We start from the raw sequence: 247380 nt of genomic DNA, 5'->3' as shown, positions 1-247380 counted from the left end.
CCTGGTGACTCAAGAGGCTGAGGCAGGAGGATTGTGAGTTCAAAGCTAGCCTCAGCAACTTAGCAAGGCCCTAAGTAATTTAAGGAGACCTGTCTCAAATAAAATAAAATAAAAGGCTGGGGATGTGGCTCAATTAAAATACAAATATATCCCTTGGTTCCAATGCCTAGTACCAAAATGTAACAAGAATAGAGACTTGGGGCTGGAGTTGTGCCTCAGTGGTAGATCACTTGCACTGAGTTTGATCCTCAGCACCACATAAAAACAAATAAATAAACAAATATATTGTGTCTATCTACAACTAAAATTTTATTTAAAAGAAAAAAAGAGTAGAGACTTTGGCGACAGCTATTTTGTGCAGATGTAGGTAAGAATCCAAAATGATGGAACCAGTTATGACATTTAGTGGGAGTGTAAATTGGGGTAATCACTTTGGATAGATAGCACCACTGAATAAATTCAAGCAAACACATATTTACTGACTCAGGAATGTCACTTATATACCTAGGAGAAGATTTTCTATAAATACTCCAAAAAACACATACAAAAATGTTTACAATAGCAATATTCACAATGGCAAAAAACTAAAAGCAACCCAAATCAATGGAGAATGAAGAGATAAACAACGGTATAGTCACATGAAGGGATATTACTCATCAACATGAATGAATCACCATAGTGACACTTAATAGTGATGAATTCTATCAATAAAATAAATTTTAAATTTTTCAGAAAATTATACTTGCCATGATAACCTTTTTTTAAAATTTTGATTGTAGATGGAAACAATACCTTTAATTAATTTATTTATTTTTATGTGGTGCTGGAGATCAAACTCAGTGCCTTACACTGCTAGCCAAGTGCTCAACCACTGAGCTATAATCCCAACTGCATGATAACCTTTTATTTTGGGGTTAAAAACAACTAAAATACAAATATGTTCCTCAGGATACGGATGAGATAAAACTATACAAAAGTGATATAAGTATGAGAACCGGATTCAGGATGATGCTTACCTTGGTTTAGAGGAAAGATATGGGAACCCAGGGGCGCTTAATCATTGAGCCACATTGCCAGCCCTTTTAAAAAAGATTTTATTTAGAGGCAAGGTGTTGCTTGAGTTGCTGACCTTGAACTTATGATCCTCCTGCTTCAGCCTCCTGAGCCGCTGTGATTATAGGCATGCACTACTATGTCTGACCTAAACATTATTAAAAATAAATAAGGCTGCCAGGCACGTTAGCACACACACCTGTAATCCCAGCAATTTGGGTGGCTGAAACAGGAAGATCACAAGTTTCAGGTCCACCTCAGCAACTTCATGAGGCCTGCCTCAAAATAAAAAGGGATAGGGATGTAGCTCAGGGGTAAAGTACTGCTGAGTTCAATTCCCAGTATCACAAAAACAAAACAAAACCAAAAAAAAAATGGGGCTAAGGTAGCTCAGTGGTAGTGCGCCTGGCTGGCATGCACAAGGTTCAATCCTAAGTACTGCAAAAATAACTAACTATTGCCCTAAAAAAAAAAAAAAATATATATATATATATATATATATATATATATATATATATATATGTAAGTAGGGCCACATATGTGCTAATGAGGAGGGACATCAAAAACAAAGAAATATTCTGTTTACCCAAAATTTATAAAGAAGAGTAGTGCTAACAACAATCCTTGCTTTATCACTTTCTAGTTAGGCAAGTTATCCCAACTAGATATAAGCTTCAGGACAGCAGAGACCATACCGGATCTCTTCACCACTGCAAACCTGGTGCTTGACATACTAGAAAGCAGAAAATAAAAATTTGTTGAATCAAGCTGGAGGACTCAGCACCTGGGGAGGCTGAGGCAGGAGGATCACAAGTTCAAGACCAGCCTCAGCAATTTAGTGAGACCCTGTCTCAAAATACAAAAATTAAAAGGACTAGGAATATAGTTCAGTAGTAAAGTTTTCCTGGGTTCAATCCCAGAACAAGAAAAAAAAAATGTTGAATCAATTTAATGTAAACTCTCAGTCTCAGTTTCCTCTGGATCAAATAAGATAAAGTAGGTAAAGAGTCTAGTATTGTCCCTGGCTAAAGTACTTAGGGAATCATTTAACAAGGGTTTAATTAACAGGAAGGGGTGATCTCACCAACCTTGTAGTCTCTTTTTTTTTCACCCTTGATACTGGGGATTGAACTTGGGGGGGTGCTTTATCACTGAGCCATATCCCTAATCCTTTTTATTTTGAGACAGGGTCTCTCTAAGTTGCCAAGGCTAGTCTCCAACTTGGGATCCTAATGCCTCAGCCTGTCAATTCCCAGCTTCCACAGGTTCTCATGAAAAGGAACAGGCTAAAAAAGAAAAAAAAAAGAAAAAAAAAAGAACAGGTTGGGTACAGTGGGTACACACCTGTAATCCCAGTGACTGAGGAGGCTGAGGCAGAAGAATTGCAAATTCAAGGCCAACCTCAACAATTTAGTGAAACCCTGACTCAAAATAAAAAATAAAAATAAAAAGGGTGGGAAGGGTTGGGGATGTAACTCAGTGGTAAAGCATCCCTAGGTATGATCCCCAGTACTACCAAATAAAAAAAAGGACAAAGGGCAGCTAGTTCCTCACCTTGTAGACACCAACTTAAATGACTAGATTTCTTTATTTGGAGCTATGAAACTTTCTACTTTATCCTTATTAAATGCTGATAAGAAGCCCGTGGATAACTAAGCCTCAGCCACTTCCTTTCACATTCATCACCCCATTTAGCTGAATACAAGTCTCTTTCAAACCTAACTGAAGATGAAAATCAAAAGCTTACTCGGGACTGGGTCTGTAGCTCAGTGGCAGAGCACTTGCCTAGCATGTGTGAGGCACTGGGATTGATCCTCAGCACCACATTTTTAAAAATAAATAAATAAAGGCGTGCTGTCCGTCTACAACTATATATAAAAAAATAAATAAGTAAAAATAAAGCTTACTTGAGTTTTGCATAGATTTACATATAATTACTGTGATTTTCTATTAACATAACCTTTCTAAAAACAGCAAAACAAAACAAACAAACAAAATAGGTTGTATATCTTTTGAGAAGTAGAATCCAGCTTTGCCCAAGCCTCTGCTTGATATGGTTGGGGTTTTTTACCAATGCCATTGCTCCTCCAGTCACAGAGAAACCCACCATCATGCTGCCTGGCCCATCTGTTTCCCATCACTGCTGGAAGCCACAGTAAACATGATGAGTACCAGCTGGAAAGTGGAGAAAAACTCAATGCTGGAGTCTGGTCTGAATGACTCTTTCTGCTCACTTGTGAGACCAGAGATGCTAGGACTAGGGGTAAGAGGACACATAACCCTTTTACTGCCCATCGGGCCCCGCAGTTCCAGGGTGTTGCTATTGGGAGTACTTGGAGTAGTGGTGAGGCCTTGTGAGAGATCTTTATTTAGGTAATTGGGGGGTGTCCTCAGAGGGGATTATGTGGCCCAGTCTCTTCCACTTATTTTGCTCTACTTTCTCTTCTTGGTTTGTGAAGTGAGCAATTTTCTCTACCACATGTTTCTGTTATGATGTGCTGCCCTCTCCAGAGTCTCAAAGCAATGGGGTCGTTTGATCTTGAACTAGAACCTTTATAACCATAAGCCAAAATACATTTCTCTTTATAAGTGAATTTCCTCAGGCATTTTGTTATAGTGATGGCTAGCTAATACAACCTACCTAGGAAGCTTTGAGCAAAGGATCTGCAGTAAATTATCCAAATTCCTGAGTTGCTGAGTCTAATACATTAGCTTATTTTCTTCATAATAAATGTATCTTGGGAAGAGGATTCATAGAACACAGATACTCCCTGTTTTGTTCATTCCTTAAAGTCCTATTAGTTGACTACCCTTATTACCTGCCCAAAGTTGCCCTACTCACCTAGTTGTTCACCTGGGTGTCTAGCTGGGCAGCAGCCACCTAGAGTAGTATCAGGTAGAAGATGACCAAGGCCAGGATGGCTCCTGTGCTCCAGGTCAGGACAGAAGTCAGCTTGATGGAGAGAGTCAAGCCAGTGGACACAGAGCAGTGCTAAAGTCAGAATGGATTTGTCTGTTCCCCACTGGATTCACTTAACACCTGTGCCAGGTTCACACCACCAAACTTTCAACCAGGGTAGGTGGCATGAAGGGACTATGCCTGGCATAGGGTTCCCACTGGGGTATGAGGTCCCAAAGACCACCCTCCCTACAAGTTCAGAATGAGAATGGCCAGGTCTTTAGCCAGCACCTCTCTTCTAGTTTGCTGGCTAAGCTCTACAGGAAGGGGGAGAAAGAGAGGAGTGAAGGCAAAATCAGGCGATCTGTGCAGGCAGGCAGCATCTGCTGCACTCTTCTTCCCACTGGTCTCCTGCTGCTTTCCTCCTTTTCCTGTCTCACTCCCTGTCCCATTTAAAAAGCCCAACCAGGACAGTGCAATGGTGGTGGTGCACACCTGTAATTCCAGTGACTAGGTAGGAGGATTGTAAGTTTTAGACCAAACTCAGAACTTAGTAAGACTCTCAGCAATGTAGCAAGATCCTGTCTCAAAATTAAAAAAAAAAAAAAAAAAAAAAAGGCTGAGGGGTTGGAGATGTGGCACAGAGATAGAGTAGCATACTTGTTTAACATGCAGGAGGCCCTGGGTTCAATCTCCAGAACCGAAAGAAAAACAAACAGCATCAACAACAAGAAACAAATAACAAAAAACAAACACAACCAGGACTCAACCTTTTGATTTTTTTCCCCCAGAGTATTAATTCTGCCATCTATTTGACCCTCAAGTATCTGATCTGGGAGGAAGGTAGACCTGGAGGAGAAAATAAAGCGGGGGGGGGGGGTCAGAGAGCAAGCCCTGGGAATTAGCAGTGGAGAAGGGGACACATCTTGGTTTTCAATATGAGAAGGATGAAGTCAGCTGAGAGACTTGGTAATTTTTCCTCTCTTCAGGAATCTTACTTCCCAGGTAATCATGTTTTTCCAGCTGATCCAGAGACTCTGGTGGATATCCTATTCCAGTCTGGAAACTGCTTTTCTAGGTCTTAGGTGAGTGAAATTGGGAGGTGTGGGACAAATATTTCAGGTGCTTCCCTGCAAAAAGAGGTAGCAGAGAGAAAAGAGCTGTAGTCTTGTAATCAGGGAATACCTATTGTCTCCTTTCTGCAGCCTCTTCCACTACCTCCACTCCAGCCCAAATTAGGCCCTTCCAGGGAGCCTTAAACACTTGTACTTGCTTATCCTTATACCCAGGCATTCACTCTCTCCAGCCTTGGCACTTCTCTCTCCTATCAAGCTTTCTTCCTCTTGAGACCTTTGACTGCAGACTCAATGAGCAAAGGGCATGCTCTGATGATGATTGCTTCTGTCAAACAGAGGCACCCGGGGTCAAGGCAGAGGCCATATCTACTTAACTGATCTTGCAGGGTTGTATGAGGATTAAATGAGATATGCCCAAGCAATCCATACATTGATAGCAGCCTTAAATAAAGTATAGAGGAATCGATTTGTGAATTAATCACATACAAACATAATTTCTCATTATCATGTACTGAACATCCTCTCTAGTGATTTCATATTTGTGAATAATGATATGGTCCTCAGGAACCAGGTGACCACTCATCTCTGCTTCCACCATGTAGAATCTCTATCCCAGCCCCATATTCAGAATGCCAGGTCAGCATGTAACCCAGCTCCATTGTGTGGACATTTTCAGTAGGACAAAGGCCCCAACATAGCACAAGCCAGCCCAGCAGCCCCTTTGGCTAGCTCCTGAGGCCCCCCCCTTCTCTCTCTTTCTCTGGTTATGCTTTGCTGACTGCTGACTCCTGGCAAAGTCCAGAACAATCACCAAGCTCTGAGTGCATCATCCCTCTCCCATTTAGTTAAGAGCTCTAATTAGCTCTTGAATCAGGTCAGGGTCCCCACATGTTGGAAATGGGGCAGTATGGGAAGTAGAGTAATCAAGGGGTTGTCCATTCTATTCTTCCCTCCTCCTTCCTTTCCTTTCTAGAGAGTTGGATACAGCCTCAAGCCAGGCACATCAATGCTCAGTACGGGTCAGGTCTTGCTCTAAGTACTTTATATGTGCTGTGTCATGTATTGGTATTCCTAGGGTTGCACCTTCAGTTTGTCTCCTGCTTGTTGTACTCTGTAACCTTCCCTTGGATGACCTCATCTACATCTGCCTCTCTCTTGAAATTTATATCCATATAACTACAGAACATTTTCACTTGGTTGCCCCAAAACACCTCAAATTCAGCCTATCCAAAGCTTAACTAATTATTTTTTTTCCATTTCAACATGGTTCTCCTTCTGTATTCCTCATTATGTCAGAAACCTATGAATTAACTTTGACCCATTCCTCAACCTCTCACTCTCATCCAATCAGTCACTAAAACTCTACTAATTCTTCCTTTTAGATAACTGGGCCATAGCATATCTCATCTGAAAACTCTAGTAGCCTCATACTGTTTGTCTGTTTCTACTCTTACCTACATCAATTCATTCTTCATGTTGCTGCCAGCATTTCCTTTTTATAAGGAGCTGGCATTTGTCATTTCCTTGTGTTCCCTTCACCAGCTCTTGAATGTCTGAAAGTTTAAATTCCTCATCATATCATACATAGACCTTTATAATCCAGCCTTTTCCAACTGCCTTCTCGTCCCCCGACTGTGGAGACTCTGGTAATATTATGCTTCTTGTGGTTCCTCAAACACTATTCTATTCCATAACCTAGTACTATAACCTAAACTGTTCCTTCTACCTCCAGTGTTCTTCCCCTTTTGTCTGTAGTTCTATAACTTTCTAATTGGGATGGATGGAAATATTAAGAATTAATTATTTGTTAACAAGGCAGGCAAATTATCTGAATGATGAGACTAAGTTTATTGGATAAATGGTCAGTAAAAATGAAATAATGACAGGTAAAGCAATTTCCTGAATAGGGAATAAAGTGGGCTGGGGATGTGGCTCAAGCTTTATAGCGTGCTTGCCTGGCATGCATGTGGCCCGGGTTCAATCCTCAGCACCACATACAAACAAAGATGTTGTGTCTGCCAAAAAATAAAAAATAAATATTAAAATTCTCAAAAAAAGAGAGAATAAAGTAATATGTCATTTTTTTTCTTTTTTTGAGGTAGGAGTACTGAGTGCTTTATCCCTAAGCTGCATCCCAGTCCTTTAAAAAAATTTTTTTATACGTTTATGGATCTTTATTTTATTCATTTATTTATATGTGGTCCTGAGAATTGAATCCAGTGCCTCACACATACTAGGCAAGCACTCTACCATGGAACCACAACTCCAGCCCTCGCATTCCTTTTTATTTTTTATTTTGAGACAGTGTCTTGCTAAATTGCTCAGAACTTGCATCCTCCTGCCTCAGCCTCTGCTGAATTGCTGGGATTACAGGCACGAGCCACCTGGAGCTGAGTCTCAAGTGATGATGTGAGGGATGTATAGCTATTGCTTCTGCAATAGCTCCAGGATGGTACAGAAAGAAAAAATAAAAACTACAGAAAGAATACTGTAACCTCTCTCTTGTTAGTACCCAAATGCAAAAAAAGAGAGAGAGAGAGAAAGCAGGACTTTTCTGAAGGAAATTTCTTTTCCCATCGTTTTTTCTCCTAGGCTTAAAAGACAACAAATGGAACTGGGCGTGGTGGCCTATGCCTGTAATCCCAGCGGCTCAGAAGGCTGAGACAGGAGGATCCCGATTCAAAGCAAGCGGCAGAGGGCGCTATACAACTGAGACACTGTCTTTAAATAAAATACAAAATAGGGCTGGGGGTGTGATTCAGTGATGGAGTGCCCCTGAGTTCAATCCGTGGTACCTAAATAAATAAATAAATAAGACAACAAATTGGGGGTGAGGGGTGGAGGGTGGTTGGGGGTGATGGATGTGGGGGTCGGGGTGGAGGGAGGGATGAAGGGGAAGGGCAACAAATGAACCTCTTCTCTCATTGAAGTGGTTGAAAAGGCTGGGCCAGCCTGTCCCCTAGTGGAGATAATGTGTCACTACACTCCTCAGATACTGACAAAACTCTCTCCCTTTATGCTTAGTAGTCATTTATTCATCCTTAAACAATGAGCATATATTCTGTGCCAAGGGGAATGCTGAAGCCCTGAGGCTCTGAGAACAAAAGATTTAATTTCCATTCTTAAAAATCCACAGCCTAAAAGGTATGGTCACACACACACACCTGTAATCCCAGCTACTTGGGAGGTGCAAGTAGGATGATTCCAAGTTCTAGGCCAGTCTGGGCAATTTAGCAAGACTCTGCTTAAAATTTTCTAAAAAATTCAAAGGAATGGGGATGTAGAGTGGTGGTAGAATGCCCCTGGGATCAATTCTCAGTACTGGGGGAGTGAGGGTGAGGGAAGGCAACAGAAGAATTCATAGCCTAATGGTTGAGATAGTAGCTGCCTGTTTCTATGTTCCCTTGCAAACTGATGCAGTAGTCCAGGAAAAAATAATGTGATAGAAACTCAATGACAGTATGAAATGAGAGTCACAAAGTCAAGGTCTCCCAGGTTTCCAGGCAACTGGTAATTCAGAGTCATGGCATGGAGGAGGTTGAGGTGACTGGATATCGGGTATACATGTCCAATAGGCTACTGAATGTGCAGATCTGAAACTCAGAAAATAAATATGAGGTAGATGTTTTGAGAATCTATCTCCAATAAGTGACAAAAGGCTACATCGGCCATTCTTAACAGTATGTTTCTTGGAAAGAATATGTTAGCTGAGATTTTGAACAGGTGGAGCTTTCATTCCTTATTTCTGCCTTTCAAGCCATAGCTATGATTTTGGGAAACTCTCCCGAACAATCCCCCATATACTCATTCAGAGGTTTCTCTTTTGTTTCCTGAGCATCTTGTCATCATGTAATTATGGCACTTTCTGCATCAAATTGCAACAATCAACATTCTAATCCATCCCCAGTTAGACTGTAGGCCTTTGAAAGAAGGAACTGTGTTTTATGAAACAGAACAAACACAAAGTGGTAGAGTGCTGCCTAACATGTGCAAGACCTGGGGTTCCACCTCCAGAACTGGGACAAAAATAAATAAATAAATAAAAAGTAAACAAATACACAAAGAAGGTAGGACAAAGCAGTTATATCATGTAAAGTCTTATGATCATGAAAGGGAATTTGTTGCAGGCACATCAAAGTATTTAAATAGGGGAATTGCAGGATGGGATTTGGGATTTAGAAATAGCACTCTGAATGTAGTGTGGATTTTGAATACCAGACAGAGAGAAGCTAGTACATTAGAAGGTACATAACTACATTATGATGAGAAAACTCTAGGCCGGGCAGAGTGCCACATGTCTATTAATCCCAGTAGCTGGGGAGGCTGAGACAGGGGATTACAAATTCCAGGCCCACCTCAGCAATTTACCAAGACCCTACCTCCAAATAAAAAATAGATCAATGGAGCAGAGCTCCTTGGCGCAGGCCTGAAATACCAGCAGCTAGGGAGGCTGAGGCGGGAGGATTTGAGTTCAAGGCCAGTCTCAGCAATTCAGCAAGGCCCTACACAACTTAGTGAGACTCTGTCTTTAAATAAAATATGAAAAATAGGTTGGGGATGTGGCTCAGTGGTTAAGCCCCCCTGGGTTCAATCCCCAGTACAAAAAAAAGGGGGTGGGGTGGGGAGAGAGAACTCTAATTGAGATTAAGGATACAAGTGACCTGAACTAGGATACACGTGACCTGAACTAGGACTGTGTCCACTAGAATGGTGGTTAAAACTGGGGAAGGGGAATAGTTTGGTTAGTTTTTTAGTCTTTCAAAGATCTAAAGTTATTTTTTTGAGGGGTGGGAAGAGGGAGGTGGGATGTTCATATCAGATTGACCAACAGAACCTTGAGAAGTAGAGGGATTGAAACACTTTAGAAAGCAGCAACACAGAACCTCAAGCAGATCAAAATGTTAAATGTAGACTGTTCATAATCACCTACCTAATACCTACTCCACCCTGAACCAATATACTTTTGGTCATGCTGGGAAAACTGATTAGTTTAAAATCTTCTCAACCTTGAAAATACAAACCCACCGTTCAGTATTATGTATTTAACATTTATTTGTCAAGCTGTATTCTAAATTGTTTATTTTTCCGGTGCTGGGGATGGTGATACTTAAGGTTTATGGGTTGCATTATTTCAGCTTTGCTAAGGTTCTGGGAAGCTAAGAAATTAAGAGATGGGCCCAAAGTGAAGCTGGGGGTCGAATAAAATTAGTTTAATTCTAAAATACATGCTTCTAAACATCTGGCTACACCTTCTCTCCAAAGGTTTTAGTCAGTTCAAACGAGCGCCGTTTTTCTCCACGAAAAAACGGATCAACTGCACCAGAACTGGAGAGAAGTCACCGAAATGGTGGTTCCGCGCAGGGCGTCGGTTCCTTTACGTCATCACGCTGCGCGGCCGCCTCGCGCATCACGTGCTCTGGGAACTGGTCGGCAGATGGCGGGGTATGTAGGGTAGCAGGGATACGTGCCCTGCGTTTCTGTGGCGTAAGATGGCGCTGCACTTTGCACGTTCTTGGCGCTTGTACAGCTGGGGAGCCAAACGATGTGGGGCTGCCGCAGGGGAAGCCCGAAGAGGTAGGATTATTACTTTTTACTCACGTTTGCCTCCCAAAGTTTCTGGCTGTTATTCCCGGAAGCTGCTCAGACAACTTCAACCCTCTCTAGCCATCTCCCCTCCCCCTCTGCATTGGTTTTTCAATTCTAACCCTCAGACCCCATCTACTGACCCAGTCCGAGTTTTTCGACTGTCTATACTAAAATGATGACCCCCAGTCTTACCAGCTTGTTTTTCTTTTTTTCTTGGGGCTGGAGATTAAACTCACCGGCGTCTACTGTTGGGCTATATCCCCACAACTCCTTTTATTTTATGAGACAGAGTTTCACTAAGTTGCCCAGGCTGGCTCAGAACTTGCAGGCTTCCTGTCTCAGCCTTCTGATTAACTGGTATTACAGGCGTGCTTAACTTCTCCTGGCTTCCAGCTTGCCTTTCAACTCTTCCTTGCTTCCTTGTGATCTCCTGAGTTGCCTGCTTCAGATCAGAATATAGCACCAGCCCTAAGGTTTTAACCACTGTCATCATCCAGTCTTTTTGCTCCGCCCGCAGGCATCAGTTTCAAACTGGAAGAAAAAACTGCCCACAGCAGTCTGGCACTCTTCAGAGGTGACACAGGTGTCAAATATGGCTTGGTAGGATTGGAACCCACCAAGGTGGCCCTGAATGTGGAGCGCTTCCGGGAGTGGGCAGTGGTGCTGGCAGACACAGCGGTCACCAGTGGCAGACATTACTGGGAGGTGACAGTGAAGCGCTCCCAGCAATTCCGGATAGGAGTGGCAGACATGGACATGTCCCGGGATAGCTGCATCGGTATTGATGATCGTTCCTGGGTGTTCTCCTATGCTCAGCGCAAGTGGCACACCATGTTGGCCAACGAGAAAGCCCCAATTGAGGGTATTGGGCAACCTGAGAAAGTGGGGCTGTTGTTGGACTATGAGGCCAAGAAGCTGAGCCTGGTGGATGTGAACAAGGTCTCTGTGGTCCACACGCTACAGACAGATTTCCGGGGTCCGGTGGTGCCTGCTTTTGCTCTTTGGGATGGAGAGCTGCTGACCCACTCTGGGCTTGAGGTGCCAGAGGGTCTCTAGTATGTCCGTTATTAGAGTCCCTAATCATACTCTTGGCCAGTTTCCAACTGAAAGTATATGAAGACCTCTATCTCCCACAATTCATTGTTGGGTCCTCTGTGCAATATCTTAGTCATTTTCTGTTTCCTACCCCCATGAAAGCTAGGCATACGGTCAAGGTTTCCTTCAAACTATCGTGGGTTTCCTGGGCACCACAGGTATAGTTTCCCATACTTTGTTCCTTTAGTCGCTGTGCCTCCCATCCCTCAAAACTATTCAGTCTTAGGGTCTTGTCTTTTAGCTTGGTTGAATTTATTCACTATGCTACCTCTCTCTCCCTTTATCTGTATGCTACTTGTTTGTTTTGGGGTTTCTATCAAATCTCTCCAGAGTAAATCCTTTCTACCTCTGGCTGGAGGAGTGGTGCAGTCAGTGACTTGGTCCTTCCTCTGCAGCACCTACAGAGTCTGGTCTCTGGTCCTCAGTCTTTATTGACTCAGTGGGTCAGAGTGAAAACAGAACCCCCAAGTACCTCAGCGCCAAAGACCCGCAGCTCCACACAGATGGCAGCTATCCTTAACCTGAGTCCATTTAACTTCATTTGTACACCTCCTGTACCCAGCCAATCCATCATAATCATTGTGCCAGTTATAACTGTGACAAAGGGAAAAGAACTAGGGAGAAATCTAGGGGATTAGTGTCAGAAATATTATTCTTAAGAAGTTCCATCTTCATTTCTGACACAGTTAAAACTCCAGAGGAAGGAAGGCGGCCTAAGGTTTTGCATAGTCCATTTTGGGGTCTATTGAGACTCAAACACTCATTCCTCTTAGCAACATAATACACTGATCCTAAAACCATACTTGGGGTTGAGGGTGAAGTAAGTGACTATGTACATGAAATGTGTGTTGTTTGGGCTCTGTCTGACCCTGTGTTCTATTTTATTCTACCTTCTATGATGGTGATAAAGCTGGAATACCTGAGGAAAAAAGAGAATGACTGAGTTTAACAAAAGTAATTTGTGTAATTAAAGTTTATTTGAGCATAAAATACTTTCTCTGTCTATAAAATTGCTATTAGCAGTAGCAGCAGCAGGTTCTGGCCAAGGGGGACTGATCTCTCCAGACTACTAAAGCTGGGTACATAGGCTCCCTCTTTCTCTCACTGTGATTTATACATGTGCATGGTAGCTAGAGTCCTTCCGTCGAAGTGTGGTTTCTTCAAGAGAGGACTTGGCTGAAGACCTGTGATGGTTTTGAGTGGACCAAGCCATTAGACCATAATGCAGACTGTCCATGGATAGCTCTACAAGTGGTATCCCTTGAGGAAAGGGGTATTTTAACTCTCATAGAAAGCACTGGCCTATGTCACAATGGCTTTCTTGGTCCCCACTGAAGAAACTCTCCTTAATACTTTTTTGGTAGTTATGGATTAAGTGTGTGGCCAGCACATGCTTTTTTCTTAAGCAGGGACTGTCCATGATCTGTTATTCTCAAACCATGCTCTCTAAGTTCTCTTTGGACAGGGCCTCAGCTGCTGCCTCAGCCTGAGTCTCAGAGAGTGTGTAGGAGTCCTGGTAATCTTGAAGCAGTTTGACCACCTCCAGGTGGTTGAATTGCACAGCATCATCCAGGGGAATGTTGCCCCACCTGAGGAACAATGAGCAAGATCAGGCAAAGGAGACATTAAGAGTGATGTAGTTGTATATCTGTGCATGGTGGGTAGTGGGCAGTGTTGGAGAAGCTGTGCCACCCTCCCTTCCATGTCCCCGGCACACTTTTTTTTTTTTTTTAAATATATATTTAGTTGGTGATGGACCTTTATTCATTTATTTATATGTGGTACTGAGAATCAAACCCAATGCCTCACACATGCTAGGCAAGTGCTCTATCACAGAGCCCCAACCCAGCCCCAACCCTCCCCCTTTTTAGCCTAATTTTTCTTACCTATCCTTAACAAAAGGGTTCACTTTGCAAGCCTCGATCAGAAATTTAACAACTTCTGTGTGTCCTAGGAATAGGGGCAGAAGGAAAATGATAGGATACAGATCTTAAACCCTTTTGTACAGACCCTTGACAGCCAGAGACTGTTTTGAGAGGAGAAAAGGCCTCTTTCCATTTTGCTCCCTGTAAACACTCAATAACAGTTTGGCTGCCAGCTGAATTGTCAGAACTAGTTGTTGGCCCTGGAACCTTGAAGACACATAAAACAGGGTATCTTAGTAGAAAAGAAAGGGGCTTATGCTCTGCCACCCACTTAAATCCTTCAGATACCTTCAGCTGCAGCAACATGTAGAGCTGTGCGGGAGTCATAGTCTTTCTGTTCCATATCCATGGCTGACAAGGCAAACCTGAGGTAGTAGAAAGTGGCTAGGATTACCCAGATCAGTCTGTAATCACTAATGTCCTTTCTAATGTGGAGTCAGACTGGATGGACTCCAGAAAAAGTGAAACGGTTAATGCTACAATCTGAAGGCTATATAATTTGTTCTAGATGAGACTGTAATTCCCACTTCAGAGAAATGAGATTGTGATGCTTCCAAAAGCATTATTGCTTACATGGTTGTTGATGTTGGTAATCCACTGAGGCAAGTTAACTATGCCCTTAACACTCAAGTTAATAACACTGTCATTTATTAAGTTCTTATGTGGTAGATACTTTGTTTAAAAAAAAAACAACAAAACACTTAAATCTACATCCATTTGGTCTAGGCCTCAAGCTGAAGCACTTAACTGTTTTGCTATGTGGCCCCTAATAAGATCTCTGAACAGCAGTATTTTTACTGTGAATATCTGGTTATGGTAAAATTACCTTCGAAGAGCTGAGACATCTCCACTATAGGCAGCAAACAACAGGTTTACCACAGTCTTGTTCTGGAAGGCAAATCATAGCCATCTGAGATTAATTGTGGCTTTGACTCTGCCCTTGCCTAGTTCTGCCTTGTGATGACCTCCATGGATGCTTAGGCAATGAAGCATTACATCATATTCTGTTTAGAAATAATCTTATAAGGAACCTGGGGTTTTCCTTACCCGAACTTCTCCCCCTTCACGTCGTGGGTCTAATTTCCGAGCACAGTGCCTCAGGTTGTCATAGTTGTGGAAGTTAAAGAGAGACACCAACTTCTAGAATTGCAAGCCAAAGATATTGTTTACTTATTCCTTGCACTTGGTAGGAGCTCAAAATTGCTTTATTTACTTAAAGTAGCTACCACTAAATAAACTTATTGCTTAATTCAAAAATATTAAGTGGGCTGAGGATGTGGCTTAAGCAGTAGCGCGCTCGCCTGGCATGCGTGCAGCCCGGGTTCGATCCTCAGCACCACATACAAAGATATTGTGTCCGCCAAAAACTAAAAAAAAAAAAAAAATGTTAAAAAATTCTCTCTTGTCTCTCTCTCTCCCTCTCTATTAAAAAAAAAACTTATATTTATATATATATATATATATATATATATATATATGTACTATGTGCAGAATAACTCACCTGGCAAAAGTTGATGCCTCTATGACTGTTCCCCAGCTTGTCCAGTGGAGGTGACAGACACATCATTCCCATGACATTGGGAACCACCAGGAGGATGGCTCCTGACACAGCTGATTTGGCTGGCAGGCCCACCTGGGGAACAAATTTGAAGCTGAGGATGAGCTTGGGGTCCCCCAAATCTAGGAAAACAAACAAGGTAGGCTATTCTAAGTGACTGCATGGGCAAAGCCACAACCACCTCAACCTTTCAGACTTTTCTTACTTATTCCTTGCGCTTGGTAGGAGCTCAAAATTGCTTTATTTACTTAAAGTGGCTACCATTAAATAAACATTGTTTAATTCAAAAATATTAATTACTATGTACTTAATATTTATTTAATTAATTCATTGATAAAGTTAGGAAATGTTAATTGAAATATTAGCACTCTGCTAGCTAGAACTAGGGTAAAGTCACATTCTGGTGGTAGAAGGTAAGCAATAAACAGGCAACAATAAATAATTACTACAAACTGAGAAGAAAAGGAAGGTGCTGTGACCAGCGTTGTAGGTGGACCCATCTGAGATAGGGAAGTTAGAAAAGCCTCCTGGCTGGGAATGTAGTTCACTGGTAGAGCTTGCTTGCATGGGGGAGGTCTTGGGTTCAGTCTCTAGCACTGAAGGAAAAAAAAAAAAAAGGCCTCTCCTGAGAAGTGACACAGAAGCTGAGACCCAGAAGACAGCCACAGGAAGGGTTGCACAAGAGTGATTCAGAAGGTGCACCTTCATGTGTTTGTATTTGAGGAACTGTGTCTGACAACCTCCTGTGAGGATTCTCAGCCTAACAGCCTAGCTGGAGATTTGTGAATAAGAAGCAGGAACAAACTTCCATCTCTCTATTTTCAGAGACCAGTGTCCTGTTTTGGCACAGGGCTCACCACTGATAGATGGCAGGGCCCAAAACACTCACATGGAAGGCAAACTGGCCCGAGAAGTCATACATGCCACAGGAATGCATGAGGCTGAGGGTGTTGCGCACTGCTTCAGCACTCAGAACGCTCTCGCCTGTGATGGGACAGATTCCACCATTGGCAAGGGTGGCTGCCATGACACTGCCTGATTCACAGGTGACCTCCACAGAGCACAGCTGTGGAGACAAGGGAGAAGTGAAGATGTAATGTGGATGTGAACATGGTGCTTTTGGGAATAGAACAGTGTTCTTAGCATCCAGATCTTTAACAAATTGCTTAATATTCCTGACAGAACCATGTGAGTAAGAGAAGGAAGGCAGTCTGTCCTGTTTCCTTGGCCCTCAGGGTTTGCTTACCTGAAAGTAGAGATCAAGGGCAGCCATCATGTCCACCCCCTTAGGAAAGCACTGCAAGGAAGAAGAGGGAAAACATTCTCTTCAGGCCATTGACAGCCCCTTTCTCACTCCAGGGTCTCAGCCAAATTTCCCAACCCCTACTATCCTTCCACCAGCAGCAGAATTCCCAGAAACTCTACTGGCCTTCCCAGTTACCTTCTTTTCCTTGAGATAATAGCCGATGGCATAATTCCGATCCCCTGTTTCCTTCTCTGACTGGAATCTGAAGCAAACACCCAATTTAGTGCTTAATATTTGAGAGGTAGGTATGGGGAGAAGGGGAAAAATTGCCTTCCCTGAGAGACACAGAACTACATCAGTGCCTTTATAACTTTTCACAGTAATATTAGAGGACATTTCTGAACCTAAGCAAATACTCAGCATAGCTTTGTTGTAAAAAACAAAAAACAACCCCTAAAGTTGTCTATTCATCTAGTCTTAAGAACACTGGTGAGACTCTGGCTTTGAGGTCTTGGCAAGGCCTTAGACACAAACCATCATGCTACCTCTCCTTACATATTAACTAGAAATTGAACAAATTATTTCACAAAGTAAACAAATGTCAATGAAGGGGCTCAGAGGAAGCTAGGAGGCCAAAGTTCCTATGGAATTCCTTCCTAAGATCCTCTCATCCCTCCCCCAATCCCATGTGTACACACACCACCCAATGTGTTCAGATAGTTTTGAACAAGGCCTTACGTGGCATTGCTGAAACCCATGAATTCATTTCCAGCCATTTTGTTCAGATATTGCAACACCTAGAAGAGAAGAGGGGCAAGAGAGGCTCACCTGACCGAGAACTCCTACTAAACACATCCCAGGCTGAACAGTCCTTCTGAACCACTCAGCCCTTATCCCAGCTTTGCCTGAGAGGACAGGGACTTCAAGAGGATTTCCTCCCTGAAGCAGCAGATGCCCACTTCTCTGGAAATAAGCCTTCTAGTATGGGTGCACCTGATACTGGGTCTACAGCCAAGTACTTGGGGCAGCTGGAGGGGTCAGCATGACATGGTGAAAGGCAGCTAGGAGCTGAGTAGCAAGGGAACTTACAAAATCAAACTTCTCTGCTTTGTTACAGTCCATCTACAGAGAAAGAAAGAGATGTCAGTGTCTCAAGCCAAGGACAATGACAAAGGAAAAGGTCAAGCACTTAGTAGAGTTAAAAAATGTTAGACTAGTCTTGCTACACCTTTTTCTTTGTGTCTCAAAGACAGGATTTCATTGTGTTACCCATGCTGGTCTCAAACTTATAGGATCAAATGATCCTCCTACCTTAGCTTCCTGAATAACTGAGTCTGTGGGCACATGCCGCCATGCCCTGGCAAACTTCTTTCCTTTTTAAACAACTGAGACCTTTTTTGGGGTGTGTGTACTGATTTTTTTTGTGTGTGTATGTGTGTGTGTGGTGCTGGGGATTGAACCCAGGGCCTTGTGCATGCAAGGCACTCTATCAGCTGAGCTATATCCCCAACCCCTATATATTGATCTTAAAAAACAAACAATTTAGATTTTTATTAAGGCACAAAGGTACAGATAACTTCACATGCTCAGTAAGCCTGAGTCCTCCCACTTTCATTGTCTCTCTGAGCCCTTATCTCTGACTCCCACTTTTATTTTCTTACCTCCAGTCCTGTCTCCAAGTTCTACTCCTCTCATTCTCATCTTTTTTTTTTTTTTAATACCAGGGATTGAACCCAGGGGGCACTTAGCTACTGAGCCATATCCCCATCCCTTTTTGTATTTTATTTAGAGACAGGGTCTCACTAACTTGCTTAGGGCCTTGTTGAATTGCTGAGGCTAGCTTTGAACTTGTAATTCTTCTGCCTCAGCTCCTGAGCTGCTGGGGTTTCAGGAGTGTGCCACTGCACCCAGCCCTGATTCCCATCCCTTAATATACCATGCTAGAATCTTAATTTAGCTCATTCTGACTCCCATGCCAATCCCAAGACTGAACGGAGTGACAGAAATCGGATGAGTGTATCTGTTGCATATATTATATCCAACCATATTGACAGCTGACAACAAAGCTAAAGATTTTTTTTTCCCCTTTTGGTGGTGCTAGGATCAAACTCAGGGTCTTTGCAAGTGCTGTGCCATGGAGCTACATCCCTAACCCTGAAGCTAAAGATTTTAGTTGAGTCAGGATCAATATGGCCAACTTAGATGGGAATGGGATGAAGCAGGTCCCAGAGACAGGGCTGTAGATAGAACCATCACAGAATAGGGATAGAGACTTGGCCTGATTTCCTACCCTCAGACTCACTGCTTCATGCACACGTCAGCTAGAGTCAACACCACAGGGACTCTGACACCTGAATTGCTGGGGGAAGGGTTATTAACACCACCTTCCCCAGGAAGGACTGTGATTGGCTTCAGAATGTTTCTGCCCACGCTGCTCCCAAGTTCTTGCTTAAGCGCTGGGAGACCTACAGCTGATGGGCTTGCCTGACACCCTTGCTCAAGGCCAACTCACAGTTCTAGGTGACGTGAATAACTGCCCTGGCCTGGCCATTCACCCTTCTTTGCATGTTTCCCTCACCCAGAAGTGGCCAATCGGTGCCTAATAATGCTGTCCTCCCCCTGTCTCTGGCATTTGGCCCTTGATCCTAGGCAGGGGTCAGGATCTGCTCACTCCTCCAAGGGCCTGGAAGCTCTAGATTCTACTCATAGGTGGGGGGAGGGAATGATATAGGGTGAAGGTGGAGGAGGTGATGCAGCCTCTCTTACTGGCATCCTCAGCATAACACACGGATCCCTGTTACGCTCATACAAAGCCTCCTGGGAACCCTCAAAGGAATCAGTATCCCACTGGCCTCCCTGGAGAGCTTAACAGATAGGAGGGATATAGGAATAAGGGGGCTTAGAGAAGAGTACCTTTCAGAAAGTTAGTGTGTCACTGACCTTGATCAGGGAGCTGACAACAATGGCACCAGCATTGACCATGGGATTATGAGGAATTCCTGGGGAAATACAAATTGTGCAGGGTCTTATCAGTCACTGAACAAAGACTCCTTTACAGCCTGCCCTCTCTGTAGGTTAAATAAGAAAGATTTCTTTGCTGGGGTAAAAGGAATATCAGGGCTAATCAGGAAAAGCAGTGTTTACAGCCGTACCACTCTGATCACGCTTGATCGTCTCTGATCTCACAAGCTAAGCAGGGTTAGGCCTGGTTAGTAGTTGGATGGGAGGAAAGGCAAAGAAACAAATGAAAAAGGCTTGGGGGAAGGAGCAAGAGTTTGGTCTGAGCTCTGGGGGTGCTCACCTTCCTCATTGAGGGAGAGTTTGTTGTAGCGCAGGCCGCTGGGCTCCTTGCCCACAAACTTATGCACGTAGTCAGTGCCTAGGGTGCTTATGGAGATGGCATAGGTGAGGGGCTTCACGCAAGACTGCAGGCAGAAGGGGATCTTTGTGTGGCCCACAGAGTGCCTGGAGGCAGACAGGTACAATGAAAGGGGTTGGCCTTTGTTCTGTACCTGTGCCCTTCCTCCCCTTCCTCTCACCCAGCATCTCACCGTTGTCCATCCACAGTACATAGGGAGACACCCCACAGGTCTGGGTTTGACTTGGCCAGGTGAGGGATGTAGGCCGCCACCTGGGCAGGAGTGGGTAGAGAAAAGGGAGAAAGATGGATGTGGAGAAGAGTATGGAGTTCAGGATTAGGAGAGTTTTTTTGATAAAAAGCTAAATTCTGACTCCAGCATGGCAAATGAATTCCCTTCTATTTGTTGTTCCCAGAAACTCCAAGCCTTAAGTCCTAGGGGATCTTATCTATCTGTAGCCTCTGTCCTGTAGTGATGGCAATAAAGTTCATGGAAGGTTAAAAAGGAGAATTCTGGGGTCAGCTTCCTGTTTTGATTTTTAGATTCAATTACTATAAGTCTCTGACAATTCACTATGCCACAATCTCCTAAGAAAACTAGGATTCCCTCGCTTGCTCTAGGAACCTGTTTAGAAACACATGGAGCTATTTCCACATTTTTAGAGGTTCTGCTTCTCATTTCGCATCCATTGGATTCCCAGCCCCAGGAAGTCTCTAAGAATTAAGATATATCTGGCCCAGAGCCCTTGCCCCTCCCTTATCCCCCCCCCCAGCCCTCACTTTGCCTCCTGTGAGCTCTTTGGCATCCTCAAAGATGCGATCCACATGGCCCGTGAACTCCTCAAAATCGGGAATGACAAACTTCTTTCGGAATGCCTGGGTCAGGAGCACAATGTTGCTGCTCACACACCTGGATCCCAGACACGATTGCATTAGGGGGCTGCAGACATACAGCAGGGACTCACTCTGGAGCCATGGAGGTTGGGAATAAAGAAGGTTGTGAGTGGTCATGTGGTTTTAGACCAACAGCTTTGGCAAGTCACTTTATCATTTTGGTTTTGAGTTTCTTCACCCCTAAAATGAACAATAGTAATAACATGGAAAGATACCTCAAGACATAATGTCTTGAGATATAAGAAAAAAATAATTACTAGAATAAGTATAGTATGTCATTTTTATATTTTAGAAATCCTAAGTCTTATATTTATGTATATTCATATATATGTGTGACTACATAGGATATTATCTAAAAGATATCCACTAATCTGTTAACAATGTTTACTTCCAGGAAAAGGGGCTAGGACTGGGAGAAAAGGGAACTGAGAACAAATATTTCTATATTGTTCAGAATTCATAATGAGTATTCATATATTACTTGTGTGATGAATAATAAAACAAAATGAAGTGTTGAATTATATAATCCCCAAGATTTCTATATGCTCTGATATCTGTGTCCACAGAACAGTTTTGAAAATAATGCCCTCATTTCTGGGGCCCTCACTTTTGGAAGAGATTTCGGTCCAAGAGGCCACCACTGCTAGACTCTTGGACCATGTGGTGCATCTGACTCATGCAGTCCCGGAGCCGGGGATCTGATGTCTGCAGTCCAGTGGCCTTCAGTGCCTTTAGGGAAAGAAGAGGCCTGGTAAATTTAGCTCAAAGAATAGTATTTTAATCCTAATAGTCTTTCCCAATAGATACTCAGTTACCTCAATCCCAATTACAACAAAAGGTAGGACAAGTGGATTTGGAAATTAAAAGGGAATGAAGCAGCTTTGAAGGTTAACAAGGGATTCCTGCCCCTTTTCAGCTAGTTGTGTTTAATCTGGCCCTGGGGCAGAGATGGGATTGTCTCCTTAGCTTAGGCATCTGTTATTACCCACCTGCATTCTCTAACCTCATGCAGTAACCATTAGGTGTCCTGTATCTGTCCTACCCTCCTTTTCCCACTTTCCATAGATCTAAGGATTAGGGTTCAGAACAGGTAGCGGGCAACTTACACTAGTGAACTTGTGGATGGGGATTCGTTCCTGTCCCTCAGCAATAGTGTAGAAGAGCAGATCACCCAGGCGGGACAGCATGCCACACTCTGATGCATCACTGTTTGGGGGCAGAGACAGGGGAGGAGGGCAGGAGCCTGAGAATCACTCCTTGCTCCTCCTCCTTGAACATGGGCTGATCATTAGGTGAGTGTCCTCATTCTGTGTCTCTTCCCTAAACCATCTGATCTGTCCTGAGAAGTGTACCTCTCACTTTCTAGCTTTTACTCATAACTAAGATCTTTATTTCTACTCGCCTACTTGACACTTCTAGACCATAGGCACTGAAAACTCAGCATGTCCAAACCTAAGTCATCTTACCTTCCCGCCTCTTCTCGTGTTTCCCATCTGGGTCACATAAAATTACTACCACCTGGGTGCTAGGCTGGAAATGCAGAACAATTTTGGTAGTTCCCATACCTTAAGTCCATGTTTGGTTGGCCACTAAAACTGGATGAATCTACCTCTGTAATACCTCTCAAATCTGTCCTCTTCTTTCCCCCCAAGCAATATGGTATAGTAGAAAGGATCGAAGGTTGCTCCTTAATAGCTGTGTGATGTTGGGCAGATCACATAATATTGTTGAACCTGCTTCCTAGTCTATAAAATAAGAGTGGTAATGTCTACTTCACATGGGTAATATGAGCCTAAATTAAGATCATATTCCATGAAAAACTGTCTTAACACAAAGTAGATGCTCAGTAAATCAGAACTCAATAGCTCCTTGTTGTCTGTTACCTAATTGCCACTATACACTCTTGACTCCCCAACTATCTTCTGCAATGTGCTACCTATTTTCTTAAACTCAGAATAACTCAAAAACTTTGTGATGGCTCCCTAGTGCTTACAGAAGAAGTTATTTCTTGGTTTGGCATTCAAGGCTCCTTAGAACCTGCTAACTTGCTGGGTGCAGGTAGTGTATGCCTGTAATCCCAGCCACTCAGGAGGCTGAGGCAGAAGGGCTGCAAGTTGGAAGTCAGCCTAAGCAAATTAGTGAGACATGGGGTTGGGGAGGTGGCTCAGGAGGTAGCACACTCGCCTGGCATGCGCAGGGCGCTGGGTTCGATCCTCAGCACCACATAAAAATAAAAATAAAGATGATGTGTCCACCAAAAACTAAAAAATAAATATTAAAAAAATTTTCTCTCACTCTCTCTTTAAAAAACAAAATTAGTGAGACACTGGGGATGTAGCTCAGTGGTAAAGTACCCCTAGGTTCAATCCCCAGCACCAAAAAACCTGCCACCTTTCTTTTGCTATTCCCCACCATTCTCCCACATTCATTATGAGAAGTTAATAGATGGTTCCCCAAATGGGCCAGGGACTGTGAGGTTTCCTGGACTTTATGTATGCTGTGATTTCTGCATGGAATGACCTTCTTCTCCTTTAATTAGCATAGTCCTGTCCATCCTTCAAGGTCCAGTTCAAATGCCACCAACTCTGTAATATCTCCCCAACCCTCCAGATTTTACTTATGTTGTTGCTGGGGTGGCACATAAACCATTTTACTGTCGGAGGATTCTTCCCTTGTTCAACTAGGTTTTTGTCTTCGTATCTTTGAGCAAAGTGGGTCTTTGATAAGAATTACCATGTTACATAATTAGGAAGGTCCCTGTACCTCCCAAATCTCTCTCTCAATGGTTATGGCACCAAAAATTCTTTTTTTTTTTTTAAAGAGAGAGTGAGAGAGGAGAGAGAGAGAGAATTTTTAATATTTATTTTTCAGTTCTCGGCGGACACAACATCTTTGTTGGTATGTGGTGCTGAGGATCGAACCCGGGCCGCACGCATGCCAGGCGAGCGCGCTACCGCTTGAGCCACATCCCCAGCCCCCCAAAAATTCTTTAGACACCAAAGACTTCTTGATCTTCAAGAGTTCCTCTATTAACAGATTTAGAGGAATGATATCAAATCAAATACGACAGTTGAGATTTAGACCCTTCAAAGCCCTTTGACCCAATAACTTGGTTTCCAGGAATACATTCACTTATCTATAAAGTTACATATTCATTGCATAATTAAAAAGATTTAAAACAACTGTACATTAGTAGGGAAATAGGTAAATTATGAGTTTATTCATATAATGAGATGTTATGCCCTGTAAATAAAATGAAATTAGGGACTGCTTTGAGTACTGATCTCTAAGATGTAATATTAACTAAAGAAGCTTGTTTCAGAACAGAGTATGCAGAATGAAACTATTGATGTTTAAAAATATGTGTTTCCTTATTCCAGTACAACATATTTCTGGCAGGACATATAAGAAACAGGTAAAACTCATCTCTAGGAGAAGCAGTTGGGGCTACGAAAACAGGGTGGGAGGGATGCTTTTCACTATAGTATCGTCTATACTTTTGAATTTTGAACCATATAACTATATTGTCCATGAAATAAGACACTAAAAAACTAAAGATTCTCAAGAAGCTTGGCATAGAGTAGGCATGTGTGCGTTTCGGACCAGGAGGAACACCAGAAGGGGAAGGGATCCAATTTTGGAGGAAACCGTCACAATGCTAGTATCTGTAGGAAAGGGGTGGGGAAGCCATATGAGGGATAACTAAAAGAGGAAAGTTTGTAGGGATGTTTGGTTATTTTGTTTTATGTTTTGCAGTACGGGAGATTGATCCCAAGGCCTCAGGCATGCTAGAAAAGTGCTCTACCACTGAGCTACATTCCCAGCCTTTGTAGGAACACCTTGAAAGCAGGTCTCTGTGCCTGAAAGCTGATAGATAGGAAATAATGCCACATCATTTCTGAATGTCTCAAAATTCTTTAAAAAATTGCATATTTTTTGGGGGGGCGGTACTGGGGATTGAATTCGGGAGCAATCAGCCACTAAGCCACATCCTCAGGCCTGTTTTGATTTATTTAGAGACAGGGTCTCACTGAGTTGCTTAGTGCCTCACTTTTGCTGAGGGTGGCTTTGAACTCGAGATCCTCCTGTCTCAGCCTCCTGAGCCACTGGGATTACAGGCGTGTATCACCATATGACGCTAAAAAATTGCATGCCTTTTGATTTAGATATAGACTGATCACCAATATAATGTTGAAGGGAAAAAAGGTATAGAATAATGTGTACAGTATAATATCATTTATTAAAAAGATAATATTAACATGTATTATATGCATTAAAATATCTCCAAAAGACTATAGAAGATATTAGTGTCATCAGATGTTTCGGGAACAAAATTTCCTAGGAATTTACTCTTAAGAAATAATTGTGGGCTGGGATTGTGGCTCAGCGGTAGAGCGCTTGCCTAGCATGGGGGGGACCCGGGTTCGATTCTCAGCACCACATAAAAATAAAGGCATTGTGTTGTGTCCATCTACACCTAAAAAATAAATATTAAAAAAAATAAATAATTGTGAGGGGCTTGGGTTGTGGCTCAGTGGTAGAGTGCTTGCCTCTCATGTGTGAGGCACTGGGTTCAATTCTCAGCACCGTATATAAATAAATGAATAAAATAAAGGTCCATCAACACTAAAAAATATTTTTAGAAAAAGAAATAATTGTGAGGTGCTGGGGTTGTGGCTCAGTGGTAAAGCTCTTGCCTCACATGTGTGAGGCCCTGGGTTTGATTCTCAGCATCGCATATAAATAAGTAAAATAAAGGTCCATCAACAATTAATAAAATATTTAACAAAGAAATAATTGTGAACCAGGCATGGTGCACACACCTTTAATCCCAGTGACTTAGGAGGCTGAGGCATGAGGATCATGAGTTCAAAGTAAACCTCAGCAACCTAGCAAGACTCTGTCTCAAAATATCTTAAAAAAAGGGCTAGGGGGCTGGGGATGTGGCTCAAGCGGTGGCGCGCTCGCCTGGCATGCATGCGGCCCCGGGTTCGATCCTCAGCACCACATACCAACAAAGATGTTGTGTCTGCCGAGAACTAAAAATAAATAAATAAATATTAAAAAAAAAAAAAAGGGCTGGGGATGTGGCTCAGAGGTAGAATGCCCCTGGGTTCAACCCCTGTATCAGAAGAAGAAAAGAAAAATATAGTGAAATTATTGTTGAAAGTACACAAAAGAGTCTATAGTAACCAAACTGAAGATTGATTAAGTAAGTTATGGTAATGGTGCTGGGAATGTGGTTCAGTGATACAGTGCATGCCTAGAATGTTTAAGGCCTTGGATTTGATTCCTAGCAATACAAAAAAAAAAAAAAAGTTGTGGCAACTCATATCATGGAATCTTTTAAAATGGTAAAATGGCAGCTATTAAAATTGATGTCATATACACATATTGAAAGCTGTTCAAAAATAGAAAAGTAGGTTACCAAAGGATATGAATATGATCTAATTTTTGTTATATATTAGATATATATGGAAATATCACAATATTTTTTTGGTGGTGCTGGGGATTGAACCCAGGGCCTAGTCAGGCTACCAACTGAGCTATATCCCCAGCCATCCCTTTCTTTCTTTCTTTTTTTTAATATTTATTTTTTGTTGTGGTTGGACACAATATCTTTATTTTATTTATTTTTATGTGGTGCTGAGGATTGAACCTAGGGCCTCGCATGTGCTAGGCGAGCACTCCACTACTGAGCCACAATCCCAGCCCAAATCTACTTCTCAGCTTGCTTTTCTTTCCTTTTTGGTGGTGATGGGGATTGAACTTAGGGCCTTGTGCATGTGAGCCTTTTTTTCTTGATACTCTTTTTATCTTTCTTTTCTTTTTGAGATGGGGTCTTACTATGTTGCCCAGGCTAGCCTTGCATTTTCATTCTTTCTACCTCAGCCTACTAAGTAAGTAGCTGGGATTACAGAAGCACATCACACACTTGGCTTCTTGTTTTTCTTTTAAAAATCAGAAATACAATAAAGCTACATGGTTCTAAAAATAAACAATAACCCGAATAACAAGACTTCTTTTCACCCCCAAGTCAAAATCCTACCCTTCATGGTGTCACACTCTCAGCGGCCATCACCCTCCAGCGCTGCCAACCCTTCTGCCCAGGGAGCAGCAGTCCAAGGCCATTACCAAGAGGTTTCCTGGAGATGGAGCAGCCACAGGCAGGAGAAACTAGTCCCCTAAAAACACTCTATTACCCTACTCACTAGATGCTGGTGTGTGTGTAGGGGAACCAGGGATGCTTCTAGCTCCCACTCTAAAGGGGAAGCATAATAGGCTTTGCTCTATCATACCACTCTTCTCCTATAGTTATTTGGGAGGAGGGGAGGGTGGAGATTGAACAGGAAGGAGTGGTCTTATCCTTTAAATGTTCCATGTCTCTTTGCGAAAAGTAGTTCATAATAATGATTATTAATAGTAAACAATTGCCAGGCTTGGTGACACACGTCTATAATCCCAGCGGCTGGGGAGACTGACACGGGAGAATTGCAAGTTTGAAGCCAGCCTCAGCAATGGTGAGACACTAAGCAACTCAGTGAGACCAGTCTCTAAATAAAATGAATAATAGGGTTGGGGATGTGGCTCAGTGGTCCAGTGCCTCGGAGTTCAATCCCCAGTACCCTTCCCCCCCCAAAAAAAAATTTAAAAAATAGTAAACAATAGTTATTGGTCTCCCAGTACCCTTCAAATACTTATTGATTTATTACCTCTCAGGACTGGAACTTCAGTGGTGGTGAGGTAGTGCTGTTTTTATGGCTATTTTAACTACGGTATACATATGTTTCTGAGTATCATCAGTTAGATGTCAATGATAAAACAGAGAGCCCATTTCCTGTTACAGCTATAATAGGGTAGGGGTTACTTGGACTGGGTCTAGCTCACCCTCTGAAGTGGGCAAAAATTTCTTTTTTTGCAAAAATTTCTTATTCAGCATTATTTGTGTCTCAGAGAGAGGAAAAAAAGGAAAAGGTTCAGCAACCAAGTATTTCTGGGTGACCAGGAAGAGAAGTCCCACCTGGGAGTGGGAAGCAGAAGTACCCAAAGGAGAAGAATCCTTCAAATTAGGGAGCCTGAGCAGCATAAATAACAGCTCTGACTAGCTCTGATTTCTGCATCTCATGATTCCCCCCACCATTATAAATATTCTCCTCATTCAATAGTTTGGAAAGATATCCTTATTCTACAGATAGGGGACCCTGCTATGCACACACCCAATACATACGCATGTATTTGCGCACCAATAATAAGCGCCCATCACATTTTGCCTGCGAGTACGCGCAGAAATAAGACACTCCACGTAGACCCAAGTACACTTGGACCTAAAACAGGAGGCTGTTTATACCCACACATTCCCTAAAATACCTAGGAGAACCCGAGAGAAAAAGAAGGGGAGGATGGGCGGGCCTGCACACGGCCCCACACTGTGACACGTGCACCAAGCAACACTCTGCGCCCATTCTGCATTCCCATTTAAGTACGCACCTTGGACAGGCACCATCTCGAAGACCGACCTGCCCAAACGCCCTCCCGGGCGGACGGCACGTTACCGCCCGAGCTCGGCGGACCCAAATCCCCAAATCTAAAGGAAAAGGCATCGCAGGCTAGTGAGCGAGAAGAGGGGAGATGTGATGCGCTCCCTGGGGACCGGGATTCGGGCGCTAGCGAGAACGACAGTGGGAGTGGGAGCAAGCCTGTCCCCTGCCCCTGTCCCGCGAGCCTTACTGATCCTGGTGCTGTGGCTGGTGGCTGTGCGGCGTCTCCCTGCCCTGTGCCGCTGCCTCACTGAGGTGGTGTCGGACGCCCCAGCCAAGGAAGGGGCTCCGGCTCAGGTGACCCCAGCCTCCCCGCTGGCAGCGACTGCCAGCTCGGCTCAGTGCATTCTGCAGAGCTCTCATGGAGCGCATGCCCCCGGCGCGCTGCCGGCTCTGCCCGAGAGCCCAGGAGGTCTGAGCGTTGGCTGGTAGGGAGGGGGTGGAGACGTTGCGAGCTAGACAAGGTGTGGGGGGAGCTGAGTGAGGGAGTGCTGCGCCTGGGAGGTGAAGAGGGGCCGGGTGGGTGGGGCTGGAGCTGGAGGAGGGGCCAGTCCCTTCTAGGCTCCGGTCGGCGCCAGATTCACTCATTCTTCCTAGACAGGGGATGGATGGGCTAGGAATGCCAGTGACTGGGAAGAAGTGGGGCCTGGGGTCTAGGGGGTGGCGAAGAGAGGGTGGTGCCCGGGAGTCGAGATAGACAGTCCTCAAGTCCAATAATTGAGGGAGAAGAAGAAGAAAGAAAGAAAGAAAAAAGATGGTGGGGCTGGTGGGCGGGGAGAGGATGAGGTTACCCAATGAAAGCAAGGCGGTGGGCTGTCCGCGAGAGCCTGCTGATTCTTCTGCTCACTGGCTACTGCAGCGAGCATTGAGGGCAGGTGTTGTGGGTGGGAAAGCTAGGCAGAACGTCTGCAAAACCCTGGGACGCCACCTGATCGCGGCGGGGTTAGGAACTATGGAATTCTCTGGTAGAGACGAGAGCGGTGCCTCGAGAGAGAAGGATGAGAGTGAGCCCTATTTAGGAATGACTTAATGACCTTCGACGTTCAGAGGTCAGAACCGACCCACAGTAATGCGCTTCACAGTGCGGCCTGCTGGCCAAAAGAGTCGTAGTCACTGTCGCGCGGTGGTGGTGAGTGGAGTCGGTGGCCACAAAATATCTCATCTGGAAACAGCCGCTGGGCCGGGGGTGTAGCTCAGAGCGTTTGCCTAGCATGTGTGAGGTCCTGAGTTCAGTTCCCAGCAAAACACACAGGCGCGCCCCCAACACTAACAAGGGAGAGAGTGGGGCCGAGAAAAAGCCTCCTTGGTGGTTGTTAGGATGCTTGGGTTATAGTTTTACCTCTCATTTATTTTAGCTTCTCATTTATTTTATTTTGTTTTCTTATCTGTAAAGTTCAGACATTGAAATAAGGAAACGCACATGAAAATGTTTTATAAACTCTTATGTGCATCTAGAATTTTGGCTGTTTTAATCGCTTGTCCTTGTTTTCCTCATTGAGAAGAGGTGAGGAACAAAAAACGCTCAGGAATTTTGTCATCTGCCACTTTCATCTTGTATCTCAGCAGCGCCTAAAAACATCTATATTTTGTAGGATTTCGGTAAAGAGCTATTATGGAGTGCCAACCACTTAATTTATCTCTCCTTAACAGAGACCTGCTAAGCAGTTTTTAGTCTGATTTTGAAGATGAGGAAACTAAGATTTAGAAATTATGACTTCTTGCATAAGGTAACCCAGGGCATGAGAACCACAGAGCCAGAAATTAGAACAAAGCCTCTGACTACAAGACTCTCCTTCATGCAGCCCTTCCCCCAAATTAACAATTTGAATTGAATTACCCTAGCAGAAATAACCCTGTCCTTAAAACAGGAATTTTCTGTATGATATAGTACTGAAGGCCATTTCTTGAGGTACCTCTGTCTATACCATAAAATACTATTTTTTTTTTCATTTTTGTATTGAAATGACCACCAAGACGCAACCATGGAGCCAAGTGCGGTGGTACATGCCTAATACCAGGGGCTGCGAAAGCTGAGGCAGAGGATTGAGAGTTCAAAGCCAGCCTCCTCAGCATGGTGAGGCGCTAAGACCCTGTCTCTAAATAGGTCTGGGGATGTAGCTCAGTGGTCCAGTGCCCCTGAATTCAATCTCTAGTTCCAAAAAAAAAAAAAAAAAAAAAAAAAGATGTAACCGTGGGAAACTAAATATCAAAACCATGCTCTTTTGTGGAGCATGTTGTGTGGAAAGGCAGTTCTCCTTTTCCTTGGATAGGGTTGGAGGGGGTTTATTTGGTTTGAAACCAGATGGAGCTGTTTATTTTTCCCTTTTGTAACCATTCCCTATATGCCCTCTCTGTTCTCCTATCAGTAGAACTCCCTCTAATTTAGCACTCCAGCTTGCTGCCTTATGCTTGGCTTTGCGTGAGAGGCAAACTTCTGTGTCTTAATTTTAAATGTAGATTCAATTTAGCATTAGTTTTTCCATATATATATATATATATATATGGCCAATCTTATCTTTGTTTCATAGGAATATTATTTCTCTGAAGGTTTTTGATCTGTTCCAGAGAAAAATAGCATACCTTAGGGAATTACTAAATATTACCAGAAGTTATTTGCTTCCTTTTTTCCTATCACTGCTTCTTTAAATTAACTTTAATTATAATTAGTAATGAGTTTCTCCTTCTCTACACTTATATTAATAGAAACTGGGCAGTGAAAAAATATCTGGTGGTAGATTGGTGGTTCTTTGCATAGAGAACTAGCCCCTGCTTACTTTAACCTTTGAACTGATTTTGCCTCCACTACAAAATGGCTGCCTAGGCATGAAGATGGAGCATGAACTGGTGAGTTGGAAGGCCCCATAGCTTTGAGTCAAGTATAAGATACTCAAGAACAAATTTGTGCCAGGTGTGGTGGCCCATGCCTGTAATCCCAATGATTTGGGAGTTTGAGGGCGGAGGATCACAAGTTCAAGGACAGCCTGGGTAGCTGAGCAAGACTCTCAAAATAAAAAGTAAAAAGGGCTGGGTGGTAGAGCACCCCTGAGTTCAATCATTAGTACCATAAATAAATAAATATTTTTTAAGATGAGTCATCTCAAGTGGTTAAAACTTGGTGGCATCATGTTCTTTTTTTGTTTCTAATTTGAAAAAGACACATCTAGTTTCTATATTAGAGAATTATCCAACTCTGACCTGGGCAACTACACATGAGGGTTTTCATAGGTAAAATAAAACTTTCCTGTGTATCTCCTTTAATAGTGGATTATTTTTTTAAGATTTTTAAAAAGATGGACCCAATATCTTTATTTAATTTGTTTATTTATTTTTTAAGGGGTGCTGAGGATCGAACCCAGTATCTCGTAAGTGGGAGGCAAACACTCTACTGCTGAGCTATAACCCCAGCCCCTGGATTCTTTTATTTATTTATTTATTTAATTTATTTTATTTTTTAGTTGTAGTTGGATACAATACCTTTATTTTATTTATTTATCTTTATGTGGTGCTGAGGATCGAACCCAGAGCCTCGCACCTGATAGGCGAGTGCTCTACTGCTGAGCCACAATCCCAGCCCAATAGTGGATTCTTTAAGTCAGTTTTTGGCTTTGCCAGAATTTCATGGTATATGAAGCCTCCTTAATGGTTTTGAATCCTTAAATTAAAAAAAGCTAAATTATCTGAGGTACAAAATAGGAAACTTGATGTTTGTGTTTGAAGACTTTATTTTTTATGATTTAGATGCTCTCATTTGTTCTACTCTATAGAATATAGCTTGGAAGTCAGTCCAATTGAAGGATTTCACATTTTTTTCACTGTTAGTCTTTGTTAATGGTGCTATTGGGCAAACTCCTTACTGCCTTAGTTTCTCTATTTGTAAAAGATAAAACTTGAATTTTACTGGGTGATTGTACATTCTGAAATAATCGGCTTCCATTAACTCAACGAGTATCTTTTTGTTGGACTATAGTGTGCTAGACTATGTGCTGGAAAATCCAAAAATTTAAAAATTAGGGCTGAGGCTGTGGCTCAGCAGTAGCGCATTTGCCTCGCATATATAAAATGAAGGTCTTAAAAAAAAATGAAGGTCTATCAACAACTAAAAAATATTAAAAATTAATTAAAAACCATTTTAATGAACATAATTTCATTTCTGGTTTTGGGAGAAATGAGAAATGAGAAAGCTAATTTGTAAAATTTCTAATGAAAGATTCTGTGGTGCAGATATTCAGAAGGAAGTATAAAGAAGAAACACCTAACTGGGCTAGGATGAAGGGCCATTGAGTTAAAAGGGGAGAGAACCAATTCTTGGGTATTCTAGACCGAGAGCTGTGCAAGAACAACCAGTGTGAAAGTTACATTTGAGAGACTCTTAATTTCTTTGGAGTAATAAGTGGGTATAAGAAAGTGTGAACTACCAAAGCTGAGTTGTAGGTGGGAGTTACATGTTTTAACATAATGTTAGACTCTCATGGAGAAAATGAAATTTCATATGAGTTCAAATGTATTTGTGAATTATTCCACTGTGCTTTCTTAGTTCCTCTTTAGTTTAACAATTGCAAAACCAAATTTTATAGGACTGAAAGAATATCATAAACACCTTTAAAAAGAAACTATCACATTGGTCCACTTACAATGACTATTCATGCTGTCTTTCTTTTGCCAAATAATGCCATTTTTCTTTTTCTTTTTTTTTTTTTTTGGTACCTAGGATTGAACTCAGGGGTACTCAACCACTAAGCCACATCCCAGCCCTATTTTGTATTTTATTTAGAGACACTGAGTTGCTTAGTGCCTCACAGTTGCTGAGGCTGGCTTTGAACTTGTGATTCTCCTGTCTCAGCCTCCCAAGCCTCTGGGATTACAGGTGTGTGCCACTCTGCTCGGCCAAATAATGCCTCTTGTAATCTAGTTTTTCTGATGGCCATTAAAACCAATTATAGCAAGTCTGAATCATTAAAATATACCAAGAAAATGTGGATTTCTATAAGTATTCCTAAAATATATATTTTTTAGTAGTAGATGGACACAACACATTTATTTTGTTTATTTTTAGGTGGAGCTAAGGATTAAACCCAGTGCCCCGCACGTGCTGGGCAAATGATCCACCATAAGCTACAACCCCAGCCCCTAAAAAATATTTTAAAAAACTCTTTGTAGGCTAAATCTAATTTGAAAGCCTTTGTTGAGATTACTTTTTTTTTTTTTTTGCTGGGAATTGAACCTAGGGCCTTGTGCATGTGAGGCAAGCACTCCACCAACTAAGCTATATACCCAGCCCAAAAAAGCCTTTGTTGAAAAGGCAAAAAGAAAACACATTCAAGGATTGATTGATAATATTTTAATACTTATTTCTTTACCAACTTCTCTGGAGTCTGTAGCAGGAGCATCTTAAGTCCAAGGCCAACCTGGACTATTTAGTGAGCATGTGCCTCAAAATAAAAAATAAAAAGACTAGAGGTATAGCTTAGTGGTAGAACACCCCTGGATTTAAAGCCCTGTACCATATACTCAAATAAAAATCTTGTTTTTTTAACCTAAAGAATATAGATGGGGCTGGGGTAGCTCAGTGGTAGAGCACTTGCTTAGTATGTGTGAGGCACTGGGTTTGATTTGTGAAGCACTGCATATAAATAAATGAATAAAATAAAGGTCCATCAACATCTAAAAAAATTTAGGAAGAAAAAAGAATATAAATGATGTTAAAATTCTACATTATAATATGGTGAATAAATAAAATTATTATTTAAGAGACTAGGTAGAATTTTTTTTTTTTTTTTTAGTAGTGACCACCCTTTCTTCAGGCATTCTTCTCTTTTTTTTTTTTTTAAGAGAGAGAGAGAATTTTTTTTTTTAATATTTATTTTTTAGTTTTCGGCGGACACAACATCTTTGTTTATATGTGGTGCTGAGGATCCAATCTGGGCCGCACGCATGCCAGGCGAGCTTGTTACCACTTGAGCCACATCCCCAGCCCCTAGGTAGAATTTTTAACCATGGTTATCTAATTGAAATAATCCCTAGGCCATAAGTTTTAATGTTCTAATCAATAATCTAATTTGAAATATTTTATCTGGGCAAAGTTGTAATGTGGCCTGTAATCCCAGCGGTTTGGGAGGCTGAGACAGGAGGATAGTGAATTCAAAGTCAGCCTCAGTAAAAGTGAGGCACTAGCAATGCAGTGAGACCCTGTCTCTAAATAAAATACAAAAATAGGCCTGGGGATGTAGCTCAGTGGTTGAGTGCCCCTGAGTTCAATCCTGATAGCAAAAAAAAAAAAAAAAAAAGGGGGGGGTTATTGATTGCTGGGAATTGGACCCAGGTCCTTAGGAATGCTGAGTTCTACCTCTGAAGTACACCCTTAGCCCTTACGTCATCTGTTTTGACCTATCATTTTGCAAAAGTGTGGTGTTTATAGCTCTCTGAACTTCGAGGAAGTTTTCCATAAAACAGTTCTAGATCCTTAGGTAATTTTTGTAGTAACTACTACTCAGAAAAGTGATTTTTCAAGACTAAGGATATTTGCTCAGTTGTGTGCATTTCTTACTCCAATCTATTTAATCTGTTTAAATTAGTTAATTTAAACAGATTAAAAAATACAGTAAAACTGGGCATGGTGGGGCACACCTGTAATCCCAGTAGCTCTGGAGGCTGAGGCAGGAGGATCTTGAATTCAAAAGCCAGCAATTTACTGAGGCCCTAAGCAACTCAGTGAGACCTTGTCTCTAAATAAAATATTTAAAAAGGGTTGGGGATGTGGCTTGGTGGTTAAGCGCCACTGGGTTCAATCCCTGGTACCAAAAAAAAAAAAAAAAAGTACAGAAGGTGATAAATGAAAAAAATTTATATTAAGTATTCATTTTTTTATGGCTATTAGCAATACTGGTGGATTTTAAGTGTCTCTGAATTATCTCAGTTTTGTTTTGGGCAATTCTCATTACTATTTATAACAGAATTAAAGGATTCAAAAATTGTTTAAAGGGGCTGGGGTTGTAGCTCAGTGGTATAGCACTTGCCTAGCCTGTGTGAGGGTTTGGTTTTCAGCACCACATAATAAATAAATAAATGAAGTAAAAAAAATAAATAAATCAGATAACCTTTAAAAATTGTTTAAGGCATTCTGTAGGATCACAATCTCCAATAAAATAATTATTCAGCATAGACACATAAGCAGGGGAAAAATATAGTCATAAAACTTATCAATTAGCCAAAACATTACTAAGAGCTGCTTTTTTTTTTTTCTTTTTGGTACCAGGGATTGAACTTGGGGGCATGTAACCACTGAACTACATCCCTAGCCCTATTTTGTATTTTATTTAGAGATAGGATCTCACTGAGTTCTTAGCAGCTTGCCATTGCTGAGTCTGGCTTTGAACTCATGATCCTCCTGTCTCAGCCCCCTGTGCTGCTAGGATTATGACCACCACGCCTGGTTTAGGGCTGTTTTCTTTTATGATTTTATTTATTCAATTCAAAACTGGAAAGTTTTGAAAGGGCATATAGTGGAGTTGCTCCTGCTTCTCATTTATCCAGTTTCCTTCCCCAGAGGCAAACAATGTTCTTGGAGATATATATATATATATATATATATATATATATATGTATATATATATAGCATATTATATATATTATGCATATTTTATATTAAATATAATATTTAATATTCAATTAGATAACCATGATATATATAACTGTATATATATATAACCATTTTATATATATTATATATACTTAAGTTATGTATAATATATAAGTATATATACATTTAAACTATATTTTATATATTATATATAAATATAAACATATAAAATATAAATAAAACAGATCACTGAACTATGTCCCCAGCCCTTTTATAAAATTTTATCTTCAAGATAGAGTCTTGCTAAATTGCCCGTGCTGGTCTCAAAATTGAGATGCTCTTACCTCAGCCTCCTGAGTACTGGGATTACAAGCATAACTCACCACACCTGACCTGGCTATTTGATAATGACTTGTAAGAACTTTTTGTATATTTTAGAAATTGGCTCTTTGTGATAGAGTTGAATATATTCCCTTTCTTCCTTCTGGTTTATCATTTGACTTTTGGTTTTCCTTTTGTGTTTTTTGCTACATAGAAATTTTTTTATCTTTATAAGATCAGATTTCTTAATTTGTGTTTCCTTTTTCAATGAATAACATTAAAATCTGGCATTCAGTGGAACCACCATTTGACCCAACTATTCCTCTTCTCAGACTATACCCAAAAGACCTAAAAAGAGCATACTACAGGGACACAGCCACATCAATGTTTATAGCAGCACAATTCACAATAGCTAGAATTGGGAACCAACCTAGATGCCCTTCAATAGATGAAAGGATTAAAAAATGTGGCATTTATACACAATGGAATATTACTCAGCACTAAAAAAATAACAAGATCATGGCATTTGCAGGCAAATGGATGGCATTAGAGCAGATTATGCTAAGTGAAGTTAGCTAATCCCTAAAAAACAAATGCCGAATGTCTTCTCTGATATAAGGGGGGTAACTTAAAATGAGATAGGGAGGAAGAGCATGAGAAGAAGACTACCACTAAATAGGAAAGAGAGGTGGGAGGGAAAAAGAGGGAGAAGGGGAGTTGCACAGAAGATGGAAGGAGAACCTCATTGTTATACAGAACACATATATGATGTTGTGATGAGAAAAAGAAAAAAAAAGTGTGTCACATTAGATTGGATAGAGAGAAAGGATGGAAGAGGAGCGGAGGAGTAGGGAGGATAGGAAGGACAGCAGAATAGAATAGACAATATGATTGATGTATGTATATTCCATGTATGTTTTATATGTCAAAATACATTCTGCTGTCATGTATGACTAAAAAATAAAAATAAATCGTATGGTTAAAAAAAAAAGAAAAAAAATATTTATTCACAAAAAAATTTTTTAAAAATCTGACATTCAGCTAAAAGCTTACATATAATCTCATGTATCTTCTGCTTCCTCATCGTTTTACATCCTTGTAATAGGTCTCAAATCCATCTACTTTTCCCATTTTCATTGCTACTGTCCTAATTAAGCTTCTTCTCCCATCTCCATTTTTTGAGACAGGGTTTTTCCTGGGCTGCCATCAAATTCCTGAACTCAAGTTATCCTCCTGCCTCAACCTCCTCAGCAGCTGGGGCTACAGGCATGCATCCTTGTTTAAGGATTTATTTTTTGATGCTGTTATTAATAGAATTAATAGAATTTTTTATAATTTCATATTTTAAAAAATTTTTTTAGTTGTAGATGGACACAATACCTTTATTTTATTTTTTATTTTTATGTGATGCAGGGGATCCAACCTATGCCTCACACATGCTAGGCAAGTGCTCTACCACTGAGCTACAACCTCAGCCCCTCACATTGTTTATTGATCATTTTAGCAATGCAATAGATTTCTATGTATGGATTTTTGTATTCTGTGACTTCATTGAATATATTAATTCTAGTAGTGTTTTTTTTTTTTTTTCCTTTCATTGCTGAGGATTGAACCGGGGGCACTTTATCACTGAGCTTCATCCCTGTCCTTTTTTTAAAAAATTATTTAAAAAAAATTTTATTTGGGGCTGGGGAGGTGGCTCAAGCGGTAGCGCGCTCGCCTGGCATGCGTGCGGCCCGGGTTCAATCCTCAGCACCACATACAAACAAAGATGTTGTGTCCGCCGATAACTAAAAAATAAATATTAAAAAATTATTTACTTCAAAATCATTTTTAATTTTTTATTGAGACAGAATCTTGCTAACTAGCTGAGAGTGTCCTTGAATGTGAAATTCTCCTTCGTTGGCCTCCGAAGTCACTGGGATTACAGGTGTGTGCCACCACACCTGGCTGTACCCAGGCTCTTGTGACCACTGAAGTATACCCCAGCCTGCTACTGGGTCTTTATCTAGATTTATAGCAAGGAATAAAATGGATATGTCATACTCAAACATATCATGTTTAGGTGAAAAAATACATCAAAATTTATAAAATGTTTTATAATCTACAAAATAATTTTATAGTCGTTGTCTGATTTGAATGTTCTGATAATCACTGATAAATAAGCAGAACCAATACTACATGGATTTTGTAGAAAGAAAACTGATTGCGATTTTCTAGTTTAGCACAGCAAATAGTAAAGCTGGTTGTAAATTCCAAACTTTTGATCTGGCTGCTACAAATCCTATACTTGGTTTTTCCATATTTACCAAATATAACCTATTTTACCCAGAAGGTGGCAGTGTTCCTACCTAACCCCAGAACTGGGGATTGAATTGAGGGCCTCATGCATGCCAGGCAAGTCCCCTGCTACAAGTGTTTCTCTTTTTTTTTTTTTTTTTTTTTTTTTAAGAGGAGAGTTAGAGAGGAGAGAGAGAGAATTTTTTTTTTTAATATTTATTTTTTAGTTCTCGGCAGACACAACATCTTTGTTGGTATGTGGTGCTGAGGATCGAACCCGGGCCGCACGCATGCCAGGCGAGCGCGCTACCGCTTGAGCCACATCCCCAGCCCAAGTGTTTCTCTTAATATTCATTGAAGGTTCATTTTCCTATTTGAGGTACTTAAAAAGAGGTGGAAATTACATTATTTTGTCAGAACTTTTTTTTTTCTAACACGGTACTGGGATTGAACCTAGGGCTCTTGCACATGCTAGGCAATCACTTTACCACTGAGCTACACCCCAGCCCTTTTCATTTTATTTTGAGATAGGGTCTTGAAAAGTTGTCCAGGCTGTCCTTGAACTTGAGAACCTCCCGCTTCAGCCTTCCCAGTAGCTGGGATTGCAGGTGTGCAACACCACACCACAGCAAAACAGTTTGCCTCAGAGAACATTACTTCATCACATGTTTTGATGTTAAAGATATTAATAAAATTGGTGCCTATATTATAGGAGTTCACAATTTGGGAGAAAGATTTGGAGGTGGGCGCTGGAGATTTAGCTCAGTGGTACACCACTTGCCTAGCATGGAAGATGCCTTGGTACAATAAAATGAAGAGCTGGTGCAGTGAAGAGGCTGAGGCAGAGATCATAAGTTTATGGCCAATCTGAGCAATGTAGGGAGATCCTGTCTCAAAATAAAAAGGGCTCCGGGTATAGGTCAATAGTAGAACATCTTTGGGTTCAATCCCAGTACTGCCAAAAAAACCAAAACCAAAAACAACAACAACAACAAAAAAGATAGATGAACTATTAAGCAAAGTTAAAATACTTCAAAAATTTCAAATAAAATTTTTTTTTTTCTTGTGGTACTAGAGATTAAACTGGGGTTGCTCTACCACTAAGCTACACCTCATCCCTTTTTATTTTGAGACAGGTTCTTGCTAAATTGCCCCAGGCTGGCCTCAAACTTGTGATCCTCCTGCTGCATCCTTTTGAATATCAGGGATTGTATATGTTACAGGAATACAAATTTATAATGAACCTCTTGAGATGGTGCCTTTTTTTTTCTTTTCTTTTTCTTTTTCTTATGCTGGAATATCAGGCCTAAGGCTTAGTGCAAGCTAGGCAAGCACTCTGCCACTTAGCTACACCTCTAGACCCTTGAAGTAGTGTCTTGTGCACGTGCATGTGTGTGTACAATGTGTGTGTATGTGTGTGAGTATATGTATGTGTGTCTCCCCATAGATTGAACCCAGGAGTACTCTACCACTGAACCACATCCCCAGCTCAGAAACTACTTCTTATATTGAAAATATTTTTCTTTTTTCTTTTTGGTATCAGGGATTGAATTCAGGAGCACTCAAGCACTGAACCATATCCCCAGCCCTATTTTGTATTTTATTTAGAGACAGGTCTTGCTATTGCTGAAGCTGGCTTTGAACTCTTGATCCTCTTGTCTCAGCCTTCCGAGATGCTAGAATTATAAGTGTGTGTCACCACACCCGGCTCTTATGTTCAAATTTTACATTTAGTTTAAGATTTCAGGATAACAGTAGGAAAACAAAATTCAAGAATATTATCTCCTAAATTTACAGTGAATCAAAACTCAGATAAAATCTTGAATACCTGGTTAGTAGCACCTTCTAGCAACCGTGGTTTTCTACAAACTCTTTTGCTGTTTATGCTAGTTTATCCCAATGTACAAATTAAGAATAGGTGGCTCAAGTGTGAAGGAAGCAGGTATCTACTGAATAAAAAGAATATTGCCATATGATTGATCAGTGTAGACCATTTTAAAGAATGCACAGAATCTAGTTTCTACATTAGGCTAATTTTCTGTCCCAATGATTCTACATAATTTGATTTCTGTATTCATTCCTTAAGTGTTTAGAAAAGAAAAAGTTCATTTGAAAAAGTTGTTGAGGTATTCTCTGTAGTAATTTTTGGCCAGAAATATTTGTTGCTATAGGAGATGAGAGCATTCTATTGGCACTGATATACAGGGTTGTGAGATAAATTATTCTTTGGAGTTGTCTTGCCTGTTTTCCAGTGAAATAAATTGAGGAGAATTGAGGCCAGGCTTTCCCAATTTCTAGTTTCAGACTGATTTTGTCATTCCATCCTACATCAGAAGGGGTCAGAGCTCGGTTTTGCTTTGTTGTTTGATACAGCTCCGTAAGTTTCCTGCCTAAGGAAGCAAAGGTGTTAAATACCCCTCCACCGCCACTTTTCCTAAGGCTTAACTTCATCCCTTTAACAGGAAATAAATTCAACTTTTTGGATTATTTTCATTACATAACATTTAAGGAGCACTTCTCCACTTGGGACAGGCAGCACTTTTGCACTTGAGGCAGGAAGTTAATCAGTGGAAGGAAAGATAATGAATAAGGAGTATTTATACTGGGGTGGGATACGAGGGTGTGTGTGTGTGGGGAGATATCCATGGCTGTATTATGCCTTGTTCAGATCTCTGAGCTACATTCCGAGCTTTACTAGCAAAACAGCCTGTCTTAACCTCATTTAGCCACATGTGCCACATCAGCTTGGCTCTCGTGGAATGGCTGGCTGGAGTCCAGCACATCTGCAGGTGATGCATTCTTCTGAGTTTTCCACCCTGATGTGGAGGGGCCTTTAGTGACAAACAAACATTTTTTAACATACAGATCAAGGATGATCCAGCCCCAGTTCCTTTACTTGGAATACAAGTTTAAAAAGGTTGCTTTTATGAAGAAATCACAAATCAGTCTATACTGAAAAGAGACATTAAAGAGAAGCTAAAGAATAACTTTTTTTAAAATTTATTTAGTGGTGCTTTACCACTGAATTATATTCCCAGACCTCCATTTTTTTTTTTTTTAAATTGAAACAGAGTTTTGCAAAGTTGCTGAGACTAGTCTTGAATTTGTGATCTTCCTGCTCACCCTCCAGAGTTGAGTTGTGGGATTATAGGTGTGTACCACCAAGCCCAGAAAACAACTCTTACTTTACTTTTTCTTCCCCTCTCAAAATACTTCTAGTGCTGGGACCACGAAAACTAAAAATTAAAGAGACATTGACCAAATCTAGAAAAAGGTGGGCAATATAATGGGCAAAACAGAAGGGAGTCAGAGTAAACACTGGAGGAAATAGGATTCTTCCTCCTTCCATACACTTCCTGAATCTAACCGTAGAACACTGTGCCTTCCTCATCTCTTCCACACACAACACCATATCCATTTACTGGCTGGATGTGGTGTAGTATGCTTGTAATCCCCACTACTCAGGAGGCTGAGGCAGAAGGATCACAAATTCAAGGCCACCAGGGGGCAAAACCTCATCTCAAAAAATGAAAATGGCTTGAGATATAGCTCAGTAATAGAGCCTCTCTGAGTCTCAATAACGCTAGGAACTGTGTTGCTTGCCTGTAATCCCAGCAATTTAGGAACCCGAGGCAGGAGGATTGCAAGGTCTTCAAGGCAGTCAAGATGACATAGTGAGACCTTGTCTCAAAATAAAAAATCAAAAGGGCCAGAGATATAGCTCAGTGATAAAGCACATGGCTTGAGGCCTTGGGTTCAATCTTCAGCACTACACATTTACCCCACCCCAAATTTGTTTTTGTTTTTTTTTTTTTTTAGAAAAACATGAGCTTTATTTTTTAACAAACCAGTTTTGTTAATTTTTAAGTTTGTATAATTTTATATATCGCAACAATTATCCTTTTGAATTATCTTTTCCATTCATTTGAAAACAAGAGGTACCTTAACTCAAGGATGGTATGAGAACAAGTGACAGGCCAGATGGCCCACAGGCTGCACCCTGCTGACCTGAGCCCCGAAGTTTTAACACAGAATGAAGAAAATAAACAATTTTCTGTTTCTTTTTGTTTTTATACTTTTAATTTTTAAGTTATGCATAATATTAGGATTCATTTTGACACATGCATAAAAGGATAAAATATAATTGGCTCTAATTCGGCCCTCAGTACTCCTCCCTTCCCTTTCTACTCCCTCCTCCTAGAGAAATACAATCTTGAACTTTGTTTTACTTTCTATTTAGTTTGGGGTTTTTTTTGTCTGTATTTATTTATTTATTTTAAATATTTGTTTTAGTTATACCTGGGCACAATATCTTTATTTTGTTTATTTATTTTTATATGGTGCTGAGAATCTAACCCAGGGTCTCACACGTGTGAGGCGAGCACTCTACCGCTGAGCCACAACCCCAGCCTCTGTCTATATTTATTTAACATATTCCAACAGTATTCATGAACTGTGTCAAGTAAAAATTAAATGATGCCTGCTTTAATAAAAGAAAAAAAACACAAGAATCATGGCAAAATGTGTGAGATATGATATTGAATGAAAAGCATGTTAATGAACCAATTCTTATGAATCCTGGAAGGCAAGATTAAACCCTGAATAAATAATCTAAAAATCTTTTAGGTTCCACCCCAAATTTGAAAAAACTAAACATACCAGAATAAAGGATGCTGTTCCCACTTAGTTTTGTTAGTGCTCTTTGACATAATTTACCTTTCATATCAGTTTGTGTATATGGGTAATTTTACTTCTGTGGCTTCTATGTGAACTTATTTAAAAAACTATAAAGATGTAGATTTTTATATTAGTTCATCTAAATAGTTTATTTAGTTGGATCCTTCTTTGTCTCCTTTCTATCTGGTACACCACTCTAGGGGAAAATGGAGTTAAGTGTTGGTTTTTTTTTTTTTAATATTTTTTATAGTTTTTTAAATAGTTTCAAACCCAGTCTCTGAAGTATGGCCACGCAAGCGCTCAACCACTGAGTTACATCCCCAGCCCCTGGGGTTAAGTTTTCTTTTTTTTTTTTTTTACTTGTAGGTGGACACAATACCTTTATTTATTTTTATGTGGTGCTGAGGATTGAACTCAGTGCCTCACACATGCTAGGCAGGCACTCTACCTCTGAGCTATAGCACAGCCCTTGGGGTTCAGTTTTAAGATGCATAAAATCCATATCTCTACCCCCAGAGATCTGCTTCAATTTCTTCGTTTAGTAGGACTCAAAGGAAAATGAGAGCTGGGGTATCTTGTACCTAGTGCTCTTTGATTCTGTGGTATGTGTTTGTTTGTTTCTAAGAGCTTAAAGATGTTATGCCAATTTACAGGAGATAGGGAGTTTCGAAAATAATTCTTTTTTAATATTTTTTTTAGTTATAGTTGGCCACAATACCTTTATTTTATTTATTTATTTTTATGTGAGGATAGTACCCAGAGCCTCACACATGCCAGACGACTGCACTACCACTGAGCCACAACCCAGACTCACGAAAAGAATTTTTGAATAATCAGTTCATTTGCTAATGGGGGGAGAGAGAAAGGAAAAATTGGATTGGGTGGTCCCTGTGGAACTTCTGATCTAGTATTTTCCAGGTATGTAGTTTAACCTGCTTTGTCCTAATATAATCTTTCTTCCCCCCAGTGCTGGAGTTGAACCCAGGGCTTTGTATATGCTAGGCAAGTACTCTGTCTCTGAGCTACATCTACATCCTCCCCTTTAAAAAAAAAAAAAAAAAAATCTTACTTTGAGATGGAATCTTGCTGAGTTACTCGGGTTGGCCTCAAATTTTATTTTATTTATTTATTTTTGGTACTGGGGGTTGAACCCAGAGGTGCTTAACCACTGGGCCATATCCCCAGCCCTTTTTCATATTTTACATTATTTTTTATTTTGGGGGGGAGGGTGCTGGGGATTAGAACTCAGGGCCTTGTGCATGCAAGACAAGCACTCTATTAACTGAACTATGTCCCAGCCCTGTGGCCTAAATTTTCAAACCACCTGCCTCAAATCTCCTGTAGCTAAGATTATAGGTGTGTACCATTGCACCTGGCTCAGACTCCATCTCTTTAAAAAAAAGGTTAAAAGTAATGACTTTTAATGTTTTCATCATAAACAAATGAAAATGTTTGAGGGATTAGGTATGTTTGACTTGATTTAAATATTGCACAATATGTGCATATATCAAAACATTGCCTGCTACACGTTAATAGATATAATTTTATGTATCAGTTAAAAACAAACTTAATTTATAAGATTTGAAGTGTTTGTCAAAGAGATGTTGTCATTTTCATATTCATAGCAACACTATTCATAATAGCCAAGTTGTAGAATCAACCTAAATGTCTCTCAACAGATGAAGAGATAAAGAAAATATGGCATATTTTCACAATGGAAGACTATTCAGCCTTTAAAAAGAAGGAAATTCTGTCATTTTGTAATTGCAGGATGGAACTGGAGAACATTATGCTAAGTAAAAGAATCCAGACACACAAAAACAAATACTACATGTTCTCATCACATGTGGAATCTAAAATAATCAAACTCACAGAAGCAGTGGGTAGAATGGCTGTTAGAAAGGCTGAGAGGTGGGGGGAGTATAAAAGGGTACAAAATCTCAGGAGAAATGAGATTCTTTTTTTTTAAAGATCTAATTGCACACCTTGGTGAATTTTATTAATAGTGTATTACGGAAGCTGGGGTTGTGGCTCAGTGGTAGAGCGCTGGCTTAGCATGTGTGAGGTACTGGGTTTGATTTTCAGCACCACATATAAATAAATAATAAAGTTCCATCAACAACTAAAAAATATTTTAAGGAAAAAAAATAGTGTATTGTACATTTCAAAATTACTAAGTAATTTCAAATGTCCTCACCACAAAGAAATGATGGGTTATCTGAGGTGATGGATATATTAGCTTGATTCAGTTATCCCATATTATACTCATAAGTCATATCTCTTTGTACTCCATATAAGAGCTATAAATTGTTAATTTACAATTAAAAAAAAAACACCATGAATAGCCAACTACAGTGAGACACAACAGTAGGATGACAACTACAAAAGAGAAACACAGGGGAGCTGGGGTTGTGGTTCAATGGCAGAGAGCTTGCCTAGCATGTGTGAGGCACTGGGTTCGATTCTCAGCACCACATACAAATAAATGAACAAAATAAAGGTCCATCAACATCTAAATAAATAAATAAAAGAAACACATAGCTCACTGGTAGAGTGCTTGCCTTTACTGCAGCCTGCAGGAACCCTGGGTTCAATCCCCAGCACACACACAAACAAAACAAAAAACTCAGCCTTCAAAAAGTGAATATTAGAATTTTAAAAAATTAAATTGATTGCCTTTATGGATTTGGTCCTCAAGAGTAAGTTTTCTGAACCACATTAAGCCAAAGGAGAAGGTATCTACCAAGGACTTCAATAGCAAGGATAAATTGGTATATAATTAATGAGTATCTGAGGGCAGGGAAGGTGCTTTTTTGAAAAATATGTCATTACTGAGAGATGCTGTTATTTATTTATTTGCTGTAATTGGCTCCTGTTTCCAATCTCAGTTGCAATTCCCACATTGAGGCTGTTCCCACCCTTCCTGTGTCCCTTGAGCTGAGCAGGCACTTCCTGTCCTATTGGAAATGAAAGTTACAGACTGGGGGTGGATGTGTATGTGTGTATTTACTCTGCAGAATGCTAGTACTGTCTGTTCCATTATCATAGCAAAAAAAGTGACAGGAAAATCAGGCTGGAGACCAGAACTTCATTTTAGGAGCTTTATGTTTGTTGTGACAAAACAGACTGGATCAATTGATGTTTGGAGGGTACTTGTGATGTAGCAGGGTGGCCTTAAGAAGGGATTTGAACACTTTCATTCTAAGTCCTGTTCCACTTAGATGGGGAGGGTTCCTGGGTATCAATGTTAAGTTTTTGGCTTACTAGAATTTTCTTGTTAAGGCTTCTTCTACAAGGGATTTATTTGAAACTATTAAATTTAAATCTTGTTACAACTGTGTTAGGTTCATACTCTTAAGTTATGTTTTTCTCCCTAGGAAATTTTCTATTTTTCTTCTTTAAAACATATGTTCTTTAAATAGTTATGTATATATTTATTTTTACAGCTCCAAGAGGACTTAAGCAGCCCTCCCAACTCTACAAACTTCAGCGTGGACATAAATTCCAGTTTTGGTGAGTTGCTGTACTTATTTCAGCTTCATGGATCTTAAAAGACTTGGAAATAGTGGGATAAAGAGTCAAATAAGATATATTTCAGTCTGATAATGGCTTTTTTGGTGGGGAGGGTGCCAGGGATACTTAACTACTGAGCCACATCCCCAGACCTTCTTATTTTTTTATTTTGAAACAGGGCCTCACTAAGTTCCTTAGGGTCTTGCTTACTTGCTGAGGCTGACTTTGAACTTGTGATCTATCCTCTTGCTTCATCCTCCCAAGCTGCTCGGATTACAGGCATGCACCACCTGGCCTGATAATGCCTTCTTAAATATGAACTCCTTCCTGAGAGAATCTGAAATAGGAGTCCCAGGGTATCAGCATAATCTGGGAGAAACAGAACTATCTAAGGATCTAAAATTCATTTTTCCCCATTTTTAATTTTCTCTGCTTTTTGGTGTGTTCCTCTGTTCTTTATTAGAGCATTAAGATCACTCTAAATATACTTTTCTCAGTGTATTTTCTTTTTTTTGTTGGTAGGGGACTGAACCCAGGGGTACTTAATCACTGAACCACATCCCCAGCCCTTTTTATATTTCATTTCTTTGCTAAGCTGCGTAGGGACTTGCTAAATTACTAAGGCTGGCTCTGAACTATCCTCCTGCCTCAGCCTCTTGAGTTGCTGGGAATTTGTTTTCTTTATGTATTCACCAAGTCAATATCTCAGTGGTCCCTTTGGCATCAAGCTTAAAATCTTCTTATAGCTGAGATCTGAGGAAAGGGAAATTTTTGTTGTCTTTTCATAAGAATCAGAATTTGTTCACAGAGTAAAGGGGATGAATTTGAAAAGGGTTAGACCTACAAATTCTTCTTTCTAGCTTTAACTACTGAGCTTATGGAAAACAAAAAACTAATATCTTGGGCATTAGGACCCAGTGGAAGTGGCTCGTTCAGACTCTGGACCAACTTCTCTCAGTGACGTAGAAGCAGCCCTAACTCATTCTTACCCGCAGCCCCCCCATCTCTCTCTCCTGCTCCCTTTCTCCCCTTTCTCCTCCCCCTCCCTTCTCTCTCTCCCTCCCCCTTTTTTTCTCCCTCTCTCTCTCTTTCGCCCTCTTTACCCCCTCCCTTTCCTTCTCACTCTTCTCTTTCTCAGTTCTCTTACATTAAAGAGAAAATGCTGCTATCAGTGACTTCCAGGCCTGGGATTTCAACTTTTGGCTATAACAAGAACAACAAAAAGGTAGGGAAAAGAGCTTTTTTGGAATTCAGCTACTTCCTTTTCTGGGGATCCGGGAGTGCCCTTGGCTTTAGCATTCTCCTTTAAGAGGGGAATGAGTTCCTCCCTCGGCTAAGTGCTCTCTTTTCCACTACTACTTTTGGTGCCATTTCTCACCTGGTTCTGGTGTTAAAAGAGTTTACAGTCCCCGTTTATGAGGCCTGAGAAGGCATGGAAATTAAAAACAAATCAAGCTTGCAAGTTTGTATCCTTGAGAAATGAAGTTAGACTCCCAGATGATACATACCTATCTCCATGGGGGATAATATGTCATCTCAGACCACGTCCCCTAGCCCACTTCCAACAAACTCATTTTGACTTTTGGTCAACAATGTCTATTCTCCTCCACTCTGCCTTTCTTTCTTTTATTTATTTTATGTATGTATTTATATTGTGCTAGGGATCAAACCCAGAGTTTCCTGCATGCCAGACAAGCACTCTACCACTAAGCTACATCCCAAGCCCCCTACCTTCCTTACTATCACCAGATTGCTGAAATCACAGGTAGTGCAGTTTTACAGCTCATCAAGAACTTGGTATGTTCTCCTAGACCCTGAGACCCTATCCCACTCATTTTATAAAGAAGGAATCTTGAGAGATGACATTCCTTGGGATTAAGGCATAAAGGTCTGTGATTCTTTGGATCTTGCTTATTATGATCTGATACTTGGAGCTCTGCAGATAACCAGGCTTAGCAGGGATCCTTAGAGTCTTTATGATTAACCATGGCTTCCAGAGATATGTACTGTGGTTGGGCACATGGGCAGTCTGGAAAGACATGGACAATCTTGCCCATATTTGCCAGGGAATATCTTTGGGAGTTTCTTGGCATTTCAGGGCACAGTATTGATTAAGAGAAATTTTATGGGGCTGGGAATTTAGCTCAGTGGTAGAGTGCTTGTATAGCTTGCATTTGTTGAATATGCATATCCTGATAACCTCCTATTAAATGTTATACAGTTTTATGTATTATACATATATATTTGAGAGGGAAATATTTCATCTATCTTTATTCTCTTCAAATTGGTATAGTACTGTATTAAAGCTTCTTTCCTCGGGATGGGGATGTGGCTCAAGCGGTAGCGCGCTTGCCTGGCATGCGTGCGGCCCAGGTTCGATCCTCAGCACCACATACAAACAAAGATGTTGTGTCCGCCGATAACTAAAAAATAAATATTAAAAAAAATAAAATAAAGCTTCTTTCCAGATATTTTTTCTCTCCACATTTGTGGTTACTCAGAACCCACTAAAATAAAGTAAAATGAATCTCCAAAATTGACTGTTTTCCTATATCAGGGTTTTATGAATTTGAAGATATCTAAAACCTCTCTCATCATCAGCTCTCCACTCCCTTTACCCCCTGGGAGAATAAGAAGTGTTTAACTAGCTTCTAAATCTAGTGCAGTATAGGGAACAAAAAGTAAGGTTGTAAATTTGAGTTCGAATTTCATATCTCTTCCTGATAACCTGTAAGATATAGGAAGAAATTCAGGAAACATTGGGACGGGTGGGCAGGATAGGAATAACATTGTATAACATTAGTAACATTGTTACTAATATGTTTGTCAATCTTTGGGTTCTATGGGTCACTGTTATGTATGAGACATCTAAGGATGCTGTATATTTACATCCTTTTGTGTCTGTATATAAGACTCTTGTGTGTTCTTGTTAGATTGTGAATGTTGAGTGTATTTAAACTAATGCTTTACCATGTTTCTAGTCTGCTATTGACATATAGGCTTAATATGTTTGTTTCTGTTTTGGGACAAGTGTTATGGATACATTTTCATTTATTCATGTAATTTGTGCTTTTTAAAAATAATCTAACATTAATTTTTTAAAAAATAACAGCTTTTTAGTGGTAAATGTAAGGTATACCCTTTATTAAATTAAACATAAAGGGATTTATAAAATAGTCCTCTCTTTGTGTCCTATAGTTCTTTACTCATCCAATTCCTCAAGGAAAGTAACTGGTAATAGTTTGGTGTATGTGTCATTTGAGACTTTTTTTTTTTGTACCAGGGATTGAACCCTGAGGCTCATTGCCACAGGCCTACATCCCCAGCCCTTTTTTATTTTGAGACAGTGTCTCACTAAGTTGCTGAGGTGGCCTTGAACTTGCAATCCTCCTGACTCAGCCTCATGAGCCACCGGGATTACAGGAATGTGTCACTGTACTCGCATCCAGACTTTTTTAAAATGCTAAAACAGAGTTTTAATCTTGACAGTAGCTAATTTGCTGTTTCTATTAAGATAACCTGTAAGATATAGGAAGATATCAGGTGGACCCAATCTATGTAATAAAGTTGTAATAAAGTTGTTGGACCTGCTCCAAATGTTTAAAAAATGGAAATAGGGGTATATAGCTCAGTGGTAGAGCATGTGCTTGGCATACTCAGGAAGCTCTGAGTTTAGTTCCCGGCATCCATCCCTTAATAAAAAAGCAATCAAATTATACATATCTGCTACTTTTTTTTTTAAAGACCAGAATTTTTACACCATAATTTGCTGTTGTCTATAGTCATCACCTGTGGTTTTTAGAATAAGAGATTACCAGAGATATTACCATTTTGATTTTTTAATTTTTTAAGAGAGAGAGAGAGAGGGAGAGAAAGAGAGAATTTTTTTTTAATATTTTTATAGTTTTCAGTGGACACAACATACAACATCTTTGTATGTGGTGCTGAGGATTGAACCTGGGCCGCACGCATGCCAGGCGAGCGCGCGCACTACCGCTTGAGCCACATCCCCAGCCAGTTATTACTATTTTGAAAAGTTGCTTTTTGTGTACCACTTGTGACTTGCTTATATTAAAGTGTATTATTTACTAGATTTTAAAAAGTAGGATTACTTAATTTTTTCCCCTTCTTTTCTGGGTATTGAATCCCAGGTGCTTTACATCCCCATTATCCCCACCCCATTTTTTTTTTTTTTTTTTTTTGTGGTGCTGGGGATTGAACCCAGGGCCTTGTACAAGCCTTGTATAATTTTCTCTTCCCCAGTCCTCCCCAGCCCTTTTTATTTTCACTTTTTTATTTGGGGATAGGGTCCTGCCTAGGCTGGTCTTAAACTTATGATTCTTCTGCCTCGGCCTCATGAGTTGTTGGGATTACAGGTGTGTGCCACCACACCCAGCAGGATTATTTTATTTTGAAATATATACTTACTGGAGAAGTTTCTAAGAAGCTCATGACAATCATACTTTTCTTACGTTTTGGCTAGTGTTAAATATAAGAATGCAGTCAACAAAAGCATAATGCCTAATAAAGGCAATCTTTATTGGGATATAGTGTTAAATTCCCATTTATTTCTTTGGAATAAAAATAGTTACAGAAAGGGGAAATGTGGACTTCAAAAAGGGATTCTGGAAGATAATTTAATGTACTTTTTAAAAACATCAGCTTTAATGGCCTTCAATTAGTCTTTTTTATAGGGCTGAAGCAAAAAAAAAGTTATTTCTAGGGTCTTGCCACTGTGTCTTCAGTGTTTGAGTGAGTTGTCTCAGTAGGGAGACTGGAGTATAGGTGAGGTTGAAGGAGGAAATATTTGGGACTAAAGGAATTTCATACTTGTACAGGGCCTAACCACACCTTCCCTGACATCATCTTCCTGGCATGTGTTATTATAATTTAACTCCTCATAGCATCAATAACCATTTCCTTTGGAAAAAAAGAAAAGGGAGTGCATTTAATGTGGGATAATTAGCTTTCCCCATGTATTTTACACAGTTTCAATTTCTTCTTGATGTTAACACATTGAAGACCAATGTGGGGCTGGAGGCTATGATGAAAATAGGACTGACTAGTGGATGTTGCCAGATCTTTAATCTTTGATAAGCTTCAGTTAACTGAAATGGTCAAGGTGTTTACTCAGAAGAGAGTGAGAAACACTGCTGGAATCATTTGTACTTATAAAGGGAGAGAGAATTTTCTGCATTTATATTTACTACATTTTTGTCTAATCAATTTGAAGAGAACTGAGAACTAAGAACTTGTAGGTCTAACATCTCTTGACTAGGACAGCTTTTTTTGTGTGTGTGTGTGTGTGTGACAAGGTCTTACTATGTTGCCTAGGCTGGCCTCAAACTTCTGGGCTCAAGTAGTCCTCTTGCCTGAGCCTCCTGAGTAGCTGAGACTACAGGTACATGCTGCCATGCTTGGCTTAGGACAGCTATGAATTATGTTATTAGTATTAAGTTAACTCAGTTGGTTGAAGCTTAATGGTGATATCTTAACATCAATCCCTCCATTCCACTTTTACATACCACTCTAATTTGTACTCAATTTTGACTATTTTTACTACTATAGTAAGCATTCCACATGATGTCCTTGTCTACTGTTTTCCTACCTTTTATGCTTTGCCCCCAAATAAAAAGAAATTTATATTTTTGGTTGTCCTGGAGATTGAATCTACCACAGAGCCACATCCCTGGTTCTTTTTATTTTGAGATAGGGTCTGGCTAAATTCCTGGATTTATAGACACGTTTCACTCTGCCCAGCTGCCTCCAAGTAATTTTATACCTGCTTCCAGAACAATCTTCCAACAACCCAGCATTCTAGCACAGATTATTTCTTGTATAAAACATTTTTATAGTTATATATTACCTGCTGGAAAAAGCCTAAATCCCTAGCCTAATATCCACCTATCTTGCCTTTCCTTATTTTCTCCACCTTACTGGATCCCCCCACCCCCCCACCCCACTGATTTCATTACATTCACTCTGCTTACCAGTTGTGTTAACTGCAGTTCTCTGGTTGTGTCCTTTGATTGCTGGTTTGCATTTCTGAATCCATAGGAAAATGTTCAATAAAACAGAAAAGAATATGACTAACAGGACAAGGTAAAAATATAGATTAGAATAAGAGATTAATTGGAATTAAAAGTTGAACAGGCAGTCCATAAAATTATATAATGGAAAATAAGGACTGAAAAATAGCCATTGATTTTGTTAGTATTAAAGTAATTGATGATTTTGACAAGCAATTTCAGAGTAATAGGGAGCAAAAGTGAGACTGGAGTAGGTTGATGAGTGAAAGAAGGTAAGGAAATATGGATGGTTTGTATAGACTAATCTTTATATTTTAGTTGTAGGCGGACACAGTATCTTTATTTTATTTATTTTATGTGGTGCAGATGATCTAACCCAGTGCATCACATATGAGAGGCATGCACTCCACCACTGAGCCACAACCCCAGTCTCATGTATAGATTAATCTTTTATGAACTTCAATTAAGATGGAAAACAGAGCTGGGTGACTCAGTACATTCCTGCAATCCCATTGACATGGGAGGTTGAGGCAGGAGGATTGTGAGTTCAAAGCCAGCTTCAGCAACTTAGTGAGGTACTAAGCAACTCAGTGAGATCCTGTCTCTAAATAAAATATAAAATAGGGCTGGGGATGTGGAGCAGTGGTTGAATATCCTAGAATTCAATTTCCAGTATCCCCCCACACACCAAAAAAAAAAAAAAAAAAAAAGGACTGGGAATGTGAGTGGGCAAGTGCCCCTAGGTTTAATTCCCAGTACCAACAAAACAAAAATTATGCTACTGAAAAATGATGGTGATTCTTTTTAAACTATTTCTGTCCAGAATAGACAGAAATCCATATAGACAGAAGTAGATTAGTGATTGCCCAGGGCTTGGGGGGACAAGGGGTAGGAGAAATAGGAAATAAGTGTAATAAGTATTGGATTTCTTTTTGGGGTAATAAAAATCTTCTAAAATTAATTGTGGTTATGGTTGCATGACTCTTTGATTTACGCTTTACTGAATTTATGCTTTAAATGAATGAATTACATTGTATGACTTATGTCTCAATAAAGTATAATTTCTTTCTTTTTTTTTTTTTTTGGTACTGGGTATTGAACCCAGGGTCACTAAACCACTTAGCCACATCCCTAGCCCTTATTTATATTTTAGTTAAAGACAGGGTCTCACTGAGTTGCTTAGAGTCTCCCTAAGTTGCTGAGGCTGGCTTTGAACTCGCGATTCTCCTGCCTCGGCCTCTGGAGTTGCTGGAGTTTCAGGTGTGTGCCACTGTGCCTGGCCTAGTAAAGTTGTAATTTAAAAAAAGTAAGGGAAGGGGCTGGGGTTATGGCTCAGCGGTAGAGCACTTGCCTCACACGTTTGAGACCCTGGATTTGATCCTCAGCACCATATACAAAAAATAAACAAGTGAAATAAAGGTGTTGTGTCCAACTACAACTAAAAAAATTAATATTAAAAAAAGTAAGGGAAGAGAAAATGATATAAAACCTGAAAGAGGATGGAGGTAGTATTCTGAGATTTTTTTTTTTTTTTTTTTTTTTGGTTACTGGGGATGAAATCCAGGGCCTCCCAGATGCTGGGTAAGTACTTGGCCTATGAACAATACCTCTAGCCTACACCCCTCCTTTTTTTCGGGGGCGGATACTGGGGATTGGACTCAGGGGCACTGAACCACATCCCCAGACCTATTTTGTATTTTATTTAGAGACAAGGTCTCTTTGAGTTGCTTAACACCTCACTTTTGCTGAGGCTGGCTTTGAACTCACGATCCTCCTTATTTAAAAAATAAGCCAGGTGCAGTGGTGCAAGCCTGTAATCCCAGGATTACAAGTTCAAAGCCAGTCTCAGCAATTCAGTGAGACCTTATCTCAAAATTTTAAAAAATGAAAATGGCTGGGAATGTGGCTCAATGGTTAAGTATCCCTGGGTTCAATCCCTGCCACAAAAATAAAGTTAAAAAAATAAAAAAGTCCAAAAAATAAAAAAGGACTGGGGATTAAGCTCAAATGCAAAGCATTCATTTAACCCTCAGTATGACCAAAAGATTTAAAAATTCAGCCAGGGGCTGGGGATGTGGCTCAAGCGGTAGCGCGCTCGCCTGGCATGCGTGCGGCCCGGGTTCGATCCTCAGCACCACATACCAACAAAGATGTTGTGTCCGCCGAGAACTAAAAAATAAATATTAAAAATTCTCTCTCTCTCTCTCTCTCTCTCTCTCTCTCTCTCTCTCTCTCTCTCTCTGTCTCTCTCTCTCTCCCTCCTCTCTCACTCTCTCTTTAAAAAAAAAAAAAAAAAAAATAAAAAAAAATAAAAATTCAGCCAAACTATCTTTTAAGACCTTATTCATCCCTTCAACTTCAGCTGAAATGTTCTAATCCCTCTACTTCCCAGTCCAAAGAGGACTTGCTTTCTCAACCCTAATATTTTGTACTTCTTTGTGGTATTTTGTAATTTTGTGTCATGTTGGAATCATTTAGGTATCTTTATTACTGAAATGTAATTCTATAAAGGTAAAGATAGTGTTACTCAATTTATTACCCTCCAAAATACCTAAAATATTTTATATCTTAAGTCTGTCTAGTAGAGACTAAAAACAATACATCCTAATAGATGTGATTAAGTTCACATAAGACAATAAGCAAAGGAAGTTAGCATTGTCTTCTATACAAATCCTAAAATAGGAGTTAGATAGATCTCAATTTAAATGTGGCTTTGCACTTTATTAGCTGGGTGATCTAGTGCCAAGTTTCTTAGGCTCTCTGACCTTGAATTTTTCATCTTAAAGTATTGACATACTTTTTTGGATTCTATTAACAATTGATAGTATTTATTTGATTATTCATTTTATGTAGTGCTAGGGATCTAATCCAGGGTCTCATGCATGACTGGCAATCACTGTACCACTGAGCAAAATCCCAGTCCTAATATTGTTTATAATCACATATCTGCATGTAAATTGACTGTTATATCTCCAAACAAACAAAATAAAAATTTTGGGGGGAGATGGGGGTGCTGAGATTCAAATCCAGGGCTAGGCAAGAACTTTATCAAAACTTTTCTTTCTTTTTCTCTTTGGTACCTGGGATTTAACCCAGGGGTGCTTTACCACTAAGTCACATCCCCAATTTTTTTATTTTTTATTTTGAGACAGGGTCTCACTAAATTGCTTAGGGCCTTGCTGAATTTCTGAAGCTGGTTTTGAACTTGTGATCCTCCTGCTTTAGCCTCCTGAGTTGCTGGGATTACAGATGTGCACCATCATGCCTGGCTCAAAACTTTCTTAATGTCACTTCTTCCAGCTGCTGTCCCATTTGTGTTCTTCCCTTTATAGTAAAATATCTTGAAATAGTTCTTTATTAAAAAGTTATACATAATAAGTATATTTGCTGTCTCCAATTTATTTCATTCTATTCTTTTATTATCCTTAATATGTTACTTAGCAGTAAAAAAGAGTTTATACTTATAAAGCATGAGAGAAATACCTGTGAACTCACATTCCAACTGAAGTACTGGAATCGTTCCCTATAAACTGTACAAACTTAGGAGTTTCTCATCCTCCCATCCCATCTCCCCCAAGCAGTAACCCCCATCCTAAATTTTGTATTTATCATATCATGTGTGGGTACTAGACACTGAACCCAGTGCTTAGCCCTTGAGCTACATCCTCATTCTTTTTTTTTTCTTTAATTTTATTTTGAGACAAAATATTGCTAAAATTTTCCAAGTTGGTCTTAAAATTCTCTTTTCCTCTTTTTTTTTTTTTTTGTGTGTGTGTCTGTGTTGGGGGGTACTGGGCATTGAACCCAGGGGCCTTCGTCCACTGAGCCACATCTTCAGCCCTTTTTATTTTATTTTGAGACAAGGTCTTACTAAGTTGCTGAGGTTGGCTCCAACTTGCGATTCTCCTGCTTCAGCCTCCCAGGCCCACACTTAGAATAACTAACCCACTTCCTTAATAGTGACATTAATGTATTAGTAAGAGCCTAGCCCTCTTTGACCTGAGCACCTCTGGTTAGACCCCTACCTCCCAATACTGTTACACCAGAGATCAAAATGTCCTAATGGGTGTGAGGTGCTATCACATTGTAATTTTGTTTTGTGTTTTGCTAATGATTAGTGATGTTGAACATCATTGCATGTGCTCATTGTCTATTTATTCAAATATTTTGTCTTTTTTTTTTTTGTACCAGGGATTGATCTCAGGGGTTCTCGATCACTGAGCCACTCCCCAGCCCTATTTTGTATTTTTTTTTAGACAGGTCTTGCTGAGTTGCTTAGGGCCTCCCTAAGCTGCTGAGGCTAGCTTTGAACTTGTGATCCTCCTGCTTCACCCTCATGAGCCGCTGGTATTATAGGTGTGAGCCACCATGCCCAGCTTATTTTGTCCAGTTTTGAATTGTGTTATTTTGTTGAGTTCTAGGAGTTTTCTATATATTCTGGATACCAACCCCTTTTTCAGATACATGATTTGCCAATATTATCTCCTGTAGGTGGTCTTTTCACTCTGTTGATTGTGTCTTTCAATGCACATTTTTAAATTTTATGCAGTCCAATTTTTCTTATTTTTTCTTCCCTATGCTTTTGGTGTTATATTCAAGAAATTATTGCCACATCCAGTGTCATGAAGCTTTTTTCCCTATGTTTTCTTCTAAGAGTATTATAATTTTGATTCCTACTTTTATGTCTTTGATCCATTTTGAGTTAATTTTTATAATCATGTGGTAAGGGTGCAACTACATTCCTTTGCACATGGGTATCCAGTTCTCCGAATATCACACGTTGAAAGGATTATCTTTTCCTCATTCAGTGGTTTTAGCACCCTTATCAAAAATCATTTAAGATGGGCATATGGCTCATGCCTGTAATCCCAGCAGCTCGGAAGGCTAAGGCAGGAGGATTGCAAGTTCAAAACCAGCCTCAGCAATTTATCAAGGCCCTGAGCAACTTAGCTAGACCCTGTCTCAAAAAATAAAAAAGGGCTGGTGATGTGGCTTAGTGGTAAAACACCCCAGGGTTTAATCCCCAGCCCCCCACCAAAAAAATCAAGTCATTTGACCAATACTTCTAGTCTCTGTGCTCTATTCCATTGATCTCTTAAAACATTTTCTGTTGTAATAATAAAATACCTGAATCTGGGTAATTTGTAAAGAGTAGAAGTAAGTTGGCTCATAATTTTGGAGGCTGGGAACTCCAAGAGCCTGGTGCCGCCATCTGCTTAGCTTCTTCTTGGGGCTTGTAGCTGCACTATATCACAGTGGAAGACATTGCATGATAAGAGAGAGCAAGCTTGTTAGCTTGGATCTCCCTTCGTCTTTGCCTAAAGTTATTAATGCTATCATAGAGACTTTACTCTTCAAGACCTCATCTAATCTTCTTTATCTCCTGAAGGTCCACCTTCCAAATATCATTAAGATATGATGAGGATTAAGATCCCAATTCTTGGAACTTTGGGGGACACATTCAAATCATAACAGTTGATCTGTGTGTCTGCTTTATGCCGGTACCACACTGTTGATTACTGTAGCTTTGAAATAAGTTTTGAAATCAGGAAGTGTGAGACTTCTGACTTTGTTCTTCCTTTTCAAGATTATTTTGGCTATTTGGAGTCCCTTGAGATTCCAAATGAATTTAAATTTCTTTTTTTTTTTAATGTAGATGAACACAATACCTTTATTTATTTATTTTTATGTGGTACTAAGGATCAAACCCAGTGCCTCACAAGTGCCAGGCAAGCTTGTTAGCTTGGATCTCTCTTCCTCTTTGCCTAAAGTTATTAATGCTATCATAGAGACTTTACTCTCAAGACCTCATCTACCTACTCTACCACTGAGCCACAACTACAGCCCCCAAATGGATTTTAAGATAGATTTTTCTTCTATAAAAAAGTCATCGGATTTTGAAAGGGATTGCATTGAATGTGTAGATCATTTTGGATAGTATCAATATCTAACATTAATTTGCCTGATTCAAGAGCATGAAATACACTCCCTTATATTTACATCTTACATTGTCTTTAATTTCTTTTAGCACTGTTTTTCAGTTCTCAGAATACAAGTCTTTCACCTTCTTGGTTAACATCATCATTATTATTATTGTTGTTGTTGTTGTGGATGGACATAATACCTTTATTTTATTTATTTATTTTAATGTGATACTGAGGATTGAACCCAGTGCCTTAAATGCACCAGGTGAGCACTCTACCACTGAGCCATAACTGCAGCCCCAGCCTTATTCTTTAATTAATTTTGATCCTAAAACAGAGTCTTGGCTTTATTTTATTTAATAAGCAAGTAGCATTTTTACATGCCAGTTAATGTTGTAAGCCCTTTACAAAATTTAACTCATTAAAGTATCCTAAAGATTATATGTGATAAGTATGATTTATCTCCATTTTGCACATGGGGATATTAAGGCCCAGGCAGGTAAGTGACTTTCTGAAGGTCATGAAGCTAGTAAGTCGAGCAGCTAGTTTGTAAACAATGCTAGAGCTTGACTCCAGAATTGCGCTCACCACACTAGGCTGCCTTTCTGTGTAGTTTCCACTCTACTCAAAATTTCTGACAAGTGTAAATTTCTCAGGGCATCTAAACACATTAGGAAATCTGTGCTTTAATTTTTTTATAAATTGGAGAAGTTTGTCCTGGAGTTTCCTGGTCATGTGCTCCAATTTGGACTGGTTGCTCTTCTGCATAGTTGTCATTGAGGATCTCCTTCACTCATCCTGAAATTTTGCTATTTCTCTAGGTTGGATCTTGTTAGTCAAACCATACTCTTTTTTACTTGACTCTCTTATTATTGTGGAGCATCGCAAAATGCAAGATAAATATTTTTTTCTGATAACTGGAAAGTCTGAAAATCTTCATTCTACCCAACACTTAATTGAGAGTTGACTGGATATTTAATTATTGGTTGGAAATAATTTTTTCACAGAATTTTGAAAACATTGTTCCAGTGTCCTCTAGTATTGCTGTTAAGCTGACTAATGCTATTTTGATTCCTGATCCTTTGTTAGAAACTTGCTCTTCCCTCTCTGTCTCGTAATGTTAGAAAGTTTTTGTTGTTGTTTGTTTTTCTTGTACTGGGGATTGAACTTGGGGGTACTTTACCACTGAGCTCTACCCTAAGTCCTTTTTATTGTTATTATTTTGAGATGGGTCTCACTAAATTGCTGATGGACTCCCTAAGTTGCTGGGGCTGGCCTAAAACCTGTGATCCTCCTGCTTCAGCCTCTTGAGTTGCTGGGATTATGGGCATGCACCACTGTGCTCAGCTATTGATTTCTTTTTTGGGGGGTGGCGGGTACTGGGGATTGAACTCAGGGGCATTTGACCATTAAACCAAATTTCTAGCCCCATTTTATATTTTATTTAGAGATAGGATCTCACCGAATTGCTTAGCACCTCACTTTTGCTGAAGCTGGCTTTGAACTTGCAATTCTCCTGCCTCAGTGTTCCAGGCTGCTGGGGTTACAGGTGTGCGTCACTGCATCTGGCAGCTGTTGATATTTAAAAAAAATTTTTTTTTAGTTGTAGACGGACACAATACCTTGATTTTATTAATTTACTTTTATGTGGTACTGAGGATTGAACCCAGTCCCTCACAGGTGCTAGGCAAGTGCTCTACCACTGAGCCACAACCCCAGCCCACTTGTTGATATTTTTGATATCTGTTATTATAGTTTTCTTTTTCTCCAAGAGTCCTCTTTTTTTCCCCTCTGTACTTTCATTTCTCATTGGATTTTGTTTTTGCTTCACAGATGAAATTATTTTTGTTTAGATTTCCTGAGACTATTTATTATTGTTGTTATTATGATGTTTCTTTCCCTGTGTTATTTCTTTTTCTTTTGCATACCTTTTTTGGTTTTCTGTTTGTTTTGGTCTCTGACTTCAGAGGTTTTCTTGTTATGTTTCATGATTTGGGGCTGCTTGTTTAAGTAGAAAGCGTTCAAAGACCAGAGGGAAGCCCCTGTGGGCAATATGAAGATCTTACCAAGAGTGGTCTTGTAGAGGAATCAAGCTTATGTGCACATGGGGAACCCTGAATATGGTCATTTATAGGGCATTTCTGTTGGGTTGGTTAGTTTCCCAGAGAGAAATACTGCAGTCTTGCCAAGAATGATGACCTGCACCTATAATGTCAGCAACTCTGGAAACTGAGGCTGGAGAATTATAAGTTTGAGGCCAGCCTTAGCTGTTTAGCAAGGCCCTAAGCAATTTAGTGAGAACCTGTCTCAAAATAAAAAACTAAAAGGACTGTTGCTCAGTGGTTAAGCTCCCCTGGGTGCAATCCCAGTACACCCCACCCCACTCTACAGTCTCCTAGGAGGGATTGACCTAGAGAAATGTCTGGGAATGTTACTTAATCCCTAAGTCACCAGCTGTGCTTGGTAACTATAAATCCAGAGCCACTCTGGTGCAGCTTCCTGGAAAAATAAACTAGTTTCTTCTGGAGAGGATATAGAAAGGGGTAGTGGTAGCCTGACTGTATAGATAGTACCTCTGACTTTAAGCTTAATGTATGTGGTGCCTTCAATTTCTGAGCTTTTTTATTATTTTGGAAAAAGCTCACCTTCTCTTTGTTTTGTATTAGCTTTTAGGTTTCTTTGCTCTTCTAAATCATATGTCATTTATTCATCTGATGTCTAGCTTTGAAAATGTTGGCATATGTTATCTGTGCTCCCTGTTTTTGAAGGTTTATGTATTTTAAAAAACTTTATAATAATTTCGGGCTGGGGATGTGGCTCAAGCGGTAGCGCGCTCGCCTGGCATGTGTGCAGCCCGGTTCGATCCTCAGCACCACATACAAACAAAGATGTTGTGCCCGCCGAGAACTAAAAAATAAATATTAAAAAATTCTCATTCTCTCTCTCTCTCTCTCTCTCTCTCTCTCTCTCTCTCTCTCTCTCTCTCTCGCTCTCTCTCCCACTCTCTTTAAAAAAAAAAAAACTTTATAATAATTTGAATAGGATCTGGGAAGCTTTAAAGATTCCAAATTTCCTACATTCTTTTTTTTTTTTTTAAATATTTATTTTTTAGTTCTCGGTGGACACAACATCTTTGTTGGTATGTGGTGCTGAGGCTCGAACCCAGGCTGCACGCATGCCAGGCGAGCGCACTACCGCTTGAGCCACATCCCCAGCCCCTACACATTCTTTTTAAAACAAAAATTTTATTTTTTAGTTGTAGTTGGACACAATAGCTTTATTTATGTATTTTTATGTGGTGCTGAGGATTGAACCCAGGGCCTCACATGTGCTAGGTGAGTGTTCTACCTCTGAACTACAATCCCAGCCCCTCCTACACATTCTTTATCCCCCTCCAATCTGGTATTTGTCCCCACTATTCCACTAAAATAGGTACATCTAAGTTGTTCAATTCATTTTTCAGTTTTCATCTTATAAAACCTCTTACTGACATTGGCTAGAGTTGCCTGTGGCCTGTTTTTGAAATAGCCCCTTTTCGTGGGCCTGGTAACACTACTCCCTTAGATATTGCCCTTTGGCCCTTCTCTTCTGGTTTCCTTATCAGGTACTCTGCTTAAGCTCTGAGTATTTAGAGTTTTTTTTTTTTTTTTTTTTAATGTGTATTTTTAGCTGTAGGTAGACACAACATCTTTCTTTTATTTTTATGTGGTGCTGAGGATCGAACCCCGTACCTCATGCATGCTAGGCAAGCACTCTACCACTGAGCCACAACCCAGCCTGTATTTAAAGTTCTTTAGGCCACAGCCGCCGCCCGCTGCCTCATCCTTCTCCTCCTCCTCCTCCTCCTCCTTTTTTTTTTTTTTTTGTACAGGGAATTGAACCCAGAGGTGCTTTACCACTGAGCTACATCCTCAGCTCTTTGTGTTTTTTATTTTGAGACAGGGTCTTCCTAAATTGCTGAGGCAGGTTTTGCAGGCCTTGAATTTGTGATCCTCCTACCTCCACCTTCTGAGTCGCTGGGATTACTTTGTTTATATAATTGACTTGGTATTCAGGTCTCACTTTGGCAACCAGTCTTAACCTCTAACCTCTGCCTCATTCTTAAACTTAGTTAAATTAATGAGTTTTGCTGGGTGTGGGGGTGCCTGCCTTTAATCCCAGCAGTTTAGGACCATGAAGCAGGAGGATTGCAAGTTCAACACCAATGTCAGCAATTTAGTGAGGCCCTAAACAACTTAGTGAGACCCTGTCTCAAAAAAAAAAAAAAAAAAGGACTGGGGATGTAGCTCAGTGGTAAAGTGCCCCTACATTCATTTCCCGGAACTAAAAAATAAGTTTTGATAGAAATGCTTCCGGAAGATACATCTGGAAGGATACTCAAGGAAAATCTCAAGTTCATTTCAAATTTGTATTGGTTTGTGATGATGGTACTGAGAAAACTACATACTACTTCATGGAATATCATTTGACTAGTGAATTTGAGAAGTATGGAGCCACCTTGGGTGTTAGGTCCATCCCATGCATTCCACACCAGGAGAGGAACTGTTTAGTTCAATGTATGGGATACATCTGTCCAGAAGAAATTGGTGGACTGAGAGATGGCTATTATATTGAAGCCCAATGTGCCATTTAAAAAATATATATATAAATATAAAAATTAAAAATATATATATATATATATATAAACACAATACCTTTATTTTATTTTTATGTGGTGCTGAGGATCGAACCCAGTGCCTCACATGTGAGAAGCAAGTGCTCTACTACTGAACCACAGCCTTCATCCCCATTATAATGTTTGATGTGGGCTGGGTTTGTGGCTCAGTGGTAGAGTGCTCGCCTGGCATGCGTGAGGCACTGGGTTCGATCCTCAGCACCACATAAATGGACAATAGAGATACTGTGTCCACCTAAAACTAAAAAATAAATATTTTAAAAAAATGTTTGATGTAATGTGATAGAGTTGCTCACAAGAATGTACTGGTCTTACATAGAAACTGAGTACATGAAAACTTCCCCATTATGTTGTGTGGCAACAAAGTAGACATAAGGACAGGAAAGTAAAGGCAAAATCTATTGTCTTCCACACAAAGAATCTTCAGTACTTTCTGCCAAAAGTTACTAGTGCTTTGAAAATACCTCCCTCTGACTCCCTAGAAAGCTCACTGGAGAATCTGATTTGGAGTTTGTATCCTGCTTGCTTTTGTGTCACCAGGCCAGAGATTGTCAGGCTTCCAGCTTTAGCAGTAAAATATGAGCATAATTTAGAGGTTGCTCAGAAAACTGCTCTCCCAGATGCAGATGATGATTTGTGGGAAGATGAAGCTGGAGCCTGGTGTCGGAAGTCTAATTTTATAGGCAACTGTGCTGTGATGTCAGTGGAGCCGTGTGTATGCCACTTCATTATGTAACTGAACCCAACATGTGCTTCCTCTTTGGAATGCTGAAGGAGATGAATGGGCTTTGGAGTGAGTATGCCAATTCAAAAATTAATTACCTGCATTTTTTAGACTTGCATGTTAGCTGTTTAGCAGCACAATTATTTCCTTCTTGAGTTTCAAATGTAAGACTGCTACATAAGGCAGGTGAATTGATGTGTGCCTTTAGTGCCAGTTACATGGGAAGCTGAGGCAGGAAGATCACTTGAGCCCAAGAGTTTGAGGCCAGCCTGGGAAACAAGAGAACCTAAAAAAAAAAAAAAAAAAAAAAAAAGCTGTATATTCAATTGGGAAATCTTGTTTTCTACTGTCATTTGCATTCCTTTTTGTTTAGAATCAGAACACAGTTTTAAAATATTTTAAAAAGAAAAGAAAAAGTAATGAGTTTGATAAACTAGGTTATTATTCTCCCAAGGACTAATTCTGTTCATTTTGCTATCTTTTTTTGTTTGTTTTTTGGTACTGGGTATTGAACCCGGGAGTGCTTTACCACTGAATACACTCCTAGTTCCCCCTACTTTTTTTTTTTAAGTTGTATATGGACACAATATCTTTATTTGTTCATTTATTTTTATGTGGTGCTGAGGATCAAACCCAGTGCCTCACACATGCGAGGCAAGTGCTCTACCACTGAGCTATAGCCCCAGCCCTCCTCGTCCTTTTTAATTTTTTATTTTGAGACAGGGTCTTACTAAATTGCTGAGGCTGGCTTCAAACTTACAATCTTTTGACCTCAGCCTCCTGAGTCACTGTAATTACAGGAGTGTGCCATCATGCTTGGCTTCAGATTGCTATTTTTTTTTTTTTTTTTGAGATTTAAGATATATATGTTAGTGGGGGCCAGGGTTCTGGCTCAGTGGTACAGTGCTCGCCTAGCACATGTGAGGCACTGGGTTTGATCCTTAGCACCACATAAAAATAAGTAAATAAAATAAAAATATTGTGTTCATCTACAATTTAAAAAAATATTTTAAAAAGATATGTTAGGGGCTGGGGATGTGGCTCAAGTGGTAGTGTGCTTGCCTGGCATGCGTGCGGCCCGGGTTCGATCCTCAGCACCACATACCAACAAAGATGTTGTGTCTGCCGAGAACTAAAAAATAAATATTAAAAATTCTCTCTCTATCTCCTCTCTCACTCTCTCTTAAAAAAAAAAAAAGATATGTTAGGAGGCTGGAGTTGTAGCTCAGTGCTAGTGTGCTTGCCTAGCACATATGAGGCCCTGGGTTTGATCCTCCACCACATTAAAATAAATAAATAAAATATTGTATTGTGTCCATCTTTAACTAAAAAAGTATTTTTAAAAAAGGTATGTTAAGAATTATTAGAAGAATATAGGTCTAAGAGTTAGGCTGTCTAGACTCAAGTGTCTTACTATTCTATCCTAGTTTAAAGAAATGTTTTATCAGACTTAGAAAATAATTTGTGTGTGGGGTAATGGTGGTTCTGGGTATTGAAAACCAGATGTACTTTACCACCAAGCTACACCCCTAACACTTTTTATTTTTTATTTTCAGACAGTGTCTTGCTAAGTTTCTTAGGCCTCACTAAGATGCTGAGGCTGGCCTCGAATTTGTAATCCTCATGCCTCAGCCTCCTGTATCAATGGACTAACAGGCATGTGCCACCACCCCAGTCCTGTTTAATTTTTTTAAGACAGGCTTTCATCAAGTTGCTGAGGCTGGTCTTGAACTTGTATTCCTTTTGCCTCAGCGTCCCTGGTAGCAGGGACTAACAGTCCTGTGCCACCATGCCTTTGACTTTTCTTCCCAGATCATATGTCCTCCTGAATATGTGGTCCACCAGCCAGGCTGAACAATGGAGGGTTAGGTAATATATTATAATACTCAGTGGGAAGTGTCCCAGCCATATTCTCCCAAAGCTACTGGCTGTTGTGTTCATATTTCATCTATTTAATCTTTTTGGTGAGTGTATACATTTCCTAATATGTATGAGGTATTGCTATACTGACATATACCCATAAACTTGTTTGCACTGTTCATTATTTCTGGGGCGTGGTTGCAAGCATGGGATTATACTGTCTAAAAACATGGTTCCTGTAAAGGCTATGCCCATGACACAGTTGCCTTAATATGTTATTTGGGGACTACTACTCTAGGGTCTATGTAAACATTAGTTTGTTTGTTTGTTTTGTGGTACTAGGGATCAAACCCAGGTCTTGTGCATACCAAACCCACATTCTTACCATTGACCTTTACCCTCAGCCCACCATCATTTTACGTAAAAGATTTTTCCTCTAATTTCCCATCTGATTCATAGTTCAGATGCCTTTGTTCTAAATGTTCTACTCTAAGCAGACATTACCTACAGGAACTTACAACTGTTCTCTTTCCAGAAAGGAGAGAAACAAAGGATGTAGGGTCATTTAAAGGGCTGCTGTATGTGTTTACTTAGCTGTTTGCCCTGATTTTGGTATTGCCAGTGTTTAGAATTTCTTTTTTTAAAAAAAGATTTTTTTTTTAAAGAGAGAGAGAGAGAGAGAGAATTTTTTTAATATTTATTTTTCAGTTCACAGTGGACACAACATCTTTGTATGTGGTGCTGAGGATCGAACCCAGGCCGCTCGCATGCCAGGCGAGGGAGCTACCACTTGAGCCACACCCCCAGCCCCAAGAATTTCTATCACTTAGTTCTGCTTAACAAAAAGCAGAGTTATACAATGGCAGGAGCATTGAACCTCACTTTCCAAATTTTAAAAGAGAAATAGCACATCTCCCATTCCATCTCATGGAATTGTTGGAAAGATAAATGAAATCACGTTTGTGATAGGGCTTAAGGCCCTATTAAAGTGTTAGAGAGAAAGATCTGGAACAGAATTCTGCATTAAGATGTGCTTTGAGGAGGTTCTTTATACAGGCTTGAAGAAAGCAGAATTTCATTGAGAGGTTCTGGCACAAATTCTCTTCCATCCAAATCTGTAGGGTAGAATGGTTGTTTCATTATTCAGGGTCTGGAAAGGAAACAGCATAGCTCTCAATCCTTTCCCTCAGTCCTAAATAATCTCTAGTTAGGGAATTACTAATCTACTCTTTGTCTCTATAGATCTGCCTGTTCTGGACATTTTGTATAAATAGAATCTTACAATTTTTTTTTGTTATTGGTTTCTTCCTCTTATATGATTTTTTTTAAGAGAGAGAGAGAGAGAGAGAGAGAGAGAGAGAGATAATTTTTTAATATTTATTTTTTAGTTTTTCGGCGGACACAACATCTTTGTTTGTATGTGGTGCTGAGGATCGAACCTGGGCCGCACGCATGCCAGGCGAGCGTGCTACCGCTTGAGCCACATCCCCAGCCCTATATATGATGTTTTTAAGCTTCATCCCTGTAGTAGCATGTATCAGTACTCTCTTCATTTTTATGGTTGAGTATTATTTCATTGTATAGATTTGCCACATTTAATTTATCCATTTATCAGTTGATGGATATTTCTAGTACCACTTTGGCTACCATGAATAATGCTGCTTTGAAATTTATGTACAGGATCAATAAGAGGCATATGTTTTCAATTATCCAAGATTATATACCTAGGAGTGGAATTCCTATGTTCTATGGTAACTCTGTGTTTAACTTTTTTTTGGTACTGGGGATTGAATTCAAGGGCCCTCTACCATTGAGCTATATCCCCAGCCCATTTTATCTTATTTTATTTTTTGAGTCAGGGTCTTGCTAAATTGCCAAGGCTGACCTTGAATTTGTGATCCTTTTGGCTTAGCCTCCTGAATCACTAGGATTGAAGATATGCACCACTGTGCCCAGCCCTCTCTGTTTAACTTCTTGAGGAACTCCTAAACTGCTTTCAAAAGTGGCTGCAGCATTATTTTATAATCCCACAGCAGTTTATGAGTACTTCAATTTCTTCAGATTCTCACCAACACTTGTTATTATTTGTCTTTTTTATTATAACCATCCTAGGAATATGAAGTGATAATCTCTTTGGAATTTTGCTTTGCATTCCCCTGATGGCTCTCTATTAAAAGTTTACTGTGTGGACTGGGGTTGTGGCTCAGTGGTAGAGCACTTGCCTAGCATGTGTGAGACACTGGGTTTGATTCTCAGAACTGCATATAAATAAATGAATAAAATAAAGGTCCATCAACATCTAAAAAATTTAAAAAAAAAATTATTGTGTTATTGGAAAGGGTGGCACAGGCCTGTAATTCCTGTGTCTTGGAAGTCTGAAGCAAGAGGATTACAAATTTAAGAGCAGCCTGTGCAATTTAGCAAAATTTAGTGAGAGCCCATCTCAAAATAATAATAATAATAGGCTGGGAATGTAGCTCAGTGGTGGATCAGCCCTGAGTTCAATTCATAGTATTAAATTTGTAATCCTCTTGCCTCAGACTTCTAAAACACAGGGATTAGAGGCCTGTGCCACCCTTTCCAATATCACAGTAAACTTTTAATAGAGAGCCATCAGGGAAATGCAAAGCAAAATTCCAAAGAGATTATCACTTCAGATTCCGAGGATGGCTATAAAAAAAAAAGACAGAAAATAACAAGTATTGGTGAGGATCTGAAGAAACTGAAGTACTCATAAACTGCTGGTGGGATTGTAAAATAATGCAGTCACTTTTGAAAGCAGTTTAGGAGTTCCTCAAGAAGTTAAACAGAGAGGGTTGGGCACAGTGGTGCATGCTTATAATTCCTTTCAAGGTACAACCCAAACATTGTCTTTGAGAAACTTTTCTGTCAGAAATTAGTTGTTTCTTCTTCCATGCTCTTTTTAAAATATTGATTGATTGATGTGGTACTAGGGCTTGAACCCAGAACTGCTCTACCACTGGGCTACATCTCCAGCCCTTTTTAAATTTTTTAATTTGAGATAGGATCTTGCTAAATTGCTCAAGCTAGCCTCAAACTTGAGATCCTCCTGCTTTAGCCTCCCAAGTTGCTGGGTTTACAGGTGTGTGCCACCCACACCTGGCCTCTCTTTCATGCTCTCCATTTTGCTTGGGTCCCATTAACACATACATTTCATTCTATTAGTTTCTTTCTTTCTTCCTTGCCTTTCCTCTCTTCCCCGTCTTCCCTCCCTCCCTCCCTCCAGCCTGCCTGGCTGCCCCCCTCCCCCACTCTTGTTTGGTACTGAGGATTTAACCCAGTGTTGCTTTACCAGTGAGATACATTCCTGGCCTTTTTATTTTTAATTTTGAGATAGCATCTCATTAAGTTGCTTAGGGCCTTGCTAAATTGCTGAGGCTTGTCTCAAACTTGCAATTCTCCTTTCTTAACTTCCAGAGCTGCTGGGATTACAGGTGTGTACCACCATACCTGGCTGATTCTACTTATTTTCTATATTGTAAACCCTCCTTAATGATTTGTTGGAGTGCTTTAAATTTATTATGAAATATTTCACCCATATTCTTATTCATCTGTGAGTCCTCACAACAGTCCTTACATGTCATTGCAATTCAAATATTTATGGAATGACTAAAATAATGCAAAGGGTCTCATGATCAATTAATTATTAGGGGGGTCTGTAACTTCTGAGAAAGTGAACCTTCTCATATTAGGAGATATTATAACTTGGAACCCAAGCAAAGAGATTCATGTTATATGCCCTAGAGGCCACTGCTTCAGAAAAATATCTGTGGCTCACCCATATCCAGGTTGCAGCAGGAATCCTGATATCAAGTCACTGGATTGTGTATCTGTGAGACATTTTTAGGGACTTATTAATACACAATTAGCGAATTTTCTCTAAGTTTATTTCACTCATTTTAACAAACACCTATGCCTACTATATGCTAGGCATTTACAGAAGCTAACTACCATATGTGGGATGGGTTTTCTCCTGCTCTGGTGGTTAATAGTAAAGTTAAAGGCCCAGGGTGGGGATGATTTTGATGACAAATACATGGATACAGGGTTTATGAATGTTAATCCAACATAGGTCATGAAGAGATGATAATTGATCCATATTTTCCCCTCCTTCAGTAAGAATACCTCACTACCCTGGATGGTCACACATACTACCTCTTTCTCTTTTACATGTGTAGGTAAACATAATTGGTTTACATGGTCTTTATCTTCAAATATTTTCTTTTGGGAAGTCAGACAAGTTTTACTTAGGAACTTTCTTGACCTTTCCCCACCCCCATTTAGATTCTCTTAATCATTCCTTCAAAGTGAATTTTTTCCTACCATATTTCTTTGATGTCAAACCTATGCAAGCAATTCTGGAAGGTGCTTGGGAATAGTAAGAGATAATTTTTTCCCCTTCTGAACTATATCCTAATTGCTATGAATTTTTATTGCCTTGTAACAAGTTTATTATTGACAAAGTCATATTTTAGATTGTAGTTAATACCATCATATTAAAACAGAGTATAACCATGGTAGCAAACCAATAGCAATCAATCTTGTTTTTCTTTTTTCCTTCTTTTGGTATTGGGGACTTAATACAGTGGCACTTTACCACTGAGCTACATTCCTAGCCTTTTAAAAATTTTTATTATTGGAGCTAGGGATGTGGCTCAAGCAGTAGAGCGCTCGCCTCAGCACCACATAAAAAATAAAGTAAATAAAGATGCTGTGTCCACCGAAAACTAAAAAATAAATATTTAAAAAATTCTCTCTCTCTCCAAAAAAAAAAATTATTATGAAACAGGGTGTCACTAAATTGCTGAGGCTGACCTTGAGTTTATGATCCTCCTGCCTCAGCCTCCTGAATCACTGGAATTACAGGCATGTATAACCTGGCATCACCCTTATATTCTTGTTTGAACAGTCCTGACATCATTGACACTTTCTTTTAGAAATATTCTGTCACTTCTATCACTGGACATAGCTCAGAAGTAGAGTGTTTGCTAACATGGGCAAGGCCCTGGGTAAGATCACCAACAACACCACAAAAAAAAGGGGGGGGGAATATTCTATCACAGTGGGAAAAGGGGATAGATAGACCTCGAATTGGGTGGGCTTCACATCTGCTCAGCTTGGTACACAGTATGATGCTTCTAGAGTTGTTGTTTTAAATATTTTTTTAGTTGTTGATGAACCTTTATTTTATTAATTTATATAAATGCAGTGCTGAGAATCGAACCCAGTGCCTCATATATGCTAGGCAAGTGCTCTGCCACTGAGCCACTATTTGTTATCATTACTGTTGTTAACATCTTTGTAGTCATGATCACCTTCAGGTCTAGAGTCCTTATTCAGAAGAAATAGCTTGGTTTTCTCAGTTAAGGATTAATAACAGCAACTCCTAAAAGATGAGGAAGAATATATCTGATTGAATGGTCTCCAGCTGTGATTTCCTTATTCTGAACTCAGGAACCATGATTAAAATTTAGGTCATAGGGCTGGGATTGTGGCTCAGCAGTAGAGCACTTGCCTAGCATGTGTGAGGCCCTGGGTTCGATCCTCAGCACCATGTAAAAATAAATAAAATAAAAATATTGGGTCCTACTACAACTAAAAAATAAATATTTAAAAGAAAAATTTAGGTCACAGTCTTTTTGATTGTATTTTAAATGTGAGACACAGTCTTACGATAGTAGTGAGTAGAAGGGGTACAGACCCACTAGATGTTGATTATTATTGCAAATCTAATAATTTAGTGGAAAATTCAAAGTGATTTTTTTTAATTGGGAGTTGAACCCAGAGGTACTTTACTACTCAGCCATATCCCCAGCCCTTTTTATTTTGAGACAGGATCTCACTAAGTTGCTTGGGACTTGCTAAATTGCTGAGGCTAGCCTTGAACTTGGGATCCTCCTGCCTCAGGCTGCAGAGTGTCTGGGATTACAGGTGTGTGCCACTGGGTCCATTTTAAAGTGATTTTTTTTTGGGGGGGGTATCAGGGATTGCCTGTCACTTAACCACTGAGCCACATCCGCAGCCCTTTTTATGTTTTATTTTGAGACAGGGTCTTACTAAGTTGCTTAGGGCCTTGCTAAATTGCTGAGATTGGCTTTGAATGCAATCCTCCTGCCTCAGCTTCCAGAGTCCCTATGATTACAGGCATGCGCCACTAGCCTAGTAAAAGTGATTCCTAAAGTACTGCTATTTTTAGTACTGGGAGTATGATGTTCAGACTTATTTGCTTTGTTTTGTCCTGTTATATTAAAGTTACTTAGGATTGAGGGTATAGTGCAGTGGTAGAGCACTTGCCTAATATGAATGAGACCTGAGGTTTGGTCATCAGCATCTCAATAAATAAATAAAGTTACTTAAAACATGCATGTGTTTACACACTGCTCTGTCCTTATTGACGACATTATGTGCCTATCATCATCATTACAGAAGAATAATACATACTCCTGGCATAGAGTGTAAACTGTTTAAATAGATGCACATTTGTGATTATGCATAGTGGTAAAGATTGGAACTACCTGTTTCTATACATTTTAGCCTGAGCAAAGATTTTTTTTTTTTTTTAAAGGATATATTTTTTTAATTTTTTAATATTTATTTTTTAGTTCTCGGCGGACACAACATCTTTGTTTGTATGTGGTGCTGAGGATCGAACCTGGGCCGCACGCATGCCAGGCGAGCGCGCTACCGCTTGAGCCACATCCCCAGCCCCCTGAGCAAAGATTTTTACTTTGAAGGTTTTTAAGGATCAGAGGTATGAAATATAAGAGGCACACTTCACAGTAATTAAGATTCTATTTCGGGCTGGGGATGTGGCTCAAGCGGTAGCGTGCTCGGCTGGCATGCGTGCGGCCCAGGTTCAATCCTCAGCACCACATATAAACAAAGATGTTGTGTCCGCCAAAAACTAAAAAATAAATATTAAAATTAAAAAAAAAATAAAAGATTCTATTGCAGGAAGATTCTCAAACACAAATTTGATATTTGTGTTTCTCTTTTTATTTTTCCTTTACTACCCCAATTCTTACCACTACCACCAGAAAAGGGAGGGAATCTGGAGATAAAATTACTATTCATCTCCAGGTTGCTAATTACTCTAAGGAAGTAATACCAGATAGGTTTGTGCTATAAAGTGCTTTAAACCAAGGGAGAACTAGAGCATGAATGTAATGTAGTAAAATGCACTATGTTATATATAATTATACAAATTTAGGCAGAGTATTAGCAACCAAAAATGTGAATGCTAAAAGTCTTATTAGAGCATAAGGATATAAAATGTGCCATGACAGAAGGGACCCATGTTTCAGCTAGTATGGCATTTTGACTCCAACAAAAGTGCTTAGAGAATGAGCAGGTTCTGGTTGCCTGTCCTGATATCACTTGTGAAAAATTAGAGATGTTTCATATCAAATCCCAAATTTCCTTGAACATAATATAATTGTCATTCATCTAAACTTTTTAAAAATTATAACTTTTGATTAAATCCCTATTAGTGTTACAAGTTTTATTTTACTGCCTTATATGATAATTAATTTCCTCTTACTGTCCAAGTTTAAAATAATTTTCAAGTTCCTGAGAGTATTTTGCAGTTCTCGTTTTTTATTCTGTGAATAATATATGTTTACTTATACCCTTTGTGATTCAATAGATGTGTATTTCTTCATCTTTATTTGGGAGCGGGTACCAGGGATTGAATCTAGGGGTGCTTAACCAGTTTTTTATTTTTATTTTATTTTATTTTATGTTTTTGAGACAAGTTCTTGCTAATTTACCTAGGATCTCACTTCTTCATCTTTTTTTTTTTAATGAAACGTAGACTTTATTAGTCTTGTCTCATTGAACAGTGTACCTAAGGTGTCAACATTAATCATGTTCTGCAACGTCTGTATAATAAAAACATTCCACTATAACATAAACCTTTAACAGGTTTCTTTTAGCCCATTGTTATTCCTGGAAGATAGGTAGAACAAGTATATAGTTTCTTATTTTATGGCAAAGGAATTTCTTTAATTTTTTTAATTTTTAATTTTTAGTTGTAGTTGGACACAATACCTTTATTTTATTTATTTTTACATGGTGCTGAGGATTGAACTCAGGGCTTTTCACCTGCTAGGTGAGCACTCCATTGCTGAGCCACAATCCCAGCCCATCCGGTAGTTTTTAATTCTTTAATTCTCCTGTTAAGTTCATTGCAATTAATGTTTAGAATCATTTTCCCCCCCACGGAGCCAAGGTCTTACTCGATCTCCAACATCTCAATGTACTATCTTTCTGACCTTCTATTCTTCATACCTCCCTGCAGCCCTATGTGTCACTGGCTCATCAGATGGCACCACCTAGTCCAAGCAACAGCACCCCTAACAGCAGCAATGGGAGCAATGGGAATGACCAGCTGAGCAAAACCAACTTGTACATCCGAGGATTGCAGCCAGGCACTACTGACCAGGACCTTGTCAAGCTGTGTCAACCGTAAGTTGTGGTATAAGTGGGTAGGCTCCAAGGGACAGTACAGATTTGGTGATACTGGCTTTTTGCCAGATTTTCTTATCCTAAAATACAGTATTGTGTTTCTACCCAATAGTCCCACGGTGTCTCAGCATCTCCTATTTTTTAAATTTTGAGACAGAATCTCACTAAGTTGTTGAGGCTGGCCTCAAAATTGCAAACTTTACCTTAGCCTCCGAAGTCTCTGGGAGTACAAGCTGCACCACAGTGCTTGGCTCAGCATCCCCTCTTAAAAAAGTTCTCTCTGTTGGGCTGGGGTTGTGGCTCAGTGGTAGAGCACTTGCCTAGCATATGAGGCACTGGGTTCGATTCTCAGCACCACAAATAAATAAAATAAAAGTACATTGATAACTAAAAAAAATATTTTAATAAAAGTTCTCCCTGTTGCTGGTTTATAAAACATTTATGTATTTCTCTAAGGGAAGCCAGGATGGGGCTAGCCTTTGAACCAACTTTGTTTCTGGTATCTACTCTGAACCAATAGGCTTAATGAAAATATTGCTGTCCTTACACCTTGGCCATAGAAATGCTCAACCTCTCTATAGATACTGATTAACAGGTGACAAGAGCTGGCAGCAAGGATAGAAGAAAGTGAGACTAGCTAATTTCATATACACGTTGGAGAGTTTCAGCTTTTGGGATGTTCCTAGTGAATCAGAGCCACTTTCATATTAATGAATAAAGAAGAAGGTGGAGAAAGAGGCTGTCACTCTCATCTAACCTATGAAGAACTTTCGAATCATAGGTCAACTACCTTGGAATTGCCCAATAAGGAATGCTGAAAAAAACAGAAGAGTGCGGAGATACCCAGCTCCGTTTCATTTGTCAGGAAAGCATGCATTTCAGACACTATGTCTGAAGGAGTGATTAGAGGAAGAAGTCTGGGAATGGGATGGGGAGAGTAAAAGAAAGGAATTTGGGTCAATGAATGTTGGGAAGAGGTAGAAATATGAACTATGTACATTTACTATCTTTTATAACTCCTTATTGCAATACAATAAGCATAAAGAAAAGAAAAGTAAACAAATCAAACGTATAGGTAGTGAGGTGACTTTTCGCAAAGGGAACATAAACTTGGTGCAGTCTAGAAACAGATCAAGAAACAGAACCATACCAGCTCTTCAGAACTTCACCTTCTGTGATATCCCTGCAAAGTGTCACTGTTGGCTTCTGCTTTGCTGGTTTGTTTGTTGTTGTTGTTGTTGTTGCTGCTTGTTTGGTTTTGGTGCTGGGAATTAAACCCAGGACCTTTCACATGCTGGGCAAGCTCTCTACCATCAGTTACACCCCCAGCCATTTTTTTTTTTCCTTAAATTTTGAAAAAGGTCCTTGCTTAACTGCTTGGGCTAGTCCTCAAACCTGTGATCCTCTTGCCTCAGCCTCCCAAGTAGCTGGGATTATAGTCATGCAACACTATGCAAGGCCAAAACTTAATTTTTATTGCTTATATATTTCCATCATAGGACTATAACAGTTAGTTACTTATTCTGGACATTTGAGTTGTTTCCAGTTTGTAACTATTGTCAATATAGTATGCTATGAATTTATACACATCTTTTGGTGCATGTGAATAATGCATTCATGCTGGGTGTATACACTAGGAGTAAAATTGCTGGATTGCTGGGTGCAGTGGTGCACACCTATAATCCCAGTGGCTCAGGAGGCTGAGGCAGGAGGATCACGGTGTTCACAAAGCCAGCAACAAGACTGTCTCAAAATACAAAATAGGGGTGGGGATGTGGCTCAGTGGTTAAGTGCCCTTGAGTTCAATCAACCCCTGGTACCCACCCCCCAAAAAAATTGCTGGGTTACAGGACATGCATCTATGCAGATTTTATAGGTAACTATTAAATAATTTTCTGAAGTAATTTAACTAATTCTTGCAGTGTGTGTAAATTCCATCTGCTCCAAATCCTGGAGAGGAGAGGTAGAATATCTTGCTGTCCAAGATGTAGCAGTTTGAGGCATTCGAGATGCTTTATAAATCCCTTTTTCTCCTGAGGTTGTGAGTTGGTCCAGGCAGATCATGTGGATTTTTACTAGCACCAGGCCACACAAATTCTATCTCTAAAGGCTAGGGATGTGTATGTGTGTGTGTATTCCTTCCCTTATATTAGTTTACCTTGCTAGAAAAGTATGTAAGTGGGATGTAGAGAACGTAGTCTAGGATTAGTACATTCTGTGGGGAGGTGGGAATGGGCAGAACTGTTGGTTATGAGTATTATATCAATCTAGGTCCTTGATTTCTCCATTCTTTATTTCTTGTACTAAATATAATGCTAACAAAAATCCTATCACAGTAAAAGACAGAGAAGAAACTCAATTTGATTTCTTTATACTTTTAGAATTTGATCTGAACAAAGTCTGAAGGGATAAAAAGTCAGGGTCAGGGCTGGGGATGTGGCTCAAGCGGTAGCGTGCTCGCCTGGCATGCGTGCGGCCCGGGTTCCATCCTCAGTACCACATACCAACAAAGATGTTGTGTCCGCCGAGAACTAAAAAATAAATATTAAAAAAATTCTCTCTCTCTCCCCCCCCCACTCTCTGTCTCTTAAAAAAAAAAAAAAAAAAAAAAAGTCAGGGTCAGCATGTAGGATAGAAGGAAGGAGCCCAGAAGAAGGAGAAGGCTGAGAAGGGCAGGTGGTGGTATTCTAGTGGGTGGGTGAGCTAAAAAGTCCAACCTTTTTAGGAAGGGTGTTTCTCATGCACAGAAGGACTTCCTGCCTTTGTCCTAGTGGTCTCTTCCTGGGTTGTCGAGGAAGTAAATGTTGCTGGATCCTAAACTCTGGTGGGCCGGAAGGAGAGGCGTGGTCTAGGACTGGAGCTTCTGGTTCTCTTGGAGGGGCTCCTTCTGAGGAGGAAGCAGCAGTGACCCAGCTGTTGCCAGCTGCAGTGGAAATTCTGAGCTCAGAGTCTCAGGCTGTTAGACCGCAGCAAACTCCACCCTGGGGCCTTGATAGGGATAGCAGCGTGTGTGTCCTCTGGCCTGCAGTCAGACTTCTCATGGGTCTTTCCTCTTGCTTGAATTTGGGAAAGAATCCAAGAATGTAGCCCTGAAGGGCTAGGATGGCCACATCCATCCCCACCCCTTGTTTTATGTGCTCTTTTCCCAGTCTCCAGGGCCCTGCTTGGCTTATTCTGTCTGATACTTTGGGTCACAGAAACTCCACTAAAAAAGTCAATGAAAGGTCTCCAAGGAGTGAAAACAAATGGATCAACCAGATATGTTCTTTAGGGATAAGAGGAGAGATGAACAATAATGGTTGTTTGGGTATTGGTCTCAAATTTAATCGCTGCCAACTCTTGTATTTCTAACTTTGTTAGTGGCTTTTATTCTGAATCTTTAATATTTTCACCTTCTTTTTTTTAAAATATTTTTTTAGTTGTAGATGGACTCACAATATCTTTGTTTATATTTTTATATGGTGCTGAGGCTTGAACCCAGTGCCTCACACCTGTAAGGCAAGCGCTCTACCACGGAGGCACATCCCCAGCCCCTAATATTTTCACCTTCTTGGAGTACAGTGTGGAGGCTGTGGAACACCTCTTGTACAATTTCTGATCTGTGTTCCTCTTACTACTTTTTTTTTTTTTTCTAAAACTTCATGTGACTCTGCTGCAAAGGAAGAATTTTCAAAAAGTTGAAAAACATGACTCTTATTACACATATAGAATGAAGATATGTCAAAGATTTATTTAACCCATTAGTGAGGAAGCCAGCAAGATGGAAAAATGGGTTCAAAGAACATTTGAGCCAGGTACAGTGGTGCCTGCCTGTAATATCAACTATTCAGGAGGCCAAGACAGGGGGATACCAAGTTTGAAGCTAGCCTTGGGCAACTTAGTGAGACCCTTTGTCAAAATAAAAATTAAAATAGGTTGGGGATACAGCTCACTGGTAGAGCACCCCTTTGTTCAATCCCCAGTATGGCAAAGCATATAATCAAGAAAGAAAAAGAGCATTTGAAGAACTATTTATTAAAGAAAGAATGGGGGTTGGGATTGTGGCTCAGCGGTAGAGCGCTTGCCTAGCATGTGCGAGGCCCTGGGTCCCATCCTCAGCACCACATAAATAAATAAAATAAAAGTATTGTGTACAACTTAAAGAAATAAATATTTTTTTAAAAAGAAAGAATGTTGGAATAAAATTGGTAGGTTAGATTTAAAAATGTTGGGGCCAGGATTGTGGCTCAGCAGTAGAGTGCTCACCTAGCATGTGGGAGGCCCTGGGTTCGATCCTCAGCACCACATAAGAATAAATAAATAAAGATATTGTTTTTTAAAAAAAAATGTTTCCTGTCTTGCCAGATGGTAAAACCAGGAACCTTTGGAATTATCTTTTCTCTCTCTCTTTCTGTCTTTTCATGCTGGGGAATTGAATCTGAGGCCTTGCACATGCTAGACAAATACTTTACCACCAAGCTACACCTCCTGCCCAAATTATCTTTTCTACTGAAGATAAATAATTTGCATTTGTAGTAGACAAAAATCTACAAGTGAATGTGTGAGTGAATGTGTGTCTTTACTAGGTCTGGGCCTGATCAGAGTAAATATTAATTTAAACAAAGAAATATTCCCCTAGATAATGAATATTCTTTGAATGGACCATTTGGACAATGTTCTCAAATGACATTAAAAGAATATGCAGTGGTGGCGAATGCCTGTAATCTCAGTGACTCCGGAGGCTGAGGCAGGAGGATCACAAGTTCAGAGCCAACCCTCAGCAACTCAACTCAGTAAGACCCTGTCTCTCCATAAAATATAAAATAAGGCTGGGGATGTGGTTCAGTGAGTGAGTGCCCCTGAGTTCAATCCCTAGTAACCTCCCCCAAAGGATATGCAGTCCTCCTTTTGCCTTATCTCCAAGTTTTAGATAACTTTTTAAAAAATATGTATTTTTTAGTTATAGGTGGACATAATATCTTTATCATTTTTTTTTAATGTGGTGCTGAGGAATGAACCCAGTGCCTCACATATGCTAGGCAAGTGCTCTATCTCTGAGCCACAACCCCAACTCCCAGATGACTTTTTTTGTATGTGTATGTTTGTGGTTGTGATACTGGGGATTGAACCCAGGGACTCTTTACCATGAACTGCATTCTCAGCCCTTCTTATTTTAATTTTGAATAAGGTCTTGTGAAGGTACTCAGGCTAGCCTCAAACCTGTGATCCTCCTGCCTCAGCCTCCCAAGTCACTGAGATTACAGCCATTTCCCATTATGGCCATCTTCACACGACTTTCTTTAATATTTATTTTTTTAGTTTTAGGTGGACACAGTATCTTTATTTTACATTTATGAGGTACTGAGAATCGAACCCAGAGCCTCACTCATGTAGACGAGTGCACTACCATTTCAACCACATCCCCAGCCCACACGACTCTTTTTTTTAGAGAGAGAGAGAGAGAATTTTAATATTTATTTATTTATTTTAGTTTTCAGCAGACACAATGTCTTTTGTTTTTGTATGTGGTTCTGAGGATTGAACCTGGAGGGGGAGTGTGCTACTGCTTGAGCCACATCCCCATCCCCCACACAGGAATTTCTTAATACTGCTGTTACACTGGTCTTATTCCTATTCCCTTCACTAGTATGCATAATTTTTTTCTCTCTCCATGTTTTTTATTGGTGCATCATAATTTTACATATTGATGGGTACACTCAAATCTTGACAATGAAAAGAGAAAGTCAGAATGTGGTAAAGCAGGGGAGAGAGAGAGCCATTTGTTATAGGTTAAACTTGATGTCTCTTGAATATTACAACAATAATAATAGCACTTAAGATTTTTCAAGTGCTTTCCATATGGTAAACATTAGTGCTTTATATTCATTAATTCATTTTATATTCCCAACAATCCTATTTCCCTTTATAGATGATGAAGCCGAGCCATTTCAGAAAAGTTTAATGACTTGTCCAAGACCAAACCTAGCTAGAAAGTGGCAGAACCAGGATTTGAACCAAAGCAGTTTGGCTCAGGTTGTCCTTCATTAGGGGTCAGTAAAGGGATGGGAATGGATGTCAGAGAAAAGAAATGTCTATAGTTTGTTCAAAAGGAGACAAATAATGTGAAGGATTATTTTTAGTACTCAAGGAATAACAGCCAGAGCTCTGCACTTACTCTGCCTTGTGGGTATTGCCAAGCATCTTTCCCAAAAGACAGTCATCTCTATTCAACCAGTGTTTGAGTTTTAGTTGAGGAAAAAGAGAGAAATGTATTGGTATTATAAGGACTATAGTCAGTTCATTTCTTTGTAGGCTTCTTTGAAGTGATAGGTTTCTATTAATGGTGACATTTCTGGTTTTTTTTTTTTTTTTTTTTTTGGTACCGGGGATTGGTCAGGGGCTTTTGACCACTGAGCCACATTCCCAGCCCTATTTTGTATTTTATTTAGAGACAGGGTCTCACTGAGTTGCTAATTGCCTCGCTTTTTGCTGAGGTTGGCTGTGGACTTGTAATCCTCCTGCCTCAGCCTCCCTGAGTTGCTGGGATTACAGGTGTGCATCACCACAGGGCTGGCTCTTTATCATTTTTATTAAGATAAATAGGAAAAGTAGTCCTACTGGGAGCACAGGAAGGGCATGGATTAATCCAGTTGTCTTAATTTCTGTCCTATTGTTAGTCCCTCTCCCCAGATTATCACTTTTCTTTTTATTTTTTTTAGGGGGGACTAGGAATTGAACCCAGAGGTGCTTAGCAATTGGGCCACATCCCCAGCCCTTTTTTATTTTTTATTTTGAGACAGGGTCTCAGTAAGTTGCTCAGGGCCTCACTAAATTGCTGAGGCTTTGAACTTGTTATCCTCCTGCCTCTCTAGTTGGTAGGATTACTGGATATGCCACTGTGCCCAGCTGTCACTTTGCATTTTTCTTTCCCTTAGATACGGCAAGATTGTCTCCACAAAGGCCATACTGGACAAGACCACAAACAAATGCAAAGGTAAGAGAATACTTGTCCTTGGGGATGGAGAGTAGCAGTGAGTGAGGCCATCTTTGTCTTTGAGAGAGAGAGAGGCAAGGGATGGTCTTTGTTGCTGAGAGAGCCTGAGTACCCAGTGCCCAGGAAAAGTCTGAGGTTTTCAGGCTCAAAAGACAAGTAGATATTTAGATTAATTGGTGCCAGATGACTAGAGTTGTTTGAGAAGCCAAGGTCAGAATGCTGCACAGAGTTTCTTGAGTCCCTTGGGTCCACTTTGACCTCATGTTTTCCTAGATGAGGTGATGAAGGTTGGCAGGAAAGATTTTTTTTTTTTTTTACTTTGTAAAGCAATGTATATGCCTTTTGATTGTGGTGGAAGGATGACTCAGTAGATGTTATTTTCCAAGAATGAGTAGTTTTATTTGGGGTTTTTAGAAGTTCTGAGTGGAGCTGAAGAATGGAAGGAGGAAAAAAGGCTGTGGGGTGGGGGGTGGGGTGGGGGCTTTTTCCAGCAGGTGGCTGGGTAGCCATTTGTCCAGGAGAGGCTATATTCCCCACATGCCTAGCATTTCCGGGGTATATCTAGGAAAGAGGGCAGGGTTTTCTTTTAGAAGTGTGGAGGGGGGCTGTGGGTTATTAGAAGGCCTAGATCCTAAAATCTCAGATTTTTTTAAAGGGGAGGGCAAGGGTACCACAAAGACCTCATTTCCTTTGGCATCCTTAACCACAAAGTAGACCCAACCTCAGAGCATGAGAAGCACATGGATAGCCACCTGAAACCTGTTCATTTGTCTTTCTCCCTACCACTTCCCTTACATGGATCATAACTCTTCTCTGTCTCCTGAAAAGCCTGGGCGTCCTACCTCCCTTACACCTCCCACCTCCCCGTGATGCTGTTTCCCTGTTCCAGGCTATGGCTTTGTGGATTTTGACAGTCCTTCAGCAGCACAGAAGGCTGTAACAGCTCTGAAAGCCAGTGGTATACAGGCACAAATGGCAAAGGTAAGGCTGCCACTCCAGGCTATTCCTCCAAGGGGTGTAGTTACCACTAAAGTTCCAGTTCTAAGTCTTCCAGAGTGAAAGCCTTGAAATGCCCCATGAAATTGATAGGCAAGCACTGTCTGTCCCTGGGTCTAGTCAGTCTGGATATGAGTCCATTGAGCATTCCTGGGTATTGGAGCAAGATTGTATTCAGTCTGTGGCAGATAGCTCTGTCCACTCTGTTCCTCTCGTCATTATAAGCCTGCAGGAGGGTCAGGAGGCCTCTTGCAATCCTGCTGCCTATCTCCACCCTGGCCCCACTTCCCTACCAGAGGGATTGTGGCATTTTGCAACATTCTCTGAAGAAGCCTGTTGTGCAATTCGGAGGTTCTGAACAATGCTCTCCCCCCTCCCAACACTATTCCTAGTAGGGGCAGGGAGTGGAGTGGGGAGCCAGAGGGAAGCCACAGCAAGGAAGGAAACTGTTTCTTCTGCTCAGATCTGTCTGGAACTGTTTTTGGTCTAGATTACTAGAAAACTAGAAGCTTGTCTTGTATCTTCTCTTTGGTGGGGTTGTCCTCTTGCCTTTCTGAAGCCATCATGAACACTATGTCTAGAATTAATGAGGCAGGACTGCCAGATGCTTCTCTCTGTAATAAAGAAAAAGGAAACCCTGAAGGCAAAGGCCAAAGAGGGGTTAAGGTTGCTGGTGATCACTGCCCAAGGCAGAGTGACTGCTTAAATTCTTAAAAATACAGCCATCAGAAGATACTGCCATTGCTTGCCTTCTGGGGGACCCTCTGGGTCTTCATTCTGATATAAAGCGCTCTGACTGCAGCTCCAGCCTGTAGGAGCCTTCAGAAGTTTTCAGGACTTGTGGTGACCACTGAGCTACACATCTGGTCCTTTCTCTGTCCCCTTCTCCCCTCTTCCTGCTTTTCTTTCGGTCAGGGGGTGAACAAGCATTCCTACTCCAAGATTGTGCTGTGACCGGAAGAGGGGGAGGGGGCTACTCAAAACAATTCATCCTTGGTGAGAGCAGTCCAAGAAAATCCAGCCTCTGGGGCAGGCTGCTGGGGAGAGGGGTGCTGCTCCGCCTACTTCTTAAAGAGACAGCCAGGTACCATCCATGACTTGTAGAGTACTAGAGATGGTAAATCTGTTTTTGTTTTTTTTGTTTTTTTTCCTTATGGGACTGTGTAAAACCTGTGACAGTGGGACTGGGTGTCACAGATAGTTAAGATTCTCTTTGTTTATGTGGAACCCTTTCTACTATCTCTTTTCTGAAATGTCATTTTATAGATGATAGCTGAAAGTAGGAGGGGAATAAAGGATGTGAGCTTCATTTTCTCTCTTTTTTGTTTCCATAGCAACAGGAGCAAGACCCCACAAACTTATATATCTCAAACCTCCCACTGTCAATGGATGAGCAAGAACTGGAGGGGATGCTGAAGCCCTTTGGACAGGTTATCTCCACCCGAATTCTTCGAGACACCAGTGGAATCAGCAGAGGGGTTGGCTTTGCAAGGTGAGAGATGCGAAAGTGGAAAATGGTGAGGTTAATAAAGTGTCACTTGGGAAGGCACCAACATCACCCCACACACACACCCCAAGGGACCAAACTATTGGTCAAAAATACTTGACTGTAGGAGCTGAGGTTGTGGCCCAATGGCAGAGCTATCCCCTAGCACGTGCGAGTCCCTGAGTTCAATGCTCAGCACCACATAAAAATAAATAAATAAAATAAAGGTATTGTGTCCAACTACAACTAAAAAATAAGTATTAAAAAATACTTGACTGGGCTGGGGATGTGGCTCAAGTGGTAGCGTGCTCGCCTGGCATGCATGCAGCCCGGGTTCGATCCTCAGCACCACATACAAACAAAGATGTTGTGTCCGCCGAAAACTAAACAATAAATATTAAAATTCTCTCTCTCTCTCTCTCTCAAAAAAAAAATACTTGACTGTAAATCAGAAGTTTATTTATTTATTTGGTTCAGGGGATTGAACCCAGAAGTGCTTTACCACTGAGCTACACCCCTAGCGCTCTCTCTCTCTTTTTTTTAATTCAAGGCAGGGTCTTACTAAGTTGCTCATGACCAAACTAATTGCTGAGACTGGTCTTGAACCTGTGATCCTTCTGTCTCAGGCTCCTGAGTTGTACTGATTATGGGCATGTACCACCCCACCCAGCACTGGAGATTGATTTACATTAGTGATTTTCTTAAATTGTTCCTTAGAGCTGCAGAACTCTCCAGGGTGTCCACTTCTGGACTCAGGTGTCATTGTTGTGAGATTTCAGTCTCTCCCAGCCTACTTAACAAACTATTCTGCTTTTATTTATTCTAAGATTGTGTTTGATTAGAGATTCTCTTGACTTTTTTATTTGAAAGTTACTAGACTAAGTAATCTGAACACACTTTTTTATATAACAATGTCTTGCCTGACCTATGAACACTCCTCCGTCTTGGTTGAACACTCCCGGATTATTGCAGATCTGGGGACTAATGAATAGGTCCTCTTCCCTACCAGGCTCAATCCGGGCAGCTCCACCTGCTGGCAATCCCAGGTAAAACCACAGTGATTTCTAGGCTTGTCAACACTTTTTTTTTTTTCCCAGCTCCCATATTTTCTTCTTTGTGGGGTGGGGGCGCGGATTGAGTTCAGGGGCACTCTACCACAAAGCTACATACCCAGCCTTTTAAACATTTTTTAAAATTTTGAAGACAGGGTAATGCTAAATTTCCCAGGCTGGCTTTGAACTTACTGTTGAGTTGCTTGGTGTTATAGGCATGAGCCACTGCACCTGACAGGAAAATACTTTTATTTCACTCATATTTACTCTACTTACTCTAGTGATATGTGCCTGTTAGACACTGTACAAATTCTCAAACCGTGGAACCAGAATAGATAACCTCACCCTCATTTCCTGTCGCACACTGGCTTTCTTATGGTACTTGCTTTTGTCATAGGGACTATTGAAAACAGTTTTGCAAAATATGATTGTAGGGGAAAGTAATGTCAAAACAATGGCCTACTTTAAGTTAGTATTTTACACAACATCCAACAGATGTTGCTCTATTTTTCTTCAAGTGTGCCTTTTTTAGTTTCTCACAGTGGCCCAGGATGCATGAAAGCACAATCTGGGAATTGTGGCTTTGAAGACTAAAAAAACTATGAAGCTGGGTTCAGTGGCTCATGCCTATAATCCCAGTGGCTAATGAGGCTGAGGCAAGAGGATTACAAGTTCAAAGCCAGCCTTAGTAACTTAGAGAGGCCCTAAGCAACTTAGTGAGACCCTGTCTCTAAATGAAATATAAAAAAGGACTGAGGATATGGCTCAATGGTTAAGTTCCCCTGGGTTCAATCCCTGGTATCACAAAAACAAAACAAAACAATGAGAAAAAAAAAGAAACAATTATTAATTTTCTTCTATGTTTTTATGTTAACATCTACAATTTTTCTTCATACATTTAGATTCTTGCTAAGTGTAATTTCTGTATATCGACATTTTAAGTAAAACTCTTAGACAATTTTTAAATGTATCCAAATGAGATCTAAATATAATAATTTGTTACATAAAATGTCCCTTTAAAAATGTATGTGCCAGGGGCTGGGATGGTGGCTCAGTGGTAGAGCACTTGCCTAACGTTAGATGTGTAAAGCACTGGGTTCAATTCTCAGCACTACATATAAATAAATAAAATAAACATCTATTGCCAACTAAAAAATATTAAAAAAGAAAAATGTATGTGCCAGCTGTATACAGTGGGGCACACATATAATCCCAGTGGCTCTGGAGGCTGAGACAGGAGGGTTTCAAATTCAAAGCCAGCTTCAGAAATTTAGCAAGACTTTAAGCAACTTAGTGAGACTCTGTCTCAAAATAAAAATAAATAAAAGGGCTGGAGATATGTCTCCATAGTAAAGTGTCCTGGATTCAATCCCCAGTATCAAAAGTCAAACAAACAAACAATACTGTATGGACCAGGGCTAAGGATGTAGCTCAGTGGTAGAGTGCTTGCCTAGCATGCATGAGGCCCTGGTTTTGATCCCCAGCACTGCAAACAGCAACAAAAAATATATGGGCCATTTCTTTCTTAATAGTCATACACCTCATATTGTTCTTATAACATTCCTTTTATCTTCTTGATCTTGTGTTTGCATGTCATTTTCCTAGAGACTTGTATTTGAGTCTTTCTGTGGATCATCCTTGTTTCTTTTCAACAAAATGTGTGTGTTTGTGTGTGTGTGTGTGTGTGTGTGTGTGTGTGTATATATATATAAATTAAAATGTTTTTTCCTTGTGGCCATTAGGCTGGGTGTATTAACCCATGAGAGAATTATCTTTATAAATATTAGTCAACAGGCACACCATAAAACATAAATATATTAAAATGTTCATACAAAATTATTTTATATAAAGTAAACTTTGTTGAAAATTAATCTCCTATGACATGGATAAGTTTTATTTTCTTTAGATTTTTTTCTTATTAGATCATGTAGCCAGCAATGAATTTTGTTTGTTGCTATAACAAGTGAGGGCTTAACACCAGTTTTGTTCCTCTTTTTTGTTTTTATGCTGAGAAACCTTGTTCATATAAATGAGGAGATGAGAATGGAAGAGGCTTTGTTACAGTGAGAATTCTTTGGATTACTTCTGAATTGTATGCCAAGAACCAAAGTGATCTGTCATCAAAATTGATTTTTTTGTGCATTGACAAATTTCTAAAGTCTTCTAACTTTTTGGAAGCAAATAATTGGAAACGATCTGACTTATAAAAAGGATTTGAAATTTAGTCATTAATATCTGCTGTTGAGTTTTAGGCTGGATAAGAAGTAAATTAAGACAGTGGTTATGAGAAGGGACTTTAGCCTTGACTATTAGCAGTCATGAGTCCTCCTTCAGGCAGATCCCTGGAGGAAAGAGTTTTGAGGAAGTTGAGGTTCTAAGCACTCTGCCTACTCACGCTTTGGAAGGACTATAAGTAGAAGTTACTGAACTGAAGATCACTGCTCTAGAATATCTAACTGATTTTCTCTAAAAATGGTTTTCCCTGAAAGGTTCCATCTGAGGCCTTTTATTTACATTTTTGGTGCTGAAGATTTAATCCAGGGATATTTTACCACTGAACTATATCCTCAGCCCTTTTTAAATTAATGATTAATGTTTTTAGTGGTTATTGTCATAGAAAGTACTGACTTAATTTAAATGTGGTAGTAGGTGAAGAAACAATATATAGGCCCTTATAATTTTTAGAACACATCTATATACAATATATTATCTCAATCAATCTATACAGCACTGATTGACTTTGATTGTCTCTAAAGCACAATAAGGAATGGGTCCAGAGGGTTTTTTGGAATGTTCTGACAGAGTTCAGGGTGGTAAACTTGTGCTAATATCTAGATGTTCTTATCCCTTACTCAGTCCTCGTTGCCCAGAAAGAAACTTCAGCCTAGTAGTTCCCAGTATTCCTTCTCCTATTACTATGGACCATGAGCCCTTTATTAACAGATTCCTAAAATCTTAATAATGTCAACAGTAGCTAAGTGGGCCTCAATAGTTATAACCAGAAGCAAAAAATAAGTATTGCAAAATCTTAGCTTGTACAGTTTCCTTAATATAAAGAACAATGTTCATTAGGATTTTTTATTTTGGGGGGGTACCAGGGATTGAACTCAGGGGCACTCAACCACTGAGCCACATCCCCAGCCCAATTTTGTGTTTTACTAGAGACAGGGTCTCCCTGAATTGCTTAGCGCCTTGCCTTTGCTAAGGCTGGCTTTGATCTTGCAGTCCTCCTGCCTCGACCTCCTGAGCCACAGGGATTACAGGCACTTGCCATTGTGCCCAGCTTCCATTAGGATTTTATGATAAAAAATAATAAAGTCTAGCCAGATGTGGTGGCACCTGCCTTGGTGATAATCCCAAACCCTGTGACAAAATAAAAAAGCACTGTGGATATGTCTCAGAAGTAGAGTGCTCCTGAATCTCAAGGAAAAAAAAAAAAAGTTATGAACAGTGGTGCATGCCTCAGGTAGGAGGATCACAAGTTTGAGACCAGCCTGGGCAATTTAGCAAGACCCTGTCTCAAAAAGGACTTGGGCTGTAGCTCAGTGGTAAAGCACCCCTGTTTTAATCTCCAATACCAAAAAAGGGGGGGTTGGAGACATAACTTAGTGATGGTAGAGCCCTGAGTTCAATCCCCAGTACTGCTAAAAATTAAAAATAGTAATTTAACAGCTACTATTTCTTATATTCTTATTTTGGTGCCAGACACAATAATAGGCTCATTTGTCAGTATCGTTTTTTTGGTTTTTTTTTAGCAGTGCTTGGGATCAAATCCAGGTCCTTGTTCGTGCTAGGCAAGCACTCTATCACTGACTGAGCCCCATTCCAATCCCAATTAGAGTCTTTTTTGGAATATTAATAGCTTGAAGACCTCCACTATTTTAGGATTCCTTGCAGGAGATGGTTGAGAGGATCTTCCTTAGATGTTGCATAAGCTGCAGAAACTCTTATGTTTTTATAGTCGTAACTTTTGAACTTTTGGGAAACTTAGGGCATTCTCTTTGAATGTGTAGAGAGCACAGATCTTGGAGAAGCTAGAGCCTAACCCCTCTTGTGCTTCTTAGGATGGAGTCCACAGAGAAGTGTGAAGCTATCATCACCCACTTTAATGGAAAATATATTAAGACTCCCCCTGGAGTACCAGGTGAGGCATCTGGGAATCAGGTTGAGAGCCAAATGTTGTTCCTTCCAGTTAAGATTCTGGAGGAGTTTTGCATGAGTATGTCTGCTCATTGAGGTGAGACTCAGCTGCCTGTCTGCTTTCTGTTTTGCCAGCCCCGTCTGATCCCTTGCTTTGTAAATTTGCTGACGGTGGGCCAAAGAAACGACAGAACCAAGGAAAATTTGTGCAAAATGGACGGGCCTGGCCAAGGAGTGGAGACATGGTAAGAGGTCCCTGAAAACAGGTTTACTAAGGACATTAAAGTGGAATGGAAATTACTATAGTTTAATTTCTGTGAGCTTAGGTGGCCAGCTTGAGAGCTCTAGGGTGTAAATGAGAAATGCTGATGGCTTAACAAAATCTCAAGTGTGGGTCTTGAGTGAGTGGGGTTCTGCAGCCTTTACAGTTGGAACAACTCAGCAGTTGTAGTGGGACTTGTCCAGAATTTAATTAGTTGAACTTTTTAAAAACATCCGCAGCCTTGGCATTCTGGTTTTGTTCCTGTTCTTACCCAAAGGTTCACAGTATGAATTCTGTGTTCTTTCCTTATAGGGTGGTATGGCCTTGACTTATGACCCCACCACAGCTCTTCAGAATGGGTAAGTGTCTTTTACATAATGGAGCCACCTGAAAATGACCCTGGCCTGTGGATATTTCATCTTGATTTTCAAATAGCAATTAGTGGGAAGTGGCTGTGCTTTCATCAGTGGACCTTGGGGTTTCCTGTGACTTTTTACTGAGTAAGGTTCCTTCCTACAGGTTTTACCCAGCCCCTTATAACATCACCCCCAACAGGATGCTGGCTCAGTCTGCACTCTCCCCATATCTTTCATCTCCTGTGTCGTCTTATCAGGTACGTTCACTCCCAAAAAAATGGAGTGGTGATTTTCCCTACCATGTGTTTTAGGTGAAGGAATGTAAGGTGAGAAATGAGAAATAACTTGTTTTTTTCTTTCTATAAACTACATAAAAATAATGTTACATAAAAGTATAAACTGATCTGTGTGTGTGTGTGTGTGTGTGTGTAAACAGCATTTATGTCTGTGTGAACACACCGTTTAGAGGCATCCTCTTACTCTTTTCACCACCGCCACAAGTAAACCCTTGTTGATTTCCTTTTGTATAGCATTTCCCATATTTTTCTTCATGCGAACATACACATATGTGTAGGGTTTGGGGAGTTGTGTATTTTATTAAAAATCAGACCATATTAAATATATTTTTATTTTATATTTTTCTCACCTAATATGTTAGACAAATGATTCTCAAAGTGTGGTCCCTGTCCCTGCACTTTTGGCATTACCTGGGAACTTATAGAAATATGAATTTTTGAACTCTACTCCAGATCTACAGAATTAGAAACTCTGAGAATAAGGCCCAACAAAAATGTGGATTTTTTTTTTTTTTTTTTTTTTTTAAAGAGAGAGTGAGATAGAGGAGAGAGGAGAGAGAGAGAATTTTTAGTATTTATTTATTTTTTAGTTCTCGGCGGACACAACATCTTTGTTGGTATGTGGTGCTGAGGATCGAACCCGGGCCGCACGCATGCCAGGCGAGCGCGCTACCGCTTGAGCCACATCCCCAGCCCCCAAAAAATGTGGATTTTAACAAGCCTTCCAGATGATTCTACTGTAGTTGACGTTGAGATCCTTTGCTCTAATTATTTCTTTTTAAATGATTGCCTTATATTTCATCCCAGAATTCTTCTACTCTATCCCAGTGAAGGATATTAATTTACATTCAGTTTTGCTGCTACAAATAATGCTTTGGAAGCAGTCTTGTACCTGTATTCCTCTGGGTGCATTCATTTCTGGGAGCTAGAGTCTCAGGAAAGCACTTGCTAGGTTGAACAGTGTATGGATTTTCAGATTTATCCAGGTTGCCAGATTGCTTTCTACAAAAGCTGTGTCAATTCAGGTTTCTATCAGCAATGTTTCCATCACCATTTTTCTCTAACCATAGCTATCTGCTTTGGAAAAGTGTTTCTTGTATTGATGAGTGCAGAATACATTGTTACTTTAATTTTCATTTCTTTGACTGCAAGTGAATTTTTTGCTTGTCATATTTTGATTTGCCCTTCTCTGATTGCTGTTCTTCTGTTTTGCGCATTTTTCTATTTGGTTATTTGTCTTTTCCCCATCAATTTATACAAACTCTTGATTTAAATATTCTCAGAATGTTACCTTAGTTAAAAATATTTTTTTCCGAGCTTATTCTTTCTCTGTTGATTTTGTGGCCCTAAGACTTTAACTGTGTTCTCTGGGTCATTTAGAGAACTCTCTAAAACCTAGGCACCAGACTCAGAGTTTTCTGTTCTGTCAATCTAGCAGGGAAGGAAAGAACATGCATTTCTAACAAGTCCCCAGGTGATTCTCCTGCTGCTCCTACTGTTGGATGGTTCATGGACCATACTGTGGGAATCATTAGTTTTTGCCATATGAAAGTTTTTAAGTTTGCCTATTATTAAACATCTCTGGCCGGGCATGGTGATACACACATGGTAATCCCAGCGACTCAGAAGGCTGAGACAGGAGGAGCACAAATTCAAGACTACCTCAGCAATGTAGGCCCTAACAAATAGCAAGACCCTATCTCAAAATAAAAAAAGGTTAGGGATTGGGCTCAGTGATTAAGCACCCCTGGGTTCAATTCCCTGAACCAAAAACCAAACAAACAAAAAACCCTCTGTGTTATTATTATTATCATTATTTTAGCACTGTAGATTGAACCCAGGATACTTTACCACTGAGCTACATCCCCAGCCCTTTTTATTTTGAGGCAGAGTCTTCCTAAGATGCTTAGGGCCTCACTAAATTGCTGAGGCTGGACTTAAGCTTGCCTCAGCCTTCTAAATTGCTGGGATTACAGGCATGTGCCATTATGCCTGCTCTCTCTCTTTTATAGCTTTTAAATTTCGTGTCTTAATTTAAAAAGTATTAGCTGGGTGCAGTGGCATGCTTTTATAGTACACTATATTGTATGTGTGATCTCCAGGATTTTATTTTATTGTTTTACACTTAATGTGTAATCATGGGGCTGGGGTTGTGGCTCAGTGGTAGAGCGCTTACCCGGCAGGAGTTAGGCACTGGGTTCGATTCCTGGCACCACATAAAAATAAAAACAAATAAAATAAAGGTATTATATGTCCATCTAATCTAAAAAAAAGAAATATTTTTTTAAAAAAGTTTAATAATCAGGAACTTATTTTTGTGTATGGTACAAGATATGAGTCCTTTTATATTTTTCTCCAGAATTTTAATTTAGTCCCAGCACCAAATTATTAAATAATGTATCCTTTTCCTGTTGAATTAAAATGCCCTGGCAACCTATAATATTCATTCTTTTTGTGTATGTGTATGTGGTACTGGAGTTGAATCCAGGAGTGCTCTACCACTGAGCTACATCCCCAGTCCTTTTTATTTTAATTAATTAATTAATTATTTTTTTTGAGACAAGGTTTTACTAAATTGCCAAGACTGGCCTTGAACTTGAGCTCCTGCTTCAACCTCTCTAGTCACTGAGATCATAGGCATGCACCATGGCACCTGGCTATAAAACATTTTCTGTGTCTGTAGAATTGCCTGTGCTGAACACTTCATACAAATGAAGTCATCTGTTGTGTTTGGTGTTTCTTTCACTTAGCATGTTTTTACGTTTCATCCATGTTTTAACATGCATCAATATCTCATTCATTTTTTGGCTGAAAAATATTTCATTGCATGGATATACCACATCTTGTTTATCCATTTATCATTTATCAGTCGATGGCCATTTGAAGTATTTCTAGCTAGTATGAATAATATTGCTATGAACATTCCTAGATAGATTTTTTAGGGGGTACATATGTTTTCATTTCACTTGGGCATGAACCTGGGAGTAGAATTGCTGAGCTACATAGTATCCCTATGTTTAACTTTTTTAGGAACTGCTGAAGTATTTTCCTAAGTGATTGCATCATTTTATATTTCAACATCCATGTAAAACACTTATCTTTTTAATTAGAGCCATTCTCCTGGGTTTGTGTGGTGGTGCACCATTGTGTTTTTTATTTGCTTTTGCACCTCTTTCATGTGCTTACTATCATTTGTGCACCTTCTATTGCGTATGTCTTTCCAAATCCTTTGCCATTTTTGTTTTGTTTTGTTTTTTGGTACCAGGGATTGAACTCAGGGGCACTTGACCACTGAGCCACATCCCCAGCCCTATTTTTGTATTTTATTTAGAGACAGGATCTCATTAAGTTGCTTTAGTGTGTCACCCTTGCTGAGGCTGGCTTTGAACTCTTGATCCTCCTATCTCAGCTTCCTGAGCCGCTGGGATCCCAGGTGTGCACCACCACATCCAGCTCTTTTGCCAATTTTTAATCAGGCTATTTATTGAATAGTTATGAGTTATTAATATTTTTAAAACAGCTTTTATTAATGTTTCTATGCTCTGAGGGGGACATTTTTGGGGAACTTTGCTAAACATTATCAGATCATTGATAATTATTATCAGATCATTGAACAATAGTTTCTAGGCAGTTAACATTTCTGTTTGTTTTTGCTTACATCAGAGAGTGACTCAGACATCTCCTCTACAATTACCTAACCCATCTTGGATGCACCACCAGTCATACCTCATGCAGCCTTCAGTGAGTGTTCAGAAGTGGGCAGAAGCAAAAGAGGCAATTTGATGTAAAGAAAAGCAAAGGGCTTTGATGACAGGAGATGTGGGTGTGAGTTCTGGCTCAGTACCTTGTGCAGCCCTTAAATTCTCTGAGTGTTGTTCTTAGATAAGTGTCCCTCCAGACTGATGGGCAGAGTGCCTTTTCCTGTTATATGGCTTGGTTGCTGCTCACTATGGCTTTTAATTCCCAGTATTTAAAAATATCTGTCTTCAGCAGTCCCTTCATTATTACTGCCTTGGGTAACCTCACAGGATGCTGCCAACTAACTCTTTTCCTTTGTTGTTGCCTCCAGGGTTCAGTTCTGACACCAGGGATGGATCACCCCATTTCTCTTCAGCCTGCCTCCATGATGGGGCCTCTTACCCAGCAACTGGGCCACCTCTCGCTCAGCACCACAGGCACGGTAAAGCCGGGTATTTCTGCTTATTAACTCCTGCAAGGAGAACCTGTGCAGTATTCTTCAGCATAGATACTTATGAATGATAGAGTCACTTCAGTGTCATTGAGGGTGCACTCAGAATTGGAAATAAACTACAAAAATAATGATGCATAAGCCAGGAATGCAGTCATTTTGCTCCCCAGACTACCCCTTTTAACTGCTTCCTTGTTACAAAACTAAAATGTTTCTATGTGTGTATTAATTTAAGAGTTAAGACACATTTCCTAGAAATCCTTATCAAAATAGTAACAGAAAGAGCAGATGAAGCACCTTGGGTTTTCTGGGACTTGATGCACAGCAGGGCTAAAGGGCAGGGAATGCAGTGTGCTGGGGAAACAGAAGTAGGCAGTTGGGACAGAGGAGTGGAAGAAAGAAGGTCAAATTGGTGGAAGTGTGTCTAAGCCACTACCAGAGTGCCTACAAGAAGCCAGGCCCAGACCAACTGAATTGACTCTTTGGAGATAGAACACAGGCCTCAATATCTTAAAAAATCCCCCGGGTGCTTTATCTTTTAATTTTATTTATATGCAGTGCTGAGGACCGAACCCAGGGCCTCACATGTGCCAGGCAAGCCGCTCTACCACTGAGCCACAACTCCAGCCCTGTCCCCAGGTGCTTTAAATGTAACAAGAATCATTGCTCTAGCTGGTTGATGTTTTTCTTCTAGTATATGCCAACGGCTGCAGCTATGCAAGGAGCTTACATCTCACAGTACACCCCTGTGCCTTCTTCCAATGTTTCAGTTGAGGTAAGAGTACACCCCTGTGCCTTCTTCCAATGTTTCAGTTGAGGTAAGAGTTACTTTTTTGGAGTGAAGATAGGACAATGACAGAGACAGATCTTCCCCTGTCAATTGTTCCTTTCACAATGATGCTGTTTCTGTGTTCACAAGTAACTGGTAGCTATATGAAGAGTGCAAGAAGAAAAGACTTAGTGTGTGTTCATGAGTGAGGCCCTTGGGCCAGCTGGTAGTTAATACCAGGATGCTCCCTTGAATTGACTAGTGTGCATTGGGAGGAAGGCAGGCTGTTTTGAACATAGAAGAACTTCTGAAGTTTTTTCCAAAGTGCCTGTTGTGTTTTACATTCCTTTCAGTGCTGAGGTGGTGTGTGTTGTGAATGGGTGGTCTGGAGAGGCCTTTCAGCTTTGGGTGGGTTTTATCTAGACTGGTTTGGAGGGAGCTGAGGAAAAGAACACATAAGATGACTCTCCTTCCTGGCTATGTTACAGGAGAACAGCAGCCAACAGAATCAAGTGGCAGTGGATACGCCCTCAGACCATGGGGTCTATTCTTTCCAGTTCAGCAAGTAACACTGGGTAAGAACCACATGTTGGGGAAGTGGGTGTCCCAAACTAAGAGAGAGCAGCTCAGCCCTGCCTAAAGTGAGACAGGTTCTTGTGCTTGTCTTGCTCCCTCCCTACCCTCTCCCTTGGGATTTCCCTCCCCATCTTAAATAGAAAAGAGTTCTTGGACATGCTCCCAGACTCCAGAGGGTTAGCCAGGTTATGTACCATCTGTAGCTCTGTTAAGCACTAACACTTGGCCATTGTTTTCATAGACCTGGGCCTGAGAAAAGAAATCTCTATGCTCCTGCCCTGTCCTCTTTCTCCATTGCTGATGGAACATGGGGAAATCAGCACATTTTGTGTGTACTACCTTCGAGGAGAAACACACACATGCACACACGGAGACACACACATTTTTTTCTTTTGCAAAGAAAATTTTTTCTTATTAAAATTTTTTTAATTGTAATGTACTTTTCTCCTACCTCAAAGAGACATGTGGCTGGAGCTTTTGCTCATATATATGAAAAACAGTTTGTTGTCATTTTGGTTTGGTTTTTTGATATTGGGAATTGAACTGAGGGGTGTTTAACCATTAAACCACATTCCCAGCCCTTTTGTATTTTCCTTTTTTTTTTTTTTGCTTTGTTTTTTTGAGTTGGGGTCTCACTATGTCACCCAGACTGGCCTCTAATTTTTTTTTTTTTTTCCCAGATCCAGGGACTAAACTCAGGGCCTTGCATGTGCTAGGCAAGTGCTCCGCCACTGAGCTAACTCCCCAACCTTCTTCTTTCTTTTTTTCTTTGTTGAGACAGGGTATCGCTGTCTCAAAATTCTGAGTCTTAGGGCTTTAGGCTTATTGCTAAGGCTGGCTTTGAACTTGGATCTTTCTGCTTCATCCTCTGGAGTTGCTGGGATTACCGGCATGCTTTAGCATGTACAGCATGTTTTGTTATTCTTAAAAAAACAACAACAAAAAAAACAAACAATAAGCTGGGCACAGGACACATGCCTGTAATCCCAGCTACTTGGAAGACTGAGGGAGGAGAATTATAAGTTTGAAGCCAGCCTGAAGAATTTAGCAAGACCTTATATCAAAATTAAAAATAAAAGGGCTGGGGATTGCAGCCCAGTGGTAGAAAAGAGTCTCAAGGGAGGTGCTTTTACCCCCAGAGACCACTGCAGTTATCTGATGACGTTTTGATCCCTGGGTTCAATCCCCAGTACACAAAAACAAAACAAATAAAATTACCTATGAAGATGCAGTGCTAGGGGCTGGGGCTGGGGCTCAGCTGTAGAGTGCTCACCTAGCATGCCTGAGGCACTGGGTTCCATCCTTAGCACCACATACAAATAAAGAAATAAAAACATTGTATCCATCTACAACTAAAAAAAAAAAAAAAGATGCAGTGCTAGAACATTGATAGAGGAAATCCTAGTTGCTGGTTCCGTTATGATCTTTTTTTGATATATGTCTATGTGTTTAAGAAAATATATAGACTTTAAAAATTTGGTTCTTGTAGAGCTATCAGTTCACATACCCCTCTTCACATGTTTTTTTGCTTTCTTTTACTCATTCAGATTATTCTTTTTCTCTTTTCCATACAGCTAACCCTGCCTACTTTGTCTTTTTATATTTTTAAATTTTATAAATATCCTTTTTAAATGAAATTTTATATGGAATTTTGGAGGCTGAGCAAGAAATAGACGTGGCTTTTTTCCTGACCCTGCCACATCCTGGGAGAAGAGACTAGACTTTGCCTTCAGGAAGCAGAAATGTGACCTAAATTCATTTGAGAGATGACCCACAGCTTTGGGATTTACTCGTGAAGCAAATTTGGTTGAAGACTAGGTCTCGCAGTCTCTGGAAGGATGGACTGACTGACTTCTGACTAGCTCTTCTCACTGCAGAGTCTGTCACCCTCTGAGGAAGGTGTCTTTTCCGGAGGCTCCAGATTTTTCAGAATGCCTGCCATCCTGCCTCCTGGTGGATCTTTTCTGCCCAGGTTACATGGCCTCTCTTTCTGCTGCACATTGCTGTGCTCCAGGCCTTTATAGCTGTGACCTTGCTGCAGAGCAGTGTGTCTCAAGGGAGGTGCTTTTACCCCCCAGAGACCATTGCAGTTATCTGATGACATTTTTTATTGCTATGCCTGGGAGTGGGAGTGTATGTGTTATTTGCATCTAGTTGCTAGAGACCAAGGATGCCACTAAACATCCTACAGTGCAAAGGAGAGCCCCACTATGCCCAACAAAGAATTATCTATTTCAAAATATCAATAGGGCCAAGACTGAGAAACCTGGATGTTGGCAGTGTTTTCCTGACTTCTCGGTTGAGGTAAATTCCCACCCAGTCCTGGACACACAGTGCCCTTTAACGCTCATGCAACTGGTTTGGATGGATGGAATTGGTATTCTTGAATTCTCCCTGGACTCCAACCTTTGACACTTCTGCATGTAACAAGAGCTGTCCTTGTAAGGCTCATGGCTCTTGTGCACATGCTAAATACACAGACACACACTTGGAGGGAGGAAGGTACGGATTGTTCTGTGGATGCTATGCAGGGATGGGAAAGGAGTTTTATGTGACCGTAGAGTGCTCTGCCCTTCCCTACTTTGTTTAGACCCCTTCCCTAGGGAGCCAGAATATTGGGAATAATTTTCCCTCTTGTTGAAGGACCACAAAGAGCTAGGGTAGAAAAATGAAGTACATCCCATCTCATGATTTATAAGGTCAGATCTTTATAAATAAAGACTCTAGCTCTGTCAGATGCAGTGGCACAGGCCTGTTATCCTAGTGACTAGAGAGGTGTAACTTAGCAAGATCTTGTCTCAAAGTGAAAAATAAAAAGGACCAAAGATGTATGTAATTCAGTGGTAAAGCACCTCCAGGTTTAATCCCTGGTACCACAAAACAAACAAACAAAAACAACTTATTTTTCTCACATCGAGATAAGCAGGAAAAAGCCTTTCTTTGCCCATCTTCTGGAAAATAAGATCCTACTTCTGTCTTCTTCCAGTCACTCTCTCATGTATCAAAAGGAGAACTCTATTCCCCTTTACTCAGAGACCAGGAGGCATCTGCACCAGACAAAGCAAATAATGGAGATGGATAAATAAGTGTTCATGGGCTGGTGTGGAGAAAAAGAGAGGATGAAAGCTGGAAGAGAAAATGAGATGTCAGTGGCTGCACATAGAGCTAGGCCCAGCTTTCCCTTCTTTCCCTTTTGCCCCATGATTGAGGTCTTCCCTGCCATCAGTCTTTGTACATCCTGGGGATAAAGGAGTTGGGGGCAGTGGGTAGGAATACAAAGTGTAAAGAACAAAATTGCCTCTGTTTTCTCATTGGTGCTTTCAACCCCAGGAAAGTCTTATCCAGCACAAAAGCTCCAAGTCCATTAACCCTCCAGGAGGGTTTGGCTTAGCAGATGGTGCTTGCTTTGTCTCTAACCTTCAGTAAAGTGAAATATTCCAGAGCTGCTATCTCATCAGTGACCTTTCAGAAAAAAGAGAAAACAGCCGGGTGTGGTGGTGCACACCTGTAATCCCAGCATCTTGGGAAGCTGAGGCAGGATGATCCCAAGTTCAAAGCCAGCCTCAGAAATTTTTCCAGGCCCCAAGCAACTTAGTGAGACCCTGTCTCAAAACATAAAAAGGGGTGGGGATATGGCTCAGTGATTAAGTACTGCGTTCAATACCTGGTACTGGGTGAAAAAATCCAGAGTTCTGTTTATTTAACTGATGGTAGATTGGGGAAGTCTTGCTTTGGTAGGTTTAATGTTTGGGGCTGCCTTTCCTGCATAGGAACTGGTGTTGCTGTCTCTGCTGACCTTCCTGTCTCCCAAAATCCCTGATTCTGTCTCCTTTCTCTGTATTTTCTAAATTTTTTAAATGGCTGTGATTTTTACTTTGTTTTAAAATATTGAAGTTACCTTTTTTGGTTCTCCTTATATGAACCTACCATTGAGAGAGCGCTTCTGGTTTGGGCAGGTTTGAGGACAGGAAGTAATTGGGAGCCTGCAGTTATTTTTGTAGTGGTTAATGGCACTGAGGAATTTCTTTTTGGTGCTTTTGATTTATACTCCTATTTTCCCCACTAGTTGTTAGTTCATTTCTAACCGTGGGTAGTAATTGGAGAAAGGATGGAATAGGAACTATTTCTCCCATGAATTGGTGAAGATTGGTTAGGGTGGGCATCGGGTAGAGGAGCCAGTCTTGGACTGCGCTCTTTAAACACTATGCCTAGTGTTTTCTGAATCCTGTCTTCCTGGAAGCCACATCTTACACTCTCTGTACTTTCATCTCACCCCCACTCATTACAGATGCTCATAACATTCTTAAAATATTTTAGTACTTTGTGCTTTTCTGTTTTCAGTCAAATAGAACTTATGAGTTCTTTCCTCAGATGGTATAATCCTTTACTAGGCTCTAGGCCTACCTATCCCATTTCATGTCAGTGTTATTGCTCTTTTCAGGCTCTGAGTTGATATCCTAACCCTAGACTGTTTGGACTCTTTGGAGGAGGGTGCAGGTAGAGGTTAGGAAGGTGTGGGAATGATAATGGATAGGGATGTTATTTTTAGTGTTTTCAACCGAAGAGGTTAAAGCCTGGTGGCTCTAAAGAGGTTATAGCCCTTGTTAGTAACAGAGGTATTATTTGCACTAAGGATGAGGACAAGACCTGCTGCACAGGCCATTCCTAGTTGTGCCACTTCAGCCTCATTTCATTCCTCTTCCTTTTCTAATTTGCTTAACAGTGAGCTCATTCATCCCCCCTAATGCCTCCAGTGTCACCAGGCTCTCCTTGCTATTCCAATATGTCAACCCACTGGGGCTGAGACCTACCTATGGGATTTTACTTTGCCATAAAGATGCTGTGAGTGATCTCAGTGGAATGTTGCAGGGATCCCTGACATTGACAATTATTGGTCTTCTGGAAAAGAAACTATTGCTGCTTAGGCACATGCCCCACCTTCTGGGAAGTAGCAGCATTGCACACATTGAGGGGCTACTTTGCCTTGTTAGCCAAGAAGTTGGGGATATGATCAGGTCCCAACCTGCCCCTATCCTCTGCTAGACCTGGATCTGTGGACTTCAAAGAGGGTGGGGGTTACTAAAGCCAGCCTATAGATCCTAGATCTTGTGCCTTGTTATACCAGTTCTTCCTGATTTCCTTTTAAACCAACCACTCCACTTCCATGTGACCCATTTTTTAGGGCTTCCCAAGCATTAGCAGATTCCTGAAGTTTGCTCAGCTTTTACCCTTTCCTTCTATTAGACAGTCTTCCTCTGTGGCTAAAACCAGCCTATAGTGCTCTCTCCCCTGATCTTTGCTGAACCTCCCTATAGGTGTTCCTCATGTTTGAAATGAGAAAACTAGGTGCTCTCAACACTCTAGTTACCACTGCTTTCTCCCTGGCCTGTCCACTTGTTTTGAATAAGCATTCATTATCCAAGTAGATGCCCAAACTTCCTTGTCCTTGTTACTCATCTACCTCAAAATCTCTCAATTAAACAAGGGCACAAGCACCTGACTTACATCTTTTCCTGTTGTTCTCTTCATGAGGGTTAGGAAACTGGGGACTAGAAAGGACTCATGAACAAATTCAGTCTTTGGTTTTTCTACTTCTGGAATGTCTTCTCTGGGGGTTTTAGCTCACTAATCAAACTTTTTAGGTAGGTCTCAATGTGGCACCACCTAAGGTGACAACAGATTGTTGGGAGTTACCCCAGGACCACCATTAGAACAGAGCTTAGAACTATAAAATTAATTATTGGCTGCCTCACCGCAGAGAAGGTAACCAAACACCAAAGAGTTTTATAGGACTGGAAATAGATGTTCCTTTTTCACCTTAACAGTTATCTTTCTTAGAGGGTTCAGGAGAAAAAAATGCCCAAACTAAAGGGTTACCTAGTTAAGACTTTTACAGCTGGAGTAAATAAAAGTTCCTACTCCATCACTGGTGTCCCAATTTCCCCAACACATACCCTTTTTGGATGGATGAATACTTACTACATGCACTTATCACCTTGAAATAAGTTTAATTTATACTTAAAACACATTTTGTACTATTTTTCCTTTATCCAGAGACTTCTAGTTTTATATTCTTTCCATGTTATGCCAATGCCACCCTTTTAGCTTATTCTTTTCTGACCCCTGGTCTTCCCATGTTGCTTCCTTACAGTTTGGTAGAGATTCATTTTGTCAACATTTTTAATAAAACAAAAAAAATCTGTTTTGGTGTCTTATCCATGGGTGGGAGGGTATGCTGCTACAGGAAATAAGTGGCAGCTTAGGAAGGTAAGGCATGCATCTTGAAGTGGGAACAGGGCATGTGGAAACTCATTTACCCCAGTGCCTCAGTTAAGATTCTGAGGCAGATCTACTGAAGCAGAAGGTATGAAACAGGATTCCTGTTGCTTAGGGGTTAGTGATAAATCTGCATCTTATATACCAAACCAGTCATGCCCATCCTAATACACATTCTCTCCCCAATATATGTGTCAGAACATGATGAAGGGCCCAGACTAAAGGGAAGAGAAATACACAGAGCCTTTTGAATCTATCAAATGTGGTTTTTATTCAACTGACAAGCACTTTTCTACAGCTGCACTTGTGGAACATCACATGGCAAAAACAGATTTTTTCTCTAGACTTTTTTTTTCCTTTTTAAACCTTATTAAAAATGAGATTGGTCCTAAAAATATAGAAAGAAATAAATTTAAATTCACAAAAAACTGTACATTATCAAAAAGTCACTAAAACACCACATTTGGTTATATAAAAAGTCAGTCCCTTTTGTTGTAAAAGGAACATGGAAACTTGGTGAAGATGGTGTGGTTTCTTGCTGTTACCAGACTGATAGGGGAGGGGAAACAAAGGGGCAGGGGGGTGGGTTGTCTTTTTATTTTAACCTGCCTTCCCTACCAAATACTCTTGACCATAGAGAAAATCCACCTAGCTCAAGGGGCAGTGAAGATGAGGAAAGAAAAGTAAGAAATGGCCCCTTTGATCACACCCTATCCCCATCCCTCCTTCAGCCCCTATTTTTCAAACTATTCTCGGACCCCACCCCATCTTAAGAGTGCCTGGTCCCTAGGAAAAGAGATGGAACTGGGAGAGGAACACAAGCAAGAACAAATGAGACTTCACTCCCCCTATCCACCTCACCTCCAATGAAATTAATCTAGTATTTTATGCCAGGGGAAAACTGCCATGGGAAAAAAGGAGCCCCCAACTATAACAGTTCCAAATGTCTAACACAAAGTTTGTTACAGCGCAGTTATTTAGATAAAATATAAATATTTATGCATAATATAAAGTCAATTCAAATATTCTTCAATCCACCTCTTATTTAAAAGCAAAAAAAAATCTCAAATAAAATTAAATTTTGAGGTTTATCTGACAGAAAAGGCGACTTTAGAAATAGGCTATGGGGGAGAAGGGAAGTTAAAGGAATAAGAAAGGGGCTGCCCTAGGACCTACACTGCCCCCCACCCCCATCAGTGGCTCTTCAGTGCTGCCAGAAGTACAAGGAATGCTCCACTTCACCTGGCACCTTCCACCCAATGGAACATTTCTTGGATGCCTCAGCTCTCTGCTTAGGCCAGCCAGCAGCCACCTCCCCAGTGCAAGTACCCGTAATCTCTGATGGGAGGGGCTCTGCTGAGCAGGAAAGCAGGGGGCCAGAGGCCCATGGCTATAGCTTGGAGTTAGCAGCTTTCCTCTCACATGTTGGGGGCTTAACTTAGGCATAGTCACATGAAGGGCAGTGGTGGACCCAGAACCCCTCCTGTGCTCCAGGGTCTCTGCTGCTGGGGAAGGGGTCCTGGGGGATGAAGTAGATGAAGGAAAGCACAACTAAACCCACAGATGCTCATGGGATTAGAAAAGATCCAGTTCTACCACCCTTCCTGTAAAAGCTTAAGACCTGAAGCTACTGAGAGGAGAGGGAGTTCCTGCCGAAAGATTGCACAGTTTGAAGAGGCTGGAACAGAAATGACCAGGAGAGAGAGAGAGAGAGACAGCCATGTCCCCAGAGAAATTGTTCCTGTGGTTACCCAAGGACAAAAAGGTGATGGTATGAAACAATGGGCAAGGTGGGAATAAAAACAGATACTTGGGGAAATTGGATCCCATCAGACAAAACAGGGTCACAATCATAGCTCGCATGTAAGCATTCACTCTCACGCACACATTCACACAAAACACCTCTCTCCCCCTCTCTCTGAGGCCAGCCAATTGCTACCTGGCCTCCATCTTGGAGGTGCACCCAAACTCAGCAGTAGTTGTCCCTGAGGAGTTCCCAAGAGGGAGGTTTGGGAAGCAGATGGATGGGGAAGTTGGCTGGAAGGCCCAGGGTGCCTACCTGCCCTCTCCCCAACCACTGAGTTTCAGAAAAGGCTGGAAACTCAGCATATGAGGAGCATCCAACATTTTAGAAGGGATAGCTATTGGCAGGAAGATGAGGACAGAGAAAGACAGGGACCTCTGAACTTTTTTTTTCCTTTGGGGGGGGGGGGAAGATTTGGGACAAAAGGAGGGAGGAACCCGTACACGATAGTTTTACATTATTGGATGAGAAAAATCTGGAAAAATGTGAGGGGAAAGAAAAAGTTGAGAGAAAGAAGCAGGGAAGGGACTGAACATGGAAGCAGCATGTTCAGGGCCCGGTGTCCGGCTCGACACACTTGGGAGTTAAGTCCACTTTACTGGCCGTCACTGCGGGTCCGCACACAGTACAGAGTGTTTCTCAGTTTCACACATTCACTAGAACTATTGCTATTGTTAAATAACCCCAGAATGCTGGGGCATGTACAGGGAAGGAGAGGAAGCTCGGAGAAGGAAGTAAGGACTTCTTTCCCTCTCCCCATATTTAATTAGGAAATAAAACAGAAAGGAAAATTATTTTCTTCTTTCTTTTTTGGCTTTCAGTCCAGAAGAACCTCATCTCTGCACCTCTTATTAGAGGAGCAAGAGGAGGAAGGGAGAAAAAGACTAGGGATATGAGGATGTGGTTTGCTGCCAAGGGCAGGGTCAAAAATCAGGGTTATATCTGACTTGAGTCTGGACCCAGGGCAGCATCAGCAGGTGAGAATGGCAGGTTTTTTTTGTTTGGAAAGTGGGGGGGAAATGCCACAAGGTGACTCCCAACCTCCCTTGCCTCACAGATTGGCCTGTTTGCCCTGATAAAATTCTTCCCAGCGGCTCTCGAAGAAGCGGCGCATGATGTGCCCAGCCTTGCCCACTTCAGAGTCATCCTCATTGAAGGTTTGGCAGTTGTCAAAGACCAAGAGGGCATCAGCTGCAAACTCCTCTGAGCTGGTATACCTGGCAGGGACAGAGGTGTAAGCTGAGTAAGAGTTGCAGAGTAAGGAAAAGCTAGGGGAGCTGCCAATGTCTACTTACCCTCCTCTGAGCAGGCGCTCCCGCATGGTAGAAAAATCCATTGGGTTCTTGATGATGCGTCGGTACCCACTCACCAAACGTGGGTTCACAGGCTCCAGGAAAGGCCAGGCTGCATCATGGGACTCCATCTCCATCAGGATAATCCTATCAGTTCAGGGACAGTGATGGTTCTATATCCAGAAGTGGACATACACTGACCCCTTCCAGCCCTCTCCTCTGGCCCAGAAATCCCTCAACTCACTCGCAAAATGTGAGATCACTGTGATGGTTCCGCATTGAGAGTCTCCGCCGCTTAGAGGGAGACAGTCCTTCTTCTGAGTACCGAGGCATTGCTGGGCTTTCTCGGCCCCTCGACAATACCCGGCGTCGGCGGCTATCACCTTCTGGGAAGTTAAGTGAATAACTACTTTTCCGCTTCTGGCCTCGCTTTGGGAAACCAGGCTTCTGAGTGAATTCTTCCTCTACTTGCTGAGGACAGAAAAAGGTGAGATGATCAATGGATAGGGGTACACTCCACTTGTCCTCCAGTTCATTAAGATCCCTACCTAAGTGTGACTGAAGCTTCAAAATACATAAGCCAGGATACAAACTTACTCACATAACCCAGTAAGCAGGGGTAAAAGTTATAATTACTCCTATTTTATAGAGTAAGAGTCAATAGAATTTAATAAGGATTAGAACCCAGGTCTCCTAACACCCTGTCAGGGAGCTCATTTCAAGGAAAGCCTCAGGGCAAATAAGGATTGGTAGTAAATGGGATAAATAAGAAAATCTCAGCCAGGCATGGTGGTGCACACCTGTAATCTCTGGCTCAGGAGGCTGTAGGCAGGAGGATTGCAAGTTCAAAGCCAGCCTCAGCAAATTAGCAAGGCCCTAAGCAACTCAGTGAGACCCTGTCTGTCTCTAAATAAAATATAAAACAGGGTTTGGGATCTGGCTTAGTGGTTGAGTGCCCCTGAGTTCAATCCCTGCCCTCCTGCCACCAAAAGAAAATATCCAATTTAGATGGATGGGAGTGGGAATCAGAGAGCAGAAGCCTCACCTGGGCCAGACAGACAGCACAGAACCAGTCTCCTTCTGGGACAGCCTCCATCTTGGGCCGATGGCAGTAAATGTGGCAGCCACGGTCACACCCATCACAAAGCAGAAGAAACTCATCGTTGTCACCCTTCCGACAGACTAGACAGGTCTGGACCAAGGTAGTGAGGAGAGAGAGTGAGCCCTCAAGCCTCTGCATACCAGTAACCCCACCCACTCTGGGCAGCTGTCTGCTCAGCCTTTCTAGACTTTTCTAGTCTCTTACCACTTTGTTGACAGACTTCTCCCAAGCAATGGACCTTTCCAGCTGGCCCACACACAAGCACACCTGTGCTGCACTCCGGCATCGCTCAAGTGTCTGGCGCCAGACACGAACTCGAGGAGTGATTTCATAAGATCTGAAGGGAGAAAGTGATGCTCTCTGAAGGAAAAGTAGGATCCACTAAAGACGGGGGTACTTATATCCCTTTTATCCTCCAAACCAAGAAAAGTGGAGTGGGAATTACTCACATCTCTGTAGTGGTGCCTTCAGGAGCACCATTGGGTGTGCTGAGCAAGGCCTTCTCTAGTACCACTTCATGAGCTGGCCAGAGAGGCTCCCGCAGGTACCGCCGCTCCACATTCTGTTCCAGGGCAGCCAGTCGCATAACAGCCAGGTCCAGAGGGTTGGTACTCTTACGTTGAGGTGCCAGTCCTTCCCTGCCCCGACCTCTCCAGGTAATATCTTCCTGGGAGTCAGGGAGATGCTCACAGTAGGTCAAGTCTTCCCGAGTAGAGTCTGGGCTAGGACATGTCCAACCCTTCAGTAGGAAAGAGGAATAAAACTCATTATGAAGGAAGAAATTTAGGGATAGAAAGCAAAAACAAAAAATATGACCCACTTAAGCTCACGGTAGGTCATTTGTGAAGTGGGACCAGAGGGTTCTTCCTCACAGGGCACAAGGGATTGATGTCCTTCCTTAAACAACTCCCAAGCCAATACCAATCCCAGTATACCCGAATCTGCAGATCGGACAGGATAACTCGCTGTTCCAGTTCCTCTACCCATTGAAGCACAGCTAGGTCTGTTTCATATGTCTTCTCTTTGGAGGACCAACTCATAATCCCTTCTTGAAAGGCAGGTAGCTGAGTAGGCTCAAAGATGGGATCTAAGGAGGGAGAGGCAGAGGCAGAGGCCCAGGCCCATCAAGCTGTAACCACAGCAGCAGCTCAACATTTACCATTTACACTGAGTTCGGGTCAAGGTGCCTACTCACCAGTTGAGGGTCGTAAGCAAACTTCCTGCAAGAAGTCCCTGTGCTTGTTAAGGTGTTTGTGAAGTGCCTTTTCCCGGATGCCTCGGGGGTGCAGGGCCTTGAGCATGGCATCCAATGTCTCAGGATCTTGGATCCACCACCAGCCTGAGCACATCTCTGTGAGCAGAGGAGATTTACTGACAAGGATAGGACGTGAGGGAGCCCACTATGAATCACACTGGTCACCTCTCTTACCCCAATTCCACCTAATATCACTCACCAGGAGGGACAGGCTGGGCTGTCAACTGGGTTAGGTAACGCTGTTCTATCTGTTTGAAAAATTTGCTGGGAGGTCTCCCTCTCCGTTTTGGCTGTCCCAGCCCCATGGGACTCTGTGGTGTTTCTCCGGGTTCTCCTGTTCGTCTCTTAGGGGCCACCCCAGGCAAGGGGGTGGAAGAGAATTGCACTGGTGAAGAAGGATTGGTAGTACTGGGTCTATTCATCTGTGAAAAAGTTGAGACATAAGGCGATGAGAATATTCTCACATTTACAGGTTCCCTCAATTTCAGACAACAGCCCCTCAGCCAGGCAATGAAGCCTATGGCAAGATGAAGCCAAGTATATAATAATTCTGGCTACTTACTGGCTTGGAAGAGGCAGGCAACTGAGGGGAAGGAGCAGGCTGGTCCTCAGAAACTGCAGGGGGTGGTGTAGGGGCAGCATTACAGGGCATCTGGGCTGAGAAGTTAAACCAGGGTGCTTGAGGGTCAGGACCGGATTCTGCTTCATCGGGCTCTGGATCCTCCAGGGGTTGAGGTGGGGCTGGGTCTAGTTTTCCTGGGCTGCTGTCAGGTGTAAGGACTGAGCTGCTCAACAGGGAACAGTGGCTCTGAGTCTGGCTCAGCCAAGATAGGAAGGCTGACTGACTGAGGTCATGCTGGCTCTGACCCAGAGACAAATGGGAACCTTCCGGCTCCAGGAACCCATTATGGGACTGAGGATGAGACTGAAGCTGGGGTTGGGCAGGAGACTGAAGCTGAGGATGGGGCTGAGCCTCTGGATGAAGCTGGGCCTGGGGCTGTTCTAAATCCTGTCCCTTGACAGGGGATTTAAGTTGCCTAGGTTGCATTGACCCAGGCTTAGTTTTTCGAGGTCGGCCTCGGGCCCGAGCAGGAGAACTGGCGGAGCTGTTAGAACCAGCTAACTCCCTCTTCACAAAGAAGAGAGCAGGGTGGGGTGCTGGATGGGATGCAACCTTTAAGGAGTCAGTTTCCTGCTTCATCATATCTTCAGGAACTGTAAAGAGAAGTAAAGAGCATAAGACATAACACTGAAAACATAATGGGAAAGAAGCAGGCTTCTATATCCTATCAGCATAGGATACATACTTTTTTCCCCAAATTGGACTAGTCCTAGTGTCCCTTTTTTGAGATTTCACTGGCAGAAGCTTACATGCCAATGAACATAGTATCTGGGGAAGACTGTATGATCTAAGTGATCATTAGCAGCATAATCATAAACTTAAATTTATTAAGAACCAACTATATGTTAAGCATTTATTTTTTTGTGCTGGGGACTGAGCTATCCCTAGACCTGTTAAGCACCTTTCTAATAGGAAGCATTAACTCATTTAAATCCTTTCATTGCTTTGTGAAAAAACACATACTATTAATATCTCCAGTTTACAGATGAAGGAACTGAAGCACACAGCTGATAAGTGGCCAAGCAGGTAGGTAGGTAGTCTTACTCCAGGGCCTGTGCTCTTAACCACTATGCTATACTGACTCTCATAAAATGAAAGCAGTTCCAGACCACAAGGTAGAAAAAAAGGAACAATTTAACTTTTGTTAGGATTCAGAACTCAGGCTTCCACAGACACTCCTACCTAAGTTCCCCTCTGTTCCTTCCACGAAGATACCAGCCAAATATGGCAACACCCAATAGCGGCGTCTGTAACGATCTTGACCCAAGGAGACTGCTCGAAGCATCTGGGATGAGTGAAGCAGCTTTTTGCGAAAGAAGAGCTGACGCTGGGTAGACAGCAGAAAAATGAAGATGAATAAAAAACACATTTCCAGAGCAACAGTGGCGAATTCATTAGTATATGGGAGAATGGCAATGGCTCTCTGTTTTCCTAAAGAATTTTGACACCATCTGGGCCCAGCTCAGAAGATGACCAATTCTTGCCAAGCCCATGCCTCCAACTCTTGGGAGGTTAGAAGCACAGTACCTTACTGAGTTTTTCTATCTGACGCTCTAACTCTGGGATGCTAGATGCTATAGCATCAACCTGGAAGGAAATAAGTGGATATTGAGAAAAAGGAAATTAATCAGTATCAAGAAAGAAAACATCTACTTTCTATCCTCTACTTTCCTTGTTCTCTTTTTAAAAATCATTTTCTTATCCAGTACCTCTCCATCTCTTCGACCTCTGCGGCCATGAATAGCTGCTATAGTCTCCTCCTCTTCCTCTTCTTCCATGCCACTGGTTTCCTCCATGATTCGAGAACTGCGCCGCCGTCCCAGGCCTTCCTCTGGCCCTTCCATTTCTACTTCAGGTCGCCCAGTTCGTTTGGCCAGAGCAGTTTTCAGTCTTGAAACAGATGGAGAGAATGTGTGAAATTGTGATGAAGAACAATGCCACAAAAGGAACACCCAGAATCTAAATCGTCCTGAAACCTGGTTAAGATCCCAAGTCCAGGGAAGGGGCTAATGTCACCAAATTCTAGGCAAAAGTCCTGGCTATCCATCACCCTTTCCCACTCTCTCTGAGCTCTACCCTGTCTTATCCCTACCTCCGAAGTCGGCCTTCAACAATCCATTTGTTTTTCCTGTAGCTGGACATACTCTCCAGAGTCTTGTCAATCTCACTGCAGGGAAATAGGGAATGTAATTTTGAGGTAGAAATGGCAGCACAGGAAAAGAGAAGGCAGACTTAAGGATAAAGGGGCTGCAAGGAGTTTCAGCCTAGAACCTAGAATGGATGAATGGCAAAGGAAGGCTTAAATTTTCCTAGTCAAAACATCTTCAGAGCTTGGCAGGGATAGACATCACCCCAGAAACTTCTACATGACTGAACTCCTCCCTCATCCCATTCTGATACAAGGCATAAGATAACCACCCCCACCGCCAGCCCCTCACTTGATGATGAGGGTGGAGCCATTGAGCTCATGCACGAGGAAGGCCAGGACAGCAGCCTTCTGTTGGGGTGGCTGGGCCTGAAAAGGCTGGGTGCGCAGGCTGTCACAGAAGGCTGGCTCTACTCCATATGCCATGAGGAAGCAACGCAGAATCTCAGACACATTGTCTCTTGTCAGTGGGATCTCAGACACCTTCTCCCCCAAGATCTTTAGGGACTGTTTGGAGGAGAACATAATGGGAATGAGGAAAACAAGGGTAACAACTCAAACTGGGTGTACCTAGAATTTGGGGTTAAGATTAAACAAGAAAGCTGGACGTGGTGGTGCACATCTATAATCCCAGCAGTTTGGGAGAATGAGTCATGAGGATCACAGTTCAAAGCTAGCCTCAGTAATTTGGCAGGACCTGAAGCAATTTAGCAAGACACTGTCTCAAAAAAAAAATTAAAAAACTAAAGGGCTGGGGATGTTGCTCAGTGGTTAAGTGCCCCAGGTTCAGTTCCTAGCAACAAAAATACATAATAAATGAGTTGGACAAGAGGAAAAGAATGTAAGTTGAGAGACCACAAAAGAAAAGTATAAAATTCAAAAACAAAACAACAACATACGAAAGAAAGGGAATAAAATAAAGGAAATGTACAAAGTAAAGCCAGAAACATCAGGAAAGGAAAAAAAAAAAAAGGAAAACAGAAAGAGGAAGAAGTTACATCCTCTTCACTTCCCATCACTTTAGGGAGGGGCTTATAAGCATTCTGAAAGAGAAAGCAAAACTGACACAAAGCCTGTCTTCAAGCCTGTCTCAAGCCTTCCCAGCACGCTTAGGAAAGAAGCTCACCTGACAGTAGGAAGGCAAGCCAGGATCATAAAGTGCAGCCTTTAGGAGCCGCACCAGCAGGTCTTGCACTTTGTCCAAGCTGTCACCTTGACACAGGAGTCCCTCTTGCAGGACTCCAAGGCTAGGCACATCTTTGGTAGGGTCAAAGCCCAGCACCTTGCCGAAGCTGTGCAGGAACTCCACGATGGTCAAGCAATCTGAGAAGGCCCTACTGGGCAGTGTCAAACCAGGAATGCGTGTGAAGTCAGGCAGGGGCTGGAGGGGTAAAAGTGGTAGGGAGTCCTGTTAGACTAATCAGAAGGCAAAAATATGGAAGTCCATGAGGTCTTTTCTTTTATAGAAATGTCCTCACAACTGGCCCCTCCATGACCCAGGAACTATTACTATCCCCACACTACCTGGTGGTCAGCCAGACACATATCCTCTGTGGGCTTCTTCATTTCCTCCAAGATCTTCTGCTGCCTCTGCCGTTCCTCTAGACGCCTTTGTGTGGCCAGGGTCTTATCTGCTTTACAGGCTGGCTTGGCTTTGGCTACCTCCTCCTTTATTTTTACCTTCTCTTTTTTTTCCCTCTTCATTTTTTCCTTCATTTTTTCCTGCTTTGTCTTTATCTTTTCCTTCTCAGCCTACCCACCCAAGGGAGAGAAGAACCAAGAGTGCCGTAAAAATACCAGTCACCACCCTTCTGTGATGCCATTCTGGTGGCTTCAAAATTAGACTTGGTGATTGTGTACATGCACTTACCTTGAATTTCTTCTTAGCATCCTTCTGCTTTAAGCTCTTGGTATCTTGTTTCCGTTTGTTTCTGGCCTGTAAACCATAAGGGAAGTCATTTCTCCTCAAACTCTGAAAGCATCTCTGCTTGGGCTAGGATTCAAAAACAGATAAGGGTGCTGGGGAGGAGAGATGAGAGATGGGATGATGAGGGTTTGGCAATGGATCAACCCTGGAGATGCCCACATATTCTTGAATAACGCCGAATTCCCTAAATCAAGCCAAGGAAACTCAGGGTAACAAATGTGTGTTGCTACATAGGGGGTGACAGATGTGGAAAGAGAAAAAAAAGATGAAGGGAGTTATAAGAAAAGTTAGCAACTAATGCCCCTCACCTGCCCTTGTACAAGAGTCTGACATTCTCCCCGTTGTACCTTCTGCCTCATCTTCTTTTTGCTTTTATTCATCTTTGCTTTATCCTCCTCATTCAGTGTTTCTATAAAGGTAAAGAGAAGAATGAAATGAGCGAGGTGAAGAGACAGGTCCCTAGTATCCAGTGCAGCACATAATTGTTTGTCACAAACAATTCTACTGAAGAATATATATTTTACGTATACATAATAATAAATATGGGGAGAGACACCTGCCATGGTGATGGCACAAAGAACTCAAATGGCATTCCCTGTGTAGAAAGAGCAGCCCCTGGCTCCAATTAGACTGTTGTGGCAACAGTCCAGTTAAGGGAGAAGAGGCCACCATAGCAGCATAGCCTTGCAACCTATCTCTCTCAGGCTACCCGACAAGGGCAGAGACATACAGACTGATTTTAGTGCAGAGAAAGCTGAGAGAGAAAGAAAACAAAATGCCAAACTGCCAGGAAAAGATCATGGCAATTGGCAGCATTGATTAACCAAGAGTATACCAGAAAAAAAAGGGCAAATAAGGGACTCTTCAATAGTCAGATCAGCACTGACACAGATATTGCTTATGTCCAACAACAATGTGTTGCTCTATTAAAAAAACAAAACTGAATTTATTCCTTTTTAGAAGACGGAATACTTAAGTATAATTCTGCAAACAGTGTATTTCATAATAGATATTTCTGACATAATAGTACCTATCCTTTTTTTTCTTATGTAGAAACAATCATTCATCTACATGGCAACCTTCTGTATTACAGGCAGATAACTACTTAAGGTGTCCATTTGTTTTTGTTTTTTTGCAGTGCTGGAGATTGAACCTGGGGTCTTATGCATGCCAGGCAAGTGCTCATCTACTGAGCCACATCCCTAGCCCAAGACTTCTATTTAAATATGAGATTTGTTCTAGGTCATACAGTTAGAAGATGGCAGAATTCTGAATAGGAATTAGAAAACTATTTTTTCCACCTTCTTCACACTATACCAGGGTAAATGAAATATTTACTGAAAAAATTAGATATTTCCCTACTTGTATATCTCACTAAAATAGTGTCAATTATATTTAGAATTCAGATGTAAATTCTGAACCTCCATGACAACGGAAACGAGCAAGGTAAGAGGTGTATAACCAACATAAGAAAGGACCTGAAAGATGGGTAAAAAACAAAGTCCTCTCCTCTAGCTTATAGAGCTACATCTGGCTAGAGCCCAAAGCTTCAGTGATTAGAATTCAAGGAAGAAGTGGCTGGAATAGATGTACCCCAAGTGTTGGGACCCTGACACTGTCTTCTAAGGAGAAGCTGAGTCAGATTTATTCTGTCCAAAAGTCAGTCATGCACCTGGGGAAACTCAGATATTAGCAATTCAACAACATCTGTATACCTCAGAGAGGGAAAAGATACCAAGGTAAGAGATACCACCATACCTTGGGCCTCCGGTTTCTTTAGGAAGCGGTTGTCTGTCTTATTCAATAGCTCTGGAATTTTGACCTTGGGAGGCCGACCTCGGCCCCGTTTCACCTTGGGGACTTCCTTAGTTTTGGCTTTCTCATTGTTTCGAGGTCGACCCCTTTTGCCAGTAATTGCCTGAATCCTGGATGGAATCTCCTCTGCTGAGAGTTGTACCCACTGCAATCCCTAAGGTAGCAAGGAAGACTATGTCACAATGGGAGAGAAAGGCCCCCAGAACCTCCAAACGCCATAAGAGGAAGCTGTAGATTGTCTACTCTTTCTCAAGGGCAAAACCATATTTAACCCTTTTGCCAGCACCTCTGGTGTGTCTCTCTCTTCAAAGAAATCTCCAACAGGCATCCGGGGACTGAAGCTGAAGTGCTCCCGGCGGACACTGTGTACCACGTTTCGGCTCAGGTACTAGGAGGAGGAAGTAAAGCAACAGTAATGAGATTATAGCCCTACGCATGTCTTTGGCCAGCAAAGGCACAAGCAGAATAGGCCCCAAAGCAGACAGTGCTCTTATTTTGTCACAGGGCCCAAAGAAATGAGCTTCTACTTTAGAAACACTTGCAAAAGCTACATTACCTTGATTACTTCTGGAAATTGTTTCATTCTCTTCCCACAGGGGCCATAATACCAGGTTTCCCCCTGCCATCGATGGCTGCCTTTCTTGATGCGCACCTCTCTCCTCCACCTGCCAGAGAAGCACATGGGCCCTGCCACCAGGTCACACCCCTACCCACTCCCATGCCACCCAGGAGTCAAGCCCACTGAGCAGATGGCCCACCCGCATCTGTCTCATTAGTACTGCATGCAGATGCAAAAGCAGCATGAGACACAAGCTTAACTAGAAGACAGGCTTGAGTTCCAGGAAATACCTTAGAGCATTCAGGAGGAAAGCAATACACTAAATTGTTCAAGCCCAAAAAGACCTATATCCCTCATTTTTACAAAGTCAGTGATATGAGCAGCCAGAAAACCCTCCCTGAAGCAATTCAGGGCAATTACTAAGTTTCCAGTAAAAGAGGACAAAGACCTAAGGAAATAAAGGCAGACTACAGAGGGTGGGGAGGCAAGCAGAAGAGTAAATTTGCAGCGGACTCCATGAAATGACTCAGTAGGCCAGGCTTTAGTTAGAACTCTCTGTTCTAAGTAAGAGTATTGTTAAGACCAAACCTTATCTTTCTCTCAAACTTTTAAGCAGAACTCATACTTAGTGACCACAAGTAGCCTTACAGGGGTTGGGCGGGGGGGGGGGGGGGGGGGGGGGAAGAGATCCAGCAAGACAGTTATTTCCACAAGGCCCTTGGTGTCAGCAGCCTTGCTCATTTAGAGATAACAATATGATAAGAGAAAAAGGTCCAATAATCCACTCCTGTCTAACTCATTCCTCCCCCACTTCAGATGAAGAGAGGAACTCCCCTCTTCCTAGAGTCATGCATTCAACTTGTCAAGGTCAATGCACATAGCTATCTAGAGCATTTACCCATGCTGGAGGGGAAGACGAACTTCTTCTGGGGTGGCAATACGTCTCCTGAGAATATCACCTTTGGAAGAAGATAGGAGATACCTGAGTTAAAGAGTTTAGGCAAAATACTGAAAACAGGCTAGTAGGGAAAGGCTGAATACATCATAGGACATAAACTTTTCTAGAAAAAGCCAGAGGTACAACAGAATCTGGACGCTCACCACTTCCAGAAGTAGTGACTCCCCCAGTAATCTCTTCCAGGTCAGCAGAAGCCTCAGGGAAGCTGCTGACATCCTTATTTGCTGGGGAAGCTGTTGGGAAGGCAGCTGCTGGGGACGTTACAGGGGAAGCTTTGGGGGAGGTCACTGAAGTTGTCAAAGAAACTTCTGAAGAGACTGCTGGGAGGGCTACTGAAGAAGTTGAAGAGACTGTTGGGAAGACTATTGGAGAGACAAGTGGAGAGGCTGGAGAAACTGCTGGGGAGACTTCTGGAGAGATATCTGGGGAGGCTGCTGGAGAAACTGCCAGGGAGATTGCTGGGGAAGCTGTTGGCAAGGCTGCTGGTGAGGCTCCTGGATGCAGCTGAATAGTGGATGACTGGTCAGGGGTTGGCTGGGAAAGGGGTGGTGGGAAGTCTGAAGCCTGAGTCTCCATTTCTTCCTGTTCAGCATCACTGCCATTATTCAGGTCAAAGCTGTTATCTAGAAACCATAGGAAAAATGGCACCAAAGCCAAAGAGGGTTATTTCAAGGGCTCTTCCCTAGGGTTGGGAAAAGAAAGTAGCTTTGGTTTTCCTCCCCAACCATTCATGAGGATTAAAGGCAAAACTGCTGCCCCTGCTGTCACTGTATGAAAAGATATCTTTTACATCTGGAGCTAGGAAGGCCTATCTAGTCTTCTTTCCCTGCAAACTCCAAGTCAAAAATTCCTCTGAACAGAAGACACAGGTCAGAGTGTCCTGTGTCCTTTTTTAGTCCCACCACACACTATCCCATAACCTCCTCAATTCCCTACAAATTTGTTCTTACAGAATTCCTATTCCTAAGGTTCTAATTATAGGACTTATTCCCTCACTTTTTTGCAGGCCAAGAACTTTTTTTGTCCCATCTCTCCTCACTTACCTTGCAGGACAGATTCCCCTAAAACAGGTGGAGAGTTGGGGCTGGCAAAGATTGAAGTTGATGTTTGACTATCATCTGCCAGAAGACTGAAGGCAGTAGCATTGTTGAGGGAAGGGCAATCAAGGGCAGAGATCACAGGGCTATCCTCAAGAGGTAGCTTGTCTTCTGCACCCATCAGCTCTGTGTCATCTATACCATAAAGTCCTCCACTCACTGGCTCTATTTATATGGTAAAAAAAAAAAAAAAAAAAAAAATCAGAAAGCAGGACACTGAGGAAAAATCTGCAATCAAGATTTCACTGAGAAGTACTGGCCTGAAAATATCCAATTCTAGTTTACAGTGTGAAGATTTTTTAAAAATATTTTTTTAGATATAGTTGACACAATACTATCTATCTATCTATCTATCTATCTATCTATCTATCTATCTATCTATCTATCTATCTGGCTGAGGATCAAGCCCAGGGCCTCACATGTGGTAGGCGAGCACTCTACTGCTGAGCCACAACCCGATCCAAGATTTTTTTTTTAATATTTATTTTTTAGTTGTAGTTGGACACAATATCTTTATTTTATTTATTTATTTTTATGTGATACTAAGGATTGAACCCAGGGCTTCACACACACTAGGCAAGCGCTCTACCGCTGAGCCCCGACCCCAGCTCCAGTGTGAAGATTTTAACGTTAAGTCAGGGGATATTTATGGCACTCTGAAAGAGTAGTCATGAAACTATAGAGAATACAGTTTGGAGGTAAAAAATTAAGGAAGAGGTATTGATCATGTATCCACTCACAAATCCTTGCAAAATTTTAGCATTTATCATAAATTATACTACAACGGGGGTAAAAAGTTATTGTTCATTGGCAAATGTTTTCTTTTTCTTTTTTTTTTTTTTGTGGTACTGTGGATTGAACCCAGGGCCTTTGCATGTGAGATAAGCACTCTACCAACTGAGCTATATATCCCTAGCCCAGCAAATGTTTTCTTTATAGTTACAACCAATAGCCCAAATAGCCCAAGTGTGTGGTAGTTAAGTTCCTATTAAACAAATTATTAGAGCCCAGGGCTCTTGGCCAAATGGAACACTGGGAAAGAACATGGGAAATGAACCAAATCAGTTCAGAGTGCAACTGGCTGAGCTAGGTCAGTGTAACTGTGGTTTGCCAAAGGATTATCCAGGGGCACCAACACACCAGATTCTCCAACACTTTCCCTGGTTTTCTATCTCTTCTAGGTAATAGAAGCTGGCTATCCTCTGCTTAGGTGAATGTCAAGCCTACCTGGTGCCAGAGAGTCAAAGGGCTCAAGAGAATCTTCACTGAGGATTGGAGTGTCTTCCAGTTGATCAGGAAGATGTGAAGGATCATCTAAACAGCTCACTGTGGGGTCAGGAACCAGGACTGAGACCTCTTGGTGTAATGACTCCACAGAAGAAACAGAGCCATTATAGCCACACATCTTTAGTTCTAGGGAATATCAGGAAAGAGCAAAAGTCAAAATCAATGCCTTCTATTGGTTCATTTAGCTACAGCAGGTAATTAGTTTTTGATAAAAGGATAGTCAATTCATTCAACATTTATTGCTACTAGGGTGCCAGTTCTATGTTGGGAACCTATCTTATCAAGACACTCTAAATAAGCAGAGATATGCTGGTAAAAATCAATCCTATGGCGAGCAAAGAGAGGGGAAAGGAGATTGGGGTCTGAGATAAAAACCCCACCATGTTCTTCGATGTTTTCCCTGATGAGTGGGAACACAGAAATATTCTATGATTGTATAAGGTGGTCACCCTTGTACTGAGAATTAAAAGCAAGCTAAGCTTTTAGCTATTTTGAGGGAAACAATGAAAGAGGTTGTCACATGTACCAATGCCAACAACAAAAAGGAAACTGGGTAAACAAGCAATGGTATGTTCTGCCTCCTTACTTCCCTCCTTCACAAGCCAATCACTATCAGTTCTCAGCTCACTTTAGCAGCCAGCCTCAACTTGCCATAGTTGAAACAGCTTCAATGCCCACTGCTAATGCCCTAACCCTTTAGTATTTTTCGGAAGAAGCCCTTCTTGATGCAGTGTCTGTTGGGGCTGTTTCAGGCTCGCCCACCTGCCCTCTCCAGGCCAGCAGCTCTGCATGAGCTTGAAATAATTTGCACTCCCACTCGCGAGCTGGTGCTGCAGCCACAAAAACACCAGCCACTTGGCTCTGCTAATCACCAACATGCAAATCAGCCTCCACTGCAGAGAGCTGGAAAGACAAGTTTTCCTCACCTCAAAAGCCACTGTCCCCCACAGTCCCATTTTCCTTCTTCCCACCCAGTTCATGGACCCAGTTATACCTGGCTGTTCCTCTTCCAGCTCCAGGCTGCCTACCAAGCCAGTGCCATTCTCTGTCACAACTGTCAGCTCCTTTTCTGCTGCCTCATCAGGATGGATCCCACTGCCTACCTCCTGGGAGGGCGCAAAGGTCTGGATGCTAGATCCCAACATAGGAGAAGTCTGTGGGGAGGTGAAAAAACCTGGGGGTCCATTGGGCATCACCTCAAAATTCTGGTCAGGAAAGGAATCATACAGTTCCTGTGAGTCGAAGTTTAGCCCCATAGGACTCTGGGTACCGTTGGCCCAGAACTCTTGGCTCCCAGCCCGAAGGTTAGTGTTGTGACTTGGGGATGAAGGTTGTCGGCTGCCCCCAAGGATGCCGTTGAGTGGGTACTGTCCCCCCGAGAACTGGGAGAGAAGGGGTGGGTCCTTGAGGTTGCTGCCAGGATTGGCAGATGGGTACTGTGAGTAGTTCCAGAGACAGTCGTAGGCCACGTTGGGGTGATGGAGGTGTGAGGTGCTGGAGGAGTGGGGAGCAGAGTTCAAAATCCCTGAAGTAGTAGTGTGAGATACAGTAGATAAGCCATTAACATTCACATCCCCATTCAAACCTGGCAGAGAAGGAGAGAAAAGGGTTAGTTATGGATATATACGTAAGTAATTCTACCAAAGAACCCCAAAGTAACAGCATTGACTAGAAAAAGGGAAGGTGAAATGGTGGGGGAGTCCCCCTGTTATATTTAGCTTTTGGGCCTCTGGGGAACACCAAACCCAGATGCTCTTGGAAGTAAGCTTAATAACTGCCGCTGAGGCTGCTGAGTAGGGGGCTGGGGAGCTCTCCAGGTCTACCATAAGAGCCACCAGCAGAGAGCTGGCTGTTGCTGCTGCTATAGACTTTATTAAATGAAGCTGTTTGCAGACTCCCTACAGTGACTTGCATTCTCTCCCACTCTTATTCTCTAGGGGAATTCTTCCCTTGAAGGGGCATGAATAAATTCTCCAATCCCCCACACCCGTCTTTCCCTAGTGCCTATTTGGCCCCACAGTGGCACCAGAAGGGATAGCCTCCATCTCACTGGCACATGCAGATCCAGCACTTTGTGCCGGGCTAAGAATAGAATGTGCAGTCACCACAGCTACAAGATTCCAGCTCAGAAGGTTGGGCTGGGTTTTGCCCTTCCCCATAAGCCCATAAAGGTAGTATGTAGTGGGTAAAATTCTTTGCATGACCAATACTGCAGAATTCAGCTCAACATCAGTGACAATCTCTGGGATGATGAAGGACAATGAAATAAAAGGAACAAAGATACCTAGGAAGCTGGGGTGGGGGAACCCCAATGAAATAAAGGAACCTCTTTCTATACGCAAGCCTCTTGTAGAGGATAGGAGGGCAAGTGGCAAGTATAATCCTATTATAGTAAGGAGAGAAGCATGTGGACTTCTCTCTGCTTCTAAGCATAAAGGACTTGAAATCCAAGCAAAATTTTAAGAGGTACTTGGTACAGACATGATACAGAGTAACTGATAAGCCAAATCTAGAAAAGATCAATCCTGGCAGCAACATTTTCATCTGGAATTATAAATTTCTCTCTGGAAAAGCTAGGTAAGCACTAAACCTTCCCTTATCCCTATTTTCTATCCAAGGAAAGGAGACGACACAGGCAAATTTACATCTGCCCTCTTCTCTGCTGCACAAAAAGGCAAACATACACGAACCCTTCACTCATCCTCCCCACCACTAGTCCTAGCCCAAAGTTTCTCCAACCTCTAAAGGCAGTGTTTCAGAGGGCCGGTCCTTTATTTCTCTCTGATGGGTCCAACCTGGTCATCAGCAACAGTAGCCACCTCACTATTCTCTGGCAGTAGCCAGGGAACAGGGCTGACAGAAGAGCAGGCCAAGGTGAAAAAGCTTATGTTTTCCTAATCCCCTCCAAACTCATCAAGACTAAAAAATGTTGCTTCCAGAAACCCCTAGAATTTAGTCTTAGAAGTCTATTTCTCTCTAGTAGCTGGAGTTCTATGGATTTACTTTCTCCTCACCTAGGAGGAAATAAAATTGTGGAATAGCTAGCCCAAAGTGGAGCCAAATCTCCTCCCATCAAACTATGCCCATTCCCACCCCAGGCCATGTGGCCCTCACACTCACTTTTCCCTTGCTGGGGGAAGTTCATGGGAGACCCGTTAGTGTAGAGGCCCTCCCCTGAGGAAGGAGAGGGTTTCAGTCCTGAGGCAGCAGGTGCAGGGGGAAGGCCAGTAAAGTTAAAATGGTCGTTTGCCTCCATTTCTGTAGGAGGGGAAAGAAAGGGGGAAAAAATACTGGCGGTTAAACAAGGTTATGTCATCTGGAATCTTCCAGAGGGAATTACCCCCCTTCCCTCCCTTTTTTCTTCTCTTGAGAAAAGGAGGAAATATACCCCTAACCTGGGCAATGACCCTATTGAAACAGTCTTTTAAAATCAACTTTATAGTGATTTAAAAAAAAAAAAAAAGTTCATGGAAACAAAAAACAAAACAAGACACAAGTCTATAAAGGAGTCTGCCCTCTGTGTAAGCCCCACCCTCTTAATTCCCAGCCCAGGCTACTCTAACCCTCTGTTAGATATTATTGGCCCCTGATTGTAACATTTAGCATTCTCTATGGTTGTTTTATACTCAAGATAAGACGAGAGTCCCATTCCCAGGGTCCACAAAAATGTTCTCAAAACCATCTTTTTGACAGGAATCCACAGAAATGGGGGTGTTGGCAGGAAAAGCATATTTAATATGCATGTTTTATTATACCTAAACTAAACAGTGTCTATGTTACCCTATCCACACTTCTAGATATCCTAAGTACAGTTACATGAGTAAAGGGATTTGAAAAAGAGGCTACATTTCAGAAAAAGTGAATATGGCAAAATTGAAATCATCCAGGGATATTCTACTACTTTTTTTTTTTTTTGGCAGTGCTAGAGATCAAACCCAGAGTCTCAAACATGCTAGGCAAGTGGTCTACCACTGAACTTCACCCACAATCTCAATATTCTATTTCTTATTTGTGGGAAATACCAGGCTCTCCAAGAATCTAGGTTAAATAAATGTCAGTGTTGAAAAATTGGTTAAATGAGAGTGTTCCAAAGAATATTGTTATGTCTACCGTGGTTAATTCCTAATGTTTTGGTTTCATGGCCTAAACATACAGGGTCATAAAGAGAACAAAAGATGCTTATGATTGCAGGGGTTCAATGAGGGGCAGTAAGGCTAAGAAGCTATTCTCTTTTTCCTGAATATGATGTGATATAGTACTATGGAATGATGAGAAATGAAACCCTTGATCAGAATAAATTTAACTTTGAAAGAGCAAAGAGAAGAAGAAAGATAGGAGGCAGAAGCCAGAATTTTTGGCAAAGTCTGATACATCAGATACTTGCGATATACTAGTACATATTAATGATATGTGAGAATCTGTCTTGATACACAAAAAGCACCTCCTTGGATTATAGTATTTTTTGTGTGTGTGGCACTAGAGATTGAACCCCAGGGGTGTTCTACCAATGAGCTACAACTCCAGCCATTTTTTGAGACAGAGTCTAAGTTGAGGTTGGCCTCAAACTTGTGATCCTTCTGCTTAGCCTCCCCAGTCCTAAGATTATAGGTCTGCACCTCTGTGCCTGGGGGATTACATTACTATATTCTCAAGGGCAGAAGAATTCACAAAGAAAAGTTTCTTTTCCAGTTCCCAAGATGAAGCATAAGAAGACTTAGGTGATGTATGAATTAACCATTTGAAAGGGAGAATAAATTGGTTAAGAACTATTTGGCCACGGGCTGGGGATGTAACTCAATTTAAAAAAAACCAAAAACAACTATATGGCCACTAGCCAACATTTGTAAGAGTTATGCTCATGAGTATACCACAAACTGCAAATGAGACCTCGTTAGGTAAATTATATATACAATATATACAATTCTGGACATGAAATATAAACCCTTTCTGTATAGTACATGGCATTATAACTAAGGTTTTCCAAATTAATATCACAATTATCTCTACCTTAACCAATTAACTAAAACAAGTAGTAAAAATAAAAGTTTGTGTTTTGTTGACTTAAGGAGAAAAACCTTAGGACTCACTTCTTTTCCGTATAGGATTTTCTATTTCTATTCTAAAGTAAGTATCAGGCCTCAAATTGCTGTGCATAGATGAATAAACCAAGTGTCTAGAGAAAAGACCTCATGGTCCTTCAGAATTCCCCTATTTTATTGTTAAATACTACTCCTTATCTGTAGAAGGTCTGAAAAATAACCATCATAAGATTACTAACCTTCTGAAGAAAGGTCATTCCTTAATCTACAGGTTAAGCTTGCTTAACCCACAGAGCAAAGAGGAAATATGGTAGTTCATTTCAGATATCCTGGAAATGCTATGCCTGGAGAGTCAATTTCATTTGGTTCTCTCCCCAGCTTCACCTCTCCTTTTCTCCAGTTTTATGCACAGCCACATCTTCCCTGCTCTGTGAGGGGACAGGGACGGACGAACAGACACATACACACACACACTTTTTCTTCCTTTGTACTCTGAACTACACCTTCTCACTCAATGATGGACCACAGTTAATTTTTCCATTCTCTATTTGAATTCATGAGGAAACTAATGACCTCTTCGCTGCTCAGTGAAAGCATGGCATATCCTGTTTTATGAAATACATACTGTACTTCACACAATAAGTGGATGGCTCACAGAAATCAGAGATTTAAAAGGAATGGGAAGTTATCTGGTACCTGAGGTCTGCTTCCACACCTGTTCCAGTAAATCATTTCACACAATCATTTCACCTACAAGCCTTCTAGGCACACAAAATACTCTTAGTGTTGTTCAGTGAGGTCAGCACAATGTAGAAGGCTCTGGGTTCAAATAGTAGCTCTACTATTTACCAACTTTTTGACTTGGATTTAAACTTGTTGAACCTCAGATCATCATTAGCAAAAAATTCTGGCATGCACTTCCAGGACTTGTAAGGACATCTACATAAACACTCTAGCACAGAATTTTTGTCACCCAGCAAACATTCAATAAATGTTAGCTATTATTATTAGACAAACAGTAACAAGAATGATCAGTTTTCAAAATGAAATTCAACTCTATAAGGTCTAAATACAATTTAAAACCACCACTAGCACAGAAGATACAAAACCAGGGATGACCCAGTCAGATCTCCCTATATTCAACTTGACTCCTGATTTCAGCTGTCACTTAAACATGGGATCCCAATATGTGAATACAATGAAAATGTAAACAGCTCCTTCCCACAATAAATCTAGGGTTATTTCATTCTAACCTTCCTACCCAAGATGCTTTACACAATAATGCCTTAAGATAAATTCTTTCAATCCAGAGCTAGTAAGAACAGTACTAGCTTTCCTTTGAACTAATAGAATTTAAGCTAAAAAGAAAGAAAGAAATCAGCCAGTGCTCAACCTCCAGAAAAGCAGACAGTTCTCATGATCAGGAAGCACAATCAGACAAGCACCCAGCCCAATCCCAGACGTACATAAATGGATGTCTTAAGAGCTCTTGTGTTGGTATAGGGGTGTAGCTCAGTGGTAGAGTGTTTGCCTAGCTGGGTTCAACTCCCAACACAGTAAGGAGGAGGAAAAAAAGCTGTGTTTCATTTGTTTTTTAATTGTTGTTGCTGTCTTTTCCTTTTGCAGTACCAAGAATTGAACACATGGGTTCTCTACCACTAAGTTACATTTCATTTGAGAATTAAGTCATACTGCCTCTTAAATTTTAAGCAGTAAGACATGGCCAAGCTGGCTGCTTTTCTCAACTACAATCAGAGTTTCTACTCTGTGGGACTATGACATGGTTTTAACAGAGAAAGGCTGACAATGCACAAAGTATTGAAATAAATATCAATGTATTTCAGCACTGTTGCAGGAATCCTATCTGACCAATTCTAACCCTTACTTAGGCCTCTGAGGCTACTACCCACTGCCCCCCCCCCCCGCCCTATCCCCCAAAAAAACCCCACAGGGTCACAAGATACATCAACACTCAACACCCTCGAGCTGTAGACTTAGGTAATTTAATTCCTGCAGCTCTTAAAAAAAATCCTTCCTTGCATATTACACCAAAATTTCACAAATGGGAGATTTCTATTAGGGTGTAGGGACTGAGACCTGATTGAAACCCTGCTTTAATACAAAAAACTTCCTAAACTCCAGGGAAGTTCTAAGCTTTCAAGTTCCTGACTACAAATAGCAATATCTGCCTTTTGTATCTAAAAACCTCTTTTCCTTAACTAAGTCACCATCTTCCTCCACCAATAGAGTTCTAAGTGCAGAGTTTCAAAACTGACATGCCCTCTTCTCAAGTCAGGACAGCCCATCTGACAACACTGGTTAATGAGCTTCCTTTGGAATTCTGACTCAGACACACTATTATGCATCAACTGAGGCTCATTCTCTTTCAAAATGTCCTTTCCTTAACCCTCTTTCCTAGTTAGAACTCTATGTGAGGCTAAAGGAAGATGACGAAAGGAAGATTATATTGGAGGCAGCAGGGGGACTCACAGAAAACTGCCATGTCCAGGCTGCTTAAGACAATACAAAGATAACTTGTTCTCTGTCCTTACTTCTTAACTATGTAGGTTCTACAGCATCAACTGGATATTAAGTTCCACTATTATTATTTCTAGCATCTAATTTAGTGCTAAACACAAGAATCAAGTTTTTGTTGAGCCCATAAACCAAACAAATAGATGAGTAAGTCTACTCTCCTCCTCTGACTACCAGCTTACTATCAAAGAAAGGTTGTGGGCTTTACACCTATTTTTCAGAGAACCAAAAAAATTCAGTTTCATTCTATGTTCATAAATATAAAAATCTCTAGAGGAAAGAAAAGACTCAGATCTTGACATGATTTTTGATAGCTATCCCCTATAAGCCTGGGGAACAGGGAAGAAGTGAGAATGTAAAAAGTCAATAAATCCAAGTTCTAAATTAAATATTCTAACAGATTTAACTGAATACTCAAGGTACCACAGATTTGAAAACATTTAAATAAAGGAACCACATAACAACCTAGGTTAGGTTTTCTGTTAGCTTTGGTCATTTCATTATCAGAAAACTAGAATTGTCCCTGAAATTGCAGGACACTAGAAGCAGAGTCCAGAGTTTTATAACAAGTATTTTTGCTTTTAGGTCTGATTGTTTTTCAGAATTTCAACAATCAAGGGCTCCAACTCTTCCTCCAGCAAGATGGTCCCCTCTCAAAAATAAGCTGAGCAAGCTGCTAAGAACCACAAGAGTGCTCGGTGTAGTGACCCATACCTGTAACCCATCCCAGGCTCAGGAAGACTGAGGGTTCAAAGCCAGCCTCAGCTACTTAAAAGAGATCCTGTCTCAAAATACGTAAATAAAAAGGGCTGGGGATGCAGCTCAGTGGTTAAGTGTCCCTTGGTTCAATCCCTAGACCAAAAAAAACCCAAACAAACTAAACCCATTAGTGCCAGGTGTGGTGGCACTATTTCCAGCTGACAAATTAAGTTTACCAAACAAAAACACATTCAAAGAAAGGTCTCTCAGGCTACACAGTAGGCATTTTTAAGAGCTGCAGGAATTATCCCATGCAATCCCAGTAATGCAGGAAGTTCAAAAATTTAAGAGCAGCTTGGGCAACTTAGCAAGATGCTATCTCAAAAATTTTTTAAAAGGCTGGGGATGTATCCTAATGGTAGAGCAATCTTGGGTACAAGCCCTCCTATCTCAAAAACAGTGGGTGGAGGGAAAAGTAAGCTAGAGATAATCTAAAGTATAAAGAATAATCTAAAGTATAAAGGGGCTGGGGCCGTAGCTCAGTGGTTAAGTGCCTTCCTTGCAAGTGTGAGACACTGGGTCGAATCCTCAGCACCACATAAAAACAAATAAATAAAGATATTGTGTCCATCTACAACTGAAAAAAATTCTTTTAAAAAGAATAATATGTGTAGGTAATATGCAAATAATATATTTTATATAAGGAACTTGAGCATTCTCACATTCTAATGTTCTTAGGGATCCTGGAACCAATCCCCTACAAATATGACTGTGTTCTCTTTAGCGAAGGGAAGGGACAAAACACAAGCCAATGAATGCTAGCTACTCTTGCTGCTGGTGACAAGAATTTCCAGACCCTGTTTAAAGATAGGGTTATTTATTTTCCTCCCTGTTTTGTTTTGCGTAACTTTTTTAAACTTTAAAATTAAACAATCTGACAAAGCTGGTGAAAAAGTCCTCACACATAAGAGATAACTCTGAAGAAAGTGTTTACCTTAGGCTATGAGACCTCTGAAGATACCAATATCCTAAGAAACAAATCAGGAACATTATCTGGGCCAGGAAATACTTCAAAAGTTGTACCTTTCACTATTTCCTAGGACATAAAAACTGGTATTATTGCCTCACTTACTACAGTACACACAAGGTCAAATATCCCCGTTATTGACTACCTTTAATACTGTTTCAACAGTAAAAAAAAAAAAAAAAAATTTATATATATATATATATATATATATATACACACACACACATTAAAAAAAAAATAGGCTGGGTATGGTGGTGCACATCTATAATCCCAGTGACTCAGGAGGCTGAGGTAGGAGGATTTCAAGTTCAAGACCAGCTTTAGCAACTTAGTAAGGTCCTAAGCAACTTGACGGGACCCTGTTTTAAAATACCAAAAAAAAAAAAAAAAAAAAAAGAAGGGGTTAGGGATGTGGTTTAGTGGTTAAGCACCACAGGGTTCAATTCTCTCACCCCCCAAAATAGAGAGGGGCTTGACCTCTTCAGAGGTGAAAAGGTCAACAGCCAGGAGACAGCAGCAGCAGCCCTAACAGGATTTGCTTCTCTCTTGGTAACACCTGCTTCCAGAAACAAGACTGCAAAATGAATCACTAAGACATTTTAGATTTCTGGCAGGCTGAGGTCAGCTCACGTAGTTCTCTTTCTACCTCAGATTTTTTCTTTTAGAAAGAAATTAAAGAAAAGGATAAGTCAATATTAAGAATCTATTTCTTTTTTTTTTTTTAAAGAGAGAGTGAGAGAGGGGAGAGAGAGAGAGAGAATTTTTAATATTTATTTTTTAGTTCTCGGCAGACACAACATCTTTGTTGGTATGTGGTGCTGAGGATCGAACCCGGGCCGTTCGCATGCCAGGCGAGCGCGCTCACGCTTGAGCCACATCCCCAGCCCAAGAATCTACTTCTCTGGCACAGTGTGGTAGTATACTTCTGTAAACCCAGCTATTCTGGAGGCTGAGGCAGGAGGATTGCCAGACTTGGTAACTTAGCAAGAACGTGTCTCAAAATAAAAATAAAAAGGGCTGGAGATGTAGCTCAGTAAAGAGTGCTCCTGGTTTCAATCTCCAGTGAGGACAGGGGGAAGAAATCTATTTCTTTGATAGAAAAACGCTTTCACTTTACAAAAAGGCAAAAAAAGGTTTGCTTCAATTTTGTATCAAATGAAGTCACTGTTTTCTCAAAATCTGCTTCTATTTCTTTCAAAGACTCCAAAAAATAGAGTAATCTTTTCTTCACTCCCCCCCAACCCACCCACCCAGTTCTGGGATGAAACACAGGGTCTCAATCATGCTGAGTAAGCATTCTACCAGCACTCCAGTCTTTTAACTCCAACAGGCAAAATCAATCTACTTCTCAGTCAGGTCCCAATTTAGGTAAGAAAGGGTTGAAAAATCAGTGTGTGAGGCTGGGATTGAGGCTCAGCGGTAGAGTGCTTGCCTAGTGCGTTCGAGGCCCTGGGTTCAATCCTCAGCATCATATAAAAATAAATAAGATTATTGTGTCCAACTTCAACTAAAAAATAAATATTTTTTAAAAATTCAGTGTGAAATCAACTTTATCAGAAAGCAACTTAAAGAAACCAACCAGTCTAGAGGAAGGGGTAAGAAAAAGGACAGATGACATCAGATGAACTTCTTTTTACTGTTTTCGGAATATCAACAGTCCCAATGTAAAAGAGCAATGATGTTATTTTATCAGTTATGATGCCACTTTTTCATACAATCATATACATCTCTGTTCTTATCCTGGATCTTCAATCTAGGAATCTACATCCAGGTAGCAGGTTTTTGACTGGAAAAAGATTATTTAAATGCTAGGCTTACACTGTTTTTAGGATATTCCAAATTATCTTAATATTTTACTCTCAAAATCTGAACTCCTGTGGCCAACTCTTATCATCCCTAACCAAACCCAGTGTGTAACAAAATGTCTGGGGACACAGCACACAGTACCATTACTTTATGCTACAGAAGAAATCAGGTGAAAAACAAAAAACACAAAATCTGTGCACATGACTATGCACAAAACAGAAAAATCCTACCATTCTCCAAGAATAAGGAGATCTTCTTCTATGAACTGAAGAGTAATAAAATAACATAATAAAATAAATCTCTTATTCTAATTAGTTCTGCACAAGGTAAAACCTCTAGCACCCTAAGTCAACTAAACAGGCTTCCCACAGAGACTGTCCTTAGGCTAGAATCACCAGATTCAGAACAAGCTTGCCAATCAGCCCCTTACAGATATACAAATCCTAATCATTGTTAAATCTTCTCCATCTCCTCTTCTCTCTCCAGTTCTCAGGATCTACCCTTCTTTAATTCACAAGCTTACTTTTTCAGGTGCCTTACAAAACAGAAACTGTCATATTAAGACCAAACTAAGCAAGACCCCAAGTTTTGGCAGGTATGCTGAGGGAATCTGCATCACTAGTATTTAACATGTACTCTGTTGGTGGATAATGGAGTGTTTTTCTATGACCTCTAGCTCAAAGGTAAAAAAAAAAAAAAAAAAATCCAGAGACAGAGATACTCTGGAGAAAGGGATCAGGATCAGTGAGTCAACTGTAGTTGACTACTTCCAGCTGATAAATTAAGTTTACCAAAACAAACAAATAAACAAGAAAATAACCCCACATTCAAAGAAAGGTCTCTCAGGCTACACAGTAGGCAGAATCCAAGTTTGCCCAGAAGGCCTCAGAAAATGAAACCAAATCTGATTTAAATGGGCATTTCAAAACAACGAGACAGAGACGGGCAGCAAACGAGACACAGAGACAGCAGCAAACGCACAGCTGCCATTTCCCGGCCACTTCCTGCAGGAGGCTGGGGGAGGGGCTGTTTGTGTACAGATGGAGGTGGAGGCTATCCCCCCTATTACCCTCCAAAGGATACAAATCCCTTACTCCAGTAAGCCTTACAAAGAATGACTGCGAATAGCATTGCCTTCCCCTGAAAATTGAGAACACAGAGAAAGAAAGGGATGATGCGAGATCACCTTTTCTGCCACGGAAACGGGGATCCCCTTACTGAGGGATTTCCTTGGAAAGGAATCCCTCTTTATTCTTCCCCCGAGCCCAGTTTAAATCTCAATGCCTAGCATCAGGCCTATCGACCCCTATCTCTGGAGAGGGGGATTCTCCCTGGGAGTGAGGGCCCCATGCCAAGCAGCACCATCCCCAGCCAGGCCCTCTCCAGCACTTCAAGCTCAAGAGATCCTGCGCCCTCCCCGAGGGAGACGCGCTCAAGCTCTTGGAAACCCTCAACCCTTCACTCTTCACAGACAAAATGCCCCGATCCCCAGAGTTTAACGCACCCAGGGAACCCCCTTACACACCCCTTGAACGCGGGCAATCCCCACCCCCAACGAGGAGCCCCTCCCGGGGATTCCACCCCGAGTCCCCCACAGGAGTCATCTCCGCCAGCCAAGAGGCTTCTCCGCCTCCTCCATCGCGTCGCTGCGGCCCGGAGCCTACACAGCTCCGCCCGTCCTTGCGGCCCGGTGCCGGGGTCCTCAGCAGCCTGGTGCCGGGTCCTCAGCAGCCCCGCCATTCCCCAAGGCAGGGAGACCCCCGCCACGGTCTAAGTCCAAGCGGGAAATAAGCTGGAGTCAGCTTCCCGCCCCAGGCAAGGCTCCAGGCGACTTGGAAGCCTGGTTTCCCAAAGGAAAGCCTCGGGTAAAAGCGGGGTTCCCTCCCCTCAGGCCCCCGGCCAGACTCCACAAACCTGAGAAGGCGGCGACCTGTCGGGCTCGGGGTTCGTCTCTCCCCGGGGGGTGGACGGTTCACATGGCCGCGCTGCGGGCGCCAGGAGGGGAGGAGACGCCCGCGGGGGGAGGGGGTCTGGGGTCCCGGGCCCGGGAAGGGGGGAGGGGGACGCGGCTCAACCGCGGGGCCCGAGCGGAGCCAACATGGCCGGCGGGGGAGGAGTGAGTCGGTGCCGGAGGGGGCGGGGAAGCTGCGGCCGAGAGAGAGCAGCCCTCCGCGGCCTCCGCCTCTGGGTCCTAGTGCCCGGCGTCCTGGCTTCCAAACCCCGATCTGGGTCCTAGTGCCGCTCCGAGTCCTACAAACCCTAGATGGGCTCCTTCAGCCGCATCTCTTTGCCTATAGTCTAGCTTCACAAACTGAAAGGTGAGCCATAGTCCCAAAATTAATCCAAAAGAATAGGTTACATTTCTAGGACCAAAGGCATGTAGTACTTCCCTGGGAAAGGGGGCACCTGGAAAATAACTTCGGGAGCAGTTTATTTCTCCCGGCAGGGTAGCAGAAAAGTGGAATTGGAAAGGTTAATTAGGGCAATTCCATCCAGGTAAAGGAATGGAGAGAGGCAAGAGTCCGACGCCCACTCACCTCGGTCCAGTCGGGGAAGCCAGGTCCTGCCTGGATCACCACTTTCCTGGCGACATCTGCAGGGCCCTGGGCTTCAGAAAGATTCCTGTGAGTGGGGAAAAGGAGGCTCGATTCTGGGACTAGACATGGGAGTCTAGCCTCAATGCAGTCGGAAGGGTAGGAAATAAGTAGAAAACTAACCAACAAATAAGATGCCTCAAAGGTCTACCTATAGTTCCACTTTTTCTGACGGCTGCATATCTATATGAAATCTTCATACAGACTTGGAAAGTAAAATCTAGCAGAGAATTAGATTTTGGCTGTCACCTTTAAAATGTCTATTGCAAGGTCCCAGGATGGGGAATAGTATCATGTTAGTACTTATATTTAATTTCTAATTTAACCTTTTTGTCAGGCTAAGAAATTAAAGCCCAAAGAGGTTCACTTATTTGTTCAAGGTCAAACAGTGTATAAAGTATGCCTAGAAAGGAAACCAAGTTTCCTTTCCTTATAATTCAAAACTTTGCAGGCTTCAAGATATTCCCATTCGATTCAAGCTCAGGCTGAATTATCTTGGAAGAGCAACAAAGTGGGGGTGGTGAAACTCTGGCAGGTTGGGGAATGTCAACAAATACCTTTTCCTCTGGGGGGTTGAGAAGGACAGAGATCTGAAAACGGAGGGGGAGAGGGCCAAATTCATCAGTCTAGGTTGAATGTCCTTATACCATAGAGGAGTGGGCTCTGAGTTTTGGGGAAGACACCACCCACCATTAAAAACAGCTAAGAAGAGGATAAAAAGGAAGCTTGATTTAGCAAAGCCTCACAAAGTGTGCAGGCCACCAGAGGCTAAGAGGAGTCTCTCCCTCTTCGGAGATAAGTAGATTACCAGGGGAAGGAGCAAACAGGTAGAAATCAAAATCCTCCCCTCTTCCCTATCAAAACAGATTTTATAGGTCATCAAAGGGAGGGAGAGACACTCCCCTCCCCAATAGCCTACGGATCGAAGTGTCTTAGTAGAAGCCACAATGAAGTTAGAAGAGTCCTTCCTTCTGGAAAACGAAGAGATTCAGCAAACTTCTGCTAAGGAATGCCTTTCTGTTCCCAAAATAAAAAATTAAGGCAGGTGGAGAGGCCAGCTCAGAGCATGGAACAGGCACCAAATGGGCAGAAAGGAGGAGGAGACAAATGGGCAGAACTGGTATCCCCTCTTTCCGCCTCTTCCTTTTACAGGGCAGATTAGGGAGAAATCTTCCTACCTACGCCCGCAATAGAAAGCTAGTCAGTCCTGGACTGGATAGGCAGGGGAGGAGCCTGCGCCAGTCAGACGGGTGTAGCCACGCCCCTCGCTCCACCACCACACACCCACACACACCCTCTGCAGGCTCCACTCCGCTCCGGAAGAGCCGGTTACTCCTGTGCCCCACTGACTGCCCCCACCCCTTCCGAGCCCCAGGCCTAGTCTCCAGGGCAACCCCAACTATCCAGGCGGAGTGTTCGGGAAGATGAGCATTGGATAGGAAAGGACCACCTGGGATTAAAAAAGAAAATGGAGCAGGATCCACTTTTCCCATCTGGTACAGAAAGATTCACCTTCATCCCTGAATGATACGCCGCTGCATCGCGTCTAATCAGGGATCTTCCTTGCTCTCAGAAGGATGAGGGTCCGCTGCCAATATGCCCTACAGCTGGGTGTTTACTTCTTGCCAGACGCCACCCCATGCATCAGCTGTGCTTCTCCCCATCCAGACGACAGAGGGCAGACTGACCCCATAAGTCTCCAAACATTCCTCAATCCCTTCAGATGTGACCAATCACCCACTCGCTCCCTTTAAGAAGCTACTAGAAAGGGAAAGGGGCAAAATGGCTTTTTTTTTTTTTTTTTGTTAAGCAACTTGTGACTTAAAAGTGTCTAGGGAATAGACTGAACCTCCCTCTAGTCAGGTCGGTGGACAAGAAATGAAGAGAAAAAGGCTGAAACATTTAATACCTGCTTCCTCCTTTCTCAACCTCCCCGTGTTCCTCTACAGCACCTCCCTGACACTGGGGTCAGCTGCCACAGTGCCTAGCTCCATTTTGGAGCCAGATGGCTGGGGCTGGGAGGGATAAGGGAGAGAAGGGGAGTCATAGCTTCCTACCTCCTTCCTTCTCCTCCTCCAGACACTCCTGGCATCCAACCCAAGCACCACTGCTGGCCACCCTTCCCTCCCGCCAGCGCCTTCCCAGCCCCCTAGAACGTGACTCAGAATAAAATGAAGCAAATCTTGACACCCCATTCCCTAATTCTGAAGGTGAGGGGTAGGAATGAGGGACAAGGATCAGAGCTGGGGCTGCAGTGGGATGGAGGGAGGGGAATTCCCCATTGGAGGTAGGATAATTATAAAAGACCTTCCTTCCTTCCTTTGCTGGCATTTGAATGGACCAAACTGTTAATAGGCTCCAGTAAAGAGATGGCTTTCAGCCCTTGTTAACCATTGGAATTACTTTCCCACACATACACCCCACCTCCGTTGGAGAAAAACATTTTCCTCACCCTCTATATTTTAGGAAGGTTAGATTCTCCCATAATACATTAAAAGGAAACTAACCCCTCAGATGCTCCCCTCCAAGTCACCCTGTGCCCCTCAGATTTACAATCTTTCCGAACTTCCCAATGGGAGTCTCCATGGTGGCCCCACTAGATTGTGAGGGCCTAAATTTCTTTTGGGTAGGGACTCTCTCAACCTCTGAATAGAGAAGGCTGGGCTTCCCTCGCTTTAACACCTCAACTCCTTCAAAACAGACCCAGCCCCGATCCTTTCTCCCCAAACAGCCGCAAGGTTTCGTCGGCGCTGGGGTCTCCCAGCTCCTAGATTCTGGGGGAAGGGCGTTCCTAGGCTGGAACAGCCAACCCCAGGCCCAAGAAGAGAGCCCTTCCCACCTGAGCTCAGTGGGCGGTGCTGAAGTCGGACCCCAAAGTCCGGAAGACATAGGGTGAAGAGGGGCTACAGAAAAGCTTTAGGTGGACTTAGTTGAACTTGAAGGGCTAGCAAGGCATGACCAGATAGTGACTGCAGTCTATGCTGCGCCCCTCTCCCGCCCGACCCTCACTACAGGGAAAGAGAGGAGTTGGGGTGGCGGTTATTCCCCCTCCCACTGAGGTTAGGATGGCGTGGGAAAGCGCTAATTCCAGAGGGGAGGAGGCGAAACCTAGACCGCGGGAGATTTTTCTGGCTAGGAAGGCGCGGGGGAGGGGAGATCCTGGGCCCAGAATAGGAGGGGTACCCGGGAGAGGATGACCGAGAGACGTGAGAAGCCTCTGGATTCCGGTCGCAGAGGACAAGGGAGAAATGGGAGAGTAGAGAGTGCGGGGGGGGGGGGGGGGGGAGGAAGGGCAGTTCCCGCAGTGAAAGGGTCAGATCCTGAATCCCGGGGAAGGGAGCCGGGAGACGGCCAGCCTCGGGATGCCGGAGCCGGAGGTGGGTGCCGGGCCTCACCTGGAGCAGGGCCGGGCCGGGCCGCGGGCGGCGGCGGCGGCGGCGCAGGTGGCCGAGCCGGGCGGCGGCGGCGCCTCCTCCCCCAGCCTTGGGCCGGCGGCGGTGAAGGGGGGAGGTGGCGCTTAAAGGGGCAGGAGCTACTGGGGTGAGAACAAGCGCTTGGGAAGGGCTGTCGCGAAGGCTCCACTGGGGGATGGGGAAGCGGGTGGCGTCTCCTAGGGGCCAGAACCAGGAAGGATCCCAGATGGAAGAAGACAACAGATCCCAGGAAGACACAGAAACTTCTGTGGCGAAGTGGGGGATGGTGGTGGGTCCAAACCGAAGTACTTGGGACAGCTCTATCTGTGCTCCCAAACCACCAAAGTATCCCTTCACAAAGGAGGCTGAGAAGGCAGTGGGAACCACAAGAAGACCAAGGGAACTCAAGGCCGAGCATACTGGGGATAACGCACAGCTTCCTACTAGGAGAACAGGTTCCGGTGTTTCAGCTCCTCATGCGCCTACCCGCACCACCGTGGAGTCTCTGAAATCGGGAAGCCACAAGGGCAAAACTCCTAGTCCTCAACCTCTGCTCTACCTTTCGGTGTCCTCAGTGACTAGTGTGGAGGCCATCCATAACAGCCCTAGTGAGGCTGATGTGGGACTGTGAGAATGGGCTTTATTCATAGTTCAGTTTTGCCCCAACCACCAGCACTTACAGTAACCTCTGGGGCAACAGGAAGCAGCTGCTCAGTGCAGCCCCCACCTGGTAGTGGGTCAGGGTGGGGGAGGAGAGAAGACAGCGACTTAAAAAGACCAGAGAGAAAGTAGGGGGAAGGAAGCACCTAAAAGACCCTCCCCAACAAGACCGAAAGCGGGCCTTTCTTTTGTGGGGGCTAGCAATAAAGTACAAAAAAAATTACTTGAATCTCCCCAGCTTAAATAATGAGCAAGGGGCAACACTCCACGGGGTTGAGGAGAAAGCCCCCGCCTAAGATATAGGCTCAGAGGCTTCCTTAAAGCTAGAGCTTGCATTACTAGGATCCCATGGTGGGGAGCCTCACCAGCTGAGATCTCTGACCTCTGCATAGTCCCATTTCCTCTCCTTCACCCCCCAAATGTGCAAAGGTTAGGCCCCACCCCTGCTGAGTCAGGCAGGGAGGGAGCTAGGCATCCCTCAGGCCTTCCCCAGGGCTGGCCCTGTACTTACCCATGTCAGTCTGGCTGGGCTCCAAGCTGGGACCACCAGGCTCCTCACTGTCCTTGGGCCCCCCTTCACGCAAAAGCTGGTATTGGATCCTCCCAAACTGTGAGCTGGGAACTAGCAAGAATCAAAAAGCCAATGTATGCTTCCTCCGAACCACACAGGCTGAACTGCTGTAGGGTGATGTCCCTGTGTGACAGACTGGAGTGGAGAGGGAGGAGGGAGGGGCGGGGCTTTATCTGGGTGGAGAGAGGGAGGAGGCAAGGACAGGGCAGACCAGGAGAAATATGGAGGAAGGTTAGAACTGTGTTGACACTTCAGTAGCGTGGTAAGAGGGCGGTAGGGGGAAGGAAATAAGTAGTTGCAGCGCCTAAGAAGGAGAAGGTTCTAGATAAATGCTGAAGGACATAAAGCTGTCAGGGTAAGGGGTAGAAGGATGCAAATGACCTTTAGGATTTCTTCTGAATTCTGCATAGGAAAACAGAACAGAAAGGATTGACCCATACCCTTGGGCATTCTCCATCAGGTTTTTATCCATTCCAGAGTTAGGACCTAGAGGAAGTGTCTCCACCCCCATAACTCATCATTTCCCCAAATCCAGGCTTTTCTGGGAGCAAACTACCAGGCACAAGCAGCTCAGGGGCTCCACCTTCTGTCCAGATCATGACACAGGAGAGATTGGTGCCAAGAACGTCATAGGCAGATGGGAGGAAGCTTAGAGGCCCTACTCCACCCCTGGCTCCTCTCCCAGGGCCCCTCCCCAACCTTCAGCCCCCAGGGGCCTCTGAATTGGGAGATCATTCCCCGCCCAGCTCCTACCAACAAGAAGGCCTCGGTAGGTGGAGCTTGCAAAAGCAGGCTCCACCTCAGGACAAAAGCCCCAGCTGGTTTGTAAACAGTCATTAGAAGAGAAACACCTCCCAGCAAATGGCCTTTATGAATTTCAAAATGGTGAGATCAGAGTTTTTGCAGTCTTCAGTGCTACCGCCAGAGGGCAGTAGGATGGGCCGGGGCCTAGAGAACACAAAATGTGACCTTGCACTTTGCATCTAAATGGGCTAAAATATTTAGTTCAGCGCTGAAAATTGTCATCTCCCGGTAACAGATTAGTCTCTTTTCCAAGTTTTTATAAGGGTCTTAGTAAGAGGTCACACTACACCTCAGTTTTTCCCCCTGCAGAGCCTCAGGCAATCAAAAACTTCAGCAAGCTTGCTCAAAATGCCTCCAAGCAGTAGTTAGGCATAGTTTCTGAAGAAAAGAAGGCCTAGCCAAGATATAGAGAGCCATTTTAACTCAATTTTAATAAAAATAGGTATTCATCACCATTTCCTAAAAACATAAATTCATTTAACTGCTGTCTTGAAATAGAATATTCTAAAAGCATTTCATTTATCCCAATGACTTTCTAAAAAATATCCCTTTGCACCAAGTTGAATGGCTCGTGCCTGCATACCCAGTGATTTGGGAAGCTGAGGCCGATTGCACATTCAAGGTCAACTTCAACAACTCATACCCTGCCTCAAAAAACAAACAACAACAACAACAACAAAAAAACACTTTAATCCCAGATACTTGAGAGGTCTGGAGGATTGCCAAATTCCAGGCCAGCCTGGGCAATTCAGCAAGACCATCTCAAAATTTAAAAACTTTAGCTCAGGTGTAGGTAATGTACACCTGCAATTCCAGCAATTTGAGGCTGAAGCAGGAGGACCCAAAGTCCAAAGCCAGCTTCAGAAAATTTTATGACCCTGAACAACTTACCAAGACCCTGTCTCAAAAAAGATCTAGGGATATGGATCAGTGGTAGACTCTGGATTCAAACCCAGTACCAGGTGATAATTAAAAAAAAAAGGGGGGGGGGCTTGGGATGTAACTTTGGTATAGTATCCCTATGTTAACACCCTAGTACCACCAAAAATGAATATGGGGGGGAGGGGTATAGTCCCTTTTGCTTGAGACAGGGTCTTGCTAAGTTGCTCAGGGCCTCGATTAATTGCTGAGGCTGGTTTTGAACTTGCAATCCTCCTGCTTTAGTCTCTATAGGAATGCACCAACAGACCCTGCAATCCCCTTGATTTTTTGCCAGAAGTAGAAATGTGCTATAAAGAATATATGACAAAAAAAAAAAAAACAATTTGCTTTGGACAAATGCCATAAAAGTGTCAAAGTTGAGGCTCTACCCAAATCACATTATCCATAGGAACTCCTCATAAGATTCACAGCTCAGGGACTGGGGCTGTAGTTCAGTGGCAGAACGCTTGCTTAGCATGTGTGAGGCACTGGGTTTGATCCTCAGCACATTCAAAATAAACAAACATTCACAGTTTAAACTTCAGTTCAGGTTATATTATTAAAACCAAGAAAAACACTCAAATTCTGAGGGGTGTACATTTTATTGGAAACCTTAAATACTTTTCAAACAGAACATAATGTATTCAATCAGGCTCTTGTGTGGCCTACACAAAAAACTGTGGTTTTTAGGATTAAAGGCAAGGAGAGGGAAAATACACTGGATGAGTGCTTAAGTTTGGCAAGAGGACCTCTCACGATGCATGCTCTTCAGCCAGTTTATCAGCTTTTGCCACAGCTTCTTCAATGGGTCCCACCATATAGAAGGCCTGTTCTGGGAGATGGTCATATTCACCTACATGAGGAAAAAAAAGTTCAATTAGTAAGAAGTGGAGGGACATCGACTTTACAAAATATGGTATACACCTCACCACTTGAGGTCAGCAGTCAGACTTTCCAATTTGTGCCATCTAAGAAAATTTTTTTGAGGGCAGGGGGAAAAGAGTCAAATTCAAAAGAAGACATGAATATCCACTTATAATGGCACACCCCTGTAATCCCAGCTATTCAGGAGACTGAGGCAGAAGGATCAAAACTTAAAGGCAAGCATTGGCAACTTAGCAATAACTGTCTCAAAATTTAAAAAATTACAAGGGCTGGGACTCAATGGTAAAGCACCCCTGTGTTCATCTCTTGTACTCCCAAAACTTATGAGGGGCTAGGATTGTGGCTCAGTGGTAGAAAGCTTGCCATCTGCAACTAAAAAATTTACTAAAAAAACAAAGGGCTGGGGATGTGGCTCAAGCGGTAGCACGCTCGCCTGGCATGCATGAGGCCCGGGTTCAATCCTCAGCACCACATAAAAAGATATTGTGTCTGCCGATAACTAAATAATATTAAAAAATTCTCTCTCTCAAAAAAAAAAAAAAAAAAAAACCATGATGAGGGACTGGGTTCGATCCTCAGAACCACATATAAACAATAATAAAAGCCCATCAACATCTATTTACTTATTAACAAACAAAAACACATGAGCCAGTTGAGATGGCACAAGCCTGTAACACCACTGGATTGGGAGGATAAGACAGAAAGATCCTAAGTTCAAAGCCAGCCATAGCAATTTAGTGAGACCCTGCCCTGCACAGCACCACATAAATAAGGGTATTGTTTCAGCCATTCCAAAAGGGGGCTGGGAATGTGGATCAGTAGTAGAGTGCCCCTGGGTTCAATCCCTGTTACCCAACAAAACAAAATCAACACCACCACAAGAGGACGACAGGAGATGTGACTCAAAGGCAGAGCACTTGCCTAACATGGACATTAGGCCTTGAGTTTGAGCCCCAGTACTGTATAAGAAAAAAAAAAAAAAAGAAGAAAACATGGTTTGGAATCATATATCTCAAGTTCAAATTCTGGCTTTCCACTTTTCTGGCTGTATGATATTAGGATATGATTAATTTTAATTTTTCCTGTGTGCCAGTTTCCTCATTTGTAAAACAAAGTAGTAAGGCTTTCCCTCTAAAATTGTAATTCACTTAGAAGAGTAGCTAGCACTGAAAAGGGGCTAGAGTGCTAAGTAATATATGTCACATTCTCAGGAAGTTAACCAGGTATGAGGGTGCATGCCTGTAAGAGGTTGAGGTAGGAAGATCAGAATTTGTGGCCAGCTTGGGCAATTTAGTTAAGACCCTGTCTCAAAATAAAAACAGCTAGGGATGTACCAGTGGTAGAACACTTACCAAGGTTCTGGGTTCAATTCTTAGTACCTGTGCCCTACCCCCCCAAACATATTTTAAATAAAATTTGTGGGAAATAGCTTATTTTCTCAGTAAAAAAAAAAAAGAAAAAAAGAAAAAAGAAAAAGTATACATTATGGAAACAGCACACAGCTTTTAGGATTTTGGTTTTTCAACTTTGTACTCAAATTCTCACCTGCCAAAATCTGCTGGAATCCTTTGATGGTCTCCTTCAGGGGTACCAGCTTCCCCATATGACCCGTGAAGACCTCAGCAACTTGGAATGGCTGAGACAAGAAACGCTGTATCTTCCGTGCACGGGAAACAGTCAACTTGTCTTCCTCGGAAAGCTCATCCATACCCAGGATGGCAATGATATCCTGGAGGGATTTGTAGTCCTAAGAGAAAAAAAGGCCTCAGCAAGTATTCATATTCCTTTAATCTAGACAAAAATCTAAGAACAGAAACAAACTAACAGAGGGGAAATTAATGCTCAGGGATAATGAGGGTTCTCAGCCAAGTTCAGTGTTTTATTCCCCTTATTTTATTGAGTACTATTTTTTTTAAAACAAGGGATTCCAAAGCTTAAGCACCTAGAAACCCAAGAAATCTCATTAACCCTATCAACTTTCCTTACTCCCAAGGAAATCACACTAGGAAAGATCTAGTCCTAATATGCTTTTCAAATTCCTTCCATCACTTTAGGGTCACTGATGACAATATAATCACCTGCAGGATCTTTTGCACTCCACGTGCAACATCATAATGTTCACTGCCAACAATATTAGGATCCATGATGCGAGAGGTGGAGTCTAGAGGATCCACAGCTGGATAGATGCCCAGCTCAGCAATCGCACGGGACAGCACGGTGGTAGCATCCAAATGGGCAAAGGTAGTGGCAGGGGCAGGGTCAGTCAGGTCATCAGCAGGCACATAGATAGCCTAAATTGAGTAAAAAACCCATATAGAGCAGCAAGAACAAAATTAATTCCATTTAAACCATTCCTTTTATGGACCTCTCTTTATCACCTCACTTCATCTTTATAGCATTAAATATCTACCTCAAGAGTTTCAATCCTAATACCTGCCAGGTGAGTTTATAGATTATCTGGTCCTTCTAAGTCAGGGTGTAAGAATTTTCATTGCCATTTTTGCATTTAATCCTACATTTTAACTGTAGGATTTAATTGTAATAATACCAACTTTTACAAATTAAAAACAATAAAATATACTTCTGTACCACTGCAATAGTGTTTAAAATGATTCATGATGTAGCCAAGTGTGGTGGCACATGACTAATCCCAGCAACTAGGTGGGTGAGGGAAAAGTTTTATAAAAAGCTTTTAAAAAAAGATTATCAGTTCAAAGCCAGCCCCAGCAATTTAGCAAGGCAGTAGGCAACTTAGTGAGACCCTGTCTCAGAAGGTGGCTCAGTGATTTAGTGACCTTGGGTTCAATCCCCAGTTCTAAGGTGGGAAAAAAATTATTCAAGAGGGTTGAGATAGCTCACTGTTAATAAGGTACTAAATTTAATCCCCAGCACCAAAAGGAAAAAAAATATATATATCATGGAATTTATTATAATTTAGCCCCATGTTTTATATAATTTTACCATATGTACCACCTGTATATGTTTAAAATTTGTAGTTCAATAACTGAGTAAATATTTAGTAGTCAATTTCCATGTAGTTTGAGAATTCCCTTAGGCTAGAAACCAATATTTTGTAATCAATGTTTCATGTATACCCTCAATTACTTTAGATGTCTGTCTCTTAACCTTTCAGGATCTTCAAAATGCAAAAAAGAATTATACACATTATCCTAGCTCATAAACCCAGCCCCCAACTTAAAAGCCCTTTTTGATGTAATGAAGTTTCATACCTCTCTCTACAAACCTTTACACAAATTAAACCTTCATCCACTTATTTTTTCTTACCTGTACAGATGTGATAGATCCCTTCTTGGTAGTGGTGATTCTTTCCTGCATAGTACCCATGTCAGTGGCCAGGGTGGGCTGATAGCCTACAGCAGAAGGAATTCTGCCCAATAAGGCAGATACCTAAGAAAAAAAAAGTGTGGTCTCAGGTGTATAAATCTTTAGGCTGTCTACAATCCCACAAAAGAGCTCAATGAATCTCCTCTCAAGGATGCTCTCTCACCTCTGAACCAGCTTGGGTGAAGCGAAAGATGTTATCAATAAACAGCAGTACATCTTGACCTTCCTGGTCTCTGAAGTATTCAGCTACAGTCAGTCCAGTCAGAGCTACCCGGGCACGAGCACCAGGTGGTTCATTCATTTGACCATACACCAGCGCTACCTGCAGTAATTATGCAGTCAGAAAATGTGAGAGGAGTATGGAAGTCACATACATACCCAAGATTTCCCAATTAGAGAGGAAATCACCAAAGATTCTCCTTCTCAGGTGTCAAACACTTTTGTTTGCAAATTTCTTTTTCCTATTAGACATTCAGTTCAAAACAGTAAAATATTTTCTTGTATTAAAAAGGCAAAAATTCTCAAAGTAGGAAGAAAATACTTTGGAGACAAATCTAGCTGGGTGCAGTGGTGGGTGCCGGAAATCCAAGTAATTTAGGAAGCTAAGGAAGAAGGATTGCAAGTTTGAGGCTAGACTCAGCAAGTTAGTGATAGCCTGTCTCAAATTAAAATATTTATTCATTCATTCGCTTGGGTACCTGGGACTGAACCCAGGTAAGTTGTTCAGGGACTCCCTAAGTTGCTGAGGTTGACTTTGAACTCACAATCCTCCTACCTAAGCTTCCAGAACCACTGTTTCTTTTTTTAAATTTTAGTTGCAGATGGACACAATACCTTTATTAATTTTTATATAGCGCTGAGGTTAGAACCCAATGCTTCACATGTGCTAGGCAAAGGCTCTACACTGAGCTACAACCCCAGCACCCTCAAAATTTTATTAGTTTATTTTGGTAGTGGGGATTGAGCCCAGGGGTGCTTTTACACCTAAATTACATCCCCAGCCCCTTTTTAAAATTTTTCTATTGAGAAACGGTCTCACTAAGTTGCTCAGGGCTTTTCAAAATTGCTGAGGCTGGCCTTGGGTTTGTTATCCTTCTGCCTCTACCTCCCAAGTCACTAGGATTACAGGTGTGAGCCACTGCACCTGGCTCAAAATAAAAGTTTTAAAAACAGCTGGGGAAGGGCTGGGATGGTGGCTCAGTGATAGAGCGCTCATCTAGCACAAAGGGGGCCCTGTTTGAACACCAACACCTCATATAAATAGATAGATAGATAAAGGTGTTTTTTTTCCAACTACTTCCAAAATTTTTTTTTTAAAAAATTAAAAAAAAAAACAGGGAATGTAGTTCAATGGTAAAGCACACCTGGGCTCAATCTCCAGTACCATCTAAAACAAGGGTTTAGCTACCTAGAGTTTTCTGACACAATTACTGTGTGAAATTCAGTCAAGTGCTCACCTTGGAGGTAGCATCTTTTAAATTGATTACACCAGATTCAATCATTTCATGGTATAAGTCATTGCCTTCACGGGTCCTCTCACCAACACCAGCAAATACAGAGTAACCACCATGGGCTTTGGCAACATTGTTAATTAACTCCATGATCAGCACTGTCTTGCCAACTCCAGCACCACCAAAGAGCCCTAAAAAAGGTGTTAAAAAAAAAAAAAAAAATCAAGAGTTCCACATTCCCAAATTAAGCAAACCTCAAAAAAATTTGCTTCTTTCCATCCTTTCCCTTCTCAGGAATGGCATCTGGCTTCAGCAAACTCAGAAGAACGAAAGTCAGAAGCTACTCATCAGTGAGGGAAAGATATCAATACTATCTCAGTTTGGTATTGATAATATCCCCCTATCCCATATAGGTTTGATAATATGTACCCACCACTAACATACCAATTTTGCCACCCTTGGCATAGGGAGCTAGCAGATCCACAACCTTGATACCAGTCACCAGAATTTCCTGCTCAACACTCATCTCAATGAACTCAGGAGCCTCAGCATGAATAGGAGCAAACCTGTTAAGAGAAAAAGAGAACCATCTATATTCACTTTGTTAAGAACAACTGAATTCTTAAATATTCCTATCAATTCTCAAGTCCAATCTTTCCCAGAGGATCTAGTCTACATTATAGCTAAGTTGTCATCTAGAGTCTAGTTTCACTTTCTGAAATAAAGGAGACTTCATCTCAGGAACAAATAATCCCATTCCCTGACAACTTTAACTATCAAAGTTTCTCCTACCTAATAACATTCCTTCACATATCAATAAGAAAACAAAGCTATACAAGTTTTTAAAAATCCTCAACCTAAGCCATAAACATAAGCCTTTTTAATAAAAGTGAGATCCTAAGAATCAGTTCTCAACACTCAGAACAATGTATCCTTAATTTCTTCAGGAAAAACTACATCATGTTGTTTTTTTGGTACTGGAGACTGAACCCAGAAGAGCTTTATCACTGAGCCACATTCTCAGTCTTTTTTATTTTGAGACAGGGTCTCACTAAGTTGCTGAGGCTGACCTTGAACTTGATACCCTTCTTCCTCAGTCTTCTTCATTGCTGGGATTACAGGCCTGTACCATGGTACTAGGTAGCATCATGTGATTTTTAACCATTAAATACATGAGCATCTTAAGTATTCTTTTGTAAGAAAATGTTGCTTTATTAGATGTCACCTTAATGTGTAAAACTCCAAGAAAAAGCAGTTCTTTTGTGAATAGATGCAGCAAGAGGAACTTACTGTTTGGTTTTGATAGGACCTCTCTCATCAATAGGCTCTCCAATGACATTCATGATTCTGCCCAAGGTCTCTGGACCAACAGGAATTTTAATTGGTGCACCAGAATCTAAGACTTTCTGACCTCTAACCAAACCTTCTGTCCCATCCATTGCAATGGTTCTTACTGTGCTCTCACCTATAGGATAAAGGTATTGCAAGGTTATACAACAGGTAAGTACCATAATACTTAACAAAGTGTAGATGGTATGAAAGACCTAAGACAATCAAGGCTCCTTCTCAGTATCTGAATTTGGCTTCAGCAAACTCAGAAGAACGAAAGTCATTTTGGTAAAATCATCACAGAAAGGAGACAGCCTGATTTCAGCGGTATCTGGATTAATCAGTCTTCTCTATTCTTAAACATTCTACTTACCCAAATGCTGGGCCACTTCCAAAACCAGCCGGGTCTCTCTGCCTTGCACTTCCAGGGCATTTAGGATAGGTGGTAATCCCTCATCAAACTGGACATCCACTACTGCACCGATGACTGCCACGATACGCCCGGTGGCTGGGCCTGCCTTTGGCGACGGAGATGTTTGTGCTGCATAGTCTCTGGCTATTAGAAAAAAATATATATTATAAAAAGAGGGACTCAGTACATCGAAAGTATTAACAACCCACAAAGAGAGGCGAATTCAACTCAGGCTGGGCCTCCTTCCGCTTGCACGGAAGGCGTGTCCAGAGACTGGGCCGCGCAGCCCTTGAGAACGCGCCTGCACAGCTTTCCATGCTCATGCACAAAACCATATTATTCCTGAGTGTAGAACCATCGTGCCGTGGAAAGGTCAACGCACCTGCTCGCATTTTTCCATCACACAGAGCCCGTTCTCCAAGACAGGACAGTATTTAAGTTGAAGAAAGCTCCCTGGATGATTTCCTGATTTCCCACCGTTAGAGAGCAGGACTCAACCCTTCCCATCCTTTTTATCACTACAGGATTCCTTAGGCCCAAGCTACGATCGGTCTCCGGCTCAAGGTCATAAGGAGGCAGAATTCAACACGGTTCCTAGGGGAAAGCACTTACCAGGCTGGACCGCTGCCGGGGAGGCCCGCAGTAAAAGCTGGGCTTGGGGCAGCGATGCCGAAGGGCTGAGTCCCCGCAAGGCCCCGGAGGCCGACGCAGCGGCCACGCGACCTACAAGACTCAACATGGCGGAGTACGCGTAGAGACTGAATGCGGCAGCTGTCCCCGCCGCCTGCAATCCTGCAGTTGGGGCGAGGCCTATTCTGCTGCAGATTCATCCATTGGGTAGATTTACTGCTCATCATTTTAAACTCTGTTTCTATAGGGTAAAACGCTTTCACCTTCTAAACCATTGGTCAAAACTGGTGCTAATCAGAAACTGCTTCTATTATTGGAATTGCAGCCCTCCCAGCCTTGAAACCTAATTGGACCACAGAAATGTCAGTTGGAGCAGGTACTTGGCGGAACTACGTTTAGGAAAGGGGCCGAGTTCCTGTTGGAAGTGGGCGAAGCACGTGAACTGTCTTTGCCTGTCCTTGGGATCTCTCCTTAGGTAGGACTTTGAGCTGATAGATAGCCAGAGGGGTGAGATTACCTAAATCATGCGTCGGGAAGCTTCACTTACAGGCGAACCTGGCGACGTCGAGAGCTTTTTCTATAATCAAAACACGCTTTTTGATTGGAAGTTCCCAGGAGGCTCAGCAGATCAATAACCTGGACAGGATCTTTATCACTAAAATCTACACAATAAAAGAAACTAAAGTAACGAGTCATTTAATAGATGTATATTGGGTTTGAGTAGAAAACATAATTAAGATTCAGGACCTTCTTTTTATTTGGCAAATGAGCAAACAAAGTGTTATGATTCTTTGTTATTACTGGTAAAGTGCATACATGGTAGAGAAAGGAGAAATTTGGGTTGCCTGAATCTTTAGGGAAATTCCCCTCAACTGTGAAATGTGAGTAAATTCTTAGGGTAAAGTAGAAAGCAAGGATTTGCACGCATTTGCATGAAATGGTATGATCCTTTTGTGGAACTGCAAGTGGTTTGTTGAAAGGAAAAAGCCAAGATAGAGCCACTCAGGGTATATAATAGCTCAGTAGCACAGTGTCTACCGCACCTGTGGGAAGCCCTGGGTTTAACTCCAACAAGGAGGGGAAAAAAAAAAAAAAAGGATGATAGTAAAGAAGTTAATTAAAGAATGAGATAGGAGACAGGTCTTAAAGGGCTTTTGAATAGGAATGGGGGTTGGGCAAATATGTGTGTTCCTTCAGACTGGGAAATAACAAAATAAACAGTCTCTTTTCTTGAAGTATTGACTGTATTCAAAGATGTTTTGGGGTAGAACTGCTGGGGCCCCTCTCCCTCTTTTTATTTTTGGTACCAGGAATTGAACCCAAGAGCAATTAACACTTAGCTACATCCCCAGGCCATTTTATTTATTTTTTTTTAATTTTGTAGTTGTAGATGGACAGAATGTTTTTATTTTATTTGGTAATTTTTATGTGATGCTGAGGATTGAACCCAGTGCCTCACACATGCTAGGCAAGCGCTTTGCCACTGAGCTACAGCCTCAGCCCCCATTTTATTTTTTTTGAGACACAGTCTGGCTAAATTGCTTAAGCCTAAGATGCTGAAGCTAGTTTTGAACTTGTGATCTTCCTGCCTCAGCCTCAACCTCTATTAGTTCTCATTTTTCTTATTTTTTTTTCTTTTGTTACATGTTACATATATTTAGATGTTGGTGAACCTTTATTTTATTCATTTATTTATATGAGGTGCTAAGAATTGAACCCAGTGCCTTTCACATGCTATGCAAGTGCTCTACTATTATGCCACAATTCCAATGCCAGTTCTCATATTTCTGATCACAAAAAAAAAGTTCTACACTGTTGGACTAGACAAAACAGAGAAAACAAGAAGGGAAAAAAAATGTTACTTTTGAAGTGCTTCTGGAATATTCATCTGGTAATCTTGCCTAACAAGAAAACCAAGAGATGCCAGGTGTGGTAATACACAACTGTAATACCAGCAGCTGGGGAAGCTGAAGCAGGAGGATTGCAAGTTCAAGCTAGTCTCAGCAATTTAGGGAGGCCCTAAGCAACTTAGCAAGACCCTGTCTCAAAAATAAAAATATTAAAAAAGGGTTGGTGAGGGCTGGGGATGTGGCTTGTGTTAGCGCACTCGCCTGGCATGCGCGAGGCACTGGGTTCGATCTTCAACACCATATAAAGATAAAATAAAGATTATTGTGTCCACCTAAAACTTAAAAAAAAAGGGTTGGTGATGTGGCTGACTGATAAGTGCCACTGGTTTCAATCCCTGATACCAAAAAAAAAAAAAAAAGAAAGAAAATGAAACAAACTACGACAACACAAATGTGTGAGGATCAGGTAGAAAAAGGCAAACCAGCAAAGTAAGGGGCAGAAGAATAAAATGTAGATCCAAAAACACAGGATTAAAAATCAAGAATGAGAAGTAGGGGGCTGTGGATATAGCTTAGTTGGTAGAGTGCTTAGCATGCACAAGACCTGGGTTCAATCCACAACACCACCAAAAAAAAAAAAAAATGAGGGGCAAGGTTGTAGTTCAGTGATAAAGCACTTGCCTGGCATGGGTAAGGCACTGGGTTCTATCCTCAGCACCACAATATTTAAAAAAAAAAAAAATCAAGAATGAATCTGAGTATGGTAGTGCACACCTATAATCCCAGCCACCTGGGAACCTGACAAAGGAAGAACCACAAATTTGAGGCCAGCCTTACCAATTTGGCAAGATCCTGTCTCAAAATTATTTGTACTCTTGTCAATTGAATCCTATCCAATCCTCATGTTGTTTGTAGCTATACTGGGGATTGAACAAAGAAGAACTCTACCATTGAGCTACATGCCCAGTTAATTAATTTTGAGATAGGGCCACACTAAGTTGCCCAGGCTGGCCTTCAACTTGTGATCCTCCTTGCCTTAGCTCCTGAGTCTGTAGGATTACAGGCATGTGTCACTGTGTTCAGCCATTTATCTTATTCATTTGGTGAGTGGAGTGTGTGTATTATAATCAAAATAAAGCTTTTGGGCACAGTGACACAGGCCTGTAATCTCAGTGACATTGGAGGAGGATGCTGGAGGATGGCAAGTTTAAAGGCAGCCTCAGAGACTTAGAGAGGCCCTAAGGAACTTAATGAGTCAGTCTCAAAAAGTAAAAAGGCCTGGCGTTGGAGGCTTGTAATCCCACTAACTTCAGAGGCAGAGACAGGAGGATCGATCACAAATTCAAAATCAGCCTCAGCAATTTAGTGGGGCCCTGGCACAAATTAAAAAATAAGGACTGGGGTTGTGGCTCAGTGGTAAAAGCACTCCTGGGTCCAATCCCCAGCACCCCCACCAAATAATAATAATAATAGCATAAAAATAATTAACTAAATAAAAAGGGCTTCAGATGTTGCTCAGTGATTAAGACCCCTGGGTTCAACCCCTCATACCAAAAAAGTAATAAAGGGAAAAATACTGTTTGGGATTATTGTGTTTTTATTTTAAACAAAATCAATTACTTTAAAAAAGGCACTGAGATCAAATTATTCCTTTGTCTTTCTGCCCAGAATGGTAATGTGTGATCCACTTATTTACTACCTATGGCCTCAACTATTTCTCATGTAAAAGAACAAAGATACTTCTGTATCAGAGCCAAGAAATTCTGAGTTTCTCACTTTTTTTTTTTTTTTTTTTTTTTTAGAGAGGGGAGAGAGAGAGAGAGAGAGAGAATTTTCAATATTTATTTTCTAGTTCTCGGCGTACACAACATTCTTGTTGGTATGTGGTGCTGAGCATCCAACTCGGGCAGCCCCGGCCGCACGCATGCCAGGCGAGCTCGCTACCGCTTGAGCCACATCCCCAGCCCTCTCACTTCTTTCTTTACAGCAAGCAGCAAGACACAATCTCACTATTTTAAAAAAATTGTACAACCAATTTTGGTTTTGGCCAAATTAAGTTTTAATAATCATCACATACATTTATACTAACATTTGAACTAATCCAGTTTTCCAAGAGATTTCACATAAATTTCTAGGTAACTGAACTCATAAATTTTGGAAATTTATCACACATTCTTTGTCCTCTTAGCAGATTATCAAGTAATTTAACTTTTTCTTGGGCAGTCAAGTTATTCATTAAACAAATTTTGTGTCACACTGCAAGGTCATATGCTTTAAATGTTTCTGAGGTGGGTGGAAGAGATATTTCTCCATAAAGAGACCATTATACTCAAACTTGAGAACTCTTTTTTTTTTTTTTTAAAGAGAGAGTGAGAGAGGAGAGAGAGAGAGATAGAGAGAATTTTTAATATTTATTTTTTAGTTCTCGGCGGACACAACATCTTTGTTGGTATGAGGTGCTGAGGATCGAACCCGGGCCGCACGCATGCCAGGCGAGCGCGCTACCGCTTGAGCCACATCCCCAGCCCGAGAACTATTAACTCTTTTGCTGTAGTTTACTTTCAATGGCCCCTCTCCCGTTTTTGAAATCAGATAATCTATTAAATATATAGACTAAAATAAAGAATAAATTTGATATTGCCCGTAATAGATTTTCTAAACAAACTATGTTAGAGTTTACCTGTTTTGGTCCAACTTTGTACTTCCTGACTGAGACCCAGATTATCCAAGTGATATTTATATAAAATACAAATTATTTTTCTTGGGAAAATAGGCATGAAATCTGGTGTTTTCTTTTTTTTTTTTTTTTTTTGCAAGGGAGGGACGCGCTTACCAGGGATTGAACTCCATCACTGAGCCACATCCCCAGCCCTATTTTTCATTTTATTAGAGACAGGGTATGAGTTCTTAACACCTTGCTAAATAGCTGAGGCTGGCTTTGAACTCAAGATCCTCCTGCCTCTGCCTCCTGAGCCACTGGGACTACAGGCATTTGTTCTTATCAGATATTAAATATAGGGGCTAGGGGTATGGCTCAATGGTAGAGCGCTTTCCTAGTATTTTCAAAACCCTTGGTTCAATCTCCAGCATCACACACACGCAAGTTAATTACAAAATAATTGTGCCCTGTAAATCATAACTGGAAACCTTAAAAAATTTACATTATGGCTATATTTTCCACAAATTCCCTGTACTACTGATAATCCACAGTTGTCATATCCCCACATTATTTCAGTACTGTGGTAATACTTGACATTTTCTGATAATTGACCTCGGTGAATTAAAATTCCATAAAAATGTAATAGTCCCCCGACATCCATAGATAATATGTTCAAAGACCCCCCCACCCCAGTAGATACCTAAGTCTTGGATACTACCAGATCTTATATTATAGACTGTTTTTCCTATACATACATTACCTATGATAAAGCTTAATTTATAAATCAGGCACTGAGATTGCAAACTAATAAACTAGGACAACCATTATAATATACTATTATAAGTTACATGAATGTGGTCTCAAAATATCCTATTGTACTTGGGCTGGGGATATAGCTCAGTTGGTAGACTGCTTGCCTTGCAAGCACAATGGCCCAGAGTTCGAAACCCAGAACCAAAAAAAACCCCAAACAAACATTAAACTACAACAACAACAAAAATCCTATTGTACTCTACTTATCCTTCTTATGATGCAAGATGATATGGAGTGGTGTGAATGATGTAGACATTGTGACATAGTGGTAGGCTTACAAATTACCTCATGTTGGGGATTACTGTAATCCATTCAGTATTCTGGCTTTAGAGACCATTAATCTTTTATTCCAATTAGTTTTTCACACTCACATTTCACTTAAGCAGCCTACTCCCACAGCCATTCCCCAACTTTATCCAGAAATGTTGTACCTCAGAAGCCCAATTATTCCCTTCTTGAACCACAATTTTGGGGTGTGTTTACTACTACACAAGAATACACAAATACATTTTAGGTGCACAGGATAAGTCACACTAACTCCAAATCTCATTCTCCTCCCCCTAAATAACCACCAAACAAAAAAATATTTTACATGGTTTGGGGTATGGAGATACAGTTCAGTGGCAGAACACTTTCCCAGCATGTAGGAGATGATGGCTCAACACCCAGAAGCACACAAAAAAACAAAAAATAAAGTTTTATATACACCCCCTGCCCTATTGCAGACTGAACCCAGGGGCACTTAACCACTGGGCATTTTCCCAGCCCTTTTCATATTTTTGAGGCTGGCCTCAAACTTGCAATCCTCCTGCCTCAACCTCTCAGATTGATGGGATTGAGGCATGCACCACCACAGATGGCTCATCCCATTTACTTTCTATGAGATTTCTCATGTTTGTATTTTGGAGAATTTTATTAGTATGGAAGTGTCTTTTATTGACTGTGGGACACATTAAGCCATAAAAGTACATGTAATAACATTTTTAATTAATGAATGATCATTTGGGTTGTTTCAAATGGTGAGTACATGCAACAATGAAAAAAAAAAGCTTGAATGTGACATCACTTTTTGTACTACTTAGTATTCCTTTAATACAGATTCCTAGAAATGTTAGCTTAAATATATCCATTTAAACCACATTCTGACCATCTTCTAAAATCATCTTGCTAATTTACCAGTCTCCAGCATTTTTGCTGAAACTTTCTTTTTAAATGTGGCAATAAAATTGACCTTAATTTGCATTTCCCTAATTACTAATGTGGAATAGTTTACACACACACACACCATTTGGCAGTGCTAGGAACACCCAGGGTCTTAGCCATATCCCAGCCCCAGATGGAATATTTTCATGTTTATCCACCACTATTTTTTTTGAGAGAATTTTTTTTTAATATTTATTTTTCAGTTTTCAGTGGACACAACATCTTTATTTTATGTGGTGCTGAGGGTGAACCCAGCGCCCCGCACATGCCAGGAAAGGTTACCGCTTGAACCACATCCCAGCCCCCACCACTATTTCTTCAGGAAATCACCTATTCTTTTATTTTGGCTATCCCCTCACCCTGCCCCTTGTAATTCTCCTATCTTAGACTAGACTCCTGAGTAGCTGGGACTACAGGCACATATCATCTTAAGCTCTCATATTTAACAAGGTTAAACAGTTAATTTTTAATCATCCTTTGAAAGATTTCCCCTTATCATCCAAGGAAGCTAAGAATGGAGTCATCTAAATCTTTACAATCCCATATGGGGGATCTAAATTTAGTAAAATTAAAGCTTCTCAGTCACATCAACTTTTCACATCTTCAATGTGCTAGCTGTTACCATTATCAGACATTGGAGATTAAAATCACATCAACTTTTCACATCCTCAATGTGCTAGCTGTTACCATTATCAGACATTGGAGATTAAATATTTCCTTCCAGGTGGATGAGATGGCACATACCTGTAATCTCAGTGGCTAAGGAGGCTGAAACAGGAGGATCTCAAGTTCAAGGGCGCTGGAGATGTAGCTCAGTTGGTAGAGAGCTTGCCTCGCATGCACAAAGCGATCTCAAGCACCACAAGAAATAAATAAAAATAAAAAGGGCTTTGGATGTATCTCAGTGGTAAACTGACCCTTGGTTAAATCCCCAGTAACCCTCTCTCCCCTAAAAAATATTACCTTTGTCACATAGTCATTTGTATACTACTAAGTATACTACTACATTGCTAACATAACCTCAGTAGGAAAAAATGAGCCAGAATCTGTATACAAGATCTAAAACAGTGGTTGTCAAACTTAAGGCATACCTCAGAATCCTGAGGGGCTGGATAGATAAATGAACCTTGCCCTCTCTTCCAAGTTTCAAATTTAAATGTCTGTTTGGGGGTCTAGAATTATTATTCCTGGCAAATCTGGGATCACAGTTGAGAAATCATCAAATTTGATTATTTGCAATCCCAAATACACACAGACCTATGAAAACTTATCTTGGGACTGGATATACACACCCATATAATCACAAGGTAATCCATGATTTTGATAAATTCAGAACCACCAGGTTGAATATGAACCACAGAACTATAGAAACAGGGAAGAAAGATGAAGCCATTGGATTTGAGGTTAAGAAATTTAAGCTGTAGAAACTGGGGATGTAGCTCAGTGATAATGTGTGTACTGCCCTGGGTTCACCCCAGTGCTGTAAATAAATAAACCAATTTGGGCTATAGGAGCAAGGAACATAATCCTAGGTGCTTATGAGGATGAGGCAAGAGGATTACACATTTGAGGCCACCTGGGTCTTATCTCAAGACAAACTTAAAAAGGGCTAGGGGATATTGTTCAGTGGTACAGCATTTGTTTAGCAGTAATTCTTATAGGGTTTTCTTTCTTTTTTTTTTTTTTAAGAGAGAGTGAGAGAGGAGAGAGAGAGAGAATTTTTAATATTTATTTTAGTTCTCGGCGGACACAACATCTTTGTTGGTATGTGGTGCTGAGGATCGAACCCAGGTCGTACGCATGCCAGGCGAGCGCACTACCGCTTGAGCCACATCCCCAGCCCCATCTTATAGGGTTTTCAACTCAAGCTGACAATATGAGTTGTAAATAAATGATATGATTTGCTTTTCACTTTAGAAATGATTACCTGGGTTGGGCATGGTGGCACATGCCAGTAATCCCAAAGGCTCAGTAGGCTGAACAAGAAGGATCACAAGTTCAAAGCCAGCCTCAGCAACTTAGCAGGGCCCTAAGCAACTTAACAAGAACCTGTCTCAAAACAAAAAGGGCTGGGGATGTGGAGCAGTGATTAAGCATCCCTGGGTTCCATCCCCAGTACTCTCCCAACCAAAAAAAAAGACTACCTGGTATAAAGTGCAAAGTAAACCTGCCAGTATCCTGAGTTGTCATCAAGCCCTAATGACCAACAAATCTCTGCAATCTGGACACTAATGCCAGTGTCTAAGTTTAACCCTTAATCTTTATCACATCTGGAATATTTAAATTATTTCACAAACTTGTTTCCTTACCCACAGACCCACCTGCAACACATTACATTTTTGAAACAGTCAACACGCCATTTAGATAGTCTCCATACTAAGGACCAAATATCTTGGGGATATATAATATCCCTCAATGGTAGGAATAGATATGCAATACACAATAATCAACTGTGGGAGTTTCAGCAAGGCCCACAGATTTGAAGAGCAGTTTAGTGATACCCTGTCTCAATCACAGGCACACCCACCCTCCACTCCCTCCAAAATTGGAATCACACTAAAGTATAAATATATATTTTTAAGGTTTTGCTTAGTCAGAGATGGATACAATAGCTTTCTTTTTTAAGGTGGCACTGCGGACTGAACCCAGTGCCTCACCCAGTGGCTAGCGTTCTACCAGTGAGCCACAACCCCAGCCCCAAGGTAGTTTCTTAATGCTTATAGATAAAAGGATTGGCAGTAAGCCAATGAATCCTTAACTTCTAGAACTGTCTTTCCAAGAGAATAAATAAGAGTCTAACAGTTTCCGCATTTAAGCTAAGAACTATGGTACACTTCCGTTAGGCTGATTCCTTTAGCATCCTCCAGAGAAAGTTGAAACTACAATCTAGGGCTTTCCTGGGTGTGATGGCACTAGCCTGAAATCCTAATAAGGAATTCATTTTATTTAATATTTATTTTTCAGTTCTTGGCGGACACAACATTTTTGTTGGTATGTGGTGCTGAGGATCGAACCTAGGTCGCACGCATACCAGGCGAGCGCCCTACTGCTTGAGCCACATCCCCAGCCCCAAGGAATTCTTTATGAGGGAGGAGAACCCCAATTCCAAGGCCAGCCTTGGCAATTTAGCAAGGCCCCAAACAACTTAAGAAAAACCAATCTCAGCCTCACTATAGCTTTGAAGAAACAGCATTCCTTTAACAGGGTCAGAACCTAAGCAATACTATTCTCCCCACCCCCAAATACTAAGGGTACTATACCAGTGAGCCAAATAGCTACATCCTCAGGTATTGCTAAAAAGAACTTATCTTTGAATTTATGATCTCCCAGTCTGTTTCCTAAGCCACTGTGATTGCAGGCATGTGCCACAATCACATGTGCCTAAGGTAAAACCTCTCTCTTTTTTTAGGGTGGGATAGTGGGGATTAAATCCACTGAGCTATATCACCAGTACTTTGAGACAGGGTGTCACTTATGTTGCTTAGGGCCTCACTAATTTGCTAAGGCTGACTTTGAACTTTTGATCCTCCTGCCTCAGCTCCTGAGCGCTGAGGTTATAGGTGTGTGCCTCTATACCTAGCTAGTACTTTTTATTTTTTAAAGGAGAAACAGGGTCTTGATAAATTACTGAGACTGACATGAAACTTGAGAGCCTCCTGCTTCAACCTTGAACACAGACTGCAGGCATGTGCAAGTGCTTAGTAAACTCCACTTTTTTTGGCGGGGGGGGGGGGGGGGGGGTGTGATTAAGGACTGAATACAAGGGAACTTAACCATTAAGCCACATCCCCAGCCTTTTTTATTTTAACACAAGGTCTTGCTGAGAAGCTAGTTTTGAACTTCCAATCCTCTTGCCTTAGCTTCCTGAGCTGATGGGAATAAAGGCCTATGCCACCATGCCCAGTGAACTATACTTCTTTAAAGGATCAGACTGAGGGGCTGGGGATGTGGCTCAAGTGGTAGCACGCTCGCCTGGCATGCGTGCGGCGCGGGTTCGATCCTTAGCACCACATACAAACAAAGATGTTGTGTCCGCCGAGAACTAAAAAATAAATGTTAAAATTCTCTCTCTCTCTGTTTAAAAAAAAAAAAAAGGATCAGACTGAAATGCAAACTGTTCCTATGCCCAGGGCCCCTAGGATTTTCTAGTAGCATTCCAAAATGGTTTTGGATATCACTCAGTACAGTCATATACCAAATGGAAAGAAAAAGTCTTAGTTTTCCTTTGAAATCTCTACAATTCCTTATGTATATCAACTATTTTTTCCTCAAATATATTTGTTCCCATGGACTAGCCTATGAGCTGCCCACATATAGCATATCACCTGAGGGACTTATGTTTGTATCTCTAGCACTAACACTTTAAAGAAGTGCTGAAATACAAAGCATTTCTATGCTATGATAAATACAGAAGCTGTGAGGGAATGAAACTGCCAAAATGCAGAAGCCCACAGATTTAGGAGGACAACAGATTTAGTTTTATTTCAATCAAATCACAACACTTTCTTTTCCAGCCACTGCGAATTTCAGCTACAATTTTCTATTACAGATTAACTTTTAAAAGGTTTCCTGTGACATTACAGCAAGCCTCTTTTTTTCCCCAAACAGAAAAACAGCCCCAAATTCTTCCTCAGAAATAAAAACTCAAATTCCAGTAAATGGTAAATACATGAATTTACAGTAAACCAGACACTTAAAAGGACAGCCAAGAAGTCTTCCAACAGTTTATTAGAAAGAATGTAGACATTTAAAAAAATCCCCACTGTCATGAACATAAATTGAGGTTTTCAGCCAGATAAGCTGAATTAAAAAAAAAAAAAAAGAAATAAAAAAATCCAATAGTGTATTAACATTTTTTCACTCATTTGCCATACTGACAGTGCAAATACAAATCTGGTCTAAATGTACAGACTCTCAAGCAACAATGTACAGCTTTCTTCGTCCTCCATGCTAAGAGATGTAAAAGCTTAAGGGCCAAATAATACCAAATGTATAGGCTTCAAAAACCATCTAAGTTAAGGGCATTCACTAGTTTTAGCTAAGATACATCTGGAACACTGACAAGTAATCACTTACATACAATAATATGCAGTAAATTTTCTGAAAAATAAACTTTAGTGTAACAATCCTGTAGGGTACACCAGAGGAAAGGCAGGTTATCAGTTTAAGATGTCAGCCAATTTGTTTCAGCCACTCTTGAGTCCATATCCTAAAACCTAAAATTTAGTTATCTTTCCCTAAGCTGAGAGCTTCCTATCATGTCAGTAATTATATTATAAAGTAAAGGAGACAGGTGAAATGTTTTTACTTATCACAACTGCAGTTATCAATTGCCTAGGACCTCAACAGCTTCATGGAAGTCTGGGAAATGTTCATGCATAAGGATAGTGCCTTAGCTGACTTAAATTTGCCCCATACAATGGTACATTATCAACCCTTAGTGAAGCCTTTAAAAAAGGGGGGAAAAAACAGGTTGAAAAATGGGTTAAAGGAGGCAAATACAGCATCTGCCTTTAGAGCTAACTCAGGAATTTTCTCAATTATGAAATCTTGTGAAGAAGTAATTTTCTTTCTCAAAATCCAGGCGACGACAATATTCCTTACTCCAGATCTGGCATTTCTGAAAGGAGTTTTAAAACATTAGTATAAATCACAAGGGAACAATGTACTGATATTATTTTTATAGGAAAAGCAGCCAAAATAGAATTTAAAAGTTTCAGCCTAGTGGGTAACTGCTTCTGACTAGCTCAAATTATTGACATTTTCTACCTTGGCTATTTATTCAATGCCATAAAACTTTATTTTTCTACCAAAAACCATTACCAAGCTGACATCTCTACTTTGAAAGTTTGGCCTTTGACATGAAACATCACTGTATAAACATACTTTTCATGAAAATACTTACTTTCATCATCACTGTCTTGTGAATCCTATAGAATGAGAAATAGAAAAAAAGTTACCTAGCTGGTCAAATAATCCCATTATCTAAGCAGTTTAGCTGAAGAAGCCAAAGCACTTTATTTAACTAAAGTACCAAAGATATACAGTTATGTTGAATACAGGAATTTAATCAGTGAACTTAAGGTATACTGGCTTACTAAGGAGAATGGATGTACAGCAGAGGATCTAACTTTCTGTAAAAATTGGTGTGTGCTTCCTGGTGAGACTTTAGCACACCCTTTGAATTCTTCCATAAACTGTCCTCTTCTCTCTTGGCATTCGATGAAAAGAAAAATGGCTCAATACAAAGGTCAATGAAAACAAATTTTAATTCTAGATACTAAAATTAAAATATTTTCCAAACTATATTGAATAATTTTCTAGATATCAACAGAATGCCAGAAGTTGAACAAATAGTCTAATTAGTATATTTTCCTCTTACAGATTTATAATGTCCGTCTCTTTACTTTTACACCTATTTAATTTGCATTCTTAATCAGATTAAGTAATCCCTAAACTTATTTTTTGGGGGGATGCATGTATTGGGGATTTAACTGAGCTACATCCCCAGCCTCTTATGAGACAGGGCCTCATAGTTGCTAAAGGGCTCACTGAATTGTGGAGGCTGACCTTGAACTTGTGATCATCCTGCTATAGCCTCCTAAGTCTCTGGTACTTCAAGGGTGCATAATAGCACTCTACCCTAAACTTACTCTTAATTGAATAAACTATATGATGAGGCTATGCAATGATTCTTATGAAATCCAGCCCCTTAGGAATGGTCCACAAACACCAGTTCCCTAGTAGGTACCCATCTATCAAAAATGGGCACATTTTTAAAACCTGCTTTTTCCCTATGTATTTTTTTGGAAAAACAAAAAGAAAAAAAGCAACCTTGAGTCTATATAAAACAACCTATAAATGCATTGCTTCTCACTATTAAAGTAAACAGAAAAAAAAAAAGCATTTGTAGACTTACATCATCTGCTCCATCTACTTCTGGTAAATCTACATCCTCATCACCACCCATGTTGTTCATCATCTATTTGAAGTGTAAAAATTAGTTTTAAAAATGATGTTAAATTAAGTCCTAATTATTAGGCTGCACACTCCAGAATAAATCTTAAGTCTTTCTCACAGGTTTCCACAAATGAAAAATGCAGAAGAATCTTAAGACCCTTGCCTTTCTGGAAAAGGTATATTTTCTTAGGTAATTTCACAAAACTGTCAGAACTTGAAGAAAAATTAAGCCTAGGTTCTCCCTGAAGAAAAGTGAGGTTATTAAAATTCATTCAGCAAGACACCCCATATATGAAGGAGAAATAGACCATCAAAAATCTGTGTTTAGTGGTGCAGGAAAAGGATGAGATTCATTAGAATTGTAAAGCTCTGTGTATTAAGTTACTTGGCATGTATATTGTTGTACTCTCATTACGGTGTTAACTGTGTTGTAAAGAACCGATAAAATGATTTAAAATCAAGCCTTTAAGATGGTTAATTTGTACAGAAGGCCTGAATATCAAACAAAAAATGAACAGTAACTATGAAGACACCACATAACTTGAGAGGTACAAATTGTGGAAAATGCTCTTGAATTACAATAAACAGGGACTAAACAATTGAGCATACTTACATGAAGCAGTAATTTCCCATCTTTAGTTGATATATAAAGTTAAGAAGTATATTACTTTAAGATACACAGATAGTCCAACAGTAAACAACTTATTACCACAGGGACTTTTCTCCCTAAATTAAGTTTTATGTAATATTTAAGTTTAAAAAAATAAAATTATGTAAATAGCCATGTATAACTTTGTAAACAAAAATGTAAAACTTGAAAATATTCAATTATATGCTTGCCCAGTTTTTACAACTGAAAGGGTGATTAAGCTTAAGTCATACATACCATGTAATGTGTTCAACCTTAACAAAGATGGAAATTCTGGCAGGGGCATAGCTCAGTGAGAATGCATGCTTGTTAACATGCACAAGGTCCTGGCTTTGATTCCTACCACCAGAGACACCAAAGAGGAAACCCTGCCTCATGCAACATGGATGACCATGGAGGACATTTTATTAAATAAAGCAAGCAGTCATAGGTCAATTCTGCTTATATTAGGTGTCTTTAAGTCTTCAAATGCACAGGAAGAGAATAGAATAGTATTTGCTAGGAGCTGGGGGCAGGGGTGGGGAGAAAATGATTAAGTTTCTGTTCAATAGTTATGAAGTTCCAGCTATATAAACAAAATCAACCAAATTCCAGAGATCTGCTATATACCACGTGCCTACAGTTAGTACTGTTTGGCACATAAACAAACTTGAGACAGATCCCATGTTAAATTATCTTTAACATCAATAATAAAAGGGGTAAGCAAGATCCTGACTCAAAATAAAAGATGAAAACGGATGGGGACGGGGTTCAGTGGATAAGCGTTCCTGCATTCAATCTCAGGTACAAAAGGGTGCCACAAGATAGGGGTGTGATTTAGTTGTGGTACTTGCCTAGTTTGCCCAAGCCCTGGGTTCAATCCCCATTGCCACAAAAATAAATAAGTAAATAGATACAAACACAGAGAACCCCTAGTCAAATCTCAGTATAAAATTTCTCTGCAACCTATTCATTGGTGTCTGTCTTTTTTTAGAAGGCGTATTACTGTGTTGCCCAGGCTGAACTCAAACTCAATCCTTACTACCCCCCAGCCTTCATTAGCTGGCATTAGAAGCATGTACCAACCACATCTGGCACAATCTGGTCTTGAATGACATGAATAACTTGTAGTAAGTTTCCATACTGTTCGAGGGCTCTGCTGAATGCTTCTATTATTATATTTGAGCAGGAAAAATGCTCAAAATGTGCCACGCCCAATGGTAAGTATTGAGGGTACAATGGCACAAGAGATATAGCACTTAACACATGAAACCACTATCCTCCCCTCCTGTTGAAACAAGGTGCCATTGTCATTTGAGATGTTAAATTTAAGTAGTCAAATACTCAGAATCTAGAAACAACTTTTTCATAAACAACAATTTTCATAAAAGAAATGCAAATAAAATCTTGTTGGTTTAAAAAATTTTAAATTGCAGATGAATTTGCAAATCAATTCTTTCTTTTATGGTGCTGGGAATTGAATGTTAGGCAAGCACTCTACCACTGAATTATATCCTTAGCCCTAATATTCTCTTTTCTAATCAGAATTGTTTTAGCACGTTTGGGAAGGTCTATTCTACCCACCAGTGATTAGATTTTTTTTTTTTTTTTAATTTTGCCATGGTAATGTGTGACATCTTAGAAAACAGAAGAACAAGGACTAGCATGGATGTGGGTATATCTCAGTGGTAGAATGCTTGTGTAGCACACAGCCTGCATAAGGCCCTGGGTTGGATCCCCAGCATTCCCCATCCCTAGCCACAAAAACAGGCTCTATTAAGGCCCTTCTCCCTGGTCTTGAAAAGCAACAATGACCCTACACACATCTCAGGGTGAAAAAGGCACCATGATTCTTGGTTTAATTATTTATATCTGTACTATGTAGCTCTAAAATATAAGCAATGGGTACTGCATTCATGCTTTAAAAAAAATCCATTTTAATGCTAGAGTAACTAGCTGTGCTTGATTGACTGTATAGTGTATATACTGTCTTTACACATCAACTTGAGAACCTAATCTTTAAAAAACTTAAGATTTAAGATTACATTATTATTGTTGAGATCTTATCTGGTGTTACCAAAGAATGGTCTTGAAAATGCCTATCTTGAATTGCATTAGGTGCTTAAAATCAAATTAAAATGACTACATAAAACTTTACTGGGGGTAGGGAATTAGAGAATGCATTTAAAAGAACTTACCTCAGAGAAACGATCAAAATTAGACATGTCTTCATCTGAATCATCTTCCCAATCTTTCCAGTTATTGAAGTCCACACTAAGCCAATTAAGCTATAGATCAATACAAATAACACCCTATGATTAGGTTAATTTGCACCTTAAGACATGTTTTGAACTTCAGGCTCACATCTACTTTGTTGCAGGCATGTGTGTGCACACATAAACCCAAACAAAAATAGAAAAATCCCCATCAAATCAACAGGGTTCAGTGGTAAACCTAACTTTAAAAAAAAAAAAAAAACTAAATTAACTGGTAGAACAATTCGCACATACTTGAATAATTTATTTTTGCAGTGACCAAACCAGGTTCTCACATTATAATCAAGTATTTTACAAAGGCTTCTCCTATGCAATGTCTATTTATCTATGTACCTTCCCACCATTTATGGTACAGGGGATTAAAGTAAGGATCTTGTGCATGCAAAACATACTTTCTACCACTCATGTACAAGCCCAGCCCCAAAGTCTTTTCTTGAATGCACATCAACCAGAAAATTGATTTTCTAACGACATTTGGTGTTAGAGGAAAAAAGTAAGGCTATGAGCTTTTATATTTAGCTCTGAAATAAAAATAAGTGTTATCTTTCATTATTTAAAATATTAACTTTAAGAAAATGAAAAACCTACCTTTGCCCTTTCTTTTGTTAACCTAGGCCATGATTGGCCAGACTCTCCTTTTCGTAAACAACATAAAATTGATCTGTCCGTTCTTTTATGCTTGGAATCCTAAAAACAAAAGCACCATCAAACCATTTATTACTTCAGTATCACTAAAGGAGCCTGTTTTATTTTTATTTATTTATTTATTTTTTTTGAGACAGACCTATAGTTACTATGTTGCCCAGGCTGGTGCTCAGTATCTAATGATCCTTCCTCAGTCTTAGGAGTAAGTGGGCTTATAGGCACTTACCATCACTTGGCTCTCACCTCTCCTTTTTTCATTTCTTATCCTAAATATTCTCCAGACTTGAAGAGGCAGGCCCTTGACAGCTAAAAATTTCAAAACTAGGGGCTAGGGCTGTAGCTCAGTCACAGAGCACTTGCCTAGCATGTGTGAGGCACTGGTTCGACCCTCAATATATTAAAAAAACCATAAATTAATAAACAAAGGTATTGGGGGGGGCTATGGTTCGATGGAAGCGTTTGCCTTGCATGTGTGAAGCAATGGGTTCGATCCTCAGCACCTTATAAAAATAAAGGCATTGTGTCCATCTACAACCATAAATATATAAATAAATAGATAAATAAAATGAACAAAGATATTATGTATCCCTTTATACCTTAAAAAATATTTAAAAAAGAAAAATTCAAAACTATCCAATTGGAGGTTGAGAAGAAGCCCCCCACAATTCTAGTTTAATCTGGCATTATTTTTTTCCTTGCCTGCACAAGGTGATATAAAACCTTTAAGAATTGACTAAAGGGCTGGGGTTATAGCTCAGTGGTAGAGCACTTGCCCCAAACGTGTAAGGAACTAGGTTCCATCCTCAGCAACATATTAAATAAATAAATATAAATAGATAGATCAATGAATGAATAAATGAATTTAAAAAAAGGACTTGACTAAATATGGCATTACCACAGAATGGTTTAAAGATTCTATTCTTAGATAAGCCTCAAGACTGCTGCCAAGTCCAAGTACCATAGCATGATCAAAAATAAGCAGAAAAAGGAGAAAGATATTGCTATATAAAGTTAAGACTTTGAACTGTTAAAAAATTAACATCTTAGAACACTTGAAGTATGTTGTCCATTTCTCTACCATTTAAATCACGATAAAAACATTAAGACTACTTACATTTGGATCAATACAGTGAAAAAGATCAATTTCATTTAAATGTTTAAAATTATCACTTCCTCCAAGACAACTGTACAAAAAAAGAGAGAAAAAAAGAAATAAGCCTCTTCAAAGATTAGTAACAACGTTTTGGGGAAAAAAAACATACAAGCCAATTATTTATTTGTCTGAAATAAATTTTTAATCGGATGTTGTAAAATAGCAATTTACCTGAAAGTAAGTTTGGATTTTTCAAAATTTACATTAACATCTTTACTGTCTTCAACACAAAATTCAATGAAGACATAGTCCCTTCGATCGTACCACTTTGCAGAAGCAGGCTGCCTACAAAGAGAAAAAAAATTAAAGTTAAGCTGGAACTCCTAACGATATTTACTTAACACCCAAAGTTCAATACATAAGTAATACATTTCTCTATTCTTTCTGATACTATTTTGAGGCAATTTACTATAATTTTAAACGCTTTTTTTTTGGTACCAGGGATTGACCCCAGGGATGCTTAACCATTTAGCCACATCTCCAGCCCTGCTGTATCTTGAGACAGGGTCTTAACTAAATTACTGAAGGCCTTACTAAATTGCTGGGATTATAAGTATGTGCCATCATGCCCAGCCCTTATTTATTGAGACAAGATCTAAGTTCCTGAAGCTCTCAAAAAATTGCTCAGTATAGCTTGAACTTTTGATCCTCTTGCCTCAGTGTCCCAATCACTAGAATAAGAAACATGTACCATCCGTCTTTGTTTTAAAAATTAACAATAACAAGGGCTGGGGATGTGGCTCAAGCGGTAATGCATGGCATGCGCCTGGCATGCGAGGGGCGCTGGGTTCAATCCTCAGCACCACATAAAAATAAAGATGTTGTGTCCACTGAAAACTGAAAAATAAATAAATAAATAAATAAAAATTAACAAAAATATTGTCCTGTATAACCATGATAGTTCACTAAAATGATTCATGAGGTAGCAGAGCATGGTGGCACACACCTGTAACCCCAGGGACTCTGAGGAGGCGGAAGGAGTATCACAAATTCAAAGCCAGTCTCAGCAACTTAGTAAGACCCCGTCTCAAAGTAAAAACATACACAGGCTAGGTATGCGGCTCAGTGGTTAAGCATACCTGGGTTCAATCCCTGGTACAACAACTACTATATTCTAAGGTAAAACAGAGCTCTAACAACGTTCAGTTTCAGAAGGACATCAATCTTCCTAGGGCACACACACCTATAATTATGTAATCTGATGACTCAAGAGAGGCTGAGGCAGATATCTGAGGCCAGCCTGGGAAATTTTACTGAGACCCTGTCTCAAAATATAAAGAGCTGAGGAATGTAGCTCGGTGCTAGAGCACCTCTGGGTTCCATCTATAGTACTGGGGGCACAGGAACAACTAGACTGGGGAAATAGCTCAATGATAGAGTGCAAACAAAAGACCCTAGATTCAATCCTCAGTATTGGGGAAAGATAAAATTCTTAAACATATTTAAAGGCACAGAACAATATTTGAATTTAAAGAATGAGCTAAAAAGATGACAGGAGATAGAACCACATCAATTTCAACTATTTGTATTACTGAATTCTTTGTACTTTTGAGACTCTTGTCTCAAAATACAAATTAAAAAGGACAATAGATGCAGCCCAGTAGTAAAGTGCCCCTGGGTTCAGTCTTCAGTTACTCCTCCCAAAAGGTGGGAGTAATATATTCAAATCTTAGTCATAAATCAAGACAGCTGATTCCAAACTTTGAAATTCCTAACCCTTTAAATCAAGTACCTCCCTGCCTGTATGCAGGCCTGTAGTTCCAGCTACCCTGCTGGCTGAGGTAGCAGGATGAATAGAACCCAGAAAATTGAGACCAGCCTGGGCAACACAGCAAGATTTTTTTTTTTTTTTTTTTTGTGTGTGTGTGTGTATGGTGCTGGGGACTGAACCCAGGGCCTTGTGCAATGTAAGGCAAGGCAAGGTCTCTACCAACAGAGCTATGTCCCCAGCCCTGCAAGATGCTTTTAAAAACATAAATTTATTTATCTATTTTAGTTCTAGGTAGACACAATACCTTTATCTTACTTTTATGTGGGGCCAGGGATCAAACCCAGAGCCTCACACGTGCTAGGCATGCATACTACCACTAAGCCACAACCCCAGCCCCCAGGATGCTATTTTAAAAGATCTAACCAAACTTCTGAGGAATAGGGAATTATAACTTAGAATGTTACCATGCTGATTCAATGATTTATTTCTTCAATAGACCACATATTATTTCTACTTTTCTTATAGACACAATGTACTTTATATATGGTAATGAGTTGTGGTTAACTGAAAATACTTGCTACCTAGGGACTAGGTAGGAAGTATTGGTATAGCTCAGAGTTCCTTTACATAAATGGCTGATACCAGATCTAAGGTGGGACATATGAACTTGGGACATTTTGCACAAATAAAACTTTTTTGGGGGGGTGGGTAACTGGAGATTGAACTCAGGGGCACTGACTACTGAGCCACATCCCCAGCCCTATTTTGTATTTTATTTAGAGACAGGGTCTCACAGAGTTGCTTCGTGTCTTGCAGTTGCTGAAGCTGATTTTGAACTCTTGATCCTCTGGCCTCAGCATCCGAGCCACTGGAATTACAGGTATGCACCATTGTGCCCAGCCCAAATGAAGCTTTGAAGAACATGAAGTCATTCAAAATAGGAGACATCAGCTGGACATAGTGGTGCACACCTGTAATCCCAGCAACTCAGGAGGCTGAATGAAGCAAGAGGCAAACTGAGGCCCCTTAGTGAGATCCTGTATCAAAACAAAAAACAAGACTGGGCATGTAGCTCAGTGGTATAGTGCCCTAGGCTCAATCCCCCTTCATGCAAAATTAAAAACAAGAAGCAACATAAAGTTCCTTCATTACCAAGAGGCCATTTGAGCACACAAAGGAATGACTACTGGAGCTGGGGATGCAGGTAAGCACAAACAAAAGAGCACTTGCCAACCATGTGTGAATCCTGGGTTCAATCCCCAGTACCCAAAATAAGTACAAGAATCAACCAACCAACCAATCAACCTTAACTTAATTCCAGCTTAGATGAAATATGAGGCAAAGGAACATGTTAAATGATTCCATAAACCAGTTCTTTCAGGCTACTAACAAATCCTGACCATCATGTAATTAAAAAACTGCTCTTGACTACAAGACAGCTAACTAAGAGATTTGTATATTAAGAGCCTGTAGATCATGCATATCCACAAGACTAGGTTCCTAATTAGAATATACTCGTATCAAAATTGACTTTATTGTCACGTGTAACTAAGAATAAAAAAAAAATTAAGGGGAGGGAGATTAAAGAGGAATGGTAGTGCATGCCTGTAATCTTGGCAGCCTGGGGGGCTGAGGCATGAGGATATCCAACTTCAAAGCCAGGTTCAGGGCTGGGGTCGTAGCTCAGTAACAGAGCTCTTGCCTAGCATGTGTGTAACACTTGAGTTCAATTCTCAGCACCACATAAAAATAAACATAAAAAAAGAAAGCAAGCAAGCAAGCTGGCTTCAGCAATTTAGTTAGATCCTAAGAAACTTAGTTAAGACTCTTGTCTCAAAATAAAAAATGGGCCTGGCCTGGCATGGCAATGCATGCCTATAATCCCAGCAGTTTCGGAGGCTGCAGCAAGAGGACCACAAGTTCACAGCCAGCCTCAGCAATTTGGTGAGGATTTCAGCAACTCAGTTGAGATCCTATCTCAAAATAAAAGACTGGTGACTGGTTCAGTTGTTGAACATCCCTGGGTTCAATCACTAGTGCACACACACCAAAAAAAAAAAAAGACCTCTAGAAGGAGTAGCCTGGTTAAACTGAATTTTTCAGCTCTTCAGTTTGTTTGGATTTGTGTGTATGAATTTTTTTTACTTTTTTTTTAATATGTAGGACTAATAATCGAACCCAGTGCCTCACACATGCTAGGCAAGTACTCTACCACTGAGCCACAACCCCAGCAACAACTTTTTTATTATTTTTTATGTCATTTTTAGTTACACTTGAAAATAGAATATATTTTGACATTTTATATATACACACACACATACACACACACACACACACACAAACAGAATATAACATACCACTCCTGCTACACATATATGGAGTTATACTGGTCCTATATTATATATGAACATAGGAAAGTTATGTCCAATTTCTGTTCATATTAAAGACACCAGAACAAGGAAAGAATCAATCTACTTTCCTCAGATTCACACCAAGTAATCTATATATTTGTATCACCATTATGTGATGAATTGCTCTTCCCCTAAATATATATAAAGTCCAGGGTTGGGGATATAGCTTAGTTGGTAGAGTGCTTACCTTCCATGCACAAGATCCTGGGTTCAATCTCCAGCACCCCCCCAAATATATATATATATGTGTGTGTGTGTGTATACATTATATATATATGAGAGAAGTCCTAATCCCAAGCACCTAAGAAAGTAACTATATTTGGAGAAAAATTTTCTTCTTTTTCTTGTAGGGGGAGGTGGTACTGGAATTGAATTCGCGGGTTCTCAACCACTGAGCCACATCCCCAGCTCTATTTTGTATTTTATTTAGAGACAGGGTCTCACTGAGTTGCTTATTGCCTTGCAGTTGCTGAGGCTGGCTTTGAACTCCTGATTCTCCTGTCTTGGCCTCCTGAGTTACTAGATTACAGGCATGAGCCACCAGGCCTGGCTTTTTTTTTTTTTTTTTTTTAAGGTAATTAGGTGAAAACAAGATCTTGGAGTAGGTTCTGATCCAAAATGAAATACCTCATAAGAAGGGATTAAGACACATGCAATTAAGAGAAACACAAAAGATGGCAACCAGAAAGGCAAGGAGAGAGGCCTCAGAAGAAACTATCCCTGTTGACAATCTTAATCTTGGACTGCCATAATAGTGAGGAAATAAATTGTTGTTTAGTCACCCAGTCTGTGATACTTTATTATGGCAGCCATATCAAACTAATACAATAATTTCCTAGGCAATAAAGAAATTTAAATTATTTAAGCCACAGGGTAAGGTGAAGACAAAAATGGCTTCTACATTTTTCAGTGGTTGCTGAAAATAAAATTGGGACAAAGATACATAAATTCAGGGAAAGGGGACTGAATGCCTATACCTGATCTTAAGCCTTTTTATTAGCATTGGCAAAATTCACACCAGTGCCAATCTACAAATTCACTTTAATACAGATATAAAAATTGTTTATACTTCTCCATATACTATGTAAGTCCACTACTTAGAGAAAAACAAAATAAAGCAAACCCAAAGGGACATTTCATGTTCTTCTGACCAGCATTTCTAAGCTCAGTACTAGGGCTATATAATGTCAAATGAAGGAACTAAATTTTTCGTGGCCTGAAATTCTTTCCTATAGGTCTTAATCAGGTAGCTTTTAATCCTAATGTGTAGAAAATTACAAGCACCACAATTTAAAAATAGATGCCCCAAGGAAGCTAAATGCCTCTAATCTCAGCAGCTTGGGAAGCTGAGGCAGGGGGATCACCAAGTTCAAAGCCAGACTCAGCAATTCAGCAAGGTCTTAAGCAACTAAGCAAGACTGTCTCAAAAAATAAAAAGGGCTGGAGATGTAGTTCAGTAGTTAAGTGCACCTGGGTTCAACAAAACAGGGCTGAGTATGGGATGCAGCTCAGTGATAAAGCACTCAACTATATGTACAAAGCCCTGGATTCCATCCTCAAGGAATACTGGATGTAACAGAATGCTACAGCATATAATTTGTCGCTACCTCCAACAATAAGGACAAAACACCCCTGAGTTCAATACCCTACACAAGGCAAATATATATTTATATTATATATATATTACTTTTTTTCAGAATATAAAAGGTTTATAAATCTTAGTTACCATCATAACTCAAGTAAATCTGACTCACTGAAATACATTAGGTTCCAATATACATATATACATGTAGATTTTTCTTTTTTTTTTTTCAGAGTAGAAATTAGAAGTTTATTAAAGGACAGCAGAAAAGACTTCTCCTGGAGGACGAAGGGGACCCAAGAGGTGGAATCCCTAGATTTTTCTTCACACAGAATTTCTCATCATTTTAGTTATCCCCTCAGCTATTTTTAAAATCTTTCTTTTTACATCACTGTCCAGATAAGTTTCATTACAAATCAAGGGCATTTTTAGTTGTAGATGAACACAATACCTTTATTTTATTTATTTATCTTTTTATGTGGTGCTAAGGATAGAACCCAACACCTTGCACATGCTGGGCAAGCACTCTACTCTTGAGTCACAGGCCCAGCCCCTTATTTTTTTTATGTGGTGTTGTGCATTGAACTGAGTACCTCATGCATACTGGGCAAGCAGTCTACCACTGAGCTACAACCTCAGCCCTCAAATCAAGGCTTCTAAACACAAGAACAGGATCCTAATTAAAATAAATTATACTCCTAATTAAAATAAATTTGGGCCACTGTGCCCGAATACACTCTGTGTCAAAATACACTCTAAGGGGCTGGAGTTGTGACTCAGTGGTAGAGCCCTTGCCTAGCAAGTGCGAGGCACTGGGTTCAATTCTAGCACTGCATTCAAGGAAATTAAAATAAAAGTCCATTGACAAAAAAGTTTTCTGAAAAAAAAAATTATACTATTGTGCACATCTAAAATAAATTTAAGCCAGGTGTGGTGGCACACACCTGTAATCCCAGTGGCTCAAGAGGCTGAGACAGGAGGATCCCGAGTTCAAAGCCAGCCTCAACAAAGGTGAGGTGCTAAGCAACTCAATGAGATCCTATTTCTAAACAAAATACAAAAAAAAGGCTGGGGACATGGCTCAGTGGTTGAGTGCTCCTGAATTTAATCCCTAGTTCACCAGCACCACCAAAAAAAAAAAAAAAAAAAAAAATCACATTGCACCCCATCAGTATAATTACATGTCAATTAAAAACTAAAATAAAAATAAACAAACCAGGGCTGGGGTTGTGGCTCAGTGGCAGAGCACTTTGCCTAGCATGTGTGAGGCACTGTGTTCGATTCTCAGCACCACATATCAATAAATAAAATAAACGTCCATTGACAACTGAAAAAATATTTTTTAAAAATGCAAAATGTTGAAATAAATAAACAAATTTTCTACATATACAAATATGGTACATCATTACAATACTGGGATTCTTACTCAAAATCACTGTGAAAAAATAGCATGTTATCATCTAATTACAAAACATTAGCATCTTAATCCGTAGTCAGATGCACTGGAGAAAACAGCAAAAATGGTCATTTAATAAAATTGTTCAGTTGTGCATAGTGATGCACACCAGTATCTATAGTGACTTGGAAGGCTGAGACAGGAGAATCAAGTTTGAGGCCAGCCTGGGCAATTTAGAAAGACACCGTCTCAAAATAAAAAGGGTAGTCAGACATGGTGGTGCAGGCTTATAATCCCAGCGGTTTGGGAGGCTGAGGCAGGAGTATCGGGAGTTCAACATCGAAAGGTGCTAAGCAACTTGAAGAGATATGCATGGCTTTCTCAGAGACTTTCTTTCATGGCACTGGGGACTGAATCCACCAGTGCTCTACTATTGATTTACAACCCCAACCCTTCTTAATCATTCAGTTTGAAATAGCTCTGGCTAAATTGCTGAGACTGGCCTTAACCTTGGGATCCTCTTACATACTTTGAGAGTAGATAAGCTTGGCCTCAGTAGCAAAAAACCTGCCTAGCACATGTGAGGCACTCGGTTCAATCCTTAGCCCCACATAAAAAATAAAATAAAGGCATTCTATCCATCTACAACTTAAAAAAAAAAAAAGAGCGTTTTATTCCTGGCTTAGTTTAGTTTATCTTTATTGATGAAAAATAAGTGATGTAGATAGTAACTTCATTTTCTTGAAGAAATGCTTTTTTGTTTGTAGATGGACACAATACATTTTTTTTTCTAAATGTGGCGCTGAGAATCAAATCCAGTGCCTCACAGGTTCTAGGCAAGTGCTCTACCACTGAACTACAATCCCAGCCCCAATAATTTTATTTAGATATTTAAACATATAAGACACTGGAGGCATAATACATTCATTCCCTACCAGTATACAACTTGATATACTTTATTTTTTTGGTTGGAGGACTGAACCCAGGGGCCATTAACCACTGAGCCACATCCCCTGCCTTTTTGTTTATTTCATTTTTTTAAATATTTTTTTAAAAATAGTAGATGAACACAATACCATTTTTTAAAAAAATGTGGTGCTGAGGATGGAACCCAGTACCTCACGCATGCTAGGCGAGCACTCTACCAACTGAGCTATAACCCCAGCCTGTACCCAGCCTTTTAAAAATTTTATTTAGACAAAGTCTCACTGAGTTGCTTAGTTGTTGAAACTGGCTCTGAACTTAGAATCCTCCGGTCTCAGCCTCCTGAGCCACTGGATTACAGGCATGTGCCACTGTGCCCAGCCACATACTTTAGTTCTATCAAGTTTGAGACCAGTCTCAACAAAGTGAAGCCCAAAGCAATCTGGAAAAACTGTCTCCAAAAAATAAAAAGGGTGTGTGTGTTATGTGTAGGAATTTGGCTCAGTGGTTATGCACACCTGGAATCAATTCCCAATACCAAAATATATAAATAAATCTATAAAATCTAATCTATCACAATCTATCCACACAGTAAACAAAAAAGTTTAATACAACGTACTCTGTATTTCGATAGTGAAATTTACTGGATGCAACAATTCTCCATTTAAGAACTCAGATGAGGCCAGATACAGTGGGTGATGCCTGTAAGTAATCCAAGGCTGAAATAGTAGGATCACAAGTTCAAAGGCAGCTTCAAAACTGAGTGAAGCCCTAAGCAATTTAGCAAGAACCAGTCTTGAAATAAAAAGGGTTGGCTAGTAATCCCAGTAGCTCCAGAGGCCAAGTAAGGAGGATTAGGAGTTCAAAGCCAGCCTCAGCAACAGTAAGGTGCTAAACAACTCAGTGAGACCCTGTCTCTAAATAAAATACAAAATAGGGCTGGGGGTGTAGCTCAGTAGTCAATCCCCCCAAGTTCAATTCCTGGTACCAAAAAGGCAGGGGGAGGGGGCTGGCCATGTGGCTCAATGGCTAAGTGCTCCTGGGTTCAGTCCAGGCACCAAAACAAAAACAAAAACTATAAACTGTGGGCAAAGGTGCACACCTTTAATTCCAGCTATTGTAAGGTGAGACAGGAGGATCCCCCAAGTTCAAGAATAGCCTAGGTAGTACTGGGATGTAGCTCAGTGGTCGAATGCCCCTGAGTTCAATCCCCAGTGCCAAAAACCAAACAAAAAAAAACTAAGTTGATTCGAAACAATTGATATTACAAAGGTATGTTTTCCTAAAATGGGATATCACTAACTACCTAAAACCCCTAAATGATATAGGCATCTAAATTTTTAGAGTGCAAAAATTAAAAAGGGCAATCTTAATAAAACAGTCACTTTGCATGCATGTGATTTTTGTCATTTTTAGTTAATGTTTTCTAGTTAAAGTCTAACTGAGCAAGAAAGAAGAAAATCCAGTTGCCAGGTTACAGTGGTTAGGAAATCAACACTGAACAAAGGCCAACATCATTTACTCTTTTCTACCTTAAAGAAATTAACCATATACAATATGCTATGACAATTTATTTTGAAGGCTAAAACTGATCATTTTATTTGGGGGGTTTTATCCTACTGAGTGATATAGCAAAATAAGGTTTTAAAATTACAGAGAGTCAAGAGTATGTTTCCAGAAAATGTATTGAAACACAGACACAAAAGTAAGTAAAACTAGCTCATCACCCATTGCTAACTGCTCCTACATGGTAATAATTTATAAGGAAGTGCAAAGTAGCACTCCCTACATTAGGTTGATGCAAGGTCTTTTTTTGTGGGGGGCAACGTGTGGCAGGAATTCAACCGAAGGCCTCCCCCATGCTAAATGGGCACTCTACCAGAGCTACACAACAACCCTATTTTTTAAATTCATTTTTAAAATCTTGAGGCAGTTTCTAAGTTGCCTGGAAGCTTGTCATTCTCATGCCTCAGCCATGTTCAATGTCTGCCAAGGTTTTTTATTTGTGTGTGTGTGTGTGTGTGTGTGTGTGTCTGTGGTACTGGAGATTGAACATGTGAGGGCATTGTGCATATGAGGCAAGCACTCCACTAATTGAGCTATATCCCCAGCCCTGCAAAATCTTAAATGAAGAAGAGATGAATTAAAACTCCAGTTTTCAGGGCTAGAGATGTAGTACAGAGATAGTGCTTGTCCAACATGGAGACCCTAGGTTAAATCCACAGAAGAAAAAAGGGGGGGAAAAAAAAACAACCTTCTCCAAAATAGATATGAAATCAGGAGACTTTCACATAAAGTACTTGAAAAAACTTGTAATCTAACAATTTCAAGTAGGAAATCAGGAAGTTTCTATATAGGGAGAAAAAAAAATCTCCAAACCCTCAAGACTTTCAGCATAAATCTCTCCATCTCTAAAAAACTTCCTAACACCCAGGCATGGTGGCACATGCCTGTAATCCCTGTTTGGGAGGCTGAGACAAGAGAATCCTGAATTCAAAGCCAACCTCAGCAACAGGGAGGTGCTAAGAACTCAGTGAGACCCTGTCTCTAAATAAAATACAGGAGCTGGGGTTGTAGCTCAGTGGTAGAGCACTTGCCTAACATGTGTGAGGCACTGGGTTTGATCCCCTGCACCACATATAAATAAATGAATAAAATAAGGGTCCATCAATATCTAAAAACAATTAAATAAATAAATAAATAAATAAAATGCAAAATAGGGCTGGGAATGTGGCTCAGTGGCCGGGTGCCCCTCAGTTCAATCCCTAGTACCCTCCACCCCCCCCAACACACACACATGAAACCACAACTTCATAACAGACATCAACAAATTAAACTCTTATCAGATGGATTCTTTGTAGAATTTATGACAAAACATTACAGATCTCTTCCAATCCAAATAACTGACTCCTAAGATTCAACTCATCTAAGCCAATAGCTGGATAAAATGGCCTTAAGAGTTTACAAGATAACACATACTGAGCACTTTTAAAGAAATACACCTGGTCTCTTCAACAGAGCAAATATGAAAGTAAGGAGAAAATGCTTTTGAGACTATTGATTGCTACACCTTTCATATATTTACATACCTTGACATTTTACTTATTAACTGATGTCCAGAAAGTGTTTTAAATCAAGCCACTTCAAATACAATATTCTTCATGAAAAGATATCTTGACTACTATTAAATTAGTTATGCTTTATCCAAAAATTCACCTTCTCCTTACATAAATTTTCAAATTATAAAAGGCATTTTAACCATGCACAGTGGCACCGGCCTATAATCCCAGAGGCTCAGGAGACTGAGGCAGAATGATCAAAGGCAGCTTTAGCAACTAGGAAGGACCTAAGCAACTTATGGAGTTCCTTCTCAAAAAAAAAAGGGGGGGGGTTTGAGGAGGTGGCATAATGGTTAAGCACCCCTGGGTTCAAGCCCTGGTACCAAAAAAAAAAAGAATGGGGGTTAAGACTGAGAATCCCCGGGCTGGGGATGTGGCTCAAGCAGTAGCGCACTCGCCTGGCATGTGTGCAGCCCGGGTTCGATCCTCAGCACCACATACAAACAAAAGATGTTGTGTCCGCCGAAAAACTAAAAAAGAAAATAAATAAATATTAAAATTCTCTCTTTCCTTTTAAAAAAAGACCGAGAATCTCCTTGCTACATTTTTTTTTGTATGTGGTGTTGGCGATTGAACCCAGGACCACCTTGTGTATTCAAGGCAAGAACTCTACCAAAGGAGCTATATCCCCAGCCCCCTTTTCTGCTTTTGCCTTCAAAATTTAATGTATCAGGGCTACATTAGCATATTTTCTTAAAAAGTAAACTCTAGAGGCTAGGGATATAACTTGATTGATAGGGTGCTTGCCTCGAATGCACAAGGCCCTGGGTTCAATCCCCAGCATCACACACACACAAAAGTAAACTCTACTAGAAGTCACTCTGGAGGGAATTGGGAATCCTGGAAAAGTTCTGATATTCACCCTTATTCATAGAAATAAAGGTTTTCTCCTGGCAGGCTCAGCCATCAACTGACTTCAGTGTATCTCAAACTTACTTATTTAGATTTCTAGCCTTATAAAATACATAATTAAACCCTGGAAAGTACATTGCTTTCTATAGAAAAACATTGTTCTCCATAGTGACTTGAGTTAGTCCTCCTCACTATAAAAATCTCACATTTGAAAAACTAAGCTTTTGAGGAGAACGTAAGGCCTGGAAAACAGTGCCAAGAATTCTTAATTGGTTAAAATCACTGAGGTTTTCCTTTGTCATAATTAAGATCGCTATCTTTACCTGGAACTTGGAATGTGGCTCAATGGTAAAGCATTTGCCTACCATGTGCGGGCCTGGGTTTGATCCCAAGCACCGCAAAGGAAAACACACTACCAACGAACCTGCAATAAACATAAACTTAAGCACTTTAAAAAGCTAATTACATTACCTGTTCCATCCTTACATTAAAAATATAATGAAACCTCACTTAAAGTTTAACGTGGAACACAGAAAACGTCGACACATTTTTCCAACTCGACCTGGTAACTTCTCGCTCCCAGGGAAGCGGCTGAATTTAGGCAAACTTCATTATTTTCAAGAAACTGGAGTTAGGAAACGTCCTGGAAGGACCCACATTCAAGAAACCAAGACACAGAGGAAGTAACTTGTGGAGACTGCATGCCTCCCTCTAGTTGCCTAGCAGTACCTGCCGCTCACGGCGGAGGGCCGCGTGGTGCAATACCAGGAACAACATCAGCTTCAGATGGCACCCACCACGGGTACCCCTGACCCAAGGCCTGGCCGCGGCATGAAGAAGCGGCAGGACCACAGTGCCCACGCCTCCAGAGCGCCCGCTCGGCAAAAGCTCACAGGAGCTCAGGACCCAGGGCTAAGTTAGGAGAGTTACGAGCGACCCGTATGGCAGGAGGTGGAAAAAGTGAGCTTTCTGCCAGGATCGGGGCCGCAAAGGGACGGTTTAGAGGTGGGGGAAGCAGACATCTGGAGGAAAAAATGTCCTCCACTAGCCAACGGTAACCGGAACAAGGATCCCGGGACCTCCCACCCCCAGGCAGGGACGATTGCCCCCACTGAGGAGAATGAGCCTAAGGGGCCGCAAGAGGGGGGAGGGCAGAGAGCCACTTCCCGGCAGCTCAGGAGCCCCCAGAGCGGCCTCGGCCTCACTCCGGGCGACCTTCCCGCGGCGGGATGTCGCACTCACATTGTGAACGGGGCAGGGGGACGGGCGAACGGGTAGGCGGGCCTCTCTGGCAGCGGCGGCTGGGGAATCGGCTCCTCTCCGATGGCGACTCCGGCGTTTTCTCCCCAATCGCGGCCTCTAGTCGCTCTCCTTAGGCGACGGCGGCAGCGGGCTCGACCTAGATCCCCAGAATGCACCGCGCGAAGAGAGCGGCTCTTCGACCGGGGAGAAGAGGAAAGTGTAGGAAAAGGGGCGCGAGGACGGAGAATGAACGTGCGTGCGTGCAAGCGAGGGGTGGTGAGGCCGGGCGGCGGCTGGTGACGCAGCAAAATGCCCGGGCCCTGTAGCCGCGCGTGCGCAGTCTTTGTTTTCGAGCTCCTGCGCGGCTTTCTAGAGATATCTACGGAAAGGGCGGGGCCACCCTGCTCCTTCGCGATCCTTCCCGGCGCGGGCCCCGCCCTTCGCCCTCTCACCCCCTCGGGTGGCTGACTAGTTCCCGCCTCTCCTCCCGCGCTCCCCTCTCGCGTTAGAAAACCGTTGGCTGCCTAACCGCCCGGCCACGCGCCTTTGGCGATTTCCCTGACCAAACGGCTGCGTTTGCTCTGAGAGTAAGATTAAGGCACAGGGATGCAAAGTTGGGGGACTAGACGAGTGAAGCGGGGCATTGGTTACTCTTGAGTGGATAAATGAGGCCACTGAGGAAACAGTCCATCGCAAAAAGTTGTGAAAAGCCTGTGCTCCTGAAATTTGCGGAAAAGGGCTAACTTCAGAATCGAGGGCCTGGGCCCACCTCGCCGGTTTCTGAAGATTGGGGACACTGTCCAGGGCAGCGAAAGTGCGAGGACTTTGAGAAGGAGCGTTTGCCTTTGGGGGCGGGCTTTGGCCTCTATTTTGAGACCTGACTGCTGTAGGTGAGACAGGAAGGCTATTTGAGGGGGAGTCTCATACTAAACTCGGGGTTTCCACGCACATCTTTGCGGTGCGGCTGCCCACCTGTCCGTCTGTTTTAAACTGTTAGGTCTTGCACTGTGTCTTCGTGCAACGCACTGGGATAAGGTCTGGTGTGGGATAGTAACCAAGAGAAGCAAAGCTGCTGGCAAGGAGACTGGGGGAAAGCGCAATAAAACGCTGGGAAAACCGGGTGCTGTGGGGCAAGCCTGTAATCCCAGTGGGTCTGGAGCCTAAGGTAGGAGTATCATAAGTTCAAAGACAGCCTCGGCAACTTAGCGAGACATAAAAACTGCAAAGGAACAGGGATGTCTAAAAAAAACTATATGATGGAGCACCCCTAGGTTCACTCCCCAGTATTAAAAAAAAAAAAAAAGTTTGTAAAGAGCTAGAGATGTAGCTCAGGACTAATATATGTTTGCCTGGCAGGCTGGAGACTGATTTCAGCCCCCAGCACTGCCAAAAAATATTTAAAACAAGGTTTGGGGCGTCTTTTTAATACGATACTTATGGTATTTATGGTATTGATACTGTGCAGCTTGGTTCCTAGGCTCAAATCTCACTAAAAGGGTTTTAAATATTGCAACTCCAAAGAGCCTGCTACCATTTGAGGAAGACAAAAATACAAAATCAACTGGTTGCTATAATGGAAGTACAAAAAGTAATGAGAGCATAAAGTGAAGTCTATCTTGGATGGAATTATCAGGACAGGTCTTAAAAAAGTTATCCAGCTGGGCATGGTGGCACAGGAGCTGAGGCCAGAGGATCCTGTTTAAAGCCAGCCTCAGCAATTTAGTGAGATCCTATCTCTAAATCAAATATAAAAAGGGCTATGGGAGCTGGGGTTGTGGCTCGGTGGTAGAGCACTTGCCTAGAATGCATGAGATACTGTGTTTGATTCTGAGTACCACATATAAAATAAAGGCCCATGTCTAAAAAACTATTTTTAAAAAGGGCTAGGGATGTGACTCAGTGGTTACACTTCTGGGTTCAACCCCTGGTACAAAAAAAAAATTTCCAGCTTGAAGCAGTTAGCGCCAGCCTATTCTGGAGGCTGAGGAAGGAGGATCAAGTTCAAAGCCAGCCTTGACAATTTATAAAGACCCTGTTTCAAGATAATTTAAAAAAAAATGGGGGTGCTGGGGATGTAACTCCATGGTTGAATGCCTGCCTATTATGTGCAAGATCCTGGGTTCATCCCCAGTACCACCTAAATAAGGGCTGAGGATGTAGCTCAATGGTAAAATGGCCCTACCTTTAGTCAGGGATGGGGATGAGAGGTCTGTATCCAAGACTTGCATGGAAATAAGGGTGCCTAGGACGTTGATTAATCTTCTTGACCTCGGATTAATTCTCAAGGAGAAGGTACCTGTTTCCACTTTGCTAATTATAATGTAGATCTTAGACATGAAATTGTAGATTTCTGTCTTATACAGAAACTGACTATGAGGCCCTAGGCATGCCTGTAATCCCAGTTGTCTGGGAGACCGAGGCAGGAGGATTGGGAGTGCAAAACCAGCCTTAGCAATTTAGTGAGGCCCTAAGCAACTCGGTGATACCCCCTCTCTAAAGTAAAAATGCAAAATAGGGTTGGAAATATGTGGCTCAGTGGTCAAGTGGCCCAGAGTTCAATCGCTGGTTACACCCCCCCCTTAAAAAAAACTATGAAACTACCAATTTATTGTTTTATTACTCTGTAGTCAATGAACCATTTTGTTTACAACCTTATTCTGATTATTTTTTTTTTCAGAGAGAGTGAGAGAGAATTTTAATATTTATTTTTTAGTTTTCGGCGGACACAACATCTTTGTTTGTATGTGGTGCTGAGGATGGAACCCAGGCCGCATGCATGCCAGGCGAGCGCGCTACCACTTGAGCCACATCCCCAGCCCATTCTGATTATTTTTATTCCTGTAAATATCTTGTTTCTTAAATGTTCATAGAACAAACTTTACTATTTTACTGGTTCAGTCAATTTAATTAAATATTTGGCTTACTATTTGTGTTTTGCGGGGAGGCTTTTCATTTGTTTTTAAATTCTATTTTGACAGCCTTATATAAGGATCAACAGAATCCCCACCCAACCCCATCCGCCCCCTTTCGGTATCAGGAAGGGAACCTCGGGTATTCTACTGACCTATGTCCCCAGTCCTTTTTTGTTCTGAGATTGTCTACCTAACAGTTGTCCAGGCTAGCTTTGAACTTGTAATTCTCCTGCTTCAGCCTTATAAATACAAACATTACACCTCTCCCTCAATCCTGCTGTGGGGACAGATATTTTATCCCCTACCCCTTACATCAGAAATCTTGAAAGGTGAGAAGATGAAAAACAGAAGAGTTAGTCAATGGTTAGCCACATTTTTTTATAAGGGGAAGATTAAGGCTACAAAATAATTTACAACTCTGCTACAGTGGTATGAAACCAAGACAGTATGTAAACAAATAAGGGTAGTTGTATTTAATAAAGCTATTTAATGATGTTGAAATATGAATTATTTTTCTCATTTTCCCCCAACTATTTAAAAATGTAAAATAAGTTAGACAAAAACAATAGGGTGGGATAGATTCGGTCCATAGTTTGCCAGCCTCTGTCCTAAGCAGCCCAGAGTGTAGCAAAATCATTCCCAAATTAATGGTGGCACTTAATATCAGACTGATTGTGTACAATTTAAATCTTTGGCAATGGGAAGCTACTTTTTTATTTTTTTAAGGTAGGGGACTAACACTCTTATGCTCTATAAAGATTAATCTGGCAACAGGGGCTGGGAATGTGGCTCAGGCGGTAGCGAGCTCGTCTGGCATGCGTGCGGCCCGGGTTCAATCCTCAGCAAAGATGTTGTGTCTGCCGAGAACTAAAAAAAATAAATATTAAAAATTCTCTCTTTCCTCTCTCACTCTCTCTTTAAAATAAATAAATAAAAACAAATTTTAAAAAATCTGGCAACAAAATATAAAATGGATTTAAAATGGAGGAATCTAAGATAGCATAAGACTGAAACCCCACTGGCAAATTCCTTTAACAGAAGTGCTGAATTAGGCATGGTGGCACATATCTGTGACTCCCAGTGGCTTGGGAGGCTAAGGCAGGAAGATCCCAAGTCAAAACCAGCCTCAGCAAGACCCTGTTTGTTTTTTTAAATATTTTTTAGTTGTAATTGGACACAATACCTTTATTTTTATGTGGTGCTGAGGATTGAACCCAGGGTTTTGCACGTGCTAGGCGAGCACTCTACCACTCAGCCACAACCCCAGCCCCAAGACCCTGTCTTTAAATAAAATATAAACAAGGGCTCAGTGACTAAGCATCCCTGGGTTAATCCCTGGTACAAAAAGTGTGGAAGCTGGGCACAATGGTATATATCTACCCCTGTGAAATCCCAGAGACTCAGGAGGCTGAGGCAGGAGGATCACAAGGTAAACACCAGCATGGACAATTTAGTGAGACCTTGTCTCGAAATAAAAATGGTCTGGGGATATACCTCAGTGGTAGAGCACCCCTGAGTTCAATCCCCAGTAAAGCCAAAGTGTTGTAGGGTTGAGGTTATGGCTCAATGGTAGAGCTCTTTCCTTGCACATTGATGCCCTGGGTTCAATCCTCAGCACCACATAAAAATAAATAAAATAGAGGTTTTGTGTCCAACTACAACTAAAAAAGTGTTGTAGCCAGGCACCTGTAGTCCCAGTTACTGGGGATACTGAGGCAAGAGTCTCCTAGTTTGAAGCTAAGTGTACAATTTAGGGAGATCCTGCCTATTTAAAAACAAAATGCTGTGGGTAAAAACTGCTTTTTCTCACAGCATTTTTGAAAATTCAGGACAACTGCATCCTAATCCATAATTATTTCCTTGTCCCCTATTGGTTTATTTACCTCCCCGATTCAGGGGTACTGGCAGTTGAACTCGGGGCACTCAACCACTGAGCCACATCTCCAGCCCTATTTTGTACCTTATTTAGAGACAGGGTCTCACTGAGTTGTCTAGTGCTCACTAAGTTGCTGAGGCTGGCTTTGAACTCTCAACCCTCCTGCCTCAGCCTACCAAGCTGCTGAGATTACAGGCATGCACCACCATGCCTGATCCAATTCATACTTTGCTAAACACATTTCAAGGGATTTCAAGTTAGAATGGTTCTGGAAATGGCTTCTCTCCCCAAGTTTATAGTTCATAAGCAGGTTTATTCATGCCTTTAGATGTTTTCTCAATCCTTAGCTGGTAGAAACCAAGTTGTGCTGGGTTTCTTTTTCAAATTACTAAAAAGCTCAGTTTCTAATAGGATAAAGATCTAGATTAAAACCTCTTATGGTATCACTGCTTTTAGCAGAGAAATCTGCAATTTGGATTGCAGGACAGGAGAAAATATTTGGCACAAACATTAGATGCCATTTCCAAATTTAATCCTGACAGTCTTCTGAAAGAAAAGAAACTACCTGGTCAAATTTAATTTTTTTTTTCATGCCTATAGGAAGCTGAGGTAGTAGGAGTGCCTGAGTTCACAAGTTTTTGACCAGCCTGGGCAATATTTCAAGAACCCATCTCAAAGAAAAAAAAATTAAATGTAGAAACATTCTGTCATTTACAATTGTAGTATCCAGCCATGCAGACCTGAAATCCTGGTGACTCAGGAGGCTAAGGCAGGAGAATTGCAAATAAGAAGTCAGCCTCATTAATTTAGTGAGATCTTGTCTGAAAAAAATTTAAAAACATAGTAGTATTCATGTTTTTTCTCTTTGATATTTTTCTGACCTCTGAATTTATGTGTCCAAATGGATATCCTAAGCACATACCTATAATTCTAGCTACTTGGGAGGCTGAAGCAGGGGGATCAAATTCAAGACCAGCCCAGGTGATTTACTAATACTGTCTCAAAATAAGATTTAAAGGGAGCAGGGGTGGGAAGGGGGTGTAGTTCCTCTAGCATATGATATGTAGCTTGCCTAGCATATACTAGACCCTTGGTTTAATCCTCAGCATTACATTAAAATAAATAAATTATAATAAGTACTACATTACAGCTGTAAACAAAGTACTAAAAGAGGGGGTAACATTTGGACTGAGTGTCAAAGGCTGAATAAGTCTTTCCCAGTGAGAAGAAAAGGGTATTTCTTTTTTAAATTTTTTTTAGAGAATTTTAATATTTATTTTTTTAGTTTTCGGAGAACACAACATCTTTGTATGTGGTGCTGAGGATCAAATCTGGGCCGCAGGCATGGCAGGCTAATGTGCTACCGCTTGAGCCACATCCCCAGCCCAGAAAAGGGTATTTCTGGCAGTGGATAAAGCATATGTAAAACAGAATCAATGGTATTTTAAGGAATCTGCAAAGTTCAATGTGGTGAGTTTAAGAGATGGTGTCAATAATACAAGATGTAAAATACAAGGCTGGAGAAAGAGATTTAGGCAAGATGGTAAAGGACCCTATACGCCTACATGAGGAGTCTGAACTTTAATTCTATAGACAACAAAGAGCCAGAAGTTTTTTGTTTTCCTGAAACTGAAAGCCATCAGTCTGTCATGTGTCATTGGAATGTACTGTAGCACAGTAGCTATTTAGCCAGGTTAACAGGTTATCAGCAGTGCTCCAGAAGTTTTTTTATTAGAATACCAGAAGGGTATGTTGTTTTGTTTTGATTTGGGTACTGGTAATTGAACCCAGGGCCACTTTACCATGAGCTTCATCTTTAGTCCTTTTTTTTTTTTTTAATGCTTATTTTTTAGAAGTAGTTGGACACAATACCTTTATTTTTATGTGGCGTTGAGGATCAAACCCAGGGCCTCGCACATGGTAGAGGGGTGGAGCACTCTACTGCTGAGCCACAATCCCAGCCCACTGGTCCTTTTTTTAAATCTTGAGATGGGGTCTAAGTTGCTGAAGTTTTTGCTAAATTGCTGAGGCTGGCCTTGAATTTGTGATATTCCTGTTTTTGCCTCTACTATCTCTGGGATTACAGATATAAGTTACCCAGCCTGTTTTCACAGGGGTTTTTGGTGGAGGTGGTAGTGGTGGTGGTGATGGTGGTGATAATTTTTTTTTTTTTTTTTTAGGAAGATACTTTTTTGTTTGGTTTGGTTTTAGTACCAGTGAATAAATCCTGGGTTGCTTTGCCACTGAGCTACATCCCCAGCTCATTATTATTATTATTATTATTAACTGGGGATTGGATCCTGGGGCATTTTACCACTGAGGTCTTTTTTTTATTTTTTATTCTCAGACAAGGTTTCTCTAAGTTTCCTAGGGCCTTGCTAAATTGCTGAGGCTGGCCTTGAATTTATAATCCTTCTGCCTCTGCCCCTTGGGTCACTGGGATTATAGACAGTCATGTCCCCCCACACCCAGCCCTTATTTCTTTTTTATTTTTATTTTTTGGGGGGTACCGGGGATTCAACTCAGGGGCACTCAACAACTGAGCCACATTCCTGGCCCTTTTTGGGAATTTTATTTAGAGACAGGTTATAACTGAGTTGCTTAGTGCCTCGGTTTTGCTGAGGCTGGCTTTGAGCTCCTACCTCAGCCTCCTGAGCCGCTGGGATTACAGGCATACACCACCATGCCTGGCTATTTATTTTTATTTTTGAATATTTTTTTAGAGCTGGAGTTATGGCTTAGCGGTAGAGTGTTCGCCTAGCGCATGCAAGGCCCTGGGTTGGGTTCGATCCTCAGCACCACATAAAAACAAATAAATACAGGTTTGTGACCAACTCCAACTAAAAAATAAATATTAAAAATATTTTTTTGTTGGGCTGGGGATGTGGCTCAAGCGGTAGAGCGCTCGCCTGGCATGCGTGCGGCCCGGGTTCGATCCTCAGCACCACATACAAACGAAGATGATGTGTCCGCCGAGAACTAAGAAAAAATAAATAAATGTTAAAATTCTCTCTCTCCTTCCCTCTCTCTCTCTCACTCTTTCTTTAAAAAAAAATATTTTTTTGTTGTAGATAAACACAATACCTTTACTTATTTATTTATTTTTATGTTTCTCTGAGGATCGAACCCGTGCCTCATACATGAGAGGCAAGCACTGTGTCACTGAGCTACAATCCCAGTCCCGTTTTTTTTTTGTTGTTGTTTTGTTTTGTTTTTGAGACAAGTTCTCACTTAATTGCTGAAGGTCTTAATAAATTATGGAGACTAGCTTCGAACTTTTGATTCTCCTGCCTCAGTGTTCCCAGTCACTGAAATTACAGGCATGCACCACTGGGCCTGGCTTTGTGTTGTTTTTGCAGTTCTGAGAATAGAATCTAGGTCCTCATGCATGTTAGGTAGTCCTGTACCCTAGCTGTTATTGTTTGGATTCCCCACACACACACACTGGGGATTGAACCCAGGGCCTTGTGCACACATGCAAGCACTCTACCAAGTGAGCTATATGCCCAGCCCCAGTGAATCTTAAATGTCCCATAAAAGCTCTTGTGTTGAAGATCCCTAGATGACAATGCCATTGAGAGGTAGCAGAATATTTAGGAGATTGGACCTAGAATAAGGAAGTTAGGTTATTGGGGGTATGCTCTTGAAGCAAATATTGGGACCTTCATGTCTTCCTCTCTTGCTTGATGGTCATGAAGTTTGGCCTCACAACAGACCAGTTTCAGGGCTTAGAGAAGGTGGACTGACACCTCTAAAACTATGAATCAAAATAAATCTTTCTCAAGATTTATTTATTTATTTTCTATTTTTTTTTTTTAGTTATAGATGGAAACAATATTTTATTTTCATGTGGTGCTGAGGATTGAACCTAGTGCCTCATACTTGGAAGGCAAGCACTCTGTCACTGAGCCACAATCCCAACCCAAGATTTTTTTTTTTTTAATTTTTTTAAAATGTATTTTATTTTAAAGATATATATATAGAGAGAATATTTTTAATATTTATTTTTTAGTTTTCGGCAGACACAACATCTTTGTATGTGGTGCTGAGAATCGAACCTGGGCTGCATGCATGCCAGGCGAGCGTGCTACCACTTGAGCCACATCCCCAGCCCCAAGATTTATTTTTTTATTTACTTATTTTTTGGGGGTACTAGAGATTGAACTCCAGTACAATCAACCACTCAGCCATATCCCCAGCCCCATTTTGTATTTTATTTAGAGACAGGGTCTCACTGAGTTGCTTAGTGCCTCACTAAGTTGCTGAGGATGGCTTTGAACTTTAGATTCTCCTGCCTCAGTGTCCTGAGCTGCTGGAATTACAGGCAAGTGTCACTGTTCCTGGGTATAACTTATTTATTTATTTATTTATTTATTTATTTTTGTGGTGCTGGGGATTGAACCCAAAGCCTTGTGCATGTGAAGCAAGCACTCTGTCAACTGAGTTATATCCCCAGCCCTATTTATTTTTTAAAAAAATATTTTTTAGTTGTTGATGGGCCTTTATTTTATTTATTTGTATGTGGTGCTGATAATCAAACCCAGTGCCTCACACATGCTAGGCAAGCAGAGGCTCTACCACAGAGCTACAACCCCGGCCCTAAGATTTATTTTTTATTTTTATTTTATTTTTTTTAAAGAGAGAGTGAGAGAGGAGAGGGGGGAAGAGAGAGAGAGAGAGAGAGAGAGATTTTTTTTAATATTTTAGTTCTCGGCAGACACATCTTTGTTGGTATGTGGTGCTGAGGATCGAACCCGGGCCACAAGCATGCCAGGCAAGCACGCTACCGCTTGAGCCACATCCCCAGCCCATAAGATTTATTTTTTAAAGCAATTTTTCTCAGGTATTTTGTCACTGACAAAAAGCTGACTTATACATCAGCCTAGGAAAATAGTTCTTATCATAAGATTGGTGGATAAATTCCTTGAATGTGAGAACTGACGTTATGCTTTATATCATTATATTCACTATGCCTCGCTCATAGTATGTTTTAAAAAAAATTTGTTGATTATATTTTGTATTTGTGAAAAACTGTGGGCAGACAGACCAGTTGTGATAATTTAGGCAAGAGAGTAGACCTAAAACTAAAGCAGTGGCAATAGAAGTAAAAAGAAAAGCTCACCCAGAATTTCACTGTGCTTCTGACCTTGAAGATCAGTTAGAAAAGGGAAGAGATAACAAGGTTTCTAATGTGGGAAATTGGTTGAAATGTGACACCATTAGCTGAGACTGAAAGGGACAGATGGAGGAGTTGAAAGAGATAATTTAATATTGTATATATTTAGTAGTTGAGAGAAGGAGTCCGGGGACTCCTTTGGAAACCAGGAAGGTTTTATGATGTTTAAAGGGTGGGAGAAGCCATTGGAAAGTGAGGGGTGAGAAGGAATGATAACAGAATCAAGAGTCTTGCATGAAGTAGGAGACAACAAAAACTAAGAAAGGAAGAGAAGGTCTAGGGAGGAGGGGAAAAAAAGGAAAGCATAGCCTAACATACAAATTCTAAATGCTTTCCCACATAGAAAAACCCAATGCTTGTAAGGAAGATCTTTGTGTACTTTACATATTTAGATCTATTTTGTACTCTAATCCTATAATGTCATAGTTTGGGATTTGCTAAAGATGATCAGGCATATACCAAAATGATGATTTGATGGCTGGGGATGTAGCCCAGTGTGGGAGCACTTGCCTAGCATGAGGTCCCGGATTCAATCCCCAGTACCACAAACACACACACACAAAAAGAAATAATCTGATACAGAGCTAATCAATTTATATAAATATTAATGATAACCTGTAACAGAAATAAAGGCATTTCAGATGTAGTCCTGATATGGACTCAAGAATACATTGTATTGACTGCGGATGTAATTCAGTGGTAGGGCATGTGCTTTGCATGTTCAAGGTCTTGAGCTTAATCCATAAATAAACAAATAGTAAGTTCCATGAAATCTGGGAATTTGTTTTGCTGTTTTGTGTATTCCTTAGGCTTTTTGTGTGTATGGTGCATTCTAGACAAATGTTCTATCACTGAGCTACATCCTTAGTGCAGAAAAACTTTTGATAAAAATTAGCATCTATGCATAATAAACAGAATATGTAATAAATAATAATAAGTAAATAAAAATACAAGGAAACATATATAGTAAAGGCTATTATGTTGAAAGAAATAACAAATAATATTCCTTTTTTTTTTTTTTTTTTTTGTACTAGGGATTGAACCTGGGGGGAGCTTAACCACTGAGCCATATCCCTAACCCTTTTTATTTTTTATTTTGAGACATGGTCTTTCTCAGTGGCTTAGGGTCTCACTAGGTTGCTGAGACTGGCCTCAAAATTGTGATCCTCCTGCTTTAGCCTCCTGAGTCACTGGGATTACAGGCATGGACCATTGCACCTGGTTTAAATGGTAAAACACTTAAATATTTTAGTTAAAATTGGAAACATATTGGGATGCTTACTATGTTGCTAGTTATCACTTTGTATTTAAACTTATTTTTTTAATCAAAATTACAAGTATCAGGGATGTAGTGGTAGACCACTTGCTTAGCTTGCACAAGGCCCTGGATTCTTTCCCCAGCGCTGAAAAACAATAAAACAAAATTGCACATGCACATGTTTTAAAGAGTCAGCTAATTCTATAATACATATTTAAAAAAGAAAAGCTGGATACAGTGACATACACACTTGTAATCCCAGTGGCTTTGGAGGCTGAGGCAGAAGGATCATGAGTTCAAAGCCAGTCTCGGCATCTTTGTGAAATCCTGTCTCTAATTTTTTTTTTTTAATATTTATTCTTTAGTTTTCGTTGGACACAACATCTTTGTTTATATGTGGTGCTGAGAATCGAACCTGGGCCGCATGCATGCCAGGCAAGCACACTACCACTTGAGCCACAACCCCAGCCCTCTAATTTTAAAAAAGGAGGAGGAGGAGGAGGGAGGAGAAGGAGGAGAAGGAGGAGGAGGAGGAGGAGGAGGAGGAGGAGAAGAAGAATAATGAGAATGAGAATAAAGCAGTGGCTGGGGATGTGGCTCAGTGGTTAAGCACCCCTGGGTTCAATGCCTGGTACCAATAAAAGAAAAATAAGAAAAAAACAATCATCCCCAGCTCCCTAATTCCCTATCCCTATTTATCAGAGACATCTTTTTGTTTTTTTAATAAATGAAAACACAAAAATCTGTTTTTTCTCTGCTTTAACAATGGGCACCTTAGAAACCAAGCAAGAATATTCTACTTCCAGTACCAAACACGTAAAATATTTAGACTTTAAGAAATTTTTTTTTTTAAGAGAGAGTGAGAGGGCTGGGGAGGTGGCTCAAGCGGTAGCACACTTGCCTAGCATGCGTGCGGCCCGGGTTCGATCCTCAGCAGCACCACATACCAACAAAGATGTTGTGTCCGCCGAGAACTAAGAAAAAATAAATAAATGTTAAAATTCTCTCTCTCTCTCTGTCCCCCTCTCTCTCACTCTCTCTTTAAAAAAAATAAAATAAAATAGAGAGTGAGAGAGTGAGAGAGGAGAGAGAGAGAGAGAGAGAGAGAATTTTTTTTTAATATTTATTTTTTAGTTCTCGGCGGACACAACATCTTTGTTGGTATGTGGTGCTGAGGATCGAACCCGGGCCGCACGCATGCCAGGCGAGCGCGCTACCGCTTGAGCCACATCTCCAGCCCCAAGAAATTTTTTTTTAAAGAGAGAATTTTAAGCTTTTTTTTTTTTTTTTTTTTTTTAGTTATCAGCAGACACAACATCTTTGTTTGTATGTGGTGCTGAGGATCGAACCCTAGCTGCACGCATGCCAAGCGAGCGCTCTACCGCTTGAACCACATCCCCAGCCCTTTAATATTTATTTTTTAGTCTTCTGCAGACACAGCATCTTTGTATGTGGTGCTGAGGATGGAACCTGGGGCAGCATGCATGCCAGGTGAGCGCGCTACAGCTTGAGCCACACCCCCAGCCCCTGAAACATTTTTATTTTTTTGGTAGTGCTGGGGATTGAACCCAGGTCCTTATGCATGCTGGACAAGCACTGTACCAACTGAGCCATATCCCCAGCATGAAACTATGTTTTTGGATGAGACAATGATTGCAGTCTTGAATGAGGAGCTAAAGAATCTGAACATGAATTCAGGAGCTGGAATTAAGATTCATATTCATCCATGGATGCAACCTTGGGTGATAATGGAATGTTTGGCCTCAGAAAACATTTTCCCTTCCTGGTGTCGGGCTTTTTTCAGAGGACAATGAGATGATCTTCTTTGAGAAGATGAGTGTTTCATACATTCAATCTATAGATTAAAATCCAAGTTTTAACATTGGGTTCACACAGTTCTTGGATTGTTGGAGTTCTGAGTAGTTTTCCAGGTAGTTCATTACTTTATTGCTAACAATACCACAGTATTGCCTCCAACAGGAAAAATGTGAAGATAACCTAAAAAATTAATAGGGCCTGGAGCGAGCAGACACCTGTAATCTCAGTGGCTCAGGAGGCTGAGGCAAGAAGATCTCAAGTTCAAAGCCAGCCTCGGCAACTGTGAAGTACTAAGCGACTCAGTGAGACCGTGTCTCTAAATAAAAATTCAAAATAGGACTGGGGATGTGGTTCAATGGTGGAGTGCCCCTGAGTTCAATCCCTAGTATCAAAATAAATAAATTCAATAGGAAATTGTTATATATTTTATAATATAGTCATGATGCCTGTTTTGAAGCTATAGTTTTCAAAAATTATTGATTTTTCTAGAACAATGCTTAATTCTTAGTGCATTCTTATCTGATCAAATTTGCCTATAGGCAGACATGATTAAAACAAAAGCAAATTTAGGGATAGGGAATTGGGGAGCTGGGGATGATTTTTTTTTCTTTTTTTCAATAAATTGCCACATCCAGCCATGTGTGGTGTCATATGCCTGTAATCCTAGCTACTTGAGAGGTTGAAACAGGAGGATTTTAAATTTTAGTCCAGTCTCAGTAACTTAGTAAGACCTTGTTTCAAAAAATAAGAGTAGGTTGGGAATGTAGCTCAGTGGTAAAGAGCCCCTGGATTCAATCCCCAGTATCACACACACACAAAAAAAGAAATATACTGCCATGTTCCCAGTATTTTTTTGTACTTAACATAAGCTTATACAAATTGTTTTTAATAGATCTTATAAAACATGATTGAATAAAAAAAGCAGAAAAGTGTATTTTTTTTCATTTTATAGATAATTTTTGTAAAGCAGTTACTCCAATCTCTATGTATGCTGGAAAAAAAAATAACAAAAGACTTTTGTGGCCAGAAGTGGTGGTGTATGCCTGTAATCCCAGCAACTGAGAAGACTGAAGTAAAAGGATCAAAAGTTCAAAGCCAACCTCAGCAATCTAGTGAGGCCTTGTCTCAAAAAATAAAATGGAGGATTCCACCTCTTGGGTCCCCTTCTTCCTCCAGGGAGAAGTCTTTTCTACTGTCCTTTAATAAAGCTTCAACTTTTCACTCTAAATTTGTCTTGGTGTGTTTCTCTGGTGTTATACTTCAGCCTTGGGGAAGCAAGTACTTGTCACTGGTAAACAGTGAGAGCAGTAACAGATTGGAGATTCCCCACCAAGATCTACACCAAGACCACTCATCACTCAAATGGCCCTCCAACCTGTTACTTCTCAATCAGACTTCTATCATGGACCACTCGATAGACCTGATTTTTAAAAAAGGGGGACTCCAAAACTGCTTGCTCAACACAACCCCCTTTCAGCTTGAAGAAGCCAGAATGGTCATTGCCCCCTTTCCTTATAGCAGTAAGGAGTTCCCAAAATTAGAGGGGGGAATGAAGCCAGATTTAAAGATAGGTAGTTAGTGTAGTTAGATCTAATATCCAGTAAAATCAAGAATGAAGGCCATTATTGAGAATGGAGTCCAGAAAAAGGGGAATTGAAAATGTCCCCAAGGGCTGGGGATGTGGCTCAAGCGGTAGCGCGCTCACCTGGCATGCGTGCGACCTGGTTCGATCCTCAGCACCACATACCAACAAAGATGTTGTGTCCGCCGAGAACTAAAAAATAAATATTAAAAATTCTCTCTCTCTCTCTCTCTCTCTCTCTCTCTCTCTCTCCTCTCTCACTCTCTCTAAAAAAAAAAATAGTATTCTCAAAGAGGCAAAACAGTTCTTAAGGAAAATTAAAAAAAAAAAGAGAGAGAAAATGTACCCAAGGCCCAGAGCCCATCCTAAGGAAATGTTTATGAAGCAGCTCCCAGGCAAAGGTGGAGATGCTAATCCAAAAAACCCTCCCCACCCAGATTACTCCTTCCCACCTGTCCCCCACCCTTTGGGCCTTCCCACCTACATTCCATTATTGCAAGATAACAGAACCAAGGACAGGAATGTGAGAAAGCTGAAAGCAGACCTTAGCTATAAAAGAGGGAAGATCTTGCCCTTCCACGGATTCCACATCTTGGGTCCACTTCTTCCTCTGGGGAGAAGTCATTTCTACTGTCCTTTAATAAAGCTTCAACTTTCCACTCTAAAAAAATGAATAAATTAAATAAAATGTGTTGGGGATATGGCTCAGTAGTTAAGTGCTCCTAAATCTAATCCCTGGTACAAAAAATAACTTGTGCAATGATGTTTTCTTGTGCAATGATGTTTTCACTGTTTTTTTTTTTTTTTTTTTTTTTTTTTTTTTAGGAGTGAACTCAGGGGCACTCAACCACTGAGCCACATCCCCAGCCCTATTTTGTATTTTATTAGAGACAGGGTCTCACTGAGTTGCGAAGTGCCTCACCATTGCTGAGACTTTTTTTTTTTAATATTTATTTTTTAGGTGTAGATGGACACAACATAATGCCTTTATTTTTTACCTGGCGCTGAGGATCAAACCGGGTCCTGCTGTGCTAGTCGAGTGCTCTACCACTGAGCCATAATCCCAGGCCGCTGAGACTGGTTTTGAGGCTGGTGATCCTCTTGTCTCAGCCTCCAAAACCACTGGGATTACAGTCATGTGCCATTGTGCCTGGCTTTTTTCCCCCCTATGTTTAGAATGGTCTAGAACTGTAAACACAAGTAATCCACTTGCTTCTGCTTCCCAAGTAGCTAGGACCACATGCATTCACCATTGTGCTTGGTTTATATGTAAATTTATATATAAGGTAAAAAAAAGTTTTAATGACCTGGATTACAAAAGGCTAACCAACTTTACTGTTTTCTGTAACTAACTGCTCAGTGGAAAATTTTCCATCATAAGGATACATTGTTTTTTCTTCTTTTTTTTTGGGGGGGGGGGTAGTTACCAGGGATTGAACTACTCAGGACACTTAACCACTGAGGCACATGCCCAGTCCCATTTTTTATTTTATTAGAGACAAGGTCTCACTGAATTGCTTAGTGCCTTGCCATTGCTAAGGCTGGCTTTGAATTCTTTTTTTTTTTTTTTTTAGAAGACAGGGGGCTTCCCACCTTTGTCAGTAATCTGTAGAAAGCCTCCAGGATTCTTTTTTTTTTTTTTTTTTTTTTTAAAGAGAGAGTGAGAGAGAAGAGAGAGAGAATTTTTTTTTTAAAGAGAGAGTGAGAGAGGAGAGAGAGAGATAGAGAGAGAATTTTTAATATTTATTTTTTAGTTCTCGGCGGACACAACATCTTTGTTGGTATGTGGTGCTGAGGATCGAACCCAGGCTGCACGCATGCGAGGCGAGCGTGCTACCGCTTGAGCCACAACCCCAGCCCGAGAGAGAATTTCAATATTTATTTTTTAGTTCTTGGCGGACACAACATCTTTGTTGGTATGTGGTGCTGAGGATCGAACCCGGGCCGCACGCATGCCAGGCGAGCGCGCTACCGCTTGAGCCACATCCCCAGCCCTGAATTCTTTTTTTTTTAATATTTATTTTTTAGTTGTAGTTGGACAAGATACCTTTATTTTCTTTATATGTGGTGCTGAGGATCCAACCCAGGGTGCCGCACGCACATGCTAGGCAAGTGCTCTACCACTGAGCCACAACCCCAGCCCCTGGCTTTTTTTTTTTTTTTTAAAGAGAGGGGAGGAGAGAGAGAGAGAGAGAGAGAGAGAGAGAGAGAGAGAGAGAGAGAGAGAGAGAGAGAGAGAGAGAGAGAGAGAGAGAGAATTTTTAATATTTATTTTTTAGTTCTCGGCGGACACAACATCTTTGTTTGTATGTGGTGCACCCGGGTCGCAAGCATGCCAGGCCAGCGCGCTACCGCTTGAGCCACATTCCCAGCCCCCAGCCCCTGGCTTTGAATTCTTGATCCTCCTGTCTCAGCCTTCCGAGCCACTGGGATTAAAGGCATGTGCCACTGTGCCCAGCTTGTTATTGTTATTTTAATGCAACAGGATACTTGTTACTTTATTTTTAAACTATTTTTTTTTTTTTTGGTAATTTTAGTTCTAATTTGAAGCAATGGTAAACATTTCTGCTCTTTTTTTTTTTTTTTTTTCTGGTACTGGGCATTGAACTCAGGGGCACTTACCACCCTGCTATATCCCAAACCCTTTTAATCTATTATTATTGATTTATTTGTAGTGCTGGGGGTTGAACCCAGGGCCTTACATGTGCTGGATAAATGCTCTACCACTAAGCCAAACTACCAGACTCTAGTCCTTTTTATTTTTTGTTGTCAGACAGGGTCTCACTAAATTGCTCATTTTGGCCTTGAACTTGCAATTCTCCTGCTTCACCTTCCTGAGTAGCTAGGATTACAGGCATGCTCCAATATGCCTAAATTTTTCTAATTTACACATTACTGCTAGAAACTTATTGTTCCTAACTTTGTTTTAACCCATTCTCCCTATAAAGAGCAAAGAATGAAATAATACAACAAATCCAAAGTAGCTTAAGGCAGCAATTTTTAGCAAATGGTGTAGGTCTGCCAGTAATTCCTCTGAGTTGGAAGACAGAGGCAGGAGAATTGTAACTCAAACCAGGTTTGGCGAATTTACAAGACTGTCTAAAAATAAATAAATAAATTAAAAGGCGGGGAGGGTGGATATAGTTTAGCAAAGTGCCCCTAGGTTCAATCTCCAGAAACAAAATCTCTCCTCCCTACCTCTCTCTCTCCCTCTCTCTCTCCCTCTCTCTCTCCCTCCCTCTCTCTCTCTCTCTCTCTCTCTCTCTCTCTCTCCCTCTCCCTCCCTCTCCCTCTCTCTCTCCCCCTCCCTCTCCCTCTCTCTCCCCCTCCCTCTCCCTCTCTCTCTCCCCCTCCCTCTCCCTCTCTCTCTCTCCCTCTCCCTTTCCCTCTCTCTCCCCCCTCCCTCTCCCTCTCCCCTCTCCCTCTCCCTCTCTCTCTCTCTTCCCCTCCCTCTCCCTTTCTCCCTCTCTCCTCTCTTTCTGTGGTGCGACACTCATAAAGGAACTTGAGTGGTCTTTTACTGGGTACTGAGCCATGGGGGACTTAGGTCTAGGATCCCGGCATTCCTGTATATAGACAGCCCAAAGCGTGAGATCTCTGCCCCCACTCTACCAATGGGACAGCTCTCCTAGATCCAGAGTTGGGTTTGAACAGCCCACCTACTGCTTTATTTGGTGAAGAACATTCTGTAGAAAACCTTTGAAGTTCCCTTGTATAAATAAACCAAAGGTGGACTTGCTCACTCTCTCTCTTCCCAGGGTGGAAGCTGGACCCCTAAGGTCATAGAGCCCCCCTGCCTTCACTTTTCAAAATTACTTCTGTGTAGTATGGTTTCTTTGAGGCTTCTTCTTTTTTTTTAAGCTTAATTTTGCAACCAGCCTGTATCATGCAGAGGAGAGGAGACCCAAATTCCATCGCCCATGAAGGATGTGGGCGATCCCTCTCCCTCTCCCTTTCTCTCCCCTTCCCCCTCCCTCCCTCTTCCCTTTCTTCCTCTTTCACAAGGAAGGAAGGAAGGAAGGAAGGAAGGAAGACTATTCTGCTAAAGTCTCTTACCAGATATACTTGAATTGAGGTAGGACGCAGGTAGGAGCAGGACTCAGGTAGCAGCAGAGATATATCTTAGAAAAAGTTTTAGGAGCCAGATATTGTGGCACACATCTATAGTCCTAATTTGGGAGGCTGAGGCAGGAGGATCCCAAGTTTGAAGTCAGCTTTAGCAACTTAATGAGACTCCGTATCAATATAAAAGAATAGAAAGGATTGGGGATATAGCTCTGTTGTAGAATGCTCCTGAGTTCCATCCTTAGTACCACAAAACTAAACACATCCAATCATCTTAGTGGTTACATTAAATATGAATAGTTGCCAGGTGTGGTGGTACACTCCAGTAATCCCCTCAGCTCAGGAGGCAGGAGGATCTTTTTTTTTTTTTTAAAGAGAGAGAGTGAGAGAGAGGGGGACAGAGAGAGAGAGAGAGAATTTTAGCATTTATTTATTTTTTTCTTAGTTCTCGGCAGACACAACATCTTCGTTTGTATGTGGTGCTGAGGATGGAACCTGGGCCACACGCAGGCTAGGCGAGCGCGCTACCGCTTGAGCCACATCCCCAGCCCGAGGCGGGAGGATCTTGAGTTCAAAGCCAGAGTCAGCAATTTAGCGAGTTGCTAAGCAACTCCGTGAGACCCTGCCTCTAAAAAAATACAAAATAGGGCTAGGGATGTGGCTCAGTGGTCAAGTGCCCCTGAGTTCAATCCCTGGTACCTACCGCCCCCCCCAAAAAAAGAAGGAGATCAATAAAAAAGCAAGATTCAATTAATTATATGTTGCTACAAAAAATCACTTTAAGGGGCTGGGGTATGGCTGAGAGGTAGAGCGCTCCCCTCCTATATGCAAGGCCCTGGGTTCGATCCTCAGCACCACATATAAATAAGTAAATAAATAAATAAATAAAGGTATCCTATCCAACTACAACTACAACTAATATATATATATATATATATATATATATATATATATATATATATATATATATATATATATATAATCACTTTAAATTCAGAGCAAATAGTTTCAAAATAAATGGATGAACATAAAAATGATTATACCAATTACCAAGTGAAATTTATCTCAAGATTGCAATTTGGTTTAATATTCAATATTCAATTAATATCACATATTTATACCACATTAAGAGAGCAAAAGACAAAAACACAAGATTTATCTCAATAGATACAGAAAAATAATTTGAGAAAATTCAGCACTCTGTCTGAAACACTTAAAACTAGAAATAGGAAGGAACGTCCTCAGTTTGATAAGAGTGTCCAAGAGCCAGACATGGTGGCACACACCTATAATCCCAGTGATTTGGGAGGCTGAGAAAGGAGGATTGCAAGTTCTAGGCCAGCCTCAGCAATTTAATGAGTCCTAAGCAATTTAGAGAGACCCTGACTCAAAATTTTAAAAAGGGCTAGAGATGTAGCTCCATGGTAAAACACCCATGGGTTCAATCCCCAATACAAAAACAAAACAAAAACATTTCTAGCTATGTGTTCTTATATACACCTGTAATCACAGCAACTTGGGAGGCTGAGGAAGGAGGACCAAAAGTTCAAGGGCAGTTTATTGAGACCCTGTCTTAATATGAAAAAAAAGGGGGGTGGCTGGGATGAAACTCACTGGTAGAATCTTCTGGGTTCAATCCCCAGTTAAAAAAATAAAGGGAAAGATACCCCAAATGTATGGATTGATTGACTTAATTATTAAGGTGGAAGTATTACCAAAATTGATCTACAGATTCAATGCAATTCCTATCAAAATTCCAGATGGATTTTTGCAGAAATTTCTAATCTAATAATTAAAATCCATGTAAAATTTAAGTAATCTAGCACTGTCAATCTTTAAAAATTTTATTTATTTATTTAATGGAACTGGATTGAACCCAGGAGCACTTTACCACTGAGCACCAACCCCAACTCTTTTTATTTTATGTTTTTATTTTGAGATAGGGTCTTGTTAAGTTGCTTAGGAACTCTCTAAGTTACTGAGGTTGGCCTTGAATTTGTAATCCTCCTGCCTCAGCATTCTTCCAGAGAGCTGCTGGAATTATAGGCATGAACCACCATGCTTGGCCCAGTTTCTTTTTTCCTTTTTCCTTTTTTTTTTTTTTTTTTTTTTGTGGCTAAACACAGTTTGTTTCTACTTATTTGGCCTAATTGATTTTTTTTTTACTTGATTAACTTGTTTTATTTTATTTATTTATTTATTTATTTATTGTTGGTCGTCCAAAACATTACATCTTTCTTGATATATCATATTTCACAGTTTGATTCAATAGGGCCTAATTGATTTTTGACATGATTTCAAGACATTTCAGTAGAAGAGAATAGTTTTTCCAACAAATGATGCTGGGAAAATTAATATCCATATGCAAAAAAATGAAATTGTACGTCTACTTTAAACTATGTACAAAAAGTAGCTCTAAATACCTCAGAGATTGGGGCTGGGGATGTGGCTCAAGTGGTAGCGGGCTCGCCTGGCATGCGTGCGGCCCGGGTTCGATCCTCAGCACCACATACAAACAAAGATGTTGTGTCCGCCGAAAACTAAAAAATAAATAATAAAAAAAATTCTCTCTGTCTCTCTCACTCTCTCTTTAAAAAAAAAATAGCTCGGAGATTAAATATCTTAGACTAAAAAATCTTAGGTAAATTTGATATTTGAGATTTTGGGTTAGGTGATGGTTTCTTTCTTTCTTTTTTTAAAAGAGAGAGAGAGAAGAGAGAGAATTTAATATTTATTTTTTAGTTTTTTCGGCGGACACAGCATCTTTGTATGTGGTGCTGAGGATGGAACCTGGGCCGCACGCATGCCAGGGGAGGTGCTTGCTTGAGCCACATCCCCAGCCAGGTGATGGTTTCTTAGGTTTAAAACCAAATGCCTAAACAACTTTCATGGTTTGAATGATTTCCACTAAAGACAATATTGAAAATTTAATTGATGATGCAACAATATGGAGAGGTGGGGCCTAGAGGTAAGTTTAAATCGTAGTGCTCCAACAGGAAATGGATTAATGCTAATTATAATAGGGCTTGAGGCTGTGAGTTCATCCCTATCTTGGTCTCTCTCAGGCTTCCTTGCCATTCTACTTTTTTTTTTTTTCTTTCTTTCTTTTGTAGTACTTGTTAGCACAAAAAGACTGGGCCAGATGCAAACTTCATGGTTCATCTCAGCCCGTGGAGGGGATTTATCTTGTAAGAAATTAGTGTTTTCCAGAGATTATCATCCTAGGTTTGATGAAACACTTTCTCCCCACCTGTGACCAGCATCTGAAAAGGATTTGTCCTGAAAGAGAAGAAAGCCATGAATAGGGTGATTTTCTCTTGCACTCCCTTTTCCCAGCCTGCACTATCCTGGGATTTTTCATTTTCTAATATCTAACAGTACTGAACCCAGGATGCTCTGTCACTGAGTTACATCCCCAACACTTTTAATTTATTATTTTTAGACAGGGTCTAAGTTGCTGAAGGTGTCCTTGAAATTGAGATCCTCCTGGCACAGCTTCTTGAGTCACTAAGATTATAGGTTTGTGCCACTTGGACCAATGCCCTCCCACTCTTTGCTTATAGTATTAGGGATTGAACCCTGAGTCACTGGGATTACAAGAGTCTCTCTTCCTCTTCTTGTAAAGCCACCAATGCTATCATGGGCACCCTACTCTCATGTCCTCATCTAATTTTTTTTTTTTTAAGAGAGAGTGAGAGAGGGAGAGAGAGAGAGAGAGAGAGAGAGAGAGAGAGAGAGAGAGAGAGAGAGAGAGAGAGAGAATTTTAATATTTATTTTTTTAGTTCTCAGCGGACACAACATCTTTGTTGGTATGTGGTGCTGAGGATTGAACCCGGGCTGCACACATGCCAGGCGAGTGCGCTACTGCTTGAGCCACATCCCCAGCCCCTCATCTAATTTTTTTAAGTATTTATTTTTTTAGTTTTAGGTGGACACAATATATTTTATTTTTATGTGGTGTTGAGGATCGAATCCAGCGCCCTGCGCATGTCAGGCAAGTGCAGTACTGCTTGAGCCACATCCCCAGCCCCTCATCTAATTTTTCCCCATTTTTTTCTCGTGTGTTATAGTTGTACATAATGGTTGGATTTGTTGTTAGATATTTGTTGTTAGGATATAGACCTCATCTAATTACTGCCCAAAGGGTTCAGCTCTAAATACTATTAACATATGAATTTGGAGATTAAGTGTCCAACCCATGAATTTGGGGGTAAATATATTCAAGACCATAGTACCTGATCTCTGGTAGTCTGTCATTGTAGCACAAACAGCAATGAAAGAGAAAAAAAAATGGTAAGTAGACTTCATTAAAATCAAAAGTTAGTTCTTGGTTTGGTTTTGTGGTTTCAGCCTCTAATCTGAGACACTCACTCCTGAGGCTGAGGCAGCAGGATTACAAATTTGAGGCCAGCTTTAGTAGCTTGGCAAGACCCTGTCTCAAAATAAAAAATGTAAAAAAGGGCTAGGCCGAGGCAAGAGGATGGCAAGATCAAAGCCAGCCTCAGGAATTTAGCAAGGCCCGAGGTAATTTAGACCCTGTCTCAAAATAAAAAATAAAAAGGACTGGGGATGTGGTGCAGTGGTTAAGTGCCCCTGGGTTTATTTAATCCCTGGTACCAAAAAAATTAAATAAATATATAAATAAGAAAAACAGCTGGGGATGTGGCTTAGTGGTTAATTAAGCAGCTCTGGGTTCAATCCCTAATATCAAAACAAACAAAACAAAAACAAAAACAGACTGAGGGAGGCAGGCATGGTAGCACATGCCTGTAATCCCAGCAGCTCAGGAGGTTGAGGCAGGAGGATCAAAGCCAGCCTTAGCAATTTAGTGAGGCGCCCAGCAATTCAGTGAGACCCTGTCTCTAAATAAAATACAAAAAAGGACTGGGGATGTGGCTTAGTGGTAGTGATTGAGTGCCCTTAAGTTCAATCCTCTGTACCAGGAAAACAAACAAACAAACAAACAAACAACAACAATAACAAAACCCCCACCAGACTGAGATATAGCTCAGGATTAGAATCCTTGGTACAGAATAATAATAATAAAAATGTTCTGCTGGGCTGGGGATGTGGCTCAAGCGGTAGAGCGCTTGCCTGGTATGCGTGTGGCCTGGGTTCGATCCTCAGCACCACATACAAAACAAAGATGTTGTGTCCGTGGAAAACTAAAAAATAAATATTAAAATTCTCTCTCTCTCTCTCAAAAAAAAAAATGTTCTGCTAGGTGTGGTGGCACATGCCTGTAATTACAGCTGCTTGGGAGGCTGAGGCTGGAGGATTACCAGCCTCAAAGCCAGTCTCATCAAGTGAGGTGCTAAGCAATTCAGTAAGACTCTAAATAAAATACAAAATAGGGCTGGGAATATGGCTCAGTAGTTGAGTGTCCCCATCCCCAGTGTTCAATCCCTAGTACAAAACAAAAGTGGGAGGGGTAGGGGGGGTTGGGGTTGTAGCTCAGTAGTAGACCACTTGCCTGGCATGTGAGGCACTGGGTTAGATTCTCAGCACCACATATAAATAAATAAATAAAGGTTCATGGGCAACTAAAAAAAAAAAAATTAAAAAAAAGAAAATTTTTTTGGCTCAGTGGTTGAGTGTTCCTGTGTTTAATCCTTGAAACAAAAACAAAACAAAACAAAGCAGCTCAACATCATTAATCAATAACACATTTTGGTGAGGACGTGGAAAACCTGGAACACTTGGCAGGGTGTGGGGGCTCACACCTATATTTCCAAGTGCTTGGGAGGCTGAGGCAGGAGGATCACAAGTTCAAGGCCAGCTGGGGCAATTTAGGAAGACCATCTAAAATAAAAAATAAAAGGGGCTGGGAATGTAACTCAGTGGTAGTGTCCTTGGGGGTTTTATTTGTGAGCATGGTGGCAAATACCTGTAATCCCAGTGGCTTCGGCTCAGGAGGAGGGTAGGAGGATCCCAAGTTCAAAGCCTCAGCAATTTACTGAGGCCCTAAGCAACTCAGGGAGGCCCTGTCTCTAAATACCGAAAATGTTTGGGGATGTGGCTCAATGGTTAATTGCCCCTGGGTTTAATCCCCAGTACCAAAACGAAAACATAACAAAAAACCCCTAGCTTTATGTTTATGAAAAACATAACCACTGAGGCTGGGGATATAGCTCAGTTGGCTGAGTGCTTGCCTAGCATGCACAAGGCCCTGGGTTCAATCCCCAGCACCACACACACACACACACACACAAAAAAAAAAAAAAAAAAAAGGACATTTGCTGGGCGCAGTGGTACCTGCCTTTAATCCCAGTGGCTTGGGAGACTGAGGCAGGAGGATCGTGAATTCAAAGCCAGCCTCAGCAAAAGGAAGGAGGATGTGAAGTTCAAAGCCAACCTCAGCAATTTACTGAGGCCCTAAGCAACTCCATAAATAAAAAGCAACTCTATAAATAAAAATTCAAAATAGAGCTGGGGATGTGGCTCAGTGGTTGAATGTCCCAGAGTTCAATCCCCCATTACCCGCCCCCCCCAAAAAACCCCACTGAAATTAGCAACCATAGCCAGTTTGGTGGAGAGATTAAAGCCAGACTAGAGTAGACTGGAGAGGAAAATGAATAGAGCTACATATATCATTATAGGTAAATCTTGGAAACAAGAGCCAATACTTGCAAAATCCTTGAAAGTTGCAGAATCTGGGCCTGAATTTGCAATCCCCCATCCTCATTTCAGCCTCTTGAGTAGCTGGGATCATTTACTACTATGCAAATTTATTAAAAGCATCACTTCATGCCCAGGAATTATAAATACCAGTTGATAGCTGGTATTCTTGAGAGAAATAACACTAAGGGCACATAGATCTTTATAATGACCAATTTCCTCATTGCCCCCCCCCCAAAAAAAAAGCTAAGGTCAAAGTACTCAGGGTCTCAGGCATACTGAGCATGCACTTTACCCTTGAGTTCCATTCCCAGCCCTGCTTTTCAGCTGATTCAAGAAGTAATTAAGCCAGAAACCAGATGAGGTCTGTCTCCCATGGTGTCCTGTCCAACACTGGCTACCCTGACCCCCGCTTTCCCTGCTGCCCACCAAGGGCTTAATAAAGCTAGGTCAGTCCCATATGGGAGACAGGTTAGGGCATCTTTGTCAGACTCCATCTGCTGACACATGATAGGGTTTGGACTGCTGTCCCTTTTAAGGGCATTGCAGACTCACTCTCTCCAGGGGTGTCCTGCCACCTGGACCTCCAGCTTCTCTGTCCATCTTCCCTGGAGAAGCCTAAACCAAGTATGACTCAAGCTTTTCAGCACTACTCCTAGGTTCAGCTAGTCACTTCCTCTCTACAGCAAACACCATCTCCACCATCTTAGCCTACAGAACCAGCCTGAGGGGGCTGGGAGAAAAAAATTGACACAGTGAGCAAGCAACAGCTTCTAGCCAGAAACCCCTGCTCCGAGAGCCCATCTTTCTTCATCTTTCCCATTGATGGCTTTCGGCTCGACCCTTCCAGTCTCCCATGGGGGCAGAATTCTATGAGCCCAAATCACAGATCTTTCCCTGTTTTACATTGCTAATAATGGATGTTAATATTGAATCCTTCAGCATCTTTTCCAATGAATTAGAATGGCTTTCTCATAGTTTATTTTAGAAAGATGTTCAATATACTAAAGCAAACAAACAAAAAAAGTAATTGAAGAAATTAGTGAATGGTAGAAAAATTGGGCAACTAGTACCTCCAGATGGGAATAATACCATAAACACTAATAGCATTTATGGCACAAGAATGAACAAGCTATTTCTCTTAAGTCTAAATTTCTTAGAATCATTCTGACAGTCCAACTCACTTTATTATTTTTGAGACTCCCATATAGGTCTACTTTTAAAAACTTATGTATTCATAAGCTAATTCTTTTTACCTTCCAGTTTGCTCACAACAGTCTACCTTTGTGTGCTTAATGTTTGCTCTGTAGTCAGTTGGATGTTGTGGCACATGCCTATAATCTTGATATTTGGGAGGCTGAAGTAGAAGGATCTCCAGGTCAAGTCCTGCCTCAGCAATTTAGGCAGATACTCTCAAAAAGGGATTGGGATAGAACATCTCTAGGTTCAACTCTCAGTATTATCCCAGTATGGTACTTGGGGTGGTGGATCTGCTAATGATTTAACAACTGAGGAAGAAATTAGAAGTGAAAAACTTTCAGTTAATTTGTCTTCTTTGAAGATGCAGGTCCTAATGGCATAATTTTTTGTTATTATACTAGATGTGAAGCTGTTTTATACATCCACAATGCATGGGCTAGCCCTTCTACAACTTATTTGAAATAGGGTCTTGCAAAATTAAATTGCCCAGGCTGAACCTGTGACCCTCCCGCCTTAGCCTCCCAAGTTGTTGGAATTAGAGATGTGTACCACCATAACTTCTTACAAGAGGTAGAGTTTGAGATTTTAAGTAGGGAATTATGGCATGAAAAATTTTCACCTGAAGATGTTTTTTTTTTTTTTTAAAAGAGAGAATTTTTAATGTTTTATTGTTTAGTTCTCAGCAGACACAACATCTTTGTTGGTATGTGGTGCTGAGGATCCAACCCGGGCCGCATGCATGTCAGGCGAGCGCGCTACTGCTTGAGCCACATCCCCAGCCTGAAGATGGTCTTAAAATTAATAAATTATGGGGATATGGTTGTAGTTCAGTGGTAGAGCACTTGCTTAGCATGTGTGAACACTGGGTTCGATCCTTGATACCACATAAAAACAAATAAAGGTATAAAAAATACAATAACATTACAAAATTAATAATTTACTAGAGCCTTTTTGGGTAGAGGAGATGGGGGAAAAGAGACCAAACACTCATTGATTCATCCAACAAGAAGCCATAACTTTATTAATGATAGAAACAGTACAAATTTCAAACCAAGCTGCAGTTATCCTTTTGAAACACCAGAAAAAGGTCCTGGCTTTCAGATGGTTACATTGTTAATTCCTATAAGAGAAAAAACATAAGGTGGTTACAGGCAAAGCAGGAGAAGATGGTTATTAAAACCTAAGGCAATTAACAATAGGATTTGGAATAATGCTTTATATATAGCCGATACTAAACAGAGAAAAATTATTTTTCACTGGTTAGGGCAGAGGGAAGCCAGGAAAAAAGATTTGGTCACTTACCATTATAGCATTTACAATATCATTACTGTTGTTCTTTAGGGCTCGGACCGCCTTTGCTCTTGACACATTTGCTTGTGACATGACCAATTCTATATCCTTAACTTCCACACCTGTTTCATCAACCTAAAAGATGAGAGGGGAAAACAAAAAACCTTAATAAATTACAGATAACAACAACTTAGTACTTCTTTGGTGCCAGAGTCCCTTGAATTTAGTTCTAGGTGTAAACAGGTATAAATAATGGGGGTTGAATGCCTAAAACAATAATCTACCAACAGCAAACATACCACTATTCAGAGAGGATTACAAATAGAAAAAGATTTCCTGGCATACCTCTTCCTCTTCACTCTCTTCTTGTACAGTTGGAGTCTGTGTGTTTTCTTGAATGTTTGAGACCGCTTCACCTTGAACTTTGAATTTCTCAGCAGCTGCTAACTGTGCTTGCTGAGATAAATCTTCAATCTACAAAGAAAGACAACAGAGATGTCAATAAATTAGTTTGCCATAAATGAAAAAAATCACATATCCTTTTGAAACCTTTTCAATACTCTCATTCTAAATCTATTTCAGGGAAGTTAGAGTAATATAACTGTAAACTGCTTGCCCTAAGACTATAACTGTAGAAAGAAAAGTAGTTTAGATCTAGGTCTTAATTATGCCTCCCAGGGGACATCTGGCAATGTCTAGAACAAAGAATTATCTGACCTGAAATATCAACAGTGTTGATCGAGTGCAACTCAAGAAAACTTAACTCACCTTGGCTTCCCCAAAAACTATGTAGGTATCTGAAGCTGGACTCTTATAGACATCTGGTTTTGTGATGACAAAGAGGATATTCTTAGATTTTCGGATAGTGACTCTAGTAACCCCCGTAACCTGTCGAAGACCTAGCTTGGACATAGCCTGAAAAATAGAAAAGAACATTAAAATTTCAACTTTAGAATCAGCTTCATAAAGCAAGAAATGCAACAATACCATATCCAAAGCAGACTCATGGGTTAAGAAAAAGATGTAAAAGGGGAAGGTGCCATGGTGTGTACCAGTAATCCTAGTGGCTCAGGAGGGCTCTAAGCAACTCTGTCTCTATTAATACAAAAAAGAGCTGGGGATATGGCTCAGTGGTTAAGTGTCTCTGGGTTCCAACCCAAGTTAAAAAAAAAAGAAAAGATGGTGTTCTAAAAAATTACACATCAGAACTTTAATCCTTGTTTATAACTTAACATCTTACCTTCCGTGCCTTCTTTTCACTCCGACTCTGTTTTGCTTTACTGACTGGTTCTTCATCGATTTCAGCTGCAGCTGCCAGCTATAAAGATAAAACAACTAAATTAAATAGAACCCAAGATCTGGATACCACAACCTCTGTGTGATTTTCCCTTTATTCCAGATACAATAGTCAGCCCCGATCAATTCTGGTTCTCCAGTGCTTCCTTGACCCCAGTGTTTACACCAGTCAAGAAGGGAATACTCACCTGTGCTTGTTGGGTGGTTGCTTGTGTGGAATCTTGTTCTTCAAGTTCTGGTACAGATTCATCACTGTCAGATTCTGTTCCAGAACCTAAGATGACAAACAACTTTTATTACTTTTATAGTAAAAATTTTAAGGAGGTTGTACCCTCACTAAGGCCTGCTTGGACTAGAGGTCACCACTTTAATGCTAGGCCTTACAAAGTGAAATGTTTAAAGCCAGTTTGGGAGCCAACTTACTAGTTAAACTAGTGTGTACACATCTATTAAAGACCCACCCCCAGAAATGAGGGATAACTGAAAGATACAATTTATATAGTATAATTATTCTCTTTCCCTTAAGGTCTTCATTTCTTGGCACAAATAACCAAGCATCTGAAATAACTCCAAATTTTACCCTATATTCCATCTACCATCCACCCCAGAAAGGTTTTGTCTAAAGGGATCTCCACACACACTTAAGTGGGGGGAAAATAATAAAAAATAAATAAATCACATTATGCAGGGAGAAAAGGCAAGGCACTTTTCCTTTATCCTTTAAACCTATGGAGGAGGCCAGAAGCAGTTGTGTACACACATTTGGCCTATTTTCAAATCATTCACCCTAGTAATTTGGTCTAATCAATATTGCTAGAAGATTTTCAATGATGCCAAGCCACCTTCTCTACTAGATATTGCCCTGTGATGTCTCCATTTCTTCTGAACATAATTCACATATTGAAAGGCCCAGCATGGATAAAGACTACCAAGGGAAAAAAAGCAATATACCTGCACCATTCTTAGGCTAGGAAACAGAGTTATCTATTTTTTGAAGAAAAGCAAGTCCCTGGGCAAGTGGTCATTACTAAGAAATAAAAAGAAATACAATAGCTCCAAATTTCCCAATATTTTAGCAAATCCCAGGCCCAGGGACAGGTTAGTGATGTGATAAGGATTAGAGCAAATTAACAGTCCAGCAGGTCTTGGTTTCCAATGTCAGATCAGTTGTATTATCTGATGTGATGAAAACCAAGAATTAGTTGTGTATTCCTAGAGCTTTTGCACTTGAAAGGATCATTCTAAGTCTACATCCAAACTCAAGCAGATTGACTGGAGAAAGTGGCGCATCCTAGTGTTAGTATGGATGGGAGTTCCCAAGAGGGGTGTGGGCAACACACCATGCACACAGCAAACCAAGGCAAATACCCTTGTTGTTCTTCAGAACAGGTTGCTTGGCAGAGGGGGTTGGGGCAGGGATCCCAGCAGGTTTGGGGGTGGGCATGTCGACAAGGACGGACTGGAAAGGCACTCCCCCAGATATTGGTTCCGGGGGAATCAGAGGCGGCAGCTCATCCTCATCATCAGGGGCTAGGGGCTTAGAGGGTGATTCCAGCACCAGCCCAGGTGAGGTCGGCAGAAACTGTTGTTTAGGAAGCAGAGGGGGAACTGGGGAAGGAGCAAGAGGCAGAGAGACTGGTGGGGTGGTTGCTGGAGACACAGATGTTGATCCAGCTATAGGAAGGATCTTCTCAGAGGCAACTCCTGCTAGAGGGGTAGATATCTTAGACTCAGGGGAATGAAAAGGATCTTTGCTTTTTGTAGGAGAAACAGGGATTGTCAGTAGAGGAGCTGGTGTCACTGTAGAAAGGGATCCTTTAGTATCATTCTTAGTTGAGGGATCTGAGCACTTAGGCAAAGCTGCAGAATTCTTCTTGGTTCCTGGGCCTTTCTGAGTGGGAACTGTGGTGACTTGTTCATTTTCTGGAGATGAGACCACAAGTACTTCTTTGAGAGCCTTGGGGCCTTTCTTTGCTGGGACACCTTCAGATGCCTCAGGAGTAAGGGCCCCCATGGTACATATTACTGACACTGGGGAAGCAGGGGAGCCTTTGGGGGAGGGAGGAACAATGCCTGGGAGAATGGGGGACTCTTTAGGGAAAACATTTACAGCTTGCAGAGTGGGACTGCCTTTGGAGGATGGGGTAGCTAGGGCCTCTTTGGGGGCTAGGGCCTCTTTGGGAGAAGGAGAAGTGACAGGTGTGGGAATAGAGGCCCCTTTGGGGGCTGGGGCCTTTTTAGGAGGGAGAATAGTGTCTGGAGGAGTGGGAGTTCCTTTGGGGGCTGTGGTTGCTGGGCCCTTTTTGGGAGAGGAGATTGCTGTGGCCTCTTTGGGGGCTGCAGTTGCTGGGGCCTTTTTGGAAGAGGGAGGAGTGTCCACTGGAGGAGTGGGGATCCCTTTAAGGGATGAAGTTGTTTGGGCATCTTTGGGGGCTGTACCTGCTGGGGGTTTTCTGGGAGAGGGAGGAGTCACAACAGGAGTAATAAAGGTCTCTTTGGGAGCTGCAGTTGCTGTGGCTTTTTTGGGAGAGGGGGCTCCCTTGGAGAATGGGGTTGTAGGGGCCTCTTTGGGTGCTGCAGTTGCTGGGGCCTTTTTGGGAGAGGGAGGAGTGTCAGCTAGAGGAGTGGGGGCCCCTTTTGGGGATGGAATTGGTGACTTTTTCGGAGGAGTCATAGCTGGTGTGGTGGGGAGCCCTTTGAGTAATGGGATTGCTGAAGCCTCTTTGGAGGAAGAAGTCACAACCGTGGGAGCCAGAACCCCTTTGGTGGATGGGGTTACTGTAGCCTCTTTGGGGGCTATACTTGTCGGGGCCTTTTTTGGGGAGGGAAGAGTCTCAGCTGGGGACCCTTTGGGGGATGAGGTTGTTGGTAACTTTTTGGAGGGACTTGGTGCCGTTTTTGTTGGAGGAGTCACAGCTGAGGAAGTGGGGACCTCTTTGGGGACTGTATTTGCTGGGCCGATTTTGGGAGAGGGAGGAATCTCAGCTGGGGCCCCTTTGGGGGATGGAGATGTTGATTTTTCTGGGGAAGGTGGAGTCACAGTTGGGGAAGTAGGGACCTCTTTGGGGGCTGCAGTTGCTTGGGTCTTTTTGGGAGAGGGAGGAGTCACAGCTGGGGGAGTGGGGGCCCCTTTGGGGGACAGAGTTACTGTGGTCTCTTTGGGAGAAGGAGGAATCTCATCTGGGATCCCTTTGGAGGCTGAATTTGCTGGGGCCTTTTTGGGAGAGGGAGGCATCACAGCCAGGGGAGCGCAGATCCCTTTGGAGGATGGAGCTGCTGATGCTTTTTCTGGGGAGAGGGGAGTCACAGTTGGAGGGCTGGGAACCTCTTTTGGGGCTATATTTGCTGGGGCCTTTTTGGGAGAGGGAGGAGTCACAGCTGGGGAAGTGGGGGCCCCTTTGGGGGATGGAACTGCTGGTGTCTTTTTGGAAGAGGTGGGAGTCACAGCTGTGGGACTGGGGACCTCAGTGGGAGCTGTATTTGCTGGGGCCTTTTTGGGAGAGGGAGGAGTCTCAGCTGGAGGAGGGGGGACCCCTTTGGGGGATGGGGTTACTGTGACCTCTTTAGGGGTTGTACTTGTGGGGGCCTTTTTGGGAGAGGGAGGAGGAGTCACAGCTGGGGAAGTGGGGACCCCTTTGGGGGACAGGGTTACTGTGGCCTCTTTAGGGGCTGTATTTGCTGAGGCCTTTTTGGGAGAGGGAGGAGTCACAGCTGGCGGAGTGGGGACCTCTTTGGGGGATGGAATTGTTGGGGTCTTTTGGGTGGAGGAAGAAGTCTCTTCTGGGGTCCCTTTGGGAGATGAAATTGTTGGTGCCTTTTTTGGGGAGAGAGGAGTTACAGGTGGGGGACTGGAGACTCCTTTGGGGGATGGGGCCTTTTTTTTGTGGTGAGGAGCCTCAATGGGAGAAGGAGGAGCATCAGCTAGCAGGGCAGGGGACCCTTTGGAAGATGGAGCTGGTGTACTTTTTGGGGAAGGAGTAACAGCTGGGACAGTTGTTGCTACCTTTTTTGGGGAGGAGGGAGGAGTCTTAGCTGGGGCAGTGGGGATCCCACTGGGGGCTATGGTTACTGGATCCTTTTGGGGGGAGGTAGGAATCTCAGCTGAGGTACTGGAAGTTTCTTTGAGGGATGGGCTTGCTGTGGTGGCTTCTTTGGGGACTGTAGCTGTTGGAGACTTTTTTGGGGAAGGAGGAATCTCAGCTGGGGGGTTGGGGGTTCCCTTGGGGTTTGTAGCTGCTGGGGCCTTTTTGGAGGTAGGAGCCACAGTTGGGGCAGTGGGGGTTCCTTTGGGAGATGGGCTTGCTGGGGTCTTTTGGACTGAGGAAGGAGTGACAACTGGGGGATTGGGAACTCCTTTCGGGGCCAGCGTTGCTTGTGGCTTTTTGGGAGAGGGAGAAGTCTCTGCTGGGGGAGTAGGAGTCCTTTTGGGGGATGGGTCTGCTGGGGCCTTTTTGGGGGAGGGAAGAGGCACAGTTGTAGGAGTAGGGGCCCCTTTGGGAGTGGGAGAATGCTTCTTGGTTAGTGAACCTTTAGGGCCTTGAATAGAAATATTGGCCTCTGGAAGGAAGGAAGCTTCAACTGGAGAAACAGAAGATGAGAGATTTCCAGCAAGATCATCAGGGATAGGAGAACCCTTCTTGATTAGAGGTCTTTTAGTCTGAGGAGACATACCAGTCCCTAAAGGAGATGCAGAGTCAGTTATAGAAGTCATGCTTCCTTTGGAAGATGTAGAATCAGTGAGGTCCTCATTTGGGCACACAGGAGAGGAAACTAAAGGTGCCAATGATGAGGTCTGAGAAATACCATCAACTATATCTGCACTGGACAGAGCAATCCCAGCTGGGGAAAGAGGGGGAAAGGGCACGGACTTAGGAATTTCAGGAGTCAGCGTCAATGCTACTGTAGAAACAGAAACATTCTGAGGGGATAAAGTCATAGCTGGAGCCACAGGGCAACTTTCAGAAGCTGGAGAAACCAAAGGTAAAGTAGTAAGAGTACAGGTATCTTTGGCAGTTGTAGAAGCCACCCCCATATGGTCAGCACTTCCCAAAGGAAACGTAGCCACTGCTGGAGCAGTGATAGAACTTTTGAGAAGCAGACTATCAGGGTCTGGGATTGTATAAGGATCTGTCTTGACTACAGAGGTCGAGGAGTTAACATCCAGAGAAGAGGCAATAGCACTGGCTGCCTTAGCTACAGGGAGAGGCTCCACACAGCTTTTCTTTGCTATAGTGGTTTCAGGAGAAATTATCTCCAAAGATGATGTACTTTGGGAGGAATTCTGGGGCGATGAGAGGGCCAAAGGTAATGAAGTGGGGCTTTCCTTGGTAGGGAGTCCTGTCTGGGTGGGAGATATAGGAGCTGGCAAAGGACAGACTGGTATGCTCAGAGTAGTTACTATCTGAGAAGTAGGAAGCTCTTTTTGAGCCACAGGTGACATAACCAAGGCAGTAAGGGAAGTTGGTTCTTTACTACTTATGAGACCTGATGAAATTGGAGGAGGCACAGAAGTAGGTACCTCAAAGGTAGTAGGTGCTGCAGAAATCATAGAGGGGTTAGTCATCAGAAGTGGGGTGGTTCCAACAGAAGAGACAGAAGTTTCTTTAAAGTCTGTTCCTGGAGAAGCAAGAATTTGAGTCCCCAGAGGCTGATAAGTGGCATTAGGAGACTCTTTAAGACCGAGCAAGGCCGTAGGAGATAATGAAGTAGTGGTAGTTACAATTGGGGAGCCAGAAGGGTAGGAGGTTATGTCAGTCACTGTAGAGGGGCCTTTGTCAACAGACAGAGCCAGAGAAGAACCTGGAGACCTTATTGGAAGAGCAGCCACAGTACCAGTAACCAGCTCATTTCCCGAAGGAAGGGGAGAAATCACAGATCTCTGAGATGGATAAGAGGTCCCCAAGGAAGAATGATCTACAGAAATGGTATTCACTGCAGGATTTGACAGTGTACTAGGAGCTGCTTGACCTAAAGGTTGGATAGAAGAACCCTGATGTAAAGATGTAAGATGAGAACCCAGAGAACTAGGGAAAACTGGTGGGATGCTAGGAGCCACAGTTTGAGAAGAGGTCACTGCAGGAGTAGACTGGGTTGAAAAAGATAAGGTAGAAGGTGAACTAACAGGCCCCTTCAGGCTGAAGCTTAATGGGTTTTGTGGGATCAGAGCTGAGGAAATGGGGATACTTTTAATCTGAGAAGTAATGGCTGGGGGAGTAATGCATGGTGTCAGAGCACAGGAGGTTACCCCAGATTGAACAGAGGCCAAGGGATTTCCAACATGGGAAGGAACAGCACTGATTGTACCTGGAGGACCTGAACTTGGAGTAGTAGCTTTCGGATTAGGGAGTACCTGAGAGGGAACCTGAATAGGAGAGGGTTTTGGTTCTGAGGGAGTAATGGGAGCTGGTAGAGATGTCACTGACCCTGACTCAGCCATAGCAACTGATGGAGGTGAGGCAACAGGGTTAGGTGGAAAAGCAGAACTCTTCTGAACTGAGTGGGGAGCCAATGCAACAAGGGCCAAGGGAGCTGAAGAGGAATGGGCACCTTTCAGAGTTGGCCCTATCATGGGAGAGGCCAGAGCTAAGGCAGCTGGGGAGATGGGAGGCCCTATTAGGTGCGGTAGGAAAGTTGGGGTGTTAGGGAGAGTTTCCAAAGGCATGGCAGTTCCAGAGGATGGCTGGGGAAAAGGAGCTTCAAAGGGGGCTGAAGCAATACTAGAGGGAGAAGGAAATGGGGAAGGCTGGTTAGCAACTGCTAGAGGGCACTGTTGGGGGGCCAGGGAGCAAGGAGGGGTAAGGGTAGGTCTAGACTGCCCTAAGGCAGCAGTGACATTCAAGGCTGAAGGCATAGGAAGCACAGCTGGAGGAGAAAAGCAAAAAAAAAAAAAAGAAAAAAAAAAAAAGAGGAGGAAAAGAAAAAAAAAAAAAGAGGAGGAAAAGAAAAAAAAAAGTGAGTTATGCAGGCCAATTTGGTACAACATGCCTCACAGGAAACAATGGAATTTTAAATCTGAGAATGAAAGTCACCACACAGGATTAGACAACAGTGACAAGCAACACCCAAAGTTCCCCAAACATTTCAGTGGTAAAGTGAGAACACATTCTTCCACACATTCTAAGTTCTACCAAAATAAACCAAAAATTTCAGAATGGGGAAAATAGTTAAAAGTTAAACACAAAGAACAGAGGCTCAGGAATGGATTGGGAACAATATACTTTCTATCCTTTCCCAGTTGTGCCTTTCCCTTTTCTCCTGAAATGGGACCTCATTCCCAAGTCTTTAAGCCAACAGAATTATCACTAGAACTCAAGGATCGTGAACTGAAACACTGAAAACTGGAATAAGGATGACAATAGGCAGACAGTTTAATGATGGGGAATCAGCTGAATGAGAAAAAGTCTTAAAAACAAACAACAACAACAAAAAACCCTCTGAAGTTTCCACTAGGCCATGACAAACATCACTGTTTTCTTAGGAAGAGGGAGCTTCGCATAATTCAGTTCTATTGAAGTTGAAACTCTTCAGCCCCTTACCCCCTTATGTCTTAGTTTACTTAGCAAAACCAGAAAGAAAGCAAACAAAGACATCCAGCCACAAATAGGTTGCACTTCCTATTCTACCCTTCCTCAGTAATGTTAGGCTCTTTAGACATCATTACAAGATGAACTAGACCTTCAGGGAGACAGCTTGGTCACTAGGGTAGGGACTGTATTATGAAATTCTAACCCAACTTGTTAAACCAGACTGTGGTTCTATTTTGGAAGGAGAGCTGTAGAGTGAAAATAATATAACAGACCCTAACTCTTGATCTGAGTAAGTATTTTTATTCTGTCTGGTCTATTTTGTCAAAATACACCAATATTTGACACTATGGTAAAACTGAGAGGTTTTGTAGAGGGAAAAAAAATACCATATATGTAATTTAGAAAATAACATCAAATTAGATCAACAAATGCTCAATGCCCAAAAGGGATTGTTAAAGGGGGCAGGGAGAGGTTGGGTGCGGTGGCCCATGCCTCTGTAATCCCATGGCTTGGGAGGCTGAGACAGCAGGATCATGAGTTCAAAGCCAGCCTCAGCAATGGAGAGGGGCTAACCAACTCAGTGAAACTCTGTCTCTAAATACAAAACAGGGCAGGGGACATGGCTCAGTGGTTGAATGCTCAGGAATTCAATCTCTAGTACCTGCCCCAAAGAGGGGGAGGACAGTCCATAGCATCCAAATTCACAACTCAACCAAATAATCTTCTTAGTTCTTATAGTATTTGACTATATAAAGTCAAGTGGCTCAGGAGAATTGGTAATCAAAGTCTTATGATTACAGTACATATACTTTTTTTTTAAAAAACTCTTTTAAGAGCGAGAATTTTAATATTTATTTTTTAGTTTTCGGCAGACACAACATCTTTGTATGTGGTGCTGAGGATTGAACCCGGGCCGAACGCATGCCAGGCAAGCACGCTACCGCTTGAGCCACATCCCCAACCCCCAGTACATATACTTTCAAACACGTTAACAAGAATTTAAAACATGGAATATGTTTTCTTCTTACTGGATCTCAAGATGGGATAAGACCCAAATAACTTGCTTTGCCATCATAACCAATTTCCTGTGTTAGCTTTTTCATTTATTCTAATAGATGAAATTCTGGTAATTTATCACAGGTACTCAATATTATACACTTTCTGTACTCAGACTAATCAGAATGTTTAGCAGCACTAAGGATTATTTCAGAAATCAAGTTCTGTAGTTTGGAATTATATTATTCTAATTTTATCCAAATTTCAGTCTCCATATTTGAAAAATTAAGTGGTACAATGAGATTGAGATAATGTCTAAAAGTCTTGTTTAGCGCTGAAACCACAGAATCTTTAAAGACCAGTCTTTCATCATCCCATTTCATAAATTTCTTGTAGCTAAAGCATTTCCTATTGCTCATTCCGTACTGAGGGCCCCCCTCCTTATTCTTCTCTAGCAGCTGTATTAATCCCTTCAGCTGCTAAAATCAGACAGGTGGGGAGAAAGAACCGCAATGTTTTCAACTGTAAACAACTTTAACTCCAAAAAAGGTGAAAGAAATCGCCCTTGAAATTTACAAAAAACATAGGATAGAGATTATAACCTAAGATTCCCTTCATTTAGTTTGCACAACTGACCCAACAACACTATCATTTTACATCTTTCCATTGCCCCAGTTTTCTAGAGAGGTGTTTCAACCAGAATTAAAAACTTGCCTTCACACTAGATTTTACACCCATTAATTTCAATGATGAAGATCAAAGGGAGCATTTATTTCAATGTTGGGTTCCAGACAATGGCCCAAGCACTATTTCGGCATTCAACAAATATCTCAGCATCAACCCTTAAAACAAGTTAAACCAACCTAGGACTCTGGGGCTCGGTAGGACACATTTACCACCAGCACATACCTCATCAGACATGTGATAAAGGCACAATGCCAAGCTCTGCTATCTAAAACCTTGATGCAACTTGCTGGCTGGGACTTCACAAAAGCTCAGGTCTCCTTGGGCGGCCTGTGTGTCATCCAGTTCTAATAGTAAGATTCACTGATCCCCCCCTCCCCACTCAATCTTCCCAGGAGGTGGCAGTTGCAATTCACAAAGCAGTTAGTGAATGTGAACATTCACAAATCTTGATACAATTTTTATTCCTGCTCCCTAAATAAGTCCCTCCAAAATAACAAGTTTTCCTTTCTGGTAAAGCTACAAAACCATCGTAGCAAATTAGGTAGAGATATACTCTTCTTTGTCACTTTACTCACCAAATGGTGTTAAGAGTCTATCTTAATTAACAGCAACGAAACTATAGGAACCTACCTGTCTCAGCTTGGGGCTGTGGCAACTCCTGCTCTGTAGCAGGGACGGTTTCCGTGGCTTCACCCGGCATTTCTGAAGGAAGGGAATAAAAAGGAGGCCTGAATTGACAGGGGTGCACTTGCCCAACTCAGAATCAACTATTAATAACTCAACGGAGGATTGTTAAATGGGGGAAAAAAGTCATGAAAATGTCTGAGGACTGCCCTTCCCAAAGTTACTAAGAATAGGTGGGAAAAGTGACCCTCAGATATCTATAAAAGGAATCACCTGAGTACGCTCCGCAGAAAGTAGACTTCCCAGTGCTTAGGGTTCGTTGTATTCCACACTCTTGATCCCACAAGACCAGGAATCACCTTTGCATTCTCAACCCGAGAGAGAGGATCCGGTCTGACTCCCAACCGTTTAAAACCTCTGACGTACTTTGAGCCCCCTCCCCTTTAACATTTACGCAACCTGGGCTCGGGGCCCCCAGGTCTTCTGAGAGCCGGGAGACGAAAGAGGACGCCTTGGGTCCCAACACTCCCCTTCTCACAATAAGAACGGTGTTTAGGGTTCTGAGGCTGTGACCCCTTAACCTCCTCTGGATTTCTGCGAAGCCGTTCCCAACAGACCCACACAGCTTTTGCCCCCAAGACTACAGTGACTCTTATATCCCCTCCATACCCGGGTTCTGGGCCTGGCCCGTAGGACCCTTATGCCCCTTTTTTGCCAGGACACCAACTACAGACCCCCTTTTCTCCGGATACCCAGCGACTAGTAGGAACCCTGTAACTGTACAAAGACGTCAACTGTCCTCAACTCTGAATCCCCCGGGCGGTTCAACCCGCGAGAAAGGAGGATGGCGGCGGATGGAGTAGCGGCGCAGACAGCACTTACTGTGCGGAGAACGCGAGACCAAGATGGCGGCAGAAAGAGAGCGAGCAAGAGCGTGACCCACGCCTGTTGCAGAAGGAAGCCTGGCGCGGAGGGGGCGGGGCCACGATCCGATTCCGGGTCAGGAGCTGTTGGAAGCCACTTCCTTTATCCAATGACCCTGAGGGCTGTTTCTAGGGCGGGGGTGGTGATGAGTTCTAAATAAGGGTAAGAATTTAGAACCCGACACACTGGCCTGGCTGGAGCAGTCCTCGTGGAGCGAGGCAGCCCTCAAACATCCCGCCCCTTCCTTTCGAGCGAGCATGTTTGCTTCCCGAAGGGAAACCATAGAGAAGCTCCGCCTACGGGTCCGCAAAGTAGCAACAGCTGTTTTAAGATTTCCCCTACTCAGAAGCAGGGAAACGCGACATTAATTAATAGCGAACTCCAAAGATTGTATTGTCACCATTGTAAAGTAGAAATGACATAAGTTAAATCTCAATTATTTTATTTTTGAAATAGACGATTTGGGACGATGTTGACGTCCGATTCCTCTCCCCGGCGCAGCGGGGATTATAGGCATATACACAATTCTTTTTGCTTATTTTAGGCACTTCTTAAATAATTCTGAAACTCGTCCATTCTAAAGGACCGGGATCCCATGTTAAGAATCCGTGCTCTGTACAGGGTTCTTGAGAAGTAGAATGTAAAACCAGTGTTTTGTTAATGAAAAGAGAACTCCATACTATTTTCTAAGCTCTAAAAAAGGACAAACCAAACACAAACCTGAATTATCCAAATCAGCTAACACTATTTGGTATAATGGCTTGAATACGATTATGGCTGACTTAATTTTAAGAGAAGCAGTGAGAATTTAAAATGGGAGAAGAGGAAGCGGGCGACCACTTTTCCTTCTGAGCCGAGTTGTGCACACCTGTAATCCCAGCGAGGCAGGACAATCAGAAAAAACTGGAGGCCAGCATGGGCAATTTGAGAGACCCTGTCTCAAAATAGGATTAGAATGTGGTTGGGTGGTAGAGCGCCCCTAGGTTCAATCTGAGATTATTGGGCACAGTGGCACAAAAACCAAGGGGGAAAACAAAAGTCGTGTATATGCCTATAATCTCCCCACCCCCAGGAACCTAATTTCAACATCGTCCTGAAAATAATTGGGATTTAACCTAAATAATTTCTACTTTTCAATGGTGTAATCCCAGTGTTGGGGAACCTAAACCAGGAAGATGGCAAATTCCAGGCTAGACTCGGCAATTTAGTGAAACCCTGTCTCAAAAACTAAAAAGGAAAAAAAAAATTAAAGCAAAAAAAATAAAGGAAATAAAAAAATAATAAAAAGGGCTGGGGCCGTAGCTCAGTGGTAAAGCGTCCCTGGGTCTAGTAGCCCACCTTAAACCTCTATTATAGTGAAGTGAGGATTAGGATTAGTGGACCAGGATTAACCCAGAGAGCAGAATTGACCAGGAACAATTTGGAAATTCTCAGGAGAGGCTATTGTGGACTGATTAAGAACAGACTCAGATTTTCAGTGTAGTCCATTTACCTTCAGAAAAAGTGAAAAACTGGCCAATTATCTTAGACAAAACTACATATTGAAGACAAAAAAATAGCATCTAGTATGTGAGTAGATGGGAATAAACTGCTATTTTTTCCCCCCTCTCCATGAAAATGCCATTATTTAGCTGGTTGTGGTGGTGCACGCTTTGGGAGGCTGAGACAGGAGGATCACAAGTTCAAAGCCAGCCTCAGCAATGGTGAAGTGCTAAGCAACTCAGTGAGACCTTGTTTCTAAATAAAAAAAAGTAGGGCTGAGGGTGTGGCTCAGTGGTGGAGTCCCCAAATTCAATCCCTGGTACCAAAAAAAAAAACAAAAAACAAAAAACAAAAAAAACCCCCCCAAACTACATATTGACCATTGCCCTGTTTTCCTTAGCAAGCCCATGAACTTAACAAAAAACTATGGCCTAATGAATAGCTAAGGAAGGATGTACTTTTTCTTTGGTTTCTTTATAAATTGGAAAGTTTTAAAGATTTTTGATGCTGTTTCTGTGCCTTTGGTTTCTACATTTCTATCAGTGGATTGGCAAATCAGGGAGAAACGAAGTCAGTAGACTTTGATCATGTTTCTGTTCTCTTCATGAACCAAACATTTACTATTTTTAAAATTTGTTCTTTAGTAAAGCATGCCAGGGAGTGAGCTACCGCTTGAGCCCATCCCCAGCCCTGTAGTTAATAATTTTAATGGGCTAGTATGTCAGCTTTATCCCAGGGCTTTAATATTAAAGCATTAAAATACTTTACTGAAGACATTTACAAAACCATAATGGAAGCTTAACATGTCTCTGATTGAAAACACAATACTGTCTTTCTACTTTTTTCTTTTCTGGTACTGGGGATTGAACCCCCAGGCACTTTACCACTGAGCCACGTACCCAGCTCCTTTTTATTTTGTGACAGGGTCTCCTGAAGTTGTTGAGGCTGGTCTTGAATTTGTCATTCTCATGCCTTATTCTCCCCATTAGCTGGGATTCTGGATATGTGCACTGTGCTCACTGTATCCAGAATTTTGACTAGCTAGTTTTAGAATTTGAAGATTGAATGATCCATAATGCACAGAAGCTCAAATAATGAGGAATTTTGCACAATATTCTTTTTAATATTTAAAAAAGTAAATATTAAATATCTTAAAAAGAGAGGAAGAAATACAAAGCATTTTGGTTGATTCCACTATAGTCTGTTTTATATAAATCAAAAGAAAAAAAAGATTGTATGACTATACAGGAAACAATGTTAAATGAAATGTAAGGAAATTTTCATGACATCATAGAAGCACTAGCTTGACAGTTTGCTTCTCAATATTTCTCAGAAGACAGAATCCTACTGTGTAGGATTCCTTGTAAAACCAAGAGAAATCTGATACTTTAGAAGCCATCACATAATACCTGAAACAAAACTTAAAATTTAATTACCTAGATATGTTAAAAAGCCCAAGTGCTTTAACAATTACAACAGGTTTTATTTATTTATTTGGTACTAAGGATTGAACCCAGGAGCGTTTACCCACTAAGCCACAATAACAGCCCACTAAACTTTTTAAAAAAAAATATTTATGTTTTAGTTGTAGTTGGATACAATACCTTTATTTATTTTTATGTGGTGCTGAAGATGGAACCCAGGGCCTCGTTTGTGCTAGGTGAGCTTTCTAACGCTGAGCCACAACCCCAACCCTAAACTTGTTCTTTATGGTAGACTAATTCAGTTGCTCTCTGAGGGAAAAAGTAGGAGCTACAATTCCCAATAGTTGTACAAAATACTATACTTGGCCCTAATAATTTTCATCTAATAACTCCTATCTTTGGAACTGAAGTTTTGTTAGGTTTAAATGCCCAGTTTAAAATAATTTTTAAAAAGACAGGCAATATCAATATCAATATAAATAAACAAAATTAGGAAGTGATTGAATATATACTCTAGGTATATTAACAAGTGTCCAAGACTTAAGGACAAAGCTGTCATTTACCCCATAATATAGAGGCAATATCCAGTGAGATGAAATGGAAGTATATTACTGTTCACTTACCTCTCTATATGCCAACTGGTAGAACTATTTGTGTCAGAAGCTTTGGAATTATCTTTCTATAATATATATATATATTTTTTTTTAAGAGAGAGAGAATTTCAATATTTATTTTTCAGTTTTCGGCATTCACAACATCTTTGTTTGTATGTGGTGCTAAGGATCGAACCCGGGCCGCATGCATGCCAGGCGAGCGCACTACCGCTTGAGCCACATCCCCAGCCCCTTTCTATAACATTAAATTTTACAAAAATTATCTGCATTTCACTTATTAATCGCTTTAAGTTCCTTTCACAAACTTTAACAGGAGTCTTTTTAGTGGCCTCAGGGAATCTTTTCAACATAAATTATTTCTCAAGAAAAGGAAATTCTGCTGTAAGCATTAAGACATATACATGGTTCTGCCATATTTATTAAATGACTCTTCAAGTTTTTGATCCTTGTTTCAGGTAGACGATATCCACATTTGTTTGAGGGGAGATGTTATCTTCAGAAAGCTTTTTGTAAATCTAAAATAGAATAGATTTTTATCAGAGGATATAAAGGAAAATAAAACCCATTTATTTTCACATTCTGATTTTCTTCATGCTTCCATTAAATTTACATCATGGATAAAGATTTGTTTTCACATTTGCTGAAGTCCACATTACAAGCTGAACCAGTATGGAATGAGAATCTAAAGGGTTTAGTAGAAGGCCACATGGAATGGCACCTTCAACAAGGCTTTTTCAAGTATGGTCATCACTGTTCATTCAACAAGCACATATTTGAATATCTACTATGAGTAAAACATTATCTTAGGCACTACTTAATTAAACCAATACACATTTTATTAAAAACTGATGTGGAGACTAACGGTGTGGCTTAGTGGTAGAGAATTAGCCTAGCTCTCAGTACCTGCACACTCCCCCCCCCCCCCCCCCCCGCCAAAAAAAAAACCTGAAATGGAGGAGTTTCCTGAATGGTCACTCTGCTTTTGGCTTACACACTGTGAGGTCTCTCCTGTTCAAGGAACTCCTCATTTAATACTACTATCCTCTTTGTACCTTCTTCTAGTTACTATGTCTAACAGAATCTTATCAGTACCTTAATCATTAGATAACTTGATAATTTCCTTGAAATTTCCCCCCTGACTTCTGTGACACTTCCATCTTTCTACTTCCAAGTCTCAAGGATGGTTAAAGTTTTTGTACTTTTTTGAGAACTTTCATAAATGCCAATAGCCTACCTGGTCTCCTTAGACTCTATTTTATTCCTGATCATCTGCCCAGTTTTACTCTTGTAGCTAGAACTACAAATCATGGAATTCCCTTCCTCAGAAGCCTTTGATAACTTTCCTGTTTCTATTTGTAAGCCTAAATTCCTAAGTCTGAAATTCAAGGCTGTTTATGCTTTGGCTTGAGCCTGTCTTCAGATTTATATCTCTTTCCTAACACTTTTTTTTTTTTTCCTGCCAGATTAGCTGTGCTATGCTTTGCTACCTCTGACTGTGCTTTTGCTGCTACTTCAAGAATGAACAATCCTGGGCCAGGCATAGTGGCACATGTCTGTAAATCCAGCTATTCAGAAAGCTGAGGTAGGAGTTACAAATTTGAGACCAGCCTGGACAATTGGTGAGACCCTGTCTCAAAATCAAACAAAAGGGGTTGGGCACATAGCTATAGGTACTTGGCAAAGCACCCTCTGGTTCAATCCCCAGTACATTAAAAAGAAAGGGAAAAAAAAACAAAACTCTGGGCGGAGGAGTGTAGCTCAGTGTTAAGAGTGCCTGCCTATACTCTGATTTCTCTTTAGATTGTATAGAATCTTTTACCTTTTTCCTAGTGTTTTTGCCTAGCACTTACAAGGTCCTGAGTTTGATTCCCAGCATCCCAAACAAACCAAAACCCAAAACAAAAAAACCCTACCAAAAACCAAAACAAACAAACAAAAAAACCCCTTTGCCTTTTTCTAATGATGTGCCTTTATCATCAAATCTCTGCTTGTGAAATTCCTATTTATACTTCAAGAAATGGTATATTGGCATTGAGGATCAGAATATTTATCTATTTTTGTGGTACTGGAAATTGAACCCAGGGATTCATAGATGCTAAGCAAGTGCTCTACCACTGATCTACACCCTCATTCCAAGAATTAGAATTCTTATAAAAGCTCATTGAAAGGAGTTCAAATGCCATCCTTTTCATCTGAATTGTCAGACTGATTCAGATCGATTTCTCTTAGCATCTTGCATTGCTTTCTTTTGTAACAAGACAGTACTACTTACAGGCACAAAAACATGTTATGGCATTAATCTTGTATAATTTATTTTTGTGTTCATCAAAGTACTGACACATAGAAAATGTTTAATAAAACTCGGTGCAGTAGTGCATGCCCATAATCCCAGAGACTCAGAGGTTTAGGCAGGAAGATCATGAGTTTGAGGCCAGCCCTAGCAACTTAGTGAGGCCCTAAGCAATTTTAGTGAGACCCTGTCTCAAAATAAAACGGGCTGGTTATGTAGCTCAAAAAATTGAAACTTTCCAGGTGGGTGGTACATGTCTACAATTCCTGTGATTTAGGAGCCTGAGGTAGGAGGATCATCGAGTTCAAAGCCAATCTCAGCAACTTCGACCATGTCTCAAAATAAAAAATAAAAAGGGATGGGGAGGTGGCTCAGGTAAAGCACCTCTGGGTTCAATCCCCAGTACTAGGAAAAATTGTTTAATAAATATATGTTGGGGTTGGGGATGTGGCTCAAGCGGTAGCGTGCTCGCCTGGCATGCGTGCGGCCTGGGTTCCATCCTCAGCACCACATACAAAGATGTTGTGTCCGCCGAAAACTAAAAAATAAATATTAAAAAACTCTCTCTAAAAAAAAATTATATATATATGTATATATATATATATATATATACATATATATATATATATATTGAACCAAATTAAAGAACCTCAATTTTTTAAAAAATAAAGATACATAAAATTTATTAGTAAATTTCTGCAGGGTGTGGAGGCATATACCTGTAATCCCAGTGACATGGGAGGCTGAGGCAAGAGGATTTCAAGTTTGAGACCACACTTAGCAATTTAGTGAGACCCTGTCTCAAATAAAAAACATAAAGGACTGGGGATGTAGCTTAGTGGCAGGGTGCCCTGCATTTGATCTCCAGTAACAAAAAAACAAAAAAATTAAAAATTAAAATTTGAGGAGAGGCAAGGATGAGACCTCAAATATTGATCATTGGCTGGATGCTTTACACTACTCATAAAATATAAGATTAAATAAAAGGGAAAACCATTGTCTTACCACTCTTCTTGAGAAGTTCTCCTTTTCGTGATTTATCCAGGTTTTCAAGAAACTGTTCAAATACTTTCACATACGGTGCCAGACTGGTCTTCTTATAATCTAAATTATGAAGCAAACATTAGAATTAGCATGTTGGTAGCAAGAATAACATGAAAATTTAAGTTTCTTTCTTTCTTTCTTTTTGTACCAAGGATTGAACTCAGAGGCACTCAACCACTGAGTCACATCCCCAGTCCTATTTTTGGTATTTTATTTAGAGACAGGGTCTCACTTAGTTGCTTAACACCTCGCTTTTTGCTGAGGCTAGCTTTGAACTCGCCATCCTCCTGTCTCAGCCTCCCAAGATGCTGGGATTACAGGTGTGCAACACTGCGCCCTGCAACAAAAATTTAGGTTTCTTGTAAGAATTCTCTAAGGCTGTGGGTAGAGTTCAGTGGCAGAGCTTTTGCGTAGCATACATGAAGCCCAGGGTTTGATATTTTTCTCTTTTTTTTTTTTGGTACAGAGGATTGAACTTGGACACTCGACCTCTCGACTCCTGAGCCACATGCTCAGCCCTATTTTGTATTTTATTTAAAGATAGGGTCTCACTGAGTTGCTCAGTGTCTTGCTATTGCCAAGTCTGGCTCTGAACTTGGGATCCTTCTGCCTCAGCCTTCCAAGCCTCTGGGATTACAGGTGTGTGCCACCATGCCCAGTTAGGGTTTGATATCCTTTTTTTTTTTTTTTTTAAAAGAGAGAGAGAGAGAGGGAGAGAGAGAGAACTTTTTTATATTTATTTTTTAGTTTTCGGCGGACACAACATCTTTGTTTGTATGTGGTGCTGAGGATTGAACCCAGGCCACACACATGCCAGGCGAGCGCGCTACCGCTTGAGCCACATCCCCAGCCCAGTTTGATATCTTAAAACAAAATCAAAGCAACAAAAAACAGGTAATATTCAAATTAAGAAATGTTAAAGTAATAGATGCACATTGTTAAAAGAGAAACACAGTGCTATCAGCATTATTATGGGAAAATTAGAAGCCTCCTATCCTAATTCTGACCTTCTGGTCCTCTCAAATGCCGAATGTCTTCTCTGATATAAGGGGGGTGACTCAAAATGGGGTAGGGAGGAAGAGCATGGGAAAAAGATTACCTCTTGATAGGGAAAAGAGGTGGGAGGGAAAGGGAGGGAGAAGGGGAATTGCATGGAAGGTGGAAGGAGACCCTCATCGTTATACAAAATACATGTAAGATGTAAGAGGAAAAAAAAAAAAAAGAATAGCACCACCTTAGATTGGGTACAGAGAAGTGATGAAAGGGGAGGGGAGGGGATGGGGGGAAAGGAAAGATAATAGAATAAAATAGATATTACTATTACTGTGTGTATATACGTGACTGCATGACCAATGTGATTCTGTAACCTTACACTCAAAAAAATGAGAAATTATATCTCATCTGATTCAAATATATGATAAGGTCATTGTACTGTCATGTGTAACTAATTAAAACAAACAAAAAATAAAAAAAATTTTTTTGTTTTTAGTTGTCAATAGATGTTTTTTTATTTATATGTGATGCTGAGAATTGAACCCTGGGCTTTACACATGCCAGGAAAGTGCTCTACCATTGAGCTATTACCCCAGTCTTTTTTTTTTAGTATTTTTTTTGTTGTTGTCGATGGATATTCATTCATTCATTCATTCATTCATTGTGTTACTTAAACCTAGTGCCTCACATATACCAGGCAGGCATCTTCCACTGAGCTACAACTCCAGCCCTGGCAATAACTTTTAATAAATAACTACTTCCATTCTTATTCACCAATCCAAGGCCATTTTTCCTTGTTTTGGAAGTTGTCTCCCCCTCACACACACACTTTGGGGGACGGAGAGTGCAGTGAGGCCCAAAAGTGCTTAGTTTAATTCTCAATATTCCAAACTTTTAAAATTATGTACCTCTGTATTGGTTCTGTTTTAATGACTGTGCTAAGCCTTTTCAGTAAAGGGCTCATTTTTGGAATGTTTTCCTATATAATTGGGACAACTTCTTCCTCCATTTGTTTGTTTTCTTTCTGAAACTCCTATAGACAGTCAGTAGTTCTTAACCAAGTCCACCAGTTTTCTTTATCTTTTTGCTTCTTAAAATCACTACCACCATGTCTTTTTTTTTGTTTGGTACTGGGAATGGAACCTAGGAGCACTCTATCGCTGATCCACCTTCCCAGTCTTTTTCATTTATTTTGAGACAAGATCTCACTAAGTTGCACACCTGGAACTTGAGAACCCCTGCCTCAGCCTCCTGAATTGAAGTGATGGAATTATACAGGTGTGCATCACTGTACCTGGTTCTAGCACATCTTTTTTTGTACTACTTTCTGGGAAGTCTCCTTGACTTTTCCAAGTCCTTTATTAGCTTTTATTTTCATGATTGATTTCTTTCTTTCTTTTCTGGTACCAGGGATTTAACCTAGGGGCGCTTAACCACTGAGCCACATTTTGTGCCCCTTTTTATGTTTTACCAGAGATAATCTTGCTGAGTTGCTCAGTGCCTTGCTAAGTTGCTGAGTTTGGCTTTGAACTCATGGTCCTCCTACCTCAACCTCCCAAGTCGCTGAGATTATAGGTGTGTACCACCACACGAGGCTTCCTGATTGTTTTCTAAGAGCTCTTTCTTGTTCTCTGAGTATTTTTTCTTTTCAAAGCATTCTGATTTTGTTCATGGATGTACTATTCATAGTTTTTTTTTTTTTTTCTTTCTTGCAGTATTGGGGATTGAATTTAGGGCCTTATGCATACTAGGTAAATGACCTACCACTCAGCTATACCCTCAGCCTTTTAAAAATTAAATTAAATTAATTGGTTTTAGTACCAGGGATTGAACCAGAGGTGCTTTACCACTGAGCTATATCCCTAACCATTTTTATTTTTTACGTTTGGCGCTGGAGATTGAACTCAGGGGCACTCAACCACTGAGCCACATCCCCAGCTCTTTTTTTAAATTTGAGGCAGAGTCTTGCTAAGTTGCTTAAGGCCTCACTGAGTTGCTGGTATTACAGGCATGAGCCACTGTGCCCATCTCTTATTATTTATTTTAAAGCTTTTTTTTTTTTTTTTGGTAGCCATAGATGGACAGAATACCTTCATTTTATTTGTTTATTTTTATGTGGTGCTAAGGATCAAACCCAGTGCATCACACATGCTAGGCAAGTGCTCTGCCACTGAGCTATAGCCCAGCGCTTATTTTTTTATTTGAGACAGGGTCTCGCTAAATTGCTGAGGCTGGCTTTGAATTTATGATCCTTTTACTTTAGCCTCTTGAGTCACTGGGATTATAGGTGTGAGCCATTGTGCCTGGCTCTAATTTTTTTTTTATTTATTTAGTTTTGGGGCTGGGGATTGAACTCAGAGGCACTTGACCACTGAGCCACACCCCCAGCCCTATTCTGTAATTTATTCAGACAGGAGTTGCTTGGTGCTTTGCTTTTGCTGTGTTAATTTTATTTTGATACAGGGCCTCACTAGATTGCCCAGTCTGACTTCAAACTTGTGATCCTTGTGTGACTCAGCCTTTGGATAGCTGGTATTGCAGTTTCGTGCCACTGTATCATGCTTAGACTTTCCTTTATTCCTTCCATTTTCTGTTTTTCTGAGTTACTTTTCCCAGTTATTCTTGTTTTTCATGTTGGAGACTTTGTTCAAATATCTTAAATAGCATCCTTATAAATACTTTACAAATTTTAATGGTACTGTTTTAGTATTATGTCAAAGCTAGAATAGATGAAGCAATATTTGATCTTGGATTCTGAAAGAAGGGTAACAATATTTGACCACAAAATAAATCAGAGATCACAGATCTGGAATGTTCAGTATAGAAGTCATCAGGTACATCTGGCTATTTAAAAAAAAAATAAATAAGAAATTCAGCTTCCCAGTCACTCTAGCCACATCTTGAGTGTTCAAAAGTCACACATGGCTAGTGATTACCATATTGGGTACTAAAAATATGTAACATTTCCATTATTACAGAAAGTGCCATTGGAGGGGTTGGGGATATGGCTCAGTGGTACAGAGCTTGCCTAAGGTACACAAGGGGCTGTTTTAATCCCCCAGTACCACTGAAGAAAAAAAAAAAAGTGCCATTGGATTCTATTGTCAGAGAGCACCTTTGGGGTGTTAGTACAGAAGATCTGACTTCCATTAAGGAAGATTCAGAAATTCTTTATTAAAATTCTTGAATATATAATTCAATCAACAGTTTAGACATATATCTACCATAAAACCATCTGAATACAACAAAAATAAAAGATCAAGAGTATGGCACATATAGTATATGTTAAATATAAATAACTTTTTTTAAAAAAATATTTTTTAGTTTTAGGTGGACACAATATCTTTATTTTATTTTTATGTGGTGCTGAGGATTGAACCCAGTGCCTCACACTTGGTAGGCAAGTGCTCTACCACTGAGCCACAACTCCAGCCCCAAATATAAACAGCTTTTAAAGAGATAGATTCAAACAATTATCAGCACTAGTTGACAATCTTGCAATATAGATCCCAGCATTTAAAAATTGCTTAGTAAATGTGTATTGAAATAAATTGGACTCAGTAACACCACTTGGGCAACTGATGAATGAAACACTCCTGTAACATGTTAATGAGCTGATTTCAGGATAAACACTGGCCCAGACTGGTCTGAATATAAGGAGAATTGCTTACTGTAGTACAGACAGATAATCTATATAAAAAGCTGTGTTAAGTTGAAGTGTCAATATATTAACCTAGGGCTGGCGATGTGGCTTAAGTGGTAGTGCACTTGCCTGGCATGCATGCAGCCCCGGGTTCGATCCTCAGCACCACAAACAAAGACATTGTGTTCGCTGAAAACTAAAAAATAAAAACATTAAAGAAAAAAAAATATATTAACCCACCTTTGGTTCTATGTTTGACATCAGATTCAGCTTCAGTCTCCTCTTTTCCCTTTTCATTAGTAAAAATGACATCCAGTTCATGGCAGATGGAGCTACAAGTAACAAGTAACAGAATATGATAATTTTAAGTTGGTTCCTGGTATTACCCAGCATATGCTAGCACATGAATCCCATAAGATGTTCTGTGAAAAAAATATGTGGCTGGGCCAGGGTGAAGCTCAATGGTAGTACATTTACTTACCTAGCATGCACAAAGCCCCAGATTCAATTCCCAATACCACACACACACCCACCCACCCCCATACACACACAGTGGCAATACATCCTTATCTCTTCTTAGAGTTGTTCTTGTACACTTTTATACTAAAGACTGGGAAATCTTCTAGTAAAGAACCACCCCGCCCCTCGCCACCTGTTCTTTTTTTTTTTTTTTTAGTGCTGGGGATCGAACCCATGCTATACATAAGCTAGGCAAGTGCTCTGCCAGTGGGCTACATTTCCAGCTCTAAAAAGATTTAAAATATGTTTAAGCACTTCCAGATTTATTTTTGGTGTTGGGGATTGAACCCTGGGCCCTACCAATAAGCTAAATCTCCAGGATTCCAAGACTTATTTGACCTTATGTTTTCCTTGCAAAATAGCTGGAAAAACTTATAATTGCTCTATTATACATCATCATTATATCTCAGAACCAAGTATCTCTATAACCAAATATACCATTTCCATTCGGCTACCTCTCTAAGTAGGGATCTAACATAACCCACTTCAAATCCAGAACAGTGTTCATAAACAAATAAGGAATGATCAATGATTTGAAACATACCTTATGGTTGGAACAGTAAATGGATCAAACTGATCCACTTTCTGTAAATCAATAGGCACAGAAATTCGACCTAAAAGAACCAGAAATTATAAATGATTTAATGTTGAATACAAATCATGAGCTGTTCCTTTCTTTAAGAACACAAAATTTTATTTAGGAAAGCAGAGTCATATTCAAAGGAGAATATGAGCCATCTCAAAAATGGGAAACTTTTCAGATAAAACAAGGAATACATATTCAAAGAGAATGCAGGGTGTATCTCCTGAAGGAGATAGCCTTTGAGTTATTTTTGGTTAAAATTTTACAAATTAGACTTATCTGTTAAGAACAATGTTTAGAAATATAAATTACTTTCACATTGGCTGTACCTCTTGTTTTTCTTAAAAAATGGTTAACAGGGGGTGCTGGGGATATAGCTCAGTTGGTAGAGTGCTTGCCTTGCATGCACAAGGCCCTGGGTTCAATCCCCAGGACTACCCCCCCCCACCAAAAAAAGTTAACAATGGTGGCTGGGGTGTGGCTCAGAGGTAAAGTGCTTGCCTCCCATGTGTGAGGCACTGGGTTCCATCCTCAGCACCACATAAAAGTATATAAACAAAATAAAGACACTGTGTCCATGTACAACTACTATATATATATATATATTTTTTTTAAATGGTTAACAATAGCTCACATCCATAGCCCTGGCAAACTCAAGAGGCTGAGGCAGAAGGATGGCAAGTTCAAGGCCAGCCCTAGCAACTTAGTGAGGCCCTGTCTCAAAAGTAGGGTCGGTTTCATGTATAACAAATTAGAATTGAAAAAAAAAAAAAAAGAGCTGGGGATGTTACCTAGTGGTAAAGTGTCCCTGGGTTCAATCCCAGTACAAAAATAATGTAAAACAGGGGCTGGGGATATAGCTCAGTTGGTAAAGTGCTTGCCCCAGGTTCAATCCCTAGCACCACAAGAAAACAAAACAAAAACAAACATAAAACAAAAACAAAACCCCAAAACCCCACAAAAAACTGGTGAAGAATGTTCAGCTATTTTTAAGTTGTCCTTGTTTTTCCTTTTATTTCTATATTTAGACTTTTTTTTTTTTTTGGGCGGGGGCGGGTGTGTGTGTGTGTGTGTGTGTGTGTGTGTGTGTGTGTTAACCAGGGATTAAACTCAGCGGCACTCAACCACTGAATCACATCCCCAGGTATATTACAATTTTTTTTTGTAGTTGTAGATGTACAGAATTACTTTATTTTATTTTTGTTTTATTTTTATGTGGTGCTAAGGATCTATCCCAGAATCTCAATGCATGCTAGGCAAGAACTCTGCCGCCAGCTTCAGCCCTAGCCCCAATTTTGTATTTTATTAGAGATAGGGTCTCACTGAGTTGCTTAGAGCCTCGCCATTGCTGAGGCTGGCTTTGAACTTACAATCTTCCTGTATCAATCAGCCTCTTAAGTCACTGGGATTACAGGTGTATGCCACCGTGCCTGGCTATATTTAGAAATGTTTAATGACTGGGTATGGTGGCACATACCTGTTAATTCCAGCTACTTGAGAGGTTGTGGCAGGAGGATTGTTAAGTTTGAAGCCAGCCTTAGCAACTTAGTAAGATGTTATTCCAAAATAAAAAATAAAAAGGGCCTGGGCTAGGATTTTAGATCCTAGAGAGCCCCTGAGTTCAATCTTTAATACTCAGGAGAGGAGGAGGGAATAAAATGATGAAAAATTCCATATTAAGTTCAGAACAATCTCAAATCTTGAGAGTCCATAAAATGGAAAATAGATAGAAATAGTGATTTGACTTTTCATTGAGATAAATAAAAATACACCTATATGTTAGACATCTTTAGAAAGCATTCTGGAAATAAAATAGTTAATTGTGCATAATGACATTCTGGTCAATCATGGGCTGTATATAAATTGGTGATCCTAGGAGATCCTATTGTCTGGTGCTATCACAGCTTAGTTATGTAAATATCCACTGTGATATTTGTACAAGAACAATTTCTTAGAAGGTATCCCTGTTGTTAAATGATGCTTAACCTTTGATAGCATTATCTTGTCTATTTTTTTTTGTAGGGGGGGTATTTGGGGATTTAACCCAGGGGCAATTTACCACTAAGCCACATCTCTAGCCATCCCCCCCTTTTTGGGGCACCAGGGATTGAACTCAGGAGCACTTAATCACTGAGCCACATCCCCAGCCCTTTTTTGTATTTTATTTAGAGACAGGGACTCACTGAGTTGCTGAGGCTGGCTTTGAACTCATGATCCTCCTGCCTCAGCCTCCTGAGCTACTGGGATTGCAGGCATGCGCCTCCACACCCAGCCCTAGTCCTTTTAATTTTTAAATTTCGAGACAAGGTCTCCTAAGTTGCTGAGGCTAGTCTTGAACTTGAAATCCTCCTGCCTAAGCTTCCTGAGTCACTGGGATTATAGGTGTGTGCCACTCACCTTACTCTTTTATGATAGCTACACCTGAGATACAACATACAATTCATCATATCTCAAAAATTATATAATGAATCTAAAGAATGTCAGATGAGTAACAAAAAAAGGGAACTGGAAGTTGTTATTTGAAGATAGAGTAAAAGTGGCTACTTGATATGAAAAGGGAAAGGATATAATAAAAATATATTGTGGGCTGGGGATGTGGCTCAAGCGGTAGCGCACTCGCCTGGCGTGCATGCGGCCCGGGTTCGATCCTTAGCACCACATACAAAGATGTTGTGTCCGCCAAAAAAAACCCTAAAATAAATAAATAAATATTAAAAAAAAATATTGTGAGCTACTTGGGATCCTGAGGTAGGAGGATTGCAAGTTCAAGGCGAATCTGGGCAAATTACTGATACCTATCTGGGTGTGTGGGGGTGGAGGGCAGTGGAGTGGGAGTTGCAGATTTAGCTCAGTGATGGATCACTTGCTTAGCCATGTGCCATGCCCAGGCACTGGGTTCAATCCCCAGTATTGAGTTAAAAGAGAAAAAGGAAAAAAAAAAAAAAAGGTGTATGCTTATGAGTGAACATGATTAATTACCCATATGAGAATGTGGGGATACCCACTGAAGTTTAAAATGCATATTAAATTAATAATAATAAGCTTATTGCCAAAGAAGCTAAAAACACACAGTTGGCAGGTTTGAAGAAGGGGGCCATATAAATGTATGAACTATATCAGTATATATTATTTTTCTTAACATTTATTTTTTAGTTGTTGTTAGACACAATACCTTTATTCTGTTTACTTATTTTTATGTGGTACTAAGGATCAAACCCAGGACCTTGCACACGCTAGGCAAGTGCTATACCGCTGAGCCACAACCCCAGCTCTCATTATATATTCTTAAAGGAAACTAGGCAGTTTGAAAGAATTGAATGTGTGAATGTGTGCCAATCTTCTAAGCACTTCACATTTTAGATCTTCATGATAACTCATTGAGATAGATATTTTTAATCTTCATTTTATTTTATTTTAAGATAGGGTCTCACTGTGTTGCCCAGGCTAATCTTGAACTTCTGGGTTCAAAATTGATCAAGTAGCTAAAACTACAGATATGTGCAACCAAACCAATCTTTAATATCAATTTGAAAGATGAGAACACCAAAACCTTACAGAAAGGTTAATTTGCCTAAGATCTCACAGCAAGTGGCAGAATTGGATTGTTGACATTAAAGAGGACAACTATATCCTTCTCTATTAACAAGTCCCTTGGTTAGACGGAACAAAGTTTTATGCTAATATAATCACTTTTATATCAATTTAAAGTCAATTTCAGTCCATCAAATATTATATAAGAGAAATATGAAAGAATAAAGCTAAATCATAAACAAAAACAAACCTGAAAAATGCAGCATAGTGGATTAAGAGCTGAATTCTGCTGGGAGTGGTGGTACACACCTATAATTCCTAATGTGGGAGGCTGAGGCAGGAGGATGGCAAGTTTGAGACTAGCCTCTATAACTTAGAGCCTATCTCAAAATTAAAAGTAAAAAGGGATAGGGATATGGCTCTGTGGTAGAGTGTCCCTGGGTTCAATCCCAAGTAAGGCAAAATCAAAAACAAATAACCCCAACAAAACTATTTTGTTCCCAGCACTGACAAAATTTGTTTTATGATTTTGGATAAGTCAGTTTAACCTACTGGGACTGAGTTTTCTCATCTACAATGAGAGCTGTTGTCCTCCAACACTAAGCCTCAGAAACTCAACTGAAAAACATTAACATAGTAGAAATTCATCTGGTAGCTACTTTAACTGATAGTGTTAAAAAAAAAAAAAAAAAAAAAGCTAGGTATGTAGCTTAGTGGTAGAGTACTTGCCTGGCATGAGCAAAGCTCTGGGTTTGACCCCTAATACACACCTGTGTGCATACACACAAAGTACAGAAGAAACTAGCTAATAGAGTAATACTTCTACCTTTAATGTCACAGACATGTATTCATACCTAATGATGTGCTTGCTAAAACAAAAATAACTTACTTTTCTTTTAATTTTCCTTACTTTCTTTATATTGTACCTGTTTTTGGATGAACGCTAAAAGGGCTCTTCAGTAAGTGATTGATTCCTTTGCTAACGTTGATATCCAGCCGTGGAAAACAGTACTGGAGCATAATCTCCCACTCTAGCCAGGGTCCACATTTGTCATTTTTGATATTCTAAAAGCAGATACAAGGCCAGCATGGGAATTAGTAGGAACTTTTGAGTATTTCTTTAAGGAAGATTAAAAAAAAAGTTATTGAATCATTTTTAACTGATGAGCAAAATAATGAGAACTTAATTAAGAATCTCATCATCAAATCTGTAAATAGATTTGAATGGAATATACCTGATTCGTGCTGGCTACTCTCTTCAAATACTCCCATCTCTGAAGTGAACTGTGAGACTTTTGGAAGTTTTTTTGAAGATCTTCATGAATAGGTGACGATCATTAAAGAACACACTCATTTAGGGTACATCAGTGAACAACTTAAGTTTTTAGATGTATCATTACAAGAATATCCAAAGTTTGCACATATATAGAAATAGAAAGTAACTATTACTGTCTTCTTCTTTAATACTTTTAGTTGCAGATGGACACAATACATTTATTTTGTTTGTTTAGTTTTTATGTGGTGTTAGGGATCAAATGCAGGGCCTCACACATGCTAGACAAGTGTTCTGCCACTGAGCTACCATACCAGCCCTCTATTATGGTCTTCTAAAACATAATGTTAAACACTTACATTGAAAAATTGTAGATATGGTTTGGGAATATAGCTCAGTGCTAGAGTACTTGCCTAGCATGTGCAAAGTCCTGGGTTAAATCTCCATCCCTGTAAAAAACAACAAAAAGTAAAGATATAACAGAAAGAACGCTAATTATAAGGTATAATGTAAAAGCTTGTCCTAGTTTGCATATATTTAGACAAAGTGATTCTGCATTCTTTAGCCATTAATTCTAGAACCACATTCCAAAATGAGGAAGGTGATTTACAAAATGACCCCATTTCTTATTATATTCCAGACTAAAGATACAAAAACATAGAAAAACAGGAGCTATTTGGGGTAAAAAAATAAATAAAAATTAAAAAACCTTATAAATATATGAGGGTATGCAAGCAGAACACGTAATATCACAGATGATATAACTAGCTCACATAAAAATGGTCTCAGGAAAGGATATCCTCAGGAACAAGGGCTAAAATCTTATCCCAGCTTTCTTTATTTTCAAGAATATCTTGATCAACCAAGGCATACTCTTCAAAGTATTTTTTTATTATGTTTATAGATTTCCTGTGGGAAGAAAAGTAACAACAAAGTTCCAATACGATTAACAACACATATAACACTATTGCCATTGGGTGGGAGGTTACTGCTTATTTTCCCTGAATTTCTAGAGCTTAACTAGGTTAAATGATGCTTATAACTCTTTGCTGGTTTATGAGAATTAAAACAAGAAACTTGAAGGCAAAAAAAACCTAGCATAGTACCTGGCACAGAATAGATATTTAAGAAATGCTTTCCAATTCTTCCTTTTTTATGGTACTGGGGATTGAAACCAGTATGCATGTTAGGTGAGTACTTTACCACTGAACTATGTGCCCATTCCTTTTTATTTTGAGGCAGGGTATCCTCAACAACTTAGGAGGCTAAGGCAGGAGGATTTTAAGTTCAAGGCCAGCTTGGGAAACTTAGCAAGCCCTGTCTCAATATTAAGAATAAAAAGAGCTGTGAATGTAAGTCAGTGGTAGAGTGCCCCTGGGTTCTAGTCTCAGTTCTGGGGGGAGGCGGGGTACAGGTGGGGAAGAAGAAAAAAGAAAAAAAAAATACCCAGCAGTGAAAACTGATAGCAAGATAATTTTAAAAGCACATGCAAGTAAATTAGATACACTTAAAACTGCATGGGGTCTTTTCCAACAGACCTGACAAAAGGATGAATTTTTTCATTTAGGTGAACTTTCTTTCTGACATCTTGGCCACCCTGAAAAACAAACCATCAAGAAGAAATTTATACTGACACATGAAAAATTAATGTGTCCTATTATAAATTCAAAGAGATTGGCTAAATTTCTGTCAACAAACAGAAGCCTGGATGCTATTTTATATCATCTCAATATCTGTAGTTTTCTGAGTTAACTTTACTTGACAAATGAATAAAAGTAAATTAATCTTTTTTTTTTTTTTTGTCACAAAGGAGAATACTTACAGCAAAATAGGAAATATTGTAAAAAGGTAGCTGTTATGATTTTAAATGATCATTAGTAACATCATCTACTCTGGGATGAGAAGTCTATGAAAGATAGTTTAATTTGTTATTAAACATACCAGGCTTAGTAATGGCTAGTAAACAAGAAATGTAAATTACAATTAAGAGGATCTTACCTTTACAAGACTCAAATACTCAACTATCCCAGAACGTACTGCAGAGGATAGCTTTCTAACTGATTCATCACAAACCCAACAATGAACACCTCTCCTTCCAGAATATACCCAGAGCCGATGTTTAAATCCAAAGTCCTCTGAAGAAGGGAAAAATAACAGGTTTTAAGACAAATCTATAAAACTTCTAGTTCTTGGGCACTTCTTTATATGTGTATGTGAACACACATATTAAGTTATAGGTGGACACAATACCTTTTTAAATTTTTATGTGGTGCTGAGGATCAAACTCAGCACCTTATGCATGCTAGGTGAGTAATCTACCACTGAGCTACAACCCAGCCCCTCTTGTGCACTTCTTTTTTTTAAAACTGTTTTTTAGTTGTCAATAAACCTTTATTTTATACATGTGGTGTTGAGAATCGAACCTAATGCCTCACACATGCTAGGCCAATGGTCTACCACTGAGCCACAACCCCAGCCCCTCTTGTGCACTTCTTCTTCTTCTTTCTTTCTTTCTTTTTTTTTTTTTTTTGGTACTGGGGATTGAACTCAGGGGCACTCAACCACTGAGCCACATCCCCAGCCCTATTCTGTATTTTAGAGATAGGGTCTCACTGATTGCTTAGTGCCTGACAGTTTCTTTTTAAAAATATTTTATTTATTCAGTTAGTTAGTTTTAGGTGGACACAATATGTTTACTTTATTTTTATGTGGTGTTGAGGATCGAACCCAGTGCCCCACACATGCCAGGCGAGCACGCTACTGCTTGAGCCACATCCCCAGCCCAGTGCCTGACAGTTTCTGAGGCTGGTTTTGAACTCGTGATCCTCTTGCCTCAGTTTCCCAAGCGCTGGGATTATAGGTATACACCACTGTGCTTGGCTTGTGCACTTCTTTAAGCTTCATTTTTTAAAACCTCTTTTCCACTCATGTGCTTATTTAACCGTATTAAATTACCTGTAGTTTCCTGTGCCCCCCATGTTCTTGCTTTTATGTCTGTACCCATCCTGATCTCTCTTCCAGGAATTTCTTTATGCCGCAGCACTTTTGTTTCTCCCTGACCAACTGCCATTTATCTTTAAATAAGCCTAGGAATATTAAGTGTTACTATGTTTAAAGTATTTAGAATAGCACATAGTATACAATAAGCCCTCTATGTAAGAGTGATCATTATCATCATCACCTCTTCTGGGAAGATTTTTCTGACCCAATCTCTTCCTATTCTTTTTTTTTTTTGGAGATAGGGTCTCACTGTGTTGCACAGGCTAGTCTTGAATTCACAATCCTCCCACTTTAGTTTCCCAAGTAGCTGGGATTACAGACACACATCATGGAGGTTGGCTTCTCTTCCCATTCCTGTATGTACTCCTGATGTTTTAGATCCTCATAGCTCCCTTTGCACATTACTTAATACAAATATAATCCTCAATTTTCTTATATGTCTCCTTCTTGTATATATTGTAACCTATTTGAGGTTAAGAATTATTGTCTTTACATTTTTATCACCTAGAACAGCACCTAGCACAGAGTTGCTCACCAGAGGACTGAAATGGAAAAAAAAAAACATACACAGACACACACAACGGTTTGTTTAATAGCTGTACAAAAGTTTTCACTACAGCTGGGATGGTGTTGTACCCTTGTAATTCCAGCTACTCTGGAAGCTGAGGCAGAAGACACAAGTTCAAGGCCAGCCTTAGCAACATAGTGACACTGTGTCTGAATATAGAAAATAAAAAGGGCTGGGGATGTAGCTGAGTTGTAGAGCATCCCTGGGTTCAATCTTCAGTACCTACTTCCACATATACAAAGTTTCCACTACAACTTTATCCCCCGCCCCCGCCCCCGCCCCCCCCCAGTATTGAGGATTGAATCCAGGGTCACATGCATGCTAGACAACATTCTATCACTTAGCTACATCGCCATTTTGAGACACAGTTTGCTAAGCCCAGGTTGGCCTTGAATTTATTATTTCTTTGTCTCAGCCTCTTGAGTAGTTGGAATTGCAGGTGTATGCCACAGTGCCCAGGCGACTTTATTTATTTATCTATTTATATAAATTTATTTATTTTTTAATGTGGTACCGAGGTTCAAACCCAGTGCCTCACCCATGCTAGGCAATTGCTCTATGACTGAGCCACACCCCCAACTTAATTTTTATCTTTTATTCTTTTTCCTCATGTTTCAAGGAAACATATTAGAAATATATGAAATTTGATTACAGAATACAGAATTCAGAGGGAAACAAATTCTTGCGTTTGACACCACTCAGACACTCCTGATACTTACCCTTTAATGCTCGGTCAATGATACGGATGGCCATTGTCATGAGGGTCCAGCACTTAGAACATATGTCTGCAGAACTAGAGCAAAGTTATCATTACTCAGTGTCAGTGATATCACTTACCCCAACAGCAAGGTCCATGGTACTTACCTACAGCATCTCCGCACATCATCATAATCTGTCATGTCAATGTCAAACACCAGTTCTTTTTCCTGAGCCTGGAAAGCTCCCAGCTTCACTGTATTGTGTTGACTGGGCTACAAATATAAAATATTCATTCGTTTCCTTATGAGCTGCTATGTTGTTAAGTCTGCTATTTTTTTTACTCATAAGGGAAATAAGGGCCAAAGAAAAACTAAGAAACCATATACTTACTACTGACTTACACTCCTAGCCCTTTATATTTTGAGACAGGGTCTTGCTAAATTGCCCAGGCTAGTCATGAGGATTACAAGTGTATACCACTATGTTTGGCTCAGTGCTTGTATTTTTAAGGAAGGGATGAAGGGCATCTTTGTTTTGTTCATTCATCCACCAAGTATTCATGTACTCTCTCTGCCAGGTACTATTCTGGATATACTCAGGATATACCAGGTGAGAGAAGTGGCAGGTTGTAGTAAGCCTTGTTGAGAAGATACTATTTGAGCAAGACTTAAAAGAGGTGAGAGAATGAACAAAGTAGATCCTGGGGAAATGGATTCTAGGCAGGAGAAACAGCTTGAGCAAGGGCCAGTGTGGCAGGATTGGAACAAGTGAGGAAGGGAAAAGAGCTTTTGGTGGGAATGAAGTGGAATCAGAGTAAGATTCTGAGCAGAGGGACCACATAATCTGAGTTGTTTTAAAAGGTTCACTCTGCTGTGTTGAGAATTGACTCCAGAATCTGCAAAGAGAAACTCAGCACAGTAATTCTGATGAGATGATAATGATGGTGACAATGACAGCATTGGTAATGCTGTCTGGATTTAGCTATACATTATGGTAGAGCCAAAGGGATTTACTCCCATACTGGAAGCAGTATGGGAATGTGAGACAGGAATCAAGAAAAGTCTAATGCTGAAAGAGAATGTAATTCTCTTTTATTTTCCTCTCTTAAACCATGGTGACTTCCTCATTTAGCTGTTTAGCTAGATACTCAATTTTTTTTTGTCCTAATGAGAATGCAGTTTATTTTCACTCTGTAGAGTGCCAAACAAACAAAAAGATTACAATCCACTTGCAAAAACAGTTAAAAAGTGTGGATCTTCAAATACAATAAACTCTAATTTTAAAACTCTGGGGGCACCAACCCATCGTTGGTTTACAAAACAAAAGAACAATGTATATAAAAATTTTTTTCTTACTCTGTGGGAATACACCGCGCCTATATCAATCTTGTATGGATTCATTTTCTGCATCTCCTTTTCCAGATCACTCTGGTTATTGAAGGATTGGTAACGAATATAAATGTCGTCTTTCAACGTAAATGAAAATTCACGGTGTTGAAAGTAATTCTTTACCACTGCAAAGTAAGTGTACACTTTAAAATTAATTCAGTACTTTGTTCAGCTCAGGGCTTTATGACACTAGCCAAAGGGAAGATTTTTTTTTTCATTTTTAAAATTTTAATTTGTTGTATATGACAGCAGAATGCATTACGATTGGCAAGATATTTTTAATGAGGCCTCTGTGCACAGCACTGTTCAGATGTGACAGGGTCCCTAGTTTGAAGGGATTTACTATCCCACATTTGCTAGGGAACAGGAAAAATGTGCAGAAATATTTTAAACAGATAATGCCATCTCTCTCTCATATGTGGGCACTAACAGATTCAGATGTGAAGAAGATTCAACTTTCCACTCCCTTCCGCGAGAAGCTCCTTAGACCCTGAACTAGATCAAACCTCCTAGGTTCACGCTAAGACTTAGTAATCAACCTCACCCTTAGCGCCCGGGCTTTTTTTTTTTTTTAAACCGCATAGCTGCAGACTGATCATTAGAGCCACCGTTAACCCTTCTGCACCTCAGAGGTGGTAGGGTGGGATGAAGATAAAGCATAAAGAGCTCGGCACTGTGCTGGCGCACAGGAGGCACTTCATACACTCATTGTGAGGGCAGCCCACCCGGAATATCTCCGCGCTTGGATCCCGACCCCCTATCCACCCCGCTCCCAGCCTCCATCACCTCCGCCGTAGTTGAGCCAGCGATAGTACTGGGAGTAGGGAAAGAGCCTCCGGTAATAAAGCTTAAGCAGCTCGGGCAACTCGGCTGGATCAAACGACTCCATCTCGCACGGAACTCGACCCAAGCAGGAACGCCGCGGGAATTGGCGGGAACCGCACAGCCGGAGGTTCCGCCATCGCGCAGGCGCGTTGAGGCAACCACAGGCAATTTGCCCCGGCCGCCGGAAATAGTAGTTCCTGCTGCTTGCAAGAGTAGGCTGGCTCCTCCCATCGGGGTAAAGTTGGAAGGTCTACCCGCTGTTCTAGCGTGCCGGAGACCAATGTCTTGTCTAGGAAGAAGGTCTTTTCCGGAAAAGTGACACCTATAGTCTGTTGAGTTAGGTTAGTAAGATATATATAAAAAAAAAAAAAAAAGAAGAAGAAGAGGAAAGGAAAAGTCCCATGCAAACTTTATGAATGTTGTAGAAATAATACCAATATCTTTTAGAGTTTTGGAAATAAATTATTCATAGTATGACTAGGTTCAGTATGTAGAAATAAACCAAGGCCAACCGGATGAAAAAAGCAAAGGCTATTTATTAAGAGCTTCTATAGCAAGGGAGTCGGCCACGGTCACTGGAATTTGGTAGAGACTCAAAGGCAGGCAGAGAAGAGGGAGAGCTTGCTTTATAGTGGAAAAAAAGGGAAGGCTTCAGTGTGTTCCCAAGGGAAGCTGTTGGTAGAGGGAAGCTGGAGGCAGGCTAACTGCAAATGGGCTGTTCCATTTGGTTGGGCCAAAATTGGAAGCAGAGGGCTGGGGTTGTGGCTCAGCGGTAGAGCACTCGCCTCAGCATCACATAAAAATAAATAAGTGAAATAAAGGTGTTGTGTCCAACTACAACTAAAAAATAAAATATTAAAAACAAATTGGAAGCAGAGACAAAATTAGGGAAGCTGTCACCTATTAGTAGAGTCCCCATCGTTTTAGGTCCATTGTTAAACAGGTTATTGTTTGGCCTCCTGCACCAACACCAGAGAGGGTTATCTGATTTCCTACAGTTCTTACATAGCAGGCTGGCTTCTTGGGCTATTTATTATAGGTAAAGGATTTAGTTCTTTTTTTCTTTTTTTGGATCTGTATTTATTTATTTATTTGGTGCTGGGGATTAGAACCCAGGGCCTTGGGCATGCAAGGCAAGCACTCTACCAACTGAGTTATGTCCCCAGCCCTTATTTTATTTAAAAAAATTTTTTTTAAGTCATAGATGGACTCAATATCTTTCTTATTTATTTATTTATATTTGGTGCCAACGGTGGAACCCAGTGCCCCTGCACTGCTAGGCAAGTGCTCTACTACTCAGCTACAATTACACCATTTTATTTTAATTTTATTTTATTTATTTTTTTGTGGTGCTGGGGATTGAACCTTGTACATGCAAGGCAAGCACTCTCCCAGCTGAGCCATATCCCCAGTCCCCCTTATTTTTATTTTTAATTGACACATAATGTTGCACATATTTGGACAATACCGGAATACAGTATGATATTTTGATAAGTGTATACAATGTATAATGATCAAATCAGTATAATTAACATATTTATCACTTCAAACATTTATTGTTTCTGTTAGGAACACACAAAATCCTTCTTATAGTTATTTTTAAATATAAATTCTTGTTAACTGTGGTCAACCTCCTGTGTTATAGAATGCTAGAAGTTAACCCTCCAACCTAACTCTATTTTTGTACCCATCAACCAACACTTCTCTATCTCCTCCTCCTCCTCCCTACCCTCCTGGCCTCTGGTAACCACTATTCTCTACTCCTATGAAATTAACTTCTTTTGGTGCTGAGGATTGAACCCAGGGTTTCAAGTATAGTAAGCACATGCTTTACAACTAAGCTATATCCCCAGCCAAAAATTTCCATTTTGTGTATGTATCACATTCTCCCTCCCACCCCCCAAATTCCAGGGATTGAAATAGGCCTCATACATGTTAGGTAAGCATTCTATCACTGAGCTACATCTCCACCCATTTTGATTTTTTATTTTGAGACAAGGTCTTAGTAAATTGTCCAGGCTGGCCTTGAACTTGTGATCCTCTTGTCTTAGTCTGGCACACATTTTCTTTATCCATTCATCAGTTGATGGACGTTTAGGTTGTTTCCATTTTGGGTATTGTGGATACTGCTACAATAAAGCACGGGTGCCTATGTCTCTTCAATATGCTGATTTCCTTTTCTTTGTATACATATTCAGTAGTGGAGTTGCTAATGATAGGGTAGTTCTGTTTTTATTTATTTATTTATTTATTTATTTTTGATCCTCCACATTATTTTCGGTAATGGTTGTACTAATTTACTTTTCTACCAACAGTATATAAGTTTCCCTTTCTGTCTTCACTAGCATTTTTGTCTTTTTGCTCATAGCCATTCTATTTAGAGTAAGAGGATATCTCATTTTAGTTTTGATTTTTAATAACCATGATGATTTAGAGTATTTTTTCATTGACTTATTGACTATTTTTATGTCTTTTTTTTTTTTTTGGACAAATGTTTACTTTTATCAATTTATCCTTTTAAAATCAGTTTTTCTTTGAATTGTCTGAATTCCTTATGTATTCTGGATATTAATTCCTTGTCAGAAATACAGTTTGTAATTTTCTCCCATTCTTCAAGTTGTTTCTTCACTCTGCTGATTGTTTCTTTTGCTGTGAAAAAATTCTTTAGTTTGATATGTTCCCATTTGTCTTTTTTTGCTTTTGTTGCCTATGCTTTTTAGGTTTTATTTAAAAAAAAAAAACACAAAACTCTTCTCATACCAATGTACTGAAATGTTTTCCCTATTTTTTTTTCCTAGTAGTTTTATAGTTTTAGGTCTCGCATTTAAGTCTTTGGTCCATTTTGAATTGATTTTTGCATTTGGTGAAAAATAGGAATCTAGTTTTATTTGTCTGCACGTGTATATAAATATAGTTTTTTCAGAATCTTTTATTGAAGAGATTAACCCTTTTCCAATGTATGTTCTTGGTACCTTTGTAAAAACTCTGTTGGCTATGAATACATGGATTTATTTCTGGATTTTCCATTCGGTTGTCTTTTTGGATTTAGTCTCTCCGAAAACCCAGGAATACTAAAATATGAATTAGAGCAAATTTGCAGAATCATGGAGAGCTTAAAATATGCTACTGATGTGCAGGTCTGCCAATCAGTTTTACTGTGTAAAAATATATCTCATTGCAATTATGGACTGGGGTGCGCAGTTATGATAATCACATCAGTACTGTGTCACTTGAAAACCATTATTTTTATGAATTTTAATCATTAAAGTAATAGTAGGGGAGCAAGGAGAGATTAGAGTCTGTAGTAAACTACTGTTAGCCTAATCCTGAAAATATTCATGGTGTCCCAACTTCTGTGAGCAAAGTGGTCAAAATGAGCTCTGTGCAGAGAATGCTTATACAACATTCCTAGAGATCTTGTCTTCCTGCACAAAACTTAGTGGATTTTCCCCAACTCATATGCCTCCTATTTTGTTAAGAGTAAATTTCATTGCTGAGCTCTTTTTACTCTAAAAGCTGTAACAGGAGTGATTTGCAGAATTCGTTTTTGGAACCACATTCCCCTGGGACTTTTTCATGATTTCTCAGGTTCCTTGTAAAGATGGCGCCCAGACTGCTTCTCTTCCGGGAGCTTAGGTCCATGACGCACTGAATGGCGCATGAACCATCACCTCCAATCCCTGTGAATGGCGTGAACTTTGAATGGCGCACCTCCAATCCCTGAAGTGGCCAATGAAGAAGTAACAGCCCACTCGCCTTGCTCCTCCTCATCCTGTGTTAAGCCCATAAATATCAAAACCCTGGTCGGTTCGCTCTCTTACTCTCTCTCCTCTCTCTTTCCCCTCCTCTCTTTCCCCTTCTCTCTCTCTCTTTCCCCTCCTTTCTCTCTCTTTCCCCATCCCTCTCTCTCTTCCCCCTCCTCTCTCTCTCCCCCTCTCCTCCCCCCTCCCCCTCTCCCCCCCCTTCTCTGAGATTGGCCGCTACACAGTTGTTTTGGCTTGTTTCCATTGTCCTTTACACCTTGTTACTGCCTTTCACAACTAATTTGTTGAGTTTTTCACAATTCCCCTATTTATCCAGAGGTAGCAGTATGCGCCTTTAATTTCAGCAATTTGGGGGGCTGAGTCAGGAGGATCCCACATTCAAGGCTAATCTCAGCAACATACAGAGAGCCTGTATCAAAGAATAAAAAAGGACTGGGATGTAACTCAGTGATAAAGCACCCAAGAGTTCAATCCCCAGTAACAAACCAACAGAAAAACTTCATGGCTCTCTTTTTTTTTTTTTTCCTTTTTTTTTTTTCTTCATGCTCTTTATGTTCAGAAAATGGCAGTATCAATATGCTCTGAGGGTAGAGGTTTGGGCCCTCTGACATCGAAAGGCCACCCACTGGGCACTTTTTGGTACCAGGGACTGAAGCCAGGGGCACTTAACCACAGAGCCACATCTCCAGCCCTTTTTTTTGTATTTTATTTAGAGGCAGGGTCTCACTGAGTTGCTAAGCATCTTGCTGAGTTGTTGAGGCTGGGCCAGAACTTGTGATCAGTAGGATCAGCCTCCTGAGCCAATGGGATTACAGGTGTGTGCCACTATGCCCATCCCATTGGGCATTTGTGCAGGCTCAAGTAAAGTATCGGTGCTTTCAACTGGTTTGAGACAGACAGAAGCAGACTTAAGTTTCTGAAAAACAATTTAGGCAATTGTTTTCATTATGTGACCTATATGTCAGAGGTATTATCTATAGCAAAAGGAGTGGGAGTATATTGCTTAACTATATGAATTCTTAAATTGATGATAAAAACAAATAACTAAAAGCAAGGTTTATCAGGTTTTCCCTCGGGTTTCATTCCTACTATGCTTGCTGTGGTCTGAATATTTGTGTCTCCTCCCCCCCAAATTTCCATCTTGAAACCTAATGTGATAACCTTAAGAGGTGGGACCTTTGGAATGTGATTATGTCTTGAAGTCTCTACCTTTGTGAATGGGTTTTGTGTCCTAATAGAAGAGGTCCCTGAGAGCTGCCTTTTCTTTCCATCACATGAGAACACCAACTACACTCCAGAAGCTAGGTCCATACCAGACAATGAATCTAAATACATTTTTATTGTATAAGCCACCTCATTTGTGGTATTTTGCTGTATCAGCCTAAATAGACTAAGACAATGCTTGATTTAGATTTGATTTCCTAATAAGAAAACATTGGTTTTCTTATTAGGAAAAGGGAATAATAATAGCTAACATTTATATAGCATTTTTTCCTGCCATCAAATGCTGTTTTAAACATGTATTCCTTGCTGAGTACAGTGGCACATGCCTTGTAATTCCTATGACTCAGAAGCCTAAGGCAGGAGGATTACAAGTTCAAAGCCAGTATCAGCAACTTAGTGAGGCATTAAGCAACTTAGAGAGTCCCTGTTTGAAAATTAAAAATAAAAAGGGCTGAGGATGTGGCTCAGTGGTTAAGTATCCTTGGGTTCAATTCCTGGTATAAAGAAATAACTTATTATTTATAAGACACATATTCTTTATGTGGTAAGTACTAATATTATTCCTATTTTACACAAGGGGAAATAATAGAGAATTTTAGTAATTTGTCTAAGGTTACTTAGCTAATAAGTGGGAGAGATGTTAAGTGGAGTTCTAGAGTCTGCATGTATATGTTATCTCTCTCTAAGGGGTTACTGTAAACGTTAAATGAGATAAACTAAGGAGTATCTGACACACACAGTTCATAGTTCAGAGAGATAAGGCCCCAGCAAAGGCCTTTATTCAAAGGCCACTGGGGGGCAGTATTGTCATTCTATTGGTTTTTCCATTGTGACTTCATCAACATAGTTACAAAACATTCTTTTCTTCAGTCCTTACACTACTTGGCAATACCATCCTCTAGCCTTTTTGGATATATCTGTCAGCCCCAAGTCTCTCTCAGACATGGACACCTATGGCCCGCATTTCCCTTCCAGTTCAATTATTATTACTATTCTGGACATTTTTAGCATTTAAAATGGTGATTGATTCTGTACAGGCATGGTTCATTCAAGTCCTTTAATTCATTCATTGTGTCTACAAATAATTAATGAATGTTTGTATGATAGTTAATTCTAGGTGGTGTCAACTTGAATAGATTAAGAAATACCTAGAGAACTGGTAAAGCATTATTTCTGAGTTTTAACTATGTGGATGCTTCCAGAGGACATTGGTGTGAGTCAGTGGTTGATTCAATGGGGAAGAACCATCCTCAGTGTGGGTGGGCAACCAGCCTATCAACTAGGGGCCCTCTCTGCATTAGTCACATTTTTGTCACTGTGAACAAAATACCTAAGAATAAGTTAGAGGAGGAAAAGTATTTTGAGCTTATGGTTTCAGAGTTCAATCAATGGTGTGTCAATTCCATTGCTCTGGGCCTAAGGTAAGGCAGAGCATCATGACAGAAGAACATGATGGAGGAAAGCTTCTTACTTCATGGTATCTAGGAAGCAGTGTGTGCCTCATTTCCTCCAGCCATGCTTCACCTGCCTATAGTTATCACCCAGTAATACATTCAAATTATTAATCCATCAAATGGATTAATCCACTGATTA

General features: G+C 40.9%; 9 protein-coding genes, 3 non-coding genes and 1 pseudogene across 35 annotated transcripts; 4 read left to right on the top strand and 9 right to left on the bottom strand.

Annotated features, from left to right (window-relative positions):
* The first annotated feature begins 10427 nt into the window (after positions 1–10427).
* On the top strand, positions 10428–12699 carry Spryd4 (SPRY domain containing 4). Its single transcript, XM_005335637.5, has 2 exons — positions 10428–10602; positions 11132–12699. Exons 1-2 carry the CDS (start codon positions 10518–10520, stop codon positions 11668–11670), a joined length of 624 nt encoding a protein of 207 aa, XP_005335694.1. The 5' UTR covers positions 10428–10517; the 3' UTR covers positions 11671–12699.
* On the bottom strand, positions 12668–28859 carry Gls2 (glutaminase 2). 5 transcript variants are annotated; one of them, XM_021733500.3, is made up of 19 exons: positions 28419–28557; positions 28179–28275; positions 21797–21896; positions 21298–21419; positions 20577–20736; positions 19990–20069; positions 19740–19903; positions 19379–19437; positions 17528–17560; positions 17177–17235; positions 16634–16700; positions 16439–16489; positions 16082–16258; positions 15136–15267; positions 14682–14774; positions 14461–14522; positions 13923–13999; positions 13596–13659; positions 12668–13298 (listed from the first exon to the last, which is right to left on the bottom strand). In XM_021733500.3, exons 3-19 carry the CDS (start codon positions 21875–21877, stop codon positions 13142–13144), a joined length of 1638 nt encoding a protein of 545 aa, XP_021589175.1. In that variant the 5' UTR covers positions 21878–21896; positions 28179–28275; positions 28419–28557; the 3' UTR covers positions 12668–13141. The 5 variants fall into 5 exon arrangements, with proteins under 5 accessions (XP_021589175.1, XP_021589173.2, XP_005335695.4 ...); XM_021733498.3 differs by lacking the exon at positions 28179–28275 and having other exon boundaries at positions 28419–28859; XM_005335638.5 differs by lacking the exon at positions 28179–28275 and having other exon boundaries at positions 20577–20706; positions 28419–28854.
* Positions 28860–29086: 227 nt separating this feature from the next.
* Positions 29087–118094, top strand: Rbms2 (RNA binding motif single stranded interacting protein 2). 11 transcript variants are annotated; one of them, XM_021733510.3, is made up of 16 exons: positions 29087–29277; positions 46529–46595; positions 47734–47820; positions 74128–74294; positions 81209–81267; positions 82157–82248; positions 83598–83755; positions 88866–88945; positions 89077–89186; positions 89516–89562; positions 89723–89816; positions 93519–93596; positions 93925–94035; positions 94739–94819; positions 95302–95388; positions 96964–101591. In XM_021733510.3, exons 3-15 carry the CDS (start codon positions 47755–47757, stop codon positions 95380–95382), a joined length of 1224 nt encoding a protein of 407 aa, XP_021589185.1. In that variant the 5' UTR covers positions 29087–29277; positions 46529–46595; positions 47734–47754; the 3' UTR covers positions 95383–95388; positions 96964–101591. The 11 variants fall into 11 exon arrangements, with proteins under 11 accessions (XP_021589185.1, XP_040136397.1, XP_077909421.1 ...); XM_040280461.2 differs by lacking the exon at positions 29087–29277 and adding an exon at positions 46089–46231; XM_040280463.2 differs by lacking the exon at positions 47734–47820 and having other exon boundaries at positions 29088–29277.
* On the top strand, positions 52883–64448 carry LOC144378423 (GTP-binding nuclear protein Ran pseudogene; annotated as a pseudogene).
* On the bottom strand, positions 101911–136009 carry Baz2a (bromodomain adjacent to zinc finger domain 2A). 7 transcript variants are annotated; one of them, XM_005335644.5, is made up of 30 exons: positions 135814–136009; positions 131173–131257; positions 120650–120787; positions 118524–119114; positions 117470–117655; positions 116189–116407; positions 115289–115768; positions 115086–115146; positions 114185–114293; positions 113915–114016; positions 113572–113782; positions 112122–112222; positions 111757–111822; positions 111411–111638; positions 111013–111267; positions 110179–110393; positions 109833–109907; positions 109450–109630; positions 109268–109327; positions 108923–109067; positions 107681–108333; positions 107318–107540; positions 107059–107214; positions 106799–106950; positions 106313–106602; positions 106068–106200; positions 105807–105953; positions 105006–105232; positions 104765–104908; positions 101911–104686 (listed from the first exon to the last, which is right to left on the bottom strand). In XM_005335644.5, exons 3-30 carry the CDS (start codon positions 120783–120785, stop codon positions 104521–104523), a joined length of 5712 nt encoding a protein of 1903 aa, XP_005335701.1. In that variant the 5' UTR covers positions 120786–120787; positions 131173–131257; positions 135814–136009; the 3' UTR covers positions 101911–104520. The 7 variants fall into 7 exon arrangements, with proteins under 7 accessions (XP_005335701.1, XP_077909415.1, XP_021589178.1 ...); XM_078053289.1 differs by lacking the exon at positions 135814–136009 and adding an exon at positions 134625–134709; XM_021733503.3 differs by lacking the exon at positions 131173–131257.
* Positions 136010–138181: 2172 nt separating this feature from the next.
* Atp5f1b (ATP synthase F1 subunit beta) lies at positions 138182–145797 on the bottom strand. Its single transcript, XM_005335645.3, has 10 exons — positions 145633–145797; positions 144982–145164; positions 144570–144744; positions 143724–143845; positions 143286–143470; positions 141992–142150; positions 141769–141891; positions 140562–140774; positions 140029–140230; positions 138182–138451 (listed from the first exon to the last, which is right to left on the bottom strand). Exons 1-10 carry the CDS (start codon positions 145757–145759, stop codon positions 138351–138353), a joined length of 1590 nt encoding a protein of 529 aa, XP_005335702.1. The 5' UTR covers positions 145760–145797; the 3' UTR covers positions 138182–138350.
* On the bottom strand, positions 143565–143635 carry LOC120888764 (small nucleolar RNA SNORD59). The gene has a single exon (XR_005732451.1). It is a non-coding gene; the product is annotated as a small nucleolar RNA SNORD59 (small nucleolar RNA).
* Positions 144841–144915, bottom strand: LOC120888765 (small nucleolar RNA SNORD59). Its single transcript, XR_005732452.1, has one exon. It is a non-coding gene; the product is annotated as a small nucleolar RNA SNORD59 (small nucleolar RNA).
* A 10833-nt stretch (positions 145798–156630) lies between the features above and the next one.
* Ptges3 (prostaglandin E synthase 3) lies at positions 156631–179410 on the bottom strand. The gene is made up of 9 exons (XM_005335646.4): positions 179257–179410; positions 177075–177573; positions 164009–164122; positions 163799–163868; positions 162628–162726; positions 161962–162051; positions 159095–159157; positions 158081–158105; positions 156631–157795 (listed from the first exon to the last, which is right to left on the bottom strand). Exons 1-9 carry the CDS (start codon positions 179408–179410, stop codon positions 157776–157778), a joined length of 1134 nt encoding a protein of 377 aa, XP_005335703.2. The 3' UTR covers positions 156631–157775.
* Positions 179411–204574: 25164 nt separating this feature from the next.
* Positions 204575–217038, bottom strand: LOC101964320 (nascent polypeptide associated complex subunit alpha). Of its 2 annotated transcripts, XM_013363047.4 has the most exons (9): positions 216882–216923; positions 216273–216367; positions 216006–216077; positions 206355–206440; positions 206111–206188; positions 205639–205785; positions 205216–205344; positions 204883–205005; positions 204575–204700 (listed from the first exon to the last, which is right to left on the bottom strand). In XM_013363047.4, the coding sequence occupies exons 3-9, from the start codon at positions 216073–216075 to the stop codon at positions 204686–204688; spliced, it is 648 nt and encodes a 215-aa protein (XP_013218501.1). In that variant the 5' UTR covers positions 216076–216077; positions 216273–216367; positions 216882–216923; the 3' UTR covers positions 204575–204685. The 2 variants fall into 2 exon arrangements, with proteins under 2 accessions (XP_013218501.1, XP_005335705.1); XM_005335648.4 differs by lacking the exon at positions 216273–216367 and having other exon boundaries at positions 216882–217038.
* Positions 207227–215999, bottom strand: LOC144378645 (uncharacterized). The gene has a single exon (XM_078053288.1). The coding sequence runs from the start codon at positions 213146–213148 to the stop codon at positions 207464–207466; it is 5685 nt and encodes a 1894-aa protein (XP_077909414.1). The 5' UTR covers positions 213149–215999; the 3' UTR covers positions 207227–207463.
* Positions 217039–220843: 3805 nt separating the features above from the next.
* Positions 220844–240978, bottom strand: Prim1 (DNA primase subunit 1). Of its 3 annotated transcripts, XM_013363038.4 has the most exons (13): positions 240761–240975; positions 239942–240099; positions 238752–238858; positions 238607–238680; positions 236318–236454; positions 235858–235916; positions 235119–235228; positions 234282–234373; positions 233973–234111; positions 229477–229546; positions 228654–228745; positions 223739–223837; positions 220844–220958 (listed from the first exon to the last, which is right to left on the bottom strand). In XM_013363038.4, exons 1-13 carry the CDS (start codon positions 240861–240863, stop codon positions 220939–220941), a joined length of 1260 nt encoding a protein of 419 aa, XP_013218492.1. In that variant the 5' UTR covers positions 240864–240975; the 3' UTR covers positions 220844–220938. The 3 variants fall into 3 exon arrangements, 2 of the variants coding, with proteins under 2 accessions (XP_013218492.1, XP_013218493.1); XR_013440561.1 differs by lacking the exon at positions 229477–229546 and having other exon boundaries at positions 240761–240977; XM_013363039.4 differs by lacking the exon at positions 239942–240099 and having other exon boundaries at positions 240761–240978.
* On the top strand, positions 229883–229958 carry Trnaa-ugc (transfer RNA alanine (anticodon UGC)). The gene has a single exon. It is a non-coding gene; the product is annotated as a tRNA-Ala (tRNA).
* Positions 240979–247380: the final 6402 nt, after the last annotated feature.

This window comes from Ictidomys tridecemlineatus, chromosome 6, assembly GCF_052094955.1.
Source record: "Ictidomys tridecemlineatus isolate mIctTri1 chromosome 6, mIctTri1.hap1, whole genome shotgun sequence".
Lineage (NCBI taxonomy): Eukaryota > Metazoa > Chordata > Mammalia > Rodentia > Sciuridae > Ictidomys > Ictidomys tridecemlineatus.
The sequence above is the reverse complement of the archived record's forward strand: the minus strand, read 5'-3'. Positions and strand labels throughout refer to the sequence as shown.

Excerpts from the sequence above, each read along its gene's own strand:
- Spryd4 (XM_005335637.5), top strand. The coding sequence starts at position 10,518 with ATGGCGCTGCACTTTGCACGTTCTTGGCGCTTGTACAGCTGGGGAGCC. Across the intron at positions 10,603-11,131 it reads CGCAGGGGAAGCCCGAAGAG|GCATCAGTTTCAAACTGGAA; the intron begins GTAGGATTATTA and ends CTCCGCCCGCAG.
- Gls2 (XM_021733498.3), bottom strand. The coding sequence starts at position 28,816 with ATGAGTGAATCTGGCGCCGACCGGAGCCTAGAAGGGACTGGCCCCTCC. Across the intron at positions 19,438-19,739 it reads ACTCTCCCTCAATGAGGAAG|GAATTCCTCATAATCCCATG; the intron begins GTGAGCACCCCC and ends GTATTTCCCCAG. Across the intron at positions 14,000-14,460 it reads GATGTCTCAGCTCTTCGAAG|GTTTGCCTTGTCAGCCATGG; the intron begins GTAATTTTACCA and ends CTACTACCTCAG.
- Rbms2 (XM_078053294.1), top strand. The coding sequence starts at position 47,755 with ATGCTGCTATCAGTGACTTCCAGGCCTGGGATTTCAACTTTTGGCTAT. Across the intron at positions 89,563-89,722 it reads ACCACAGCTCTTCAGAATGG|GTTTTACCCAGCCCCTTATA; the intron begins GTAAGTGTCTTT and ends TCCTTCCTACAG. Across the intron at positions 89,817-93,518 it reads CTCCTGTGTCGTCTTATCAG|AGAGTGACTCAGACATCTCC; the intron begins GTACGTTCACTC and ends TGCTTACATCAG.
- Baz2a (XM_021733503.3), bottom strand. Across the intron at positions 115,769-116,188 it reads AGGGGAATCTGTCCTGCAAG|ATAACAGCTTTGACCTGAAT; the intron begins GTAAGTGAGGAG and ends TATGGTTTCTAG. Across the intron at positions 107,541-107,680 it reads TGCCTGCCTCTTCCAAGCCA|ATGAATAGACCCAGTACTAC; the intron begins GTAAGTAGCCAG and ends ACTTTTTCACAG.
- Atp5f1b (XM_005335645.3), bottom strand. The coding sequence starts at position 145,759 with ATGTTGAGTCTTGTAGGTCGCGTGGCCGCTGCGTCGGCCTCCGGGGCC. Across the intron at positions 143,471-143,723 it reads TGCCAAGGGTGGCAAAATTG|GGCTCTTTGGTGGTGCTGGA; the intron begins GTATGTTAGTGG and ends CACCTTTTTTAG. Across the intron at positions 141,892-141,991 it reads TCACCCAAGCTGGTTCAGAG|GTATCTGCCTTATTGGGCAG; the intron begins GTGAGAGAGCAT and ends TTTTTTTCTTAG.
- Ptges3 (XM_005335646.4), bottom strand. The coding sequence starts at position 179,410 with ATGTCTAAGATCTACATTATAATTAGCAAAGTGGAAACAGGTACCTTC. Across the intron at positions 162,052-162,627 it reads TAACAAAAGAAAGGGCAAAG|CTTAATTGGCTTAGTGTGGA; the intron begins GTAGGTTTTTCA and ends ATTGATCTATAG. Across the intron at positions 159,158-161,961 it reads ATTTTGATCGTTTCTCTGAG|ATGATGAACAACATGGGTGG; the intron begins GTAAGTTCTTTT and ends CACTTCAAATAG.
- LOC144378645 (XM_078053288.1), bottom strand. The coding sequence starts at position 213,148 with ATGTTGTACCAAATTGGCCTGCATAACTCACTTTTTTTTTTCTTTTCC.
- LOC101964320 (XM_005335648.4), bottom strand. The coding sequence starts at position 216,075 with ATGCCGGGTGAAGCCACGGAAACCGTCCCTGCTACAGAGCAGGAGTTG. Across the intron at positions 205,786-206,110 it reads GTGAAAAGAAGGCACGGAAG|GCTATGTCCAAGCTAGGTCT; the intron begins GTAAGATGTTAA and ends TCTATTTTTCAG. Across the intron at positions 205,006-205,215 it reads AAGAGAGTGAAGAGGAAGAG|GTTGATGAAACAGGTGTGGA; the intron begins GTATGCCAGGAA and ends CTCATCTTTTAG.
- Prim1 (XM_013363038.4), bottom strand. The coding sequence starts at position 240,863 with ATGGAGTCGTTTGATCCAGCCGAGTTGCCCGAGCTGCTTAAGCTTTAT. Across the intron at positions 234,112-234,281 it reads GAGTAGCCAGCACGAATCAG|AATATCAAAAATGACAAATG; the intron begins GTATATTCCATT and ends ATCTGCTTTTAG. Across the intron at positions 228,746-229,476 it reads TTTACTGTTCCAACCATAAG|CTCCATCTGCCATGAACTGG; the intron begins GTATGTTTCAAA and ends TGTTACTTGTAG.